At 42.6% G+C, this 256,278-nt stretch overlaps 8 protein-coding genes across 20 annotated transcripts; 3 read left to right on the top strand and 5 right to left on the bottom strand.

The window, feature by feature from the left end:
• The first annotated feature begins 35,222 nt into the window (after positions 1-35,222).
• fbn1 (fibrillin 1) lies at positions 35,223-101,817 on the top strand. The gene is given in 71 exon segments (XM_030090005.1): positions 35,223-35,423; positions 38,224-38,306; positions 39,978-40,076; positions 41,072-41,167; positions 42,157-42,252; positions 50,683-50,880; positions 52,313-52,438; positions 53,891-54,016; positions 55,087-55,239; positions 55,326-55,574; positions 56,633-56,788; positions 56,874-56,993; positions 57,083-57,208; positions 58,375-58,497; positions 60,557-60,679; positions 61,826-61,978; positions 62,422-62,475; positions 62,585-62,710; positions 62,897-62,950; positions 62,953-63,021; positions 63,125-63,237; positions 63,638-63,662; positions 63,665-63,745; positions 63,748-63,777; positions 63,862-63,915; positions 64,029-64,154; positions 64,252-64,479; positions 64,608-64,675; positions 64,677-64,734; positions 65,670-65,798; positions 67,030-67,155; positions 68,969-69,094; positions 69,179-69,301; positions 70,061-70,186; positions 70,761-70,886; positions 75,357-75,436; positions 75,438-75,462; positions 75,465-75,479; positions 76,402-76,524; positions 76,615-76,740; positions 78,658-78,780; positions 79,300-79,422; positions 79,539-79,706; positions 80,633-80,701; positions 80,797-80,922; positions 82,214-82,336; positions 82,420-82,578; positions 82,657-82,728; positions 82,815-82,940; positions 83,140-83,262; positions 85,682-85,807; positions 85,900-86,016; positions 86,111-86,236; positions 86,390-86,509; positions 87,784-87,909; positions 90,010-90,159; positions 91,038-91,100; positions 91,194-91,313; positions 91,605-91,724; positions 92,208-92,330; positions 92,880-93,011; positions 93,200-93,325; positions 94,186-94,392; positions 94,804-94,929; positions 95,160-95,282; positions 95,865-95,981; positions 97,488-97,616; positions 97,699-97,818; positions 98,225-98,456; positions 98,539-98,716; positions 100,120-101,817. Coding segments are annotated over 71 exon segments (8,703 nt in total). The 5' UTR covers positions 35,223-35,235; the 3' UTR covers positions 100,504-101,817.
• A 495-nt stretch (positions 101,818-102,312) lies between these two features.
• dut (deoxyuridine triphosphatase) lies at positions 102,313-104,877 on the bottom strand. Its single transcript, XM_030089983.1, has 7 exons — positions 104,709-104,877; positions 103,948-104,104; positions 103,670-103,761; positions 103,511-103,555; positions 103,354-103,428; positions 102,775-102,845; positions 102,313-102,451 (listed from the first exon to the last, which is right to left on the bottom strand). Exons 1-7 carry the CDS (start codon positions 104,821-104,823, stop codon positions 102,395-102,397), a joined length of 612 nt encoding a protein of 203 aa, XP_029945843.1. The 5' UTR covers positions 104,824-104,877; the 3' UTR covers positions 102,313-102,394.
• Positions 104,878-106,353: 1,476 nt separating this feature from the next.
• slc12a1 (solute carrier family 12 member 1) lies at positions 106,354-118,630 on the bottom strand. Its single transcript, XM_030089624.1, has 26 exons — positions 118,365-118,630; positions 117,339-117,479; positions 117,024-117,099; positions 116,240-116,335; positions 115,684-115,823; positions 115,463-115,573; positions 115,267-115,378; positions 115,012-115,139; positions 114,683-114,767; positions 114,421-114,578; positions 114,231-114,338; positions 114,025-114,148; positions 113,750-113,851; positions 113,510-113,665; positions 113,318-113,417; positions 113,065-113,176; positions 112,836-112,976; positions 112,163-112,269; positions 111,832-111,914; positions 110,249-110,374; positions 109,520-109,648; positions 108,187-108,298; positions 107,893-107,979; positions 107,603-107,738; positions 107,424-107,491; positions 106,354-107,327 (listed from the first exon to the last, which is right to left on the bottom strand). Exons 1-26 carry the CDS (start codon positions 118,608-118,610, stop codon positions 107,192-107,194), a joined length of 3,120 nt encoding a protein of 1,039 aa, XP_029945484.1. The 5' UTR covers positions 118,611-118,630; the 3' UTR covers positions 106,354-107,191.
• A 4,261-nt stretch (positions 118,631-122,891) lies between these two features.
• ctxn2 (cortexin 2) lies at positions 122,892-125,540 on the bottom strand. 3 transcript variants are annotated; one of them, XM_030089596.1, is made up of 2 exons: positions 125,202-125,540; positions 122,892-124,211 (listed from the first exon to the last, which is right to left on the bottom strand). In XM_030089596.1, exon 2 carries the CDS (start codon positions 124,140-124,142, stop codon positions 123,897-123,899), a length of 246 nt encoding a protein of 81 aa, XP_029945456.1. In that variant the 5' UTR covers positions 124,143-124,211; positions 125,202-125,540; the 3' UTR covers positions 122,892-123,896. The 3 variants fall into 3 exon arrangements, with proteins under 3 accessions (XP_029945456.1, XP_029945464.1, XP_029945472.1); XM_030089604.1 differs by lacking the exon at positions 125,202-125,540 and adding an exon at positions 124,501-125,108; XM_030089612.1 differs by lacking the exon at positions 125,202-125,540 and adding an exon at positions 124,744-125,108.
• A 4,192-nt stretch (positions 125,541-129,732) lies between these two features.
• On the top strand, positions 129,733-141,319 carry myef2 (myelin expression factor 2). Of its 8 annotated transcripts, none has more exons than XM_030089664.1 (18): positions 129,733-129,909; positions 132,457-132,656; positions 133,420-133,472; positions 134,363-134,370; positions 134,467-134,560; positions 134,780-134,968; positions 135,059-135,212; positions 135,304-135,353; positions 135,439-135,499; positions 136,182-136,295; positions 136,704-136,748; positions 136,835-136,927; positions 137,073-137,153; positions 137,311-137,340; positions 138,263-138,322; positions 140,360-140,544; positions 140,689-140,740; positions 140,913-141,319. In XM_030089664.1, the coding sequence occupies exons 1-18, from the start codon at positions 129,797-129,799 to the stop codon at positions 141,074-141,076; spliced, it is 1,746 nt and encodes a 581-aa protein (XP_029945524.1). In that variant the 5' UTR covers positions 129,733-129,796; the 3' UTR covers positions 141,077-141,319. The 8 variants fall into 8 exon arrangements, with proteins under 8 accessions (XP_029945524.1, XP_029945557.1, XP_029945548.1 ...); XM_030089655.1 differs by having other exon boundaries at positions 129,734-129,909; positions 137,058-137,153; XM_030089697.1 differs by lacking the exon at positions 136,835-136,927.
• Positions 141,320-141,957: 638 nt separating this feature from the next.
• Positions 141,958-149,304, bottom strand: slc24a5 (solute carrier family 24 member 5). The gene is made up of 9 exons (XM_030092851.1): positions 149,148-149,304; positions 148,728-148,907; positions 147,871-147,954; positions 147,665-147,768; positions 147,415-147,515; positions 144,525-144,808; positions 144,218-144,424; positions 142,686-142,787; positions 141,958-142,405 (listed from the first exon to the last, which is right to left on the bottom strand). The coding sequence occupies exons 1-9, from the start codon at positions 149,302-149,304 to the stop codon at positions 142,083-142,085; spliced, it is 1,542 nt and encodes a 513-aa protein (XP_029948711.1). The 3' UTR covers positions 141,958-142,082.
• Positions 149,305-155,301: 5,997 nt separating this feature from the next.
• On the top strand, positions 155,302-158,244 carry LOC115394223 (E3 ubiquitin-protein ligase RNF128-like). The gene has a single exon (XM_030099464.1). It carries the CDS (start codon positions 155,722-155,724, stop codon positions 156,802-156,804), a length of 1,083 nt encoding a protein of 360 aa, XP_029955324.1. The 5' UTR covers positions 155,302-155,721; the 3' UTR covers positions 156,805-158,244.
• A 25,330-nt stretch (positions 158,245-183,574) lies between these two features.
• Positions 183,575-202,554, bottom strand: sema6d (semaphorin 6D). Of its 4 annotated transcripts, none has more exons than XM_030099424.1 (20): positions 202,363-202,554; positions 195,910-196,081; positions 195,257-195,368; positions 194,454-194,514; positions 194,203-194,265; positions 194,020-194,121; positions 193,729-193,819; positions 193,375-193,494; positions 192,956-193,044; positions 191,806-192,023; positions 191,418-191,549; positions 190,682-190,837; positions 189,931-190,104; positions 189,430-189,570; positions 189,123-189,200; positions 188,948-189,006; positions 188,204-188,260; positions 187,499-187,681; positions 186,285-186,526; positions 183,575-186,190 (listed from the first exon to the last, which is right to left on the bottom strand). In XM_030099424.1, the coding sequence occupies exons 2-20, from the start codon at positions 196,031-196,033 to the stop codon at positions 185,060-185,062; spliced, it is 3,333 nt and encodes a 1,110-aa protein (XP_029955284.1). In that variant the 5' UTR covers positions 196,034-196,081; positions 202,363-202,554; the 3' UTR covers positions 183,575-185,059. The 4 variants fall into 4 exon arrangements, with proteins under 4 accessions (XP_029955284.1, XP_029955294.1, XP_029955303.1 ...); XM_030099434.1 differs by lacking the exon at positions 202,363-202,554 and adding an exon at positions 201,397-201,660; XM_030099443.1 differs by lacking the exon at positions 187,499-187,681 and having other exon boundaries at positions 202,363-202,552.
• Between the last annotated feature and the right edge of the window lie 53,724 nt (positions 202,555-256,278).

Below are 256,278 nucleotides of genomic sequence, written 5' to 3'. Positions count from 1 at the left end.
CTAAACATTTCATTTTATCGGTATGAGTACTGAAAGAAAAGAGTGTTTTGGCCTGGTTCTGTGGCGTCTGCATGCTCTCCCTCTCCCAGGTTATGGTGAACGTACACTCTCTGTAGTTGTGAATATGAGTGTGTATTTCTCTGTCTCCTTGTGTTCGCCTTGTGATGGACTCAGTCGGGATTGTCTGCAGCTTTCATTGACACTGATCAGAGTAAAGACGTATATAGAAGGTGGATAGAATGATAGTTTGGGTACCACTGGTGTCTTGTAAGCAACTGGTGATGATTAGTCTCTTGGGGCCGCATGGTGGCGCAGCAGTTAGCGCTCTGGCCTTATAGTGGGAAGGTCATGGATTCCAACACTGTGTGTGTTTCATCTCGGTACTTCAGTTTTCTCCCACGGGTAAATCAACAACCCTAAATGTTGTGTGTGTGGTTGTCTGTCTCTCTGTGATGGTGTATACCTTGCCTTCGCTGACTGGGATCGACTCCAGCATCCCATGACCATGAAGTCGTATAAAAGAAGAACAGATATTGGTTCAGTGGAAAGTATGAAAACAGATAGCTGCTCAAATAACTCTTGAATAACTCGGCCTCCTTAAAGTGCACACAGAAACTTTACTGTGGTGTTGTTGTGACACATTAGCTGAGCTGTCACCACTGTGTGAGCCAGTCTGAGCTCTGATTCATGAGGCCCATCTGAAGTCTCAGAAAATGTTCTTTGTTCAAATGATTATGAAGCTTCAATTTAATGAAAAAATTTCTTTGATTAAATGTCAAACAAAAGAAATACTGTTGACTTGCTTATAAAGAGACGATGGATGGTAATTTAAGGTTGCTGATGCAAAACACACTGGTAATCTGTCCAGGATGTAACCCGCTCCAGCTCCCTCCAACCCCGCACTGGATGGATGGATGGATGGATGGATGGATGCTGAACACTGCTGTCCTTCATGTTACTGTCAGGAGGTCTGAGTTACTGAAGGACCGATTAGCCACCCTACCTTCAGTAAACAGGAGTTCACTGAAACAGTGACTGAGCAGCTCATTATCAAAGGCAACAGCAGCAGACGATGTTGATGCCAGCTATAACAGACCACACAAAGATTCAAAATGACACATTCATTGTTTATTGTGTTTCGGGTAAAGGTGTTTTTTTTTTTTTTTTTTTTTCGTGGTCATGTAACTCAGCGATTTCTCGGCTCTTGAGGGGAGCAGCGATGTGGGACAGCGCGGCTCATGTCACAGGCTCCTCGCAGCTTAATGGGAAAGCACTCCGTTAAATTTAGCAGCTCGTGAAACTGAAGACGAGTGCCCTTCTGGATGAGGTGAGCGCTGGTATTTTGGAAGATCCTCCTGCTGGCCTCCAACACCCGCTGCATACTTTGGGAAACTTGAAATAATCTGGTGGCAGCAGCACAATCAAATGCTATCACAATGGGATCACTCTTCAAAGAAGCGCTTACATGAGAATTTAGGTTTTGTCTACGAGCCGGACTCTGTAAACAACACATAATAAAACTAAATTGACAGTAAAACAGTAAGTTAACATAAATGCATGGCAAACTACTTAAAAAAGAATATTGAAAGGAGACAAGAAATATAAAAAGGTCAGAAGAACAATAAGATATGGCATTCCACGTGTCCTGGTTAGTCACTTAACTGTTTTTCAGTGTTTCATTGTTCTGCTTAATTTTTCATATTCCACAATTAGACTTTAGAATACAATAAAAACATTCATTAATACCGGAGGTAAATTCTTTTAAAGCAGTGCTCTACACAGAATAAATAAGACAGGAAAAAGGATTTAGCCTACTGAATATTAATATGTAAAGGCTTTACAGTTGCTATTTGCTAATATAAGCACAGAAAGGATAGAATTAACAGAAAACACAATAAACAGTATTCACAGGGAGGAATTATAGTATATTTGTATAATTTAAATCAACACAGTAATCTCAAGGCATTTTAAAGAGAAAACACTACTACTCTACATTACAAAACAGACAATGATTCAAAGGAAAAACTCCTTTTCAGCAGGAAGAAGGCTACAGAACAAGACTCAGAGAAGTTCTGTTGTCCCAGATTTTAGAGAGAACTGAAGCCAGTGTTATGGGAAGAAACAAAAAAAAACAACCTTTGACCAGCAATATGATGAGTTTGTTTCAGTGAGTCAGCTCTTGCAATAGTAAGAGAGAGCTACAATCACTTCCTGCTGGTTTATGGAGAAATCTTCTAGTCGTTTTGGAAATCAGGACTTCACCACTCCTCCCCAATTCCTTCCAATTCTGCTCTTTCATTGTTCAAGGAGTGAGAAAAAGCACTCCTGTGCAACGTCCTATTAGTCACACATTCATTTCTACAGCTGATTGGACAGAACATGTAGCGTCCTCAAAAAGGATATTTGAATGTAAAAATTCCCAAACTTTTTAGCTTTCAGTTCTTTTGCTGCAGGTTAGCAGTGACACAACAACTTTAAATGAATACCATTGAATACCTACTATCGACAAAGGAGTTGTACTTCATGCTCTGGCATTGTGAGTTGCGCTCCACGCCGTATTGCTTTCACTTGGTAATGTTATTTGGATGCTAACCCCATCAGAGTGATGGATTTAACCTGTTCTTCTTTCCTTGATTTCTGCGCATTACATCTGGAGAAATGGTACCAGTTTCAGGAGATACTGGTAGATATCACACACTAACAAATGCATATCATTTAAAGGCACCATTCAGTGTAACATGCATGATTTTTAAGTTGACAACATGAATAACTGCAAAACTCTGTACAGACCATGGAGAGCCACCCAGTCCCGATTCAAACTTATGCTTTCAGATTTCTGAGAATATTGCACAAGCATAGGTTGTCATTCGCGAGGAAAGCATTCACACAAATTTCCCTTTATCCTGCAATTCAGTCTTCATCCACTCAATTGCTGAGTTCAGTTTTCTGACTAAAAACAAACACTTATGCTCAGTATTCTAAATTCTGCAAGTGCTGTGTGCTCTGCCACACAGCTCTGCCAGCGTTTGCTGGGTCGACCTCCAGCTCTTCATGACCCTGCAGGGTGAAGCTTGTGTAGGCGTTGGACGGACGGATTATTTCCTGTGGTAACTTCCTAAAATGAAGCCTGTTAAAGTCTGTTTGGATCAGTCGCCGACTGCTGCTGTTTTTCTTTCGGACAACAAACAAACTGTAAATCTTCAGCACCTTCGGCTTTCGACAGCGTCGCCATCAAAGCAGAAACGAGGAAACCATGAAGCCTCGGTCTGACGGGACACATAGGGACACACAGATTAGGACTGTGCTGGACCTGGATGTGGATTCCAGATGGATCCAGGGAGCTTAGAGGGATTCAATAAGTACCTAAACACACAGCCGGACCCCCTCCTGAGTTTTACAGCCCCGTTCACAGTCAAAGCAAACTGGCTGTAGCCAGGCTCATTAGCTGCTTCACGCCTCTTCACTTTCCCAGGTTTGTTCTCTCTCACATCAGTTTTATTGGAGAGGCGACACGATTATTATTCTTCACACATATATTCAAACCATAAAGTTTTAATTAAATAATGTTTAGTTTTGTTGTCCATCCTCTTCTTCTTTTTTTTCTTTTGAAGTTATGAAACTGTAACAGAATGTATGAATAAATCAATGTTGGCTCAACATGGACACATTCCAGGGGGGAGGCATCTCTGAGTATGCTGAATGAGGTCAACTGGACGTTTATCTTGGAAGACGTCACATGAGGCAACTTCATTCAATTAAATTCAACTAAATATATGGAAAAATATTGAAATGTTGAATTCTGAAACACTTGTTTATGATAAGGAGATAAAACTGCAGAAACCTTTGTTACAACAGTAAAATTGTTGATGTGTGTGTTGGTAAAGAGGTCTGAGCAGTTTGCTGTTTGAAGCATGTAGCGCCGCATTATATCCATCAACTTTAGAAGTCTTTGAAATCAGGAATGCAGAGTTTTCTTTTGAAGAAGGTTTTTGGCATTGGTTTGTTTCTTATCCCCTTTGTATGAAGCTGTCCTGTTTTACATATCTTTACTGGAATTTGACATATTTCCATTAATTATAAGTACTTTTTAGAGAAGTGCCATGTCATTGAATAGAATAGGTCAAATAATTGAAAAGTGTGCATTTTATGTCTAAACACGCGAATACAAACTTAGAGCAGTTTCTCACTTTTAGGATAAGGTAACCTGTTTTATTCCTATTTCTACTACTTTGAAGGCAGATGTTCTGCACATGACTGTGATTCTGCTGGATGTTCCTTCTTTTTTTGCAGTGAGAGAATGTTTTAGTCGAAGCTATATGATTAAAACGGAATTGAATTTCAAAACTTACCATCTTGCTTTTCCTCCTGGGTTATTTGGGTAAAAATTTGAGTGAAGCCATAACAAAATGAATAGATGCTTATTGCCTCATTAATTCTGTTTTCCGGGTGAAATATTCTTAAGTTGCCTACTAAGGATATCAAATTTCAAACTGACATTCTAAGAAATTCTGCAAAAAGAAAAAAAAAATGCTCTGCTTCAAAATAAGATCTGGATTCATTCTCGACAAGTTGGATCTGACGGCTTTGATGGGAGCTGCAGTGAGGTGACGGAGGAGTGAAGGTGGCGTTTGACAGGTGTACAGCTTTCCCCACCGACTGACTGTGAATTATGACTTCCTGCTGCGTTCTGAGGTACTTGACCTCTGTATGGGCGCGACTAAGTGCTCTATTAGGCTGTGATCATCCTGCTAGGAAGCAAATTAGTTAAACATGGACACTCCAGTGAGATCTGTCTTTGATCAGTTCAGAAAGCCTGAACAGCCGCCAGACTCTGCCACAGTGCCACAAAGATGTTGATACACAACAGGTTCAGCTGGGCTCTGACTGGATGGATGATGTATGGATTCAATTAGTATTACTGGATGATGGGTGGGTGGTTGGATAGATTAGATAGATTAATAATTGGGATAAATGTTTGTGGGACGTATGATGGATGAATGGATGAATGGCAGAGTTGAGTGATGGACACATGAGCTGTTAAGCTCTTCTAAACCACTTTTCTCAACTTTTTCCGGAGAAAAGACAATGACTCTCTGAAATCTCATAAATACATATCAGTTTGAGCTGTGAGTGTCTTGCACACCGACAGGTCTCTGTGTGTGAGTTTATGAACAGCGGCAAATCTTGAATAACTCCTGAGCGGCTCGGCTCTCCTTAGTCATAGATGAGACATTCAGGCAAGTTACTCAAGAGGCCTCTTCTTGTAAACACAGCCCCTCCTCAGAGCACTGTAAATCCTGTAAGAGTAAGTCAGTGACTTCCCCATTCGCAGCACTGTAAGTGCATTAATAGTAACAGCATAGGAGATGCAGTAACAGAGAACGCAGGTCGACGTGCAGCAGCAGCTGAAGCGTGCTCTGAGATAACCTCCAGCCCTCATTACTCCTGTTTCTTTTCAATGCTCTCTGAGTGCAAAAAAGAAGGAAAAAAAAAAAAACGAGAGAAAAATGTTCAAAACAAAAAAAGCTATCAGTCTTCCCAAAAGATATTCATAGTTTCCCTTATCTTGTGAAACGATATGGTTTTTTTTCTTCCTACAAATGTGAGAAAAACACAGAAGTATATACTTACACTATGTCTGATGAAAGAAAGCATCTTTTAGTCTTTTGAAGGTTGGACTTGTCATCAAAATGTGTGAAACAAGGAACAAATAAAAAAATCATAGATGAGAAAGTAGATTTGTTGATGTATATATATATTTTGATTTGATTTATTTGGATCCCCATTAGCATGGCAATGCCAAAGCTATTCTTCCCGGGGTCCATACAACATCTTCACAATGTGTCAATGCAGCCACATTATCTACATAACAATCCATATACAAATACAACACAAAACAAAAACACCAAAAAATACATAACACAACAACAAACAAACAATACAAGACTGCTCCCAGGTCAGCAGAGATACACAACATTCAAATATCACATCTACGCAGATCCACACATATTATGCACATTGGTCACACAAAAAACTCAAATCTCTTTTGCCCTTTCATCTTACACCCAAATGCCCTTGAAGCAGAAACCCTGATGTAACAATTAAAATTCAAATCAGATTTGACAGTCACCCATTCATTTACTGTTTATGTCAGGAACAATTTCTATTGTAATTCCAGTTGACCCATATTAAGTCTCTATTATACACAGATGTTTTTTGATATATATATATATAGTTATCATTGGAATTAGGAGTAAGAACAATCCTAATATTTGTTGTTTTGTCATTTTGAAGTTTTGAAAACGAGCCGTAAAGTTATAGGGAGAAACATTTTTTTTCCAGTGCATCCCTGTTGAGTGTTCAAATGGATCAGTGGTGATGAGTGAAGTAAATTTAAGATAAATAAAGAAATATGGCAATGTTTAGTGGTGTTGCTCTAGCAGTCCAGTCAATAACTGGCAGACGGTGTCTGTCTGAGTCCAACATATACAAACATTTTCAGATCTTATATTTTAAGGAAGTAGTGCAGTCTGTGACCCTTTCTGTGTGTCAGTCTTGAGAACAGATCAGATCTTCTTGTTTTTCCCTCCTCTCAGAGGTCAAAGGTTAAATCAATTCAACCTGCTCCCGCTATCCGCCCCTGCTGTGACGAAGCCACCAGGTCATTTCCTGTACAGGGGCAATGACGTCCTCAGACGTCCCCTGATGGTCGAGCTCTGGCCTTGTCATCAGCAGCTCTGACCAGGATGTTTTTTAAGCCCACTTCCTCCTCCTCCTCCTTCTCCTCTTCCTCCTCCTCCTCCTCCTAAATGTGAGCGGAGACACGTCCAGTTCAAAGTCACAGTGACAAAAGGAGTAGTGATTGAAGTGCTGACAGTTCTGATGTGTTTAACAAGTCAGTGAAATGAAGCAGGAGGCAACAATGTGAATCTATCCTCGTGTTAAAATCCAAAATGTGGCTATTTTTTCTCTTGGTAAAAAAAAAAAAAAAAAAAAAAAAATGCAGATGATGCAACTTTCTTTCGGTGGTTAAAGTCATGTCTGGTTTTGCAAAACTATCAGTGTAATATCTCACAAACCGTGCATAATTTACACAAAATAATTAGAGCTGGGCAACGATTAACTTTTTTAATTGCGATTAATCGCACCCCAATCCTGGAGTTGATCGCGATTAATCGCGATTAAAATGGCTCATTTGAAGTCTGCTGATTCCATTCAAAATGTGTGTGTTACATAAATAATTTTACAATTCATCAAATATGATTTATAATAGCTTAAAATACCAAATCTTTACCAAGATTGCCCCCCAACACACACACACACACACACACACACACACACACACACACACACACACACACACACACACACACACACACACACACACACTACCAATAACAGAGCAGATGAAAAATAGAAGTCTCTTATGAGCGCTCACTTCCTCAAACTTCATCCTATCTCCAAGACAGCCTAAATTCAGTCACACCGAATTTTGCCTCATATTATTTATTTACATTTATTAAACCAGCTTGTGTGTTGAAGGGAAATGTACTACTTTATTTTGCGTGTTTTCAGCGCCTGAAAAACGCCCAGCTGACCAAAACGCTGCACCGACAAAAAACCCGATTTAAGTTTCACTTTCATTTTCTTCATATTTGCGCTCCTTATTTCAGTTTGTGTGTCATACCAGCATTTTCCTCGTGATTTTTCTGATTATTCGGCCGAGTTCAATATGGTTGTTTACCATTATCAGTTTTTATTCAGTGTTCATTGTGTTGCTTTGCTGGGTTTTGTGATTCATGTGACAGTGGTGCTGCGACTGACTGAGATGCTCTGTTCAAGGTGAATTTATGTTTTTCATCATTTAGAGTTTATTGAATAAAACAATGTGTTACTTTGTGCATTTATCAGGACTTTTTTTGATGCAAATGCAGAAAAAAATGTGTCTGTGCACTGCAGTTTCCCCCCCTCTTCCTCATTAGTTGCTGCACAGATAAATCAATCAAGATGCAATTTAAAATAATCACCAATAACTTAACACATCTCTGCCAGAGCTGAAGTCTCACGTGTCTAAATCCCTGGAGCGTTCAAACATTACACGTGAAGCTGGGAATCCACTTCAAGATTGATTTCAGTCCTCGCAGAAGATACACTGTATTGCATTACTGTACTGTATGTCCTCTGATTCAGCGCTATGTGTGAGTACAGTCAGTAAACTAGAAAACAGTATGGCAGAGAGATGAACCAAGCTGCACACAGCTCTGTTTTTATACCCCTTTCTAACTTAACTTAAACCCCTTTTTAACTGCAATGAAAGAGGGCATTGGGATTTCTACCACATAACAATTATAGTTATGCTGCAGTTTTTGCCAAATGTGAAAATGTTGTAATCCACCTGTAGATCTAAATGAGAAAAAAATAATGTTCTGTTCTGACAAGCATGAACATTAAAAAACCTCGCCTCACTGTGGAATTAAAACATTTTAGTGGTGAATATGTGTATAGATTCAACATAGATGGGAAAATTGTTTTCCCTATATATTCACACCCTTCTGATTGAAACCATTGTGTCAGTAATACTGTATAAATTAAATTAAATTAAATAGTCCATGATGTTTTTAAATCTTGCTGGATTCGGGGATATTTTAAAAGCAGTGGCCAAAATAGGCTATCTTTGATTTGAAGAAAATAGGCACGCAGATTTAAAAAAAACAATCTTATTTTCCTTCATCAAAATGCACACAACTATTTGTTGATAAAGACTTGTACTTTGATGAACTTCTGAAGCAAAATCCCCAAAACAATCAAGAGAAACTACGATAAAAAGAAAAAAATATTGCTTACTTCAGTTATAGTTAGTCACCAGCTCACTCTGCTCTTGGAAGAAACATGAGTCCAAATGGGTCAGTAACTAATCATATTATAAATAGGTGAATGGAGGTCAGTGGACATAATATAAATATGTGCAGATATATAATACTGTGACCGAGCCGATGAAGAGCTGCACAATGATGGAAATGTCACGTGTTTCGTTATTATTAAAAAAGACATGTTTTTAATAACAAAATATCTGCAGACGCTCCTCATCTGTACAATAAGCTGAGGAGCACTGATTTCTTGTAGACTTCAAACACAACTGCAACTACTAGTTGACTGATTGTAACTCCAAATTAAGCTTAACCCAAAAATCCAAACCATAACTTTTTACTGTGCTGCTTTGCAGCAGTTTTCACTCTGCACCTCAATGGGAAGAGAGTGTGTGTCTGAGTTTATATAAGCAATCAGTTTAATTCCTCATCAGTGTAGAGGAACGTAGACACACGCATGTATGCATGCACACACACGCACACACACTACATAAATTTCCAGCAGATTTAATCATTACACATACCCACCAAACCTTAACAACTGCATTTTAAAAAAAATATATCTCGATGAGATGAAATGAGATGAGGTGAGATGAGGTGAGGTGAGATGAAATGCGATGAGATATTCCAATATTTGGCCTAAAATGTGGATTTTTATGGATAAATCGTAAATTATATGTAAATGACATGCAGAGTTTTGCTGTACCTTCACAGAGGCACGTCCCCACTTGATGACTGTGTAAACAGACCCACATCCCCTCAACATGGGTTCAACAAGTACATGCACACACAAACACACACAAACACACACACACACACACACACACACACACACACATGTGTGTGTGTGTGTGTGTCCTTGCAGCTGCTCTGAGTTTGTCAAAGTGACACTGACTCTGATCCCACAATGCCTTTCTCACAATCTCATATGGACTGATTAAGTTCAAGCTGTTTCTGAATTTTTCTAACTGTACCTATCGATTTCTAAAACTCTCTCCAAAGAAATGATAAATGCAAATAATAAAAATGCATATATGTAATTGTCTTTTTTTCTTTTTTCTTTTTTAAAAGCTTCCATCCATCGTTCATCTGGACTGTTTCATCCAGCTCAGGGTCTCGGGATGCTGGAGCCGATCCCAGCTGACTATGAGCAAAAGTAGGGTACACCTTGTACAGGTTTCTCACACACATGCACGCACGCCCACACGCACGCACACACACACACACACACACACACACACACACACACACACACACACACACAGAATTTGCTGTCAGCACTTCATCCTGAATTGATGGACTGTTTGTGGAAACCAGAGTACCTGTGGAAAACACGTGCCTGAGCTGGAAGAACATGCAATCTCAACACAGAAACACTTCCAAGCACAATCAACCGTCAAACGAGAGACATGCTCACTCTAAGGCAGGATTACAAACCACTACACCACCGTGCAGGCTGGCTTCACTCATTTTATTAGAGGTCGTTTTAATGCCGAGTTTTCTCCAATAGCACAAAACTGAGACCGACTGAGAATTTAAGCTTGTTCCAGAGAAATTAAATGTGAGCTTTTCTTTATTACTGTCTGTCTTTGCACTGAAACAAAGGGGTGGGGATTAACCAAAAGTTTGTATTTAAAGGGCGTTATGTTGTCATGTTACTGATTCGGCCTTCTCAAGATAGAATGGGGGTGTGTGGCCTCAGGACTAAAATTACTTTGGCACCCCTGCAGTAAATGATGCTTCAGATTCAATTCATCACAGTCAGTTAACCCTCTCATCTGTTTATTTCCGATACACATTTTTTGAAACTAAATTAATTGATTTGACATGGCTCCACCATTTTTCTGGAAGATCATCAGCTTGAGCCCAAACTGTTGATACTTTTCTGAATGAATGAATGAATGAATAAATACCATCAACCCTTTAAAGGTGTGAAAAGTGTTTGTGAAAAAAAGAGGAATATCATTTCACATCATCTTTTCTTTTAGCAACATGTTCACAGTTGAACCGATGTTCCCATGTTGCTGAAAATAAAAGCAGGACATGACTTCATCTGTAAATCCAGGCAGGGATCTGCAGACGCACGAACATCATGATAATAACCCGATACTAAATTCAACCTCTAGAAACTGAACCCCCCAACATCAGCCAGCTTTCTTTTGATGCTGCAAAGGCCAGCTTGGCACCGCTCAGCCGTTACATGTTTTTCCACAGTCGGCGAGCGGCTGTGGGCCGCGCTCCAGCCGGCTGAGCGTCAGCAGCTGCGTCACTGTGAGTCTCAGGACATCCAGCCCGATCGGATGGCCGCATGTCCCTCTCAGGCCCTCAGCACAGGCTTGCAGGCAAGGCGTGGCTGGTTGACATCAGGTCAGGCCTACTGGCACACTGGCATGAGCGCATGTGAAGCCACACTCATCCTATGAGATCATTTCTCTCTGTGTTCTTTTCTGCAGTTGTGCCCTCAGATATTTTGACCTCTTGGCCTTTCAGATTAAATCTGATATAAACAAAGACAGTAAGTATGAACTACTGACCACTAGAGAGCAGACTAGCTGAAAGAGATCCCAGCTAACTGAACAAAATACAGATTACACCCAGGGCAGAGATTCAGGCCCCCTGAAGAAAAGAAAACACCTTCTCTGTTAATAAGATTCAAAGATTCTTTATTGTTATACCAGTTCACGTATGTTATGGTGCAGAATTCCATACTCGTGGTCTGATACTAAAATATAAAAAAAATAAAGGATAAATATGAATAAAATATGAAGCAATATAAAATACATTAGAAATGTAAAAAATAAGCACAATTACAGTAAAAAACTGTATATACAGTGTTTACAAAACAAACAGACAGAGAAACAAATAGGTATGTGACGTCTTTAGAGATGCTATTGCCCTCCTCCAGTATCTACTGGTGAAGATGTCTGTCGTGGAGGGTGAACTGCTTCTCACAATCCTCTGGGCATCCTTCACCACCCTCTGCAGAGCTTTCCTCTCTCCAGCAGAGCAGCCGTGGTGCTGCACTGTGACGCAGGAGCAGAGGACGCGCTCAACAGCACTCCTGTACAAACTGCCCAGGACTGCACGTCTCGCCTTCTTGAGGCATGCAGGATAAAAACCAAATGCATTTTACCAGAATCTTACAACAACAGATTTATGCAGCAGTTTTCAAATGATAGATAGATAGATAGATAGATAGATAGATAGATAGATAGATAGATAGATAGATAGATAGATAGATAGATAGATAGATAGATAGATAGATAGATAGATCAGTTCTTTATTATTTCCTCAATGGGGAGATGTCAATGTTACAGCAGCAGATTAAAAAGTAGACAGTGTAAAAACAAGAAAGAGCATAGTATAAAAAAGGGTTAGGAAATAAAGTAAATATAATCATTGCACAGTTAGTTGGACTGAACTCCTGGGAGTGGACTTGGTTGATCAGCCTGACTGCAGCAGGAAGGAAGGACCTGCGGTATCTCTCCTTAAGACACTGTGGGTGGAGCAGTCTGTCACTGAAGGAGCTGCCCAGTGACGCCGCTGTTTCATGCAGGTGGTGGGAGGTGTGCTCCATGATGGACCGGAGCTTTGTCATCATCCTCCTGTCTCCTTCCACCTCCAGAGGATCCACAGGGCAGCCCAGGACAGAGCTGGCCTTCTTTACCCGTTGGTTCAGTCTGTTCCTGTCTGCAGCCGTGTTGCTGCTACTCCAGCTGACCACCCCATACAAGATGGCTGAAGCCATCACGTAATCATTAAAGGTCCTCAGTAATGAGACCACCAATGGTAGAGTCGTCAGAGAACTTTTGCTGCTGGCTGTCCATGGTGTGGTACGATAAGGGTTAAAAGAAAGAGTGCAAAGACAGTCCCCTGGGGGCCTTCGTACTGCAGATCACAGTATATGACACACAGACACAGACACACTTTGTTGGAAAGGGGTTACTTTTAAAAAATATTCCCCTACAGATTACTGATTACATGTCCTAACATGTAATCTGCAAAGTATTCCCTTAGGTTACTCAAGTAAAGTTACGCATTCTAAATACTTTTGGATTATTTTAACTTGCTTCAAATTAGTCTACTGCAGTGGTTCTCAAAACCTCTTGTGTCCAAGGCACCCCAAAAGGACAAATAAGAATTTCAAGACACAATTATTCTGCCAAATAGCCTTGATAACACGTTATCGTGTCATGTAAAATGTCTGTAAATTTGCATATTATTGAGTCATGCCAAATAAAATATGACGAAGACAGCAATGTTACTCATGTGATATTTATGCTGAAATATGAAAACAAAACGGTTGGAGCTATTTGCTGAAAATGAATGGTCAAAAATACCTTGATTGCAGTAACAGCTAATGAAGACTTTTCTGTTGATTATTGAGAAGGGTGTGAAATATTCTGAACATGCTACTTTTGTTCAAATGTAAATCAAAGCTGGGAAATATATCAACAATGGAGCTTATTGTATATAATCTTATTAACTTTTGAAAGACGTTTGTGTCATTTATGGGGAAAAAAAAACTTCCTTGCTGAATAAAGTAACATTAAGCCTAAACGTTCCTGGAATATGAATAATTTGTGGTCTAAGTGGGTCTGCATCCATAAGACATTCAGCTAATGAAGGCTTTTTACCTCCGCCAAGGAGGTTATGTAATCACGTCGGTTTGTTGGTTTGTTGGTTTGTTGGTTGGTCTGTTAGCAACATTACGGAAAAAGTAATGGACAGATTGCAATGAAACTTTGTGGAAAGGTGGGTCTTGGGCTAACTTAGAATCCATTAAATTTTGTTGATGATCTAGATCACTGTCTGGATCCAGGAATTTCTTAAAGGATTCTTTATCATTGAGAGATAGGGCAGTCTTTCATATAGTTGGCCAGGCCCACTGACAGGGGGGGACAAACGCCTGGTTCACACAGGAGGCGCCGTACGCGGAAGCGGAAACGCCGCGCATTGACTTTCAGATCGGTGCCCCTGTTAACCTATCTGACGGTTCATACAGGAGGCGCAGGCTCGCGCAGTGGACCGCGGGCATTCCGCTCCTCTCTATTTTCTCCGCAAGCCGCGCGCACCTTGGAGCGCCAGTTGTAAAGCTGGACAGAGCAGATCGCACCAGACCGGAAGTCGGGAACGGAAAATACAACAGAATCCGGTCAATTTTCAAATTACAATAAAGTAAAATAACATAAATTATCTTGCTTTTCGGTTTTCCTTTTCAGATAAACACACACACACACACACACACACACACACACACACAGGGAGAGAGGGTGAGAGAGGGAAGCGCCGCACGCCACAGCGCTGAAACCAACCAGATTCTGTTCATTCAAAACTTAGCTCTCGTGAATACCAGAAGTACAGGAGAAGCCTCCAAACGATAACAAGAGAATTTTCAGTTTACTGTGGAAAGTCTTTCTCGCCATGAATATAGGCATTGCTGCATGCATCAATCCCTACAGCAGTGTCCCATTCCAAAATGTGAACACCAAATTGTATCAAGAACCCACTTTTGGGGATTTGAGCTCACTCACACTGAGAGAGGACACTGACCGGATCATCCTTGGTGCCGGAGAGCAAGTTCTCACCCTCAGCTCAAAGGATGTCACCAATATAACTGGACAGGTGTCCTGGAAAAGCAGCTCGGCTGAAGAATCCCTATGCCAGATGAAGGGAAAGAGCAGCAAGAAATGCAAGAATTACATCAAGGCCAGACACACCATGAAAAGTTGAAAAACTTTTGTGTGTGGGACCAATGCCTTCAACCTCTCATGTGACTACATGACAGTCACAGATGAAACCATCTCCTTAGATGGAAACAAGATGAGTGGAAAGGGAACAGTACGGTTTACTCCAACGATCGATTTGCCTCCCTGATGAATGACGACAGGCTGTTCTCTGCCACCTCTGCAAACTTTCTGGGCGCAGAAATGGTGTTCCTGAAACATGGACTCAAACCAGGACTGAACACCATCAAGAACGATGAAACGGTCTTGGTTGAACGAACCAAACATGATTTCCGTCAAGATGACCAGCTCTTCCTGTTTTTCACTGAGAAAGCTGTGGAAGAACAGCGTGCCGACCTCCCAGTCTCCAGGATCGCTCGTGTGTGCAGGAATGACCTTGGAGGCAAAAAAACTTCTTCAAAAGAAGTGGACGTCGTTTTTGAAAGCCTGGCTCGACTGTCCGTTTGGAGACACTGTCTCATTGCCCTTCATACGGGATGTTTTTCTTCTGAAAAACCAAAACAACTGGAAGGACAGCATCTTTTATGCCACGTTTGCGACCAATCCACAGCACTCTGGAGCCAGCAGCCTGCCCGCTGTCTGTGCATACAGACTGTCAGACGTGAACGCGGCGTTTACGGGGAGGTTTCTCACTGAGACTGACACTGGAAGCTGGGTTCCATACACAGGAGAGGAGCCGTCCCCTCGCCCTGGTTCATTCATCAATGATGATATGCGAGCTGCAGGCTTCACCTCATCTTTGAACCTCCCAGACACATACTCGTATCTGATGTTTGTGAGGAACCATCCTCTGATGGAAGGGGGTAGTCACACCAATAAGTGGAAAACCTCTGCTCATACAGTCATCGAGAAAGTTTTCCAAAATTGTGGTGGACCGTGTAACATCCCCGGACAGAGAGCAGCATCAGATGATGCTGATCAGCACAGAGTCTGGCTGGCTGCAGACGGCAGTGAAGATGGACGGTGAGGAGGGACGCATCGTGGAGGAACTGCAGCTGCTTGAAGACTCGCTGCCTGTCGACTTCCTACAACTCTCCACAACCGGTCAGCTGTATGGCGGCACCAGTAACACTGTGGTACAGGTGGACGTACGAGACTGCAGCCGCTACACGTCCTGTGATGACTGCATCCTCACCAGGGACCCATACTGAGGCTGGGACCAGATCGAAGGAAAATGTGCGTCTGCTGCTGGAGCATCTTCCTGGTTCCAGAGTCTTACAGATGGAGACATGAGGATATGTCCAACTCCTGATCTGACAAAGGAACCAGAAGCTGTCCCTCAGCATGGACAGTGCTCAGTTCCCGCCATGTTACCCCGATACCAACCTCCCAACCAGCTGGCGCTTTGCTGATGACATCATCCATCCTGGTCCTCGACACACCCCAGTCAGTCAGGGTCTCTTCATCACACCCTCCTGCTGGTGTTTACCTGTGAGACAGTGCAAAATATAAGAAGGAAAATGCACCGAAGGACGGTCATCAAGTACCTGGTCCAGGTTCAGGTCCAGCAGGGTCAGGACCCTGAAGACGGCACGGATCATCCTGGTCGTCTTCACAGGCTTGCTGCTGATCTTCACTTTACTTATGTTCGCACACTTGAAGACAAGAAACCAGGGTAACAGTGAAGTCAGTCCAGTTTGAGAGGAGACACATGGAGAAAGACATAAAAATAGAAGAAGAAGAGAAAAAAAAGCTAATAGATGCAAATTGGAATGACTTGACTGAGAATTAAATAACTCTGAATTAAAAACACCCATGTAATTCATTCAGGATGATTTATTGTATTCTCTTGGAGGTTCTCCACACAGCCCACAGCAAAACCACCCATGGTTGAGAAGTTTTATTAAACCTTAAATAACAGAAAATACACAACCCTGTTCATATATTTCTTATGTTTCACTCTCTCAAACACACACACACACACACACACACACACACACACACACACACACACACACACACACACACACACACACACACTCAATGAGTTTGTTTTAATGAATGTATGTTTCAAAAGTATATGTAAACTGTGTAAATTCAATGTATCATTATTTTTGTTGTTAAACTGACTTGAAAAGTCTCAAAACTGAAAGTGTGGGACTTGCGACTTGACTTGAGACTTGACTCAGGACTTGAGGGAAAAGACTTGAAACTTACTTGTGACTTGCAAATCAGTGACTTGGTCTGGAACATTGCGACAACTCAAAACGATGTAGTTCCTATACCTGGCCTTCTGGTGGCGCTGTCACTCTGCTACAGGAATACAGCACACTGGCGAAGAAGGCACTGAGCACTGAGCTCCGCTGCTCAGTAAACGAACTGAACTCAGTAAAAGAACTGAAGGGTGGACTTGAAAAATGTACTGTGACCACATTTTGGTCCGTTTTCTGTTTGTTTCTGCTACTCTTACTTCAGTAAGTCACTCTTGGTTTAAAGGGGCTGTATCATGCAAAATTCACTTTTTGTATGTTTTAACCTTGTTATATAGTCATGTACTCACCAAAAAACACCCCCAAAGCATTTTTTCCTTCGTGCCTGTGTGTTTGAGCTTTCCTCCTTGCTGTGCTGCTCAGAGAGGCAGCCCCTCCGCACCCGTGAAAACGCTCTGTTTTCCCACGGTCACGTCACACGGAGAAGATGGCTCCCCTGAGGCCCCCTGCCACAGGCCCTCGGCAATCAGCGTTGCCGCTTTTTTCTAACTCTGATTAAGGAGATAAACTTTAACCATCGTCTGAAAGCAACAGTCAAGCAAGAGCAAGAGTCTGAAGGGTCTGCGCTTGGTGAGTTTCTAACAGGAAAAGACGTTTTCGCGTGTCTTTGCTTGTAGAGAAGCTAGAGCTAAAGAGCTAAAGTAAAAGAACTGAAGGGTGGACTTCTTAGAGACGCTAACGAAGCGCTGACTGGTTGAAGTACGCTGTCAGTCAAAGTCCACAGGGGGAGAGGCAGGATTTTTAGTGAAACAGAGCGTTTTCTCTTCCGGGTTTCAGAATTAGCCCCAGAAAATCTTTTATTTCACACAAAATTACTTTTCCTTAGCACCAAAATAAACTATTACCATGTTAATGCCATTTCTAGGGTTTGGACTAGCTAAAAAAGCATGATACAGCCCCTTTAAGTGCCCCTTTAGTGGCAGCACGGTGGATGAGTGGTTAGCGCTCTTGCCTCACAGCAAGAAGGTCCCGGGTTCAATCCCCGGACTGTGCGGGCCTTTCTGTGTGGAGTTTGCATGTTCCTCCCCGTGTCTGGATGGGTTTCCTCCGGGATCTCCGGTTTCCCCCGTCAACCGATAACATGCACCATAGGTCAATCCTCCAGTAAGGTGATTCTGACCATTAACCTGACCCCACATCTGGAGATGGGTCCCCGGGCGCTCCCCGCAGCTGCCCACTGCTCCATACGGAATGCCTTAGTGGCATCGATGGATGGGTTAAATGCAGAGAAACAAATTTCGTTGTACATTCACTGTATAATGACCAATAAAGTACCTTACCTTAAGTTGTCATCCAACACCAGCTTGAATATTATGAAATCGTTGCCAATACAATTTTTTTTTTTTTGCTAGAAAATTCTGTTACTTGCATTTTGCACATGATTTCATTTTTGTGAAATGCGTTATGTGATATGTTAATATTTTATGAATTGTGAGTATGAGTTCAATAAAACAACTAACAAACACATAAGGAAGCAAAAAAAAAAAAAAAAACAAGTGAGAAAAAAACCCCATTATGTCTAAAACAATTTCACGCATAAAAGAAGGACTTAGTTTGGCCAGTGATGAATGTACTGAAAATGTCTCCTTCTCCTTTTTACTTTTTTTTCTCGGAACCTTTTCCTTGTCGTCATGCTTTGAGCCACAAGATGGCGCTCTCAGCCTTTCAAAGAGGACTCCTCTCTCTGCACCAAACTGTGGATTCATGAGTAATGAAAAAGAAAGGAACACATCTGGTTATATTTCAAAAACTGCACGTGTCCAAAATCATGTTTTATTTATGATCACATTTAGTGAGATTTAAACAATGACTTCCTCAGCTTTGGTGGTTGTTTAACACATCTTGTATTGTGTGAAAACAGATGATAGTAAAAAGTAATATTTGCTGCCTTGGTTTTCAGTCACATGCAGATTTTTGCTGAAGCAAACAATGACTGCGTGCTGGAAGAATGCGGTCGACTGTTTTTCGGGCTGTGGCCCTTGTAGTCCTCTGAGAGAGACTTTGGAGGGTCTCGCCCACATTAATCACCCTCTGCACAGTTTGCTGGGCTGAGATCGGGGAACCACTGGCAGCTGATGGGGAAAAAGACTGATACAAAAAGAGATAAACTCTGAAGAGCTATCTTTAAGAATAGCAAGAGCTGAAGCATGTTCAAATAAGTCTGTCAGATACCATCACCAAACTCACAAAGTTTTTAACTTCTGACAAATGCCTGAGTTTAAAATCCCAGTATTTTCTTATTCATTTGCATTTGAGGCAACTAAAGACTGATATGAGCATTACCAGGATCTCCCAAAACAAACAAACAAAAAAAACCTCATTTTAAGCTATGACAAGTGTGAAATCGGGAGATTGTTGAAGCAACTGAAGTGATTTCCTGCTTCAGTTGCATCCCTGTGGATTTTGTCTGAGTCACACGGACCTCACCCAGAACGACTCACCAAGAACAACAATGACCTAGTGTGATGATGCCATTCGCTCAGACCTGTGAGGTCTGCTGATGGTCACATGTTGTCAAGGCCGTGAGCTCACTGTTCGACCTCTGACCCCTCATTAATGTGGAGGCCCCAAATGGCAACTTGCAGTGTTATTTTATAAGAAGTTTGGAGAATTCACAGCTTTTGGGTGTTTCTGAGTGATTTCCTGTTCAAAGTCATCAGACTACGCTACAGTGGACCTGGCATTAATGATGTTCGATATTGTCCACTTGACAAATGTATTGTGTTTCCTTTACCGTTTCATTCCAATGTCTCTGGGTGTTTGGAAGAAATACCAGCATCATAAAGCCTCATTGAGGCACAGAGTCTGATGAAAATCCAAAAAAATTGTAGGATAGTCACAAGAGCCTGCTGTTTGGAGACTTTTTGAAATTAGATTTGCATAAGAAAGCCATAATAAAACACTTCCAAGACTCGAGAGCAGGACTGGGAAATACACACAATGATTTGTATTTCAAAGGTTCTTCTATGAGCACGGCTACATTGAGCAACATCTGATCACTGCCTCACTGTAATATTTGGGCTGACTGGTGAAATTGCCCACAGCCTTTCTCAGAGGCAATCTTGGGCACTTCAACGAGAAAAAAAAGTGGGAACAACTAGTTTAGAGCATCCACAACTCAAGTAATCCATCCAGACCAAATGTTCAAACAAGCCAGTAAGCATGTCTTTGGCTTATGGGAGGAAACAGGATTACTATTGCAACTACACATCATCAGTAGGGTAAAACTAACCTGTCTCACGACGGTCTAAACCCTCATGGAAAATGTATGCCGCCACAGGAAAAACATGCAAACTTCACAGAGAACTGGATCGAATTCAAACCTGGTTCCACTTGCTGTGCAACAACCGTTCTAAACACTTCACCAAACCCAGGACCAACTGACATGGCGAGCACGCATGAGACCGAGCTTAGGTTTTCTCCCGCAGTCCTGTGTGTGTGTGTGTGTGCGCTTGCAGCCAGTCTTAGCATTTGTTTGCTGCCACATGGGACGTCGTGTGGGCATTTAGCCCACTTAATAACTCATATTTTATAGATCACAGTTAAGCTTAGAGCATAAATCTAAAACGTCCACGTCACAGCCCACACACTCGTAAAGTGCAAACAGACAGAAGGATATCTTGCATCATCCAGAGAGCAGGGGAGATATATGCAGACATGTGGTGGTTGTGGTTGTGTATCTACAGAACACAGGAGAGTGGACTATTTGTGTTGGCGGAGCTCTCCGCTCTCTGAGGGCCCCTGCAGTTTGTTCTGGTTTAATGTGAATTTTGACACCTTTGTGAAATGTGATAAATTCAGAATGAACTCAAAGACATGGCCGTCAATATTCCACTTTAGCGTAGGACATGCACCTTTAAACTATTAATACTCTGTGTGTCGTCCTGAAAATACTTTTGATGTATAAACTTTTTGAATTCCCACGCTCTTTCATCCTCTCTCTCTCTCTCTCTCTCTCTCTCTCTCTCTCTCTCTCTCTCTCTCTCTCTCTCTCTCTCTCTCTCTCTTTCGCTGTCTGTGAGGAAGTCATGTGACCTCTGTATGAAGAATAGATGCAACATTGCAATGATTAAATAAATAATAACTGCAGTGGAATCCAGATAAAACATAAGAATCATATAAATAATTATTAAAGCAATCATATAATAATAATTAAAAAAAAGGAGTGAGGTTGAGACTTCCAGGGTTTAATTGGCTTTGAAAAATTCCCACTGCACTCTTAAGAAATAAATTGAGTCTGAATATGTTTGCTCTTTTAGGTTGATGAAGACAGGCATGCTTGCATATCTTTTTCATCCTGACTATATCAATAAAGAGACTAAATGTTCAATAATTAATCATTAAAATTCCGGATCTATGAAGTCCAAAAACTGCCATCAACAGCCACTGTGTAACCTGTTCCATAATGTAACCGTACATTAAACGTGCTGTAGCTGTAAATCACTGCACACATTAACATCTTCCTGCAACACCACAAAAAGACACTGAGAAGCTGTAATTGGTCTACAGAACATTGTTTATTACAGCCTTTAAAGATCCAGTATGCAGCTAAAATACAGAACAGGCTTTACCTTAAATTATACAAGTTGTGCATGCTGTTTCTTTTTTTTAATTCATTATTTCTTTTGGATGTGGATGTTTGCATCTTTATTCTTTGAGCTGACAGTCTGTAAAGCAGGAAATGATAAACATCCAGTGTAATCTTCAGGTTCTGTGGATTTGGTTCACATCCAGAGAATTAAAAATCCTGAACTCTTAGAATTCCTCAGCAGAGTAAACTTGAGTGCTGATGAGCCTGAGGGCAATAACTTTAAAAAATACACAGTCATTCACACACATACACACGCACACACACAGACACACACATACACATACACACACACGTACAGTATATACACACACTGTGCATATGACAAAGCATTCCCAGACCCCGAAGCGCCTTAATGGAACAATTAAAGTCATAAAAAGCACCCAGAGTTCGAGAGCATGAAATTGTTCCTCATTTCAATGTTATCAGAGTCACACAGAGTTCAGATCTGGAAGGAAACAAAGCGAGACGTGGCCAATGGCTGGACCACGCTGCAACAGTGTCTGCCATGCCAAAATCTACATGTATGTTCCTCTTGAGACGGCCCGGAGCAGGAGACATGCAAGTCGTGTGAGTTCCACAAACAAATGCAGAAACACAAAGGAACCAACAGGTTTTTCTTTTGTTTTTTTTTTTTTTGTGCCTGGTTCTGTTTCCTGTTTCCAGAAGTCAGGAACCAGTGAGGGCGTGCTGTGGAGGAGCGAGCCAAGGCTCTCTGTTAAACGTGTATACAGTGAGCGTGCTGTTTGCTGGATGGTGCAGAATAGGTGAGTGTGTGCAAACCACCCCGGAGGGATCGTGTCCCTCTTCCAGCAGCACTCAGCTTGAGCCTTTACCTCCTTCAGCTCTGAGTCCGCAGCCCTCTGACCCGGCTTCGCATGACAGCGCTGCTCTCTGAAGCTGCGCAGTGTGTGCGGACCACTGCTGGCAGACCTTTCTGAATAGAAACACACACACACTGACATTATGGCCTCGAGTTTCTTTACCTCCTTCAAATCTCCATCTTTCCAGTCTCTCTTTATCGTTGCCCCCTCTGGAAACTGGGTCAGTGTCAGTTCATGTCATTAGGATCTGCTCCAACTAAGCGCGTGCGTCCATCAGCGTATGCAGTATGTGTGCATGCATACGTGTGTGTGTGTGTGTGTGTGTGTGTGTGTGTGCGTGCGTGCGCACATGCAGGAGAGAGTGAGAGGGTGTGTGTGCATGTGTGTGAGTGAGTGTGTGTGAACGATCACGTTCAGTTAGCAGCCATGCTTATCTGCCACTTGGCTAAAGAACTTCCTTGAAAATGTTTGTTTTCATGCTTTGTGCCAGTGGATTTAACTCAAGTCTGCACTCTGTGTGTGTGTGTGTGTGTGTGTGTGTGTGTGTGTGTGTGTGTGTGTGTGTGTGTGTGTGTGTGTGTGTCTGAGACACCAGTGTTGATGAGGGGGTGGGGGATTCCAGGATTTTTGCACGAGGCAGCAGACAGATGTGGGAGACTTGAATCTAAACTGTTTGCTGGCCAACTTCAAAAGGCGACTTTTCCTCTCGTGTTCCTCTCTCTCTCTCTCTCTTTCTCTCTCTCTCTCTCTCTCTCTCTCTCTCTCTCTCTCTCTCTCTCTCTCTCTCTCTCTCTCTCTCTGCTTTCCATTCCTCTGCCGTTCCCTCACGTTCTGGCTGGCCTTCCTTTCAAGCACAGGACAGAACTTGGCCCAACATTTGGAGGGATGTTTCCCTGAATGCCTGAATGCTTCATCTTCTGGAGATCCCTGTGGTATCTAGAAACAAACTTCAAGCTAACTTTAAACAGACTTCCCACTTTGAAAGTTGCAAAACTCGAATCATTATTTGCATTATGAGCCTCTGAGAACCGCTTCTATAGAAAATAATAATATCCCAGAAAAGTCTTACTCTTTTCAATAATACCCATAAATACTTGGAGGGGCAGCTCCAGACTCGCTTCTCCAAACTGTGTCATCAGCAGTCATTTACACCACTTCTTTTCCATTTCGTTCCAAGTAGCACCTAGCTGAACTGGTTATCTCATCATGAACTCATAAACAATCAGTGCCGTCACTGATGAAGATGAGAAATGAACTCGGTGTGCACCAGTTCAGACTTTTCACAGCAACTTCTCAACTGACACATGTTCAGTTCTTTGTGCTGCAAATACATTTTTAAAATATACCCAATGTTCGATGCATGTCCTTGCTCTGGTTGGTGTGCACTTTATCATGCTTTCACTCAAACTCCCAAAATTATTTGGATTAGTCTGTGTTCTTCTTCGCAGCAGATCATCTTCCTCTATCTCACGCCGTCTCCTGTCTGATTATTCGTATTCCGGCTTCATTGTTCATAATGAGGTCCAAGGTTTGCATCCCAGACAAGCCATCACTTATGTTACACCCTTTTAGGTTGCCGGGACTCGGGGTGTAACGCAAAGAGGAAGGATATTTCATGACTCACACTCAGTGAGAAAGGCTACAATCAAACAAAGAAAGAGTCAAAATGCTGTCAGCTCTAAGTCCAGCAAGGATGTATAAATACAGTCTATAATTTTAGAACAATCAACTGAGAATAAAATGTCAGAATGTCCCAGGCCAAAACAGAACTGTTGAGCTGGTTCCATTCTTCCACCTTCTCCGCTGCTTTATCCAACTCAGAATTGTGAGCTGCTTCATCCACAGAGAGGTCACCAGTGTATCGCAGGATAAACAGTAGCTTCGGATGTGTGTTTTTGGACTGTAGGAGGAAACCTGCAGACCTGAAGAAAGCACAGACAAGTACTGAGAGAACATGCAAACTCCAAGTCCATATTTTCCTGGGACTTGTGACTTTATGGTTGGTAGAATAATAATAGCAACCCAGCTTCATCTTCTGTCCACATGAATGTCTGTGTACTCGCCATTCTCAGTGTTTCTTGCTGTGTTGTTCTCTGCTCATGTGTTTCTAACGTTAAGGGAGACCGCCCCTACAGAAAAATCCGGAGTGGAGCCCCGAAGGCGGTTGGTCCTTGCATTGCGGCACCTTCTGGCAACTCCTGTAGCCAAGTTGGTACCAACGGTATGGGCCTGTCCCTTCTGCTGGACACTACCAGTGAGGCTGAGAAGGGGGATCTGTCAACTGGGCATCTCAGTTCCTCCATAACTTCGCCCTGGCTTGTCCATGATCTCTCGAGATCAACGGAGCCAATAATGTGTTTCTGGTTTCATTACAAAAAACAAATAGCAGCACCCATTAGTATAGTCTTACAAGAAAACTACGTTGTTTTTTTGCATTTTTGCATTTTCAAAACATTGAAGCATAAACATGAATTTTTTTCTCAAACCAAGCATATAAATGATGTGGTTTCACTTGAGACTTTGTCTCTCTCTTGGTTCGCCACAACACATTGAGTAATAGGTGCAAAAATCAAGCTCATATAAATGCAGTTTTTATATACACACTTATTCATGAACTAATTTTTAATGCAGTCCTTCAAATTCATTTTGTTTGATCTTTAGAGTTTTATTTCCTTTATCCAGATTGAATTCAACATTAGAAAATAGGATGAGGTTTCATGATGAAAAATGCTTTCACTTGGTACTGAGTTATAAAAACTGTAGAGAGTAAATGAAGCAGAATAAACGAACTCTATCAGAATGAATGAAAAATTAATGTTTTCCATATATATATATATATATATATATATATATATATATATGCAGTAGTATATATCAGTTTGCGCATCACTTTGGTGGAAACCTACTGTAAGGATGGTGGTCAGGCAGGCTGCATGCAGTCCCAGTCTCCCTGGGTCCTGCTGGTTGCTGATTGCTGATAGCATTCACCTGGAGACTGCCACTCTGCCTGCCTATATAAACCTCCCCCTGCCACCTGCTCCTTGCTGGATCGTTATCCTTACCAGACTCCCTTGCTCCTGCAGAGGGATTCAGATGCTCTGCCAAGCAGACAGGAGGTTTTTGTCTCGTCTTGCCTTGTTTTGCCTTGTCTCGCCTGGTCTCGCCAGGACCTCGTCACGCCAGGACCTTGACTTGGTCTCGCCAGGACCTCGTCACGCCGCGGCCTCGCCACGAGCCAACCTGTGATGCTGCTGTCAGGCTTCAGTCCTCGTTATCTGCACTAAATAAACCTGTTCAATCATCGATCCTGCTTCTGTTTCTCTGCAATTGGGTCTGACTGCACACCGACCATGACACCTTCGGCAGCATCCAGATGTATCGACACAGAAATCTGCAACCACATTCCTAGAAAATTAATCCTCCTGACATTTATGATGCCTTGACTTTTAATGTGGTGCCATCAGCAGGTCAGAGTTACGTTTCATTCCTCAGTATCTTCCAGATGAATTGGATAAGATTGAAAAGGGCTTTCATGTTTTCTTGAAGATCAACTGTGACACATCATTATTTTACTGCTAACATGTAACTGTGTCTCATATTTTTAAACACCTGCATGAATCATGGCAGGCTTATTAACAGATAATGTTCGTCTGACACGCCTCTAATGAATGTATGTCGGCATCACAGGGATCCCGTTATTATTCTTGTGTTGGTATGTGCTAGAAATCACCTAAAGGCAACTTCACATGGCTGGTATCATGGCTGCAAAGTCGTACACACACAGTGGAGTCTTTACTTTGGGAGCAAAGCCAATGTCAACACAACTCATGGCTTAAGCTCTTTGTTTTCCCCTCTTTCGCTGTTATCTTTTCATCTTTGTTGACAGCCCTTTACCCCTTCGTCTTTCTCACCTCCTCGTCTGCGCTCCATTTCTTAACAGACAGCATGTATGCACACTTCAATTTATGGCCTAGCATAATAGAATCACATTAATACCATCGTGGTATATTTCTCTATGTGTCTGTTTTGCATGGCATGTGTTTATGGGTCTCTCTACATCTGTGAGTGTCTCTTGCAGATGGCGGCGTTGAACCACCAGCGGGAAAACTCAACAGGGAATGTTTTCCATCCCTAAGATGGTCAGATTTGTGTGGGGGGACACCGACTCGGCATAAATCACAAGCGGAGGAGAGATAAGTAGGCAGCTAGACCAGCCTGGATACTATCCAGTGTGCCCCACAGGGCACCGTTTCTGAATAAATCTGTGTCTGCAGACAGAGGGTGTGTGCAATTTAACATGGACACCTGATATCATATCAAAGCTCCGCATCACAATGGACAATGAACCAGAGTGAGCATGTGAAAATGGGGCCACTTCATGAGAAACTGGGAAAGTTCTTCTTTTCCATACTTCACTGTGTTTGTGTATTTGTGCTATCATAGAAATAATATCATAGAAAAAGAAAACACTAGTTGGACACTAGTCTGTCTCAAAATTAGATGAAACCAGCGTGTGTTTAATCTGAACCCACTTGGTCTGTAAGCTACAATAGTAAAAAGATATTGGCCGTATACACATCAGTCCATCTGTTTGTTGGTTTTCGTGGTCAGTAACAATGGCTCTTCTTTCCACACGCATTCCCAAGAATTTCAAAGATTGATGGTCAGTGAGTTACATGGGAAGTCATATCTCAGGCCTGATTATCTTAGCTTTACTGAATGATTAGAGCGATAGGTACGGTGAAAGCATGGCATCTCTGTAACTAAAGTTATAGCTCTGTGTCGAATGCTGTATTAATGCCAGCTATGCACATAATCCCCAAAGCTAAAGCAGCTTTTGCGGAGATACCACAAAGAGAAACCAGTGAATGGTTGCCTTTTAATTTGTCCAATGTGAGATTTTTTCAGATTATGAAGGAAATACCCTGTGTGAAAGTGAGCATGCACCAAGGCGAAAATAAGATCTGCAACAAACAACTGCAACTCCAGCAAAACAACTTTCACTCCTACACAGTCGGAACATCAGGAAGCTAATGGTGATAATAACATGTTTTCTAAAATTATCTGCACAGCAGAATTTGTAAGTCTATTCACTCTGCACTGAATGAAACCAGAAAAACAGTATTTACATTGTAGCCGTCTCAAAGTGAATGAAGTGTGAGGTGTGTAATTACAACCTGTTTGGAGGGTTTTACGACAGGAAATTTTGCCGCAACTTCATTGAAAGGACTTCAATTTAAAGGTAACTAACTGACACAAACATGTTTTGGCTCTCTTGCTGGGGTGTACTACTGCAACAGCTCTCTCTCTCTGTGGAGAATGTGAAACCTTTATGACTTTCTCCTTACGACAGGTCAAATAATTGTCTTTTTAGTTTTTAGCATTAGCTGAATGATTGGGTTGTTGGATATTTAACATTTTAGATCTGTTTCTTCCATCTAGTTAATCTATGAATTGACCGTATTCACAACTGAAATGTGTCTATCCATCTGACTTTTATCAATTGTTAAAAAGGGATTACGTTAGAGATCTGGCATGGATGGGCAGTTCAGTATTTTACTCCACTCATTGGAGGTGTTCAGATATATCGCCCTGTTTTCTCTGTCAGGAATGATGCCAAAAAGCATGAGAGTTTGGCTGAAAAACATCCCAGCCGAGCACACCAGCTATTAAACTCTGATCCCAGCACATTTGCAGATGACTCATACTGCCAACCTCGTGCTTCTCCTCCTCTCCTCCGTCTACTCCTCCCTATGCATGTTGCTTGAAAGAGGCATCTGCACTGCTAAAGGGACCAATTACAACTTTTTATGACCTAAAGAATTCTATTTTACTCTTCTGGGGAAACATTTTTTTTTTTCAAGGGGAAGGAGTTCATACAGTGCAAAGGTACACAGAATGAAAAAAGATCCATTTGGAGAGGAGAGAGGATTCCTCTGAATTATTTCGCGGTCATGTTTGACTTTGTGCTGGAGTGGTGTGTTGTATATGTGTAGGGTGTGTTAGTTCGGAGGACCATATGTGATCCTGGAAGGCCAAGCCCAAACAGTTGGTTAGATTCCATCATTACATTATTCTCATAACAAAAAAATGAAGATCTGAAGGCCAAACATTTGCCTCACATGTAACCTCGTGACACACATGTATAGAGTCAGTCTGTGCTGTATGTGTGTGTGTCCGTGTGTGTGCGTGTGTGTGGGAGTGAGAGAGAAGCGGAGGGGAGAGATGGGGAGACTCATTTCTGCTGCAGCTCATTTTCTTGAAATATTTCACATGAATATTGGCAGCAGTTGTGCTGCAGAAGACAAAAGGAAATGAACCGTAGCTGCCGGAGCCAAAGACAACATACAGTGTGAGAAAGTCTCGCTGCAGTTACTGCTCATGGCAGAGAGATACAATCTCAATCTAAGCTATTAAAAACCTGCCTTTGGATGTATGAAACACATAAGCGAAAGGATGTCTGGGCGATCAAATATTTGCGATGCAGAAAAACTGCCTGCAGCCGCTTAAAAAAAAACACGTGATTTACTGTATGGTACACGACTTGTGATATTGTTTTCAAATGACAAGAAGTTTGTTGTTTGAGGAATGTTTTCCCCGCACAATCAGGCTTCAATCTGAAAAATGTTTATCTGACATCTGTTTCTGTCTCACTATTTCAGGCTTTCTAGTCGAGCCATTTGAGGAAGAAGGGATAAACATTCCCTAAACTGAAGCCCACGCTCGGTTTGGAAGACGTGTGCAGATTAGCTGAGGAAAGCTCGGGGTGAGACGTGGAGGTGGGTGGGGGTGTGGAGGTGGAGGTGGTGTCTTACTGTAAATGACAGCACCTCAGTGTCGAGGAGGAGCACGGGGCAAGCCTGCTGCTTTGGCATTAGCTCGCTCGCTCGCTCCCACACTTGCTGATGGGATCCGTGACCTTCAGCTGCTCCAGATAAAAGTCCTCTCAGCTCCGGCATCACGACACCAGCGTTTCAGTGTTCCTGCATCTGTACAGGGAGTTCGCATTGTCAAGACTGTGATTAAATCTTTATGATGCAACAAGAAAGATCAAGACATCCTCAGTTTCAGTTATCGTTGCTGTTATGACAGGATAGCATTTCGGAAAGCCAATCTGGACTCAAAGCTTTGTTGCAGATGTATATAATAAAACCCCTCTGACAAATAAACAGTGAAAGTGGTATTTGTGCTTGTAAAAATGATGTTGCGGATGTCTGATAGCCATTAAATGTTAGAGGAGTTGGTCAGAGCAGAGCAACGCTGGAATGATGTCTTGCAGCAAGAAAGCACAAATCTCCTTTAATGTCAAAGTATTTGACAGCGACCGAGCCCCACCGATGCCCGACATCAAGCCAGAAATCAGTCTGCGGCTCCCTCCAGCACATCCCGAAAGCGCTCATCGTCGGCCCCCGCCCAGGTCATGCTTACGTTGCAGAGGTCGATCTCAACTATGCTACGAGCGGGGAGAGGCCGTCTTTCTGTCAAAACAACAACTCCAATCAGCGGCGGCCACTTCTGCCCTCTGCCTCTCCCTCCAACTTTTTCATTCTTCTTAAAGGAACCTTTTTTGTCCTTTTGACCTTTGTCTCGTTTGCCTCTTTGTCTCTTTGAAGTGTCTCACTTCACATACCATTTACAGTAACCATTCCTCTCTCGTCTCATAACAGGTCGAACATTGAGATAAGTGTCAGATCTCATATACGTTCACATTCACCAAACTGGACTTTTGGAACATGGGAATGTGGGCTCAGATAGTAATTCAGTGACAAGATGATGATAATGTAAGAGAGTGTAAGAGATTGGACGGACGTTTCATAGAGAGGTCTGGCTGAAAGCAGAGAGAAGAAATGTTAAGTACACACAGATAGGGTGGAGGAGGTCTGACTGTAATCACCATTAATAATTACTCCTCAGAGAGGGAACACAAGCTCGGCGAAATAAAACTGATCAGGAAAGAGTTCAGGTTTGTCTTTGTAATAGGTGGCCAACTGGGATCAAGGAAACAGTTTTAAAACAAATAAAACATGTTGAAGAGCTGATATGTATCTTCTTCTTTTGGTTCCATGGAGAAATGAAAGTGGATAATTACATTGCACTAATCCTTCATTCAGCTGTGTCCGGCAGGAGTGGGAGCAGGAATGTGAAAGAATAAGCAATGCGATACTTTAGATAATGAAAGAAATGCACTCCTTTATACTAAATCTTCCTCAAAGTTAAAGTAGCAAAGGAGAAATTTCTATCTGAACTGAAATGAACTCAACTGAATATCAGAACTGTCATCTCTGTGATACTGGCAGATTTGCAGTATTGCTTCAGAAATGTTTTTTTTATTTTACTTCATGAAAATGTGTCCTTGTAAAAGTAGACTGAGTTACTTTTCTGTGTAGAGTTTGCATGTTTCCCTCATGTATGCATGAGTTTTCCCCAAGTACTTGTGACTGCTTGCCCTTTGTAGCGTGACATTACCACAAATATATATATAAATATATAATATAATATAATATAATATAATATAATATAATATAATATAACATAATATAATATAATATAATATGCAACCAAACAATTAAATAATTTTCATTTCGACTCACAAGAATTCTGAAATTATGTATTTTTCTAGAAAAAAAAAGAATCTATGAGGAAGAAAGCAAGATAAGAAAACCCCCTCCGTCTCTCCTCTCCTGTGTTAACCCCCTCATGTTGACCTGAACTGGTCTCTTGGATATTTTATTACTGTGTAATTACTGAGAAGATAAGTTGTGGCTTCAACCACAAAGCAATGAAAGTTTGGCAAAAGCCTAGGAGAAGTCAAGTGTAGCAGGGACATAACTGAAGTGAAAGTCGAGGTGCTTCGTGAGGACAATGTTTAGTGAACGTGAACTATGTGGAAGCTGTTGAGAGGAAACCTTCAGGATTGCACAGCGGCTGCACTCTGCATGCTTCCTGACATTTCCTGGCAGAATGTGGATTCTTGGCCGTGCGCTCAGGAGTAAACGTGGTCTTGTCAACTGCAATGGGGAAGGCCTTCCAGAGGGCAGGACTTTCCAAAGAAAGAAAGAAAAGAAAAAAGAAAAAAAAAACAGAAGATTGGGATTGTTGAGACTACATTTGAGGTGGTGGGCAAACTTCCAGTTGGGGATGTCAGCAAGCTTAATGGAGATGCGTGCCTGAACCTGAGTGTCACAGGATGGATGAGACACAAGGAAGCTGAGTGAATGGTGCACACACTGATCAGCCACCGCCATGTCACAAATGAGAAGTTTCTCAGTTGTAGGGCGTGTGTCATGCAGGAGAATCTATTAGACAGAAAGTTATCTTATAGAATTCTCTTCCAGCTAATCTATTCTATTCTCAACAGGACACATCGAACATAAGGAATGAAAGAAGGCAGCCTCTCCGAATGAATCATGCTTCACTGTCTTTCTGTCATATTTACGTCGTGCACATGGCTGTTTGTGTCTGTGTTACACTCCAACAGGGTGGCAGGCGAAACCCATTCAATGCGATGGTTTGATGGTCTTGTGACGAGCTGCCTTTTTCAGGGAAAGGAGCTCGAGAAGCAGAGTTTAACTGAAGTTAAAAGGTATATTGGCAAGCCAACAAAGACAAGGAAAAGCTTTAAGAACTGTTCCGCTGGAAGCCTCTATATTAACAAGTTGAGGATGAAAAATTTGAAGCAGTCTGCTTGGCCTCCAAGGTTGCAAATTCTTTCAAGCACCTGTGAGATGTGCGGATAAAAGTTGCAGGCCTAATAGGAACGATTCCACAAGTCCACCCAACAAGTATTGTTCCGAGTTATTGGTGTTGACACCGTCAGACACCTTCAGAGGGCTTGTCAAGTGAAAGTTTGAAGGGAATCAAAATCCTTCTATGTGTTCTATCTTCTATGTTTGTGTGCTAGTTTATTGCTGCACGCTGCACAATGACGATTATGCAAAAATGGAAAATCCAATCTTTTGTCTGAAAACGTGTGCCTGCAAAACTTCTGTGGTGATCATGTCTTATTGTACTTTTGTTTTGGTCAAACCTGTTAAATCCAACATATTTGCTTGACCACATAATCCTAAGAATAAGAACAGGTGGGTGCTGTGTTTGGACACGTTTAGGATCAAGGGAATGTGAATCGAGAAGAGAAAAGAGGCGAATCTGATAGTAAAACAAAAAAACTACTTGAGAGAAATACTCAGTGTCAAGAGGTTTCTAGAGTGATAGCAAACCCAGGAGAGGAGCCAGGCAGAGTCTCTATTTGCAGGGTGTGGCTGCAGGCATGAAGCAGTGTGTGTGTGTGAAAACTACTGCTGCACCGGACGAAAATTCCTCAAATCATACAGTGTGCACAGCATAAATATTTGCAAGACGTATGGCATAAAGAGGAATTAAACAGATTCATGCTTTCTGTCTTCTGTGGGAAGAAAAAGAAACTGTTTATAAATACCACTTTATGCATCTTAATACATATGACAAGGAAGTTTATTTTCATAGCACCATTTAGGCTCGAGGAGATTCATGTGTGCAAGAGTTTGGAAATACATTACAGTAATTATTTTTGCAGATCGTTACACTTCACTGAAGCTTTTCATAACATTTATTGTTAGTTTCCGTAGCATTTCAGCCAAAGTTACCTGTTGAAGTTTTGCTTCTTGATTCCCAATTCTAGAGTATGAGAAATTTTTTGATTCACATTTTTCAAGCCAGTAACTTTCTTTAATTTTGATAAGTCACAATTTGAATGTGCAATATTTATACAAATAATTTTAGTCAAATACCTGCTACAGATAATACAATTCAATGCATTTAAAGTGCTTTTGAGAGCTTGATGACAAAAATACTTCACACTTTTACAAGATTGTTTTTAGCAACAATAGCTAAAAAAAAAAAAAAAAAAAAAAAAACCTGTATTTAAGCATTGGAGCATTGGTTGTACTTGACCAAACAATTTCTGTGTCTTGAGTCACTCTTAATTCTGTTTATCAGCATGCATGGATGAATTATTGTTAGGGTGTGAAACTGCTGATGTAAAATAAAGTGAAAGGGGCCTGATGCACTGAAATCCTTTATGAGACTCACAGATCTGTGCAAGTGGACTGTTTGCATGCCATTGGTTAGTTATCAGTGAAGAATTATTCCATGAATCATTTCACTTGTAAACAGGAATATTCGAGTGAGGGGAGTTGAGTGGTTTAAGCCTGAGAACGATCTGTTGGAAATATTGTAGCTTTAATGTTTGTTTGGTTGAGTTCCCCATAGAGCCATTAAATGGAGTGCTGAGCCCCCAGACACAAAATGAAATGTGATACCATAGATATAGACGTACATGTAGGCCGAGGAAGTTATAGAGCATAGCAAATAAAATACAGACGAAAAGATCCACAAGAGACATTCAGAGAATAGTTAAAGACCTAAGTAGGGGTACGACACAGAAAATATAATGAAGTCTGAAAGTAAAATTTGATTCTATTTACACTCACCTTTTTTAAAACAAACACAATCATAAACAATGCAAAGCTTTAGTAGACGTTTTAAATCACATTGATCATGATCTATCAGCATAATCCCAGTGTTTTGCAAGATGTGAAACATAACTGATATTCCATATCCATGATTCCAAACACATTGAAAGGGTAACATCTCCCTGTTTCTGTATTGACAAACATTTAGTAGATCAGGGCTCATGCGCTCTATTTATTTCTTTGAGTTTTGTTGCAACTTTAGTTGCAAAATGACCCCAATCCCTCACTTTTGTAGCTGCCCAGAGCTCTGATACCATTTCTGCAACACTGTTTTTCTTCAGGTTTTCTTTGTAAATGTCTGAGGTGTCTCAAGATATAATAATGTGGCAATGCTACTTCATAAGCAACAAGGGAGAGAGCTTTTTCATTTTTTTTTGTCTGCTTCTCTCAATAAAGTAGACATCCATATTGAAAAAACAAATTACATGTATTTTTGTATTTATTTATCTATTTATTTATTTATTTATGAGAAGCAAGTTTTACACATTTCTTGTCAAGTCCTCTGGGTTCGGTTTTGGCCTTTGATTTAACAGGTGTATTTTATTAAATATATGAAGAAGCTCCAGCTTCGAATCAGGTTCATGAAAGTCTTCTTCCTGGCCTACATCTTTTTCTTTTTTTCCTTTTTCCGGCTGATGTTATTGTAACAGTGAAGTCTCCAAAGCAGAAAGCTGAAGACTCCAGTTGCATTTTTGAACTTTCCAGATTTTTTTATCGCGAGAGCAGGAAGGCACGAAAGAGAGAGAGAGAGAGAGAGAGAGAGAGAGAGAGAGAGAGAGAGAGAGAGAGAGAGAGAGAGAGAGAGAGAGAGAGAGAGAGAGAGAGAGAGAGAGAGTTGAGCTGAGCTGAGCAGGGATGAGGGGAGAGCTGTGCAGGGAAGGAGAGCCTCAGTGAGTTTTGCTCCTCTCATCCTGAGGAATGCGTCAGCGTCTCTGAACTATCCTGCAAACTCCTCCGCGCGCTGCTGGATGCGCACGAGCACACTCCAAAAGTTACGATGCGCATCTATTTATAGCAGCACAGCGAAAGGTTTTCAGTGACTTTTCTTCTTCTTCCTTTTCTTCTCAGCGTTTATTCGGCAGTACCTGTGAGCAGAAGTCAAGCTGTCGGCTCTCAGTCTGTCTGGAGAGACAAGGTAAAGAAGTGGCGCATGCAACGCAATTCCATTTGCATGTTTTCATTTTGACACTCTATTGTGACTGAGCTGAAATATGTTCTGACTCATAAATGGAGAAAAGCTAAGTGAATGCAGAAGTTACTTTAAAATATGTGCGCAGTTTTTTTTTTTCATCCCCCTGTTGTTTTTCTTTTTATTGCAGCTGTTTCCACTCTTTTAAAAACTCTTCTGGTTCTGTTTTGCAGCTTGACTCCAGACTGCAGAGGTCGACCCGGTTCGGAAAGTAAATAGGAAGACATTTTTTTCTCTTTTTTTTCTTTTTTTTTTTTTTGGTTGTTATTCTACGGATCACTGGAGGTGCACAGGGTGGATATGCCGGACTGTAAGCGTGCGGCGCGGCTGCTGCAGTTGGCCCTGGTGGCTCTGCTGGCGCTGTGCGGCGTCCTGCTGGGGGACGCGGCGGAGCTGCTGGAGGCCGGGGACGCCGAGCTGGTCACCAAGCAGACCGACACGAGGGCCAGCAGGGCCAAGAGGAGGGGAGGCTCCGACGTCCTCAGAGGGTAATGTCGCTTTAGTGTCTCATCTGTTCTTTTGTGCAATAGATCATCCTGCTGTATAACAAAAACAATATATATTGGATAACCGATATATATATCCCAAAGGTGGTGGAGCAGCAACCCTACCTGCTGTTTAGCTGCTGGCATGCACAACACTAACCAAACCACCATCAGAACAGATCACACCTCCATCTGACCAGTGAGACCCACCATAAAACCACAGATAAGCATCAGATCAACAACAGAAAAGAATAAACCAGGATCTGACTAGCCAAGACGAGCATTCGAAAGCCACCAAAACCAGCGTCAAACCAGCATACACCAACATCAGACCGGCAGAAACCATCATCAGACTGCTGTAAAGTAGAATAAACTAATGGCAAAACCAGCATAGACCAGCAAGGAACAGCAGTGACCAGCAAGGAACTGGTATATATCAGCATCAGATTAGCATCAAACCAGCTTACACCAACGCAAACCAGCAGGGCCCATAATCAGACCCGTATAGACTACTAGACCAAAGGCAAAAATCAGCATAGACCAGCAACACATGAGTGTAGACCAGAATACAGACCAGTGTCAAACCAGGATTCGCCAGAATGAAATCTCAGGCCCACATAGACCACCGTTATTCCAGCATCAAGTACACATATCATAGACCTGCTTATATCAACATTATGCCAGGAAAAAAAAAAGAAAGAAAAAAAAGCATACTTCAAGTTGTACAGGCTAGCATAGACTGAGATTAATCCAACATCGAACTCACGTGGACCCTCTTAAACCAGAATCATAACAACACAAACCAACAGAACCCAGCATTGAACTGGCATCAGAGCAGCATGAATTAGCATAAATCAACATAAAACCAGCAACAAAGTCAGCATAAACCTGCATAAAGCAGCATAAAGCAACCTAGACTACAATTAGAAGAACAGAACCCAGTAGAGATCAGTGTCACATTGTTACAGACCTGCATAGCGGAGCATAGACCACCAATCAGATCTTGCTTTTTTTTTTTTCGTTTTGTACAATCCATCCTACACAGTCAAATCAGCATCTTCTGAACGTGTTTATTCATAATTTGAAGCAGGTGTCTCTTTTTCTCACTTGTCATTTGTTGATCTCTCGAACATGCTGAATGCCAGAAACCCTTCTTTTTGTGTGAATGTGTTATTTTGTGATTCTAATAAGGCAGACTTGATGCACAAGAATGACACTGTCTGTGATGGGAAGGCTTGAGCAAAGTTTAGTAATTAAGCACTGGCAAGAATATCACATTCCTGCTGAGTACAATAATAAATTACATCCAAAACAAAGGAGGCCATTGGTCGTGTGTGGCTGTGGCAAATGGAGAAAGAGAGAGAGAGAGAGAAAGAGAGAGAGAGAGAGAGAGAGAGAGAGAGAGAGAGAGAGAGAGACTAACAGCCTAAACCTATTGCTAGCCAAAAACACCACACCCCAGTTGTGGATAAATCACATCTGCAGCTGTACACAGTGGGTCACTGCTGGAGAGGCTTTGTGTGTGCATGTGAGAGCGAGGAGAGCAGAGGAGAGGAGAGGAGAGGAGAGAGAGAGAGAGAGAGAGAGAGAGAGAGAGAGAGAGAGAGACAGACGGAGGAAAAAAGGCAGACATAAAGAAAAGAAAGGACGTCTGTGTCCAGTGATGACAGCAAACAGCTGATGAGGGTCACACAGTAGACAGCTCAATGAGCATTCTCCACAGGCATTTTTATTTGACATGCTTCAAGTTAATCTATCCGAACATCTGGGTTCAGAGGCAGGAAGTGCATACAGGCAGCACACTGTGTCAGGCCGACTTACCACTGCTTCAAACGTCCAAGTGACTTCATTATTCCCTTCATGGATCTGTTTTGAGTTACAATGTACAGTATATATACTGACCTCAGGGTCAGCGTATTCCCTGTAGGTGATCACTCATTCATGTATGTAGACTCGTCTCACACCTGCAGGTGGCAGGATGGCCCAGGTGTTCATGTTCAGCCCACTTTAAAGATTTTTTTTTTTTTTTAACAGGTGCATTCCTAAAAGTCTGCTGGGAAGTGTATGCCAGACTGAGCTCGTCAGTGGCGAGAGCTCTGCGAGTAGCACATTACGGCACGGTCCAGTGGTTTCCAATCTGGTTCCACACTGGGTCACAAGATGACTTCAATGCTTCATTAGATACTTGCAGTCCGAAGAAATAATACCATATAATTTGACTCTACATGATTATCTTGGGAAATGCCACAGTTTTTACAGTTTCGGGACTCAAACAGAGGAAATACTCACAGATAGGAAGTCATGACTCTTGTGATTAGAGGTCATGAGAAGGGTTTGCTTTTTTTAAGTGGTGAGGAGCCATAAAGTTTGGCAACCTCTAGCCGAGTCCATGACAAATGTTTGCCGCCACGCTGTTCCACAACATTTTTTTTTTTTAAATAGTGGACATTGATGGATTTCTGTAGGCTGTGAAAGCACTTCTTGATATTTTTTTTTGAGAAAATAAGCAAGTTTCACAATAAATACTACCAGATTTAGACTGACATGTTATGATTTTGAACCTCTAGCCCCTGCTGCAAATGTTGGTTCTACTGGAGTGTCTATGAGCAATGTGCCATTACTCTGATGAAATGTTGTGCAGTTGGACCACAGAGGACAGTTGGAAGTTGAACAACAGATGGTGCTATTAGCAGTAACGACTGTGAAGCAATTTAATTCAAATCAGTGCTGTGTGTATAAATAAAATGGTCTTCACTTGAGGCTTACTGTCACAGCGTAACATGGAAAATGGCATCTTTCACAGACCAAATGTGTGTGGCTCAAGAAACAACGCCTACTGCTGCCCTGGCTGGAAGACTCTGACTGGAGGAAACCAGTGCATTGTCCGTGAGTATCAACTCCATTACTCTCCTGTCGCTGTCCTGTCAGAACAGGCAAAACTTTTAATCTATCACCTGGATTTTCTTCAAGCTCTTAAGAGTAGTGCTGACTTCCAATTTCAGTGTTCTTGCATTTGCATTCGTAAGAGGCAGTGGTGGCCGAGAAATTAAGAAAGAAATAGTTTTGAAAAACATTTGAACACACCAGACTGCATTATACAGGCAGTTAACATCAAAGGCAAATGAAGAGATGAGTCTTGTTGTTATTAGATGGTTTGAATGTCTTTAATGGAAAGCAGAATTTTGATCACCTTATTTTCAGCTACTTGATCGTCTCAGTAATTATCTGATAAAAAATAGTCAAAACATTCACTTCTTTTGTACAGTGGGAACTGGGGCTGGCTAGAGCCTCCATGAACCTTCTAATGGGGATGGATGGGCGCATGGACAAAAAAAGATAACTTTATTTCAAATACCAAAATAGACAATCACCACTGTAAGAGAACTAAATGTTTAGTGACACTTTATGGGGGAAAGCAGGGTGAAGCCGGGACTGGTGGCTGTTTTATGTTTGGACAAGCACAGAGACAGAAAGTTACACACTGATTAAAGGTGATTAGAGTCACCAATTAGACTCACACGTATATTTTTGAACTCTGGCATCGAGTCAGAGTACATGTAGAAAACCTACACACATGCAGAAGGAGAATGATCCCTGATATGATCATGGAATGTCGGTCTCAAGACCATGAGCCTATGAAACCCTGGGTGCTGCATCCAAAGAGTTTAAATACCTGAATCCCCCACTGTTTAGTTAACTAGCCAGCCCAGTCGGGTAAACAGCACAAACTGATGAAAACACTTGGATGAGGTGCAAAGACATACGACAAAGTGCTGCTCACCTGATTCAGTTGCATTGACATACCTCCTCCCTGGACAAATGATTATATGCAGAAACCAAAACTGTGATATTAAAACCACATGACCCCCTGAAAGGGTCATTAACTGAAATATGCAGCTTTTTTCCTGTTTCCTGTTTTCCAAAAGATTGTATGTACTCCAGCCTCTCTCACCTCAGTAGACAGGGAAGTCTGAGGAGCTGCAGATTTGTGTGGTTGCAGTCTGGCCAGTGAGCTGGGTGGACGCTCGTTTCAGCTTTAATGACATTGCTTAGCAGTGGGGTTCATGCAATAGGGGTCAATGGCTGGACTCTACCTGATGTGAGCTGGAGCGGTGGACCATGCCAACAACAGTCAGTGGGAAACAGAACAACGGAGCTAAAGCTGACAGCCCCAACCAAAAACACACACTGGGACACGTTCGTGGGAAGTAAATTCTCAAAAGGAAATATCTCAGCACAGTTGAGGTCTTCTGTTTCTTCATCATGATGAGGCTTAAGAAGAGTGATTTTGCTGTGTTGTTGCAGAAATCTGAGCATTCATTTTTTTATACTGTTGATAAGAATTCATTATGAGGTTTAGATGAAGACATTTTACACCAAATAAAATTCTGTCCTGAAAACAGAATCCAGCAGCAGACAGACTGACAAGCAGCAGACGCACAACAAGAAGAGAAATCCTGGCACCACTTCCCTGAACCCTCCTTCATTATATTCTCTTGCACCTGATAGAAAACGTATTTCATGTTGTTTGAACGAGTGTCATGTTCCCCTTTCCAGCGATCTGCCGGAGTTCATGTGGAGACGGGTTCTGCTCCAGACCCAACATGTGCACCTGCCCCAACGGCCAGATCGCCCCATCATGTGGATCCAAGTCAGGTCGTTAAGAGCGCCCTCTTTCTCAACCCCCGTCTTACACAACTCTTTTGAAATGCTATCTTTTTATAGATAGAGTGAAAAACCGGGCAGGTTAACTGTTCCTCAGCCAATAGATAAACCTGTTAATGGTGTGATTTATGCGAGTTGGAGAATATGTTGAAAGTAACTGCTTTCTGGAAAGCATAGCGTAGACCACACCCCTGTCTCCCAATTATTATTTATTTTCTTAATACGGGGGCTCTAATCTGAGGAAAAACATTTCATCCTGCAATAACAACAATGTCATGCGATGACAGAAGACAGAAAATACGCAGTGCTGTCATGCCACTTTCTCTTAAAATGAAAGAGGCTGCAGTTGGAATGAGGTGTTGGTTGAGTTTTAGAAGGCAGTGTGCCGTTCAAATCTTTTTTCTTTTTTCTTTTTTTTTTCCCTCAAGTTTTCCATTCCTCATCATGAGTAATGAGCACAAAGTAGCATGGTCAAAAGTATGGGACACAAGGCCAATGAACCTCCTCAAACATGCTTCGGAACTGTCCCAAGATTAAAGCCATGTTGCAATCCTGTGAGAAAATAAGGAGAGAGAGAGAGGGAGAGAAAAGAAAGAAGGCCTGACAGTCTCATGGATCGTTGTGTCTATGTGCGTGTGTTTGTGTCGACTCGGTGTGTGTATGCTTTGGAAGATGTCCACAGTCAACATCTTCTCCATGTTGCTCTCTCTCAGCACTTCAAGCCAGTGTGCTCATCTGTTTGCACACCATAAATTTGTAGGAAATTAAATCCGGGCATGACTTTTAATAAACATGGTTCAGAGTGAGTTTTGTTTGTGTTGTAAATATTATCTGCACTATATGTTTGGATACACTGAATTCAATCCCAACATTTGCCTGGGTGTGTGTGTGTGTGTGTGTGTGTGTGTGTGTGTGTGTGTGTGTGTGTGTGTGTGTGTGTGTGTGTGTGTGTGTGTGTGTGTGTCTTTGGCTCTTTCTGCCCACAGTCCAGCACTGTAATATTCGGTGTATGAACGGGGGAACATGTGCAGAGGACAACTGCTTGTGCCAGAAAGGCTATGTGGGAAACCACTGTGGTCAACGTAAGTATCATCCTGAAAACACCACAAGAGCTGTCACAAGCGTCAACATTATTTATGGATTCTGTCAGTAGATGTAACTCCAGATTCTCTCTGCCTCATCGCATTCTACTATCGAGATGTCACTAGTGTTTTTTAGTGGAATATGGCACAAGCAAGATCCACTAAAACAGACTCTCCTCTGGCATTTGTGTTTCTTTTCTTTTGGATTTTTGCTTCATGATGAGTGGCGGTTGCCTGGTGTTGACCCATCTGTACCAGGGTACTGTTGCCTGACAACTATCAGAAATCAGAAATGTATTTTAATTGGTTTAAGATTTTAATACTTAGTAAATCCTATCAGCATTAGTTGTTTTGACCTTGGATGTTTCATGTTGCATTTCTCTGCATGTGGATGCATGCAGGAAAATCTATCATAGTTCAATGTATGATTCAATAATCAGTTACTATCAACATTTCTCACTGAACCTCAAACCTGAATATGACCAGATTCTCTTTTTAGGATATTAATGTATATCTTTTAAATGTCTAGATACTCAAAAGACTCCAAAAAACACAAACTTGGAGTGATAAAAAGTTTAATGAAACTCTTAAACATCTATCAAGACATCATCATTTAACTCTGACCTCCCTGGCCATGTATGTGAGTGTGCTTTTCTTTTTTGCACAAAGGGTCGCCCTCATTGGTATAGATATTTTAACATGTGCTATTTTTAATCTAAATATAATATTTTGATACTGCACTTTAATGGTTTTATGCTGCAGCTGCTCCGTCTGATGGATGCTCATTTGGAGAACGAGCTGACCTCTTCTGAGCGGTGTCATTATGTTCCCAAATCCCTGCAACCAGCAACCGCTGTGTTTTCATGACCAATGAAAGTGACGGCAAAAATGGAAAAAATAAAAAACACAAGAGCCACCACTTCAAATCCATCGTAGCTGCCAATCCTCATGCTGTGTCACTGTTTGTTTTCCTCTCGTCTGATATGCAGCGGTCTGTGAAAACGGGTGTCTCAATGGAGGGAGATGTGTGGCCCCCAACAGATGCGTGTGCACCTACGGCTTCACTGGGGCTCAGTGTGAAAGAGGTAACGAATGCCACTCTGCTCTCCCTTGCCTTACATCACACTATCTTTTTCCTCCAAATTTTACTACTCGCTCTTTCTGAAGTGGCTTTCGAAGCCACGCGTGCTGCTTTGGTGAAAACGTGAGCTGATACTGAATGGTGGTTGTTTTTTTTGTGACTGAAGAAAAATTCCTGCTTAGTCATGCCACCGGCTCCGGGAATGTGGTTTGTTGTGGAACATTTGCATGTCAAGCCTGAGCTCAGAAATGACCATTATTTTCCACATCTGCTCTGAAACGATGCTCCGGGGAGTGTAATGTCTTTCTAAATGTGTGCTGTTTGTTAACTGAAGACCTCCCAACCTCCTGTGGCTGTTCTCTGGCACATGTGAGCAAAGGCTCCAAAGTATACAAGCACACGCAAAGTGGGCCAGTCTGCGCTGCGTGCAGATGCGTGAGTGTCTGACGGTCTGTGGCTGCGGTGACCCGTGAGGTCAAAGTAGAGGCCTTGTAAAGCTAATATTTGGATTAGCAGCATTGCTCTTAATTAGTTGTGTCCCTTCTAACGAGGTCGTGCTTCTGAATCTTGTCCATGGGGTCTGGTCCTGGATTTGTCCTCTGGTTTATTTTGGAACGTTCTTGAAATCCTTCAACTAATAGGAGCTATCATGTTGCCTGATTGTTTAGCTTCATGCCTTATCTGCTGAAGCACACTTCTACATGCTGTGACGATGGTTTCTACTCTTTCCTGTGGAAGTTTGGCCAGAAGGCCTGTGACAGTTCAGGAATTTTTTTCGGCACTTGTTATCTTGTTGATGTCCAGACTTTTCAGAGGAAGCCAGGAGCATCACATCTCCACTGCTGCTGTGGGACAAACTGTGTAGAGGCGAAGAGTGTGTCTGGATTCAACAGCTTGATTTGGTGTGCAAGGGGATGAGACTACAAACAGACTCATGGTCAGCTGCTCCATGAATGGTGGTTTCTTGTCTGCTCTTCTGATAGCGTCTGTCTCTGTTTGCTGCAGGCATTTGTTGTATTTGTTGTTCGTGTCTCAGGATGGCTGCTTGGCGACCGGCTCTGTTCATCGGTCTCTAAAACACTATGTTGTCGTAACGAGTGAGGTATTTGTTCAGTGCATTGAAATGACTGAAAGTTTCTCATTCATTCATCTTTTACAGGTGGTTTTCATATCTGAGGTAAAATGATTGCTAATATCTTAAACTCGAATTTATTTCACAACAGTACATAGACAACATAAAAAAAAGTAAGCTTTATTACCAAAAAAAAAAAAAAGAAACCGTTGGTAAACCATCTGACATTTTATTACCATGAAATGTTGCTGTGGTCTGCAGTATTGACGGCTGCGGTTAGGTCAAGCAGGACAAAAATCACATTTGAGGATGTCGGTGACATGATTGGGTATAAAAACAGCATTTTAGAAAAGCAGTCTGTCAGAAGTAAAGTTGGTAAAGGCTTTCCCTATCTCTGAATAAAATCAGTTTAAAAATTGTATTAAAATATCCCTCAACCTAAACTACAGTGGAGAGATCCCACCATCTGCAGGGCATCATATCATCCAACAGTCTGTAGACTTTGTAGACATTTCTCTGTTTGCATTGACATTGACAGTTTGCATTGATATTATGCCTTTTAAACCAGTGCCTTGGTTCAGAAATACCCCCATTTAACAATTGTCTTGAACACGTCACTGTGTAATTCATGAGTGCAAAGCTGTACCATGGAGGATGAATACATGTACTAACACAAATAAAGACATTTTAACATCTACTCTTGACCACAGTTAGGACGTAATTTTTGGAAAACTCAAATGATGTGTCCAAAAATCTAATGATTAAATGAACTGTTCAGCTTGTTATCATGCACAAGTTCAAAAGCCTTTGCCTCAGTTGGTGTGAGGCTGCATTACTAGAGTGGCATCTTACACATCTGGAAAACCCCAGCAGTGCCTAATTAGTAGATAGAAGGTTCAGATTGTCCTGAGGTGGCTAAATGAGAAACAAGTTCTTGTTTCTTTAGGCAGTATTACTGAACTCTGTTTGAAATACATTTCCTATTAATTATCAGGACGTTACATGCTTTTGAAAAGTGATCACTGCTCCATATCAATAAAGTGTTTTGATTGGTAAGGTGATTAAAATTGTCTGTTTTCTGGGTATATCTCTGCCCACATACATGAACTTTGTACTCTGTAAACTGAATCTGCCACGTTGACGTTCGAAGCAAAGCATCACGTCTTAAACTGGTTTATATTTTCCCATTGAAGCCTGGTAGGTAGGTCTGATTCAGAACAATAAATACTCCCAACCAGACAAGTTTTTCAGGAAAGGCCTTTCATACTCCTGCAGGAAGATGCCAAACTACACCCTGCCTCAATCTCAGTGTTAAAATTTCTCAGTAGAAGGATCTGGGTGCTTCATTGAGCTGTTTGAATTTCAGACCTTTCATCATTAGCAAACACTTCTGAGGTTTTCCAAAGAAGACAAAGAACTTTTAGTTTCAATCTTTCATCAGACAGGAATAGAAAATAATCCCACCACCAAAAGTCTACTAGCTATTGTCCCAGATGTTTACAGACTGTTGTTACATGAAACAAAAATGCTACACATAAGTAAACATGACCCTGTCTGAATTGTTAAGATGTGTTGCTCAAATTTAGAATCCAATCCAATCCATAGAGTAGTCAATACTTTTACCTTCGTCATTTCAGAGTTTGTATATGTTGCATTATGAGTAATACATATTACAAATGGTGAGATCTTCCTTTCTTCTTCGTTTTCGGTGTTGCTTTCACCCTGGTTCAGGTCACATCAGGAGGATTAGAGAGTGCAGGGTGAAGGGTATGGTGGCGTTTTGGGTTAAGTTACTTTCACTGGAATTTCCTTGGCTCCAATCCATCACCTCCCAAGGGAAAGTCATTGTACTCTGACATAAACACAAGCACATGCATACCATGCATGTGTACACACACCCCACAGGGTTTTTAACGTAATTTACAGAAACTGTGCCCCATTATGGGATCTTATCACATTAGCGAAAACACGAGGTTTCCACCAGCATGTGATCCGAAAAGCAGCAGAAGTAGCTGCGCTCAGGAGGTTTTCTTGGTGGAAATAACCCCGGTGCTGTCGGGGCTCAGCGTGAACACGTCCCTGCTGCAGAGCTGTGTGACTTCGAGCTGTATGCTGCCGAAGTGACTGGTGATCTGCTGACCAGTGGGCCCACCACCAGGCACAGCTGACTGCAGGGGAAATCATCAACGTGGTCTTTGTTGGTTACAAATGTGATTTAGCTTGGAATGTGGAATTGGTGAGATCCAGCCACACTGCTGATGATTGCATGCAGAGCTCTTTGCTCCTACTGCAGAGTCATTTAGCCGTGGAGCAATAAAGTCCAGCTTTCGGTATGACGCCAGTGAGTTCACTTGGGACGGTGGTGAAAGACTTGCCCAAAACGTGGCTACACGTGAGAAACACAGTCAAAAAGTCAGCGGCCAGAGAACAACAGGGAAGTTGGTCGGTCGGCTGAGGGGCTCTCTGCTCTCTGAGTGCCTCAGTGGCTTTCTCCTATCAGGCCTTGTTTTGTCCCAGTGCGGCTCTCAGTGCATGGAAAACCCAGTGTGTGTTGAATATGTGCTCAACTTGTTAGTCCCTGGAGGAAATCTGCTAATGGGCCAATAGAGAACGCCCCACCCAAACATAAGACCCCTTAATGCATGCATGGGAAGCACAAATCACACCATCATATGCATCCACGCATTCAAGTGTAGAAATGACTGACATGCATTGAAGCCCTTTGTAATGAGAATTATCTGTGGGGGAAATACTGAGGAGGGGCCGATTTGGAAAAGGTGGACAGATTTTTCTGTGTGTACAAACAGTCTGGTGTTGATCCAGGAAACTGTTCTGACCCACTTCCCAACTGGTTTCCCTCCCCTTCGCACCAAAGCGCATTGTTGTGTATAAACTCAACACTTATTGAGGAAACCAGCATTTCTATTGTACTCGAACATTTTGACATCAACGTTGGGAGTCCTCCTAATGAGGGTCATTACAGGCTTTTGTTTAATGAAGGAGCAGGTTATCTGATCGCTTTCCACGATGTTTCCGAAAGTAGAGCAGTGGAGCAAAAACACGAGCAGCATTTTTGTAAGTTTTGATGTGTCATGAGATCATCACTGGCAGGTTTTGGAATTGGGGGATTGGGACATGGGCTGAGGATCAGTGTGTGTGTGTGTGTGTGTGTGTGTGTGTGTGTGAACACGTGCGATGACTCCCAGATGTACAGAACCTGGGTGGATCCCACAGCTGTATGCACTTCACAGACACCCAGTGAGATGACGAATGAAATGACACCATTTTCACCCTACAGCTGTCTGCCTCTCCCTGTTTACCTCAGCTGACTGCTTAAGTGCTCATGTTTGTGCTCGGGCCTTTGTGTTTCCATGCTTGCTTTGCTCCATTTAGACCTTTAATGAGGAGGTTTTATCTCTGTTGCTGTATGTGTGGCGCCCTGGCCGTATTAAGGTACAATCTAATGAAAAGAGAAACCTTCTGTTCAGCCGCCTGCCGTGTAAACTTATATCAATGCCATGTGACAACCTTCCATAGCTCCTGTAATTGTTTTTATCTATACTGAGTGTCTTGCTTTTGTTGTAGGTAAAGCACCTCGTTTTGCTTTTAAGTGGATCCAGAAGTTATCTGGCAACTGGGGTTTTGTTGAAAAGCTGAGGAATGTTGAAAGTAGCTGTAGGTGATTTCTTTAGATGCATTGCTCACATTAAAGTAAAAATAGATGTGTGGGTTTTTTTTTTTTATCACAAGCAGAAGCCCTGGATTGAGAATGTTAGGGCAGCATTGGGAACTTAAATAAATGCAGAAAAGTCCCTGTTAAAAGTTTCCATTGAGGAAATACAGTCCGATTTCTTTCCTAAATTTAGATAAGAAGAAGAATTATATCACTCTTGTCATCACAGGATTCTTTCATCTTAGATCACTTTTTAAATTAAATCCATTCCTGCCTGGTAAAGATTTATAGACTACAGTTTTTGCTCTCTTTCTTCTTTGTCTGCTCGATTAATGTGACTCTCTTTCTGCATCTCATTTCTTTTCACTCCAGCTTGAAATGCAGCAATAAATGAGACTTTGCCTCTTATCATGTTCTGGCTTGCTTTAATGGTCACCTGTGAAGTGTAGAAGTAGTTTCAAGCTCTTTCATTTATATGCAGAGTGCTGATTCAAAGTTCAGTCTCTAAACTGATAAACCCCCTAAAACCTTTCAACCCCTGGCGACCAACCTCTGGTCTTAATCTCATGCAACCTCCGTCTGTCCTTCGACCTTCTGGGTGAAATCAGTGTGTAGCCTGAACAGAGAATCAAGTCAGTCACACACTCAGGCAGTGAGACACGAGGAGGGGAAGTCAAGGACCCTGAAACGTGAGACAGAATCAAAACCTCAAAATGACTCATAAAAACAAAATGTGACAGACTTCATTGATTACATGCGGTTCTTCTGCGCTTCCTGTTTCATCGAGATACCGGGTAATTGAAACCTTTGATATGTGCCTGTATTTTTAATTAGGGTTTGTGTTTATGTCTGTTTGTCAAAAGAAGGACGTGTGTCTGTGTGTGTGTGTGTGGGTGGGTGTGTGTGTGTGTGTGTGTGTGTGTGCAACCGTTTGCGTGTCTGTGTCTGTTTGCTTAAATCAACCTGGGCCTCTGGCCAAATGGAGGACCTAAAGAAAAGGAAATGATGAGGATTCCTTGTCCAACAACACCAGTATACTAATTCATAAAAAAAAAGTAATTTGATGAAGTTGTCCTTCACTTTTTCTTCTCCTAATAATCAGTTTAAAGCTATTGTCGTAGTTTTGCTGCGTTTTATCTGAGCTGTCAGCACTGTGTGGGTCAGCCTGATTCGCTCATTGCGTTCAGCTGAAGTTACATCCATCAAGTCTAATGTTGGTGCACATATGTTATTTTGGTCTATCTGAGTAATCAGACATTATTAAAACTGGATACTTTAAACTCCATGTGCTCCTGCGTGGGCGATGTGATTGCCCTCAGCCCTGGCCTTAAGAACCGCGAACATCTGCTGCTGGAAATGAATAATCATGCATCAGGGGCATAATCAGACTGCAGTAAGTGGGGTTTATCGGCTTATTAATTACAGATAAAGTGAACAACATGAAAAAAAATGTACATTATTGTTTTTAACATTGCGGAGGGAAGCTGCTATGTCTCCTGTTTGGGATTTTTTTTCTCTCTTTATTGTACCAGACAGCCATGAAGACAAAACTTCGCCAGCACCTGTGTCTGTTCTAGGAGCTGATTTGTCAAATGTATCTTAAATTTTAAAATCTCTTCATTATGTCTGCATTCAGTTTAGTAATGCAATAAAATAACTGTTTTCCACTGACCCCATACTCATCGGTTAAATATGGAGGAAGAGCACCAGGTTAGTTTTATTCAGTTTGTTGTAAAGTTGGAAACTAGAACTGATGATTTCTTCAGGATATGCTCTGCGTTTCCCCCCTGCGTTCGCTGGGACACGTTCCAGCCCAAGTTAAAGTGAAGATAGATGGACGGGGACTGAAATGAGAGACGATCGCTCTCTTGGCTTCGTGTGAAGGCAACAGAATCGGCCCACTTACACCTTTAAACCTCGGCTGGAAAATGAAGTGTTCATTTTCATTTTTCCAGACAAACTGATTTGGAGAGAGAAATGCTTGCCATTTTTAGTCTTTGTACAAGCTGATCAATAGCTGGAGTTGTGCAGGATTCATGGTAACACCTAAAGCGTAGTTAGTGACAAACCTTCTCTTCAAACTGTTAGTGGAAAACTGCGCATATTTATTCACATTTTGTTTAATTTAGCCACTGGCATTGTAGTTTTCAAACTATAATGGCAGATTATAAAAGAAATCTGTTGTGTCAGATGTTTGCTCAAAACAGTGGGTCAGAAGTGAATCAGAATAAATCCATTTAGTTACTTTTCACCTCCCGCTGGAAGGAGAAGTAGACAAAGAATCATAAGCATTCGGTCTCCAGTAGAGTCTGAGCAGGAGGGAGTGAGAAAGCGGAGAGATGACCCAGTTCTGTTTCACACAGTGCTGGTGCCAGAGGCAGAGAGACCGTGGAGGCTGTGGTGCACGTGACGGGTCTGGGCTGGGCCCCGGTCCACACGGGAAACGCACAATGTCTCGTTTGTTTTAAATGACTGCGCTGTTGGAACCGGTCTCCCTCTTTCCTCTCGCTGTCTGTTGTCTGCTGTGAAATGTGGAAATGATTTTTGCCTTTGGATCGTGTCCAGATTCTTTTGGGAGTGATGCGTTTTTTCCCCCTTTTCCGTTCCCTCTCTGTGTCCCCTATCTGTGTTTCACCATCTTAAGGCCCTTCACCTGATAAGATTCACTGACTTTACTGTCCAGGGTCCGCCGGGAGTTTGCAGCAAGGGAGTGGTGTTTGGAAGTGAGGGAATATACGCATGCATGCGAACTGGTTCCAGGGAATGAGCTTTAAACTATTTGAGATGGGAGGACAGATGAAGAGTCTTGATCTAGGGACTTTCTTTACGATTAAATTTGTTATGAACTATTTTCTCTAAGCTGCTGCATTATGGGGGGAATCACCATCTGTGCTCAATAAGCATGCCCTGCCCGCCTGTCTCATACTACCTGGAAGTTGTGTATTTGTTAAGAAATATCATTTAATTCTTTGACTCACTGTTCTTGATAAAATATTAATATTTCGTCCTTTAATTCAGGAGGCTAAACACCCAATCATCATTTAATCTGTGCAGCAGACTGATTTTTCATTGCCAAGGTGCCCTTGCTTGTGTCTATCAATCTCCAAAGCCGCCCACACAACTTTAAAAGCTTTTCCAGACCTCTTCCCTATCACTGCTTTGCTTTCTTTTTTCTTCTTCTTCTTTAGCTCTCACACACTCGCGTACAATGCACCTGAAAGCCAGACCGCTCAAAATGCCAGGAACACACAATACATTCTTTATGGGGTGTGTTGCTATTTGCTCTGCTGGACTTTCATCACATAATAATGCATGTGTGTTGTACATGTCATGCAAAATTACTCTCAGTTTGAGCTTTTCTGTTTGCCTGTGCCAGACAGTCACTCACTCTCTCACTCGAGTTTCTTGTTCCAGGTTTTCAGCCTTGACATTACATTCCCGTTTTGTACAGCTCTGGTGAAGATCTCTCACAAGTGCATTTGTTTTTCCTTTTCATACCAGACGTTTTGATTGTCTCTCTGTGCCATGATTGCGTTGGTTGCACTTTTGTGGCCTTTCTGTGTTGAGTTTGCGTGTTCTCTTGGTGCTCCAGTTAACCCCCCAAGCCTCAGTTGAATGAGCATAAAGCAGCTAAACTGTTTAGATTTCTGTTTTTTCACTCAAAACTACCACCTGGTTTACCTCCGCAGACTATCGGACAGGGCCATGCTTCGCCTCTGTGAACAACCAGATGTGTCAAGGCCAGCTCACAGGCATCGTGTGCACCAAGACTTTGTGCTGCGCCACCGTGGGACGGGCATGGGGTCACCCCTGTGAGATGTGTCCTGCCCAGCCTCACCCCTGCCGGAGAGGCTTCATACCAAACCACCGCACCGGGGCATGCCAAGGTAAAGTCTGCCGTTATTTTTGTGCCTTTCCTCTCCTCCATCATCCCACTCCATCTTTGGGTAAAGTGCCGTCCTTTCTGCCCATTTTAACTCCTTCTCCCTCCTTGGCTTACCCCTCTGTTTCTGTCATTCCCGCATCTCTACCCACCATCCCCTCACCAGAGGATTAGTTCTAATTGGGTTAAATTGGGGTGGGTGGCAGTGCCTCCCACATGTGTATGGAATGCCCGCAGACACCCGCTGCGGCGGGACTGTCAGAGTCAGTATCACGGGTCAGTGGCGGTGCCACGTGGGAGAGCTCATTTCGGCCTGCTTCGGACCCAACAACATCAGAACCTCTGCAGGGGAGGCGGCCATGAGCCAGGACCCAGAGGAACACGGAGTGCTCTGAGACGGCATCAGGTCGCAGCCTCCTGCAGGCGTTCAGCCCGAGACCTCTGTTTTAGTCTGTCAGATTCATTAAATTAATTTTATTTAGTCATCAGCAAAACTCGCAAAGAAGCAGATTTCAAAACTGGAACAACCTGGAATAAGCTTATCTCTCTAGATTTACTCAGTAATGACATCATTGTTACTCATATCCTCATACGTATCTGTGTGTGTGTGTGTGTGTGTGTGTGTGTGTGTGTGTGTGTGTGTGTGTGTGTGTGTGTGTGTGTGTGTGTGTGTGTGTGCGTGCGTGCGTGCGTGTGATCACACCCATAACCTTCTGCGTCTTTGTATGTCTTCTTATTTGTCATCTTGGCTCCAGTTCGGTTCCTCCTGCAGGAGACAACCTCGTCCCTCTCTCTCTTTTCCATTGTGACTGTGTTGGTTACAGGAAAAGGAAAGCCACGTTGTTTAAAGAGAGCCAGCTTTTAATCCACACACATCACGGGTGTTAATGATAGTCGGCCTGTGTGTTGGCTTGTTGCCCTTGTCCTCAGCTTATTTTACCACCTCTGCATCCTGTTTCTTGTTTGGCACATCGGACTGTTTATTTCCACCAGTCCTTTCCGGGTGTTTCTGGAAGCTCTTAAGTGTGTTGCTGTTGGATTCAGGAAACAAAGTCAACTTACAAACAAAAGAATTTGAGTGAAAATGACTGTTGTTAGGCAACGGTAAAAGGAATCATGATCGGTGTAGATTCTGCTTCATTCTCTTGAGGTAGACTTTAATTACCAAAGGTAACCTATTTTTAAAAGCTTCTGCTGACACGAATCGAAGAGTTATACTCAAATCTGAATAATTTACAGAAAATATGTTGTTACTCTTTTTTCAAACCAGCTTTAAAACCCAGGACTTCATTTACTTTGTGAGTTGTATGTTAGCAGGGTCTATGGAGTGAAAAGGCTGGTACTCATATTGTACAATCAAACTGTGATTAGACACATTAAAGTAGTATTTATGTGTGCATTATGCTGTGTATTAATCGTATGCTGTGTATCTACAGATGTGGATGAGTGCCAGGCAATCCCCGGTCTCTGTCAGGGAGGAAACTGCATCAACACAGTTGGATCCTTTGAATGCAAATGTCCCGCTGGGCACAAGTTCAACGAGGTCTCGCAGAAATGTGAAGGTAAGAATCCAGCAGAACAAACCTGTGCAGTAAAGCTGTGAAAAGTCTGACTGTCTGTGTCAGTTTGAATGACAGAGTAGACTAGAAAAATATTTCCTAAAAGTTAAAGACGATCACAAACCACATCCCTCTAGATGTGGTTAGCTTCACCCCACTCGTGGTATTCTGATTATTACTTTGTGGGGAAAGACCACACATATGCCACTTTTTGCCCCGCGGCTTGAAAGAAGTTTAATTAAACCAAAGCAGCACTCTGCTTTCTCTCACTAATCCTGTTTGACTCTTAATTGTGAGGTTTGAAAGAAATGTTAAGGTCAAATGAAATGCTTTTTTGTCTTAATTGTGTGTGGGTGTAACCTTTCAAAGAATAAATAACTTATCTTCATCTCACAAAAACAGAGGTTGGGTTCATCAGATCATAACCTGACATGAGTAGGATGAAGTTTCAGTGAGTATATGTCTATTCAGCCACTCCATTCCATTGACGTTGCAGCGGCAAGTCATTGCAACTTGCATTGTACACTTGGCTAGTTTTCACTGCAGACGCCCTTCCTGAAGCAACAGAGAATCAGAGCTTGGCCTCTGGTTCTCTAAGTCGAGATGCAAAAAAAAAAAAAGTGAGATTTTGTGGCTGTACAAGAGGTTCAAGCTCATTCTCCAACACTATGAGAAAGCCTGATCCAGAATGCTCTTTCACTTAGATGAATGTTCATCAGTACGTTTAATATGTCAGTTCCTTCATAACCTAATCTGATCGAGTTTTTTTCTTCATGATGATCTCAGTTGGGTATGTAAATGCACACTGTGTTGCAAAAGACTGCAAATACGATTTTTTTCTTTAAGTTGGGGATCGTCACTGGCTTTTCGTTTACTTTCTAACTATTGAGTTACAAATTTTTCTTCTTTAAACGAGGCCTTTCAGGGACATTTTAAAGTTTTTGGGTAAAAAAAAAAAGAGAAAACTTCAATAAAAGCATTTTCTCTGCATCACCTCTATCCTCCCACAAATAAAGGTCCACAGTATCCCTGTGAAAAATATTGGCTCATTTTAAGCCACGAATATGACAATTTCCAGACCAGGTTTAACTCTGGTGAAAAGACTGAGCAAGATTTTCTGGCTCTGGTTTGTTGAGTAAAGTATGTGCTATTTTATGCGCAGATATAATTGCCGGAAAACTCCTGGACTGTGTAAAAGAAATTTCAAACGGGTCTAAGTTACAGTGTTTTTTTTTTTTTTTTAACAGACTTTGTGCCTAATGATGTGCACTTGGTGGTTAACGGTGCTAACAGAAGAGCCGCTCCAGAGGCCCCTGGATTTAATATCCTGTGACAATGCCTTATTTCCATTGTTGCTGCCAACATGTGCTCGAGACATCTTAACTTAGTTTTCAGTTTATTCACTTCCATTGACAGCTATGATTACACCCCTGCCCTCCTCTCCTTCCTTTGTAGATCTGGACGAGTGCGCAAACATACCTGGCCTCTGTGGTGTGGGTGAATGCTCTAATACTGTTGGCAGCTACTTTTGCAAGTGTCCCCAGGGATATTACACTGCTGTGGATGGGTCCAGATGTGTAGGTGAGTCTTTTGTTATGCTTTCCAAAGTGAAATCAACTGGCAGGGTACAGGTTAGATCGAATATGAGACAAAGCAGCTGAGCTAAAAAGGTGCAGCTTCATTCTTTTTCCTTTTTCCACCGTTTGGTTCTTTTTTTTCCCCTTGTGCCTGGCACCGAGAGCGAAAAGAACTGAAAACTGTCCAACGTTCCAGCTGGTAGAATTTAGGTCAGTAGTCACTTGTTTCTGGTTCCACAACAATGAGCTATATTCTCCTCGAACAGAGAAGGGCACGTGACGCTGTGAGGGAAATAAAAAGAGCTCCCTTTTTTTGAGCGAAGGTGACTTCTTCTTTGATATCACGCCGAGGAGAATTCAGGAGTTTGCGTCCTGGTGATGAGCGAAGTGCGTGCTTGGATGGGTTTTGAACATTTCCCAGGTTCGGCTCAGTTTCACCCAAAACAGACCATATAAGAATGTGATTCAGAGCAGGCAGCCTGATCGATGTACATGCACAGACTCACACGTGCATGCATGCACACACAAACGTATGCAAGCACACGCTCACATTAACCCCCCCGTCCCAAAAGGAGAGCATGTTTGTGAGGAAGGAATGTCTGAGACTTTCGTTCCAGAAAACCATTGTGCCAAACATTTCAGTCTGTTTCCCATGCAGTAACACAACGACTCCAGTCCCTGAAGCAAACAACTGCTTCATATAGGCCATGAGTCTGACATCCTGCCCGGCCTAATCAAGCAGTCTCTGGTGTTGCCTGTCAGTTTCTTCATGCTCACACTATGGATGGGCTGGGTGTGAAACAAGACATGATATACTGACGTGAATAGGCGACTTGCGAGTGAGTCATACTTGTCCTGCAGTGCCAGAAACTGTAGGATGAAGGAAAAGTTCTCAGCAATAGGACATAATGACTACTGGAAGTAGCCTCCATCTTCCAAAGGATGGAAAATCTGAAGTTACAGCAACTACTTTTTGATTGTACCCCTGCTGGCTTGCGGAACACAAATAACACATGCCGAATTTTGTAGTGGATGGTTGGTTTGAGTGACTTAATGCTGTGGTGATTCCCACAGATGCCCGTGGTGGGTACTGCTACGCGAGCTTGTTGAACGGGCGCTGCGCCAACCAGAACTCGCAGCTGCTGACCAAAGTACAGTGCTGCTGCGACAGCGGGCGCTGCTGGTCTGATGGGTCCACTCCTGAAATGTGCCCCATCCGTGGGACAGGTGAGACAGTCGACATCACAGGTAATGGTCATTTTTATTTTTTTTTCATATCAAAGCCAACTGTCCCTGCTCTTTCTGTTCTTCAGAGGAGTACCAGAAACTCTGCATCCAGATACCCGATGTGAACGGCGGCGGTCTGCCGCCAGGCCGAGTTCCAGGGGGTCCCGACATCTACCCAGGTTTCCCCCCACAGACTCCTGGCCAGGTGTATCCAGGTCAAATCCCCATTCAGGGACAAACACCAGGTCAGGGTCCACAGTACCCACCAGTCTCAGGACAAGGCCCTGGACAAGGCCCGCAGTTTCCAGGACAACTCCCTATCCTGCCTGCCCCAGGTATGCTTTGCTTTTCTACTTGTTTCTTATTCACATTTGCACAAATAAAAGCACAAACACATTGTGTTTGTTTATTTCATATTTTATAGTGTGACTCATTAGATTTGTAACATTCAGCCTCCTACTGATGTTGTGTTTGCTCTTGAAACCACACCTTTGGCAAACCGCTCACCATGCCTAATGAGTTACACACTAATGATGGAAAACTCTGACTTTACCAGCCGTTCAAAGAGGCTGAGATGAATATGTCTTGTCTCAAAGAAAACATTGTTCCAGATTTGCGTACCAAGTGGTGCTTAATTAGCTGCTTGCCGGTACTTCTGCAATAAAATGTTCCTTTTTTTCAAAGCAACTCGGCAAAGTTTAGTTTAAAAAGAAAAAACTTACCTTGATTGGAGCAATAGTGGCTAGTCCTATCTTGTAAATTGAGAAAAATCAGTGTATCAGCAATATAGCTCTCCCTTTTCTCCATGGCATCACGGTTAGTGTTTTTATGACTTTATATGCAAATTATTAAATGCATCACCTTGAACACCTTTTACATTTCTCCTTTAAGAATACTGACATTTCTTACTGAAAGCCATGTCAGACTCTTATCTGCCATACATTGGAATGCATTTTCTCTTATATCTGAAATTTAAGAATTGCTTAATGAATCTGAGTTGTTTAGTCAGGTAATGTAAATAAAACAACAAAGAGAGGTTTAAATCCTTACTTCATTGAAGGTGTTCTGGTACTTTAAATGCTGAAGCAGCTGTCTATCTTGAGAAAGTTTCTTCGACTCATCTTCTTTATCAAAACATCAAGTTACTTATTAACCTATCAAGCATATGTTTGGAATTTGGGAGAAAGCCTGAGTCCATCTTTCCGTTGTATAAGCAGCTTTATCTAATTTATGGTTGAGGGTAGTTGTAACCAATCAAGCTGTGTTTGAGAAGATCCTGGCTGCAGTACTGGTCAGCTTGCCAATTGCCCTTTATGCATATCTTTGGGTTCAAGGCAAGCCAGAGTAACTATATATATTTATGTGGTTTTCTTTCTTTTTTTATATGTATCAGGTCCCGTCATTATCCAAACCCAGAATATCACCAATATGTGCCAGGCCTTCCGCAACCTCTGCCTGAACGGCAGGTGCATCCCCACGACGGGGGGCGTCGGGTATCGCTGTGAGTGCAACATGGGATTCCGGCTGGACGGACGAGAAGAATGCATCGGTGAGTTCTAAGTGAGGGTGAAGTTTCCAGAGCGCCAAACATATGGTGCATAAAGAGGTTTCTAAGCTCCACGTTTGCTCTCCAGATGCTGACGAATGTGAGAAAAGCCCATGTAAACACGGAGAGTGTGTGAACACCCAGGGGTCTTACATCTGTCAGTGTCCTGCTGGATTCCAGTCCACCGCGACCAGGACCGAATGCCGAGGTTGGACAGATTCACATACAGAAGGATGCATGCACAAACTCTCAAACGGTATTCATGTGTTCGTCATCCCGCGCGATTGTTCCTACCAGACCTGGACGAGTGCGTGGCCAACGGTCGAATCTGCAACAATGGCCGCTGTGTGAACACCGAGGGCAGCTTCCACTGCGTCTGCAACGTTGGATTTGAGATTTCACGCGATGGAAAAAACTGTCAAGGTCTGTCAAGCTGTCACACCAAAAAAGCAATATGGAATGAATAACCACATATGTGATGAACTATATGCTGTATGCCTGATGGAATGTGAGTCTGTCAGTGCAGGAGGAGCATGTTCGGGAAACTGTGTGTTTCAATTTCCAAAGGATATTTATTTGTATTTATTCTTACAGTGCAGTGATTTTTACTCCTTGCATGAGCAGGATTTCATTCCTGACGAGAGGCAACTTGAGGTGAAATAACATTGCTCTCCTTCGCATTGTGAGGTGAACTGTTTCCATTCACTCCTAATGCAGTGACTGGACCTGTCCTGTCCCCGGCTCTCCTTTATTCCTGAACCAGTAGTTCATCTTTTTATACCCTTTAATGCTTATATTTCTGCAACACAATGCCTCCCATGCAGAAGGCTGCTGTTATTCCCACTTTGAAATCTTCTAATATAAGAACTCATCTTAATGGAAAGCACTCATACAATATTGCAGTGGCCCCAGTTTTAAAATAATTTGACTTTGACCTGTTTGGAGGAAGAAAGCTATGAAATCCTTAAGAACACAAAATGTTTAGTCCTAACCTTCTTATTCCTTATTGGTCCCTGAGACACGAGAAAACGCATTTTCTTGTGTGGCATCTTGGAGCTACGGTGTGATTGGTCAGAAATCAAAATTGAGCGTAGTGAATGCGGAAAAGGAGAATGTTGTCATTCCCGGTAGCTGTTGTGCAGCAAATGGATAGTTCTGAGGAATCTTTGGATATATAACAGCACATTTTATGGGGCATAAAATAAACATGCAAATTGGTAATATTTCATGGAAAGAGGTAGTATGAACATTGTGTGTAGAGGACAGAATCTGTAGGAAAAGATGAACAGAGGTTCTCTGGTGAAGTATGAAACATCCTGACCAGAAAACAAACACGTTTCTTTGTTCTAGCAGAGTATGTGTCCATCCTCGGAGTTTTACTTCTGTTGTTTTTTAATACTCCATGAGATGTTATGTAATTTTAAATAAAACAAACCTGTTTTATTTAAAAGAAAAGTTCTTAAAATGAACTAAAATGCACTGCACATTGTAATCGTCAGTAGGCTGGACATCAGCTCTAGTGTCTGTCTGTAACCAGTCTTCTTTTAAAAATGCGCTGCTTTCAATCAGCCCTGTGTGTTCATCTGCAGATCAGGACGAGTGTCTGATCAGGAACATGTGCCTCAACGGCCTGTGTATCAACGAAGACGGCAGCTTCAAGTGCATCTGCAGACCTGGATTCCTGCTGGACAGCAGCGGACGCATGTGTGTGGGTACGTCCGTCAGACCGCCGGCTTCTTCACGTCACACGTCCGCACTCGCCCGACCACTGGCTGCATCAGCTGAGCGCATATATCAAGTCAGTTATTCTTTTGATCTGCCTCTTCGGCCCGCTCGGAGAGTGACTACCTCTCTGGCATGTTAGCTGTTCTGTTATGTGAGTCTGAGCACACAGAGCAAAAAAATCCCCCAAAAAGCCTTGGAAAAATCCCTGTGCTTTCTGGCAGCCCAGCTGGGCATGTGGATATTTGGGGTCCGCCTATTTTCAGAGCAGACAGCCTTTCCCAAGCTTGTCTGGTGTAAAGAGAAATACATTTTATTTTTTCTTTACGCTAAAGAAAAGAAAAGAACATGCTTTAAAACATTTATGTTTCCTTTGTTTTGTTGTTAAACACTATTAGAAACATCAACAGTTTAAGTGATTCAATACTTCAAGGCTTTGGTGGATTCAGTGAAGTGCTTATATATATAAAAAAAAAAAAGATAATATGAAGTAAATGGGACGATGTATGAATCATGGCTCAGTTATGTGCTGCTGTGCTTGGCCATGAAGCGTAATTCAACCACTTAGAAAAAGGTCCACGTAAACCACAACACTAATAATATAAGTACTATATCCCATGTGTGTGTGTCTATAGTCCTGGTCTAGATCAGAGATGGGGAGTCCTGGTCCTGCATGGTTTCAGTGAGTCTGTTTACATGACCGCAAATGTCAAGATAACTGGGAGTAATCAGCTAATTGTAATAATAAGATCTGATGCATTTACATGCGTTTCACCAGTGAGATAATTAAAAAATCCTGGTTTATATGTTTCAGCCCATTATGGGATTTCTGTGGGAGACTAGCCAGTCCAGTCAAGGGAACAGCGTGGCTGGAAATGTAATTACTCTCATCTTTGTTTGCTTGCCTTTGCTAGACTGGTTAGACGGAGCAACGGTTCCAAAGAGCACAAAAAAACAAATGTGAAATCATGCAGTTGGATGTGTTGGTGGATAAACTTATCAAACATGTCTGAGCGTCACAGCAAATCAGTCTTAATTCAGGTGAAAAAAAAGAGAATGGAAAAAAAAAAAGCAGTATGTGAGATTATCGGCCACAAAGTCCAGCCTTTAGGTGCACAGGGGAAAATATCTTGGGAAATTTTCTCATTTCTCATTTTCTCATACTCAGGCAACTGCTGTTATCAGGATCAGGAGTTGCCACCTCCTTTCTAGACAGTCCACTGAAAGGACAACAAAGCAGATTTAACTCAAGATCAATATCATGATGACTGTAAATTTTATAGCAGACTGGTTAAATCTCAGAAATCAGCTCCTGTGTAAAATTACTGGTTTTGTCTGTGAGGTCTTGGAACGGTGAAAGGAGTGAATAATGGCACGTCTCCCCACGGGAAAGTCTGCCTGCTGACCTCAAACAACCCCACTTAGAATAATCCAAACGGTCCCTTCAGCAAATTTACCACCCAACCGGTCGACGAACGCTGGGGAGAGAGCGGCGTGTGACCTGTGGCCGTCCTGCTCCGCATGGCGTCGGATACAGACGTTTGATCTCAGAAACACTGACTCGGTTCAGTCGAAAACAGAATAAATAAACAAGGGGAGCAGGGTGTGGGTGAAGTGTGCTGATGTATGTGGTCATTAATGAAATGTGTAGTCTAAAGGGGCCCAAGGGCCTCATTGTCTCTCTGTGTCTCTACTTTCTACTGTGTGTACACACGCGCATACACACACACACCCCCACCCACACACCAGACATATACATAAACACACAGTGCGCTGTGTTTTCATTCTTTAAACTCATGATGATAATGATTGTAATACGGCGAGGAGACGGAGGGAAAAGAGCAGGAAAGTTTTCTCAGTTGAGATCATCAAACCAAAACTGTGGGGAACTGATTTTAGCTTTTTTTTTTTTCTTCTTCTTCTTTTAATGGAGCACCTGAGCATTTTAATAGCCATTGTTTTTCGTTTTAATGGCTTCCGACATCTTACCTTGTTATTTCTTGAGGACCGGTGTGTGTGACGACATGGTTTTGCTGCATCTGTTTGCAGACTTTGACGAGTGTGAGACTCCGGGCATGTGCATGAACGGCCATTGCGTCAACACGGAGGGATCTTTCCGCTGCGAGTGCATGGCCGGGATGGCAGTGGGCCTGGATGGGCGGGTCTGTGTCGGTGAGTATTTCCTGACAAGAGGCTGTCTGTGCCGACGATGAGGAGAATGCCTTCGTCCGGTGAAGCAGCTGACTGAGTATTCCGCAAGTGAGGAAGTTAAACCAGAGAAACCCATTGGAGGAATTTCCCTCTGGGATTATAGAGTAGTTTCTATTGTATTGTATTGTATTCTAAAAGTATTCTAGAAGTTCTATTCTAAAAGCTCAAGTCAATTTCATTTATGTTATAAAAACAATATGTCATCCTGTTGCAGTTTATACTGTGAAGTACAACGAACTCAAAGTCAGAAAAGAAACGCCACCAGAAGTAATCCAAGAAAGATAACCACACAGGCAGCAGTGGGGAGGAATAACTCCCTTTCAACAGGGATAAACGTCGACTGGCTGAGTTCGACAAGAAAAGCAAAGACCGAAAAGAGCTGGGTGTAGTCAGGCTGTATTATATTGATTAGTTTTTTAATATTACTTTTGTTATCATTTATTGCACAATGACATTTTTTACTGTAGCCAGCCTTTTTTAATTAAGAATAACTGAAACCAGAAATCAAACAACAGGATATTTGTTTTCCCATGGTTTCAAAGTGGGTTTTTTGTGTCCATTCTCTGGTATACACAACAAGCAACAAATTGTGAAAATGTTTTCTTTCCTGCTCTAAAGTTAAGCTTTTAAATTATCTTTATATCTTAGCCAGAATAATAAATCATTTCCCAAAGGATTCCTAAAAGCACCAGTGACGAAGCGCCGAATAATAATGTCATGATGTAGTTCTGCCTGTTCACATGTTGCACCCACATGCTCCGCTTCATTAATGAGTGTGTATTGACGAAGGGCTTCCTGCCATCCCTGCGCTCCACTGTCTTCGATGGCTTGTTGGAGAGCAGATCTGTTTATGCTTTTATTTCCAACATTCCCCAAATGACTTGTCTTTGTTGTGCATTGTGCGGGAAGTGTCGAAATGCTGTTATTCCATCCGGGTGAGCGAATGTCCGGATGATATCAGCGCTGGAAAATGCCTCAAATCCCTGGATATTACGCAAAGAGAACAAGCATTTGTTTTGCCCGGTGTTGTTGTTTACTGGAGCTGCTGACTCTCCCTTCTCCGTCCCTTACAAACTCACGCTGTCTGTCTTGGTTTCTCCGAAACAGACACGCATATGCGCAGTACTTGTTACGGCGGCTACAAGCGAGGGCAGTGCGTTCGGCCGCTGTTTGGAGCTGTGACCAAGTCGGAGTGCTGCTGCGCCAGCACAGAGTACGCCTACGGGGAGCCCTGCCAGCCCTGCCCGCCGCAGAGCTCTGGTACGGAGATTCAGATCGTTCCAGCCTTTTCACACAAATGTATCCAGCAAACCAAAACAGATTCACACAAGCAGGTCATCTGTAATCCAAAACGCAGCTCTCAGGGTCAGGATGGCCCGATGACACACTCCTGCACACCAGCGTGGAATTGTTATAACAGACGCAAAAAGTGAACCTCTAACAACCTTCACATACACACTCTTGCAGAAATACACACATCTTGCAGCCACTTCTCATTAGTCCTGCCAATTAAAGTTTCTATATCAAAAGACGCCAGAGCCACGCCACATTAAGAGGCCGCCTCATAAACATCCAGGCTAAATGAGTGAGCATGCAAATCCCTAATGACATGGTGTTAAATGCCCCGCTTGAAAATTTCTTCGATTTTAGCAAATGTGATATTTTCTTGAGGCAAACTGTGCTTTCTCTGTGTTTCGCTGCAGCCGAGTTCCTCGCTCTGTGTCCCAACGGCGGCGGCATAACCGGAGACGGACGAGGTGACGCGCACGAGCACATGACGCAAGGGCTGATTAAATAAAACAGAGCCGCGGAGATAATAAAAAAAAAAGACATTGTTTAGAGTTTTGCTCTGCTCTTTCCTCCCAGATATAAACGAATGTGCTCTCGACCCCGACATCTGCCAGAACGGAGTGTGTGAGAACATGCTGAGGACGTACAAGTGCACCTGCAACGAAGGCTTTGAGGTTGACCTGACGGGCAAAAACTGCGTCGGTAGGCGAATTCAAGCTATATTGAAAAATGGAAGAATATCGCTCTGATGCCAGAAGCCAGTCGAACAAAAGTCCTCATGTCCCTGTGCCTGTGTGTGTGTGTGTGTGGTGTGTGTGTGTGTGTGTGTGTGTGTGTGTGTGTGTGTGGTGTGTGTGTGTGTGTGTGTGGGTGTGTTTTTTTAATCAGATATTGATGAATGCCTGATGAACAGGCAGCTGTGCGACAACGGTCTGTGCAGGAACCACCCGGAGTTTTCACCTGTCAGTGTCCCAAAGGATTCAGCTTCAATCCCCAGACCGACGTCTGCGAAGGTCCAGAGACTCCTTCGTTCTTTTGCGTCACTGCGGTGAACTCTGTGTGTGTTGCCTTGGGCGAATTCGAAAGGAAAACGGTGTTTGATTTTGTGTCCTGCAGATGAGGATGAGTGTAGTCCAGCCCTTGTATAATGGAGAATGTAAGAACAGCATGGGGTCCTTGTGTGTTTGTGTTCGAGCGGCAGCTCGCTGGACAGCTCGGGGCTGGAGTGTATCGGTGAGGCAAAATCGCTGGCGATGCCGAAACTGTAAAAAGATGAGGATTTGAGGAAAATCATTTTCTGATTTTATTTTCTAATTCAATATGTCTTTATTTCACTATCCCTTTTTGTACTTGACCAGTAAGTACAACAATGTGAGATGAACTGTTTCAGATTTGTTGCATCAGCAGCACAGATAGTTAAATACTGGCTGAAAATCACCAAAACCTTTATTGATGAAACTAGAATATGCAATACATGAGAAAATTATTGAAAAACACGTTATTTGTTCCTTATTAAAGAATAGTTAAGAAGATTTCTCCTGTTTTTACTCTCAATTAAAAAAAAATGTGTATTGAAGGATTAATGTGATTGAAATTACTAATGAGTGTGTATTAACTGTAATTTCTTACAACAGAACTACTAAGAGCACCTGTTGGCTAAAATCATCAATAACCGCTGTGAGGTGAACATTAATGGAGCCACACTGAAGTCTCACTGCTGCGCCACTCTGGGAGAAGCCTGCACAGCCCCTGTGTCAAATGCGAAAAAGGTGATTGACTATCAAATGAAACTTATTTTCATTATTAATTCATTCAACTGACTGGAGATGTGTTTTGTATCTCCTCCTTTTTAGATCCGATCTGCAGTAAAGGTTTCGCTCAGCGGCCCGAGGGAAACGTCTGTGAGGGTGAGGCTCGCTTTCATTCCACGTGGAGACTGGATCTTTTCTGCTAAATTCAAATAACGTGAAACACTGAACTGTTGTTGACGGCGCTCTGGTTTTCCTCTGCTGACTGTCAGACGTGGATGAGTGTCAAGTGTTTCCCGAGTGTGCATCAACGGGAAGTGGCATTAACACACCAGGCTCCTTCTTCTGCCAGTGCCCTCCGGGAATGACTGTTGACGTCAGCGGCAGGACCTGCATCGGTGCGTCCTCCTCAGACGCATTAAACGTATTAAGAATTCAAGCAGAAGCATCTTTTTTTCTGCTAACCGTTGTTAAATCTTGGTTTGTGTCTGTCAGACCTGCGTACGGAGCACTGCTACCTCACTCATGAGGACGAGCGCTGCGGGGCGCCCATCTCCGGGAAGCACCGTGTGGACGCCTGCTGCTGCTCAGTGGGCGTGGCCTGGGGTCCCGAATGCGACGAATGTCCCGAAAAGGGAACGCCGGAGTACACCCAGCTGTGCCCGCGTGGCCCGGGCTTCTCCCACCGGGGGGATTTCATCAATGGCAGGCCCTTCCTTAAAGGTGGGATTCTCTCTTCACAGACCACACAGAATGAAGATTTCGGATATAACTGTAGAGAAAGGAGGTGAATAACAAGACTTTTCAAAGACTGTGCTGTCTGAGCTGCGTCTCTCTGCTCTCCGCCGCAGACATAAATGAATGCAGGATGATAAACAGCCTCTGCTCGAACGGCCGGTGCAGAAACACCATCGGCAGTTTTCCGCTGCCGCTGTGATAACGGCTACGCTCTGGACTCGGATGAGAGGAACTGCACAGGTGGTTAGTCACACATTCACTGGTTGTTTAGTCACTTCTTTAGACAGAGAAATGTCTGCAGCCTCTTGTGAGTGAGGCCTTCAGCTTTTGACTGACTCAGAAGAGAAACAGTCTTATTTCGCCACCTTAAAACTTTTTTTTTCTCAATTTTTTTGGAAAGTATTTATTGCTGTTTTTAATCGTATACTTCATTGTTGTTCTTTTCTGATCTCACTATCGTATGAAATGTGAACTAATTCTAATGATGCAATTCTGACAAATGAAATCACTAAACAACAAAGACTGCTGCCTTGTAATGATTAGTCAGTTCACCACATAACAACAAGTAACAACAACAACAAGCAACAAGTCAACAGAACGAACACCTTAATGAAGTAGTGTAAAAAAACACAAAATATTGAGCGCAGCTGCTCGCTAAAAACACAACAAAAAGCAGACATTCATTATTTCTATTAAACCATTACTCTATAAAATGGACTAATAATATTAATACTGGCTCGCTATGTGAGCTCCTTCTGAGGAGATGAATGATAAACTGTTCGTGGGTTTAACATCCTCCAGTCAGCTCAACGGGTGAATCGAGAGGACAGAGCTGCAGTTCTCTCAAAGCTCCAGCAAATTAGAACATTGAAAACACATAAAAGCATGGAAGCAAGAAAAAAAAAACAAGATGGTGTCAGATTTGCCAGTTTCCATTTATCCCTAATAGACCAAGCATTGACAGCTATAAATTTTAACTTGAAGATCCAGGATGTTTCACTTTCTATCCAAATTACCTATTTGGTGTGAGATTAGCCATGTGCATCACCAGCACAAGTTTTAGAGAGCTCACACACCTGGAGATCAAACATCACTAAGACTAAAGAAAGGTTGTTAAAAGGTTTTATATGAAAAGGTTGTCTCCTGCTGAGATTTGTTGTGTTTCTTCCCCGCAGACATCGATGAGTGCCACATCTCTCCAGACCTGTGCGGACAGGGCAGGTGCATCAACACACCGGGAGACTTTGAGTGCGAGTGCTTTGAAGGCTACGAGAGCGGCTTCATGATGATGAAAAACTGCATGGGTGAGGAATGAAATGTCTCTCTCTCACACACACACACACACACACACTGAATCACGTCCGCAGATCCGGATGATTTGGCTTTATTGTTTCCAGAGATGCCTCCTCCATCTGAAAACATTTTGTCTGAGAGGACAGGAGTGAGAAACCTGACCTCCTTAACAACTCTCCGGCACACCTTGTTAAAGTGGCAGGATCTGAGCGCACAGACCGCTGCAAGTCTGTAAAGTCTCAGGAAGGTCTGCCACAAACTGACCGTCTCCTCCTCAATCCCTCCTGGGCCATAAGCTCTGGATGAGGTGCTTCGGCTGACGGGTCAGACCTGAAACTCACTGAGAGAGTGGATGATGTAATGTTGAAATGTGCAAGCTGTGTGTGTCTGTATGTATAGCGCGTGTGTGTATGTGTGTGTGTGTGTGTGTGTGTGTGTGTGAGAGAGAAAGAAAGAAGCCTAAAGCTGCATTATTTAAACACTGTACCATTTTGAATTAAACTAAAAACAAGGTGTAGCCACCATCACTTCAGAAAACTGGTCAAAACTTATTAAATGTAATACATTTTGGAAGCATATCAATCTTGTCCAGCACGTGTGGGACACACACTCACAGCCACACACACACACACCCACACACACACATTATAATTATCATATATTGTTCTTGTCAATTTCTATTCTGGTCTGACTTTTTCCTTGTTTTTACAAGTTCTTTGGTGAATTCATGCACATTACAATTGAAGAGTTTCAATATTTATTTATTTATTTATTTAATTTTGGCCTGAAGCTGTAATTAGACCAGAATTGGAAGGACAAAATTTACTTGCACGCTGTGGCAAACAAAACCCCGAAAAACAGCTGGACTGGAAATAATGCGTTCAGTGTTGACATCATGAAGTGCTGCTAGTGACTTGGCTTACCAAAATAACAAGTAAAAAATAATTATAGACCTTTTTTTAACTAACCACTTCATTTTAGTTAGCGAAAAACCTTCGATTTTATGGCGAGGAGCAGTCAGTGACCTGTGGCCTGCGTTCTTTCATCATGCAGATATTTAGACAACGAAGTAAACAGCAAGTACTCTGTGGCTCCTAATCCCACAATACCTCTTAAACCAGGAACACAGTTTTAAGTTGATCATCCTGCTGGGTTTTCATTGTAAATGACTTAAGTGGTGAAACAAATATTGAGTGTAACCAAACCCTAAAACCGAACAATGTGTGTTTGTCCCTGCGTCAGACATCGATGAGTGTGAGAGAAACCCCCTGCTGTGCCGTGGAGGTGAATGTGTGAACACCGAGGGCAGTTTCCAGTGTGTGTGCCCGGAGGGACACGAGATCGCCCCGGATGGCTCGGCCTGTTTAGGTAAGTGACGGCATCTCTGGAGTGGAGAATCCCCCCCTTCCTCCTCAACTTCTCCCTCTCTTCTTGCTTTTATTTCTTATTAGAGGAAACCACGTGGGAGGATGCACTTTCTGCTCCATTTTCCACAGATAAGAAACAAAAACAAAAAAGGGGTGAAAGTAGCAGAGTTGAGGGTCATCCTTTATCATCTGTTACTTTTTTTGTGCCTCAGTCTTTGCGCTCTGTATGCAAAGGGTCAATGTGCCAGTTTTGTTTTGAGATCTTCAGAAAGGATTTAATTTATCTATATTTTAAGTTTGAAGCCATATATTGCAGTAAGAAGTGTTTATAATGTTTTGGCCCATTTTTAGGCATCTTCTATGAAATGATTGAGCCTTGTTTCTCACTTCCTGTGGAGTTTCTGCTCTGTGGTGTATTTTGAGGTGTCACATAAAGTGACACTTGACGTATACATTGATGTTCTCCTGTTAATTAAAAACAGTGGCAAATGTTTACTGTTACAGTTCTGCTGTTTCTGGCAGAGCTTTCTGTCTTCCCCCTGACTGAGGAGCTCTGCACAACCTGATCAACACAACTGCCACTTTCAGCAACATGCTTGTTTAAAGCCTGGTCTAAAACAAAATCTATTAACTTTTTTAAAGGCATAAATTTAAGCTAAAGCGCCTTCAGCTCGAATTGAAAAACCAGGTGGAATATAAACAAAATTTTTCTCTTGTGAGAGGCTGCAGGCTTCCCTAGAAAAGGACTTTTTGTTGTTTACACGTTCAAATTTTATCAGATCTTTGACCTAAATTCACACATCTTGTGTACAAAAACAGTTTGTTTTGAAGTTGTTCTGTCAAGTAACCCATAGAAACGGTTCACTGCAACATGCTGGTTGAATAATGAACAAATGCTTCCAGTAAATTAGACTTGCGTGTAGCTTTTTTTTTTTTTTTTCCTTTCTTTTTCACTACCGACTTACTAGAATGTTTAATTGACCGGAGAAACAGTGACAGCATTTTCTTCCTACAATAACAAGAGAAGAGTTTTCGCAGGGATTTCCACAGTTTCACAACTCCCATGTTTATTTACAGCATTAATTTAACAAATCATGCATTATTCACTGTGTGTCATTCGGATGATCTAATCCAACGTTCGGCCCATGACCTCACGCTCAGTCGCTGCCTGTTGGCTTCATTTATTTTCTTTGTTAATCAGCTGGAGTTAAAGAAGAAGCTTCAACACAAGAGGTGTCCACCTCATTTCCCCTGAAACACTTTCCATAATTGCTTCTCTGAAGTAACAAGGCAAAGTGTCAGACGATATTAAATGATAATAAACTTTACATATGCAGCACATTTCCTTACAGATGGGCGTAGAACATTGTCTTTAATGACGATGACTGATTCCTTGTTGGAAAAGCCATTTATCATCATTAGGGTCTAAAACGACCAATTTTTAGTCAACCACTGATTTGTAATCCCCTGGCCTGAAAGAGTTTGGTTCAGTTAAAGGTTTTCTCGGCATGCCCAGGAGCTCTCCCATTACGTGTGGATTCCATCTTAAACTAACGACTAAAATAAAGACTGCTTAAAGCAGCAGGAGGAGGTAAAGTAGGAGGCAAAGTCTTCAGAGAAAAGTGAGATCTTTATTTAACAGACAAAGATCCGCGTTCATCTGTGGAGCATCCAGACTGTTGTATGAACATAAAAGGAGTCAGCTTTTTAACTTTCTTTCCGTTAGTTGTCAGCTCCAATCAAGCATTGACGCTTCACGTCAACACGCCGCGCACATGCATGCAGATTTCACAGCTGCTTTTATCCTTCCACAGATATCAATGAATGCGAGCTGAGTGACCGGCTGTGCAGGAACGGCCAGTGCGTCAACATGATCGGCCGGTACCAGTGCGCCTGCAACACGGGATACAAATCCACCGAGAACAGACTGGAGTGTGTCGGTAGGGTTTGAACATGCCGCCGCTTTCCTCTCGAGTATATATTCCTGTTATGCAGCTCCGGTCTTGTGTTTTCCTGCCCGTCAGACATTGACGAGTGTACCATCGAGAACGGCGGCTGTGAGACCTTCTGCACCAACTCAAAGGGCAGTTATGAGTGCAGCTGCCACAGTGGATACGCCCTCATGCCCGACCTGAGAAGCTGCACTGGTGAGTCCCCCGTGTCTCCTCAATCTCAGATAAACCCCCATCATGCATTTGTTCTACAGCTGACAAAACCCGCTTTAGCGTCTTTGTCAATTTGTGGCATCCGAAGACACATTTGGTTGTACAGAAATACTTCAAAGTTTGCACTTAAAGACTAAATTTAAGAGCAGGATGAAAGCACCTCATCAAGATCAAGAACTTTTGGTGTATATACAGCGAGGAGACGCTGCTGTGATTTGGCTGGCACATGTTTAAAGAAAGCACGCGCTCACACAGAGAGAGAAAGGTGGAGACTCGATCTGAAGTCTGTTCGTGTGTTATTCACTTCTGAATGTTGACAGACAATGATAAATGATTTCTTTGGTTATTCTGGCAAAAGTCTTTGCAAAGTATTTCTGCTTCAAAGGTGATGACTACAGGTCTCCTGCCCTGCTCACAGACTCTTGTGATTCTTCTTCCTTTAATTACCACAGAAAGATATACAGACGGGGATCAAGGCAGCACAGGGGCAATTTTAGACTATTTTTAGAGGAGTGCTCAGCTTGTTACACAAGCCGTGTCCTGAACTAACATTAATTTTTTATGAGGAAAGAAGAAAATGCACACCAGACTGAAGTAGCACTATTCTCTGCTCAGGTTTTTTTTTCTCACCATATATGGATTATTAGACTGAAATGTGTCATTTTTTCCTTTCCTCTGCACTTTTCCCGCTCGTGTTTCTGCCTTAATTCACCTCTCCGCCTCTCCGTCCCCGACCTTCAGACATCGACGAGTGCGAGGAGAGCCCGGACGTCTGCGACGGCGGCCAGTGCACAAACACCCCGGGGACTTACCAGTGTCTGTGCTTCGATGGCTTCATGTCGTCTGAGGATATGAAGACCTGCCTGGGTAACGGATGCGCATTTTATGAGTGAAATAAAACGGTGTAGATACACCCCGTGCAGCTCTGCTTTTATTAGATCCAGGGGGTTCTCTGAGATTTACTGATATGTCCTAATGAACATCCTCAAGGTGATCCAAGAAGTGAGTCAAGAGAAGAAGCCTGTAATGACTCAGATCTCCGAGACAGGGCCAGCGACGACGTGGTTATTGATTAAAATGATAATCAACATTGTTATTCAGACAGATCATAGAGGAATGTATGATATTTAGACGTCTGTTTCCACTGAGCGAGAAAAACAAAAAGCATCATTGAAGTGCTTCTAAATGGATTCGCACAAACAATCAGTCTATTACTGCTGTATTTATTCAAAGTAAACACGTTTTAAAGCCTCTGTACGGTGCTTGACGTAATCCATTTGTGCCTCACTAACATATGTCATAGTTTATCAAACCTTTGTGGCACGTTGCAGAAACAAAAGCTAATTCCTTTTAATGAATTGTCATAAACTTTTCCTTTTATTGTAGCTGTGTTTAGCAAGTTAACATTCTTGATCGCTTCTCTGCTTCCCTCCCCGTCAAGATGTGGACGAGTGCGAGCTGAACCCAAACATCTGCCTGAGTGGCAACTGTGAGAACACGAAAGGCTCCTTCATCTGTCACTGCGACCTGGGATACTCTGTCCGCAAGGGAACGACCGGCTGCACAGGTGAACGAAATGAGAGCACGCCGGGATTCGAACTCTCAAACAAAATGTTCCGTCGGTGCAAGAATGTGGACGCAAATGAAAAGACAGTGAGTCAGTGGAGACTTGCTGGTAATGAAGTGCACGTGCGTATGTGTGTGTATGAGTGTGTGTGTGTGTGTGTGTGTGTGTGGTTCTGTTCAGCAGTGATATCAAGCTGAAGATTAAAGCGAGAGATGAGAGACACAAGGAGAAAGTCTGGTTAACCAGAAGCAGCTCCAGCATTACTCACCCTCATTCAAGAGCTCCTGTCTGACTTGATGAAAAACACGCTCGCAAACACACATACATTACACCCCCTTCACACACACACACATGAACACACACTCACACAGTGACAGCATCAGCAGCAGGAACTGTGAGGTCAGTCTCCCATCAGATGTGTGCATCACGTTGCACTGTTGTTTATTCCTTTGTTGCTTTTTCATTAAGGTCAGTTAAACATTACGTGATGGTTGGAAGAGTCCAGCAGGACGTCATCATGTGCATCACGTCCAAAACACATAAATACAGAGTCCGTCCGGCTGCCCCGGTCCTACACTGGGCTCGCTTCTTGTCTCGCCTGAGCTGAGTCTGGTTTACAGAGCCACTTAATAAGTTTTTGTGTGAGTATTTTTCTTTTTTTGGCCTTGTCTTGAGTCATGCAGCAGCTCGTCTTCCTTCGAATGGGAATAAACAGGTTTGTCAGAAGTGCGAATCAACACCCTCACTCAGTCACAAACTTGAGCACACACACTTTTGCTCATTCTAATCCCATTAAAATGTCCATACAGTATTCGCCTTGTTTTGGAGAGCCGGGATTGCAGAAAAGCAGCCGGCTCTGAATCACACATTTGGAATTTCAATCCCAGACCGGAGAATCAAGACACTAATACCTCCCAGGCAGGCAGGATTCCTGGTTATAGACCAGTGGACGCAACTCGCTACTCTTTTTGGAGAAGATCCTTCTCAAATATATTCTTGGAAAAAAAAAAAAATCCATAAGAAATTGGCTGTCATCTTTGAATTGCCTTATGTGACCACGTTGGTATGCGTGGACTAAATCCTCCTGCGTGTGTGTGAGTGTTAATGAGTGAGTGGTGCTCTCCAGTGCATATCTGATCCAGCTGTTGATGAAGCTCCCACAAGAATTATGTCTCTTTTTATTCCGCAGCACGGAGCACTCAGGGGCAGGGTGTGGGTATCTGTGTGCGCTCTCAAGCGCTTGCGGGTCGTTGCGTGCGTATCGGAAAGTTCGTGCTGGGTGGAGATCTGTTGGTGGGGTTTACGAGGCCGGGAGTGCCTCTGCGCTGCAGAGGGGATCAGGAATAAAAGGTTAAGTGTGCTGTCTTCATCATCACTTCATTTAATGACAGAAGAGTCAAACAATGAGGGTTCAGTCATGGCACACAGCTCTGAAAACAATGGATTACTGTGTCTCTCTTTTAAGAGTGGAGTTGAACCCCAAACAAATTAAATATATCAGATAGATCCTGTGACTTCAGCGAGACGCTTGTGGTACTGTTATGCTTCATTTTAATACTCAGCATTTTCATGTCAGTGACACTTGCGGTCGCATTGTCTCACTTTTATTGCTTTTGTATGTTATGAGAAGCAGATTATATTGGCAAATGTTAATTGTTTGCAGGCTTAAGAATAATTTTGTGGTGCGACTAACAATACTGAGAGTTTATTTGGTTACTTAATGACTCCTTATTTATTGTGCTTTTTCAAAGTACATTTTAATATTTGCCATTGTCCCATTATGACCACTTATAGTCCTATTTAAACATGTTCACTTTAGCTTTAGAAGTTCTAAGTACAAATATTTCTTCATTGAATAAAAACCAAAGATGTGAGATACAACTTAATTACGTCAGTAAAGAAAGCTCCAGGGTGTTTATTGTATAGAGTGAAAGCAGACTCCCACAAAGCCGAGATTGCAAAGCTCTTGAATACTGTCTCAAAGAAGAGTTTAGTTGATTTATACACAGGTTATCTCAAAAATCCGAACCTCAGACTCGCTGCTTCTTACGACAGGTGCCCTTCCTGCCTCACCCTGAGTAACCTGGGTCCCTCACACTCAAGATCAGCAGTTAACCGGATGCATCCCAAGGAGTGACAGGAAAAAAAGCCAGAATGGAGAAAATTCTCCTGCTTTGAATCAGTTTCATGATCCATCTCAAATGGGTCACTCTCACGTCTGGCTGAAAGTGATTATTTCTCTCTGCTACAATGATCATTGTCAGTCAGCACCTTTACTTTGTTGTCAAGTCGCCATCTTTTATCTGTTTCACTCCTTTCACATCATTTTCATCTTTTCATTGTTGTGCTTGCCATGGCATGAAATGCAATGCACTGATGGATTGATAAAAGGATTTCTTCTCTTCTTCTTTTATTGCCGCTTATTTTCTCTCCAGTTAGATTTTTGGAGCATGATTTTAAAAAGAGAGAGAGGGAAATTTTTTTTCTCTCTCATCTTTGATGCAGAGTAAACGTCACCGTGTAAACACAAAACTTTTCTGAAACACAAACATTTGTGTTTTCATTTGAAGCGTTGTGGTGTAAACGGGGCCTTATAGCTACGTTTCGCCACCTGTGTTTTCAGGAAATGCTTATTTTATGCTTCTTTCAACTTCTATTTGTATTTAACATATACAAGTGAAAACAGGCTTGATGGGAGCATGATAGCGTCTTGCCAGAAAAACAACGGAAAACATTTTCAAATCTGAAGAAATGAGGGCATAAGACAGAGAAATAGAATCTCTGTTATTGACAGGATATTCAGGCAGAAATTGACTCGAGCAGGAGTAAAGACTGGCCTATATGCTGGCTGCACACCCAGTCGACACGTGTCGATGTGAACTCTCACTTTTCATGCTTTTTCCAGCCATCCGTTCAGTGTCTGTACCGCAGGATTTAAGTCAGGATTTGGGGGAAGGGCTGCAAGAGCTGATCCCAGCTGACTGTGAAGACAATGTACACCATGGAAAGGTTTTCACTTCATCACACTGCTTTTCTTTGTCTTCATCTGTCAAAACTTCTCTTTCTAAACTAAATCAAACCAGCTGTGACCACTGAGGTGCTTTTTGCATGCAACAACCTTTGTTTGCACTTTGCATGTGTGTGTGTGTGTGTGTGTGTGTGTGCGTGCGTGTGTGCATATGTGTGTTAGCCGTGCTGTCTCTCTCTGTCATCAAAGGCTCTGAGGAAACGATCATTAATTCTGTCTGTAATCCGGGGAGATTCATTGGCTCCCGGGTCTGATATGAAGCCTGTCATCAAATGTAGTGTAAATATACTGTGCCCTCTCCTCAGGAAGACTGTAAACCAGCAACACTAATCTCTAATTGACAGTGTTTTGAATTACTACTCTCCAAAAGACACACGCAGAAGCGTGTCTCTCCGAACGTGCTGTATCACTTTGGCCTTGTTCATGGCTTCCCTTCCTGTGCAGCATGAACACACTCTTGTACTATCTTACATTCAAAGCTGGTGCACTCATTCCTAAAGCCATTGTGTTGGTCAGTGCTTTAACATGTTGTTTTTAGTTACATTAGTAGCCTAGCAGCCCCTTACATTGTTTTCCCATTGTGCCGAGGAGCTGCAGCTACATTCAGACGATCTTATCACCAGCAGCTCCGTGTCGAGGTCCTCCATGGTTCCACCCCACAGGATGGAAACAGCTTTATTTAAAAGCGTGTTTATTAGTAGCCATTAAATTGTGGTTGTTCATTTTCGCTGTGCATACATTAGTTTGGCACCATCGAGAGGTTTTCAGCTAAGTGCCTCAGTATATCATCACTGGAAGAGTTCGGATAAACCTGTCATGGTTCTGCTGTAGAGGAATATTTATTTGTTCACATTGTGTGTGTGTGTGTGTGTGTGTGTAGGTGTGTTTGTGTGTGTGTGTGTGTGTGTGTGTGTGTGTGTGTGTTTTTTAAAGAAATTATGTTTTGAAAGGATTAAATTTCCAACTTTGACATCTGAGGTGCTGAGAAAACCAAACATGAGTTAAAGAGGGTTTTTAAGTGCTTCACATGAGAGGTGCCGAGTCTGTGGGTCTGGCAGGGAGAGGAAGCTTTGCCTAAATAACCTCAGAAGTTACGAGCACAGACAGAACAGGGCCTTAGTATTATGGGTACGTTCTCACTTTATTGTGCTCCAGACACATTTCAACAATGAAAGCCCAGAAACAGACTCTGCTCAATAAACGTTTGAGGGATGGCTGTTAGTATCAGAGAGCCTGTGGATGAGAAACAGTGAGCCAGAAAGACTTGGTCCTGTCGTCTCCTGCTGCTGTCTTCATGCAAATCAAAGCCAGCATCAACTCGCCCCAAAGCGCCAAGAACCCCACTGGCACAAGGACGCAGTCTCGAATCATCAGACCATCAGAGCTGTGTCTATTTACTTTACGTTGATTCTTTTTTTATTTCTTTGTTTCCAAACCATCAGATATCAATGAGTGGTGAGATCGGAGCCACAATTGTGACCGACATGCGACCTGCACCAACACAGCCGGCAGCGTCAAGTGCAAACTGTGCTCCAGGTTGGATCGGCAACGACTGAAATGCACAGGTAAGGACTGATCGAAAACAATAAGTCACACCACTGAGCCGACGCATTCGAGAAGAACAGATGACATGCCACAACATTATGACCATCGAGAGGCGGTCTCTCTGTCTTGGCACCTTCATCAAGGAGGGGAGTGATATTTTCTCCTGAAAGTTCATGTGTCAGAAGCAGAAAAAGCTGTGACACAGTTACAAGATTCAAAAGCTCATCAGGACTCTGTGCCACGGCAGCAAGAGTACAACCTTTACTCTGACTGGCAGGTGGTCATAAAGTTGATGCTGACCAATTAATGGAAACAAAGTGATTCCAGATCTTAAAGAACATTCATCAAATTAGTGAAATTCCAAAGAATTCTGTAAAACATTATTGCTTCAAAGTATTGGACAGTATTTCTTCGTGCTGTAATCCTCCACATTACTAAAACACTAAAATGAGTTATTCTGTTCTGATCGTCACACTCCCACATCAAAATGAATGCAAATGCTGTGTTTCATCTATAACTTCACTCCCACATCCTGGTACTTTGCATTCATAAAATGCCTTAACGCACTTAAGTCCTTAAGAAATACATCGTTTTCTCTAAGAATCCAGCTTTGCTCATAGATCATCTGAAATGCTCAGGATTTAGGAATTTCCTTTAAAGATGTGTGACTTCTTTCTCAGGGAATGTGATCATGATACATTGATAAAGAACTAACAGTTTAAAGGTTGATTTTTTTTTCTTGCTTTATTGATGGATTGAAAAATAACTCATTATTACAGTGACTGAATAAATACTTGTACATATGGCTAAATAAATTAATAAATATATAATTACTGTTCTTTGTAAATGCAATTTTTTTTCTTTGTATTTGCATTTCCAGATGTACATATCTCATCCTCTGTTCAGTGTTTGCATGATGTGATTGCTTTTGGACCGTTTCAGACCTGGATGAATGCTCGAATGGGACGCACATGTGCAACAACAACGCAGACTGCATCAACACCATGGGCTCGTATCGCTGCGCGTGCAAAGACGGATTTTCTGGAGATGGATTCTACTGTTCAGGTCACACGGTCAAGCTAAGAGTTTAAACTGCACAACCCTGCGCTATTTGAAGGATACACACTGAAACACCGTGTGTGATTACCGCTACAGACAGCGACGAGTGCGCCGAGAACAGCAACCTGTGTGAGAGCGGCCACTGTCTGAATCTGCCCGGAGGCTTCCGCTGCGAATGCGACATGGGCTTTATTGCCACTACCGACGGAAAGGCCTGCGAGGGTGAGACAACACTGCCGCCGCCTGACTCTCCCGGTTCCAGGCCTCTGAATCGGTGCCCACATTCTAAATAATGTTGAATGATTCAAAAAGGTCTGGTGTTACTCTGCTGAATGGATGTTTGTTTTCCTGTTTGGAGGAACAGCCCGTCCACACAGATGCTGCCTTCAAGTGGAACCCGTGAGATAGTGCCTCTGCGCATGGAAAGTGCAGAGTATGCGCAGCATAAATGTGGTTTCAGTTGTGAGAACATTTCTAGGGGCTGACAGCAACAGAGGAAATTATATTATTCCCTTTTTCAACTTTAAACATCACATTTTTTTGTGACAAAATAGTCACAAACAAGAACATTACGATCATGTAAATATTAACAGCTGACGGCCCAGTAAACACCCAAGTGAGGCTGTTCAGGAGCAACACATCAGCTGCTGAGTTAAATACTTGTTTTTTGTTTCCATGAAGGGTCGTATTAACAGATGAAGACCGATGACAGTCTTGTTATGCTAACATGTGTTAGTTATTTACCGTGTGAACAGCAAATACAGCCACAGACGTTATTGTTGTCCTTCCTGAGCTCGACTCCATGTTGTACGGTTTAGAGTGATAAATGTCTTTCACTTTTCCTGATGCACAAAAACAATAGACGGGGTGGAAAGAACTCCGAGGGTGTGTTCGTATTTTTCAGATTTGGTTGGATTGAAACAACCTCTCATGCAGTTGCTGTGATCCATTTGTGAACACTTGAATGCTGTCATCCAGGCCCAGGCAAACAGACCAAGCCCATTTAAAAAGGAGACCTTGGTTTTTATTAACAATTAGATATTTAATGACTTTTTTGCTATTTAATCCACCCCATTCATACAGGATGTGTCACAACAGGCATCTTATAGCAGCATTGCTCCTTCATTTAGTTTGGTGCAACAAAGGAAGCCCCCCCCCCCCCCCTCCCCCAACCCGCTCTTATTACACTTTTTATAAGCTCTTGGTGAGTTCTCAGCTGGTAAAAATACCACTGCTAAATACCACCAAGTGGTTTCAGGTCAGCACACAGCATTGTTGTGAAAGCTAGGAAAGTTTTGCCCCTTAAAGTACGTCACAGCAGCTGGCCGACATGCCTTTTACGCATCTTTTGTTCCCATTTTAAAAATGCCAGTGCAAACACAGAGCTGCGAGAAAACGATCGCCTCCCTTTTTTTTCGCATCGCAAGTGGGAAAACAGCCGTATGTGAATATTAAAATGCATGTTCAAGCATTGTTCTTCAATTAAAGTGCAATAGAAAAGTGCTCTGTTCATAACTTACAGCAACCTGACTTGTTATAGAAGAAACTCTTGTAATCTTTGGAACAGACTTTTTGAAATGCACCAGTACAAACGATGACAGATCTCTGTTGCACTGATCAGGATGCTGCATTTACAAATGTAGAGTAAAATATGAGACTGCAGGTAGTTTCAATTCACTGCTACTGCTGATTCTCACATGAACAGTTATGAATCGCAGCAGACAACTGTGATTCGCCCCTTGAGTGATGAGACCTCAGTGGATTCAGTTGAACGAGCAGCTTGATCTCATTGTGCTGATGTGTCAAACATGAAATGACCTGTCCGGTCCTCCCCGTCTCAGCTCAGGCTGGACTGGACAGTGATTTGTGCAGAGTCTAATGATGTGGAAGAGCACAATTTCGTAACGTTGGCTGTAGCTCTGTCTGGATGTGTCTGGGCAGTTTTTTCTGCCCCAGAACTGTCATTCTGTAGCATAGGTGAGCGGCCTTCACTTCCTATTGCTGGCTGCCAATTTTCCACCATGATCCCATGATCCACTAATCCCTCACAGCTGGGTCTCTCCTCTCTGTCTCTCTCTCTCTCTCCTTCTTCATCTCTCTCTCTCTCTCTCTCTCTGTCTTTCTGCTTCTCATTTCCAGACATAGACGAATGCACCTTCGCTGGCATCTGTGTCAATGGCCGCTGTCAGAACATTCCTGGACTCTTCAGATGTGAATGTAACATTGGTTATGAACTAGACAGGAGCGGAGGCAACTGCACAGGTATGATAAGTCGACACCATAATCCATCTGCCTTCCTCAATGATGCTCAGTTCTGAACCAGTGAGCAAAGGAAATGTGAACGAGTGTGAAACAACGGCGGTGGAGAGTGATGAATGCCACTCATTTCTTATTAACAGAATCACTGCTCCTCTCTTTGCTGTTGCAGCAAATAATGATTTAAGACCGGTGTTGTGTAAGTTAGACAAGGCAACTTTATTTTTACAGCATATTTCAGACATGAGATGATTTGACAGAAGTGTACAGCTGGGACGCGCTAATGAGCTCGATGACAACACCCAAGAATAAAAAAGAGAGATGAAAACACACAAGCAAATCAATTGTTTATAAACAATACCAGGTTGGTGCTAGTCAGAGTCGGCCACCTTTTCTTTTGGTGGGATGAGTCAGTTTGAATATAATGAGGTATTTCTCCTCCAGTAAACAGGAGTTTAAGGAAATAGCAACAGTTTGGACAATAGCTATTGCTAATGCTACGACAACGGTTCCTTTCTTTCCCAGATATCAACGAATGTTTAGACCCTACCATCTGTATCAATGGCATGTGTGTTAACATCCCTGGAAGCTACCACTGCAACTGCCCGCCAGACTTTGAACTCAACCCCACTCGGGTGGGCTGTGTAGGTGAGACTCGACAAGTTTTGAACGCACGTTTACCGCATCGGCGCTTTGCATATCATGTAAACGGTGAGTCCCCCTCTTGTGTAGTCTGATTCCATTGCATGTGTTTACGTATGCAGACACTCGCTCTGGAAGCTGTTATCTGGAAGTACGCTCTCGAGGTGACGCGTCAGAGAGTCTGTCCTGCACCAATGAGATCGGAGTCGGTGTTTCCAAGGCATCTTGTTGTTGTTCCCTGGGCCTGGGCTGGGGAAATCCATGTGAATCATGTCCCTCTGTCAACTCCAGTGAGTCAGCACTTTGTTACTCTGGCCTTGCATGCATCATTTAAGTTTAAATTTCTGTTTCAGTTCAAGTGCAGTTAATATGCCTGAAAAGTGCCTCCTGCCAGCTGGTGACGTTCTACATTACTCAGTTTAACAAAAACAACAGCGACGAAAAATCCAGCAGATCCTTCACAAGTCAACTGAATAAATGTGTGATTTATGGCCAAGGAGACTACGGAAATATCTGCTGTGTTGTGTTCAAGTTTCTCTCTCTTACTTATTACAGTGGTCATCATGACTACAACTACTGAAACTGGATGGATGAATGAGTGAATGGATGGATGAATGTGCAACATATGTTTTAATGTAGACTCAGGTTACAAAAAGACACAAAAGCTTAAGAAATAATTAACAGATGCTTAGTGAGGTACAATTTAAATACACTCGTTCCTTAAAGTGGCAACAGTTCTATCACAGTGGTGTGAATCAGGCATGTATACGTTAAAAGAAACATGCAGATTTGTTAGCTGCCCTCTTGTCGTCCAGTGTGTTTTTGCTGTAGTTGTTGTTGCTTGTAAGGAAGCGGTTTTGTGCAACTTGCTTGGAAATTGCCAACAGATGGTTCAAACTATTGCAAAGAGTGACTCATCCTTTTCAGCTCAAGGAAATGCTTTATTCTATGACAAGAACAAAACCTTTTTCTTTTGTGAGTTGTAATTCAGAGTAGCAGCAGTCACGTCTGGTCCACCGGGCCCTGTGGATCATAAACTTCAAAATATGAGACGGCTGTTCACAAAAGGCGTAACAGAGAGTGAAAGGAAATCATTTGATGATTGAAAACATGGTTTCCAAATTCTCAGATGAAAAAAAAATTCCATGGCTTGAGGTTTGTGTGTTGTGTCGTTGTTGATGTTTAATGTCATTGCCCGCTGTGTTTTGGGTCACAGCTGAATACAAGACGCTCTGTCCTGGAGGAGAAGGTTTCCGACCAAACCCCATCACGGTCATCTTGGAAGGTCAGCCAGCGACACGCTTGCCTCTGTACACACTTCCAGATAACACAGACGCCTGCTCAAAATACCACTGAGTGCTTCCTTTCTCTATCTGGCAGACATCAACGAGTGTCAGGAGCTGCCCGGCTTGTGCCAGGGAGGACAGTGCATCAACACCTTCGGCAGTTTCCAGTGTGAATGTCCGAGAGGCTACGCCCTCAACGAAGACACCAGAGTCTGTGAAGGTACCGAGCGTTCCCGTTCACCCTCCCAAACACACAGGTGACCTGTCCCACTCGAGCTTCTGCCCCTGGGATAGTTCAGTGGGAAGGAAATTGAGTCCAGCCGTTCAGTCCTCGGTTCAACGACACATGGAGACAGAGGGGGGGAAAAAAAGCACCGAGAGCAAAATGACAAAGACCTGTTGGAATCTGGCGTCCCACAGACAGCGCTGCAGCTCATTCTTGCTCAATGTGCGTCTGCTCCAGTTCCCGTCTGTTGTTAAACCTGCAAAGCTCGGCGAGGATGAGGAGGCAGCTGAGCAGCAAGGCTCTGATGTGGTCAGCCCTCTCCTCAGGGAAGTACACAGAGTCTGCTACAGACAGGCCAGACATGACAGAGGCAGGGAGAAACGAAGAGAGAAAGATAGGAGGCGAGAGATAGCTGAGAAGAGTGTTTAGAAAAGAAAAACAGGGACAGAGGGGAGAGGACAGTTCTCAGAGTCAGACAGTAACATGTGGCTGGCCACATGTTAATTAGCGCACGTCCGCTTGCCAAAAGAAGAGCAGTGAGTGTCTGCTCTGTGAAGAACATGGTTAAACTCTGACTCTGCTTCAAGTCACTCAGCAGTTCAGCTGTCAGCTGGACTGAGAGGAATCCTTTTCAAAAATCCTATGATGCTACTTTCTGGTAAAACTCGTGGAGCATCCAAGTCTCTCACATCAACATTTCAAAGCACAGTTCTTGTGCATCGCGCGCTCAGTGTAATTTTTTTAAAAATGTGTTGCATATGTTGCAGAACTTTGAGGCTTCATACACACAGGCCACATTGTGGCAGTTTTGTCTCTGAGCCAGTGAAACAATTAATAACTTGGATTTGCTGTAACAAAAAAATAAATAAACAAAACACATTGAAACACTTGCATGTAGCCATCTTGGAGATGAAACAGCGGGGCTCTCAAAGATACTCTGAATTTACTGTGAGAATACAGAGCAAGACGTGGGCAGTGCTGTTATTCCTCTGCTTTGCAACATTAAAAACAGCTCGGAAAGTTGGACGCAAATGGAAAGCAGCATTAGTTACACAGTCTATTCAAATGTGGTGATGGTTAGGTGAGGTTATGTGGTGAAATGACAAACACATTGAAGGTTCAGTGGAAGTCATCAATTGTGATGTTTTACGTTTGAGTTATTTTCCACGTATTATTCAATTTTGTCCTGATGTATCCACGAATGCCTCTTGGAATGTTTTTGAATGAGAAAAAGGTCACGAGACGCTGCTTTCTAAAAGTCCATGAACTCGTCTTTGTTTTGTAGACATCAACGAGTGTGAGCGACCGGGCATCTGCGGCCCGGGACAGTGTTACAACACCATTGGAAACTACACCTGCATCTGCCCTGTCGACTACATGCAGGTCAATGGAGGAAACAACTGCATGGGTCGGTCTGCGCGCTGCAGCTTCACAGCCAGCAACAAGTCAATTATTTGTACTTGACGTTGACTTTCCTGTAAACACGCACAGACATGAGGAAGAGCTACTGCTACAGGAACTTCTACTCCGACAACGGCACGTGTGATGGGGAGCTGACCTTCAACATGACCAAGAAGATGTGCTGCTGCTCCTACAACATCGGCCACGGGTGGAACAAACCCTGTGAACAGTGCCCTGTGCCCAGCACCGGTGGGACATCGTACTGATGCGCTTTCAGATATTTGTGTGGGAATTATGCACAACGAACCTTCTCTTTTGTGCACTCAGATGAGTTTGCAGTCCTCTGTGGCAGTGAGAGACCAGGATATTACATTGACATCACCACAGGACGGGTTGTTGGTAAGCTTTTCGCACTCAGAGGTTAATGTGACTAAAAACAAAGTGTGTTCTCTATAATATGCTCTTGTCTCTTCCCCATTCATTAGATATTGATGAGTGCAGGGAAATCCCAGGAGTGTGTGAGAATGGAGTGTGCATCAACATGATTGGCAGCTTCAGGTGTGAGTGTCCCATCGGCTTCATTTACAACGACAAGCTGCTGATTTGCGAAGGTAAGGGAATTCAGAGTTTGTTTCACTTTAAGATAGTTTATTTACTTTTCACTTCATTTCACTAAACAACAATTTCCCTGCAAACATGCAGCCCAAAGTGCTTCACAGGTAAAACAAACAATAAAAATCAGCCTACATACCTTTGTGATGGTTTCATCGGTATGTGGCGGCGTTTGAGTGCTTCTGTATCTGTTTCCAGATATTGATGAGTGTCAGAATGGACCGGTGTGCCAGCAGAACGCCGCCTGTCTCAACCTGCCGGGAAGCTACCGCTGCGAGTGTAAACCCGGATATCGATTCACTCCAACGGGACAATGTCTGGGTAAGGCTGTGATCACTTTTGCTTTATCATGACAAAGACGTCTGGATTTATATTAGAGATAATGGAATTGTCAAAATATGTATGAGTGAGTATTTCTGCTTCTTTATTCAAGATGACTTGAACTGTCTGGCAGTTCAGTTTGCTGTGTGCTGTTGATACAAATAATGATAATAATCATCCATTTTAATCGTCAGTGCCTTTCAGGACACCCAAGGTCACTGGATAGTTAAAAAAAATACAGTGAAACAAGTAAAAACATAAGTAGCAATGTTAAAAAAAAAACAGGTGTTTGCAGCAGACTAATATATGCCTGTTTAAAAATATGAGTTTTAATGTGAGATTTAAAAGTATCCCGACATTAGCTGTTTCCGATTTTGGGTAGAAGAGAATTCCAGAGGTGGAGAGGCGAGTGACTTAGTGCTCTGGACTTTACCGTGGTCATTTGTTGAATTGGGAGCCGGTTGAGTTCATATTGATCCGGGATTATGTGGTTAATAGACCGAGTACATGTGATAATATGAGCAGCAGCATTTTGAATCAGTTGGAGTTTATGGCTAGATTTGAGTAGAAGACCAGATAGAAGTGACCAGGGCGTGGACTAGTGTGGCAGTGCTGCTGGGTGAGAGGGCGGGGCAAAGGCGCTTGATGCTGCGAAAATGGTAACAGACGGGTTGATGTTATCAATTTCTAATTTCGAGGAAGACACCCAGACTCTTAGCTTGAGAGGACGAAGATACAGAGGAGGTGTCGATGGAGATAGAAAAAAAGCTCCACCCTCACCAAAAAGTTTTGGTGAGGGTGGACTTGGTACAGATGAAAAGAACATACTGGAGAACCAGGATTTGATGTCCTGTTGACAGTCTTGGAGTGAGGTGGGTGGGAGGCTGGAGGTGGGCTTGGTGGAGAGGTAGAGCTGAGTGTGATCTGCATAAAATTGAATGTTATATTTCTGGAAAAAATGGCCAAGGTGGAGAAGATAGGGAATGAAAAGAATGGAGCCCAGAACAGAGCCCTGAGGAACACCAGAGGAGACGGTGGCTGGGATCTGATGGATTTTGATAGGACAAACTGAGTATGACTGTGTGAATCCTACAGAGTTGATGGATGGAGTGAACATGAATATAGATAAATGATTTACTGTATTATATTTAAATTGCAGGAGTAGTACTAGTGGTAGGAGGAATATTAGAGGGCACTTAATCGTTCACTGGTATCAACAAGACATTGATTGTGTAGCGCATTGTCTGTATGATCCGAAGATACCTGTATTAAATCGAACCACACCGCTGCAAATAAGTGTTATGAAGACTTCAGTGAAGATTCTACAGTGGGAACATGAAGCTGTAGCAGACAGAGGAGTAGAGCAGCTGAGGAAAAGGTGTTTCTTTCAGGAGAGCAATCCTGAGTCCCTTAAATCTTTTCCTTGTTCAATACTGTTTTCTCAAAGCCTTTTCAACTGTGCATTATTTACCTCAGTTATGCGCCAATGACGAAGCACCAGATGCAGCGTGGTGACAGTAGGGCTGAGGATGGAGTCTTCATGGTGGGCTTGTTATTGAGGAGGAGAGAATGTGAAGCATGTGTTGCGCTGTTGAACATGTGCCACAGCATATCTGAAATTCGCTGCTGTCAGTCGGCAGAGCTCGAACCGATAAGCACATGTTGAATCAACATCCTGTTTTGCTTCCTGCTTTTCATACAATTCCTAACAACTAAACATGCCCAGACTCCAGCGGGAGAAAACTGAAACCGTGGTTGAAGGTCATAATGACCTCCACATAATGAATTCTGGTTGACTATAATTGAATAGTGATGACGTTACTGCTTTCATACAAAACCCTAGAATGCTAGAAAATTTCCAATGACATGAAGGAAAAATCTAATAGATCATATATTAAAGTCTTACTTAGCAACTTGTTTGTGGTGAAGAGTTTGCAACATTTACACTTTGTTTTAACAGGTTTGTGTCCTGCAAATAAGGGATGTGACTAATCAGTGAATGAAACAGATTAGGATGTGAGACGAGGATGTGACTAAAGATGGGGAAGGTTCCACATTTTTAGGCCTAAGAAAAGAAACAGTGCTTATCAGATATTTTTCAATTGGTTTGTAGGAGCTTGTAATAAACACTGAGGTGTGTGGGATAACAGCATGAAAAGTGAAGTCAAGAAATGTAAACTTGTCAGAATGAGATAAAAATGTGACCAAGCTGTGATTCGGTTTGAAGAGCTATCATTTTCAAATCTTACGTGGTAAGATTATGTGCAACTTATTAATCTAATTATTGCTATAAATGCAAGAAATTGAGTTACAAGGACCTAACAGTACATATGATTCTGTACGTCTGTTCAATTAACACCGTACTCTTTTCTGTTATATAATCTTAATGGACTGCTGTCCTTGTTTTCCTCCTGTCCAGACCGCAACGAGTGCCAGGAGATCCCTACTGTTTGTAACCCCGGCGAGTGCATCGACACTCTCGGGAGCTATCGCTGCATCTGCCCCAATGGCTACAAAACGACTCGGGACCAGTCGATGTGTGTCGGTAAGCTGTGCTGTGTTCCCATCGTTGCGTTATGCTGCATGGTGAGTAACTGGAGCTCCCTCTGAGATGAAACCGTCACTCTCTTGTGTCAGATGTGGACGAGTGTGAGAGACAACCCTGTGGAAACGGCACCTGCAAAAACACCGTGGGCTCCTACAACTGCCTCTGTTACCCCGGCTTTCAGAACTCACACAACGGCGACTGCATAGGTGAGCTGCTTATTTGAGGGAGTAAAATGCAGACGGTAAGAGAGAGAGGAATCACCTGCAGCTGATACATCCGTGGTGTGTGTTCATCGTTCAGATGTGGATGAGTGTTCGACGCAGAGGGGCCTGTGTCGGAACGGGCAGTGTGTGAACACGGTGGGCACCTTCCTCTGCGTGTGCCACGACGGCTACGAGCTGACGTTAGACGGCAGACTGTGTGGAGGTAACGCACTGACACCGAAAGCTATCAATATTCCACTTTTAGCATATTCTCTACGATAACCTGAAACGAAGTTGAAAAGATGTCCATCTTTCTACGTTCTGATCAGATTTTTCTCAGTTTGATCGTGATCCCCTTGTGTATTTGTTTTCTCAGATATTGACGAATGTGCAGTGAATCCAGGCACATGTGGAGCAGGAACTTGTGTGAATCTAGACGGCTCCTACAGATGCGTCTGCCCACCTGGCTACTATCTCCATGAAGAAACCTGCGAAGGTACTCAGGTCTAAATCCAGTTCATTCAGATAAACTAAACCACAAGATACAGAAACGGTGATTTGTGTAGAAATAAAATATCCTCACACATACATGAATCTCACCTCGGGCATTGCACCAAACCCCTGCTTGCATCCCACACACTCACACAGATGCAGAAATCATACCTCTGCTGAGGTGTAGAAGAGGAGAACAAACTTTGTTGGCTGAATCTTCCCCTCACCCACGCCCCTCTTCTCTCTTTCACACGTGGGAGTGGGCCCGAGCCAGAGCACTTGGATTGTTTATACAGTGGGCCTGATGAAGAGATATTGGGCAGACTTCAACACATTCCTGCCTCGTGCACTGTTCCTGGAAGCAGGGAGGAACGGCTCTGGGTTCTCAGCATCAGCAGCTGCAGCTAGCCATTGTGATTAGCGAACACGTGACCACCAGGTTTTGTCTTCCTGCAGTCATCCAGTAATGAGATATTGCGCTCCGTTTTATTGTTAAGGTATTTTTTTATTTCACCAGGAAGTCTCGCTGAGATAGAGATCTCTTTTGCAAGGGAGACTTGGCCAAAGGTAGCAGCCATTACAGTTAAATCGAAGAAATATGTATACAAGCAAAGTGCAGAACAATAAAATGCAGGACAGATAAACACATTAAACATTCCTCCTTCTTGCAGATGAATGATGAAACCCTGGAATTTATTGTTAGATGGGAATGTTTCTCGATTGATATCTCTTTGCACATGTTTCCAAGCCTGTGAGCATTGTGAGGCCCTTTGGTTGTCCCTGTGCAGACCCCGAGGGGTCACGGAGAAATTATGAATGAAATATATGAATATATATAAAGGAATATAGGAATATATGATTCTTGTAGTGTGTGCCTTCATTGGTTTAAAAGAGAAATATAGGAGTTGACTGAAGCAGCCCAGCAACAGTTGCTTCTCAGAATCATGTAACATACTGCTTTTTAATGCGACAAATATTTATATCAAGCTGATTTGTGGTACAACATATGGCTCTCCAATGTAGTTTGGTATTTTTTTTTTTTTTGTTCCATCATAGCAATTAATCATCCCACAAGTGATGCAGCTGGAAGTTCAATCATAAATTTATCCAATAGTTACCAAAGCAGGATTCTTCTGGAACACATTAGAAATTAGTTTTAATGTCTTCTGTATGTAGCTTTTATGTTATGAGAAACATTTTTTTCCCCATTATGTGACAGAATTTAAGTGTGTGTGCTGTATGCGTGTTGGGTGACACTGCCTCTATTTTGTGTGTCAGATATCGACGAGTGCTCCCAGTCGCCCGAGATGTGCGTGTTTGGAACCTGCTCCAACACCGAAGGCAGCTTCACCTGCCTGTGCCCTGAAGGCTTCCAGATTTCGGCCTCCGGACGCAGATGTTTAGGTAATTTTGTGTGAGGCTATGCATCAACTTTACACAGCAAAGTGAGTACGAGAGGAGACTGAGCAGCAGTCGTGCTCGACTCTTCCTGCTCTTTCATGATAGCACACCGTGTTCCAGCTGGTTCTGCTGCTGCCTCAAGGGTGGCTGCGAACTGATCACTTTTCCATTTCTTCACCGTGTGTGTGTGTGTGTGTGTGTGTGTGTGTGTGTGTGTGTGTGTGTGTTGGGTGGGGGCGCGCTGAGCCCTCTGTTAGGGAGTTCCCTCTCCAAACACTGAAGTGATGACATCATCAGTTCACCGAGGCAGTTTGCGTTTCGCTCCGTCTCTGCAGCCTTAAAGCGCTTCACTGACGGTTGGGGGATAAATGGGAGGAGAACCGGGTGGAGAACTGGCAGTGAGGGAGATCAAGGCTTTCTCAACGAGGACAAAACTTTCCCTCCTGAGAAAACATTTGTTTTTGTTAAAAACATTGACAGACAAGTAAGAGAATCCATAATTACAGCTATCTTAAAAAAATCATTTACAGACTTCTTTAAGGCTAAACTGTGCACAAAATGTGAGGAAATTTGTGTTTGGTAGCTTACGGTCTTTGTTGTAGCGATGCATTCAAGGATGAAGACATTTCTCTTGTACATGGTGATCAGCAGAGCTGAGAATATGAGCTGTGGCTTCTTTTCCAAACAGCTTTTCTTTACTGTTGTTTGGTGGATTGGGGAAGTTTGAAGCAACAACACATATTGGCAATTCACCATGATTACCATGTGGAAGAACCACACACACACACACACACACATCCTCAACAGCCTGGCACCTTGTCTCCGTGGTGGTCACCAATATGCAAAAACATTCAACTTCTCTGTTTTGTTGCAATCAGCCTGTGTGGCTGTGTTGGTCATTCTGGCAGCGACAACACACCAAAACTGATCCCATAAGTGGAGCTGAGGCTAGAAGTGCTGGCAGCTCAGCCCGTCCTCTCCACACCCAAATTCTGGAAGTGGTCTCTGATGAGCCTCGCTCTGTTGTGGCCAGCAGTGTCGATAAGGTTAAAGTTTGGGTACCAGACTGTGAAGACATGAGATTTCCACTGGTTGCAGAGTTTCATTATATATCTTTCTACATCTGGAGAAACAAGATTTTATTTTTAAAGTCTTTATTGCCACAACCAACACACTCACCTCTGTTCACCCCACAACTTCTCCAAGAAGAGAAAGAAGATATTTTGAAATTAAAATTGTTGCATTTCTTACACTGCAAACAGGTCAGGCTGTCAGATTTGGCCTTTGATAGTAGAAGGTTGAAGACACACACTGCCTGTGAGAGTGGGACAACATGCACCATCAACATATTTAGAGTTTTGCAGTGACAGCATAAATGTTAATCTCTCTGTCTCTGAAGGTTTGACAAATGTGGATAGCTGTAATTGTGAAATATTTGTCTCCACACTCACCACTTTTCATGCTGTTTTTCAGTTAAAATAAACCACTGTGTTCAAGAAAACACATTTTGTGTCATATTTTTAGAATCAAATCCATAAAATCAGAACCCTGTGCACATTTGCAGATGCACATGTGTCTGCACTTGAACACGCGGCTGCACACCCAGATCCATCAATCTCCTTCCGCAGAAAGGCTGACAAATCAGTTTCATGGCAAAAAGTAACATGACACTCTTAGACGTTCTCTGCACAGCTCCAGGTGCTCATGCATGTGATCTCTGCCTTTGAGCCAGGTGTGTGTGCATGTGTGTGCGTGATCTATGGTGGTCAGAAAGCTTATTTGTGTTGAGTTCACTGAAGGCCGCTGCGAGCGGGCGAGTGCAGCCATGTGCTTCTCATTACGAGTAAAGTGCCTGCCTAGTCCAGGAAGAACAAGACAAACAGATCACTGAGGAGAGATCATTCGCCAACCTCAAGTTATTCACAAAGAAATGCAAAAAACTCCATTAAAATCTTTCCGATGTGTCCTTAATAATGATTATGAAGTTAGCATTTTTAGAATGATTTTGCTGTATGATATGAGTGCTTTATTCACTGTGAACTCCTGTGCTCCTCTGTGTGTGTGTGTGTGTGTGTGTGTGTGTTTGTGTGTGCTCACCTGTAGATATCCGTGTGAACTACTGCTATACCAAGTTTGACAAAGTCTGCTTGGCTCCGAAACCCCAGAACACATCCAAGGAACAGTGCTGCTGCTCTAATATGGCTGGCCAAGGCTGGGGAGACCCCTGTGAACTCTGCCCCACCCCTGATCAGGGTGTGTATTCCTCCCGTCACAGAGATGCACAAACACAACCTAAACCACGTACGCAAGAACCATGTTTCAACAAGGAGGATTCACTTGGAAGAAAGTGATGTGAAGTTAATGCCAATTCAACGTCAGAGACCAAGAAAACATCTTCGAATAGAGATGGAGATGAGGAGGGATGTAAATAGTTCTGAGTGTGTTCTATCCAAAAAAAAAAGTTCATTCTATGATGCCTTTAAAATGTATTTACGTCCATTTCTTGCCAAAATTTTCATCAAAGAAAGCTGTGAAATTCTTCTCTGTTTATCAGTGTTTTCGAAATTGTAGATGAACCTCTTTTCTTGAATAATAAACTTATATTCTTGCAACAAACAGTTGAATATGATGATATAAAAGCATTGTATTTTTGAGCATGAACATGTGCCAAGACATATAGATGTAACAGTGTAATTCTTACATTGCACAGACGTCGGTTCATCATAGTCAGATTACTACTTGTGCAGAATATGGAGTTTTTAATAAGACCCACTAGGTACCTATTTATTTATTATTATTTATTCAACATTATCCAAAACAAATTCCTGCATTTCAAATTCCAGTGTTTGTATAAAAACTGGGATTCATTTGTTATTTGGGCCTCAACAGCAGTCTTTGTTTTTCAAGTGACCTTCTCATGAAAACAGGTGGTTTATTATTAGTAAAGTAGTTTTAATATTTTTGAAGGGAAAGGCTCAGAATATGATACATCAAGTGAGTTTGATGTTAGGAATGTGTGGGTGCAGAAATGCACTTCCTGAAGTGAAGGGGAGGATATGAACAGATCTTCTTCACTAAGCTGATGTATGAATGTTTTTTTTTTATATTAATTTTTTTTCCCATTTTTTCAGAGGTCTATTCCCAACTTTGCATTAACACGGGTTACCAGCGTGGGAAAGACAACAATCCTGAAGGTAAACATGCTCTCAGCCTCCTCACTGCCCTGCATTAATTTGCATTTGTGCCTTGGAAATTCACTCGCTGTTTCTATTGTTTTTTAATTCCAGATATTGATGAATGCGTGAATGATCCCTGTGTTAATGGCCAGTGCATAAACACTGACGGGGGTTTCCGCTGTGAATGCCCCTTGGGATACAACTTGGACATTAGTGGGGTCACGTGTGAAGGTCAGGTTCCTCTCTGTCTCTGTCATTAGCTCAATATTCCTCTTTTCTTATCATGTTTTATACCAGTGGATATCAACCCATCCCTCCCTATTAAAAAAATAAGCATCATGAAAATCACACATGACTGAATAAAAGTGTCTGACAATACTTGACACTTCTGTCACTGAGATATTGCTGCAGTGTTTTACAGTTTTTGGGCATGTTTTCGCCCATAATAATGTCAACCGGTAATCAGTAAGTACTCTAAAGATTAACCTTGCATCATTAATTGCGTGATATTCATGTCTACAGACACCAATGAGTGTGAAGTTGGAAATCCCTGCGGCAACGGGACGTGTACGAATGTCATCGGTGGGTTTGAGTGCGCGTGCGAAGACGGCTTCGAGCCTGGGCCGATGATGACCTGCGAAGGTATGTCAACTAAAATCAGATCAGTTGGTTTAGCGCTCACTCTTTGATTTTATTAGCATTTTTTACTTCCAAGAGCTAATTTCTTCTGGAATGTGGTCTTTGGTGAACCAGAAACGGCCCGTGGATGTGTGTATGGCGCATCAGGACGAGTTAGCTGAGGTGATTCCTGCTGGCCTCTAATTAGAGGCGCTGCAGTCACTTCCAGAGATATAATCTCCCCATTGGGTCATGAGTCAACCACAGGGCCTCGACCCAGGACACATCACAGAGATTATATCTCTTGGCTGACTGCGGAGTGACTGGGGAGGCCCCACAGATGAGCTGCAGAAAGCAGATAGGAGAGATAGAGATGTCTTCAATTCATTGTTCTTCATCTGTTTTACCACCACAGTGCTAAAGAGAGAGTTAGAAAAGAGGTTGGATGGATGGATGATCTTCACTTGAAAATATTGATAATCTTTTTCTGTTTTTCTTTCTGTGCAGACATCAACGAATGTGCCCAGAATCCCCTCCTGTGTGCCTTCCGCTGTGTTAACGTGGTGGGGTCCTACGAGTGTAAATGTCCCACTGGCTACGTGCTGCGCGAAGACAAGAGGATGTGCAAAGGTACCACCACAAAATGACTCACCCACTCTCTCGCTCTCTGCATTCTTCCAGACATGGTTCGTTTGCTGGAAAGTGCTAATAAAAAAATAAACTAAGTACCTAGAGGAGACAGACTGGCTTCGTCCGTGAGGTTACATAACACGCCTTTGCTGATCCTCACGGTTTCCCTCTCCAGGATAAACTTAAAACACTCTGAAGACCGAAGCCGAGTCGAGTTACTGTTTACACCCCAGCTCTCTCAGATAGCTCGGTCGCCATAGCAACGGTTGTATTTAGAGGGAATCTCCAAGACAGGAGGAACCCGTCAGCGTCTATCAGCGTCACTGTTTACGCCACAGTTCCAAACAGACCACCAGCTCGTCCACTACACGTCTGTTAGCACTACAGCGCTCGGCGCTGGATTGGGTGGTTTGATTAAACTTTCGAGTGGCGGACACGAGTGTCTCCGTTACATCACTGCCGAACATGCACGGACACACACACACACACACACGCACGTAAATGATGCCTTTACGTCCTCTTAGCCATGGTTTACCATTTGTCTTCCAGATCAGAATGAGTGTGAAGATGGTGTAGATGACTGTGACAGCAGAGGCATGACCTGCAAGAACCTGATCGGTACATACATGTGCATCTGCCCGCCGGGATACACACGTCAGCCCGGTGGAGACGGCTGCACCGGTAATCATCATTATGTCTTACTAGCAAAAATTCATTTGACTTTGTATCAGTTTGAGGATCTTTTTCTTAAAATTATACACACTTCGTGTCACATTCAAGATCTGACTTAACTACCCAACAAATGTGTCAGTTTTAACCTAGCATGGTGTGTGTGTGCGTGTGTGCGTGCGTGTGTGTGTGTGTGTTAGACCTGAATGAGTGTACAGCGAAACCCGGCATCTGTAAGAACGGCCGCTGTGAGAACACAATCGGAAGCTACCGCTGCAGATGTGACCAGGGATTCGTCGCCAACCCCACACAGACAGAGTGTATCGGTACGTATGCTGCTACACAAACACACTTACTTTTACTGAATGCTTTGTATTCATGTGTTCTGACTTATATTCAAATGAAGAAAAAAAATCAGGTAACAAATAGGTTCAACTTTATATAAGACATGATGAATTGTATTTGAAGCACTCCGGTTTTGGTATGTAAACAGGAAGTCAAACATTATTGATGAAACAAATTTAAATAAATTAGTCTCTTTTTGCATCTTCAGTATGGATAAGTTCACAGCAGCTGTCTTCATTCTTTCACTGAAACTCTGAATCTTCTAACAGAAAAAAAAAGATATAGCAAGTAGTAAGAATGTATGGAGAAGAAATTCTGAGGGGAGATTTTTCAGTCTGAAAAGTTGTGTTTATACACAGGAATGAAGCACGAAACCTTTGTTAGCTGACTCCTCCGAATTTACAGTTGCCAGTAAAGCCTGGGAAACATATTTAGTTTCCTTTTTTCCAATAATTGAATCTTCTAAAAATAAAGGAGCTGTTTGTGCCTTTTTTCAGTGAAAATCTTCATAACATTGTTTCCTTCATTCAGTCAAGCTAAAAATCTATGCAGACATCAGACAGGAGCAGGGAGACGCTCCCCGAGCCGTCCTGCCCCGTCTAAATATATCCCTCTACTGGATAGCTGTGATGTGCTGAATTTGGAGAGAAGAACTCTGCAGGCTGGAAGGTTTTAGGGCTATCTCACGCCGTACAGACAGCGCAGATAGAGAAGTGTGGGTTATCTATTTACGTCTGGTTGTGTGAGGCCTGGTCCTGTCTGGGTGGTTTGGTCAGCCTCCCGTGGGCCCACTTCGTCTGGCACTCACGCTCCCGCTCCCTTTTCCCCTTTCACCCTTCAGATAACCGCGAGGGCTTCTGCTACACCGAGGTCTTGACCACTCTGTGCCAGATGACCTCCAGTAACCGGAACATGGTGACCAAGTCCGAGTGCTGCTGTGACGGAGGCCGAGGTTGGGGCACAAACTGCGAGCTCTGCCCCCTGCCGGGCACCACGCAGTTCAAGAAGATGTGCCCTCTGGGACCTGGATATACTACTGATGGCAGAGGTACCTCACAGATGAAGATGTCTAAGTATTAATCACTTCATATTCTGAAAGAGAAGTCATTATCCCACTGCTCATTTTAAATCGTTAATGATTCTCTACCAGTGTTTCACACTAAAGTCGGACATCAGTATCCTTTATTTATTACCTTTTCCACGAAACCACGTCACAATAACTTTGATTTTAACTTCCCTCTGATCTCTGCTTTTAATTCTTTTGAATAATATCAAACTTGCTCAGAGAAAAAGCATAGAATCCATTGTGCTATGAAGAGATAATATCAAAAGGACAATAATATGACACATGGTGGGTTCTTGTAAATATTCCCAGCTCAGTGCTCCTTTGCATTTGCAATGACTGAAATACTGAAAGGATTTTTCTGAGGCTAATTTCTGCCTGGTTGTTCCTGTCCAGATATTGACGAGTGTCGTGTGATGGGCAACTTGTGCAAGAACGGTCAGTGCATCAACGCTCTGGGCTCCTATAACTGCGTCTGCAAACCGGGCTACACCACGGACATCACCGGCACTCTGTGTGTGGGTAAGGTTCCAGTGCACCTCCAGAATTTGCTCTTCATGGACTCCTTTTCCAACCTCCCGTTCTCATTCCTGCTGTCTAGTAAAGGACTGAAGCTATGTGGGTGGACTGCCCACACACTCCTCTGAAAAATGCAGTCTGTCCGTCTCATCATCTCCCCTTATGGAATGTTTGGCTTGAGAATCAAACTCCCTCTGTCTTCCCCCTCTTTAAGTCTGACCCTCTTTTTCTAGATGTGGATGAGTGCATCCAGGCACCAAAGCCCTGTAACTTCATCTGTAAGAACACAGAGGGAGGCTATCAGTGCTCCTGCCCAAGAGGATACATCCTGCAGGAAGACGGAAAAAGCTGCAAAGGTGACATTCAGACATTTCCAGTGGAGCCACTTTAAGGCTGATGCTTCTCAGATCGCTCGATTTCAGCGACTCTCTACTTGCACGGGTTCGCTCCCAGGATAGATCTGCTGCAGTGCCGAGTGGGCCGGGCCCTCTGCCAGTGTTCTGCTCACCGTCCTGAGACGCTTCGTCTCACATATTGCACGCACGTGCAAAGACTTGATTATGAACATGCGCCCTGCGTCCAGAGCCTGTGACACAGCGCATTTGTCCGTGTTTCTGTTTATTGCGCTTGCTTACAGATACTAAATAGGTTTGCTCCACAGTGTTGAGTGCCTCTTTCATCTTTATTTACCATAGCTTCAATCCGCCCCCCTTCTCTCCTGTACCCCTCTGTGTTTCCGGTGTCTGGTTCATTTGCAGTTCATTTGTAGGTCAGTGACTGTAGAAGGACTGGAATTTGAGAGCAGCCCCCATACAGTAGAGCACGCAGTGATCTGACACAACTCCAAACACACCAACCTCAGTGCACTGCATGAACAGTTTTTACAATCTCAGATTTTATTTCGTGCCACATCTTTACATCTTTGTTTCTTTTCCCAGATCTGGACGAGTGTTCGACCAAACAGCATAACTGTCAGTTCCTGTGTGTGAACACCATTGGTGGCTTCACCTGCAAGTGTCCTCCCGGCTTCACCCAGCACCACACTGCCTGCATCGGTAAACACACTCACACACAAACACAAGAAGGCAGGTAAATGTGTAGAGCAAATTTTTTTAATGCAAGGACTTAATTGACGCTTTTAAATACAAGTTTTAACAAAGTGCAATCAGAAAACTTACAAACAGCATAAAAAATGCATTAATCACATAAAATATGGAACAAACATGAACAATTTGACCATGGAGGCTGCTAATTTGCATATTCCAAACACAATTCCATCACCGACCTTAAGAATGATCACATGCCAAAACCCTTGTAGAGTCATTTCATCAAGCCACTTACCACATTTCAGACACACCCAGTGTGTGTCAGTGCCAGGTTAAGGAACAGGGTGACAATTTCTTGGTTGGATCATTTCTTTATTCCACTGCAGTCACATTCTCGTGAATGGCTCTTTACATTAATTATTGTTTTCTGTGTGTACTTTCCTGCCTGTACACACATTTCTCTGCTCTCCTACAGTGTCACGTATTATAGCACTTCCAGTTTAGCTCATGAAGGACCCCTGAAGCTCCTTCTTGTCAGTGTTAATGAACTCCGGCTGATATCACACTGATCTTATTAGGTCAGGCCGGTTTGTGGTCATGTCAGCTTAGCAAGGCTTTGTTATGGAACATCGCAGTGGATCACCATGACGACCACAAGCTTTTTTTCCAGGCCATAAAGCAGCTCCCATGACCTTACGTCAAGTCAAAGACACGAGGCCGTCAAGGTTTGACTGAGGGATTACCCCTGGAAAATGACATCCAGTAGGTGTGGATGTGGTATTAACTGACAAAAATAAAGGAGAAAAAACAAGTTACAATGTTTGAATTGGAGTTTTCTGATCTGTTTATGTAAGACACTAAAACACAAACCAAAATCCTTGCTGGCAAATACTCATCTAAAGGTTTTAATTCGCCAACGCATTCCTGCGACCAACATGTTAGTTTCTGGAAAAAAAAAAAAAAAAAAAAAAAAAAAAGACACTACAGTCACTATTTTGTCCACATTGTCTCCCGTATTGACAGAACAAACAGAGGTCCAAACTTAAAATGTCACACATTTATGAAAAGACCCTGTGATCACGCATCCAGCTGCTGAGATTTAAAGTTTACATGCCTCCACACTTTGAGTCTCCAAACGGCTTAAACAACATAATCGTTTTCAGATTGCGTCGATTCAAGTCACAACAATCAAACATGTCTCGTGAATTTTGAAGGGAAAATTTGAACCGAATGTCAACTGCTGTCGACATCCGGGATAAACATTTACTCTAAAAAAAATGTAATTACTTCGTCTGGTCAGATCCTGCTGGAGCGAGTGAGGAATTTTTACCTTTGAATCCCATCAGACTGTCAGACTTCCAGTACCAACAGTCTGCCTTGTCTGTTAAATAACTGTTGTCACCTCGGTTCAAACTTATAAACTGACTCATCTCGTTCAGATCAGGGCCACAATCAGCCTTTATATCATGTCTCCAGTTTTACCCTCATCTGAACCCTTCCCTCCTTTCACTGCAGACAACAATGAATGTGCATCAGACCCTAATCTGTGCGGCTCCAACGGCGTCTGCCAAAACACTCCAGGGAGCTTCAACTGCGACTGCCAGCGGGGATTCTCATTAGATCCCAATGGACAAAGCTGTGAAGGTCTGAGCGCGGTGCCGGCTGATTCATTGCCGAAATGAGGAGGTTACTGGAGTAATTTTGTTCCCTTGTTGGTCCTTGACAGATATGGACGAGTGTGACGGTAACCACAGGTGTCAGCATGGCTGCCAGAACCTGGTGGGGGGATACAGGTGCAGCTGTCCTCAGGGTTACCTGCAGCACTACCAGTGGAACCAGTGTGTCGGTGTGTGACAAAGTATTTTTCCTACCAGAAATAATTTCATTTGGGGCTTGCTTGGTTGCTAAAATAAGAAGCATGAAACCTTAATGCCCTCAGCTGAAGTCCAGTCTGGAAACTTTTTCATTTAAACAAAACAACTCGTCTTTCATTTCTTTCCTGCTGCCGTCCTTCTAATATAAATATCTCTCAAATGTTTTCCTTTCAACTGTGTCCGTAAATGTGGCAAGGCCAGTCAAAAAGGAAATTCTCAACATGTCACACACATTTTTGTCCGTCAAACATCTATTTTTAGTCCGTATCACTCTTCATATTCACTGCGGGCATGGCATACTTTCCCAGTATTGTTTGTGTCCTTTAACTTGACTGACCCCTGGTTTGTTTACTTCCCTTCCGCTTCCCGCCGACCCAGACGAAAACGAGTGCCTGAACAGCCAGATCTGCGGGGGAGCGTCGTGCCACAACACCCTGGGGAGCTTCCGCTGCCTTTGCCCCACCGGCTTCAACTACGAGCAGAACAGCGGCGGCTGCTCGGACATCAACGAGTGCTCCACCAGCCAGAACCCCTGCAAGTTCGGATGCTCCAACACTGACGGGGGCTACCTGTGCGGATGCCCGCCGGGATACTTCCGCGCAGGACAAGGGTGCGAGAGTTTGCCACTGAGTGTGTGTGTGTGTGTGACAGGAAGGTGTTTCTGTAGACTGATGGCCTCGTTTATGTTTCAGGCACTGTGTCACCGGCATGGGCTTCACAAGCACCCCCGGCGGGGAGGCCGGCGAGGGAGACGATAATTCTCTCTCCCCCGAGGCCTGCTACGAATGCAAGATCAACGGCTATCCCAAGAAGGGACGCCAGCGGCGCAGCACCAACTCGACACAGGAGGAACCTCTTGAAAGCATGCAGGTAACCTGCATGCAAACGTAAAGTCACAAAAACAGGGAACTGAAGAGCGTCTCTATAGAGAAAAGATCCAACGCAGTCAGTCAAAACCAGGGGACAGTTGATTCACACATGGGAAAAAAGACCCAACCGGCACAGATTTTATACACAAGGGAGGAAGACGCAGGTGAAACACATTAAGATGGGCTTGCTGTAATCAGCATGCAGAGGACACGAGGGCAGGAAGTCAAAACACCTCCGATGAGAGAAGCTAGTGAGGGCAGAATAAAACCAGACGATGAACAAAGACCTTCAAGACCTCGTGAAGTGCAGCTTTTCACTCCAATGTCAGATTTGTCTTTGGGCTTGTTGTTCAATCATCTCTTGATCTCTGCAAATAACTGTCACAACAAACTCCATTAGTCTTCCTGTGAAATGGTTTTAAATGTGTGTGTGTGTGTGTGTGTGTGTGTGTGTGTGTGTGTGTGTGTGTGTGTGTGTGTGTGTGTGTGTGTGTGTGTGTTCTTGTATTTCTATCCTTGTCGGGGCCAAATGTCCCCACAAGGATAGCAAAACGTGGAACGACGTGCCTTGTGGGGACCTTTTTCCGGTCCTAAGTAGGAGAAACAGTGTTTTCTTGACCATGTTGTTGTTACTGAAAAAAGTAAAAGTGCAAAAACATTTCTTTAGGGTTAGGCTTTGTTGTGGTGTGGGTTAGGGTTAGGGTAAGGGTCAGGGTTAGGGGCTAGACATGAATGGGAGTCAATGGACAGTCCCCACAAGGATAGAAATACAAGACTGAGCGTGTGTGTGTGTGTGTGTGTGCGTGCGTCCTCTGCATCAAAAACAGCATCAGCACGACTTGATTGGGATGTATAATACATATACAGCAGCTACTGTCAAATTATAAACACACCTCCTCTACTTCAAAGCATTTTGAGTAAAAATGTGTAAATATACAGAAATAAGTGGCACTCTGTCACCACTTCAGTGGGCCTTTAAACCACGAGGTCATGCACTCTGTATTTTTGAAGATTGAAGGTTTATTTACTTAAAAGAAACACATTTATTTTACGCCCCTGGTTGGCTCACTGTGTTTAAATGTGACTACTTTTAGGTCTTCTACATAAATAATAGAAAGTGTCCGGATTCCACAACTGTTTTTCCCCACAATGTAGGAAATTTCTAGCAAAAATACTTGAGAAAAAAATAATAATTGTACTTTGCGATGAGGGAGTGCTTTCTAGTCGACTTTTTGATGCTAGATGTGGAGGAAGGTGCACTTATGAGAGAAATTACCTCAACTTTGCTCAAATGTCGACGGGATGGTTCTCATGAAACGCCTGATTTGCCTCTTGATTAATAAAATGCACATGTGACCCGTCCCACATCCTCTCACCTCATCTGGATCGTCTCTTTGTCCACAGCTCACTGAAGACATGGTCAGCCTGGCCAGTGTGGACATCGAAGACACTCTCCAGTTCCACCTCAACATCAGCGACCTGAGCAACCGTGACCACATCCTGGAGTTCACCCCGGCCTTGTCCACGCTCAGCGACCACGTGCGCTACAACATTGACTTCGGAAACGAAGACGGCTCCTTTAAAATCAACCAGAGGAATGGCGTCAGCTACCTGCATCTGAGCAAGAGGAAGGCTCTGGCGCCGGGGGCGTACCAGCTGCAGATCAGCAGCATGCCCCTCTTCAGGAAGAAGGAACTGGCTGAGCTGGAGGACAAACACGATAAAGACTACCTCACAGGACAGCTGGGAGACGTACTGAAGATGAGGGTGCAGATCATCCTCCATTAACCATCACCAGACTGAGAGAGGCAGATGTTGCCAGCAGCTGCTCACCCGGTGTCAGCCTCACACTCCCCGCAAGGCCAAACGCTTCTGACTCTGGGTCAGTAGTTTGGGGCAACTTCTGCCTGCTCCTACGAGGAGAAGAGCTCGCCACCAAAGAGACGAGAAGGGGGTGGGAGGGAGAGGGACTGCGTCATTTAATTACCAAAGATGATTCTACATATCATAGATACAATTTCTGTGGAAAAATACCAGCTGAATGAGGTAGTGTGAAAGATTACAGGCAAATGAAACACATATTGCTCCCACCCGCAACTCCAGCTGTGTTTAAAGCACTATTGATGGCGTAAATAGGGTTTTTAATTGTAGGGTTTATTGTTGTATAATGATATGTGGAATCAGATGCCACTTTGAAGGGCATGTGGACTGCAGAAAGCTGGGTTTTTGTTTTAGATTTTTTTTTTTTTTTTTTTTTTTTTTTAGAACTCAGCCTGTTTTGAAGGAAAAAAGGGTGAGTCCCAATAGTCTGAAATAAATTCATTTCCTCCCCTCAGGTATATGACTGAACAAACCTGGAAGTTAACTCGTTTCTCCTTCCTTCAGATCTTAATTTAAAGGAGTGAAGATTAAAAAAAAAAAAAAGGAAAAAGTTTGAGACTTATTTGGAGAGGAAAGGAACAAACTATGGACTATTGAGATGTAGCCATGTCTGAGCTTGAATGACTTCTACTGCATATTTAAACTACGCTTTTCCATCTTTCCTACTGATTAGAATATTTCATATTTACTGGTGCTAGCAACACATCACACGTAAAGTCATGAATGCACTGTACTACTATTCAGAACTCAGTAGTCAATAAGACACGATCCCGGCGGCCATCCTGAAGATTTTATGTCTTTGCAGCCGTAACAGCTCGCTTCATAGCCTGTCTGCTCTCCTCTATACTACATGTACATTGTGTTTATACTGTAATAATCAATGCCACTTTTAATCTATGAAGCATTTGTAAACTAGAGGAAGCCCCTGGAATAGTGGGGGTTGTAATGGTGCTTATAATGACCAACTACTTCCTTTATAAACTGTGTATACATACACACATGCACACACACAGACACAGACACACACAAGACACATTGATGATGCCAAACCTGGGCCTTCATGATTATGCACTGAGGTCTTCCTGGCCACACAATCTCTCACAAGCAAAATCAGTGCTGCATTGCCGCGGACCAGCCTGACACCAGTCTGTGTTCTCTGTTCACATCAGTGAGGGTTTAGTTGTAAATTCACAATAAAAACATATTTTTGATGTACATGTACTCACTGCTGTGTTTCCCCTCTATCCAGCTGTTAATCACAACCATGCATAAGAAGTGGACAGGGTGAGAAATTTGAGCGAGTTTGATGACAACCGGGTCAGAGCATCTCTAAAACCGCAGCTTTTGTTTCCAGTCTGTTGTGGCCGGTAATGATCAGGAACCTGCGACAGGATCACGGCTGCACGCCATGCAGTGGAGGCCCCACATCACAGCTCACATTACTTGAAGAACATCTTGAAGTGAGATACTGCAGCATCAGTGGGGTGTATTGCTCGATGCACCAGGGCAGTTTGGACAGAAACTCCCTACAATGTTGTGCCGGTGGTCATAATGTTATGGCTGTTCAGTTTACATTCTAACTGATGAGGCTTCGACTGCTTTCCTGTCCTGTACTGCCCCCGTGTGGACATCTGGAAGAGAGTTTTATTCCCCCCCTCTTCAAATTATGACATCTTACTCAAGAACACAAGATAATAAAGAAGACCTGACTCAAACTATGAAAAAAACGATCTTTATTTGCACGCCATTTAGATTACTGTAACAAACTGCATTTGGAGTCTTCATACATTTTTAGCTGTCAGTTGCTTCCTGTTGATCCGAAACCTCCGGCACCACGCTCCGTCTCATCAAGAGTCTGAAAGAAAAGCCACTTTTAAAAAAATGATAAATTGAAACTATTATGATGTCTTATAGTAAAGGTGTACATTCAACAGCGTTGCGATGTGATGTGAGCACTTGAGCTGATTTGAGACGTTGGTTTCAACAGTACAACATACTGAATAAATGAGTAATTGCTGTCCCAGATGGATAAGAAAAAAAAAGACAACTACAAACATCAGTGCCAAAACCTTAAAACCTTTCTCACCTAAGTATCAAACACAACTAATTGTTTATTTAGCATTTTTGATCCTCTGTATCTAATGTAGTGGCAACAGAGCAGATGTATCTCAAGTTCACCTTTTCCTCCACCAGATCCGGGTAGCAGATCTTCTCACACACCAGCTGAGCAATTCTGTCCCCCTTTTTCACTGAGGAGACAGACAAGCAGAACTTTGCATTTATCTTTATAACTTCTCTTACTTTTCTGATGGCAATAGCAGCTACACCTTATATGACGTCTCTACAGGATGCACAGAAGAACAGAATATTGTCATGCTGTTACTGACAGTTTAATTTTTGCTGAGAGCCAGGGACGTGAATAATAAGACTGCAAACGCTTTGGTCTTTGTAGGAGTGAGAGCGTTCAAGTACATCAACAACCTTGATGGAATTGTGCAAGGAGTCCAGAATCGTTTAGTAACACAAACACAAAGAATTCCTCCAGGAATAACATCCTGTAAGAAAGGTTGCTGTAGCAAGGTGAGTAATAACATCACTTGAGTCACACACGACTTTAAGATTAAAATTGACACATTCGTTACAGGTGGAGCGAGCAAGCAAGATTCTTTTCTCACCAGAGAATGTCAACACAATGCAGTACAAAATGCCTCAATATGCCATTTAAGTAAAGTACAATTCACTGATGCCACAGCTCACCTTCGAATGCATCCTTGTTGAAGTTGAAGAGCACAACACCCACATTTCCTCTGTAGTCCTCGTCGACAACTCCAGCTGAGGAGGACAAACAGAGGGACTGAAATGATGTACGTGTGTGTGTGTGTAAATGACTCAAGTCATATAGGCAGAGACTCACCACCGACATCAATGAAGTGTTTGGCTGCCAGTCCAGAGCGTGGAGCTGGGAAGACAAAAAATATACCAAAACATAGTTATTTTATGTTTTAGACTGACAGAAACGTCCAGTAGATCCAGAAAAAATAACAAGTTCACATTGGAGGTTACTAACACTCACCCACTCTGCCATAGCAGCCATGTGGAACTGCAATCTGAATGTCAGTCTTCACAATGGCCTTGTCCATAGGACCGATGGTGTAATCATATGCACTGTTAGAAATTCAAGAAATTAGGTTAGTTAGTTTGGAAGCTACGGTGAGAATAAACCCACTTATACTCATGGCATCAGATAAAGTTTGCACAGAAGTTACAGCTGAACTGTACAGCAGTCATACTGTTCCACGTGGCTAAACTCTTTCTTATGATGCACAATCAGCAAACTAAAGTTTAACCAACCTGTAGAGGTCATATCCTGCAGCTTTAGCCGAGCCTCTGGTAGGTGTAGTAGCATGTTCAGACAGCTTAGCAAACCTGAGGACGGGTTTTTCCTCTGCCAGCTGTGCTTCCCTCTTGGCCTTCTTTGATGGAGAGATTGCAGAAACGTCTGTTGCCTCTAGGACAGGCATGGTGGCAGAGTGTTCACAGTTATAAACCCGGAGAGTACACCTAATATGCTAAATGTAACTAACGCTACGACCAGCGCCCTCAGTTCTGCTCCAGTTTCTTGGCGGCACAACTGAATGAATCTCCCGCCTTGAAGTGGCGCCAAATTAGCCCCGCCTCTAACACGTCATCACGCACGCAGCGCAGCGTGAACGGAAAAAATACAGCAGAATATTTTTTAAATGGACTAAAATAGCTTATGGGAGCTGCTACAGACGTGCTGGATGCATATTTTTAAATATGATAGAAATTATAAATTGAGCTCGAAGACACACGTCATAACGAGACCCAACGGAATCTCGCGAGAGTTGTCGATGTAAATACGATGTTTCTCAGATTAAAGACACACGAAGTCGTATAAAACCACAAAATTAGCAATAAAAGTGCATCTTATTCACAGTATTGCTTCTGCTAACGCGGCCAATAAACGGTCGATATGTTACACAGCGTCTATATGCTTTTAAACCGGGACAGCTCGACAGGCTGGCAGAGCGAACGTCAACAAACACCCGTCATGGAGCGGACGGAGCTTTCGAATCGAGTTTCCTGCTTGCCTTTGCTATTAGAGACCACGTGAGAGTGGAGGTGTCGTCCCAAGAAACGTGGAGCAGCCTCACAAAGCCGCGAGCGTAGCTGAAGCGCCTGCAGCCTCAACAGCGTGGCTGTCATGTTGTTTTCATGACGTAGAGATGTTTCCCGTTGGAGCGATATCGGCTGCTCGCTCCCAACCACGCCTCTTCCTCCTTCTCTTTCTCCCCCCTCCCTCCTTCACCTCGTCATCGTCTTCTTCATCTTCCTCCTTCTGTTTTTCCTCCTCTCCAGTCAGCCACGCAGCAGCGCAGAGGAGAAAATCATTCAAATTGTAAACAAATGCAACTCCTTGTGAACAAGTTGCCAGTAAATGACCAGGGAACACAATCCACACACCTGTGAATAATTGTCAATCACCAATCAACCTAACAAGCACCTCTTTGGAGTTGGAGAAAAAGAAATGACCTGGAGTACAGACCCCACGTTTCAAACTAGGGTATTGAGCTTTGGGACAAAGGAAAAGAAACACACACACAAACAAAACCCCACAACTGTCTCCAAAGAGGCACAGGTTGAGTAATCTCATGACAATATCTCAAGACTTGAAATTTCTGATGTACCGCTCGTTAAGTTGGATGAGTTTTTCCTGCATTTCAGCCTCTTTCATCAGTCAGGTTGTCATATTCACGCCAATACTCCTAATTCCAAATCTGTTCAAAAAGTTATTAGTGACAGAAAGTTTGTTTTAAGCTGTAGAATAACCTGTGTTGGTTGCAGCCGTGAATTGTGAACTATTAGTTCAGTCACATTAACATTGTAAAGGTATTGTTTTTGTTTTTTAATTGCGGTTCTACCATTGTTCACATTTGAATGTGGCGTTGGATGTGAAGTGCTTCTCCCTGCAGGTGTCTCCCTCCGATTACTCTTGAGTATTGTCAGCTCTGTCCCACACACACACACACACACACACACACACACACACACACACACACACACGCTCAGTCTCGTATTTCTATCCTCGTGGGGACCGTCCATTGACTCCCATTCATGTCTAGCCCCTAACCCTGACCCTTACCCTAACCCTAACCCACACCACAACAAAGCCTAACCCTAAAGAAATGTTTTTGCACTTTTACTTTTTTCAGTAACAACAACATGGTCAAGAAAACACTGTTTCTCCTACTTAGGACCGGAAAAAGGTCTCCACAAGGCACGTCGTTTCACGTTTTGCTATCCTTGTGGGGACATTTGGCCCCAACAAGGATAGAAATACGAGAACACACACACACACACACACACACACACACACACACACACACACACACACACACACACACACACACACACACACACACACACACACACACACACACCTGGTCTTCTTCTGTGTTCTCTGTGATTTTCCTTCTTATCATTTCATGTGATTTTTGCCTCTTTCAGCAGCTTGGTCTGTTAAACCTTGTTGGTGTTCTTCATGTTTTATCCCACCTCAACTGTATATTCTCTCAGTACTTCCTAAACTCAGGAAAACAGACAGTTTCTCCCACCAGTGACACTTTATTATAGATAAACACCAATATAAATGAACCCATCTGCTTGCCATATCTAAAGGAAACAGGCATTACAGCTTAAAATTGGTATTAAAGCCTTTATTGATGTGATCACGGTTCCATTTTCAAAAAGAAAGACAGTCAGTAGGCTAAAATATACAAATGATTTGGATTGACAGTTTTCAATATTTAATTTCAGATGTACTGTGATAATAACATTACAGATATTGTATCATGGCTATGTATTTTACACTCAGTGAATATACTGAAGATCAAATCAATATCACCAAATATTTAGATGAAACATAAAGTAACAATGGTAGTGTCATTTTATTAATTAAGGTACTTGTATTGATGTCATATGTCTACTATGTACATTTACTTTACAGTCACAGTCACTTAGTGTAACTTTTGTAGCAGCCGTGTTTTTGTTTGTTTTTGTTCATAGAAGTGGTCTGGCCAAGTCCAGGTCATTTCAACCCCAAATTATGACTTTAAGTTCCTTTTCTACACTTTTAGTCATGCTTTAGTCCTGAGCCAATACTGTGAGAAGCTTAAACATCACCTGTGTTGCTAAATTCACATTCAGACTTATGCACAGACATCAAATTAAAACATTTAGTGATGTGACTCTGGCAGCACAACAAAACAGTCAAATGTTTTTTTCTTTTGTAGCCATAAACTGTAGTATCAAGATGCTTTTCTTAGTAAAAGTTCAACTACTCATTTAGCAAAAAAGTATAAAATTTATCCATAGAGAACCTTAACAGACTGAGCAGAGAAAATGTGGATAAATAATAAAACTTTTGGGCCGAAGGTAAAGCTTTATAAAACCTGTCTTTTACTTCTTGCATGTTTGAATGAGTCCTGGTGTATAAATGTTGTCAGCCGGATTTAGTTTAAAATCGCTGTATGTTACGGCTCTACTATTGTTCCTATTACCATCAACCAGGTGCTCAGGAGTAGAAGGTGAGCACGCTCTTGTGGTTGCCTCTCATGAGCAGGGTCGGAGGGAGATCCTTAGTCAGGATGTCCAGCCAGGCCATGTAGAGGAAATCAGAAATAGATTCCTTACGAGCGATGGGCATGCTCCTGCAAAGGGTGAAGAGGAGAAACAATAAATCAGTGACTATTTAAATATGATATAATGCAAACAGCATGATAGCACTGGTTTAGGTTGATACTTACACAACGATCAGAGTGGCCAGTTTTGAGTGTTCTTGAAGGAGCTCATTCAATCGTATCTGGAGGTTGGTCTGTAAAAACAAAACAAAAACATATTTACTTTTGAAACAAACTAATTTCAGTCCCATCTTACTGTTAAATGCATAACTATAGGTGTTCGGTATGGTTTCATTAGGTTTTACCTTCTCCTCGAAGCTGCTCAGCTCTTCGTCGGTGATTTTCCAGGGATTCTGTTTCCTCATGGCCGCAGCCTGAACGCTGTCTCCGGAACCCTCGCGCAGACGGAAGGGCTCGATCATTTCCTCGAACTTCCTGGAGCTGGCGGAATGCAGATAACAAAATGAAGTGACTTTGGGAAACTCTCATTTGCAAACATATGATGCACGGATATTAAGAGTTGATTGAATTCCACTATTACTGCGGCGCCATCTGGCTCACTATCGGCCCAGAGAAATGCAGCGTAGACGGTTACCTCTCAGATCGGGGGGGCACGTGGATGTCATCGACCACGGTGATGTCGCTGCAGTTGATTCTGAATTTCTGCAGCAGTGACTTCATCCTGCAAGTCAATTCGCCACACATCGATTAGGCTTTGCGTCAATGCAGGTATTTATTCTATCTTAATGGTAAATCTCATTTTCTGTAATGTGATGTTGTGGGCTCATGAATTTTCATATTGGGATTTTTTTTTTCCAGGTAATGTACCCAATCTCACTTCCACACATTAAGCCGTAATTGATAGTGAAGCCTTAATTTGTTTACTCACTCCTCTTTATCCAGCTCGCTGCGTCCAGGCTGCCCAGCAATGAAGATCCTTAATTTAGAGTCTTTCCACTTCTTCCTGGTGGTGAGGATGTAGGGGAGCAGCAGGGTAAGGCCTGACAGAGGGAAGAAAAAAGTCTTCTTTTAACAGTCTTTCCAATCCACTCAGCTTTGTGTTTCATCTGTGTGATGATGAATGCTTTTACTTTTTCAGTTTTTCAGCCAGATGCATGAAAAATACAGCAAATTACTGGATGAGATCGGTAAAGAGATTTTGAACATAAAACAGATCGGACCTTTCTACCATCGAACTACCAAACCCCCAGAATCAAAAGTCCCCTTTAGGTTTTAAACACTACAACTGATGAACTATACTGCTAATCATTGTGATTATTGTGTGTTTGATTTCATAAAGAACCACTTCATCTCAGGCTTTGAGACCATCAACTCGTCTAGTCTGATGCAAACCACTGTAAGTGGCTCAGTGTTACAGTGTTCAGCATGCCTACAGTGAGAAGACTACAGTTTGATTCTGAGGAGGTTGAAGAGGGTGGGGAGTGTTCTATCAGATTCAAATGAAGGCTTCTAGATACTCAATCATATAGTTTAACCACTTCACAAATCTGTCATTTTGTGTATAATATTCATCAAGTGTGCTTTCAAGCGTCGAGGGCTGCGGAGCTGCGGGCGCTGGAGCGCTCTGCACAGTTTACCTGCAGGTTTATAATCATATAACTTGAAATAACATAATTTCTGCAAATGGAGGGCACTGTTTTTCCAAGATGTCCAGACTCCCCTGTCGCTGCTTGTTTTCCTTTCGTGCATGTCGACTTAATTTGTGATTTTAAATGCCTGCTGTTTGCTGATCTGCAGGCCTCGTTATCTTTCATTCAAAAGCCTTAGAGACGACTGATCAATCATCAAACCGGCTGCCCTCTTATAATCCATTCAATATGAGGGTCATTTGGAATTAGTTTCTTTAAATCATGCATGTTTTCAGTCTGTGTAGATCCTGTGGTGGATTAGTGAGCTGTAAATCATCTTCAGCTCCAAGAAACAATAATTTAGAGAAGCAAGGAGATTATTGATTTGTTCGCACTGAAAATTGCTAGTTTAACACATTTATTCCCCATTTATGAACTGCTGTTATTGTGCAGTGGTTACTTCAGCGCTCACCGCCAATTGCATTGACATGACATGATTCCGTTCTTTTTTTTAGGGACAGAGCCCCGGACAAGGTCTCTATTGTTTTTCGTTCGTTTGTTTTTGTGTGTATTTGTGATCGTCTACAGGTGTGGTGCATCAGCAGGGGCAGCGTACACAAAACCGACTCCTACCTCCATCGTCAAACAGCCACCACACGTCGATGGTGCCTTTAGGCTGCTTCTTCTTAAACTGATGGCCGGCCTCGGTCAGCCTCTCATTCATCTTGGCAACCTGAGCGGGTGGCGGGCCGCACACTGACACTGCAAGAGAGAAGAAGAAGAAGAGCATCAGTAGGGAGTAAAATCATTTATACATAATAGAAATTGGATGGGGAAACTAACGCAAACAAACATTCGGAACAGGCTGTACATCAGCGGAAGCGGGCATTTCTCAATTGTAACATTCCAATAAGTTGGATGTGGGACCAGTGCTGCTCTGCCAAGACGCAGCTCGGTGCCCAGTGTGTGTTTGTGTGATGGAGTGAGCGGCTGCAAGCCCCCTCTGCTGTCTGGGTTAAAGGGATGCTCCTGAAACTGGAACGAAACCGACCGTATTATTGGATTACACCGTCAGAGACCTTTTTAGTGGGAGTGGTTGATTCAATTATATCTCACTGTGAGTGTGGAGAAATTACCCCCCCCCCCCCCCCCCAAAAAAAAAAAAAAGATGTGAGTCATTGGTTTAATTTTTTAAATGTGTGTCATTTTATTGCCTGACGAAGAGAAAATACGAGTGCCGGCGGTGGGGAGTGAGAAAGATGCCCACATTCTCAATATATCTAATAACTTATTGATGCATTAAATGCCTTGGATACTTTTTTTGTTTTTTCAAGTATCGAAAAACAATCTGTAATGAGATACCTCTTGTCGTGAGCACTTGCTGGGAGGAGTTCCTGGACTTCCTGAAGAGGCCTTTGGGTTTTCCTCCGTTGGGCATCGTCTCTTTCTCCAGTTCCCGTTGCTCCTTTGCCGCCCTCATCATCTCTTCTGAAAGACAAAGAAATAAAACAAAAAACAAACACGTCATCACTGTGACCCTTCCTTATTTATGATTCGGCTGTAAAACCATCTGTTGTTTTAGTCATCTTATCTGTTGACTACCTGACAGTAATAAATACCTGTAATTTACAGAACAAAGTGCCTTTGCTTATCAGTGTTGTTTTGTTATAATCAGTGACTGTAGGCCCTTTGAAACAGTGGCAGTCAAGTTCCTTCAAATCATAATGGTCAATATATTTTTATAGTTTAAGAAGGCAAAGGTTTTAATAGGCCCTGATATTTTTAATAATTCATTGGGATTCTAGATCATTCTATCATAGTTTTGATGCAGTTTTATGCATTTTTTGTTGCTATTGCAAGTCTACATATACCTATAAACACGAACACAATGATCACATGCCTTGATACTTTTTTAAGGGCATTATGATTGAAATCCATTGTTTATTAGCGAGTTCGCACCACTGGTTCACAGTTTCAAGCCATTTTTGATGAGGACTATCTACTGCACATTAGGAACAAGTGCTGTAGCTTTAAAAATGTTCTGACACAGTCGGAGAGTCATGATTTAATTTTTTAACCTCTTTCAAACTTGTTAAAAGTGATCACTGTTTCGAACAAAGTGTTCCTGCCTATAATAAAGAGATAGACAGTCTTATGAACTCCATCTCTCAGTGGTCATAATATTAAGGCTGATACTTGTTTTCTTCTCCTTGCTGCATTAAAGATCTGTGTGCATTTTTACTTTTGTTTTTTTTACGGAATGAATTAAAGGTACCCCGCCTTCGCCCACAGCAGCTGGGATTGGCTCCAGCCACCCGCGACCCCGAAAGGGAGCAGCGGCAGAAAATGAATGAATGAATGAATGAATTAAAGGTGACAAAGTGAACAGTTATAATTACTGTAATGTTCTGAATTATTTGTTGTCGTGCTTTTAACTTTTGTTGGTAATGATCTCAAATGTACTTTTAATCATTTATGTCAATATATTCTAAAGTTTTTGTGAGGCACTTTGAATTGCTTCTTGTCTGTACTGTATCAATAAACCTGCCAAGCTTTGATGCGCCGTAATTCATTTTAATTTTTATCGAACCGGGTAACGCCACAACAGCAGCAACAACAGAACAGTTAAAACATAAGAGAATGAAAAGATGAAAAAGTGATCCCAGAAGGCACACTGAGACCTTCATCTGGTGACACATTTAAATACAATTAACTGGGACTCAAGAGGTTTTCAAACTTAATCAGAAAGAAGTTTGTTTTTCCTTCTTCTTTTTTTTTTTTTTTAGCTCAGCATTGGTCTTGAATGTATTCTCTGAATTTGGTGCTGTAATCTTGAAAGTTTATTTGCCCAGTTTCTAACAAACTTTGGGAACAACTAATGGGAAACTGTTCACTGACGGGACATCATATTTTCTCTTCCTCCACACCTGAAACTTTCAGCTCACCTTCTTCTTCGACAATGTGAGACATATCCAGTCCCTCACTTATCCTCAGGATCACCGTTCCATATTCCAAGTCAAAGGCATCGCTGTGAAGAAGAGGAGGAAGACAGCCGCTCACCATACAGATCTCCATTGCTATTTCTGATCAATTTTACTTTTCTTCCTGTTCTTCTCAAAGTATGAACCACGTCTTTCTCTGTCAGTGAACACGATTTACAGCGAGTGAATAACTGACTCGAATAAGCCATTAAAGTCTTGGCGGCTCTTTCAAGTATTTCATTAAGTGCCATATAATGAGGGAAATTAATTAATAACTGTTTTATCTGTGACTTACTGCAGTATTCCCACATAACTCTGCACTGAGTCTGTGCCGGCGGTCCTCCAGTTCTTCTTGAAGCCGATCATCAGCGTGTTCGGCTTCATGCGGCCGAGACCAGAGGCCTGTGAAGAACATGGCAGCACACGTCAAGGCACAAACCCGAAGGTCAGAATCAACTGGAGGCCACACGGACGCCATTTTACCCTGTGGTTTTAAACCCCAGCCTCTTAACTGCAGAGGGAGAGAACATTCTCTTAAAAGTTTCAAAATGGCCGAGGCAAGAAAGCAATGAAGCCGTTTTACAACCAGAAGTTATGACCAGATCGCTCAGCAGATCTCACTTTGTCTGCAGGGACTCATCCAATGCAGTGTTAATCAATTATAGCTTTTAATCTGCCATGCTGTTTGAAGTAAGCAATCCTGACAATGAGCAGATGTCTTATCTCCGGAGTGTGATAGTCAGAGCCATAACCCTGTTTTGCTGCTCCTCATTAAGTCTCTTCTCCCTCCTGCTCTAAGGTACCGACTCGATGGTGGAGATATGTCTGGGTCAGAGTCGTAACAGAGCAATAGCTGTCAGTCATGTAAGGAAGACGCGGGGCAACATGAAAACTGCGTGAAGCTGAGATCCGAGTTTTGATCGGAGGACGATCAGAGAAGAAGGTGAGTAAATTATAATCTCACTGACCTGCAGCAGGCTGTCAGCTCCGTCCCTGAACTCGTCGCAAGCCACGGCTGCATAAAAGGCCTTGCGTTTGGTCTTCCTCAGCCACAGCTGGTTTTTCTCCATGGCAGCGTTCATCTCCTGAAGGGCCTCTGATCTTGCACCCTGAAGAAACGAGAAATATAAGCGTCACAAATGTATTGTTCATGTTGTTCCCACACTCAGAAGATTTTAGGTTTCTTATTTAACTTACCACAAACACTTCAGCGGTGATACAAAGCCCGAAGGTCTTCGAAAAGGACTGAGCCAGGTCCAGAAGAGCTGGTCTGGCCCGTGCTGAACCTGTCAGCACTAACATCTGAGGCCTGAGCGAGACGCAAAAAGTTTACAATAGGATTCACTCAGCCTCAGTGAGTCAGCAGTTCACATTTCACATATTTAATAAAACTGCATTAAAGGTGTGTACTTTGTAACAATCACACTTGTGAATGCATGAAGACTCTCACCTGAAGTTCTTGACGTGATCTTCAACACCAGAAAGGGACAAAGCGTTGCCGACCGCACTCACAAACGTCACTGCCTGTGTGGATGAGCCCCAGTTCACATCTAGAAGGAAAGGATGGATCCCAACACGTTAATTCTGCAATACAAGGAACATCACGACAGCAGTTCTGAGCAAATCAGGCAAGTGGGCTAACCTGGCTTCTTGACGGTGACGTATATGTAAAGGAGGATTTCGATGGCATAGGTTATCAGAGCGGCCCACCAGTTGATGACAAACATGACAGCGCAGCAGAGCAAGGCTCCCAGCAGGGACAGCCACATGTTGTAGTACTTGTACGCTGGCCTCCACCCTGCAAAAGAGAAGCATGTTAGGAGTTGAAATACAGCCGAAAGGCTGATAGTTGTCGTCGATCAGCGACTCTGTGGAAACCCACCTGGAGACTTGGCATAAGATGCGTGGAAGCAGGAGAAATTGATGAGAGCGTAGGATGCCAGGAAGAAGTTTGAGATGATGGGTGCAATGGCATTCAGATCACCTACAACACAAATGGAGTGAAATGAGGATTTTTTTTTTCACCAGGACTATTAGAAATGTCAAACATACTTAATGCACAAGGACTCTGACTTCTGGGAAGGTGTGGTGCATGAGTGTGATTTCAACAAGTTGATTAGAAGTTATTGTGCAACCATGATAAATCAATGAACCGACCGATGAGAATGAAGGCCACAGAGATGATGAACGTGAGGATGTATCCGCGAATCGGCTCGTTGTTTTTGCCGTATCCTTTGGCAAAGAAGTGCAGGATCTTGTAGATGTTGTCTTGGCAGAGAGCCTAATGTGGGGCAGTGTTTCAGTGGATATTTCCAACCACAAAAATTCAGACTCTGTATTAAGAAATGTGGTGAAGTACTGACCTGGAAGACTTTCGGTGCACTGACAAGTGAAGCCAGAGCGGAAGAAAGGGTGGCTGAGAAGGTTCCGGCAATGATGAGAGGGTCAAACGCAGACACCATGGACATCACCTGAATCATGAGGGATGATTCGCGATGAAGAAGGGATACAGGTGACATCCCTGTGTGCAGATTAGCTTGAAAGACTGAATACCTGGAAGTTGTTCATTAAGCCATAGGCGCACGGTTTTTCAGCGCAGGAGGAGAAGTCAAAGCCAAGTTCGCAGGCAGCGGCTGCTGATCCGTTACAGAATATTGGCGAGATGATGGCGTCTGTAACGTTTCCTGTGGCATCTCGGACAACGGAAGCAGCTGACCAAAGAAGAGAACAGATTTCAGGGTTTCTCCAATGTGAGATAATACTGTACATGCATGGTTGTGGTCCATGAAGGGAGTATTATTTTAATATTACTTACATACACACAGGGCCACAGCCAGATAGGTGATACCAGTGATCACGATGGCCAGCAAGGTACCTTTAGGTATGGCGGATTGGGGATCCTGTAAAATCACACCATAATAAGTTAGAGACCATGAAGTAAAGTGCTTATGTCAGGATAATACAACTAAAAGTCAGGACTAGCCAATATTCAGGGAGTCAACATTGATGTAATTCATGTGAGTTGATATTTAAAAAAACAAACTACTGTTCCATTTTTAATGGATTTCTGCATTTTGGTTTTAAATCTATGTGCCATACTGATGGTTAATTCTTCTTTTAAACAAGCTGTACAAAACAAGTTACCCGTAAGTCTCCAGAGATGTTGGCTCCTGCCAGGATACCGGTTGCGGCAGGGAAAAAGATGGCGAAGACTGAGAAAAATGACTCAGAACCCCTGAAATCTGGAGCAAAATTCTCTAAGAAGATTTCCGCTGTAAGAAGAGAGAAAGAGAGTGGGAGAGGTTAGAATGAGAAACAAACCATGACAATACTGGGTGAGTGAATTAAATGACTGTTTTGTAACTGAGGTGTTGCAAGGGGGTAAATGGGGCGTCTTACCGCTATAACCGAAAAACCCTTGGGACTTCCTTGTATCGTCGGCAGGCATGAATGTTCCTGCAAACACGTTCACGATGGCCGCCAGTAAAATAACGAGCAGGACGATCTGAGCCTATAGGGACAAATATTAGAATTTGTTTACGTTTGTCATTTCTGCAACAACTAAAAATCAACCCGCTTGATGCTGATTTGGTACCTTTGCCTCCCACTCCATTCCAGCCACTGAGATACCCAGAAGCACCACCACCGTGATGCAGCTGATGATCCGGATGTCATTCAATGGATCAACCATGATGGAGTCATATTCCTGTGAGTAACCCAAAGAAGCAGAGGTTTATACATTGAAAATCATTGGAAATATGCTTTTTTTTTTTTTTTTTTTTTTTTTTTTAACTTCAACTTTAGAACGTCACGCACCAGGAGCAATTCCACCACAGTCTCAGCGAAGCCCACCACATACATGGCCACAGCCACCGCGTTGGCAAAGGCAAAAATCAGGCCGATCGATCCTCCAAACTCTGGACCCAGACTGCGAGATATCAAGTAGTACGCTCCTCCTGAAATGTTCACATGAAGCACACACACACACACACGCGTGATACATTAGTGGATGATTAATCACAACATCACTGATTGATTGATTTAGTGGCAGGAAAAGTCAGCTGAGTTGTAAAACAGAGGAGAGGCTTTGAAACGTGACAGCCAGGTACCGTTTTGAGTCTGCGTCTTTATTTGCACACAGTGACCTCGAGGTGTATTCATTTTCTTAGCGAACGATTTTCTGTCAGAATCAGCGTGTGTTATCTCAGGTAAAATAATTCCATAAATAATGTTTTACTTTCTGTGTTGACTGCAGTGGCTCTCACGAGTTATAAATTAAATATGTGCATGAGCGAGGTTGGTCAATATCTCAATTCATTTATCATCCTTACTACGGCGTTGTCTCGTGTGTGTTGGCGGCACGCTGACTTACCCCCTCTGACCACGCCGTTGGTGCAGATAGCAGACATGGAAAGGCCGGTGATGGTGGTGACCACACAGCTGAGAGCAATGACCACAATTCCCAGACCTACGAATCACAAATGTGACACTTTAGAATAACAATTATTAACTGAAAGCCACTCAGTCGTTGCATCGCACACAAACACACACACACTCGGAGCCGGGAGGCAATAAGTTATAGTCATCTGCTGTACCTGCTCTGCCTGCTGCCAGCGGCTTTCTCGACTTTGCGAAACCATTTAGTTACGCTGCCTGAACAGAAGCTGTTGCTGATCGATAAGTTCTTAAGAAACGAACACATTCATGAGAACGTTCACACAATTTATCTCTTTCTTTCTCTCTCTCTCTCTCTCTCTCTTTCTCTCTCCGTCTTTTTCCATCAACCCGCCTGAAGAAGTTTGGCTCTGATAACAGAACTTGAACAAGTATAGATCATTATGTGAGCTCAGTGAGGCTCGTTCAATTGAATCTGTCTGAATTCAGTGTCTCCCTGCTAATGAGTGGAGGACTTTGTGATCCCTTAATTTCTTCCAGTTCCTACAGCTGTCCCAGAACACAGATTTGCATGATCTACCTGCTGTTGTTACAGACCAGACAAGATTAAAATCTGAAAATATAACTGGTTCAACTTTTACATTCATCTTGGAGTTTTAATGATGGAGAATTTTTTTTTCCAATAATTTCTAATGTAAAAATATTAGCCAAATATCTATTGAAAATGCTGATATATTAAATAAATGAATAGCTACACTCACCCCAGCCCGTCTGTCCAAACACCCAGGAGAGCCGGATGAAGAGAATGACACCCCAGATATTCAGCATGCATCTCACCTGGAGGAAAGAAACAGTTTCACTTTAAAGTCTTCATAACGATCATATGTTAATGTGCTTCTATTAATTTCAAATTATATTTAAAAAGTGCGAGACAAATTATTAGAAATCGGTGTATTGGTTTCTCCCTCTTGATGCCAGAAGTGACTGTGGTGTGGAGACCACGCTCCTCTCTCCAGAACACTTCATTAGTTCATGAAAAAGCATGTATGGGCCCACTGTGACCCAAAATCCCTTACCATGACTCCCCTTATCCAGCCAAACTTGACAGATCCTTTGTCGCTGGGCATCGGAGCAGCAGATTCCACATCATCGGAGGGGGCATCTTCACTCTCCTCGTCATCGTCCTTGACTGTGTCCAGCACAGAGATCGCTCCGTTCTGTCGGGAGAATTTAGAGGGGAAAATACAATTGAAAATATAATCCTCACAAACATAACTACGCTGAACATGAATAGCTGGTGATGATTCATCATTTTGCATTGAAGGAAAAGGAGAATCGTTGGTTGTTTCCTATGTTATTGTGTGGAAATAAAACCATTTTCACTTCACTGTATTTACTTTGGTCCAGCATTATCTCTGATTGTAAAATATTTTATTGGTGACTGAGAAATGAATGACCGATTCTTGGTGAAAAAATTTACGTTCTTTTATTGTGACTGAAGGGTCGAAGACGACGGTAGTATATAATATGTCGTAATCTGTTGGCTGTTCCAACATAAAACAGATTACAAGCACGGAAACGTCTCTCGTTTTATGAGTTCAGAAAAAATATTTTTCTGGGTCAACTTATGAACTATAACAACATGTAAACCCAAGTCTGTGGCAATACAGTCTATAAAAAGCAGTAAAAAGCAGTAAAAAAACCAGTAAAGTGTGTCAAGTGTACTGATTGCTGTTTATTTCGAGGACTAACATTTCAAGTCCTCTTGGTTTTACAGGAATTTGAATAAAATGTTACAAGAGCCGAACTGTGGAGAGAATGTTTGATGTAACAATAATCAGACTACTGTAAACCGTCCTACTGAGCTTTAAACATTGGTTAATGAATTGTGCACGACGGGAACCGATATTGCAGCTAAGCAATCAGTCGTGGATGAAAGCAGGAGTCTTTTCGGTTGAGTCGAGAGACAAACAAACGTCATACATACGAGCACGTTGAGCAGATCAAGTACCGCCGGACAAGGAGACAATCAGAGGGAAAGCATTTCTGGCAATGAACTGTATTTTGAATGTCGGATTACTCAAAAACACACAGGCACTTACCTTCTGGAAGACATCGTGGAGCTCCTGCAGGGACGGCCGCACGGCCCGGTGACCGCTCACGCTGCCCGCGTTACGGTAGAAGTCAATGTTGGGCACTCGGTCCAGAGTGTCGTGACCAAAGGCGCTGACCACCGAAGGCCGGATGATCCTGCTCTCATTGGGCTCCTGATAGACAGGAGGCTCGTCCAAGTTGGCATCGTAAGCAGGGTTGACGTGCTCCCCTCTGCTAGACCTGAACCTCTCCATCAGGAATGCTGAAGGAGACTCTCAGATTTATCAGTCAACAATACTCAAAAAAAAAAAAGTGGAGATGCTCTTAGTCTTCAGACATCCAGCAAGATTTCAAATCAGCAGAGCACTGCGTCAACTGGTGGTTATCCTTGTTTATTGAGGTCTTCGCTCGGCTGGGATTACGCCTACTGAGACTTTCGTTGCAGCTCGCAGCTTCTCTCTTATGTGAGCTCGGATGGTCTGAGACAACCTACCTTTATACCCTCCATCCCAGGGTCATACACCGGCTGTCAACTATTGACTAGCTCTCCAGATCAACCCTCCGAAAAGTGAACGAGGGGTGTCAGGTATGTCCTTGCCCCATACTAAGGGACACAAAGGCATTGCTTAACGATTAACCAAGTCATAAACGTCAAACAAGAGATAAAGGTGCTCATTGCCTGAGCTCAGAAGAAATGATTACTAATATTATTGTCTGAAGTGCAGGACAACAGGACATGTTGTTCTGTGGTTGGGGTTTATGGGACTCTATGGCATTTCCTCAGACCTATGGGTCCTTCAGATAAATAATCAGGAAATATAGTTAGGAGTTCCCTGTGGAATAAAAATTTTACAACAAAGGAGGAAAAATCTCAAGGTTTAAAAGCCTTTATCATGACTGTCAATGAAAAATATATGGCATTAGATAGTATTAATTTCAATTGCACAAAAGCAATCAGATCCGATCAATAGAAGCAGTGTGATAACGCAAGGCGAGGTGATATTTTAGTGAGTAACAGAGTTACATATCCTATTGAATAAATGTTCCGAATGACTCTTTTCATAAGAGGAAAGTTGGTGCAATAGCTGGCGCAAAAGAAACGACTAAGCTCATGAAAAAATGAGTTAATATAAGAACACGAATTACAGGAACATGCCCGAGGCACTTCTCAGCCACATGACTTCTAAAGTGCCTTAACAGGTAAACTTCCTTATTACTGATACACCACAGTGATTTATGCACACAATGAAAGACAGGCTAATGGCTCAAGATCTGACCTTGGGTGGATTGCAGGTGGAGAAAAATACTCAAGCGTGTGTTTTTATGTGTAGATTGAAAGGAGGCGACCAACTGCGCAATGCTTATCAGGTGTGAAACGCAGTGGTTCAGAACTGCTGTAATTTTCGTTGTGAATGATACTGACTGAGTCACCCTGAAAAGAGAAAATTTTCCACGTGGAGAGTCATGACTGCTGCTGTACAATTCTCATCCTCTCGTCGCTTTTCCGCCTGACTTCAGACGGCAACAGGTCATTTTTACAAATCATCGCCGTCTCAGTTTTCAGTTATGTGACACATGTTCACCTGTCATCCTAATAGTTTATTTCGTGGTTAAACGGGCCGCGGTCTTTCTCACGGCGACACTGCAGCTTTTTTTTTTTTTTTTGCAGTTAGTAATCCTCCGGCCGTGCCGATTGTCCCACAGCCTCGTCTTTATTAGGCTGCTTGACTTTAGTCTGCTCTGCTTTAGTACATGTGGAGTATCCAAAGCTCCACGGAGATCTGTTGAGCTTGCACAGAGAACCTGTGGCAGCAGGTGCGTGTGCTTTAATTTGCACGCAGAACAAGGGAAATCTGCACTCTACTTAATGTCCAATGGGCATTAAAAAAAAAAAAAAAGGCATAAATGTCCCTTTGCAGCATTTGTCAGACTGTGGTCTGCAGTAACGTGAAAAAGTCATTAAATACATAAGTGCAGATACCAACAGACGGGATTGCGGATACGACATCTTAAAGGGCTGCAATAAATAAAAGGGTGCTGAACCTTGTAGCACATCTCAGCTCTTGTTCAAGCCAGTAGAGACATGCTGATTATAACTGTCAAGCAGAGGCTAAATGAATGCCTCCTTGGCTAATTCAGTATGCATAGAGACATTTAAAGCTAAAACAGAGATCTAAGAAGGACCTTTAAGATGCTGACTTCGTTGCAGCTCTATTCTGAACACTGGCGAAGAACAAAACAAGTGAAAAGAGGATAAGTGGACGACTTAATGACAAACACAGAGCAAAATTACAGCCTGCACCCGAGGCTGAAAAGATTTGTCAACATCCCTCTCCCAAAAATGCAGCTGTTCAACGTCTTACATACATATTCATAAGTATATTTTTGTGTACTTTTTAATTGAGGTAAATTAACATTGCTATGATTTATAATTGCACTACGCTCTTTGATTGAAATGTTTATTTCAGTGGATTGTTTATGTTGCCAAATTCTTCTAATTTTATGTTAAAGGGTTTTTTTTCTTTTCTTTTTAAGAAGATACCTAACAACAGACAATAATAGTCCAATGCAAACGGAGGCATAGGAATGTTTCTAGTAAATTATTAACTGTACCAGCATCATAAACATTATTAACCTTTAGAACATTTTAATGTATGCAATGTTGCGTTGTTATGCGCTAAATCATTTGCACGGCGTTGTGGAGGTGTTTGAAGGGGTAAAACTTCATGCCTCAGATCTCATTTCATTTCAGATCAGATTTCAAGTTGCCTCCTCAGAAAACAGGCTCTGCTGTGTTTTCTTAACAAGAGAATTACATTATGAGGAAAACAATATGCCATTGCCTTGCTGAAACTGTTTTGGATGATTACAGTCGTAAAATGAGCAGGCTCACACAACTCTGGAAATCTAATGTAAAAGGGGGAAAAAAATTTTTTTTGTATCTCATCGCGTTATCACCACACATCAAGAACATTGCTCGTGAGGTCCGAAGACCACAAGTAATAAAGCTGATGATTGATAATCAGTGAAGCTAAGGTTCATTATTCACCCCTCTCAACAGCCACCGCGCTATGTAACAAGCCCTTCGGTCCTTGTTTTGTAAATTCACAGTACATAGTTCTGGAGGTATCTCTGTGCCACTAAGGAAAGGTAATCAATACTTGAAGAAACTGTAGAATGAATCAGAATATGTAAAATATATAGGGATTTTTATTTGCTCATGCATGCAGAGGATTCTAAACAAATCATTGTTCTTCCTCACAAGGTTGAGAGGAGTAGTTTTCACAACATTTGCTGAAACCAAAACAAAAAGAATTTGTTCGATTTCAAATAAACGTCAGACGGCACCTCGTCTGATGACACACTGGGATGTGGACATTTGTTAAAAATTGATAGGTAACTTCAAAGCAGGCTTGCCGGTTGGAGAGGAAAAGAACAGCGTCTTTTCCCACTAAAAATAGATCCCAGATAAGGATGTCACACAGGTGACGGAGATAATGGTGTAATAATGATTGCATTCCTGACAAATGATGTGTGTCCAGGGAGATGTGGGTGTGTGTGTGTGTGTGTGTGTCGCGAGAATGCGTGCTTTGGCCTTTGTAAACTGGCAACAAGAGAAAAGGCCGGCAGACTAAATGGCTCAAGACCTGTCTTATCACCGCAAGAGTGTCATGTATCACTTTCTTCTGCCGCATTAGTTGCTTTCTCTCTGCAGACACGCATGCACACTATTGTATGACATTCTGCTTCTCACGGTGTTGTTAAAGGGTTCAGATCGCCCATTTTCTTCCTGTGGTGATTTTGCCAACTCTGTGGCTTTCCTCTGTTTCCATCTGCTGCAGCAGCCATATTGGACAACGACTGCTTCAAAACACAGAGGCTGAAAGAGGCTCCACGCCTTGTGGAATATTGACTGCACAGGTCGAAAGCAAGAGATTCAGAACGCAAAGACTTGAGTGACGCTATCTTAAAGTGAAGAAATACTATTTATTTCACATCATTGAATCAAATGAAATCAATGAGAAATCTCTACCACCAGCTGAGCAAGCAACAGGTCTGTCATCATGGTATGACTCGCTCACATACACACACACACATACACACACTCTCATTCACACGCTTAAACAGGTGCTCTAATGTTTCTAGATGAAGGCACATAAACCCATCGAAGGTCACAGTAAGGCAGATTCACAGCACTAAGGAGAAACCGGAGACCGTAAAAATTAGCAAAGGAACACGCCAGACTCTGAGCAGTCTGTCGTATTACAGAGTCTCTGTCGAGGACTGTCATGTCTTCCTCTGTCTGGAAGGAAGGGAACAGGTGAGAAAAGTTGAGGGTGGCTGAGAGTAGAGGGAAAAGATGTTCACGTCCAGGGCTGACACACATCCTACCCCTGTTTTCCATGTGACCTTTTCTTTTGCAGACAGGTAGAAAGAGTTTCTCCTTGTCATTAGAAAACTAGCAGCACTGAGAGTGAGAGAGTCCTTCCTTGCTCTTAATCCTTATTTTTCAGTAAAAGTTCTTTGATTTTTGATCTCCAGAGAAAGCCTTCAGACAGAACGCTTGTCAAAGGGAACAGGTGACAAGTCATGGATCAACATTCTCGTATGTCTTTAAAGACATACTGTCAAAAGTAAACAGTTTGGTATTCTTGTCTCGGTCAGACACGTTATCGTGGCAACACACGGTGCACCATCATTCTAAGACAGCAGCACTGCAAACTCTGAGAGGCGATTTTGCATCAATTAGAAACAGTAACACCATAATGTAAGTCACAGTTTGTTCAGTTGCCATTCGTCGCATGACTTCAGAAAACAAGACACCACAGAAAGGATCAATCTGTACACAGCAGCAGTAGCAGCAGCAGCACATACAGCAGCAGCAGCATCCTTTTGAATCACCAACAGACTGGATTTAATTAGTACACAAAACACTAGGTTGACTTAATACCCTGTATCCACCCATATACATTCTGGTGCAGAACAGTTTTGCTGTGCAGAGGTGCAACCGTTCTGAATCCCATTCTAAGTCGATATTCTTGTCCCTGAGTCTTCAAACCATACACGGACACTGCACATTAAGTCCTCACTCTGCTCCACGAACATCCACCTCCAGTCGCCTCTTATCATTAATAGACATTCAACTTGTAGGCATGGGTTAAAGGGAGCTTCAGCCAAGTTCTGTGTAGATCGATGAGCTGAAATACACACCCCGTGGCAGAAGGGCAGACAATATGACACAGCATCTGCCTCGCACTCACTCCCATCCACACGACAAACAGGTAGTCACATACGGTCGGGAGACACTCTGATCTAACGTTACACACACATTGAACACATACACAGCTTCGGTGTCACAGTTCGGTTGCTCCCGGAGCGATGTCCCAGTGGTGTGTCAGGGTCAGGTGAGTTGGTTGTGCAGGGCTGTGGCTCGTGTGTGTTTGCAGGTCTGCGAGTGTGTCCGTGTCCGTCTGAATGCCCGTGTGTTTCTGTGGACATTTTCGTTTGCGGGGACATCCATGGCTGTGTGAGACCCTGTGTTAAGTGAGGGCATACTCGAACGTCCCTTTCTCCAGCCCCTCAATGCCATCAGCCCAGTTGGAGGAGGGCATACTGCTGTAGGGGTCCAGCAGGATCCGAAAACACCTCACTATCAGCAGCCCCAGGAACACCAGTAGCATCCCCACAAAAGCAAACACTGTCTTCTGTTCCAGAGTCAGAGAGTGCGCCATCATGTCGTTTCCGCTCATGGCAGCAAGGGAGTGGTTGAAGTGGACGCTGCTCATGGTAAACCAGCATCTAGGTGCCTCATCTCTCCTCTGATAGGGTCAGGCATTTAGAAGCCCGCATGTTACCTGGACAGAGGTGAAATGATGGCTTCAGATTACTGCTAGTTTGTCTCTCGTGCAGAATAAATCCATTTCATATTTTTAGTATTTTCATAACAAGTGCATGCATTCCACAGCCTGAAATGAAATACAATGCACAACATACAGTTAGGTAAAATGAACAATTTGACATTTAAGCACTGAGCTGAATAAAGCATGAAATATTACAAGCATCCATAAATATATAGCATGTAGCTTGTTTTGAATGAGGTACCAAACAGATGTCCACCACTTCAATGTCTGTCTCACTCTGCACCTCTGAGAATTTTGCAGACGAATCGCAAACAGAAAACACGAAGAAAGATGTGAGAGACACTGCAAGGATACGGGTCTGTGAAAGCAAGCAACAACAGACAACATGCCTTTAAGTCTGGCTACAATTACAGTGTGCCGCAGTGCATAGCCGGCCGATGAGCGTAAGCAAAGCAGCAAGGCATGAATGAAATCTCATGAAGATGTGATGTTACATATGTTCAGCTGACGAGGAAGGGCTCTCTACCTGTTGCGTGTGAGCAGATGCCTGCCAGACAGTGTAATTCCGTCAGACCGTCAGAAAGCGACAGTAATTTGCCAAACATAATCGCAAAATTGGTGCGGTCACACAAGTGGAAGTCTGTTCCTGTCATTCTCGTCCTTCCAATTCTTCCATATGAACACAAGCAGCAGGTGGCTCGAGTGAGAGGATGGGAGGGAGGAGGGGGGCTTGGATGAGGGAGCGAAGATATATCCAGACAGCAACAGGGAAATGAACACAGAGAATTAGGAAAGACAGATGAGGTAGAAGGAAGTAGAACGATGAGGAGGACGCTGCACAAGTATGCATGGTCAGAGACAGAGAGAGAGAGAGAGAGGGGGTAGAGAGAGGGAGGGAGTGAGTGAGGTCGGTTTAAAAGAGAGAGACTGCATTGACAGATTCTCTAGTGAGGATGTCTTCGGAAGAAAACGCAGGCGTCTCACCATCATTATCGTGCCATCCTTACAGACCTGTTGCTGCGGTTTCTTGCAAACAACTCCTCCACCTTGAAGATCTCAGACATAGATCCGTTATTCCATCCATTGCTGGCATGTTGGATGTGCTCGGCTAACCGCTCATCTGAGCAGAAAGCTGGGGGTGAAGAGAAAAGCAAGGGAGAGGCTGGATCAACCTGTTATGTGTGTCTCTTCTGAGAGATACGGCTCCTGTCCTCATGCTCCTTTACTTGCTGCCTCCTGCTCATTATCATTCTATTTCTCTATCTCTCCCTCCAGAAGCACGCACGCTTGCTCCTGCTGCATGGCAACCACTTGTTAGTCTCACTCAGCTGCTCTGCTGCCTCAGTCATTCACAACATTGCCCCCTCCCTCTCTCACACAGCAACACCAGGATAGATGCAGCAGCATAAACAATCAATCTGCCTCTTCTGTTTCTTCTCTCTTCATTCGTTCTTGTCAAGCTCATTTGGATCTCTCAGAACGAATCCACCCAAATCTAACAGCAATATCAAGGCTCAGCCTGTAGGAGAAATGCTGCCTCTCACTGCTTCTGGCTTGTAAATGCTGCTGCAAAGGTATTTTTGGTACAGCACAGCATTATCCTCCAAGCCTGGTCTGATGATGTGTCTTTAATTGGTGCAGTTTGCTGGTCAAATTAAATTAGCTCTTTCTGCTTAAAGGCTGAGCAAAGCAAGCTGCTTGGACATGCTAAAAAGGCAGTTTTTTTTTTTTTTTTTTCCAAAATCACATTTTACAGAAGTCTATGGAAATCCAGAATAGAAGGAAAAACAAACAGCAGGTCATCTGATTATCCACTGTAAGACAATGCAGCAGTGAAGCGTCTGGCCATCTGTTGTTATGCAGTGCAAATTCATATCAGCAATGTAGTTTTTGTCACAGTGCTGCAGCGACTCGGATCTAAGGATAAGGCATTCCATGAGGGAGATGGTCATCACTGGTGTGTGATGCGCAATATTTCACAGTGCCTTTCCTCCCCCCTGTTGTAAACAGCTGAAAAAATTCCCCGAGAGAATATTTCTTTTCAAGTTTATGCCTCTGCAGTGTCTTCTGAGTGGTGCTTTTCTCGGGTCAGTAGCAATTCACAGCCTTCCTGTGACACTTGGCTATATTTGAGCAGAAATAAACTGTGTGGCGCAGCTCATGAATACATTCTGAAAGCACACTTCTCTTGCAGATATTCCAAATCAGATGTCGCGTTGCATTGATGGAGGAGTCTTTACACATTTCAAATGAAGTCTTTATTCTAAAAACTGTATGGCCAATAGCAAGGAAATCACAGCTAATGTGAATTATATCTTATTATTATTAAATCATTTGGGACACCTTGCTGTCAGAAAGATTTTATAAGTCCATTTTCTGAGAAAAAAATAACACAGATGATCAGTGTTCTCTTACATGTTGAAACCCATCCAACCAAGGTGTAAGCACATCTAACCAGCCGGTCTGAGCCAGTCCCAGCTGACTGCGTGTGAAGGCAGGGGAGACCCTGGACAGGACAGCATCCCATCGCAGGGCAAACACAGAGAGACAAACAATCGCACGGATTCACAGTTACACCAACGGGCAATTTCAGACGCAACAATTAACCTGCAACACGTGTTTTGGAATGTGAAAGGAAACTTGAGAAACTGGGGAAAGCAGAAAGATCCCCAAATCCAACAATGTGTTCCAATAGTGTCGTCCACTCAACCAGAGTGCAGCTCTACGAGTAATCTTCTTCAAAAATGACAGTCAAAATATCTGTTGATATTAAGATATAAGCCTTTACTTACAGGTGCCAACGAGTACCAGTCGGATCTGGACTCTCTTGGCTAAGAAAGAAGAGCATGCAGAGGCATGAACCCGTTGCCTAAATTAAATTAGAATATGATCCAGTGACCATAGGACTCGGGGGTAAAGATCATTCAGCTTTTATCTCTAACAGACAGTCAGGAGCTAAAGTGAACTATAAAACAGTGACTCCACCACCTGCTCTCACACGATCCCCTTTAATGTTAATGAACCCAGAACACACCCTTGTGTAATAACACAATCTCACAAGGACAAATGTAGGAAAATTACAAAGATGATAATACTTTATCAGGCTTCATCTTTAAACTCTAGCATTTACTAATTCTCTTTAAGAGAATGTGCAAAGACATACACGTTTCACTTTTGAAGTTTTGATGTATACGTTTCATTATCTGTAGTATTTGGATCATATATTGATTCTTAAATCAAATTTAAAAAAGGGGTTAATACGGGTGGGGGAGAGGATTAAAAGGTTTATATGAAATGAATTTATTCTATTAAATATAAGTAGTATAATATAATAAGTCACATAATAGTTCAAAGCTTTAATATTACTACATATGAAATCTACAAGAAGGGACATCTTATGAAATGATATTTTCAGACAGTCCGTGAATGAATGAGTCCATGAATGGTGCAGGAACTTTGGAAAATAGGGTATACTTTGATAACAGCAAGTCTTTATGGAAATTTACAATCAGTTTATTGACCTCATTTTATGTAGACAGAGTGATCTGTGTCCAACGTTATAGGTTACAGGTTAATCTCAATGCTTCGTTACAGGTCAACCTGATTCATGATAACAGCCAAAAGTCATTGCAGCCTGTCTTTTATTGCCCGCGTGCTGCAAAATGTTTATCGAAAGTTCCTGAGATCCTGTCCAGCATAGAGAGACAGATCAGAAATGTTAGCAACTAAAAATGAGATAAAAAATTAGAAAATTAGTCAGACACACTTTGAAATATCAAACCAAAAATCACTGAAGTTCTTTGTAAAGATACCAAAATTAAGATGCTGAGATAAACTGAGCACAGTCACGTGACTATAGGTTGATTTCTTTAGCATGTACAAAATAGATGTCAAATAAATTATTTCAACCATACCATGAATATAAATGATAAAGTTATGGTACTATATCCTGAAACTATGTGTGTGTGTGTGTGGGTGTGCGTGGGTGTGTATGCATGGATTATATGGTGATCAAAGTCATATTAGACATATCTGTCAATATTTATAACTAATGCCTTCAAAATGTGAAACGTACTGCTGACATGCGCTTGTTATTAAGTGGTTGAGCTGTTATCACTGCAAAACAAACAATAACCCCAGAACCAGAGAAATGTTACGAGTGACTCATAGTCTGGGTGAATTTTAATAGGCCCTGCAACCCAAACTTGGATCAATTACAAAAAGATTAAATTAATTTTCTGGCAAAAACTTTAATATTGACAGACTTCAAACACTTTTTAATCGACTGATTGACCAAACCAGGAAGCTTATCAGCTGCACACAGATCATCTTAAAAAATGAACAGGAAGCTTTGACAAGGAAATGAATGTGGGTTAATGTACACTTGAGTGTGTGCATGACTGTCTGGCCTATTTTCTTTTGTTTATACGAACAAAACAAACGCTCACCCAGACATATGGTGCCATGTTCCTTTAGCTGCAGCAAGAAGCAGGAAACACATCGACAGAGAAAAAAAAAAACAAAACAAACAAAAATCTACTTCATAAATTTAGGATAGGATGGTCATAATTTAGATCTCCCTGAAAAACAGGATGAAATGCCTAAGCAAATGAGAACACATGGCCACTTTGACATGTAGTTGAATAATACTGAGGATTTTCATTGTTGTGCTGTAGTGCCCCTACCCATCAAAAACATACTTTTGTGGTTAATTATGACTCTACAATTAGGTTAACATCTGGGAGTATCAGGACAAAGATTTCTGCTGAAGTTATGATTTTTAACAGTCAGATTAAAAGATGTTGCTCTAGTGATGTTAACCGCTCTGTCTCGCTAAGCAGACACTCCACAAATCTTGAGGCAGATTGTATGGAGACAATAAAATGATTCCTCTAGTCAAGTGAAAGTGCATCAATCAATACAGTTTCAGGAATAATGAATTGAGTTGGCTCTGTATTCTCATCAAACAGTCAGGACATTTATAGTCTAACACAGTGAGTGGGCTTCTGGAATACTGCAGGACTGAGGTATTATGGGTAGTACTTAATGAAATACAATATCTGTTGCACAGCTCCATTAGCATAGCAACATGTGTGGAGAGATAAGGACTTACTATCCTCAGTTGGTAGAGTTGTCATCCAGTGTTGCTTCTAGTCAATGTAGGAGACATAGAAGACACGAAACGTTCTGCACTCAATGGTGGCATGGCAGCAGTTTCCACGGGTCTCTGTGTGTGAATGGATTAATGTGATGAATATATTCCAATCCTGTTGAGATCGATCAAGCTTTAAAATGTGTGCGTGTGTTTTTTAAGTTTTTAAAAGTGTGATCCACACTAAGTTGGCTGGTTTTGTGTGTGTGTTTAATGGCAACGCACACATTAATATATAGTCTAAGTGTTAGCACATGTTTTACCACATTCTGTTCTATTCTATTCTATTCTATTCTATTCTATTCTTCTCTCCTGGGCTGCCTAGCAACAGCTCCCATATCTCGCGATAGCTGCGCGGGTCTCGCCTGCACATTTTGAACTGCGTAGCGAAGCGGCGTCTTTTCTCTTTGTGCAGACGAATCGCAACATGGAAGAAATTGTGAGTCTCGACCCGGAGCCGAAAGAGATAGAAGACCCCATCGAGTCCCTGAATCCAGAACTTGACGAGACCTCTCAAGAAACACCGAACGGAGTGAAAACGTGGGTGGAGATTTTCTCGTTCCTCCGTTCATTCCCTTGTGCAGCTGTTAGCTAGTTGAGCTAAAATGGAGTCGTGGCTGCTCGGTGCAGCAGCGGGTATTGTTAGCCGAGCAGCATGTTCCCCCTGTGAGGACAAAGAAAATGTTCGCCCAATAAATGACCGATATTTTGGAAATTGTATCACGAAAGGCTTGCTGTGAAACTTTCCACCCAAAATAATGAATCTGTTGGTCTTAATTAAATAAAGACGATTAAGCTTCATTGAGTGCTAATCTCGTATGCGTGTTAGCCAAAGCTAACGGCGGTCTGAATTTAATCTTCAATCGTTTTAGGTCCGTATTTTTTAAATGGGTTAGGTGAATCTACTGCATAAGCCATGTTTTATTTTCTTTTGCAAGTATTTTGCCTATTGCAGTGGTATTCTGTTTGAGTCGTCGTGTGTGCTAAGCTAACAATAGCGTTAGCTCGTAATGACTCCGCGAAGCTGCATCTTTAAGTAGCCTCATGAACTCCTGGCAGCTGCGCTCAAAATCTGCCCAGAACGTTTCTAATCGGAAACTATAAAACCTACCAACAATTTAAATACATCCAGTAACGCAAATATTACTGTTTATATGATTTAAATATGTGCATATTGAAATATCTCAAATGCATTTCTTCAGAAATGTACATTCTGATAGGCCGAGAACCACTCCTCTCATCTGATGTCGCTTTAGTATTGAATTAGGCAACAAATGAAAAGCACCGTGTCTGTACATTACTCTAAATAATACTGCTCCAGTAATTCCAAACGAGAGTAGGATTGCTGTGCAATTTTTTAATTCATTTGTCGTGTGTGTTTGTGTTCAGGTAATGATACAAATGTAGAACTGCACATTGGTTATCCATTTTAAATACGTAAGATGATTTCGTAATTGCTCACAGCAGTTGTTAAGTGGATTTATCCTTTTATTGTTATCAATTTTGAAAAATGTACAGCCAGGAATATTATTTGTTTATAGTGTTGATGAGAAAGTGTCAAGATTCAATCATGTTTGATCACTCTGGACTAAAGCCGGTTGCATGATGGGATCCATCAACTGTGTTTTTAATTTAAATTAATAATTAATCACATTGAGTTAAATTTCCTATGTGTTTATTAGGGCTGCACGATATTGGAAAAAACTGACATTGCGATTTTTTGGGGGCTTGCGATATATTGCGATATATATTGCGATATTAAAAATAGAAGAATTTTCACCAGATGACCTGAATAGCTCTATTTGGGGAGATGGCCACTTGAGAGAAATACGTGGTGTTTCATACCGCTTGTCAAGCGTTCGGATCATTTTTTAAAATCCCTCTTTAACGATCCACGGTGTTCAATGGCACCATGTCTTTCGCTAGGTAAAAAGTTATTGCATCCATGATTTGGAGTTCCTATCATACGGTGTTATGCCGGCGAAGGCTTCTGTAATTGTTTTTTGAGAAGATGAAGTTTCACCTGGGGTCTTGTGATGGCGTTTCAAATGGTCCAACAGGTTTGACGTATTACCTCGTGTTGAGGCAACCACGACGAGGCGCTGTCGGCCGAGGACATTTTTTTGTTCTGTATCGTCTTTTTTTATAGCCGAAATACATCCAAATTTCACATGTTGACCTTCTTTTGGGGACTAAATCCTTCGTCGTTTCCTCCTGCATGTCGCCTGTGTTCAGAGTGTAGTTCCCCCCCCCCTGCTGTGGAGGAGGGAGGGGGGCCGGTGAGTACCGAGCAGGAGGGAGGGAGAGAGCGGCTATGCGGAGCATGGAGCAGCTTGCTGCTTTTACGAAGCAAAACAAAAGTTAAAAATAATAATAATAATAATAAAAATATTGCACCTCCTGCGATGTGACTATTGCACATGCACACATTGCGATGGCGATGTTCAAACGATATATTGTGCAGGCCTAGTGTTTATTGCTACTTAAGACACCAATCATTTGAGTTGACAACAGCAACGAAAAGCTGTTTTGCATTGAAAAATAATTGACAGACTCAGTCTAGTTGCTTTTCCCACAAATGCATATTCCTAACAATTGTGGAACCTTGTTGGAAAAAGTTAGGGATGCACACATCTAGTAATTACTGCCTGCTTGGTAGTCTGAACTGGATCCAGTAGGTGAAGTGTTTTATCCCTATCAAAGGTGGTACAACATCATCAGACACCACTCCCAACACCACAGCAATTTTACAACCCTGCTAAGTATATTTGAAAATAATCTTGCCGAAACAAAGAAGTTAAATTATACAAAGTCCCATGTAGACTGGAGCAACATACAACAACATCAACCAAAGCATTGCATATTAACTTACACCAAACAGCAGCTGTAGCTAGTGGTGCTGTTGAACTACACTTGGGAAGTTTGACAGGTTTTTGCCAATTAATCTGTCTTTCCAACTTAGTGCAAGATAAAGCCTTCAGGGAGATAGTTTTTATATGTTGAATCTCAATACACAAATGTACCAGATGCACTGTGTTTTATGTGGATTTGGCTGACCTCTGACCTGCAGCTCTGTGTATTTTGCAGAGATGCTGAGGAAAACGCCTCAAAAGAAAATCACGATGGCAAGGATAAGTCCATTCTGAACAGAAGAACAAACCGTTTCCATCCCTACAAGGACAAACATGGTGGTGAAAAGAAGGTTGCCCAAAGGAACCGGGTGTTCATCAGCAACATCCCGTACGATATGAAGTGGCAGGCCATTAAAGACCTGATGCGTGAGAAAGGTAAAGTTCCCAGCGATGGGGACGGTGCTCTCTCTTCTTTCTATGGCTTCAGCTGATTAGAAGTTGCTGACCTGTTTCTGTTTGTTACCAGATGGAGCATCCAGCTTCTAGCAGTAGTCTATTAGTTAGTAGCTTTCTGTGGATGTACTTATTACAGACACCAAGGAACCAATGTAGTGTGATATTCTTTTTAGGTCATTGGAGTTTTAATAAAATAAACATTGGATGGACATTAATTTAGTTTGGGCTGATATGTGAGTAAAGGAAGACGAACTTAGTTACATTGTCACTTGTTTTATGGCATTGTCAGCTCCAAAATGTAACCTCAAACCTGTCGTAGAACTTGATTGTTGAATGTTTCTGTTGCATCTGTTGCCAGGTGTATCTTGATCATACGAATGAAATTATCTTTGTAATGTTTTAACTTTTGAATCATGGAGGCCTAAAGAAGCCTGGCCAGTTTCACACTTTCACTTTGCCATGAATGGAACCTGTTGACAAACTGATCATGTTGAAGTGTTTTGAATTTCCCAGGTTTAATGTAGCTGTGTTTTTCTCTTTGGCCTTGGCCTTTGGGTGTCTCAGTCACTGCCCAGAATGGCATGGTGTTGTCTGGTGGGATGTTGGTCTGGGCTGACTGTTGACCATTAATGGGACATCTCCATCTGTAGCGGCATTGCCAAGGCCAACGGCGACTTGACGACTTGGTGACTTAAATTCCTTTTGTTCTTTTGGTATTTTTTCCTTTGTATGTCTCATGTAGTTGGTGAGGTTACATACGTGGAGCTCTTTAAGGATGCAGAAGGAAAGTCAAGGGTAAGTGATGTGGCAAACTTGCTGCACGAGGTTTTAAACGCCCTCAGCAGGCTCTTGTTAAACTATTGCTCTGTTAGGCTCTGATCATTTGGGTCTACTATACTGGAGATACTGTAGGTTGTGTTTAGAGCCTGATAGATGGCTAATGATTGATACTCACTTTGAAAGGGAGATGTCCTGTTGAATTTCTTTGGGAAAAGTAGCCCAATGAACCCATCTAAGAGTACACTTTTGCTTTTGTTGTTGTCATTTCAATTGGTTAAACAGTTTGCTTGTTTTCCAACGTGAAATGTGGGTTGTGTGATTTGTCTTATTTGACCCTCATGTCTCAAAATCCTTTTTTAATATTCCTGTCATCTGGCACAGCTTTCATTTCTATGGGACAAAACAATCTTTGAACTCCTGTAATGTTTTATTAATGCTTCTTTTTTTTCCTTTCTTTTTTATGGTATTTCTATTTTATGGCAAAAGGAACTCTTAACTTTAATGTAAACCATACTCATTTTCTCTGAAAGTCGAGATTAATGAAACCTAAACCATGTACATTTGAAATGGCAATTTTTATTCACTATGTTCATAATTGTGTTCAGTTCAATTTACAATGCATAGGAACCTGTTAGTGTCAAATGTGTTAACTTGAACTTTTATATTCAAATAGAGCCAGCATTGCTTGCATTGCATTTAATTGTGTATAAAACATTGTTTGGTGTCTGTTGTAGAATGTAACACAACCTTAAACCTGCTGACTCCAGTCAGTGGGCACAAGCATACTTAGTAGTCTAATGTAGAAGCATGTTGACACATTGTATTTCTGATTTATTTTGATTTTAACTGCTTTTTGTTCACTCCCTGTGTGGTTACCTGGACCCCCGTGATGTCCCCCTGCTTAGGGTTGTGGGTAAGTAACGACTTTGCTGTCACAAGTGAGGAGTCATGTTTCCTTTTTGTGACGCTGGTGGCTGAACTCACCTGCTCCTTCTCTCTGTGTCGACAGTGTGGTGGAGTTCAAAGATGAGGAGTTTGTGAAGAAAGCTGTGTTAACTATGAATAAGCACGATCTGAGTGGAAGGCCACTTAACATCAAGGAGGTAAACATCAGCCGTGTTGAATTAGACACAGGCACTTTGGGTTTTTATTACTTTCATTACATATTTTCCCAGATGATGATCATGTCAATTAAAATGTTATAGTCAGTGTCAATATAAATATACGAAGCACTTGTTTTGATTCTTTAAAATTCAGAATCGTATAGATTTTTTGCCGACACCGTTTATCAGAACCTAACCCGAGTGTTTTCTTTTCTTGAGGACCCTGATGGTGAACATGCTCGCCGTGTGCTGCAGCGCATGGGAGGTCAGCAGGGGGGCCGTGGGCAGGACATGGGCCCCGGCGCCATGAACATCCCCCCCTCCATCGCCAACAACCCAAACATCCCCCCTGAAGTGATCCACGGGCTGCAGGCCGGGCGGCTGGGAAACACCGTGTTTGTGGCTAACGTGAGGACATTTTTAATATAATGCTTTCCAGAGCTGGCCTTTAAAGACTGCCTGCATTTAACTCATGGCAGCGTCTGTTTTGTTCCACAGTTGGATTTCAAGGTTGGCTGGAAGAAGCTGAAGGAGGTGTTCAGCATGGCTGGAGTGGTGAAACGGGCCGACGTTAAAGAGGACAAAGATGGAAAGAGCCGTGGAATGGGAACAGTGACTTTTGAGCAGCCGCTGGAAGCTGTCCAGGCCATATGTATCCTTCCAGGCTGAACACACACGTTTCTAAGTAAAAAAGAAAAACTTGACAGTTATGCTGTTGCATTCTCCTTGACTCTGTATTTCAGCCATGTTCAATGGTCAGATGCTGTTTGACAGACAAATGCATGTTAAAATGGTGAGTTGTTCGTTAAAATCTGTTGTCAGTTCTAGAAGAGTGTGGAAATACTGAACTAACAGCACTTCATTGTTTGGTCTTACAGGATGAGAAGTCTCTCCCACCTGATGATTTCCGTCAAATCGAAAAAACTCCTCAGTTACCACGTGAGTTAAAGATTAATCTCTTTATCCATCTTGACAAAGTGGCATGCTTTGTGATCTGGATGTTGAGGATCTCTTAACAGCTACAGGCATTAATGTTCTCCTTCTCCTACTGTGCAGCAGGAATATTGGTTTGATTTTGTCTTACCCCTGTGAGGGTTGCTGCTTAACTGTTAATGCACAACTTCCTTCAACTCAAGTGATTGTATATTAACCAGCACTGAATGGCTGCTGCTATTAGCGGCGCTACCGAGCCATGCTCAGGTTAATTTGACATTGTTTAATCTCGGGTCCCAGCCAAAGTGAGAAGATAACATTGTTCTGTTTTGGGTTTTTCCCCCAAGTTGACAGGAGATTTTCTGAAATTTAAGACTCAACCGCACCTACAGATTTGAACTTTTCCGTGGACTTAACAAGATGACACACGGCTGAATAATTACCATCTGTTGTACCCGATGGCAGTGTCGGTGTGGCTTCAGTGTTAAGTATTCTGCAAGCAGTTCTTGTATTCCTGAGCATTGGTGCATTGCAGATGCAGTAAAGGATCATTTATAGATATCCCCAATTTGTTTATTATTAAACAACTTCAGTAACCTAAATTCATTGTGTGTGTATCAAACACCTGTGCTGCAGGCACTATTCTATCACGTCATAAGGTTTTATTTTTCTTTTATTTGTTGTGTAGGTGGTCTGGGCGGTATTGGCATGGGTCTGGGACCTGGCGGCCAGCCTATAAATGCGAACCGTCTGAGCGGTGGAGGCGGCGGTGGCGGCAGCATGGGCTCCATGGGACCCGGAGGTCGGTAACCTTTCAAATATATTCAGCACATTTATTGCTTAACATATTCCCTCAATGCTGTCGACGGCACATTACACACTGCTGCTCAGCAGTAAACTTCTGCAAGAAAGAAAGCTGTTTTTTTTTTCCCATTGATTTCCAGTCACTGATCAACACATGATCACCTAATGACAGTATTGATTGAATGTCCCAGTTTTGTAACAAAGTTAATGAGAAAGCTTTGAGTGATTTTCCAGCTCACGTTGTCTCTGTGGCTGTAAAGATTTTTACTGAATACAATCAAGACGTTCTCCTATCACATGAATGTTTCACTAACTTAAAATCTGTTTTGATTACCTTCAAATCAAACGTCGGCGGAGATGTGTGGGTGTATTTTAATGCTCTGCTGCGGTCTCTCTTCTGTCCTAGGAATGGATGTTTCAAGTTTCGGTGGCATGAACAGAGTCGGAGGAGGTGAGGTTCTTCCTTTAGGTATTCTCAGTAACGGAATGCTGGTTGAGGAGGCGGTGTTGTTGAACCTCTGCTGCTTGTGACGATAGGGATGAGTGGTGGCGGGAGCTTTGGAGGAATGGAGAGCATGGGCAACATGGGAGGCTTTGGGAGAGACATGGCCCCAGTTAGCAGAATGGGAGGTAGTTTGAGTGCTTTCATTTCCAGAGCGGAATGTTAAGTGTAAATATCAGACCATAACATCTGCTTGTTGGCTGCTGTCTAAGCTGTTTTTTTTTTTTGTTTTTTTTTTTCTTCCCTCCTTGTTTTGAGATATGTTTCGGTCAGGAATGGGAGGAATGGACCGTGACTTTGGCCACAGTGACCTTGGGATGAATCGGGGATTTGGGGACTCTTTCAGAGGAATGGGTGAGTGTTTGCATGCAGATACCCAGAATTCCTCAGGAGATTTTAGCGAGTTCTCTCCATGCACACAACGTTGGAGTTATATTGGGCTTTGCTGTTTTGTTTGACATTGTTACACTATGATTTAAAGGTCACATATTATGCCCTTTTTTTCCAACAGCCATTGCAGCCCTGGATGTCATCATGAAATGTTAGTAACATATTTTGTGCCCAAACACCAAAGGATAAATCTTAACGGCATCATTTTCATAACATAACGAGCCTCTCTAGGTCGCCTCGTGCATGTCTTCTTCAGTGCACATCTGCAAACTGCTTGCCACACCCTCCTCCGTCCCGATGCAAGGAAAGCTCTCTCCAATGGCAACCGGCATGTTTCTGTATAAGAGAAAAGCTGCAGACTACAAACAATGATGCTGCACTACACAAGGGAAACCCAGATGCAGAACTGAGATCTTCATAAGTTGTTGTAACATGACTGCTGTATACAAGTGTTCATGACAGGCCGAAGTCCAACTGACAGAGTGATCACACATCTGCTAATCAGCCTCAAGCTATGTGTCAGGCTGCTGTTTAAACTGAGATCTGGACAAAGTAGTTAATCAAAACTTCACCTCTGTTCAGCCAAAGACTAGAGGATATGCCTGTAAGCATTTTTTATTTTTTTATTTTTTTATTTTTTTTTGCTGCAGGGATGTTTGAAATTCAGAACATTAATTCAGATTTGGGGTTTCCACTCAGAGGCTGGGAACCTGTTTAAAGAAAAACCTGTTGGTCAGCACAACTCAAACCGCATTCCCCCCTCCCCAGACTTGACATTTGCAGTACAAAGAAAGTACAAAACACAGAACTCTTGCCTCTGGTTTGTGGATTGAGATGATCAAGGAGGAGGGTGAAATGCAAGTAGTCCAGGCTGGTTGTGTACCAGCCGGGCAGTTTTCTGAACAGCCTAAGTTTCCTCTTAGCCAGCTCACCAGGACTCTCATTCTGTGATATGTTCAAGCTATAGAGCCAAGACGCAAGCCAAATCCAGCATTATACATCTGTAAAGATGTGGCTTCTCCATAACGAACCCTTTATTCTAATTCACATCAACTTGCTCTTGTCTCCTGTAGGTGGAGGTTTTGGAGGCGGCATGAGCAGCACTGGCATGGGGCACCTGGCGACGGGATTAGGTACAGCAAACATTCAACTCGCAGGCTTTGTTTTCCCTAATATAGTCTTGTCTTGTTGAATTTGACAAATGACAGTCTATTCAAATATATGGAATATCCAGCTTGTACCAACGTGGAATTCTTTTGATGAGTCATTTCAGTGTTTGACAGAATGTGCAGTGAGTGGCTCAGCTCATGTTTTCATATGCTTTAATTTAAGATATCAAGCAGTTTACTAGTTTTCAACAAGTGAATGTTTCATGCTTGTGATTTCACGGTTGAGCTGTGGAGGCCCTGGGAGGCTCGGCAACACCCCGTCTGTGGCCACAAAGCTCGATTTCTGTGTTTTCTGGTAGTTTGATGCTTCTAGTGTGGAGTTGTATGGATATGATTAATGGGGTAGGAGTCCCCTCTAGTGGCTCATCAGATCACATCTTATCCTTGAGTGTGTGTGTGGTGCGGGTGTCCTGGTCCTGGATGCTTGGTTGCAGTGAAGCGGGTATCAAGCCAAGTTGACCTGCCTCCTCTGGAGTTCAGGAGTGATGGTTATGAGAAAGCATTCTGCTGCGACAGGAGCACTGATGGATGTACAATCATGAGCACTGCGGGTATTTGAGTTACAGCTACATGATATTTTGCTGCAGTTGTCTCTCACACACACACGCGCTGCAGTTCAGTTATTTCTCAAAGTGATGAATTCACCAACACGCAGACAGTTGGAGAACTCGTGTTGGAGACTTCAGCTGAGTAGTTCTGACAAATGACATGAATAATGCGACTCCGATGAAACTGTGACTCCTCGTCATGCGGTGTTTATAGAGATGTCTCATACATTTAATATCAGCTGAGAGTGCAGTTTGGTGCTTTTAAGCTCTTGCTCTATTCTCACTGATGTTTTTACAGACTGTCAAAATAGACAGAACGGTCTTAAAAAGAAATCCAATGTCTGGCAGAAGATGAGCGCCGGCTGCAGAACGCTTCATACCAAGAACAGCCAAGTTCAACGTTGGCAGGCTGCCGCATTCCTCAGTGACAGCTGGGCAATGGAACTTTTTTTTTTTTTTTTTAATCAGGTGGAAGTGATGGTCATTGAAGCTGCCACCTCAATGTTCAGCATATTGATCTTTTTTAATGATACAGGAGGAACTACAGCATCATCTCAGCATTGCCATGCCTTTTTGCAGTTATTTGTTCGTTGTAAAGGTTGGTGTGTGTAACGGTGACCATTGTAGCCTGAAGTAGGAATTTATGTCCATGCTGGTTTGTTCCGTCTCTTTTGCAGTTACTGTAGTTATAACACATTTATTTTCCAGATAACTGCTGCTTAAATCTGTATTTACAGTTCTTTGGTTTGCACTCGGGCTGCACAATAAGTTTGTCATTGCATCAGGTTTTGGCAAAAGACTCAACTGTGCATTCATGCTCTGCATGTCAACATAGAACGTTATCGATAGATGGAACTCGATTCATCCAACCTGGTGCTCACAGGATCGAAATCAGGCACAGGAATCCAGAAGAGACCGAAATCGTACAGATCAATTGTTTCAATTTCAAGTTTCCTCAGTGTAGTCACATTGCTCCCGTTATTTATTTATTTATTTTTTGCCTCCTCGCAGTCACCGTAGTGACTCGCCTGTGATCTCTTCTTGTGAATCGCTGGCACCATTAGCTTGAAAACCTCATTGTCTCTGCCAGAAGAGGTGATTGAGTACAAGAGGCTTTTACATCGCCATAACTCTTGCTGACTGTTTTATAAGGAGTTTGTTTGGCGGTGTCGACTACATACTCGCTCACCTGTGAACTTCCTGCAGCAATGGGAAAGTGACACTTCACCCGTAATACTCGTTTAAGATGGAATCGAGCATTCAGAGTCTATTCACACTACAATAGCATGTCCTTGAATTAGTGTCATAAAAATCTACCGTCTTATTTCCATGTTGTGTTCTCCTGTAGTCGGTGAAGCTGCTAGATTCTAAGCATAAAAACATTCAAGGGATCAGGTTTAGAAGGTATTGACGTAATGGAGTTAAGTTAAATTCTCTCTTTGGTCATTTCCAGGTGGAGGGATGGGCAATATGTCCATGGACCGAATGGGCTCCAACTTTGACCGTTTGGGGATGTCGGGGATGGACATGAACCGCGGCTTTGGGGGGTTTGGAGGTGGCGGAGCGAGCCACATGGGAGGAGGGATGTCTGACAGAAGCGCCGCATCCAAAGGTGGCTGCGTGATATTCGTGCGAAATGTAAGTGTGCCAAGGCTACTCAAGTAAATGCTGGTTTGGAAGGTTTTAATTCATAGGAACCACTTTTTGGATTGTAGTTTGATAGATTTTCACACACTGATGCTGGTGCGTGTAGAATATTAACCGGTTCTTTTTGTGTTGCAGCTGTCCTATGATCTGACCTGGCAAAAGCTGAAGGAGAAGTTCAGCCATTGTGGTATGTCTTCTCAAGACTTTTGATTCGGTTCTTCTGTTCTGGTTGGAATTGACAGGATGGGATCACTCTGTGGACGAACTCTCATTTTACTGCTCGCATCATGATCCTCACTGACAAATCTAACAGCCGTTGCTACACGTGCTGACCAGGAGCCGCTTGTCGCCCGCTACAGGTCAGGTGATGTACGCAGAAATCAAGATGGAGAACGGGAGGTCAAAGGGATGCGGCACGGTGAGGTTCGACTCCGCCGAGAGCGCCGAGAAAGCCTGCAGGATGATGAACGGAACCAAAATCAACGGCCGGGAGGTGGACGTCCGCATCGATCGCAACGCTTAAGAGCTTTTTTTTTTTTTTTTTTTTTGTAGAAGTTAAGCTAACACACTTACACATTCAGCCCCCTTACAAATTATCTTTTTGTTTTGTTTTAAAAACACACATTCTTCATATCTTCATGTGCCCTTGGTTGACCCTTTTCGTTTTTTTGTTGATACATGAACTATGTAGCTGTTTTATCTTTGTTTTGTAAACCCTTTATAATTTGTCGGGCAGTGTATTTGAATAAACTTTTTAATTTTTAAACATGGTCTCTCTTCTTCTGCTGCTGTGTAAACAGGCCGCTGATGTGTTGACCTGCTGTGGGAAGTTGTGATGTTGGCCAATAATCACAAAAGCTGAACTGTTGACCTTTTCAGGATGTCATACACCCCTTCCTCTAACTGCCGTCTCTGCTACACTTAACTCGGGCTAGTTTGAAATTGACTGCAGGGTCACTTCTCCATTATGTCGAAATCCTTACTGGTGTAGGTCAAGGTCCGAAGTCCACGCCAGCTTTACTAACTTGTAAACACACCTGAATAAACTTAATAGTAGTCGCCGTAACGAGACGAGCGGAAAGTTTTGAATTGTAGCGTTTATGGCTCTTTCTGCCATTCCTTTCGACTCGTAAAACCTTATCAGACGTGAAGACGCTTCTGTCCCTTTGTCTGAACTCGCCGACCCATTTAAAAGAAGGACAAGGCCGAATGGCTTGACTTGACACCTTTTATTTCTGGACAGGGTTTGTTTGAACTCGCTCGCAGGAGTCTCTTCAGAAGGCAGCGATAGTGTGATTCGTCTGCTGCGGATCACACAGGACGATAATCTTTGGCACCGGTCCACCTTTGGTGTAATGTTTTGCTTCATCATCCTTTACCTGAGAGCACATGTCCTCTGTGGCATAATGCCCTAAAGCATGTGAGAGGGGCCTTGCCTTCTTGCCTCGGCGTCGCTGGCTTGTGAAGGCTTAACATTTTTGTTGTGCATTTGAACCTTTAGTCCCAGAAGGTATGGCAGCGGTCAGATCTCAGTCGCTGCACAGTCTTATAGGATTATTCCCAATAATCCCCAGCTCGTACAGGATGGACAGGGTGGCGAAGAGGATGTAGCAGAAGAGACAAACGAGTCCCAGCTTCCAGTCCAGCCTCCAGCCGTTGATATGCACGGCGACGAACAGAAAGACGATGGACAGGAGCAGCGTTGCGGAAATAAACACCAGCCCGGTGCTGTTGACCTCCACGGGGTTGTTGGTGTCCACAAACGCAGTCTTAATGAACCAGGGCAGCCCCAGGCACAGCATGTCGAAAACATTGGAGCCCACAATGTTGGACATGGCCATGTCAGCTTTTCCTATTGGAAACAGAGCATGTTTAGGGATTTAATCAGAGTTTTTAACAGGTGAATAGGATGAATTAATTTGTAATTTGTTGTATAAATGCATTGAAACAACAAAGCTCAGCATTAACGTAGTAGTGGGAGATTTGTGATTTCAGCAGCTGTTATGTTTGGGAGTTATTTAAGAAACTAATCCAGTAATCACACCAAATGAGTATTAGAATTGTTTTGTTTTTACACAACATCTGAAAAGGAATTTTCTGAAGTGCAGCTCGGGAAAAGGTGTTAATGTCACCTTCTCTGGCCACCATCACACTGGCTACGGTGTCGGGTATACTGGTCCCAGCAGCCAGCAACGTGAGGCCCATCACTGTGTCCGGGATGCCAAGAGTCTCACCTGCAGTAATGTCAACACAAAATCACTTTTACCTGACTGGAATTACAAGGAAACAACAGATGAGACACTGAAAACAGGGTTAACAGTTCTCTCTGGGAGCAAGGACATTTGCTCTTTTCCTTAAGATGAAACCTCTTAAATCCATGATCCAAGCACACCTCCAGCTTTATTGCTTAAATTGTGCACAATTATAGGTTACAAACAAGTTTTTAAAAGGGTGGAGGGGTGGGAGTATTGAACCAGTTGGTATGGGTATTTTACCAAAAAAATCTAATATAAAACACTAAAATGACAAAAAGGCACAAAGGTAATCAAATGTACATAAAAACCAGACATCACGTATTTTCTTTTTTAAATGAATATATGTATCTATACAATGACAAGGAAATTAGAGATACCGTATGATGTCTATTAACATTGTTTTGAACTTTGAGTGGAAACAAATGTACCTGTTGAAAATTAACCCATGCTCATGTAAAACATGCAAATTGCTTATAAAAGGCCACTGTCAAGAGATATTATTGATGTGCGGTAACCACTTTTTTGGCCAAACCAGATATGCCTTTTGCTACACATGATCCTTTAAAGCGTCACTCCACAATGCATAAAACACTTCTTTTCCTTTTTTAACGAGGTTGTCTTCTGCAGCATCAACATGCTGTTTAAGAGTGCAATAAGCAGTAGGAGTAGGATGCCACTCATGTTTTTTTGTTCAGATGTCTTTTATGGAAAGAAATGTCCTTCCATAAAAGGTTATCTGCCGTGCAACAAATTTAACAATGAAATAAAGCTAACTTCATTTTAGTTTGATTTTGTGAGAGCAGAAGGAGCTGAAGAGCTGCATGTAGCCACGTGCGTGTTGCAGACTGCTGTGTTCGCTGCACAGAAGAGCCACAGGGGAACATTTTAATTCACATACAATAACTTACATCTTCATAAGACTATGTGACTGACGATGGAGGGATAATGATCGCTTTATGCTTTTGCAGGCCTCCTACTGTCACATGTTGAAGGTGCCCTTTCAGGCTGTCTGCCGGTCAGCTGCAGAGCGAGCCGACAGGGACTAGAGCTGCCGCCGCACCGGAGCGGGGTTCTTTCTGTGCACCCAGTCCTCACATGACTGTGTTTCCTCAGGGGTGAAGCTCGCTGTAATCCTGCCGTGGCTCTCGAGGCACACGGCCCACCGGAGCTACAACGGCCCCAATTCTCAACCCTGCAGCACAATGGCATCTCAGGAATTAGCCAGCAGACCGACATGTGATTCCGCTCTGCAAATCAGGCCTTTTTTCTCACAAGTTTTAAGCACTTGTGATCCGCTGCTGTGGCACACGTAGTGACGAGACTCATTCACTCCTGCAGCTACAACCGAAAACCCCCCAACAGACGTAACCAACCCACACAGCAGCTCGTAAAAAGGCGTCAAATCTTACCGACGACGGTCACCATCCACACCAGCACGTAGGTGAAGGCTGAGATCCAGACAGCCGACATGAGGAAGGTGATCATGAACCACCGCTTCCAGAACCTTCTCCTGCAGTCGGGGATGGTCAGGAAGAGCAGGGTGATGACGGGCAGGGACAGGACCCAGAGGATCCGCTTCAGGTCGCTCTCCGGCACAGAAAACACACTCCTGTGCTCTGCGAACATTCGCGAGGACAGGAGTGTGTTCATGGAGGATCAGCACAAGGTCTCAAAGGTCGAACAAGCGAAAACGGTTCATGCAGAGGTGCCCTTTACCTTCAGGGATCTCATTGAGGCCATGGAGGCTGAGGGACAGGTGGGAGTACCCAGAGTCATCCTGGAAGATCCCGCTATCTGTCCGGGAGCGACTGTGGATTCTCAGGCTCGTGTCGTCGTTCCAGCCCATCAGAGGCTGCGTCTCCACCTTCTCACCAGAGCCGGAGCCCAGACAGGTGCAGCAGGGGCTCAGCTTCCTCAGGACAAACTCACTGATGCGAAGGTCGAAACACAGAACCACAATGTAGACGCCGTAGACCAGCAGCAGACTGGCAGCATCATACCTGTCCAACACACACAGTTTCAGCATTAGGATTCAGAATTTAACCCTGGATGTAAGAGACACTCCACTGAGTGTACTGCTGACACAATACTGTGGCTTATTTTTTCATTTGTAATAACCTGAGCTGTAATCAGGTTATATGTTATCATCTCCGCCATAGACAATACTATACGTGCAGGAAGTACAGTCAGTGTGTGAACAGTTTTGCTCAGGAAGCAGTAGCTTGTTGGACCAGTCAAAGCTTGATTCTGTAACCTTTACTCCACCACTGTCCCACCTGAACAGTCTGCATTCAATCTGCAAAATTTGAGGACAATAATTCCATCAGCATTATGCTGTTGTTATTCTAGGCTTATTTTAAATTTTGTTGGAATGAACAAATATGTTTAATTTATAAAATACCATGATCATCCATCCATCCATCCATCCATCCATCCATCCATCCATTTTCTACCGCTTATCCGGGGTCGGGTCGCGGGAGCAGCAGTCTCAGCAGGGATGACCTGACTTCCCTGTCCCCAGACACTTCCTCCAGCTCCTTTGGGAGGATCCCAAGGCGTTCCCAGGCCAGCCGAGAGACATAGTCTCTCCAGCGTGTCCTGGGTCTTCCCCGGGGTCTCCTCCCAGTGGGACATGCCCGGAACACCTCCCCAGGGAGGCGTCCAGGAGGCATCCTAACCAGATGTCCGAGCCACCTCAGCTGGCCCCTCTCGATGCAGAGGAGTAGTGGCTCTAGTCCGAGCTCCTCCCTGGTGACTGAGCTCCTCACCCTATCTCTAAGGGAGCACCCAGCCACCCTACGGAGGAAGCTCATTTCAGCCGCTTGTATCCGGGATCTTGTCCTTTTGGTCATGAGTCAAAGTTCATGACCATAGGTGAGGGTGGGAACGTAGATTGACCGGTAAATCGAGAGCTTCGCCTTTCGGCTCAGCTCCCTCTTCACCACGACGGACCGATACAACGACCGCATCACTGCAGCTGCTGCACCGACCCGCCTGTCAATCTCACCTCCATCCGTCCCTCACTCGTGAACAAGACCCCAAGATACTTAAACTCCTCCACTTGAGCCAGAGTCTCTCCACCGACCTGGAGAGGGCAAGCCACCTTCTTCCAGTCGAGGACCATGGCCTCGGATTTGGAGCTGCTGATCCTCATCTCTGTCGCTTCACACTCGGCTGCGAACGGCCCCAGTGCATGCTATAGGTCCGGGTTCGATGAAGCCAACAGGACAACATCATCTGCAAAAAGCAGGGATGAAATCCTGTGGTTCCTAAACCGGACCCCCTCCGGCCCCTGGCTGCACCTAGAAATTCTGTCCATAAAGATTATAAACAGAACCGGTGACAAAGGGCAGTCCTGCCGGAGTCCAACATGCACTGGGAACAGGTTCGACTTACTGCCGGCAATGCGGACCAGACTCCTACTCCGGTCATACAGAGAACGGACGGCCCTTAACAAGGGGCCCCGGACTCCGTATTCCCGGAGCACCCCCCATAAGGAACCATGAGGGATGCGGTCAAACCCCTTCTCCAAGTCCACAAAACACATGTGGACTGGTTGGGCTAACTCCCACGAACCCTCGAGCACCCTATGGAGGGTATAGAGCTGGTCCACTGTTCCACGACCAGGACGAAAACCACATTGTTCCTCCTGAATCCGAGGTTCGGCTATCGGTCGAATCCTCCTCTCCAGTACCCTGGAATAGACTTTCCCAGGGATGCTGAGGAGTGTGATCCCCCTATAGTTCGAGCACACCCTCCGGTCCCCCTTTTTAAACAGGGGGACCACCACCACGATCAACAATGAGTTAATTAAAAGCAATAGTTATTTTATCATTTTAAAAAAAAGAAACTGAGTTTGTATTTTTCACATTCAGAATAAATCCTCTGGTGTGTTTCATTTGACATACTGGACATGTTTGTTTACAAATGTTGATATACCCATGTAGCAGTGCGGTGTTCTCTCGTTCCATACATTAAGTTTTGTCCCAGGAGGCCCACTGGGGAAGTGGCTGGCATGCCGTCTCACAAGAAAGCAGTTCCTGGTTTGAACCTGTTAACTCGCCGGTCATTTCTGTGTGGAGTTTGTATGTTTTGGATGGCTGCATGAGTTTTGTTTCATTCATGTTTAGTCTGATAACATAGTACCTGCAGAGACACAGTGTCAACAAAGTTCACCCTGTGACTATTGACTTTCAAGCTGTGATATTTATCATCCCTCTTTCCTAAAAGAGGGCCCATGTGCATTTGTCAATCTGTATAGTGTAATAAAAACCCTATATGATTTTTAAGGTCTATACGTTTATTTTTAAATTCCACACAAGGCTTCTTGTTTTGTTTTTGCATCAGTGTTCCTTGAGTTACTTTCTTTTTATGTTTTTGTTGCTTTGAACTTCTGATTTTACCAGTTCTGACAGAAGATACTGTATATTGCTGTACTATCACGGCCATAAATGTCACTGAGTCATGACGCTGTACCCCACTGGTGTTTTGTGATCTATTTTTATTTGTTGTTATCGGTGTCATAAGAAGCAGTAAACAGCTTTTGCAATCAGCTCACATGTAAGGTCTGAAGATCAGGTAGCCATATAATCACACAAACACTCACCAGTAAACCTTGTTATCAGAAATGATGCCAATAACAGCAGCTACACTGATGCCATATGCCAGGCAGTCCCTGAACAGTGGCCAGCATGTGAGACGCCCCGCCTGAGAGAGCAAACAAGAAGAGATGCTTTACACAACGCTGCGATCCTTCCACTTTGACTCAGCAACACCGCTGCTCGTTCATGCAGGTAGTGTGCGTGGTTTAGTAACCTTGTAAAACATTGTGAGTGTGTGTTTGTGGCAGAGTGTACCATGGAGGCCAGGAGTCCACAGGCAGCACAGATTCCTAACAGGTTGTAGACAGCTGATCCCACGATGGTGCTGACCCCAATGTCCCCCTTAGTGACAAACACACCTGACACGGAGCACACAGGAGCGGCGCATTAAACCCTCGAAGACAACAACAACATGGAGGCATTCATTAAAAACAAACGGCTTCACTGCTGTGTGTGATTACCCAGAAAGGCTGTGACGAGTTCGGGAGCTGAGCTCCCAGCTGCCATAAACGTGGCCCCGGCCACATCCTGAGACAGTCCCAAACCTAAAAGAGGAAGTTACGCAACTAGTTATCAGATAAGAATAATTTCATGAACAGAATGACAACAATGTTTATTTAATTTGGCAAATAAAGCAGATTTTTGTTGTGTTCCCAATGATGGGTGTACTTTGCTGTTTTACTGAGTCACAAGATGAAACATCTTAAGATATCAACTGTCAAACCTGTGGCAACCATTTTACGCATTTGTACAAGTTTTATGATTAAAAAAGCTTTTTCATTGACTCATGTTTGTTCTTTTTTTTCCAGTAAAGTGGTACCACTCTCTCAAATGCATTCAGAGCTTCCTCCCCACCACAATGCATTTCCTGAATACACTAAAACAGATCACTTTTAGAGTTGGATTGCTATCATGATCGACTTTCCTCTATAAAACTTCCATGTCCCAGGAGAATATGAACTGAGACTAATGCCATGACATGCGCAGCGACATGTCAGTAAAGTTCCCTTTTCCACCATGGGTTTGGGTTAGGGTTCGTTGACTAAACGGACATCTAACTGCACAACTCAAGTTTTGCGTTCTCACTTGAAAACGTGGTCTTGTAAACAGGGCCTCAAAAGAGGCTTGATTTTAATTTCACAGTCAACCTTTAAACCCGCTGGGCCTGGTTCCAATTCTCTTCATAAGCTACCATGAAGTTCCTGAAAATAAAACTAGTTTGGGTTGAGATACTGCATCACTGATCATCAATCTAAGGTGAAGGACCGCCTGCACTCACACACACTTTGACTCACAAGAGCAATTTCATGCAACTTACGTTCACTGATGACTTCTAAGGATGGGAGAAAGTAATCGTCACAGACTATTGAGACTGCCAACAGCATGTAGAAAATAATCATAAAATAAATGACGAGCCCTCCGTCCTTCCTCTCCTGCACCGTGAAGAAGCCTTCAGGGAACTCGGAGGACTGCGGAGGGATGCACTCAGTCTCATTCTCTGCAACATACACACACACAGAGTCAGTTTACACGGTGTTTTCATGCCTATAAAATGTGAAGATTAGTCGAACAAACACTGTCACAGCTGCTGAGCCACAACTGATTACGCACACTTTGTAAACCATGAAGAGCCATGACATCCAGATTTAAACAGATTAGGATCACTCCACAGAGATCTTTAGGAATAATGAAGCTGATTTAAAATCTACGATCTCATATTCTTTCCAGACTTACTCACCCAGAGCCCGACGCACCCTCACCGAGACGCTTTCCCGAGAGGTTTCTGCTGTAAATGACACGAAGTGGACTGTGCCATATAAAAATATAACAAATCCAAGAAAGTAGGGTATAAAATCTTTCCTTTTCTTTCTCTGAAAAGCCTCAACTTTATTCATCATTATATAAAAGGTAAATAAAGATTAATTTGAAGATCTCATATGTCTCTTTACTTTATCAAGCTTGAAGTGGGACTCCGGTGTGAGAACTGCATCTAGCACTACACTGCAGCTACACACAGCACAGAGAGATTATTGGGGGGAGAAAACATCTTTTAAGGTCTACCAGGAGGAGTGTGTGTGTGTGTGTGTGTGTGTGTGTGTGTGTGTGTGTGTGTGTGCGTGTGTGTGTGGGGATCACGAGTTGCGAGTCATTCCAGCAGACTTGAACAGGCTGCAGCCTGAGGCGCATCAGGGGTTCAGTTCATTAACAGGAAGGGAGGGAGCGATCACATCTTCAAAAGGTGGGGAATCATTCGCTTTCAGTTCATAAGCAACACTTATGAAATTCAGATACGGAACAGTTGTTTGACGGCATCATAATCTGAGAGCTGATAGTTGTGATCATAGCCATAATAATCTGTGGTGGAAGAAATGAATTACAAATATGAACATTGCTGTTAGAAAGATTTCCCCCTCTTTCATGAGTTTCATCATTAAAAAGTCACACAGAGCCAGCCCTACTCAAAATAACACCTGAGGTCTGATTTTACATGGAGCCTCCCTCCATCAGTGATTTACATATAAAATAAATCCAAAACCATTGTTTTGAGCATTGTATTCAATTATAAGATAACATGCTTGACGATTTTCATGATTAACAAATTACAAAAAACAAAAGTAACTGAAGCACAATATAAATATATTTACCACAAAATAGAAATTATTTAAATATGCAAATGATTAATAATAATAGTAAATTAAATATACAACAATCAACACAAAGCAATTTCTATTACCACACAATTGGCACACAATAACTATACATAGGCCACATTTACACTGTGCAATACTGTATATATACAAAAAAAACCCAAAACAACCATAAACAAAAAAGACTTATTTGGTATTATCATTCGAATTAATATTAACTGGGAGTTTCTTACATTTGAATCAATGGGAAGTGTTCCATTTAAAGAGTTAAAAATAATACAGTAACTTGTTTTACATTCACAATAATATCAATACCATGTTAATCTTTTTGATGAGTATTGTATATTCATACTTTTAATAGATAAAAGAAATTCTTTATACCATTTTGAAATCACACAGTAATTTTACAGCAGGTGCTTTATCATGTATTAGAGAAATATAATTTTGACTTCTTGCAGTTACATTTAATGTCTGAAATTGACATTGCAAATGGTCAGTATACTGTTTCCACCCTCTGATTGTAATCCAGCCTCATATGTTTACCACACATGTCCAGGACTATTAGTACATGAATCTCTTAAGCAGTATCAGTGAATTCAGATAAAATATATTGATTTATTTCGATATTATGTCACACTATCCGGTTGCTTTGATATGTGCAGGAAGGCATAAAAGGGCGGTGGGTGCTATTGGAAAGAAGGCTCATAAATTATCATTTCTGCCCTTTGAGTCGTCTCAACTAATGAAAAACTGACCTCAAGTTACTTACAAAGTCTTTCTATTATCGACAAAAAAAAAAAAAAAAAACAACACCCAGAGACACTTTTATTTAGTGGACTTGTTTACATTCTTCTAAATCAGGAGTGTCAGACACATTGTATTTCAGAGGTCGCGCTCCATTTGGAGTGGGCCGTAACTGAGTGCTACAACTTTTAGATTAAAATATTGACATTTTTTTTGTTGTGGCGCAGATGAGATGAAAACATTTATATTTTCTAAAATCCAATTACTTATGAAAGTGAGCGTAACCTCAACAGCAAACCAATTTTGATGATGCTTTCTTGTGCAAAGTACAATGAAATGTCAAAGAAAATGTTATATCAAGCATGTTTTTACAAACTTACCCTGACAACATGGTTTTGAGGCATTAGGTGTATGAGTATTTAGGGGTATTTGGGTTAATAGTTTTTATATATATATATATATATATATATATATATATATATATATATATATATATATATATATATATATATATATATATATATATAAACATATTATTTTGGATTTTAAACTTCAGAACACAGTTCATCCCTTGTCCGCTGTGCGCTGGAGAGTCTGTTTGGGACTAAACCATTGTGTCTGCTAATCTGAATAAAGAAGTTAAATACTTGTGTTTTCTTGGAAATTTGTATCATTTGTTTGGTGGTTTGGTGGACTGTGTTGAAGTCACTTGGGAGCTGGTTCTGGCCCACAGGCCTTATGTTTGACACCCCTGTTCTAGAGAGCCTTTTTTTTTTACTTTTCTTAATTTTTTTTTATATGTTATTTCTTGAAAATATTTTTCATGAAGACTAAATGTACCTTTACTTTTCTGTGATTTCTCTATAGCCTACTTTAATTACAATATTTAAAAAAAGAAACAGCACTTTGTGTAGAAATGAAAGTTATTTTTAACCTCAATTCTATTATTAACAAACAAACCTTCATTTGCTATAAATAACGGGGGGTGGGGGGGGGGGGGGGGGGGGGGGGATCCAATTATAAGTTGTGAAAACATGAGTTTAAAACATGTGGCGTTTTCACGATGGAAATAAATACCTGGTCGAAACTTCCGGTCAAGTGACTTTACTGCTGAAATCAGTGAAATTTCAGTTTGAAACATAATGAGAAATCCTGTGATGGACTTACTATATTGTCATTTTAAGGGGCTGGTAAGACGCGGGTCTCTCCGCTGTGGGGGTCAGACTTGTTGGGACATGTCCCAGGTTTCCCTCCCGCCTGCAGTCTGTCCTCAGTTAACACCGCTCAGACACTCTGGACGACTGTTTCCAAACCAGCGGAGCAAGACGGTGAGTTTCCCCCTCTGTTTTTCTAATATATTTATTCACCCCCTCCTTAAACTGCAGTGATTACAGAAGTAAGCTGTCGTGGAAATGCAGAACTTGATTTGACAGATGCTGGCATGGCCTCCTCGGGCCTCGTCAGGAAACACATGGAGGTTATTGTAATGGATGAAACAGACTCGTGCATGTTTTGCTTTTCTCTGTAACGCCGCTGAATCAACAGTGAGTTGGTGGCGCCCCTGTGTGGCTTCCCTGTCCTACAGTTTGATGTTTATTGAACAGAGGCTTCAAGAGTTGGACATAACGAACAAAATACACGCCTGACTGATGTTAAACAGTAACGCTATGTCTCAGAACTTGCTCTTTCATGGGTATTTTCCACGTCTGTTTAACTGTTTTCATCGTTAAATACAATTTATGCTGTTTTAATTTTAAATTCACGACTTCGAAACGAGTGTGCCCACAATTTATCATATGCAAAGCTTTTTCCCGGATTATTGTTGCCAATAAGGTCATCCTTTTCACAGAACATTCTCTTTTTATAAGTATCTTAAGCTACATGAAAGTTAAGGACATGTTCGTTTGGTCTTTTGGAAAGCTTCCTTTCGCCCCTTATAAATGCTACATTTAGTGGAAACATACATTTCCTTACTTTTTTGGTGAGAAGTTGTAATTTACAAAACTAATTACCATGATATTATTTGTTTACTGTCTGGGCCATGTGTTTTTCATGTAGATGTTTCACACTACATCGAAAAAAAAATAGATGTGGTTGAAAAGTAACCCATACCTGAAGTAGTTTTCTGAAATAGCATTTTGTACTTGTACATAAGAATTTTCTTGAAACTGTGAATTTACTTGTACAATTTCGACCAAAAAGCTGTCCAATATTTAGACTTGAGTTCAAATTGTGAGTTTTATTTTCACCTATTATCTAGCTTGTAAAGGTGCATTATTTAACACTGACTAATGTGCAAAATTTATGAAATTATTAGTCTTAAATATTCCAGTGCCCTTCAAATGCCAGCTCCAATCACTTAACTTTTTTAAACTATTCTCAATTAACAAATTATGTACATTTTTTTCTACATAAATAAATATAAATAGTAAATATAAATGGTCATGAGCTGAACTCAAAGATGTAAGACATTTTGTGCATACAGAACAGGCCTATATCTCTCAAATAATGTTCACAATCTGTCAGTGGGCTCTACTCCTTCAATAAATTGTTCTTCCCATCTCACAGGTGTGTTACTTCAAGATGTTGATTAGATAGGTGTGCAGGAGGCTTCATGTAATAGATACATAGATAGAAAATCCCAAGCAAAACATAAAACCAGCAACCACTTCCACTCAGACAACAGTAGCAGATTGGAATTAAAAACTGAAATTATTGTTTTGATTTAAATGATGTCTGAGTGGATCAGTGTAGGGTCTTAAGATTGAGATAATAAAATATTCAGACTTGAGATTTAAAATGCATGATTTAGGATTTTAAGGAACGTCTTTACCAGTCATATGATCAATCACAGACAATACAGCCTTCCAAAAAGATAATGCCCAAGGACATTGCCACATATGAGTTCCTTGTTGATGTTTGTGTGTCAGGAATATTGGAGTTGAAGAGATGTAGCCTCATCACAGTGATATATTGCTTAGTTTGCCAACTGGATTATAGTAATTTGCAGTTTGTGTTTTCAGATTTTGCTGAACAGTCTTATTGCTGTATGTACTGTATTTCACATTGCCCATAAACTGAAACATTTCAGGCTATGCCAGTTTTATTTTGTACAAGGTATACCTCACAAGTCTCAAAAAACTAAAAATATCCCCAAATATTAAAATATTTTATAAAATCAGATGTTCTCTCTATTTTGTCAATTATTTTCACAAGATAATAGTAATAGTAATAGTAATAGTAATAATAATAATAATAATCACATTTTACTTAACATGAGGTGAATGATCCAACTGTGAATATAATATAATCATGAATTTGAGGTTGGAAAAAAGAAGATTGTTGTCCTTTGTTGAAAGTAAATATTTGTTGTAAACTTTGCAGATATTTCAAGATTATAAAGAAACGGGGGTTTCTGGTTCAGGTAAGTTTTTTTTTTTTATTCATGCTTTGGCTCATAAAGTCTTGAATTCATTTATTCACGACATTTAAGCGTCTTGATTCACATGTATTCATAGTGTGAATACTTTAGGTCTGCACTGATTGTGGTTAAGGGTGTTTTTAGTTGACACGTGAATGCTTCTTCAGTTAGCTGAGTCAAACATGACATAACCACTAACTTGTACTTTAACTTGTTTTATCATCACCTTCGAACATGTAATCTTTACACTGCACACCTGATCGAAACTGTTAAACTGTCTTGAAGCAGCAGCATGAACCGACACTACCTACCCAGTAGATGTCAGTATTACAGCAAAAACCCCGGAGATGGTTTTAAAAACATTACAGCTCAATTCACACCACTGCAGTGCAATGATTTTTATTGCAGAGAAAAGCACTTTTTTTTATTTCAACCTGCTCTCCTCGGGTTTCAGATTGTGCTTCACATTGTGCTGGTGATTATTTCTGGAATTTGTGAGTCGAAGGAGAACCATTGTTCATGTTATCAAGGCCTGTGAGCTGCAGGTGCACTGAGAATGCATACCAGACTCGCTTTTATTTCCAGATTTTTGAAATACATTATTAAATAGCAAATCCCTCAGAGACCCATGTCCTACACTCCATGTGTGTATGTGTGTGTGTGAGCATGTTGGAGAAAGAATGTACAACAGCAGCTTTGGAAGAAACCTCTTCATTCCATTGACATTGGAAACCTCTCTGGGTTTGGTAGTGTGTGTGCTTTCACTTGTGTGTAAGAAGAGCCAATGAAATCTGACAACGCTGGCACTTCAGTCCTGTAGAATGAGGTGCTCTAAGTGTCTGTAGTTAGCCAGACAATAGGAAAACCTAGATTGTTGAAAGGAAATCTCTGGTGGTTTACCCAGTGTGCACCTTTATGTGTGCACGTTTGTGATATTGTGCAGTCAAAGAGGTTAGTGTTTGTTTTCAGCAAGAATAACTTGTTAGTTTACGTGACACAGTGTGACACTGGTCTCAGAAAATGAGGAAGCGAGTCAAACGGGAAGAACTGGTTGAGTAGCAACTCATCGTTACACAAGGGGCTGTCAGTATCTTTCCTCAGAGTGGCTGCGTTGCACCACGTTGCTGGTTTATAATATGCTCCTTATCATTGTCTTATCAAGTCTTGCCTTCTCGAAAGCTGTTCCCTGGCGCACCGAAGAGGACGTTTCTGTGTATATTTCAACTTGTTGAATAGCAGCACCCTGCCCTCAGCGGGGAGTGCTCAGTGTTCAAGGTTCAGGAAGATAACGAGAGGTGAGTGGCTGACGCACAGCCCGTGTTGTGTTACCAAAGCGTCAGCTCATATTACTGAAGACAGCGGCTCGGGTGAAACCATAACTGGATCCAGATCGCTGTGGCTCAAACCAACCAGGAACTGGAACTGAAAGAGGATTTTTAAAGAAGCCGAAAACAGAACCGAACAAGAGGCTTTCTTTTGGTTTTAAGGAGAGCGTTGCCATGGGTGAGAAAAGACTCTACCTGCCATTCCTGCTGTGTTTGTCAGGGCTTGTTCACAGCTCGGCTGCCGTGCTGTATTGGTCGGCCGTGGTGGAAACAGATTACGTTAAAAACAATGAGACTGTGAGCAAAATATGCGAGTGTGGCGTGTTTGGTCGCAACTCTCCAGTGGTCAGAGCCTCGGGGGTTGTAACACTTCCGACAGGGGACCCGAGAGGCTGCGGCCTAGATGCTGTTTACAGCCGCAACTCCAGCTTTCCAGCTTGGATAGCCCTGGTCAAAAGGGGCAACTGCACCTTCAGCGACAAGATCAACGCAGCCAAGCGTCAAGGAGCAGCCGGTGTGGTTGTGTACAATGTGGACGGCAGTGAGAACAGCACCAGTCACATGGCACACTCAGAGGCAGACGGCATTGTGGCTATCATGATTGGCAACTTACAGGGCACGGAGATCTACACCCTGGTGAGGAACGGCACAGAAGTTAAGATGGTTGTCGATGTGGGCAGCCCTCACGGGCCCTGGATGGACACCCACTGGCTCTACATTCTGTCCATCGCTTTCTTCGTCGTGACAGCGGCCTCCATCGCCTACTTTGGATTCATTACCGCCAAGCGCCTCTTCAGAATGAACAGAGAACGACGCCAAGAGCAGAGGCTGAAATCCGAGGCTAAGAAGGCAATCGCACGTCTGCCTTTACGCACGCTCAAAAGAAGCGACGAGGAAACCAGCTCTGACACCCACATGTGTGCCGTGTGCATTGAATCCTACAAGGAGGGCGACGTGGTGACGGTGCTGACCTGCAACCACATCTTCCATAAGGACTGCATCGAGCCCTGGCTGCTGGATAAGAGAACCTGCCCCATGTGTAAATGCGACATCATGTCGAGCCTTGGGATTGAGGAGCAGCCGAAGGAGAGCCTGCCTACTGAATCCCCACAGGAGGTCACTGTGGTCACAGTGACAGGAGGAGACGCCTTGTATGAAGTCCCACTGACTGACCCGTCGAGCTACAACCCGGAGAGACAGCAGCATCACTATGACAGCAGGGCCTTCCAGGGAGACTCTGAGGCTGCGAGGGGATGAGCAGCAACAACAACAACGGAAACGGCAACGAACCAGGACACCGTCAAATTCCCCTGCTTGCAATAGATGTTTTCCTGTCGTACACTGAGCCTGCACATTGGATTCAAGTGATAATGTTCCAGTAAGAGAAGCAACACAGAAATGCTTTGATATGTGAATGCAAGGATTTAGATTTTCAATGGACTTTGTGTAATTACGTGGTACATTCTTGCATTTTTTTTGTCTTTCTTGGTTCAGGTGTAATTATTGGGTGCCTTCATTACTGTAACTTTAGATCGGAGGTGTCCCTTCCTGGTCCTGAAGGGGCCACAGTCCTTCTACACCATTTGATTAGGACACATTGATTGACATCAAACAGAAAAGTGTCTCATTCATGACCAAGGTGTAACACTTCTGCTTCAGATGGTTAGAAATGGCTCGTCGTTGTAATGTGACTCCAGAGTCAAATTTCTGTGTGTATACACCACAAGAGCTCGACACAGTCGACGAGGACGTGCAGGACAGCATTTGAATGTGTGCTTGAAAATGGGGCCAAATTTCTTCCAGCAGAAAGTTTGACGAGTTTCTTGGTTCACAGGCCCTCAGAGAAAACTGTGCCTTTCCTTGAACTTTTCTTTTAATCCAGATAATCTGAATAGATTCACCTTTTTGTTTGTTTGTTATTGTTTTCATCAGGTTGTCAGGCTGCATTTCCAAACACACCTTTATGAGCACACCTTTGGAAATGCAGCCTGACTCACATTGCACTAATATGTGGAAACAAAATCACTGGAGGGACCGAGTTTTATTAGAGGCACGGTCCAAAACATGTTGGAATACGACTTTTCACGTCACTTTAATATGTGTTGCTCATTATTGAGTTTTAGGATGTTCAGAGGAACAGAAAATCAGAAGCTTTGAGGGTTGTATGAAGTGGAGGTATCTTAATGTGTTATATTTAGGAATCAATATATGAAGATTGGTTAGTTGATCAGAAACTCTGTTGATACAAAGGAAATGCATACATGCATACATATTTGTGTTCAGTCTATATTTTTCTGAACTGATTTCCACTGAGCATCGATTGCTGTTGAACAGGTCTTCCAGGTTTTGTCTTTGAATGATGTTGATTGGAGTTTTCGCAGTCTCTGCGGTCTACCTCTGAACTATCACGTGGCTAGATTTAGGTCTATTTAAAATTCTTCCTCTTCCAAGACGGAGTTTGTCTCCCTCGGTAAATTATGGAGCACCACAAGAAATGTGTTGTTTCTTTATTTGCAGGAGGGAATATGCTGATTGTGGTATTTCTCTGTACTTTTTCTGTACTGAATCATTTTCACTGCGGTTTTACAGATTCAAGGAGTCTTAATTTGTACTGTAAAATGTAATATTACTTCCTGTATTAAATCACATTGATGCTTTTTAGAATGCAATAAATCCCTCAAAATGAGGCTAACTTTACAAAGCTGTATGGTATATACTGTATGAGTGTGTGAGAGAGGAGTGTGTGTGCGAGCGTGAACAGTGAACATCCTGGTGGGCTTTTCTACATTAGCCAGGCCTGTGTGTATGTGATTAAGTCGCTTCTCACTTTCAGAGTAATGTCTCATTCCCTATGACTGTTGGACAGGAGTGAAACTATAATTACCTCTGCACAGATGGGAGTCGATACGTACATGCCTTTGACTTGAGCTGGATAATCATCATACCTTATAAGTCGAAGGGCCTGACCGAGCAGGCAGAGATATGCAGGTGCACCGAGGAGGAATGGAAATTTTTTTATTTTCTTATTATCCCTTCATTGTGTCTGAGAAGTCCATCCACAGTAAAATCAGAATTGAAAGTGACTTTCATTTGGGCTTGTGCAATTTTAAGCTACCCGAAATAATTTGGTTCCCTTGAGTCGGTGCTCACAGCCCTTTCCAGTTCTGTGACCTTTTAATGTGGCTCAGAGCAGGAGTTAAGTGTGGTCATGAATTGAGTGAAGTCCTCAAGATTGTTTCATTTCAGAAGCAGGAAAAAGTATGTTTTCAATAGTAGATGGAATAGAAAAGAAATAAATGCCAGAGAGAGATTTCTTGTTGAAAATGAAATCAGAAAATCAAGAAAAAAACAAATTTGTACACTCAGTGGTATGAATAATATATTTCTTCACGTAGATATTTTGAGTGGGAAAACTGCCTTTAAGCCTCATGATATTACACATTGCCTGTTGTGTGTGTGTATATTGCATTTTTGTGTGTGACTACAATAAGCACAAATGCTGTGCTTAAGTTGCAATGTTTCCTTTTCTTTGTGTTATTTTAACACATTATCTAACGTAAGGTGAAAATAAACCTACAATGTTTTCAGTTTAACCAGCATAAATTGATTTATCACTGTATGATGAGCTGAAAGATAATAGATTCTGACTATGTGTGAGAAGAATCATGGGATGTGAGGTACTATAGTGAAAGGTAGATTAGGGCTAAAGGTGTAAAGAGTAAAGCTGACAGACTAACAAGGTGTGAGCTGGGCGCAGATGTTTTCTTTTCTCTCTCTCTCTCTCTCTCTCTCTCTCTCTCTCTCTCTCTCTCTCTCTCTCTCTCTTTTTGTGAAAAACACTCTACTTCAAAGCCCAGAGGGTGAGTCGGGGTCTTTCCTCTCATGGTGTTCCCTCTCCCCTCCGACGGCGTTGCGTTGCGTTGGATTTCAAGCCGTTGTGGTGAGCTCAGCATTCATAGGTCAGATGGTCACAGTGGTGTAACAGCAGGACAGAGAATCAATAGTGAACTAACTGGCCGGCCTGGGAACAACTGGCAGGCCCTGGGTGAGAGGCACGCTCTGCTCAGCGGTGGCGCTCCTCTGATTTATTGCAGTTGTTAAGGAGAAAATTGAGTCAGAAGGTTTTCATTTAATGGCATTCTAGTCTGTGGCTGTACTGTAATACTGCACTTGACCTTCAGTTCCAGATAGGAATCAAACTGTGGAATTAACCACTATATTGGCCCGAAAACATATCTGCTCCTGTATGTTCTAATCACAGTAAATAATGTTTCATGTTTTCTAAGTTGGCAGATAGAGCTGGCGGTAGGCTTGGAGTTGCAGGAAAAGACCTTACCTTACCTCCGGACCTCTTCTGTGGTTAATTTAACATGAAGATACTGTGTTACATGGTCAGTTTTCAGCTTTAGGCTCCTCTGTGTTTTGCAGCCTCACTGTGAATAATTGTAATTGCTCTGCAACACCACCTGGTGGAGAAAATCATGATCCACAATGAATTTGAATTTAGTCCGATGGACAGTATAACGTCACCGTCACAAGCCAGCCCCAGCCTCTTTATTGTTTGGTCTTGGGGCAGTCCAGGGCAATTTCTTGCTTGAGTGGAAAATGCAGAGTAATAAATCCTCCCGTAATGAAACCGAGTACTTCACTGGCTGTATACTTTATTGGCCCAGGTGAGCAGTTTGACTGGTCTTCTTCATCTTTGATCTCTTGTAAATTCTAACTGACGATTCAGCACACGCACACGCACACACACACACGTACAATATTTCCCCAAGTGTAAACGTAACCTGACACCTAAAACATAAGCCAGAAACACCAATTGACTTACATTATTTGTCAGTCCTTTGGTCTATATATTGATTTATTTGTGTTCCATGTCTTTTCTACTATTCTATTTGAATAACAGCCATCAACATGTATCGATATATTTCTAACTTTACGGTGTCTCTATTTTTGTCTACATGGTTACTAAATCTATCATCCATCCATGATTTATCCCTCCATATATCTGAATAGCTGTCATTCATTCATCATTTTTCTATCTCCATCAGTGTCTATCTGCACAGCCCCTATTTGTCTTTCTTGAGAGCTTATATCTATTTTATCTATGGTTTCTATCTATCACGCCATCTACAGTTTCTTTCTCAGTGGTATTTATCTCGCTAACCATCTACTGAGCTTTTCCTTTGCTGTGCGGCTTCGTCAGAGCCAAACAAAGTCTTTCCCTGGTAATTAAATTACAGTAGCCGGTCTCGTCTCGAGCTCTCTTGTCCCAGACTGTCTGAGTAATTATCCTAATGAAGGAGAGAAATTTGATTAGAGGAGTGCAGTAGAAACAAATGAATCCATTTAGTTAGGAAGTGCAACATAAAACATTTCTTATTTCCCCTAACTGCTTACACAGACTATTAGATTGCAAGCCCTGCAACATATATAAGCTCCTGTTCCACGTCTCATGCATTCTATTGGCTCAGTAATGAAATACAAATACTGAGAATGCAAGTCAAATCACTTGCGTCCCTGCAGGTTTACGTCAGATTATTGGTAGGACTCGAACTGTCCAATAAAAAGAAAAGAAAAGAGAAAGATGTGTTATATTGCAAGGGGAGTGTGTGTTTTAGATCCACCTTGGTAGTTTTGATGAAACAATGTTTAAAACCAGTGTTATCTAGTCAGCTAAATCCTCATTTCCACATTGTTGTGTACATAAGCAGTGGTTTGGGTTTGTCCAGGTGAGAGTCCCTGATGTTGTCCGTCCTTCCTTCCTGCTGTTGTCTCACATTGAACTCTGGGCCACTGAGTTAAACACTTCTCATCCTGGGCTATTGTTGCGACTTCCTGGTCCTGCCCCATCCTGTCCTTTGACACCATGGCTGCCTCACCCTCCACTGCTGTCCTTTTCCTGCTGACAGCAAAAGGACAGGCACCAGAGGTTAAGGGAAAAGGGAGGATAGCCACAAAGAAGACACACCTCCTCCCCTCGGGCTGAAGGGAAGGATGTAATGTCACATACTTATCTGACTGTCTCCTATTTGAAAAGAAAACCTGGCACCTTGTCTGCTGCTTGACTTCATCCACCTGAGACTTGTCATTCATCTCCAGTCCTCGCTCAGGATTAGGCCTGAAGTCTGCCATCTACTGGACAAATGTGAAAGCAGCACAAAGTTTATTCACGCTCCTCATTTTTGAGCATACCACTATTATGCATGCATGTGGATATTTGTGTATGTGACTTGAGAATAGCGATCATTAATCTCTTATATGGTTTAGAGCGTGAAATGCTTTGTTGTCTGAAAGAAAATTAATTAGTATTTCATCGCTTATTATTCATCGGAGTAAATATTTCAGCTCCAGCATTTTAACAAATGAAGAACTACTGGTATATTTCTGTGTTGTGTGAAGTTCTGTCTTGTGTTTTGCTGGTAGAAGTTGTGATGGTGGAATGGAGGCCAGGGGCGAGTGGCGACAAATGTATAAATCATTTTCTAAGACTTTTGTGAATATAATTACTAAGAACTCTTTATTTTGAGCTTGTTTTATGTGTCTACTAATAAGTGACAGTGATGTTGTATCTCTGTGTAAACATCATACGCCTGGTTCAGCCCCAAACAGTCCCAAGTTGAAAAAAGCAGGTATGGCAGATGGATACATATTCGACTCGGTGTGTGCGCGTCCATGTGCGTGTGTGAAAACCAAACACCTCATCTGTCAGCCATGATTGTTGCCATAATTGCAACAGACATTTTGACATAATAAAACCGAACAGGATGTGCAGCTGTGCCCAGGCTTCAACAACTGACTGAATGGATGTGGTTGAATGTCGATCATTCAGGCTTTTGACAGAAGAGACCTAAATGTGATAATGTTGTTGTGCACGCTGTACAACTTTATCCAATTTAGGGTCACAGGTTACTGAAGATGACTCCAAGTGACTATGGACAAAGGCAGAGTACACCTTGGACAGGTAACTAGTTATGACAATTAAAAAAAAAAAAAAATCACAGCTAAAATGTTAGGATGCATAAATAACATAAAATGTATTTTGTGGAAGACACAAAATAATTCAGGCTTGACAAGTTCATCTATGAAAAAGTCACTGAAGGCAAGTGAAATTAACAAGTGAAGTGAAAAAAAAAATTCATTCTCACGTCCAAATTATAGTTTCTATTCTAAACCTGAAAATCTGCCCAAAGCGAGGTAATTTTATTGGTGTGATGCATTCCAGCAAAAGAAAGGCTTTTCAAACAAATGGGAACAGCCACGAATGCACGATAATAGAACGAAAAATGAATCAAAACAGGGAGAGATTAAAAAAACTTCATTGAAAGGAATGAAAAAAGAACAAACGCAAGAAAAAAGTAAATACAATGCTAGATTGAAGCATAAAATGAGTGTTTGCTTTCCTGAAAGTTGGAAGCAAACAGCTTTTCATTCAGCCTGTTTTTTCCCAAAACAGTGAGAGTTAGAGCCATCCTGCAGGTTTCTGGGAGCTTGTTCCAAATACATGGTGCTGCAAACTAATCTGAAAGCACCGTCTGCAAGTTTTGTTCTGCCTCTACAAACAGAAAACCTGAGCGGTGTGGATGGTTCATGACATGCCTGAAGATCAGAACTGAGTTCTGGGCTTCAACTGTTCAGAGCTTTGGAGACCAGTAGTGGTATTTTTACATCAAATCCAGTGCAACGACCTGAGAACCGTACTTATGTGGTGCACTTTTATTGTGCGCACTTCAGCTGTAGCAGCAGCATTCTGAACCAGCCATAATCCACATGCAAGATATCTTTATGATTATTGTTGAATGACTTGAAAACCATACCAGGTTAGCATGTGATGGTTGAAAGGAAAAATGCTCTTTTACCTGGAAGAAACCTTTACGCAGCTAGGCTCAGAGCTGCTCCAGCTGGACTGAGAGGACAGAAAGAGGCAAAAAGAAAGGACTGAGGCCGAGAGCAACAAGTAAACAAACTCTCAAAAAAAGGCGGTTGATCCATTCACTGCAGACTCAACAGGGGAAAGACACCAGATCACTGACTGAAGGTCTCCCAGCAGCCTAAACCTACAGCAGCTTAAACTAAAAGGTTTTTAACTTGTTCCTCATCTTACTTATTGGAAGTGATAAGCTCTCACCCCGCGTTACATCTGTCCCCAGTCTTCCCCACACTGAACAGTAATTATGTTTAATGAACTTTTCCGTACTTCTCGCTGTGTTTTGCAGGGCGTATTTAGTATTCTCTTCTGCTGGTGCCGATTCCACGCCTTCCCAAAGTTTGTGCACTCTATTACCCCAGTCCTTCTCATCACACATCTAACTGCGCAAACACACACGCACACACACACATCAGACAGACAGAGAGCGGGGGGGTGGGGGAGAAACAGAGAAAGACAGATAAAAAGAGATGCTCTACGTGCCTCAAGAGAAGCCCATCTTTAAAGTAGAAAAGGTCTGGGAAGCACGTCTGCATTCACAATCAGCTTCTGTCTCAATAGCCAAAGTGTTGTCTCAGCACTGAGCCTGCACCTGTCTGGATCCGGCCCCGCACTCATCATACCAATTTGCTCCGTACAGCTCCAGCCCATATGAATCCTGTGTGGGTTTCCCATCAATAGGCCTATTTGTATATACTCCATGAAAGTGATTTGTCAGCATTCTCTCAGTATCAGTGATTGAGCTGCGTACCATCACATGCTGGAAAAATATCCTCTTGTCTCGCTGTCTCCGAATGTTGATGGCCTGAGGCAAGGATTCAACTAAAGTTTCCTCCTGGAAGAAACTGCCACTCAGCACAGTTTGACGGCACGGATCAATGATCAAGCTGCTTTTCATCAGCTGCTGCCATTTTCTGTAATTTTATTCATGCACGTCTTACTGGAGGCTCACTTTTCAGAAATGTCAATAGTTTGTGAGAGTGGTCGTGCGCGCATGTGGATGTGCATGTGTGTTTGTGTGTCATGCTTCTTCCCTGCAGTCCATCCATCCACTCTGATTAACTCCTCCTGTGTCCCGTTGCCTGCAGCGATTAATTAATGACCCATTTGCCTAATTGCAAAGAGCTTGCAGGACAAAGACTAAACAAAAAGATTCATTATGTGGGGATTGGAAGGGTAATTTCTGCGCTGAGAGATTGATTTAATGGAGACCGCAGGTGAGGATGAGTTGTGGGGAAAAAAAAAAAAAAAAAAAAAAAAACACCAGATGAAAGAAACGTCATTTGCAGCAAATAGGATTCAGGCTGCTGTGTCCTTTCAGTGTTTCGGTTATGAAGGCATTTCTGTGTGCCACGGCGCCTTTGTGTGTCCCTGTCCTTTGTGAGTGTGGGGTTATACATGTATAATATGACACAACAGAAGCTTCAGGTTGTTTTCTGTGTCTTTCTATGTCATTCTGCTGAATGTGCTTTCCTGAATGCAGCACACATTGTTAACAGTCACCCGTTCACTCCGACCATCTGTCGCAGGCCTGCCCGGGCTTCCCTGCACAGTTTGTCCACAAGCTGTAGCCGCCATTTGGTTTATCCATAAAAGTCACTCGGTTTGTCCTATTTTTTATTTCCGCAAGGGTCGATGCTAGGACACGACTCAACTTCAGCCACATTTCAAAGAAATTATTGCTGAAATGAGAGCATTTCTGCTTCTAATAGGATGACCTTTAATATGAACAATGCTGTGTTCTCTTTCTCTGAAAATCTTGTTTTCTAAATGTTTTACAATGACTTCAGAAAGAGATTTTTTTTTTTTTAGATATAAAATTGGGTTTTTGATTCACTGACTGAATTGTTAATCACTGTATGAAGAGCTTTTTCCCCAGAAAGTGTTTGAACCAGATGGATTACTGCAAGGAAACTGTAATCTAATTAGTTTTTAAGATGAAAGTGGGAGCTTTTGGCTCATGTTGTACTTACCTTTTTTGCTATTTTAAGTGGTTACTTAATCTATTGCATGATCAGTAATTAAAAGCATGATATCCTACAAAATGTTTAATATCGCAGGAACAGTCCATCTCTCATCAGTGAGGTACCTGTTGGATTTATTTTTCCAGTTTACCTTCAGGTTCTTCTTTAGTTGCCTATATTTGCCCAGTTGCTGCCATGTGTTTCTTTTAGGAAAAACTCGCTGCAGGTTCTCCTCCATTTATATTCATGCCAAGTCACCGTGCCAGTGTGGGTTATGTCCGCTGGCTTATGTTTGTATATACAGCAGATGTTCTCAGATTGTGAAATAATAGAAAAGCTGTACGGGAGGGGGAGGAGACGGGAGGAGACGGGAGGGGACGGTGATGGGGGAGGAAAGCAAGGAGACTTTAGCGCCGGTTGATTTTAGTGGGTCAGTCAGTAATGAAGGGCATCCATCTTCCGTCGTCTCTACCGATCTCATTCAGCCATAGCATCGAACAAGCTTGTCCTTGAGACATGAGATAGAAAAGTCATCCACACACAGGGAGAACATGCAAACTATGTCAGAAGGACTAGAGTTTCAGTCTTCTCACCGTGAAAAGAAAGTTCCATCCATTAAGAAATCCTGTGTCTTTTCACCCATGGAAATGTCAGAGGTAGTACTGAGGAATATGACCAAACAGACCAACTAAAGTTTTGCATTTTCACTTGAAAACTTTATGGCCTAAGACACTTTCTAGAATCTAAAGCAGATGTGGGAGCTGATCCTTGAAGTTACTCTGAGGACTCCAGCTCATGTGTCTTATTGGGAGTCGATGCGTCCGCCGTTTGTTTGACTTGACTGTAAATTTGGAGATTTGAGAGGAGGTCCATATCCTCTCACTGCTGCAGTCTGAGGAAGGGATGATTTGACTGTAAGAGATATCAGCTCAGCACTCATGATGTGTGAAAGATCTTCCAATACGTGTGTCTCTGGCGTTGAGTGTGTGTCTGGAGCTGAAGTTGGGTGATTTGCTTGTATTACAATCAAAATCTCTCTTTTTGCTTTGCCTTTGTTTCCCAAAGTTTTTCTTTTTCTTTCTTGACTTTATTTGTCTTTCTATCAGTGGTGCATGCAATTCAAAAATAGAAAAAGGCTTCATCGGTTTATCTCCTCAACACAGAAAACCTGTTTTTTTAAATACGTCTCAGCCGTGGCCTTGGCACCCATTGCAGTCAGTTCAAGGCTATTTACCATTTGTTCGCTTTGGAATAATATCATTCAGTGTTTCCACCTCAGATCCTTATCTTCTTCATGGAAACATTCCTATCGCCATGCTTTTTCCTTGTGACCTTTATGTTTATGAAGTGCTTTACCATTTACCCCACGTTGGCGCTCGTCACACCCGTCAGATAAGAGACGCAGCAAACTGCTCTGAGATAAGATTTTGATTACATAATTCAGTTTTATGCTCAAAGTGTAAATCGACTGACAAAATGAAGAACTTGAGTTTGCACAAACTTAGTTTAATTGTCACTGAAGTATTTATATATATATAAAAAAAAGCTAAAGAAAACCTTCAGTGTTATATTTATGATTTGGGGTGATGCTCATCGTACATTCTCTTTCGTGAGTGAAGACAAAAGGTGTTGTTGTTGCAAGAGGAGAATAGACGGCTTTGTCCTGACTTTCTATATGTGCAGGCATGAGTTACATCCCAGAGAAGCTCCCTTTGTCCGAGCAATGGGATAGCGGGTGTGTGGCTAAGCTGAGGCCCGAGCAGAGGGGGAGGGATGTTGAGCTGGAGCTGGGAAATAGATACGAGTCTCTGGCTTCAGGTAGGGTCATCTAGAACACCATGTGATGTTACATAAACAAAGAGGATCTTGGCCTCGGGCTGGAAGTGGATTGTTACGCCAATGAGACAGAAAGAGGGGATTGCTTGGCAAAGTTGTTTGTGTTCATCTTCTCCAAACTGCAGCCACAGGCGTTTGCGAGAGTCTCCTGTGTGGTCTATACCGAACTAGGATTTGTGGTTTAAGGGAGATTACGATGCAAACAAGGGAATATAATGATTTTTTTTTTCGTTTTCTTTATCAGTTCTTTTTCTCAAGAGAAAAGTTGATGTTTTCAAGTATTCTTCATCGTCATTAAATGCCACAGACAAAACACAAACCACAGGTTTACACCATCTGTAATGAAAGATTAAAGTTCCATAACTTTTCACTGTAAGACATCTACAAACACTTGGTGATTAATGGTCCCATAATTGTCCCACTCTAAAAGGTAATGATGACGCTTGGATTACCAAGCTTTTACCAGATACTCAGTTGATCTTTTCAGATAGGCTTGAAGTTAATCCGATATACCGATGCATTAGAGCAATACTTACAATTTTTTTTTTTTTTTTTTTTTTTTTTTTGCTCCTTTAGCTGGATTGCCTCTAGAGAAGATTAATTAATTTATTGTTATTATGGCTTTTTTTTTTTGTTTTTTTTTTTACTAAATGTGCAAACCTAATTTTGGCAACCCCAGAGCAGGCAGACTTGTATCACCCCCGTGGTCTCTGGGCCCCCTCCATCAAAGGCTCCCTTGGATAACCGTGTTGGCTATCATTGCTGTTGTTCTCGCACCGAGCCAACAACAGTTGTGTTTTTAACCTCACACTCTCTGAAACCACTAAATCTTTATACTTTGGCCAAAGTACATGTTAAATCAGTAAAACGCAGTGTGCTCCTGATTTTGCCTCAATGTGAGGCACTAGTGGGTTGCCACGTTTTCTAGGTTTTAATGTTAATGCTGCTTTTCGGGGCTTATTTATCGCACAGATATAGAATAGAATAAGAAGTGTGTTACTATTGCTTCACAAATAAGTGTGGTAACTTGCAATTATGCATTGGCACATAAGTATCTCAATAACATCTCAACATACAGTGTGTAGGAGGACAAATCTCCACTAATCCTACCTGGCAATCCCAAAATTGATTCGTTAATAGGTAATTGGGGCTTTTTGTCTCAGCTTTTAATCTCCTAAACAAATGGTATGTTACTGGAAAGAAGTATCAAATTGGTTTTAACATGCACAACAGCGGTGATAAAACACCCCCCCCCCCCTCCTCACATGCTGCTCCTCCTCGTAAATAAATGTAATTTACTGCCACTGAGAAGAACAGTGCCTCAGAGTTCAGGCACGGCGAGCTCAACTAAATCAACTTTGACCACAACAATTCTCACTGTGGGTCGGTCGTCGTGGAACTGAGGAAAACACGATCAATGAGAGAGAAAGCAGCATAGAGGGAGCTGGAGAGATGGCTTAACACATGGGGGGGGCGGGGGGGGGGGGGGTGGACTTCCCTAGGTTGCACACACACACACACACACACACACACACACACACACACACACACACACACACACACACACACACACACACTCTCGACTCTTATCTGCAGCCTGAGGGAGTCAGTCAGAGTCTGAGAGGTCCCCTGCACAGAAATAGTCGCCATGGCTCTCCACGCCTCTTGATTACTGCTTTAGATCTCAGCAGGTGAAGGACAATATTGTCCAGGCATTGTATTAGAAGCCTGGATTTGACCCCACAGCTGTACCCCACATTTGCATTTGTTTTTTTTTTTCCCCTCCTGAGTTGATGTCTCTCTATCTCTCTGCATGGAAATCCCCTCGGAGGATATACGTGGCTTCATTATTCATATTTTGGTAGAGAAAACTTTTCCGTTGGGATTTATATACCTTGATCAGCTTTAATTATGTGTGTCTATCTGTGTGTGAGTGTGAGTGTGTGTGCCTTGCACCTTGCATTAAATGAACCAGTGTTTGTGCCAGCCCATGTGAAGTGATGTGTGACACTGGTAACTGCAGGCTATGATGGGTAATTTTCCTTGTGACTGACTGGGCCAACACATCATTCTCTTAGGCTTTCCTGCCCTTCTAGTCATATTGTCCGCGTGTGTGAGATGTATCGTGTGTTTGTACGGCTTCCTTGGTGGGTGCGCTTGTTTGTGTGTGTTTGGGGAGAGTTACGAAATGGGCCTGTCAGAAATGAATGATCAAACTAATCAGGTGGAACATGGAGTACGGCAGGATTAAGACACACTGGAGGGAGAAAGACCAAATATAGCCAGGATCAGGACACACCTCATGCTATGAGTGTGTGTGTGTGTGTGCGTGCGAACTGTAGACCCAGAAGTCTTGTGATGTCCCATGATGGTTATTTTTTTTATATATATTTAATTGCTTTACAATGTGTGTTGTTACACAAGTCTCAAAAAAAAAAAAAAAAATCCATCACCAGCTGAGCTAAACATTTTTTTGTGTTGTGAAGACTTAAAGTTTAAACAGTCTGTTCTTAAAACATTCACACAAATGTGAGGTTTCTTCCTCATGGAGACTTGATGTTTGTTTCCGCATGGACGACGAGTCCTGATAATGTGAGTGTGCAAAGCTATCTAGGTTCCCTCAACAGTAATCGCTACATGTTCACACACACTCGGCTAGTTAGCAAATAATTGGATGTTGCAAACCATTTCACTGACTGGTGGTACTGGAATTAACTGTTGAGCAGAAAGAGTTGTGTTAGAATGAAGCTTGACAGTCTGTTTACCTCCCTCAACAATCAAGCCATTGAACACAAATGAATCTTACAGGCGTAAACGAATAGATTATAAGCAGGGGCGATAACAGCCTGTGTTTATCTGTCTCATCTATCCACTTAGTTATCCAATCGCTGATAAATGTTCATTCTCACAGTCACTGGCTTTGACAAATATTGATGTTGCTTTGGTTTGTGATGCGTTGGGATAAAAACAATCATCAATATTAATAGCCTTTCTATTTGGAGATAATGCTCACATTTATTATCATCCATTAATGTTTGTTTTCCTAATTTGATTGGACTATAACCTCCTCAAAGGCATATCAGGCACTTTTCAACATTGCTTCAGAGAGGGATCCTAAAAAAAGAAAAAAAAAAAAGTGGAAGCTAATTGAATACAAAGTCAAGTGTGTGCTGTGAAAGTTAGCCATATTAGCTGTTATCTCCAATCAGTGGCGTGCTGTCGAGATTCTCCTCATGCCAACGGGGCTAACCTTAATCATATTTCACATCATGTTGTTATCATCTACCTCATTACGCTTCCAATTAGACCTGCACAGCTTCGCCAAACGGTGTGAATCCAATTTTCCTTTCTCTTTCTCCACTTTCCGTCCTCCAGTGGTTGTGGCCCTCTTATTTATTAAAAAAAAAAAAGAAAAAATTGAGTCTTTCATACAACCAGTGCTCGTGATCCTCCCTGTCTTCTTCCTTCAAGCTCGTCTCTCTCGAGCTGCTCTAATTAAACACGGGGTCGGTGGTGGTACAGAGTCTTCCAGCCGAGCAGAGGAGAAAGGCTCTAATTCCGGCTCTCAGGATGGAACTATGACACACAATGGCCCTGCCATCCTCTCTGCCCCCCACAGATTCCCAACTGAAAGCCCTCTCCTCAGGCAGCTTTTTAATAGGCCTCCGACTTTAGCGCATACACCCACATACGCATGTAACACACATGCACCGGGCGCACACAGACACACACACGCGCACCTACGCGGCTACATGCATGTACCCGGCAAAACACGCACACGCGCACAAGCCATTGACCCCTTGAGTGTGTCTGTCACTTGTGCTGCGGCTCACACTGCTTTAGGCCTTTTGAAGTGCTCCTGAGGCCAGACGACAGCCTTTTTACTTTCCACATCATGCAGAGGCGCAGCCGCTTAGCTGAAGCCGCTACTCTGACTCGCCGCTATTGCAGGAGGAACTCTCAAGGGCAGGCTGATGGGGACTAAAGGTTTTTTGGCCATTTTCCCCGCATGATGTAGATTGTAAAAGCCCTTGAAGCGTGATGATTTAGCACGAAAAAGTATTGTGAAAGCAGGTATTTCCAACTGGATGCAATTTCCCTCTGCTGAAAGTGGGTCAAAATCTATAATTTGGGTGGGTGGGTGGGGACTTGATGATGGATTTAACGTTGTCTAACAACTGCCCCTCGTTTGATTGCGCTCTTTCCAGTTTGGCAGGTATTTGTTGTGCAGTTAGGGCACATAAGTATGCCATTATAAGCTGTGCTTCTGCTCCAGAAATACTTTTCAAGCTCTGATTTTGTAAGTCAGATTCAGACAATCGCTTATATGCTTCTCTGCTTATTGTTTGAAATACTCTGGAGAATGGTTTTGAATTTTTTATTCTGAAAAAATAATGTGGATGCTTTTTACTTTAAAAAAAATCCATAAAAATAGCTAAATCAACAGAGCTCTTGTACAACCAAAGCTTGAATGGTCTTAATTCTTTATAGCAGGGACCTTTACTGTTGTTCAAAAGACCACAGTTAGAGAAACAGTCTCATTTGATATGTTTTTTATTATTATTATTAAAACTGACATTTGCAATCTAATTGATTTGCGTTCACACTACTGTAAATACTGTATTTTCCACCTTCAGTGCATTACTGAACAAAATTAATTAGTTTGTGTAATGAGCTGTGTGCTGGTTAATGTTTTCCCCTTTTTTTGTGTGTTTGTGATTGTTTGTCTCGCCCTAGTGTGTTTTACCTGTGTTTTTATCTCTTCTTGCTATTTATTCTGCTTTCCTTTGTCTTGGTGTTGGTTCATCTACTTCGTTCCCCAGGGTTTTCGTGTCAAAAGGAAAATCTTTGATCCACTTAACATTTTATCTCGGCTCACCTGCCAGTTATCCCCATTTAATTAAAAAAACGGAAGAAAGCATTTTCCCAATTTCAAGTTATCTTTTGATCATTCATCTTTTCATTTGTGCCAAATAAATGTCTGAAATGTTATTGCGATATTTTCACATCAAATGTGTCAAATGATGATTCATCCAGGATTAGATTTAGCATGTTTTCTTTGCAGTAACAGCAGCATCAGCTTTAGATACTGGCTCCAGTGTCATGTTTTTTAAAAAAAATTGAAGTGATTTGACACTGAGGATGTCAGTCAGATCTGTTACACACCCCCGCTATAGGAAATCCATAAATATATTCTAGTCAGACATCTTCACAGGATGTTTAAACTGTTCCTTTGCAGAATTTACCTCTTGCTTTGAACCTGTTTAGATTTCTTGTTACTCTTTTGATATTTTTCTTCTATTTAGACAGAATGGTTAGTGGTAAGCACTCTCATCTCACTGCAAGAACACTGCAGGCTTGAAGTGTCTTCCTCTATGTACTTTGAGCTGAGGTTTTAAGAGTAATGTAGTTTCCTCCCACAGTTCAAAAACTTGGGAAATCAAACTTGACCATAATTGTAAATGTGATCGTGACTGTCTTAATGTCTCTAATACCCCATTATAGATGTAACCTTCCTCCACCCATTGTCAGCTGGGATCGGATCCAGCCCACGACAACAGGGGTCTGCAGACTTTTTCATCTGAGGGCCACATAACTTTTCCCTTTTCTGATTGGGGGGCTGGGTTCAGTTTGTAACAGAAAAAGAGTGTTAAACCTGTCCAGCTCAACAGAAAGCAGCCCAAATCTCCATCTCTGTAGAAAATACATGTTAAAACTGTAAGAACTGCATTTGCATAATAAAAAAAAACATGTCACAAACACATAACCATTTCATTAAACCACCTGTCGTCTTCAAAAGAACGCTAATTTGGCAGAAATCCAATCAATCTGGCAACACAGAGGCGCTCCAGGTCACAGAGCTATTTTTTCTGCAATTTTGGTGTCGTTTGACTTTCCTGCAAAGACAAAGTATAAAATTGTTCATTATTCTAATGCATATAATGATTAGATCGCCTTTATTGCTATGTATCCGGCTAGAAGAATTAAAAAAAAAAAATACCAAAAAACCTAATGTTAAAGGTGAAATACACGATTTTCTCGAAAAGACGAAGCCCCATGTCTGTTACTCACTTTTTGAACAACGCGCATGCGCCAGACCATCCACCCGGCTCTCCTGCTTCTCCGAGGAAACGCGGAAGTGTACGAGCGCGATCTCCTCTTCTCCGGCGTGCACGGCTCTGTTTACAGTTTCTGCGATCCGCCTCGCTCATAAATAAAGCTTTTTTTCCGAAACAGTTACAGTTTCATTATGTCAGACTCGCCATCGGTAAGTACTAGCTCAGAAGCTCACCGGCTACATAAACACTCTGAATGCGCATGCACAAAAGGGAGAAGCTGATTGGGCGCAAGCACGTAGAACCGCCTTACGAAAGCAGCTCGTCAGAATGATTGACAAATGGACCCACCAATTATTTAGGTGATCCACCCGGAAATCAAAATGTTGTATTACACCTTTAAGGCAAAAACATGACATAGATTTTATTTTGGAACATGTATCTACTTTCCTTCCCGCACCCAACTTGCTTCTGTTGAGATTGACACGGCAGGAGTCCGGCGTGTGGAAAAATAGGATCATTCTCCAGACCGCCGCACCGTAGCCGCACCATGTCTGGTGTGAGCCGCCACATTGATTTTAATGACACTGATTAGTTGTGGTGTCCGGACCGGAGCCGGACCGGAGCCGGACCAGATCCGCACCACATCCAGTGTGAGCCTAGTGTGAGCCTGGCATGACTCTAGGATTTTTTCGGAGAGGGTTTATTCTGGTGTTGTTCACGGGGCCATGACAAATGTGGAGGCAGGTCGTAGCCGGCCCACGAGCCGTAGTTTGGGGACCACTGCTCTACAACATCCTTACATTGTAACTAATCTTTCTTGAGAACATTTAAGCACATTATCAGCCATTTTTGCTCGAGTAGATGAAACTATAATTGAATTCTATTTGGATATTTACAGGAGGTTCAGACGGTGTCAGGGATTATTGGCATAGAACGAAAGCTAATGAGTCAAAAGACCAACCTCTCATCCGGTAAGGATTACTATAACTTTAATGTAATGAGATATAATGTTCCTATCTATATTTGGAGACATGGAAATGTCTGAAAGCCTCTTTGAGGTAATGTGTGGGTATGGACGGTTGGAGGTGGGGGTGGTGCTAAGCTGCATCCTTTGCATCCAGGGTATTGGATCATTGCTGATGTGTTTTTGCCCTGAATGGTAATTCTGCCTTTTGGAAAGACTCGAGGTTGTTGTGCAACATCTTGGCGCGCAACTCCTTCCCTCATTTTGGTGCCATCTTCTCCCCTCTGTCACTGCTACCCTCCTTCAGTCCTTTACGCTCGCTCAGACTGTAGATGTGCCTTAACAACACAAAGAGACAGTGTTCAGTCTGAGTGAGAGCAGGGAGAAAAAGCTCATCTGCTCAGTGTGGTGCCCATTATGTAGTGATATGGGATCTGTTTAGAGGAGCAAGGGCAACTTTATGTTTGCGCTACACAGATAAAGGAGGGGAAGCGGGGAACTACAGGAGAACATTGGCTCTATATTGGCCTTGGCGTGTTGATCTAATTTTTTTTTTCTCAGTAATAACCAAGGTTGGTTGGGGGATGGCTGTGGAGTACAGGCAGAAAATTAGGGAGCTGATACATGTTGTGCCTGCTTGTGAAATCTCTCTTTGCTCATGCGTCCAGACTATAAGCTCATTGATCTGTTGGGAGGATTCACTTGGCCTGGTTCTAATGCGGCAATAAGCTAACTTTATGTGGTTAGCCAGCGTCAGAGCCAAGCTATCTTCAACTAATCCCAGTAACAAAGGTAGCGGTCCACTCCCAGATGTCCAACTTATATTCTGAGACATGGTTTGGTTGCATTTTCATTATGACCCGTCTTTATGCTGATGTCCTCTTATTTGTACTGTAAACCAAATTTTATATTTCTGTTCGGAAGAACAATCAAAACAACTCCTTTGTTATGAGAAGAGGTATTACATTCATGTGGTGTGAGCTGTTTATCATTATAATAGAATTCTGCTCATTCAGCCACAGTATTTGCCTGAGGGCAGTTTTACATTCAGGCTCGGTATGTTTATGTATTTGTGCGTCGGGGGCTTTCCCGGGCTCTGGATATTACAGGTGATGAGGGTCCCGCTAGCTGCCATGTGTACATTCCCGTCACCCCTCAGGGGGAAGGTTGTGCATCAGGGTGTGTTTGAGGCTGCGTGTCTGGGAAGCTGTGATTCTTCAATGACAAAGCACCATAATAGCAGGTTAGGCTTTAGTCATAAAGCAATTTGGATAATCCACATGGTTTACCAGCAAAGCTCCCAGAACACCCACACTGTAAAGGACTTGAGTCATTCTTCAAAGGAGGCTGATAAAGACAGTGTGGAACGACACAAAAAAGAAGAAAGAGGTGAAGTGAAGAAATAAAGTTGTTTATTCCCACCTAAACAAAGCATGTGTGAGACGATGTATCAATCAGATAGACACTTTGTAGTGATAATTCTTCACCCAGGCGTATACTATCTTTGGAACAAGAGCTAGGCTGTATTCACACTTGTGGTGCAGTGCCTTGATCTGGTTCAAAGTCGACCAAAAAGACCACTTTTAAGATCCAAACAAAACACATGCCGTGACGTATGTTCCAGCGTGCATCTTCCACATCGGTGTGATGGAGTCAGTCACCCTGCACTGGTCGCCAGTTCATCATGGGGCAAACACAGAGAGAACAACCACCACACACATTCACTGGTTATTGTGGACCACCAATTAACCTGACAAGCACGTCTTTGGACTGTTGACAGAACTCAAGACCTTCTACTCCTTCGACTCTACTCCACAAAACTGTGGCAGATTTGATCAGAAAAAGATTCTCCTGCACTCAAAAAAGTACAATTTCTACGTACGTAATATGATAAGATGTTGGGACACCTTGCCTCTGAAATGGATCATGTCCTATAATTGGTTTAAAACTCTTTGGTCCGTGCTGTGTGCAGACTTGAATTAAACTACGCCACAGTTTATTTGTCAATCAACCAAGACGGCCATATAAAGCAGACCTCTGTCTGCCTGTTTGGTGCGCAGTGTTCCAGCGCTCTTCCAGAAATTGACTCCACTAAAGCAGCGGTTGCACCAGAGTTTGTTTTAAGCGAACCAGATGTGACAAGTGTGAACACAGCCTCAGTCTGTGTCTGATGTTGAGAGTCTCTTTAATGTGCACGTGGGACTGATAGACTTGCTACAACTTGCTTTGCCCAACTCTTCTCCAAAACACACTCTTTACTCTCACACAGCACACACACACACACACACCCACAGCCTGGTGAACAGATTAAATCTGACAGATAAGCACCTTTACTTGCAGGTGCTGGAGTTGGGTCTGTGCATCTTAAAGAGCCACACTGGGCCGATATTCATCTCACTCTCTCCTCCTGCTCTTAGCGCTGCTCTCTATCTGCGTCTCTCGACTCATTTCTCTCAGTCTGGCCGGCATCATCGGGTTGACGCTTTGCATGGTAATACCAAAGGATTTAAATCTGGATTCAATACGCCGTCACTCTGATTGCCAAACTTATTAACGGAAGAGGCAGTGACACCTCCGAGATCACATATAGTGTTCTTGTGCCAACTTCAAGCAATGAGCTCCCATGTTTATTTTCTATTATTTTCTGTTAGCAGGTGGCATATTTGAAAAAGATTTTACAGATTTATGTCACTGCCAACACTGATAAAGTGTTTACTTCAACAGAATTTAAGTTTGAAAGCTTTAAGAATGTTTGGAAAACACCATCTACTTTTAACACTGTTTCTGTCCATTCTTCACCTTTATCTGCTTTTTTCAACCAAGCTGAGACCACAAAGAGCTGGAGAGTCTATAACAGCTGACACGAGGCGAATGACAAGATGTGTCATGGATGGGTCAGCAGTCGTCACAAGGCCGGCACTCCAAGACTTAGGATCAACAGTTATTTCAATGGATCATATAAGTCTTGAATTTTATGGAAGGGAGAATGGACAGCGTTCACTCAGGCAGGCCCCCAAACTCAAAATCTAACCAGGATCTCTAATTTTATGTCAGGAAGTCATTACATTAATACAGTTATGACAGTTCCTTTGAGGGCTACCACAATGAAGATGTTGTTAAAGGTTTATTCATGAGGATAAACCTCCTGAGATGTGTCCTCTCAGTTTCATAATACTAAAGAGGTTGAAGTGACAGTTATCAATTAGATGACAGATTTTGAACAAAAGCAACGCTAACCACACTGAAGACCAAAATTAGATGAAGACTATCGAGCGAGTGTCCTCTCAATTACAGCAAGGAGACAGTTTTATTGGAGACAACAGTCACAGGTAATAATACTGAGTCTGCTGAGTTTGGCTCCTGTGAACGACCGCATCATATCATAATTATTGTAAAAACACTCAACCCTTTCACTGTCTCGTATTTTTGTGTTTTATGTGAAATGTGATAATATCCATTTAACACTGTATGAAACCTCATGGCTGGAAAACTGAAAAGGTTCTTGAAAGAAGTCTGTTTCGGGAGGATGATACTTTACAAAGACAGCATGTGGTGATTACAGGCAGATCACACATACTGTAGTTACTACCGAAATCGACTACTGTCGACATAAATCAAATTTCATTGATGCCATGTGCTCCAAAATACAGTGAACTTTCCAAAAAAACCTTATGCATATACAGTATATATATGTATGTGTATGTATATATATATATATATATATATATATATATATATATATATATATATATGTATGTATGTATGTATATATATATATGTTTTGTTTTTTGGTTTTTTTTTACATGTTGACAGCTTTCTTGTGTGCTGGCCAGAATGGAGCCTCTTGTGAACCGGTTTTGGCCCATAGGCCTTATGTTTGACACCTCTGATGTACAACATCCCAACTTATTCTTGTAGCAACCTTTATTGTAATAGAACAGTAAATTGTATTTTGAACCATAATCAAGACAAATTGCTGTAGGGGATGATTATTCCATTTACTATACCAAGTTGAGTAGATTCAATAGTTTAACAAGAAGAGACACAGTCATGACATTATTTTCTGTAGTTATTACGTTATAGATACAGCTATAAACAGGGCATTTTTAAACTATAATAATCTGCAAGTTATTTCAGTCGTGATTCCATTCAAAGTGGCCAAAATTATGACTTCATTGGCTATTATTGGGTGCCACTTCACTCACATTATTATTACAGTGGACATGGAATTATGAAAGTTGCTAGACCATTTGAACAAGAGATATGTAAACTACAAACAAATGAAACCACTGATATACTGTGTTCGTCATTTTGGAGTGATTATGCTAGTGTTGCACAAAAAGAGACAAAAATACAACAGTTGCTCTGCTTCTTTCCGGACTTTGTTGCACGAGTTTTTTGAAAACATAGCTTAATTATTTCCATATGTTTTCCGTTCAATACCCCTCCTGATAATGATGTCTGATGAAACAGAGGACGGAGTACAGCTGAAGGCAACATTAATGTGGACATATCACATGAGAGGCTATCTGTGAACAGTGCAATGAAACCATAGCAAACATTATGTAATATAGCAATGAATCACAATCCTGTGGCCGAGTTTCTCCTCTCCTCTCGCTGTCTTTCTCTCTGGTGTCAGTGCAGTTGATTGTCGAGGTTGGCTGAAACTCGGCGGGGGATGACTCGGAGAGGTCTCTGTATGAATCACACTTTCTTTTTTCTTTCATTAAGTGAAATTGTTTGTAGTTTATCCAGCACCCGAATACCTGCATTTTCTCATAAAGGTGTGAAAAATACTCGTCTTTTTCCTATCTGCACTTCTACTCCTCATATTTTAAGAATCCCTCTCCCATGCTTTTTGCCTGCCTGCCTTTTAAGTCACTTTTCAAAGCGATGTGTGCCATTAACCAACTGTCAGTGTAAGGGCACTTGGCACATGGATTAGATTTTGATGGCTTTTCCCTGAATGTAGAGGCTGTGCTGCAATAGTGTCAAAAGTTCCCCCCCCCCCCCCCCCCCCCCCAAATCCAACCCCAGAAAAAAATTCTGCTTCTTCCCCCGTCATTTAGTTTTCACTTTCAAATGAAGCATTTCCTGGACACTCTGTCAGATTTAATGCATCAGAGCGAGCACATGTACCCGCTAAATCCCACAAAGAAGCCCTCCAACTACCTTTCCACAACCGAGGCTTGTAAATGTAATTGCTGGTTTCACCCCTGGGCCTTTTTTTTTTTTTTTTTTTTTTTTTTTTTTTTTTAAGAAAAGAGGACAGGGAAGAGTACAGATGAATGATTTTCAGTCTAATCATCATCCTTAAATTTGTGAAGAGATGCTCCAGAGAAAGCCAAAAGGCAGAGACTTGGACTGGATTACTTACTGTGTTAGTATCTGCTGCTGTGTTGCTTTTTTCTTGTTAGTGCCTCTGCCTTCGCTGACTGCTGTTTCAAAATCAAAATCAATTTTAATCTGTAATTTTAGTTTAAGCAATGCATTTTCATCCTGCTGCATATAGATGAGTGACCTTGCTGTGCTCCATTTACACTTAACTGAAAGATGTGTTTTACTTTTTGTTCTTTTTTTTTTCAAGCATCTGTTTTCTCATTCCCTTGAGAAGTGGAATAGACACACACACACAACCACACACACACACACGCACACAGTCATGTCCGTATGACAACAAGCGCATGCTTTCTGTCCGGGAACAGTCGGTGCCAGTAATGAGACTAAGTGTGGCCAGGCGGACGGACAAATGAATGAAACAGCTACAGAATCATCGGCTGTGTTTGATTTGCTTCCACTAATTCAAAGAGACCATCTGATAAATTGAGAGGATGGGATGTACATCAGAATAGCAAGAGGCGCCTCTTTGTTGTTCCCCATTTCCAACCAAATCACACCCCAACCCCCGCTAGAACACCCAGAGGGGAGAATGTTTCCCTTGTGTGTGTGGGTGTGTGTGTGTGTGTGTGTGTGTGTGTGTGAGGGAGCGAGAGGGGAGACTGGTTGCTAGGAGGTGTGAGTTTTCGGGAGGTCCTGCTGAAAGCAAATGAAGGAGAACTTGTGTCAACATTCTGACGGCAGTGATGAGCCACAAAGCCTCATGGACAAACATCCAAAGGACTGCATCACCTCCTTGCAAAGAAGCAGGAGCTTTGCTCACAAAGCCCTCCTACACTTCTTCTTTATGTGCAAATCAGCCAGATAAAAACACCCCTTTTCTTTCTTTTAATCTCGATAATTGACTGGAAATGCTTCCAGTGATGTTGACTTTTAACTTCTGCATAATGTTGGCAGTTGAGATGGGATTCATTTTAAAGGTCCAAACATTGTGATATTGGTTTGGGCTTTGTTCAGGTCATTATGGTGAATTTTAGGGTAAACAATGAAAATGGAAAGGAAAGAGACAGAGAAAAAAAATATGGCAGACCGTCAGTGATATTTTCTTGAGTAACTGTAAAGTGGAAAAGTTTGGGCTTCCAAAGTAGAGTAAATATATCTGACCTCAGTTAAACTCGGGACTTCCCACTGGAGCTGTGGGGAATTTTGGAGAGCTCCAAGAAGCAAATTGGATGTGACATAACACAAGTTCATTTGTGCATACACACAAGACATAATATTGATTAAAGCTGCAGTTTCTTAAATAGCAACTGTTTGGCATTTAAGGGCAAAATAGCTCATTCATTCAGTATAAAACTGAAGTGAAATCTGTAGATAATAACAAGGTCACAATTTCATCCATCTCTTGATAAATAATAATAATGATATGATAACAAAGCAACATGTCAGAATAGTATTTTATTGATCTTTCTGTAGCAGTTTGAGGTTTTTTGAACTTTTGAATTATACAGCTTTGCAACAGTGCTTGAGAGGATGTCAGGTTATGCTGTTTTAATGAATTAAATGCACTGTAATGCTTTTCTTTTATGCAGCTTTCCTGGACAAATCCTTGCTGCTTTGTGACTTACAGTGTTGTGATTATGTCATTTTCCCCATACAAGGGAAATCATCCTAAATCAGGAATCTTGAACTCTGAGATGCCTGGCTGTAACATCAGTACTATTTTCCAGTTGTCTATGATCTCGTAGCTTGGCATAATGTCACTTTAACTAACAGGAAAGGTGTTTTTTTTTCTCTTTTTCTGAAAGTCACACCAATACTTCATATTCACAGATTGCATTCTGCTTGAGTGGAATATGCAATCTTTGTTGAATATTAGGCTTTCGAGTTACAAGATCAATTAATGTGTGTTGTTTTTATTGCCATGTTTGATCAAATATGTCTTGTTCCTGGGCGTATGAGGCACATTTGTCCATCTGAAGTTCTGTACTTTAGATGATGTTCATGAGGCATGTCTGATTATATGTGCAAAGGAGAGGTAATTTATAATGGACAATTTAATTATATTTCAACCAGCAAATTGGATACATGAAAAGCGATTACCCTGCACCCAACCATCACTTCTTTCAGCTTTGTAGTCGCTCAGTCTTATCACAGCCTTATCGGTGCATAACATCGCGCACTGGATGTTTAGAATGCATGCATCCAAAAGCATACAAGTACTGGTGTGTGTGTGTGTGCATGTGCAATCTTCCCCAGCTCATTGGCGGCTTGGATCGTATGCCTCAAGCAGTAGTCGGTCCAGATGTTTAGTGTCTACAGTAACATACTACTTTGGAAATTTTCCCACATGCTATCTGGTGTGGCTGGCCCCTAACATCAAAACAACCCAGTTCTAAAAATAGTCATAATCATCCTGGAGACTCTTAGTGTCTCTGATAGCCAGCTCACAAAGCCCAGCCAAAGCACACACAGTTTTACCCCTGCGCTTGTCATGCTGTCATTACTGAATGCATTTTTTTGACTGCTTTGCTGTGTTAACGAAGCCATAAACATCAGTATTGAAACTCCTCTCATCTGCCATTCATGCACACCAGAAACACCAGGCATGAGATAACAAGCCGACTCTACTACACAAAGTCCTCTGTCCTCAACAATGAAAAAACCCACAAAACCACTGTCTGTGCAGTAATGTTTTATTTCAACTATACATGCCGTGTTAAAAAAATCAACAAAAAATATCATGAAACAAAGACCATCATTATTATTTACACATTCACAGTACAACTTTACAACATATCTACACGCTCAAATACTCTGGAGATCATATATACAAGCTGGCCTCTCATGTTGCACAGTATTTAAATCAAAAAAACATGATAAAATCTGGATCATCTGCACATACACCAAACTCAGACTGAAATATAAAGGCTTCAATTTAGATTGCAACAGAAAAACCTGGTTCATATTGCAATGTACAAGGCAGTTGAGCAGTGTATGTTGACGTGTATTTGTTTGTGATGTCAGTGTGTATGTGTGGAGTAGAAAAGAGAGCCCAGACACTGGTTCAGATGACAGGCAGAAAGTCTTTACATACAATCATCACTTGTAAACAAAATGTGGCTTTGGGCTGAACAGGCAACTGACACTGATAGGATTGCAGAAATCACCCAAATAATGTACCCACTGCTACGAGAAATGATCCCTCGGTCTTCCCTACTGGCCAATAGAAACGATTCCTGTCACTGCAATCCTGTGGAAAGACAGATTCTGCATGACCGTCGGCCATGCCAGCGGGCGGCTTTTCATGTGAACACTGTGTTAATACATTGGCTGTGGGCAGGATGTGCTGTGTTGAGCCGACTGCTCCACAGTGCATGGTCTCTCCACCCTACATCCCACTGTCAAGAAAATACATTCACTGCATGGCACCTCTGTGTGGTGGATCAACACCAGTCGTTTCAACAGCGGCAGTCAAACAGAAAAAAAACAAAACAATTTATACGCCAATAAACACTTTTTAATGTCTTTTTATATGATTGGCTTACTTGAGAGAAATGTGCCAGTCAATTTTTGTTGCACATCACTTGAGTTGGGCCGAGGCAGTTTCCGACATCCTGCTGAATTTCTAATTTCTTGAGGAAAAATCGTTTATGTATCTTCAGACAGTAACATACAAATAACCAATTGACATCACCAATATTTTAGAATTGGACTTGTTTTGTGAATAAGGCACACGATGCACAGATTCAGGTTCACTTGCCTAAAAATATTTATACTTCATATTTATAGTATTTAAGTATGTACAGGATCTTGTCATTCCCAGCATGACTAATTTGGACACATTGGTAAATATTGTGTTGATTGTACACTGGCCACTCGCAACGAGGCTGCACGACAGATGACAAACGTTATGTGCATTTTTCAGGGTTCAGCCTAATATACTTATAACAGAATTAATGTAAGAGGGAAAATGCTATTATAAAGGAGACAAAATGGCGAAACAAAGTTGAAAGCCCTGAAATGTTGTACTCATGTACATGGGCTTGAAGCATTGGTTGGTGTTGCCTTAATCTTAAATGGTGAGTTCTTAAAAAAAACAGTAAAACATTACAAAACCAAATAATTTTATTGCAAAAATTGTTGAAGAATGCGATGAGAAATGTATTTTTTTTTTTGTAATACCATTGCTACATAAAGACAAAAACTTTTGAGCCACCAATAACTTTCCTACACAGGGGCAGTGGAGGTTAGAATGTTCAGTCTTTGAGAGATGCATTTTTCCTGTGTATCACCTTTTTTTTTTTTTTTTTTAAATTGTGTTTGGTTGCTTAAAACTGTACTTCTTGGCTTCTGTCTGCAAAATAACACAAATACTCTAACACATGAGTAGATGTGCACCCAAATCAGATTATACCCAAGCTTGGCAGAGAAAGAAAATGCACCAAACAACAAACACCTACGCCAAAAACCAATAGCAGCATATGTACTAAAATGTCCCAGTGACTTAAAGAGTTCTTGTTTCAGTTTACACCAAGCATGACCAATGGTATCTCAGCCTAACACAATTACCAGAAACATTACAGAGTAACAAAGTATGGTTTAGGCTTGGTTCAAGGAGGTTCAACAAAAACCACAGAGGAAAAATTATTGTTGAAATGAAAGACAGTGACACAGGTCTAAAATAAGTCTTAAGGTGCATCCTCTGGCACGTATCACCAATCTCCATTACTTTGTGTGAAGGCCTAACTTGTGTGCTGTTCATACATAAACTGCTTTCCAGTCCACCAACACACACCCAATGTCTTTGTTTGCACAGTTACTCTCTTCTTTTGGTGCTTGATTCAGCTGTTTGCTGTCAAATGTATCTTTAGCAACACACTCACACATACTATGATTACTGATTTACCTTTTTTGAGCCCTCTGCCACTTTTCTACCATAGGCATGGACTACCTCGCCTCTCTGTTCAGTTCACATTAGTGGGAAGACAGTGCTCAAGGGCAGTGACAAATGAGACCCATTCTTCAAGTATTCCACTGTTTTGACCTGGTGCCACATGCACATATGCCGCAGTGGCCCCTGCTGGTGTCCAAAACCACGTACCTAATAGGGGAACGGGTCACACCCAAGCCCAGTCAAGACTGGGAGCAGCACTGTCCACCGTGCATGTCCCGTAGCTACCATGACAAGGGAGGGAGGTGGGGTCGAAGAGGCAAAGAAGCCCCAAGGAGTATCTTTGGCCATATGTGTGATTTTCCCTTTCTCGTGTGAGTGAATGTGCATATCATTTGAAGGGGAAACACACCTCAAGTTGATACACAAACACACAATAGGCCTTATTCCAACCTCACCCCCCCGAACCCTCAGGGCTAAAAGCTCTCCTGTCAAGGCCAAGAGCTCACTCAGAAGTGTCTGTGGTTCTTAATAACTGTACTTATTGACCACTCGCATCTGTGGAGTCTGTGGTGAAAACCCATTGGGTTTAGGGGGCACATCTGGCTTTAGCGATGGGGTCCTTTTAAGCCCCGTTCGGGGGAGTGAGCCATGCCCACTATAGCTGCTCTGTCGGGATACAGAGGGTGTGTGAGCTGAGTGCAATCCTGTCGCCATCACTCCACCATGAGAGTCAAGTCTGGAGGGGGGCGTTGGGGGCATGTAGCCCCCTCTGTTCATACTGTGTTGGCGAGACACAGACACCCCCATGGTTACTCCATTTGGTGCAGTGGATAAGGAGTGCCTATGAGAAGCACTCCGGTGAAGTTGGTACCCCCCTCTTTGCCTCTCCAGGGTCCCCCCCATGCTCAGGCTTCCAGTTGGTGTTGTGGGAGTGCTGGGAATGGGCACATCAACCCGCTTGGTGGGGCTATGCCTCGGCAGGGAGGAAGAGGGAGAGTACAAAGAAGCCTCACGGCTGGGCACCTTGGGGGGTAATTCAGTCAGTTCCTCCATAGGCTCCAGTGTGAGGTGTTGTCTTGGGCGTGGCCCTGAACCCTCCTGAAGAATGGCCTTGGGGCTGGCCACAGAGTCATTAAGGTGTTTTAAAAGGTCATTTAGTGTATTTCTGGCATCAACAGACCTCTTCTGGTCTTTTCTACTTCCCTTGGATTCTGGATTCTTCAGCTTCTTTTCAGATGAATGTGGCAGTGGTAGTGTATCCTCTCCACTGTCAAAGTTAGGGTGGTCATGAGTGGCATTGGGCAACACAACTGCACTAGGTATGTGCGAGTGTCCCAGCGCGAGATGATGGGAGTTGGAGTTAGCAGGAGCAGGAGATGAAGGAAGGAACTGAGGACTCTTGGCTGATGAGTTTGACTCCTTACGAGGCCCACTGGATTTCCCATGAGGCCTCTCCCACTGGTTTTTGATGGGCTGTAGGCCTTTCTGCTGAAGCACAGGGGTGGACTCAGGGGTGGGCAGGGCAGCCAACTCAGGAGGTTGACAGCCATCCCTCAGGATCATGGTCTTGGTGTCACCGTTGGGTGTACTCAGATCTTTTCCGTTGCTCAACAGATTGGTGTACAGCTTCGGGGAGTCAATGTTGGTTTGGTACTCCTGCAAATAAAATAAAGTGGGTGATATTAGCCACAGGCTTACATCTTGTTTATGATGCTTGTCATGCTTTTTTTTTCTTTTTTTTTAACTTTACCTTAACAGGACTGTCAAAGAGGCCGTTGAGCTTGACAAAGCTTCCAGTGGAGTCGGAGCAGGATGGTGCAGACTCGGCGTCCTTGTGGACGTGTCTTGGTTTGCGGAGGAACGAGTCTCGGTAGCAGAAAACAATCAGACCGGCCAGGAGAGCCCCCATGAGGAAAGCAGCAAATACGCAGGTGATGAGGATGTTCATGTGGACCATCTGGTTAGTTTCCCCTGCTTGGATGTCCCACACACCTACAAACATTGAAGCAATGGTTAACCCCCTGGTGAACAGATCTACAGTGCTCACTGATGCGTACCTCTTCATTCTCCCACAGCAGAACTGTGCATTACTGTGAGCACAACCATGAGTGTTTCATTTTCAAATCCTCCCCATATATTTAGATAGAGCGAGAGAGAGAGAGAGAGAGTCATTTTACCCACCCATCCAAACCAAGATGAAGAAGGAATATGGAGAAGATTAGCAGATGCTGTTATGTACCCACATCCATTTCACCATCATTTGGAAGTCCAATATGTTAGTTTAAGAGAGAAGACCTGAAGTGTTACTTTGACCATTGTGCCTCTAGACGCTTTTTTTTTTAAAATCATGCATCTACTAACAAAAAGGGTTAGAAGTGCTCTCTTATCGTAGACAGCAAAATCAATCTTTTCCCATAAGATCGGCCAACAGGAAATTGGTGAGAGGAAAGAGAAGTGTTTGTTTTCCAGATGTTGAGAAAGCCGCTGCTCTACAGAGGGTTTGTTAGTAACCACAGACATTGAAAGAGTTAGTCATCCATCGTGCGGCCACAACAGAGATGTGGCAGTGCAGGCCCAGTCAATGATCTACCAGCCAGGCTAAACTGTCACTAGAGCTATGGTTAAAAATCTATACTGCCAGAGACAAAAATCAAAACCAGAGATTTTAAGGAAACTAAAAGAGAACACCGTGTGTGAGTTTGTTCATTCAAAAGCAGGAACAAAATATTTAAAAAGGAGGAAAAAAGATAAAGAGATCAATAACTAAATGAAAGAAAACTGATAGCATAAAACATCAACATAAAATATTAATGAAAGAAACTTTTAAATTCATGGTGTGCATTAATGTGTTTGCATTTATGTCCTTATGTGTGGATTCTCATTAGAGTGGCTTAGAAAGAGAGTTTCTGGCAGCTATCAGATCAAATCAAAGCAGCATGCTGGCTGCCTCCCTGTGGGCCTTACCCTCTTGGCCCCCTGGGAAAGAGTCTAAAGAATGGGAGGTGGCTGGGTCATCCTGCAGCACAAAGCCTGAGCCGTAGAGCTCTGGACCAGGCCCCGAGCTGGGGCTCTGAGTGGGCATGAGTACTGGGGGGAGTATGGGCCCACTGGGCTGGACAGTGACGGACGGTGATGAAAACTCCATGTCTGTGGTGACAAACAAACTGTTAACAAACTGTGCAGATGAGTGTAAAGCATACTGTTACCATCCCAGTTAGTAGGCATACACAGAGTGTATCAATGAATAATAAAAAAAAAATAATAACCTGATCACATGTAAAATATTTTTTTCACATTTACAAACCATTGAAAGTACACTGTTGTATTTTGATTTGACAATTTCAAAAGAAGATGAAAACAGGGAATACTGGCATTCAAAGAGGAGTTGGTACACAACAGTAAGGATCCCAAAGAATTGAGGGAAGACATGCAAGAAGGTGGATGGATCAGAGCAGGAAGTGATACATGAAAACAAAGAAGTGAATCTGTGCTGAGAAAGAGCACTAATGTTGCCTGGTGGTTTTGTTTGTGGAAATGAAAATGAAGCTGGTGACATGAGCATTCAAAGAGATGCTTGGTAATGAAAAGGTGAGTGATAGCGGTAAAAACAAAGGGTTGGAGATGCTGAACTCAAGGAAAGAAACCATTTGAGTAAAAGATCAAACTAACCAGAGGTAGGGTCGCCAAATGATTTGTAATCTGGCGCTGAAGTAGTGCCCAAAAACGCTAAAAGAATTAAAAGGACAAGAAATCATTATAAGGGAATTCAGAAGTAAAGGAATAAAAAACTAAAACCCCTAAGAGACACCAAGAGTGCAGTTTAGTTGGCTTAACAATGGTGACATAAAGCACTCGCTGGATGTGTCATTTTCTCACTGGAGGCCCTCTGGTTCTGATCAATACTGAGGTTCAGCCGGGGTCATGTTTAGCTGGTACAGACGAAGGGACAAAGGCTTTAAAAGAGAAATTAGTAAAGATAAAGTTTCCCAGTCTTGAGATATCTTAGGACCTCTTTCATTTGCACCAGCTGAGCATGACCGGGAATTGTACATGTCCATGTTTCTGCCTCACAGGCAGCGTTAGTTACAGGTGGCCATGTACTGTATGTAGATGTGTGTTAATACTGCACATAGACTAATGTAGTGGCAAGTTACTGGAGAGGTTACTGGTGTAAGTGTGCAGGTTCATGGCGCATGTGGAGAGGAGGTTGCGTTTCATTTGCGGTGTGTGTGTGTGTGTGTGTGTGTGTGTGTGTGTGTGTGTGTGTGTGTGTGTGTGTGTGTGTGTGTGTGTGTGTGTGTGTGTGTGTGTGTGTGTGTGTGTGTGTGTGTGTGTGTGTGTGTGTGTGTGTGTGTAGATGTTTATAACTCTTAGAATAGATGGCACGGCATGGAATGGAAGTGAGACTCATACCTTGACAGTCTCCTAGATGGCCGGTGTTTCCAAATTCAACATCCTGCTCATATCCAGTCCTAAATACAGCAACGAAAGAAGACAGACAGATGTAAGATACACATGAAAGTCTTTAAATACATGGTTCTGATTTATAATGGTTGTGTTTCTGTGTACAGTTCGGGCTTGAACTCACAAAACACCAGGGAGTATCCTCTCACAGGCTCCATGAGGCTTCCAGCCACAATAAGGATCCCTTGATGCAATGCAGGACCTGGTATCACACAAACACACCCACACCATTAAACCACTGAGTTTAATCATTCTGGAAAGTGACCTATAATCATTCATGACTGACTGAACATTAACCACAAGGCATAAAGTAATAGACTGCTATCATTGTCTTTATGAGATTTACCTGAAAAACAAAACGGTGAAATCACAAATCTGCAGCTGAACTGTATGACGCACGTTTTAACCTCCTACATGAACCCGTCACTTACTTGTGGCATGAGGAATGCCTTTCACAGCGACTCAGGGGAGCACGGATGACACAGCTTGAAAAGGCAACATAAAGGCTGTGCGCGTCTTTGTCTACATGCAGTGAGAGGACACGCTTGTCATCCTCACGGTTAGACAGGCACCTGGAAAGGGAAGGGAGAAACCTAATCAGGGGTCTATCAGATAAGTCTGTCTCTCATTTCAGTCTCAGTAGATTAAATCCCCTGTTAGGTGGAGGAGTCACGTAAAGCTTTTTCTCACAGTTTAGCAGGATTTTAACCTCCGACGCGTGCCAGTGTGCACGCGCCCTTCCAAAAATAGCCACAATACGCACACATTCACACACCTTCACACCGTGCATGCACAAAAAGCAGATGCACTCTGCCATCTGTGCCAGGAAGCTTCACTTTAAGATTTGCTGACTCCTCAGCCAGAGGGCAGAAGGAAGACAAAAAAGGAATGAGGACAGACAGAGAATGGGTGAAAAGTGCACGTATCCCTACTTGGCTCTGTTGAAGATGTCCATTTCCTCCAGTAGCAGGCTGTCATTCAGGGACACAGAAGTGGTCTTGGCCAAAACCTTCAGAACGACCCCTGACTCTGATCCTATGAACACCACTGTGTAGTTCTTGTGTGGTCCGGCCTCGTTGTCCACTGCCAGCGCTGTCAGCCTGTACCTTCAAACACAGCAGCGGAGCAGGTGTTACTCACAGCAGGGGTATCGCATATAAAGCAGGAATACCTTTTGAATGCATACAGCTCCTTCGCTGTGTAGTTTAAAGTGTCACTCTTTGGTGTGTCGGCTTACTTGAAATTATTCCTATTCTTACATAACTTTCATTATGGCTGGATATTGATATTTTTATAAGTATACAGTTTAAGTAGCATCGGTTTCTGGAAGCATCAATAAAATATATGGGCAGATTCATAGTTTTTTGGAATTGGATGTGTGGTGATCTTATCAGTATCATTCTCTTTGAACATGCATTCTATACACAATTTGCCCAACTTATGGTCACGGGAAGCTGGAGCAAAGGCAAATAAACAGACACACAATCAGAGATTCACATTTACACTTATGAGCAATTTAGAGTCACGAGCAAGCATCATCTCCATCCAGCAAGCATCATCTTTGGACTTTAGTTACGGTGACATAAATATAATGACAAAAGTGGTTTGTCCAAATAATAAAGTGCCATTAAAAGAAGTTCATCTTCTTTAAACCAATGTGTTTTTCACGTCGTCAGTATTTACCTCACTCGTGTCCTGGTGAACCACGGCTCATCCCCGATAGAAGGCACAGCTGTGTCCATGAGGGGGTGCGACTTGATGAACTGCAGGGTCTCATCCGGGAACTCCACAGAGCTCTTAAAAGACGCAGCTGGACCGTGACCTGCACAGCACCCGGGCCTAGAATAAAGGAGCCAAAAGGTCAAAGATCAGCCTGCATGATCACACGCCAGAGAGTGATAATAACATGTATTGAAATTGGTGGAAAAGTGAAATGAGAAGGTGGGGGAAAAGTAGCAGATGCTTGTTAGGATCACAAAAAGGCCTCAGTAGGAAACATAAAATATACATATGCATAGTTATCCTCCATCAATAATTTACCAGCGTAATGAGGTGTTCTGTGGACTTTGTATTTTGGACACAGGGCAGTGCCACAAATATACATGCTGACTGTACACAGCTTAAATATGCAACATATCTAATTATACCAAATTAATTATTTACTCTTCAGCAGATGGAGAATGTGTGTGCTGGGTCAAAGCTAATAACCTGGTCCGATACTCATGAAAAAGATTTTATTTCATTGGGTTTAATCTGAACAAAGAGATGAGGATGGCAGGCGGTAAACAGCTGCTGCTCAATGAAGGGCCAAGTTTCAAATCTTTACACGGTTTTGTTTTTTCTGTTTTTTACTTTTTTGGGTTTGGAAAGGTTTAATAGTTGGATATTTCTGAAAGAATAAGTAAGAAGCAATTCATACCGAGGTTTGGGCAACTTCTCCTCTGGAAATGGAGTCCAAACTGAATCTGGAGTCTTCTGTTCTTTGAACCGGCCCCAGAAAACTTTCTCGATGTCAGCCATGGAGAAAGCACAAACAGCTGACCCTGGGATACTGCAGAGAGAGGGAGAGCTCACTGTGCATCTCTAAACATGTCTGTACTCCATACATACATTTGATGACAGAAAGCGTTTCAGTCGCTTCTTTCAAGGTTGATCAAGCAGATTTGCATGTTTGATTTGGCAAAAGTTTTAAGCCGGACATTGTTCCTGACTCGATCTGAGCAGACAGAACCACGCTATCTTCTCTCACCCCTACACCACCACTGCTTCGCGCTCTATAGCGTTAATAATTGAATTTTAAGTCTCACCTGTTCATCTGTGTGGTGAACACACCCACCACTGAGGGAACCCCATTGATGTCAATGATGTCAGTGATGGACTGCAGCACGTCGAAGTAGAAGAAGGACTCCCCCGGCACGGAGCAGTTCAGCCTGGCCTTCACAAAGGATGTCCAGTGCTTCTCCAGCACCCGCTGTGACCCTCCCACGTCATTTTTACAGATTCGAGCCACACGGGAATACACGACCTACAAGGAGCAGGGGTTTAAAAGAGGACTTAGGCAAGTTAAAGGAGGAGGCATCTCAGTGGATGTCGCTAAAAACACTTCAACATGTTGAATAATGCATTTCTCCATCCTGTAGCAACTTGGCGCAGATGACTTAACAAACACACACTCTCGTCTTTAACTTAGTGCGTGGAGATTGCTCGCCCCGACTCGAGCAAATGTTTAAAAAAAGAATATCCGATGGCCCCGACTGACTAAATGTAGCAGCATGTGAAAGTGTGTTAGATTGCACATATTACCAAAGCTTAGCGTATAAATGAAGTACGTGAAGCAGCTGGCTTAGACAGTTTAAATAATTAACCAGTGCAAACCTCCATCAGAGGCCAGGTGTCACCCCAGCATTAGTAGGGTTGAAATATTTATTAGCTGGTGGCTGATGGAGGATGCCGGCTTCCTGTGGCTTGGCCAGACAGCTCAGGATGATGCATGGTCAAATCTGAAGCTGGCGTCAAGCACCGAACATCCTAATGCCCTCTGCGTGTGTGTGTGTGTGTGTGTGTGTGTGTGTGTGTGTGTGTGTGTGTGTGTGTGTGTGTGTGTGTGTGTGTGTGTGTGTGTGTGTGTGTGTGTGTGTGTGTGTGTGTGTGTGTGTGTGTCACAGGAAGAGGCGGACGCAAAGCGTGCAATCTCTGCGAGGCAAATCCTCTGGCTGTGTAATGGTTTTACATTAGTCTAACATTCCTCGGAAACACTGGTGGCTGAAATTTCCCGTGCATTCAAATGTGATGTTGTGTCATCGCCTGAATGGGCCCCATTACCACTGGGCCCATTTGTGGCAGGAACACACGCACGAAGGGAGGTGTGAGGATTTTTTTTTTTTTGGAAGGAGACCTGCATACCGGGTCCGTGTGGAATATGTAATGCTTTACAAAACGGCAGGTGTGCTGTCTTACCTTTCCCAGATTGCTGTGCTCCACTGCAATCTCTCTGTAGAAAAAGTACACATAATTCCCATACTCTGCTGCGTGCAGGAAATGAGGTTCTGAAGGAGAGACAGAGGCAGAGAGTTGAAGTGTATTTCTGCACCGTCACCACCACTGTGCATATTGAATATTTCAGGGATTTGTACAAGGCTGTATATGACTGGGGGTGACCTAGATTGCCTGGGAGAGAACAGGCCATATCCCCATGGAACTTGGCAAGGCAGGAGAGCTCTCTATCACTCCAAAAAACAGCCCTGACAGCCCCGTGCATACGTACACCATACCAAAACACTGTGGGCATTCAGTTATCTGGCAGGTAGACACATGCGTCTCCGGGAAAGTAACAAGAAAGAGGCATAAAGACTCAGAGTGATGAGGCATTCACGTACCTTTCAGCCATTTAGAGTCATATTTGATGGTTCTCAAGGCTGATCCGTCACCCATACTGCGATAGATGACAGAATCACTGGCCTGGAAGTCAGCTACAGTAGCAGAATACAGTTTCCCCTCTGGAAAAAAAAAAGGCAGCAACATTGTCTAAAATAGCTGGAATACACTGCTCTTCAATGCTTTGTTGTTCCCCCTCTCTCATAAGGCTTAATTGGCCGAGTTGTTATTGCTGCAGGCACAGTTTTACAGTGGCAAAGAGACAGAGGTGATAATGAGAGCATAAGTAGGAACACATTAGTTTTTCTTCAGCAGGACTAACTATGTGTGTGGGATGGTGAGTATTTGACCCTTACCAGCGAAAAGGGCAACGTTGGTTTGCTTGGAGTCAAACGGGCACCGTGCCAGCCCATTGATCTCTTCCCCATCAAACTCTAGGTTATCCAGCTGTAGAGGAACACGGCAATCACCCACACATTAACAGGGTTGTCAGGAGATACAATTAAAAACGAGCACCGGCACACTAAAGCACCAGCACGCACATAAATCAGTCAGATGATTCTAGTCAAATGTATTTAAAAAAGAAAATGGGCGTGTTACACAAATTAGTGTCTACACAGTACAATACGATACAGCACAATACTGACCCTGTAATATCTGCACATGGGGTTGAAGCCATTGGTGCCGCAGATAAACACCAGGTCATCGTTTCTGGGTACGAGCACTTTAATGAAGTTGTGGCACTCGTCCTACAAAAAGAGCGAGATTGTTTTTAAAGAAAAGAAACAGAAGAAAAAAAGTTATGCGAGCAATGACTTTTTTATACATACTCTGTGTTTCCCCTTCACGGCACACATTTCTCTGTCATCTTGTCCTGATCGCCAGGTTAGCTTCTGTAAAAGAAAAGCCTATTAGACACTTGCATGACAGAAAAATCCACAAGCACACAGTGACTACGGCGCATACACACTTTTTCTATCATTTTACATCCTGTCTGGTTTGTGATGAACAGGCTTGTATTTTCCATGGAGCTTTTTTAATGTTTGTGGTTAGAGAGAGCAGCTTCTGGCGAGAATCTTACCCTGTAAGGAATGATCTCATTCCTGTAGGACTCTCTCAGACTGACAAGGTACACCTGATCTCTGTGGACAGACAGCAATATATGAGATGTATTGATACAGCACAAGTAGGAAACCATGTGCATAAACCACTCACACAGCAGTCCAAAAAAAAAAAAGCACTTGTTTTCATTTAATCAGTAGACGCACAGTGATGCATGGTTCACAGCTCATTTGCACTGTTTCCTGATTTATTGATTTGCAGTAATGTGCAGTTTTCTCAACTATGCTTGTCATTAGAGAGAATCATTCACAATGAAGTATTTCTATGAACCGTTTCTAGGAGGACACAATCTGATTGCCTTGCTGATGGATCACTGTTTAGAAAATAAAAAGAAAAGAAAACAAATACAAATTGACACAATGTGCAAGAGTGAGATCCACCTGACTACACACGTGTATAAGTTGTGATTACAGGGTCTGCAGAGGAGGGAGTTTTACACAGAATATGTCGAAGTGATTTCCCACTTCAATGTTAGTGCTCTGCCGCCGGATTAATCCCAGTGCCCGTAAATATCAAAAAGACATGTAAAGATGCCAAGAAATCCCTGACAGCGTGCAAGTCGGGATGATGGACACCTTTCTGGGATCAATATCGGCACTATATATATCAGATGCAGGCCTAAAGGCCTCAGATCCAATAACACTAAGAGCTTTTCCCTTCTTACGCCACTGTTTACCTGCCAAAGAATGAATGAGTGCATTGGGATGAAGGGACGTGTGAAAGGGAAAGAAAAGAGACAGAGATAGTGCGTGTTGGATTTACCGGCCAGCAATGAACAGTGTGTCCTGTATCTTGGTCATCAGCTGAAAGTCGAGGCGGTGCTGGGACTCGTTGCCAGAGGGCCTGCCTCTGAACACAGGGTACCTCCGCGAAACTACAAACACATCCGACACATATGCACACTGTTAATAGGAAAATAATAACACGAGCAGACACTTGTTCATAGAGAAATGACACTGTCCTTTTGCTATTTTTAATTCTGCTGTGCTATACACACATGAATATGCCGTGCTTGTGGTTTATAACAACACTCCTGCAATTAGAGTAATGATACAGCAAATACAAATGAGTTCTCCATATTCTCCACCATCAGATCTGTGTTCCATTGTGTCTGTCAGGTAATGCCTGCTTATGTCAGCATTTATCTCCAGTACAACACAGAGAGGAAAATGAAATGCACTTTAGGCTACGACTGACCATATTGATTTTCAGTGGCATGGATAAAGCATGATGCGGAATGAACTGCTGACACAAACACGAGTGAGGACGTCGTCAGTATTTGTCTTAATTCTGCGGGGACTGGCGTGTGTAAAAAACTATACATTAAGGGTTGCTTATGCTTGTTTGGTGACATTGTAACAGATGTAATCTCAACCCCCTCCCTCTCCGCCGAGCTCATTTGCGTGTGCACTCACAGTGTGCGTCAACGACGTCGAGGGGTACGGTGTCCTCCGGGAAGCTGACTGCGAGGAGAGTGCGTGAAGCTGTCAGCAGCAGCAGCAGCAGCTCACTGAGCAGAAGCGCAGCTCTCTGGCCCATGGCTGCTCACAGACGACACTTCCTGTTTCACACTGGTGGAGATGTTACCTGGAAACACGCACACACACGCAAAAAAAATTTATATCTTTTGTTGCTTAAATGGACTTAAATGTCAGGTTGTATCTATTCTCCTGCTGCGTACTCTGCTCTTGTAGGCCCAGTTTGAACCCACTGTTAAACTTAGAAGCAGCCAAACTGCCTGTTGCCTGCTATGCAAGTCAAACAGAAACTTAACGCCTGTGAAATATGGTCCCTGTTTTATTGATGACTGAGCTTTCAGACACAGTGCCTGGCGTTTCCCCTCCACCGTTCCCTGCATCTGCTGTCTGAGGGAAGGTCAGCCAAATGACCGGTGGGGTGTCTCAGTGTGTGTTGGATGCAGCGGAAGTCCACTCTGTTAGGAGCGTGGCAGGCCTGCTGTCTCAGTACATCTGTGCTCTGATTGGTTTGTACTGGGCCAGCTCAACACTAATCAGCACATTGCAACTTCATCACCATCACTTGCGCGGCCTCTGCTCTGACCTTAGCGAACTGCCATCAGCGATCTGTTTGTTGTTATTGCCTCTCGCCTTTCCTCGGGGCCTCAGTGCTTTATTGCATTGCAGTGATTCACTCATATTTGTATCATGGCTTCTTTTATTTGTGTCCAATTGTTATGACGAGGAAGAAATATTTCTGAGTTCGTGCAGCGTGCGATTATAGACATGATATGCCAACAACCACATTGGGAATGATTAACAGTGGGAGTGGCAGGGGCTTAGTGTGTACGTTAGTGTGTAGAGCAGTACTTTAGAGACAGGCTGTGTCTGTGCATATTAATGATCGGTGTACATTCAAATATTTATAAGGCAAACAAATTATTCATGCAGGCAAAGCCTGAACGGATATAAACAATTTACTGGGAGACGTCACACAGGCAGAGGGATGGATTAGCTGGGAGCCACACTGGGATGCACGCACATACACACGGCTGCACATACATAATCACTCTTTCAAACAGCGCAATGCAAAGGCTGGTGTGTGTGTGTGTGTGTGCGTGTGCATGTGCACGCACATGAACACTCACACACCATATTGACTCATTTTTCAATTAGCCCCAAAGCACACCTGCTCCAGTGCTGTCTGTGAGCCCTGCCTGCCAAGCCATTAGTGTTTTGATTGATCCACACAGGAAACATGGCAGATCAGCAGCCAGAAGGGCCGATCTATGGACTTTGTCATATCGCTGTGGCCACATGAGTGCTCTGTAACTCTTAAGTCAAGTAGATGCACTGATTCTTACCTACTTGAAAAATCCTTCATTCCAAACAATAAATAAAGTATTACACATATGGCTGTGAAGTGACTGAATCATAACACACTTGGCTGTCAGGCTGTAAATTATGCAATGAGAGACGTTTACCTGACGAGAACAATACAAATCAGCATGCCAGCCATGTGTAATTATTATATTATGCTCTATGTTTTATGAATGCATATATAAAATGGATGCACAACATGCTGATTTTAACTGTGAAGTATTTTTTTCCAGGCACTGATCTAATTTTGGTCCCTGGAGTTACAGTATGATGATGTGTCACTTAAAAGAGTGGAAATGGTGGTGAGCTGGAATTAGGGTAATGCCAACATGTTTTAGTAATCAACAGTGTGTAATCATGGCTATTCACGCTGAGGCCTTTGAAAGAGCAATGTCATTATGACGGTAATGGAAGGCCCGGATCAGACGTCGCTTCATCTCAATTAGTCCACTTGTTAGTTAAATTAAAGGTTTGATGTTCCGACAAAATAGTAAGATATTATGAAGGCGAAGAGCTTGTTTTCTCCTCCTGTAAGTGCAAACATCAATGACCAATCACTGGGCCAATCACTAGCTCTAATCTACACACAAATGAATCTCTGGGCACAAACGATCCACAGATCTATGCCCACAAGCTCCCAGATCTATAGAGAAGCACTTCATCTAAACGAGAAATGATGACTCCGCTCTGAAAAGAGTGTTCCTCAAAAGCATCATAGATTTTTTTTTTTTCCCTCTTACTGGCTGCCTCAGATACACTCAGACGCAACAGGAATAGATACCACATGTTCAGCGACAGGAGAAGTAACACTTTTGATAAGTAAATAAACCAAACCCTATAATTCGGTCCTATGGTGCTGTCACACAGACTGCAGGCAATGTTCAGGCCTCACACCTGGCTGGATTCACAGGTAAATAATTTCCTTACTTGTCAGAATTTTCAGTCCTGCTCTAGCTCGCCTCTTCAAAAAGCTCTCAAATTCACTCCACTTCTTTTTTTTTTCCAGTCCTTCTCCTTCACTAAACAAATCTGGAAAAAAAAAACAAAAAAAAAACACTCCAACAGAAGTAGAAGCTCAGTGCCGATCTCCCATGATTCCTTGCACGGTAATAGCCACAGTGCGGCAGCGGAGGCTTTCCTCAGTAACTTTAATGTAAAACAGAAACCGAAGACATCCAGAGGTCGGTGATCTAAAATTACTTCTCAATCTCTGGTGAGCCCAGCATGTTTTCTATTGACTATTTTTCTTTTTTTGCACTCTATGGTTCATGCCCTCCAGTGCACGTGTGTGTGTGTGTGTGTGTGTCTGTGTGCACATATAGGCCTCAACAAGCCTAGAGATGATGGGCTTGTCACGCAACTCAGTACCATTCAGTCTTGCCTCACTCTACCTCTGTTATTACAGGCTTTTCAATGTCCTACAACCACGCACTTTCCCTGCTGATGTTGTTGGCTCGGGCCCATGGTGTCAAACGTGGGGAGGGGAGAGGGGGAGGGGGTTCTTGCGGATTGCTATTTCTGCTGATGGTGGGTGTCGGGGTCTATAGCCCAATTCTGGTAGTTACAGCTGAAGCTTTAGTGTTTCAAGCTTAAAATGACAGATTAACACATATACTCCTCTTAGCTGCGCTTTCACTGGCATATGTAAGCCATAAAGTCCCCTCCGCTGCAGTGCTGGATGGATGTGTTTTTGCGGGGAGGTCCTATTGGGAGGAATTGGGGATAATAAAAGGATGGCAAACAGCAGTGGTGCGTGAGGTTTGGTAAATTGTGTGTGAATGCGATGGGTGGATGAGATCCCAGCAGAACAATGGCTGTTGCTGCTGGAGGCAGCTAAACTTGTCATCTTGCACCACGCTGAGCTGTAAACCAAACAGCACAGGAAAGCAGATAGCCCAGGAGTTCAGTTTCATGCATTTCAGTCCTCATACTTAAGGTGTGTACGTCTACATGTTTAAGAAAGCCCGCGTGACAGTCTGTCCGACGCTGGATGCGTCCTATAATCAAGATTCAGCCACACAGGAGAGCGGGCTAGCGAGATGATTAAAGCTGCTATCACACTGGCCCGGAAATGATTACTATGCCTTTTCCCACTTCAGTAATAACCACTACCCCCAATCGCGTGCTATTTACCTTCGGATCACCTGAGACGGGGCTTGGTTGGACTTGTTGCTTCAGAGATTTGGCAAGAGGAGGCTGTACCACCCTAAACGGTGTTTTGCTCCATTTCTTCTCTACCTTGGCGAGAGGAGGAGTGAAACAGGAGCGAGGCTGTTCTGAGTGGTAGTTTTGCTGTGGTGGAGCACAATGGGGCCTGAGCTGCAGGTGTGATCAACAAACAAAAGGGGCTTTGGGCAACTCCACACAATGAAGCCCCACCCCCGGTCAGAGGACCTATCTTTAGAAGAGCTGTTTTTTTGGGGGGTCTCCTAAAACGGACCTCTGTGGAGAACAAAGGAAACTACATAAACACGCCGACTCCAAACGCTGCGCACAGCGACAAACTTTTAAAACTCAGCCTTATTATATACTAAACGGTATGATTTGTGATGAGCAGTTCAGGGGAAGCATAAGGTTGCCCGGGGTTAACGCTGATCACTGTATGGTTTAATGGCGGTTGTTCTGGGGTTACAGCCGGCTGTGGTGGAGGTTAACGGTGGTCGTTCTGGTCACCGAGTTCTGACCCTGTGGCCACTGAGGCGAAGTGAGACACACCAGCCAGCTGTGCTGTCAACAAACTCAAAGCCGGTTCTGATGCTTGACCAGGCTGGAAGTGTGGCGCTCCTGCCGCTATCTAATTTGTAATTTCAGAGGTAGAAATAAACTCTCTGATGTCTGTGAGTTCAAACGTTCTGGATTTTTCAGGGAAACGGGCACAGCTCCCTTTATACTTATTTCTTTAAAAGAGACTTTCCTGCTCCATGTGCAGACCGCTAACATCCTGGTTACTAAATAAAATTAGCAAGTTCAGTACAAACACAAAAACAATATTCACAAACCAAATTATAATTTTATGACAACTTTAAAGAAATCTTTTATAATTCTTATTCCTGATTATTTTCTTTTTCCTCCATTGACTTTCTTTGATTTTACAGTTACAGCTCCAAAAACTACCATCACCTGTGAAACTTCCCAGGAAAATACCTCAGCCCTCATTTACTCCCTCTTCCTTCCTTATGCCTCTTTTTCTGTCCCTTTCGTGCGCTTCTTCTTATTCTGTTTCCCCCCCAAGTGTTGCATGTGTGCCTTCCGCTCCCGTTTTGCGCACACAATCCACGCAGCAGCCCGGGATCTAATGCTTGCTTTGTGGACAGAGGGGGCATAAAGGCATTCAAGTTTTGTCCGTGGTAAATCTTTTCAAACCCCTTTTAGTCCACATGTAGGACTCGTACAAAAGACAACAAAGACGCGGGGGACAGCGGTGGAGTGACAACAGTGATGGGGCTGCGTTTTAACTGCCTCCACAGCACTTCATGCAAAACGCGCTCAGGGCTGGGCTTCCGCGCGGCTCTGCCTCCAAAAGGTTACCAGCGCTTCAGATATCCGTCATCTAATGTCAGAACGTCCATATAATCATTAAAATAGGATAAATGGAATAAATCGCGAGCAAACAAAGGCTTCTTGGCATTGTGCCAATCTTTTCTTTTTTGTTTGATTGCCTGCTGTTTGCCTGTCAAATGAGATTATTTTTATTTCAAGGCGGCGTGAGCATTAAAAATAAGAAAATACCTTCATTGGTACCTGGAAGATGGCTCAAAACAATAGGAGAGATGAGCTATTATTATTAAAACTAAAAGAATAAGGACACTTTTTGGCTGGAGGCTTCAACTCTACCAGTTTGATCTGTGTCTGTTTGAAGGTTTTCAACAATTTATATGGAAATACGCGACTCCTTGGCACAGATTTTGTTGACAAAGTAGCTTTTCGGAGAGAAAAGCGGCGAGATGTGCGTCCTCTATCGGGTCCAAGGTCCACCTTAATACTACAACACAGCATATGAAAGGAGAAATAAAAAAAGGAAAGTCTCCACTTTATCCATAATTAAAATTCACTGAGCACACCTACCTTAAGTATCCGAATTCACACATGAATGGGGCAGTCCGACTGAATATCGTATTCCTTTGGTAATCCATTTGCGAGCAAACACCCAGCACGTAATATTCCTGTTATTTTGAGCTCCATCCGGACATCATTTCTCTCTCTCTCTCTCTCTCTCTCTTTCACTGGTTTTTTTCTTTCTTTCTTTCTTTTTTATCCAGTTGCGCACAGATTTCAGCGTTTAGCGCTCAGCCCGTGCCTGCGTCTCCGTGTCCGTCCCCGGGCCCCTGCGCTCTGATGAGTGATCTTCAAACAGCGCTGCCACGACCACACAGCCCCCTCCCTCCGCGCACCGCCACACCAGCCCCCCTTCCACTACGTTTAACTTTGGAAAGCAGAGGGAAAAGACATAAACATTAACGATGCGCTGTCCCCGCCACCCTCGCGCTCCCCGACTTCACGTGCGATCGCTGATTTCAGGCTGATTTAAGAACCAGCGTGCGGGGAGCGCGCCGCAGCGCGCGGCCACCGCAAAGATTCAGATTTACGCACAACTCCACTCTCACTGCGCTTGTTTTTATTCTACCAACAAACGCCGATCGTGTAACTTTGTGCGATGCACGAGAGTTTTGCAGATTACTGCAGTTTGTAAATAGGAAGCCGACTTTCTTGTTAGGAAAAACGCGCCGTAAACAGTTTTTTTTTAATGGTTTTCTCTCTCTTGCTTCGCTTTAAGAGTGGTGGCAACACGCTTCCAAAGCAGATGCAGATGAGCAATGAATGGAGAGAAAGCACGAAGTGCAAGTAAAAATAGTCCCAACCTGAACTATTTCTGTCCTGCAACCACCGGGTTTGCAGAGCGGCATAGCGACGTGGTCAGAAGAAATATTTTGTTTCCCAGTAAAGACTTCTGCCCCTCTCTAGTTTTTTTTTCCCCCCTTCGACTTTCACTGCACAACAAAGTAAATCCAACGCAGCAGCAAAAGGACTCACCTCATCTGAATGGATTATTTTGTATCCGTTTGTGTTGGTGTAAATCCCAGGAAAAAAAAAATAATAAGAACAATTTGCGCGTCGTAGTGAATCAACTTCTCCTGGCTGGGAGAAAAACAAACTAAAGCTACGGCAAATGGTGTAATTCGACCCGTGCGAAGTCAATCCATCCAGTGAGAGAAGCACAGCCTACCAATAAGCTGCGCTCTCGCTCCAGTCCCTCCCCCACCATCCATCTCTCCTCACTCGGTTTGGGCTCCTCTGCCTGCGCGCTGGCTTCCTTCCTTTCTTTCCTAAAGCCCGGAGAGAAAGAAAAAGCGACCCCCCCCCCCCCTCCTCCCCCTCCTCTCTCTCTCCCTCCCACTTCTCCTCCTGTGTGACCCCGTATTGCCCCCCCTCCCCCCCTCCCCTCCTCTGTTAGACCCCCATCCCCCATACACCAAGTCAGCAAGAGCGCAGAGTTTAGAAAAAAAAAAAAAATCATTTCAGCCGAATTGTGGCGAGTCCACTGCCTAAGTAAAACACAGCTTTGGACATGTTTGGATTTAAAGGAGAGACTTAGCGCAAATCTTCCACTTCAGCTCAGCATCATGCTGCAGATTTTTCTCCATGAAGAAGTGAGACCACTATTAATCACTTTCAAGTAAAAGTTTGTGCCAAATAACTTTGCAAACTCCAGTTTCTCTCAAAGTTAAGCTTTGGTGTCAAAACGCATTTGCCACATGCATATATTAAGTTAAAGAACAGCGCACAGTGTACTGAAAACATTAATTATCTACAGCAGGGGTGTCAAACATAAGGACCGTGGCTTAAAACCTGACCGTCAGAGGGTCCCATCTGGTGTCAGATGCTTTTTTTTAATCTCCTTTTTTCCCCCTTTACTAGTGCAAACCAGTTTCACTGTAAGATGCTTCTGCTGTTGTTTCATCAATGATTCGTGTGCGTTTTGTGTACATTTGATTATTTTAGTCAGCTCTGTGAGCGATAACTTCAGTACGGCCATGTTGTTTATTTTGTATTTATTTCCTTTGAGAAATAATGTATGACACTGGTTTTGCATGATGAAAAGTGAGACAGTTATTATTATTATTGGTGCAAGAAACTGTAATTTATATATTAGGACTTGCAACTTTTTTAAGACATAACAAAACACTGAAGCCTGAGCTGATATGCATATCATGCGCCACAGAAAGTTAGCCGTCTTAATGGCAAAGTAGCATGATCAATAAAAAATTACCACAGTGGTAAATATAAGTACATGTACGCTGATGGCTATAAAGTGCGGCAAATGGAAGAAAAGATTTTTTTTTTTGCATTTCACCATATTTTATAGAATCGTTAAAGATGGTATAATGGTGTAATTACCACAGCTTTTCTTTGAAATTTTTTATTTTTTCCACCTTTCTAAGAAAGACAATACGTTACATGTCAAATTTTTCATAATGTATTTGTGCCTCTTTACACTGAAATTATGGAAAACATTTGACTTGTTCAAAACAAAGTATTAAAAGATATTCATGGTGTCATTTTTGTGATGGAATTTTGTCATAGCTGAGTACAATTTACAGCATCTAATCAACTTCTAGAATAATGGATTACATCTGAGTTGCCCTCAATTTCTGTTAATATTGAATTTTTTTATCTGCAACTTGGAAGCCAATAAGTTTATTTATTCAAAATTGAACATTCTGAAATATATCATACATCAAATTGCTAGAACATGTGAACAGTGATGAAAGCGTTTCCTGTGTGCATGTAAGTTTGAAGTCAACTGTTGGATGAGAGTATTTGGTGCAGCCAGGTCTTCAAGGACACTCGTTTACACCCCATTAAAGGTTAAAGGGTTGGCAGATGTGTGAGAAGCTCTTCCACATGAGCGTCGTCATCTACAAGTGTACACAGTGCTGACAGCCCCCATTATGAGCTGCCAAAGTCGGATCTGCATCTCAATGCTCACTAAGGAAACACACGTTTGCGCCGCTGATCTGCCTGATCCCGGCTGGGCGCTTCATGCGTGTCTTTGTCCTCATTCATCCCACCCTCTTCCTTCTTCTTATTCTTTTTTTTTTTCTTGTGGTCACCACGCCTCAATATCCTTCCTATTTATTTGACAGAACCTTTGTTTGTCTCCACACTTCTGAGAGCTCTGTCCGAACTCGACAAGGTTATCCAAACTGATAGACTCCAGTTGATATTTAGCTCTTCTCCTCTTGCGTGTGATGCTTTGATTTTTGCCGCTCGGTGTTTCTGTCAGTCTTGGGTTTGCTTCTGTGTGCTGCTGGCCCTTTATCCTGTGGGGACTGAATCAGCAGGAGATGCTACGTGGGAGAAGATGGAAGATAGATAGATCAATGTGTCGAAGGTTGGCCAGATGCAGGTCTCGAGTGTCACATTGGATGAATAGCTATATGGATCCCATGGTGCCTGTGTGATTGGTGATCCTATTGATTGGGCTCCCCCCCCCCCCAAGTGAATTGGTGGTTTTATTGGTGGCGTAATGGCATTGTGATGCCATTTCTTTAGGCTTTGATGGCTTGTTGTGCTTGACCACTGACTTCAACAGTCACATTTTCTCTTTCATCCCTCTTGTAGTAATTTGTAGAAGTTCATGCTTGATTTCTATCACTCTGTAAGATTAATAAAACAGTACTTCAGATTTTTTTCACTTCTGACAGCGACAATGTTGCATACGGTGATAATTTCAGAAATAAGATACTACAGTCAAAGAAGCCTGTGAATGTATGCACTGGCATTTTAATTGCACAGCGTGAGATAATGCAGTTGTTTTATTTGAATAGTATTCGAAAGCATGAATTGTTGGAATAATCACAGTTTGTGGTCGTGGGTGGAAAATTGATTAAATAGTCAGTGACACAATTACAAGGATAGCAGTGATGAAAGTGAAGCAGATGGGTGAAAGACAAAGGTCTCAGAGTGTGAGAGTATGCCTGGACCGATAGCGGGAATAGACAGATGAAGGTATTGATGTTGGGAGATGGAGCGATGGAGGGTGGGAGAGGGGAGTGATAGGCGTGCAGCATGGGGGGTGGACAGAAGGCAGAAGGCCCGGGCTACTCCTAAAGCCTGCTATGCTCCCCTGGGGACCCGGCAGTGTGTAGGTCAGCCCCAGGGGTGTGTACGGGCGGGTCCCAGGGTGCAGAGGAGAATGTGTGAGCTTGGCCTTAGGTTGGGCCAACAAGAGAGGTGCTCTACCCTCTACTCCCTTATTTACTGCCTGAAATGCTTGTGCAGATGGCCATGTGTCACGGATGGGGGCTGCTGGCTTCAGGTTGGGGCTGAGGCCAGAGAGAGGGTGGATGTTTCATTACAACGTGGATGTTTCCCACCAGCTAATTAAAAGATCTGTGAAATGAACAACTTAACAATAAATACCTTTATAGCAACTTAAATAGAGTTTAGTTTAGATTTGTTGTTAAGAAAATACATATCTGACTGATGCTTTTCAGAATAGAAATGACCATAGGTTTGATTACAAGGAGAAATTGTTGTGTGCTTTTGGCTGGGCATTAAGTGGTCTATCAGATGGCTGCCTCTCAGGGTGGAGACGGTCTGGGCTGAGCCTAGACGGTGACCTCTGATTGATTAAGAGGCCAGTTCTGGCACTTGGCTGGCCTGGGGCACCATTTGTCACCTGACTGTGCAGTCCTGTTGAGAAGCTTCGTGTCCTCCAATCTACATGCAGACCTTTTCTCCAAATCCCCATCTCAGCCGGCTCCACCAGGGCCACCCATGTCAAAAATCTGTTCACTCACTCTGGTATTGCTCAGCCTTTTGGATGGGAGTAAACAGCAAATGGTATAGTAGGACATGACTCATTGCTGTGTTCCGAGGAAAAAAAAATGCCGTAGTTAGCCGACTCTTTGTTCCTGTGCATTTGACAGGTTGGCCAATTGGTTATCACCAAATGGACCCTCGAAAGAAAGAAACACAACTAATAGCAGCTCTTTGCATAATTAGAATATCAGGCAGATCCTGAGCTGAGTGCGCTACAGCTGCCTGTTGGACAAATACAACATGGACCGTTGGAGACATTAAACATTAATGTGGAGCACCACTCCAGAGGAAGCTAGCCAGTCATCAAGTATTGTCCATACAATTACAAATCATCAACTTAAGTGTTTTTTTAATCACAGTAATAATGTTTGTTCCACAGTTAGATGCTTTGAATTTGCCCAATGTGCCCAGGTTCCTGTAATTATAAACTGTGATAATTGTGGATGCGGAACAGCCTCTTGTAAGGGAAAACTCACACACTGCTGTCATCAAGTGATAGAGGTTCAAAACCAGTGTGGCCAGTTTGTTTCAGTCGTCAGAGGATTTGCAGATCTGTGTGGAGCGCCAGTTACAAAATGTGACAGTACATTACTCACAATATCTGCCCGCAGGAATTCAGGCGCCCACTGTTGTGAGAAATGCCCACCCAGAGGAGTGAAGTTTGATGCCGTTTTTTCGCAGATATCTCCCAAAATATCCTCTGTATTCTCTGCCAAAATGAAAAAAAAAAGCATTAGAACTTCAGAATTATTCCTTAATATTTAAAGAAAAGATAAAAGTAAAGAATTTTAACCTCTTTAACCTTTTATTAGACAAGTGACCATATTCATTAATGAATTCACCACATCTCTCGGAGTAATTTATCAACATTAAATGAATACATGATTAAGTAGTTGTGCTCTACCCTGAGATAAGTGTGTTATCTGCAAATGCTAAAAATTGTTTGAAAAAAAAAATGTTCTGTATTTTGGAATGCATATATTCCAAAGAGAACAAAATGAAAATGAACAGAAAATGGATTGCACGTTCTTTTATTTATTATCTTATTTCTTCTTTAGTTTTGCACTTTGAAACTGATTTTATTGCATAATTTTGGCCTGAAATAGGCTTTTTCCAAACATTAAAAGTTCACAAAAGTAAATATAATTACTCTTCAGTGAAAGTCAAGGGCTGAAATGATCATCCTCAAACATACCTCCGTGAATGTTGATGAAGTGTTAAAGTCTGTGATTTATAAAATGCATCATCTTTCCACATCACCTTAGGGTGTAAAGGGTTCAGCTTAGCTTTAAACAGTTTGTGACCAGCAGAGTCAATGTCACATTTTTTCCTCCTTTTTGGACGAACTGTGTGTCACAGAGTGCAGAAGTGATGACGATACCATCAGATTTACTTCTTCAGAGAATATTCTTCTTTTCCAAAGGTCAGAGAAAGGTGGCCCGGTTTCTAGCCTGGAGTTTAATGCACCAACCGGAGGTAAGATTGAAACATATATCTATAATTTGCAGGGAAATGACCTGTGCTCTGTTTGCGCATATTGCTCCTTCAGCCATTTTCGGAGATTATATTGAGAGCGGTAGGGGAGCAAATCTGTTTTGTCGTAACTTGTTTTCTGCTCTGAATTTGAGGAAATTACAATATCTACTTTGATTTGATGCAATTTTGATGACTGCCACATTTACTCAAGGAAATGCACAGAAAGGTATGAAATAAATTCTGATATAATGTGATTGTGTTTATTAGAGTTTTCTTTGGGGGAAATGAGAATGCTAATCATATTCATAGCCGGCGCCGTGATAATTTGCAGCCTCCGATAAGCTGCTGTATCACTGTGAAATGCTGATGACTGAGTGACACACGTGACATTTTTGACTCATTATTTATTGATCCCCATTCCAGATTCCATCTAAATGTTTTAATCTGCCTGGCCATCGCTACACTCACGTACGAGTGCCATAGGAAATTCCCCTGGCCTTGAGCTGACGGCAACTCGTATGTATAAAACGAATACCGGTAATGATGTGCTTATAAAGCAATGCCGCCGTGACACCATTGGGATGATGTTTCTACCAATTATGGTGGCCCAAGCCTAGCACTGGCATTCATTTGGTGTGGGAGGGGGCCTATTGTAGAGGGGCAAGAGTTTTATTACTTCTGATAATGATAATAAATGCTTCTTCCCACACACCATGCCCTTCATTACAGCATTGATCCCTTAACATCTCTGTTAAAATCCATCACTGTAGCTCCATTAATGAATGCTCCAAACATAGCAGTGAACCATGTGGATGATCCAAAGACCTTCTCACGTTCTCAGTAATGAAGCTAATTAGCTATTGGAGAAGTTACACATCCGGGAAAGAATGATATCACTTTATTTAGTGTGGAAGAGGATAGAGGAAGGATTTAGTGGGCTGAGATTGAAGTGTGAAGGGGGAAAGGAAAAGCCACGGAGGTTGCAGCATTCACACGCTCTGAAGCACTGGGTCTATTCTCGTGTGTGTGATCTGGCTGGGACGCACACATACACATGCAGACACACACAAACAGGCGCACACACACACACACAGACAGGTGCTGTGTGTGGCTCCGACTGTATAGTCGAACAGCTGTGTGTAGGAGCTTGTGCCGGGCTAGCGTGCTGGGAGGTAGCTGTTGCATTTTCTGGCTTTACCACCGGATGCAGCGTTTGACACAGACAGACGCACACTCACTCAGAGCAGCTGTAAGGTGCCATTCAAGAGCCCCGAAGGCAACTGCCCCCACCCACACAGAAGTCACCGCCTCCTACATAATATCCCCCCCTCTGAGCAAACAGCAAAAGGAGCCCACTTATGTTGTACATCCAATGTATGTCCTGCAGCTACATACCTGTGATTGCTTTGCTGTGGTGTTGGCTCCCACCAGCCAGCCAGCCAGCCAGCCAGCCAGCCACACTACAACTGCTGGGCCAAATATCCACCAAGCTCTTTACCCAACCCCAGCACCAGCCGTAAGTCCCAGCATCCAAACCTAGTCCCACCTCTCATCCTGGCTGTCAGTCGCCGGCTAAGTCCCTCTTGGAGCTGGGAGGCTATCTGGGATTTAAGCGAAAAGCCTTTTATCCAGGACTTTCTCTACAGGCTGGGGTGAGCAAAAGTCTCATGTCAGCAAAACACTGTAAATGCTGCAAATGGCATCTTTCTGCCCCTCACAGGTGGCAAACAAACTTCTTAGAAGGCAAACATGGGGTGCATGGTTTATGGGTGACATGAACCACGTTGTGCAAGTGGTTACTGTACTCCTCAATGAATGTTCGAAATGCATTTTTGATTAATATTTTCATGTCAGAGCCAGAGTTTATATTTGTGTGGGTAAAAATAAATGTGCTAGTTGGATGTGATGCTACATGTCCTATTAACCCTTAGGTGGATTGCATTGGCTAATCTGGGGGAATTAAGCTGAGAGCTCTTAGGAATGCCATCAGCTTCTAGATCCAGACCAGGTGTCTACACAGTCAGCTGGGGAGGGAGGGTCTCTTTGTGCATTTCTTTGAGGGTGTGTGTTAGAGGGGAAAAAATAGGCATGGCCCTGCCTGCATGACAATAGCAAATGGTGGATTTAACAAGGAGCACCAGTATGCTGGAATTCACTGGAGCATCCACAGCTCTTATCACATTTACATCAACTGCTCATATGAGTGCACATGCTTTCAAGTGCAGAGCAAATGTTTATGCTCACACCCACATCACACTACGTTCTCCCATTCCAACCACACAATCCTTCGCTGTGGACGCTGTCCACTGCAGCAGCTCCACTTACAGTCTAATCATTTCCAGTGTTATTCTTCCCTGACCCAGCATGTGCAGGCAAGTACCGGAAATTTGTGAAATATACGATGACAAAGAATACTGACATTCTCAGGAATATTGGGTAAATACTCAGATTGCAACATTTGTCTGGCTGATTATGAAGTAGCCCAGTTGTTAGGAGTGAAAGATAGTGCCAACATCACCTGTCTCTTTGATAAAGGTGGCATTAGGACAGGCAGCAGAGAGTCGAGCAGCTGGAGAAGGTAATCCCGTCTCTCCAGGTCAGCCATCAGACAAGCTGTAGCAGGCCCCACTAACTCCAGCCTAATTAACACACACCAACAGGGAAATCTCTCCTTCTCAGACTCATATTGCAGCACACACCCAGTTCACCAGCCAGCCATTTCAGGGTTAATACTTTCCAGGCTCCACACTTGGGGGTTTGACCAGCTCCAACATGCTTTAGCTCCTGTCTTCCAGCTTCTGTCACACCTCCTCAGGGGATCAAGAGATAGATGAGTAGATGGAATTAAATAGAATGCTACCCCATGCAAGATTGAGTTTTCCGTGAAATGTCCTTGGATATGTGTCATTGGTTGATGTCAGCCGTGTCTTGGTGCCAAACTAGATTCTTTCACATAATACTGCAAAGTTTTCCCCAGGGACTAAAAAGTCAATTCACGTTTTAGTAAAAAACAAGGCAAACATGAAAATTGATCTTTTAGCAGGTAAAACAGAACTCTTTTGAACGTTGATGTTTGTAGAGCGTAAGTATTGTGTCTTGGAACATCTACACAACAACACATTAGTCGCAGTGAAAAAAATTCTCTCCTTTTTTAGAGAGTGAGGAATAGGGGATGAATGCTTATCGAATCCCAGAGGGGGACTCTTGTTACTAAAGGACATGGCTGTGACATGTTAGGCACTCTGTCCATCCACTGGAAGCAGTTTGAGGTTCAGTGTTTTGCGCAGGAACACTTCAACATATGGACAGTGGAGATTGAAAGTCAAACCTACGAGCTAATTGAAGGACCGCTCTACCAACTGAACCACAGCTGCCCCAGTTTTAATGGTTTTACCCAATATTAACGGTGGTTACAATTTTGAATTCCAGGCAGCAATTAAATAATTGTCATGACACTTGCATAAGAAAAGAAATAAATTGCCGGTGGATCGTGCAGGTTTTAAATGAACACTTTAGCAGGTAAGTGCACCATGTTGCGACCCATGGACCACATGCGGCTGCTGCGTGCCATCTTTATGGATCACAAAATTAGTACTGATGCAAGGTAGAAACTCAGAGAGTCACATCGGACCCCATTATCAATTTCAAATATTACTTTGATGTTGTAAAACTAAATTCATGTTAAAGGAACGATTCGTGAAGATTCAACTTAAAGTACAGTTACTTAGTAAAGTCTTTACAGTAAATTACATGCTTTAACTGTCATTCATAGTTGGATGATCCATGTAGAATTTGGTCCTCTGGTTTTTTTGTGGTCCTCACCAAGTTGGGTATCCCTGCTCTGTAGACTGTAAGCAGGACAGGTTTCATATGAAAAGAAAATTCTGGAGGTGATACTAATCACAGGATCAGTCTGTAAGTTGAGACGGATGTTTCCAGGAAGCAGTCTGATGATATTTTTCCACGTCCCTTCGTGGGACTAATTTATTGAATCTATCACTGACAGCTCCACATCGACACTGCTGCCGCGGCGCTTCACCACGGACTCAACACGACAACTGAGACTTTCACTCTGACTGCCATGCACCAGGTGGAATGTGAAACACACTCCCGCCGACACTCGGGAGACAGTCGTGTGTGGTGCTGGGATCGAGATGTTGCCGTCCCGGCGTCTGACCCCTCAGACCCCCCCCCCCCCCCCCCCCCCCCGCTCCAGAGCCATTTCTTGTCCCCCCCTCCCCGTGCATACCCTTCCTCAAGTGTGTCTCCAGCTGAAGGGTGGCAGGGAGGGTGGGGTGGGGTGATGGTATCAGGTGTCATTTAAAAAAGCAGTTGTCAGGCCTGGCTGAAAATGGAGCATGACTTTATTCAGTCTAAATTGTAGCCTGGTGAAAACAGCGTGGCCTCTCAGTGCCCCCCCTGCAGCGCAGCGGCCATTCCTGTGGAGCTCTAAGAGTCAGTTTAATGGAACACTATTAAGTGCTCTGTTTTTATGGGATTGATTTCTTCTTCCTGTCACACCAAATGAATATTGCAATAAATTTATCTCCTCCAGCTGAATGCCAGGTATTATTGAATTAAAGTAATGTATTGTCTCCCACTGGTAGATTATATTTAAATGACGTAGTCATTTTTCTTGGGGCCATCCCCAGATACAGCACAGGATCGCACAGCCACCTAGATGTTTTTTTTTTTTTTTCTTTCTTCTCTCTATTAGCCTTGCAATGCAGAAGTGCATGCACGCACACATACAGCTGGTGGGGATTAAGGGAGAGGAAGCAGAGTGAACACAGAGGGTTTCAGAGTCAAAACAACAGAGCTGGACTTGACCTTTGGCCTGCATGGTCATTCATCTGTTGATAACATCAGTCAGTTCCACAGGACAGCTCCGGAGTGTGTACAAGCCATTAAGTGCCCAGACAGACAGACAGACTCGTTACAGACAGAAAACTTGATCTTTGACAAAACACACTCCCTCCAAAGGAACTTAAGATAGTGATGACTGGAAAGTATAAGGGTATATGATAATTAATGGCTTCCATTAGTGGGAAAACCCTTCCTCTGCACTTTTTCTGGTGGATGGAGTGCCAAACTAGCTTAGCTCTGTGTTTCTGTCCTACCTGGGGCTATAGACAAGTGGTATCCTGCATGTTAAATAAAGCCTTTTTCTCCTCCGAGCCCTCCTTCTGTGGTTCCCATTCCTCAAGTTCAATCAAGTCTTTCCCAGCTCCTCACATCTCTGCCTCCTCCCTGGTTCTCTGTCCTCACGTTGTCAACGGGATCATCTCTTAAATTATATTATCCCAGAAGCCTCCATCGTCATTTCCTCTCATGTTTGTTGAGAGATGAAGTCAGCATAATGAATATGGCCTCTGAGCACTGTGTGCTACGCGTGTGAGTCTTTAACACTGAGAAAAGGGTAAGAATGGTCATGTGTGTCAGTGCACTATTGCTGTGGGATGTTAATTTTATCTCCCACTGGGTTATTGGCTGTGTCGTGGACTAAGTAGAGTCATTTACCAAAGGTTACAGCCGCAGTCATGGATAGCAGCAGATGATAAGTCATACAAATGAGCCTTATCCTCAGCAATAATACTTTATATTCAGTGCTTCCTTCCATTTTTCTGTTTGCATTTCGGCTGGTTCCTTTAGTCTGTCTGCGTTTTCACCTCTTTATTTTTTTGCTCTCATTTTCATTCATCTTTCATCCTTTGATTGATGGAGCAAAGCCAACCAGCATGTAGCTGTCACAGGGTTATTTTACAATCTTTTCTGGATCTTGGTATCAGTGTTACTATATCATATCCGCCGTTATGGTGGTATGGAAATAAGACGGCAACTCTCAGCAGGGGCTCTCAAAACAATTATCTATACTTCATAGGCGGGGATGCTGCTGGGCCACTGGCCAGTGCTCTGGGCTTCCTCATTTCTCTAAGAGCTAAATGTTGCTGACTTGCCGCTTTCTCACAGCACCAGCCTTGCCCTTGTTAGGAACAAAGCTGAATGAGAGTCTTTTTTCACGATAGTTCGTCCTTGCGCTTGGAGCCAAATAACAGGAACAACAGGTATTGAGTGACAGTGAGGTCAGGAGAGTTGAAATTGGTTTAGGAGGGCTGCACAAAGGAGTGCACTGCGAAAAACAAATAGTAGGACTGTGTGAATTAAAAACACGATTACGTAATTTTTTTAAGGGATTGTGTATTCCTGCCAGACTAAAGATTTCTTTAAAATGATTTCAAGATAGTTTGCATATTCTCCCTGTGCAGATACTGTGGCTTCTCCCCCAGTTTAGAAACAGGCTCTGTTGGTGACTCTAAATTGCTGTTAAACTTGAATAATGTGATTATAAATTTTAAACATAATGTAAAAATCCATTCATCCATCTCACCACACCACTCCAGCCAACTGAGGGTCACAGGGCAGCAGAGCTGGGAAAGTAATATATTACTTGCAATGGCCAGTGCTATGCAAGTAATATATTATGTGCCAGTAATATATTACAGTCACTGGGTGCACAACACTGGCGAGAGCAAGTAATATATTACTTTCCCAACACTGCAGGGCGGTGGAGCTGACCCCAGCAGACTATGGGAAAAGGCTGGGTACATCCTGGACACTTGGACTTTGAGGAAACCAGAATATCCGGAGAAAACTGTCACATGCACGGACAGGCGCTTTTTCTCACTCTCTCGTGTGCGCACACACACACACACACACACACACACACACACACACACACACACACACACACACACACACACACACACACACACACACACACACACACACACACACTTTGGGAACCAGGGAGCGTCTCGGGCATCTCGCTATAAGACAAGAGCGCTAACCACAACACACTGTGTGGAGCTCCTGATTTAAAACATCCTTGAAAAATTGCATTCCACTGAGAAAAAACAAAAAAACTAAATTTAGACGACCTCATAAAATTTGATCTACCATTATCTATTCTCCAAGCACCAGTAAGCTCCATGCAGTTTTATTTACTTCACTTTTATGATTGTGAAATTACACTCTCCATTCTATCAAACTTATCCTGCTTTTTATCGTCTTCTTCGATGAATTTACTTTAACTGAATAAATCAATCAACATTTTCAACAATGCTGAATCATAAAAGCTAGTTAAACACTCCATGTGAGTGTTTTTATTTTAACACGCTTTTCTATTTCTGTGCCAGAGTCTGGAAGATACCTATTTGGTTTGGATATGTGTGTGAGGCAGCATGGCCAGGCTTGGCCCCTCCTATCTGACATTTGCCCTGTATCCCGGTAAAAATCAGCACGGCCCTGATATGTCAGCGCATCACATGCGCGTTGCACAATCCACGTGAATCAGTCGTCAGCAGTAAATCCATAAAGAGCGCTCCGTCTGTTTAGGTGTTTGTTTGTCAGCCCGCGCCTGCTCGTACATGTCGGGTCGTGACTGATGCACGGCCAATCCCCAGACTTGAGAAACATGTATGTGGGTGAGGAGTGAACTCAGTAATGAGTGCTATGAGCGTACGTAAAGGAAAGCTCCTGACTCTCTGCTGGCGAATCGCTCTCTTGCCCAAGGGGGTCTGGGCTGTGGTTTTAAAGCTTTTGAGCAGAAGACGTGATTAGACGGGGGAGGCCGACTGAGCCGTGTGTCAGTGGCATGACTCGCTGTGTGTGTGTGAGTATAGGATGAATGTGCTGCGGTGGCTGGAGTTCCCCTAGATCAAGCATACGCCGTTTTAGGATGACTGTTTTTAGCAGCAGCTGTCAGGCTTTGCCCTGGACTTGAAAGGCAAATATGGAAGCCAAGACGGACAAGATCGAAAGAGCAGCGGTCTAAACAAAAACACATAACAGCAGAGAGAGGCTTCCAAGTAATTCCAGATATTCTGTTTAACATTGACACTTTTGATTATGTGGGTAGAGATGACATTGCTGCCTCAGCATGCCAGGGGCTTTAGGCTGTAGCACACTGACACACCTGCCTGAGTCAGCTGAGTCAGGGCATGTGTGACTGTGGAAAAGTGGGTGTGGGATCTTTTTTTTATGGGAGTTTAAGCTGAACGTAGGATCAAAAGGGTTTTCTCCTCATTGATCTCAAGTCGTTTTTTTTTTTTCCATCTTGCTCCTCCTCTCAGGTTGTTGTTGTGCCTCCCCTCCTCCTCCTCAGGTTGTAATGTGTTTCTGACGGCAGCAAGGGAGTAAATCAGCCCTCCTACCCTCTCTGTTTGTGTCGTAACAGCCCCATCCCGCTCCACACAACTTGCTGGCCACAGGCAGTCAAGGGAGCACAGCACTAATTGTGTAGGTCACTGGGGTTATGCAGCCTCCCTGAGTCTTTCCACTGGTTCTGCCTCTGCCTCCCTCTCTTTGATGTGGTGTTGTTTCCACTCTCCGTGCAGTCGCTGCATAATAATGCATGACATCACAGTTTACTCCGCCACCAGAAAGTAAATACTGCGCTTGGATATTTCAAACTGAAAACTTAAAAGTTTCCTCTCTCGCACACGAGTTTAATCATGGAGGGAATCCTTGCAAGCTTCCGCAGTTTTCGGCACAACCTCTGCTCATCTAAAATCATTTAAGGCCTGTTTTGTTTCCTCTCCTTTTTCCTGCTGTGTGTGATGTAGGAAATGTAGGAGATGTTTGTCTTTTCAGGCGGGTTCCGTTGTCTTTTGTGTGTCTTGTCTGAAACAGCATGTCAGCCAGGCGGGGCGGCTCTGGGAGGATGTGTGTGTGAGAAAAAGAGAGTGTGTGTGCTGAATGAAATGTAAAAAGCAGTACGCCTGCCTGCACACACACACAACAGCCTTTGGCCTAATGGGAGCTGACACTCTGACAGGCTCTCTGAGCTCTTTATCTGGGCCTCTCGCCTCAGAATTTGTGTGTATGCATTTGTGCACTGTGTGTTTCTGCCTGTGCGCGCGTGCGTGTGCATGTGTGACCCCAGCGGTGGTAGTCGCCAGGCCCCTAGAGAGTTCTTTAACCCCCTAACAGAGTCAGACTCATTTACATTGAAATGGGAGAGTGGCAGGGCCTCTTTATGGACTGTTTGCTTTTGCTCTATAGAAAAACCTCAACTCCACCTCTCTCTCTCATGCACAAGTGCACGCATGCATGCACGCACACGCATACACACACGCAGAGCTGTACTGGGTGGGAATTTACTTTGCAGTGGCTCACACAGTTGGTTTTTCAAACTTTTGGGCTGTTATGCCCACTTTAAGGGTCTGAAGTGTGTGAGTGTGTGTGTATGTGTGTGTGTGTGTGTGTGTGTGTGTGTGAGGGAGAGAGTGTCTGGATGCATGAGTTATGAGGGGTCAGAAAAGGGCTGCTGGGATGGGGTCTGTGTGAGTGGGACCATGTGGTTGTTAGTTGAGTGTTCTTCCACCTCACACTGCAGCTCCCTTGCTTTCCTAATGACTGCCCGGCAGAGCTGATCTGGAGTTCCCCAGGTTCCCATCAGCTCGCTGGTCCTTCTCTCTTCCTCCAGAGTGGAGGCTCTAAATCTGACCCAGGACTGGCGGCTGTGGCGGCACAAGGCAGAGGGTTTTTAAACTTAGTGGTAGCTTGCCAGAGACAGTCTAATTATAGCAAGCAGGAAGTGAGTGGGAAGGACGCCTTTGATGATACATACAATTATAATTTTCGTCAGGAAAGCGCGGTGCTGAGGAGGGGATCGTCTCTCTTTCAGCCCCATTTTTTAAAACTTTTTTCATTGACTTTCACATATAGCGAGGACTCTGCCCTCCTCGCAGGCTTAATTCAGTGTTTTCCTCACTATCAGCCTTCTTATCTTTCTGTAAGGGCCTTCTATAAAAAAAAAAGGAGAGCAGAGTGCGCTGTTTGAAGTCAAGTGGTTGGTAAAAGAGCAAATAGAGTCGATGTTTTCCACCTGTCTTGTTCTAGTTTGCTAATTTCTCCCTGATAGATGTTCACTTGTACAGGCTTTTCATTTCAGTGGCTCCTCTTGAGTGGGCACAAGTGTTTTTGTTAAAGATCACACAGAAACGCACTGTGGAATCCATATTTAGTGTTTTTCTGTATGCATTTCACGCAGAATGTCCACATAACGTCTTCCAAGCAGTGTTTGTTCTGTGTTTAACTGCTACAAACTGATAAACCTGAAAGCTGAAGCACCTTGAATTTCCACTAAATTTGGCCATTTTTCTCCTTGAGTACAGCCTTTAATTTGTTTGTTTTTGCGTGTTTTGTTGAATCAGCACCTCGAGGGTGGTCTCTAATTAACTGGATTGCTACAAAGCCACTAGCACTTGTGGTTTCACATGATCCACTTGGTCAGTTAAAGAGATAAAATTAGCGCCGGGGCGAAAGTCAGAGAACACTTTAAGTTTTTTTTTTTTTTAAGTGTTTTACAAATTGTTTTAGTCATATTATTTTCAATCACAGTTAGGATAGAAGTCCAAAGGGAGCAAAAAAAAAAAATCACAGAGTTGTTTCAGCCTAAAGCGACCACCTTATTATTTATTTAATTGCATTACAAATGTTAAACTGTAAACGTTATCCTCAATCCTTAACAATTAAAGTATGAATGGAGCACTTGTGCACAATTTGCACGCGACACATGGCAGTTGGTCTAAGTCAAGCAGGCCATGCCCTCCTCAGGAATGCCCATGCATGGTTAACTTGACTTTCAAACTATGGTTTCAGAATGCGACAATTAATTTTAGGTACAGTTGTAGATGTTTTAGCTGCACACCACTTCCATTTCCTGCTGGGGATGAGTCATTGCGTATGCGTGCGTGTGTGTGCATGTGGTGAGTTTAGTCACCACAGCGAGAGCGAGCCACTCTCTGACTCTGACTCTGTGATGGGATCCAGATGGAAATTTTCTGTGGATTGCCCACTCTGCTAACCATTATAGTTCTTACAATGTTCCCAGAATGTTTTCTTCTTCATCACACAATCTCTCAATGTAGTTTTATACTGATGGACAACGTTAGGCTGACTCATTCTGCAATTTGTGTAGTCATTCTCCTCCAAAGAAGTTAATCTATGAAGTCAAAAGTTCACTTTGCTTTGTTGTAGTGCGCTCGTATGCTCTCATTATGCCTGAATTATCCAGACTGGGCCAAACATGACCTGTATTCGCTCACATCAAGAGAGGAAGAGAAGGGCTTCTGTTCCTTTCCAGACTCCCTCCTGGATATCTCATTTGTGCCACCACAGACCAGATCAAAAGCTCCTCTTCATATTCACAGTCTTGAGTTTTAAGAAAACCAAGCCAGGATCTTAGCAGGCTATCAAACACTCATCCGTGCACTCATGCACACACACACTGTACATCCAAACAGAGTCATACTGAGTGTTTTGAGCTGTGACAAACAGAGTCACCAGGGTCCAGGCGAGAGGGCTTTCATGTCGGGCCAAGTGGTTGAACACTCATTGTGTCCAGCTCGCCTTTGGGTGAGGGATGCATATTCAAGGTCAGCTCACAATGCAGGGCAGCTCAAACCCATACACCACGGCGGTTCAAGATGTTTCCGTGCATGGATCTGGACGTTGCGGTGACAGATTTGTTGTGTGTGTATTTGTTTTCTTTCCTTGTGACATATCCGTCTGTGCAAGTTGGGACTTGGTTTCTTGTTTTTCCAGCTCAGGTTCAATGACACCAGCTGAGAAAGAGAAGCACAGATCTGAGGTTTGTCAAATCAGGAACCATGGGTGGGAACAGGAGTGGATTTCTCTCACCTACTGATAGAATATTGTGCTTATATGAGAGAGACGGGGAGGTTGGAACATAAAATACACGGCCATTTCTGTTTGCGACATTGATAGTGCCTCTCTGGTGTCGTGGTTTCATTTCATTTGCTTGCTGCTAAATAAACATTTAGGTCGGTCTCAGAATAGCTGAACAATGTCCGATCATTCTTTGCTCTATCCATATCTCAAGCTACATTATATATATTCAGATTGTTTCCATCCGTCATTGTGTCCTTCATTCTTTTGTTCTGCTCGGTATGTGTAAGAAAGTATAAAACCAGCATTTTAACTTGTTTTGCTGTTTTGTGTTACATCTATATCAGCATGTACTGCTATTAGACAAGATGTACAAACGTCACGATGTGTCTTTTTCCCCTTTAAAATAAACCAGCTTCTTCTGTCATACTAATGCAAATGCTGTTAATGTGTTTCATACTTGCATAAATCAAATTATACATGGAATTCCACAAAAGACAACTGACTGTTTAGGCCTCCACGCGTTCAGATGAGCATGTAATGATTCATTTGCAGTGTCTCCGTGTGTGTTTATGAGCCAAGTGTATTGTGTGGCACAGTGGCCTCTGGGCAGATCTTCATGTTTGCATAAAAGAAGGCTCATGCTGAGAAAATGCCAACAGCTGATGAATTCTTGCCCAGTGCACCAAGGTCAAATAGCTACTCTGAGAACACACATCGCCCTCTCTAGTCGCCCATTTCGCAGAAGATGAAAATGAAAATTTTAAATTGAACATGTCTACCCCATTGTTTCAGACTGCACAGGGGTCATCGGGTGGGTTGGAAGGAGTCCTCGTATCAGCACAATCACAGAGAGCCACCATCAGTTAAATCCACTGAAAACGGCGCGAACCGAACCGAGAAAATGAAAGCAAAACATGAATTTGTCTCTTGTCTGTTTTTCACGGCCAGACTTGGCGCTTATCTCCAGCTCTGTTTCACCTCTTCCTGCCTTTTTACAGCCCACTAAAAGCTACAGCCGCAAACTTTGCTCGAACCACTTTACAGTGGTGACCTCAAATCTCAGCAGGCACGGCAAGCAGAGTACTTGAGTTGAGTTGTTGCGTAAATTTGTGTATTTTTTTTTTTTTTTTTGTCAAACTTGGCTTGTATTGAATAATTCACCGACAGACCTATATATAGGGTTAACACCGCTGGGCTCTGTATTTTTAGCGGGCTCCAGGTTTTATGTAAGGCTCTTTATATAATCACAAGGTTTAATGGTACATTTTGCTGTTGGACCTCAGTCATGACGAGCAGATAGCGGGTCAGAGGACTCATTAGTCATCGTTTTTGGCAGACACATGCACACATGTGCACATGGCTTGGGGCGTCTTATCACTTCGGTGTGTTTTCAGATGCGTGCGTGTGGACAGTATAATGGGAGCACTATTTTGCATAGTGGCGTAATTCTTTGCCCCATGTGTCTTGTTTTAAATATATCACAAAACCCTCCCATCGCCGGCTTTTCTATTACAAGCTGCACACACAACTGTAATATCACACCTCTGCCTGTCCTGCACTGATGAGAGTGACTCACCAGCCAGCAAGCGCCGAACGGCCTGAATGGAGGCTGTGAAAGAGTTATTAGTAAACACATTTATCTTCCTGATGTGTCCTCTGTGAAAAGGGTCCTACGTCTGCATGTACCAGCATCCAGCAGTTTCTTATCTGGAGCTAAATGGAAGTCGTGGTGACAACCACAATTAGGCGGGACAGCGCAGGATGGGAGAGGGTCATACACATAGTAATTAGTTAGTCACCGCAGCGAGGCCAGTGACACTAAAACACTGGCTATAGCTTATTGAGACAAGCCGGGGAGATAAATATATGCAGCTTTGCGTGGGCTCAGAAATTGTCTTCACTGTGATGAAGTCACGGAAATCCGACGGCAAATATCAGAGACCAATGATGTGCTTATTAATCCCTCAGAGTGTGTTTCATTTAAAATCTGCACCATTTACCTATTAAGCTGCAGCGCGGGCTTCATTACAGAAGTGCATTCTGTTCATTTAGGAAACAGAGCTTCCCTTTTCACCAATTCGCTCTTTCTTTTTATAGATACAGATCATTTTCCGGACTCCAAAATAAAAGAAATCAGAAAAGATCATATGGCTTTAAGATAAATAAATAAAAAAAGATTTTCTGAATTGATGGGATTAGTTTATTAAATCGATTCATCCTAATTAATAACAGGTGGGGTTTTTCTTTAATGATAAAAGGAGAGGTCTCTGGCTGTGTTTTTCTGAAATGTCAAAATGTATTTAAAAAAAATAATTAGCATAAATTTTCATGAAAAAAAACTTGTCTCCTAATTAAGAGCAACATTTTTCAGAAAAAAACAAAAATTGGGCCTTAGGTTTACAGCTTCAAAAATATTTGGAAAAAACAATACACGACAACATGGATAGTAAAAAGCTGATGTTGATAATCACTCTGACCAGGATTTACCTCTGAGTTTCAGTTTTAGGCAAATAGTCCATTGAAATAACTGAAAAACTAAAACAAAGGTAGATTGCATTTCACGTTACTGCACCACACTTCTGTAATCGATTAACCAATTTGAGAAAAAAAAAAAAAAGACAAATGCATTTTATTAAATCTTGAGAGCAGTGCATGTCTGGTGCGCTCTGATAACTTCTACTTAACCCTCTCATTGTTTACTATTCAGTGACTGAGGTGAAAATATTGAAAGTTATCTCGAGAGTGAGTTATTATTGCAGCCTGGGTCCAGGCAGGTCCTCTGAGCCAAAACAACAGAGTTGGCTCTGCCGTCCTTTGAAAACAAACCTGAACCCTGTCTGGCACGGGACGTTTATTTATCCCACAGATACAGGCTGTATCGCTGCAGGCTGCCTGACACAGCCGTGCTCCATATTTCATATATTCACCATGGATAAACAAGGCTGGCTCTGACAGTCCCGCTCATTGTGAAGTATGTCAAGACGCGTCTGAGTGTGCGTGAGAGGATGTATCCACTAACTAGTATGACTGTGATAAATCTGTGATAGAGTGGTTCTGCCTAGAGCTGTCCTTGAGAGGCTGCTGCTTTTCTCAATAACAGTGTTTTTTTTTTTCTTAAATCCCCTCAGTGTCTATTACAGTCAAAACGTCTTCTCAGCACATGTGCAAATTGTTAAGAAACCTGTCGTACTAATACTATTAAGAGAACGTATAAATTAGTTGCAAAGGTTTTACTGAGGTTTGAGCGAGCTTGTGAGTCGTTACTTATGCCGTACATGAATGCTAGCTGAATGTGAGCATTATTCAAAGTTATTGTCATTGCTGTTACTGTTTCACGAAACTCCTGTTTATTGCAGAATGAACAAAGTCACTTCTCCTGACAGCAAACTGGAAGAGCTCAGACTTAATCGGAAAATCTAAAGCACAGTTCCTGTGATGAGCCAGCCTAAATAAACACTTTTTATCCAAGTCTTGTCTAATCCTCCTGGTAGTTTATGTTAACCGTACTTTGCTGGATTCTTGCTTTAGTCACTTGTCCATTAATTGATTTCTTGAGTATTTACTCCAAATAACTGTTGTTCTTAAACTCGCAATAATAATTAAATCTCTCATTCAACTGGCTCACACAGTGCAACAATCTGAAATTGATTGAAATATTATCTTTCTAAGGGACTGAATACATTTTGTTTTCAGTAACTTGTTGAAATGTTTTCCCCCTAAACATAGCTTGTAACTATAATCATACAGTAACTTTCAGAAACTGAACAACACTTGCTGAGGTGGTAAATAGATAAGAGTCACGTACATCCTCAGCCCCATTGATCACACATTTCATTAAAAGGGTGGAAATAAATTGTAATTAATGATGAGGAAACAACAGGATGCATGTGTCAGTAGTGTGAGTTGTGCCTGTGTGTTTATGAAGTGCGTGTGTGTGTTCCAAACCGGGACTGGTGAATTCTCCTGGATATTTACACTCGAGTTGACTGATAGCATAATTAAAGTTCATGTAGTGATCTGTGGCGGCTGTGTTCCCAATACAAACCAAGCCTGGTCAGTAAATAAAGTGCAGTGCCAGGAGGCGGTCCTATGACACAACATATATTCAGCAACAACAAAACACACACACACACACACACACACACACACACACACACACACACACACACACACACACACACACACACACACACACACACACACAAATAAATAAGGGACTCTACAGTCACGTCACACCCAGAAAGAGTAGCTGTTTGCTAATAAAATGTTGTGTCCGAAAGTACATTGGTGCTGCTATATAGCAAGACGCGACTGACAAAGACTGTTGGACGGCGTGCATGCTTAGTTCGGTGGGATGAGTTTCCTAGAAGTTTGTGTTTTCTGACGGATGATGAATTATTCCATCAAGCACAGTTCAATCACATTAGCATCACAGCAGTCCACTCTGAACAGCGGCATGCCCTCCATTAAACAGTGTCACTGTAGCAACAATGAAAAATATGGTGACTGCTAACTGGAGTCAGGTGAATAAAGTGTCCTCATCACCAAGACCCAAAATCAGATCTGCTGCTGCAGGGTGTTAGCAAATTTAATTAGAAAACAGTCTCATTGTTTCAAGTGTAAACATGAAAATGTTTTGATGATGATCATTATTAAAAAAATGAAACAATGTCTTTTGCAATGAGGACTAGAATACTCCGCAGGCTATTGTCATTCAATTATTCTTTAACTTCTTCATACACATTGGAAACTCCACACAGGTGGAGCTGCAGCCCAGAGGTGAACCTTGATGTTCTCACTAGATACTTTATCAAATCTTTGGGATATTTATGGGATTCTGCAGTGGCTCGTGATGTTAAATCGTATCTGAAAGAATTTGTTTCAGTGTTTGTGTCTGTCTGGTCTGTGCAGTCTGTGTGTTCTTAGTGCTTCAGTGTTACCTTTGACTTTTCCCCTCATTGTGGCAAGGCATGAGTGCTCACCATGACACCATGATGCTCCCCACAGAAACATAAATGCATGAATGAATAAATAATTTGGCCTTGTGTGTGAGTGGTTGCATGACTGTTTGTCTGTTTCTGTCAGGTCTGAAGGGCCTTTCGCCCTGTGCTGAACAGGCTCCTGCATGTTTAACCTTAGTCTGGGTAAAACAAGGAAAGAAGATGGATGGACAGATTATATATTCTTTGTTCTGAAATATTACAGACACATATTTTTGCTCACTGGTATAAAGAATACATAAGCACTGTTGTTTATAGGTTCTCAAAATTGTTGACAAAAATCCCATTCATGAGCTATGAGAAGTTGTTGTTTGTAACATACCAGTGGATTTCCACAACGTCATATCTGTATTACCTTCCTACCTGGGAAAGCCCAAAAAAAATGTGATGGTTGTCACGTGAGATTTGGACTTAAGGAGCTTTGTCTGTCTGAAAATATCTAAGCAGCTTTTGCTTTCACAACAGCAATGGAGATCATGACGTGTTTGAGAAGTGTAAGAAGGGTAACTCACAAAAATTCTGTAAATATGAGTATTATATGTTCTGGTTTGACGGAATTATAATGTGCAGATGCTTCAACTCCCCCAGCTGTTGCCATTCATAATGACGTCTGTCTTTCAGGACATATGCAGCTGAAGATTCACAGTGGTTTTAAAAATCATAATTCACAACATAGTAATTCAATTCAGAGATTTTGTGATTGATCATGTTAGTTTCTAAAGTCGGTCTGGCAATCAATCAGAGAAGCAAACACTGTAGTAAAAGTCCTCTTGGTGAAAAACTTGTTACAGATTTACATCACATTGGATTATTAATGGTAGAGTGAAGTGTGTGTAGAGTGCATGAATAGGATGTGGAGAATTGGTGGACTGGCATAAAGTTTGCACCCACTCAACTTTAATAAGGTCTTGAACTAAGAAGAGAAAATCCTCAAACACTTAAGAGTCCGAGTGTGTCTCTGCATCATACCCAGAACTCAATTAACAGATCAAAACACAATTTTATCATGCTAATTGTATCCTCTATAGTGAAGCACATCCCTCCTCCAGAACAGACTCCTTATATAAATTCTTCCGGCGGATGTCTTCTCGAGGCTCTCACCACCACTTCACATCTATATCTTCAAAGTAAATGACCCGGTATCACATGACTGAGACTCGCCAGCCAACTGCATTCAGACTTGTGAGAGGATTAAAGGTACTTTCAAACCAAACAGAAAGCTTCCACATCTCAGCTGGGCAGACATGTCGTCGGATGGGAGTGTGAGCAGAGCTCAGTGAACCCTTGGCTGGGGAAGCAAAGGGAAACTAGGCCACAGAGGCCACAGAGGCTGTGTGGTCTGCTCTCCTTTGTTTCTCAAACATGATTTTGTTCATTTTGTCACTGACAGGTCCAGAATGGATTTGTCAGCCATCACAGAGGTGTGGAGATACATCATGCCTTATATTGCTTTTGGTGTGTTGCTTGTGCACACTTGGAAGATGACCAGTACTCTTTAAAGATTCCTAACAGGTCACAAGGCTGTCACAGGACAAGCGCAGACAGAGTTCAGATAGCATCGTTTTTGAAAATTATGTCTGATGATTTACGCAGAAACACAAGTAACAGTGAGAATGACGTAGTTAGCATGCCAGGCCAAGAGGTGGCGCTAATGTTTGTTTTTGTAAATGAAACTGTGTGAACAGAGGATGGCGTTGGATCGCTGTTACAGGTGACTTTCAACTATAGAACTACCGAGTGCTGGGACAATGTGGACCAGGATTCTTGACACTCTTGAGGCCGCTATTTTCGCTTTTGGTCAATCTACTTGTGCGTGCACAAACGAACAATTGACTATAGCTGTGGTGCTCAGGTGCAGTCGCAACACGTCCCATTGTCAAACAGAGGGTCGGGGTCAGCGTGTTCTCGAAAAGCTCGACCTTGGGAACCGTTTTCAAAAAGTTGCATTTTCATTGGCTCCATTGTTGTGTAAATGGAAACTCAAAACATGACAAAAGTTTCTTACTTAATACTTAAAAGCATTATTGTTTAAAAACCACCAGTTTACACATTTTATTTTTGAACTGTGGAGAAAATTCAAACTTGCACAGCTAAAATGTGCGAACGCCTCACAGAGAAAAGCCCCTGGAATTCTATTAATATTCTTCTCTGTGTTAATCAACATTTATCTTTGTTTTATGTAAAAGTAACTCACTGACACTTCAGTAATTGCAGTTGTTACTAATTTCATTGCCAACGAAAGTAATAGTAAGACTGCACCGCCCACCCTGAACACTTGCGCTGTGTTTTACTCCCGTTGAGCTCATATTTGCTGTTTTCTGACACGTTCTTTTCTTGGCTTCCTCCAACTGGTTAATTAAAACCTGCTGCACCGAGGCACTGATCAATGGGTGGTCACAGAAAGATTTAGAGGTGGCAGAAGGATTTGCTCTCTCTGGCACCGAGCACCTGTGCTCGTGCAGGCGTAAATGAGCCTTTCTGTTCTGTGTCATTCACTCCCCTTTAAATGCAACACAGATGCATGTTTTAACGGTGTTATTCATAGGTCAGTTTTGGGTGAGAAAACGCTGGCTTAGTGTTGATGAAGGCTAAAAAAGGAGGTAAAAGGATGTGTTTTTAGACCTGGCCAGCTTATTTTGGACCCGGTCCTGGATGCAGGCCCTGCTAATGTTTCCTTTCTCTGCTGAGGTCCTTGGGTGATATAAGTCAGGGCTCCTCAGAATTTTTCATACCTCTGGGCAGAGGTTGTTTCTTTACAGCTGGTTTCCACCTGTGAGTAAAAAGCTCCTTTAGAAGAGCTTGTTTTTACTTTAATGAGTACAAATTTTGAGCTTCTGTCTCCATTTTGTTCCGTCAGCAAATTAGAAGAAAGTGTCCAAAAAGAACTTTCTTAAACCAGCAGTTTGACATTTACACCCGTTTGACGTTGTGAGAAAGTGCACTTTTGTATCATATCTTACACAAAAACGTCTGTCCTTTATTTATTTGACTGACAATTTTAAAGTGTATGAATGTATTCCTGAAATGCACCCTGGTATTTTAAGAGATATACCATAATGTCATTCTGTTTTATAATGGATGCCTTTTTATTCCACCTTCCGAAGGGGTAATTTGTCTGTTTGACTATAAACATGTTTGACAGGATGTCATGTGATGCAAATTAGGTGTGTTCTTGCACAACCTGATTTATATAAACATCACTTCAAGGTATATCACTTCATCAAGGTGAATAAGTACAGCTTCATGTACATGTGTTTGAACTCTTTATTAGAGTTTAACCAAAGCAATAGACAGTACAAAGGCATCTTTCTTTCAGTTATAGCTGCCATTACATGAATAACAGAGTAAAAATAAAGGAGACTGATTCACAATTCAATCAGACTTAAATAATCACCCACAATTTCATACACTTTCTCAGAGAAGACCAAGAAAAACTTTCACCTCTACACAACCTGAGCAGCCAAACAGCTTGTGAAGCATGTGCTAATATGCAGAGGTCGGCATGCATACACACATCCCATGACACTGATGAGTGTCCAAGGGTTGGCTTTTCTTTCACCATCCAGCTATCCAGCATTCATTTCAAACGGAGTAAATCTTGCTTGTGTCCACAAAAGCAGCAGCAGCAGAAGGGTTGAACTTCCAGAACAGGGAGATATTAGCCTTGCTACTTACCCCCAGCGGCACAAGATGCTCACTGATGACCTGCCAAGAAGGAAGAGAAACGCAAGCTAAGTCAGCTAGTTTCCTGAGAACAGGTGCAATATTCATCACTGGCTTAAGTTAAAAGTGTGTTTTAAACTTTGATTTCAGCTGCGTGTTCATCAAACAGCCCCTTAATGAAATGTATGTTTGTGTTTATCAAGCACCTTTAAATGACTGAAGTGAAACTCAAAATCCTAATCTGTTTAAATCACTTTATCTCACAGGGAAAAAAAAAAAAAAAAAAGCTCTAGCACGAGCAAGAGAAAAGTAAATTTTGTAATCTCATTACAGCTTCAGAGCTCTCTAATGAGGCCTTCCAGAGAGCCACTACAAGACCATGTGTCCGCTGCATTGTTTCCCATCCAAAGTCAAACACAGGCTTTCTTCACAAAGACAATCGGCCTGCCAATTGAAAACAGTCACTCTGCGGTTTTGAAGGAGGCCCTGTGTTCGCACATCCAGTGTGTGGGACCTGTCTAGAGCTCAATTCACAGAGTCTGGAGGTCTTTCATCTCCCTGGCCCTATCACTCTAAGCTGGGAAACAGGACCTAAGGGACCCTCAGCTCACAGTCCCCCAGGCTGGCGTCCCTGCCTTCAAACCCCTCCTACCCTTGCCCGCCGTAGCGGCCCTCTCAAAGGAGCCTTTCAGTATTGTGTTGAGGCCCGGTTCCAGGTCAATGGGAGCCCAGAGACTTAGAGTTGCAGTCTGAGTGGGAACAAATGGTTTGTTTGGGAATCCATCTGAGGTAGCTTTAAAACCTCCGCAATACCAAACGTATTACTGAGTTGAGGTTTTTTTTTTTTTTTTTAGTGTAGGTGCAGTCAACATAATACGGCTGCGCTGACAGAGGTGTCAGTTTGTGCTCAGATCTCACCGCCTGGTCACGGGCAGAGGTTGACCGCAGGTCCTCAAACAAAAGTTCATGTCATCTTTTGTGTTTCATTGATATTGTAAAACTTACTCAACACGTCTCAACCAAATGCCACAAAATGTCCAAAATAAATTAGAAGTGGTGACACCTGATGTGGCATTTTCAGAAACACAATTACACTGACCTGCAAGGGAGTGACATTTAAAAGAAACACATTTGTTCCCATCACTGGAATTACTGCAGAGAACTCGCTTTAATAGTGATATGAATATATATATACAGCATTGGTGGGGTGTTCATGAGTACATGTGGAGTGGAACAGTTCAGAAAGAAAGGAGGAAAAAAATCTGAACATGGAAAAAAATAGAAACACCCAACAATGACAGCAAGGACTTTTGAATACAATAAGCAAGCTTAGCACCACTCCAAACCCCAGCATTTCATGATAAACAACTACTTTAATAAACCAGTAATATCACAGTTGAAGTGAAGAGTTAAACTTAAAATCAAAGTAGTTTTGTAACTCCAAAACAAAACAAAAAAAAACTTGAATGTGTTCCTTTTTCAATCTGAGTTTACACATCTGGGGGTAACAATCCTTAGAGCTTCTAGCCATGGTGTCCGCAAACAAAAACTGAAAATAAATAACATTCAAACACAAAAGAACTCAGACCAATCAGTGATAACCAAAGAGCATCATGGGACACAAACAGTGTCCCAGTCTGGCAGAGACTTTGCATCAGTTTCAACTGTTGCATGTCAGCAATATACACTTAGCTGTCATTAAAGCCCATGTTGTTAATCATGGTATCTTGTAATGATAACTGTAATTTGATAAATTAGAAATTCTGGTTTTCTATTAAACATGAATACTTGAGCACAATCTGTTTATCTCCTGCAAGAATGTGCTGCACACTTCGCACGACAAAGATGATGTCCGGGCGTGCATGTGTTTGACAAATTCCATATTTATTCTGCAACTGCAACACAAAGCAAAATAATGTAAAAAAAAAAAAAAAAAATCCCTAACAGCCTGTCTTAACATATGGCTTCTATTTAAATGCTTGATGACTGCTTCATTCACTTCATTCCACAAACTGGTTTTTTGATATTATCTTCCTCATAAGTGGAAGTTTCCCAATCCTGTCTCCAACCCCCAGGAGGTCTGCGCATAATATAAGTTGCAAAATCAATGAGGTGCCCGGTGCAAATAAGCTCGTGTGCATCTTAACTCAGCCTTTAATTTTGATCTGTGCCATGTCCTTCTGCTTTATCTTGTGCCCCATCCACCCTGAATGGCAGCTCGGCTCCATTTGGGAGAGCCGGTACTCCTGCTGTCTCTGCTCAGGCCTTTGTGTGAATCCCAGCTGCTGATTGGGCTGTATAATGTGACTGATGTCCTCTGGGCAATCTGCTGCCGGGACAAGGACGTGCTCAGGTGATCCAGAGGCTGATTGGCGCCCAGCTAATGGAGAGGACGCCGTGACCTCTGAGGCTGTCAGGTGCCAAAGCAGCCTGTTAATTATGCATCGGGACGCTCGTCTGCTCCTGGAATGGGCCCACCACCGCCTGCACGGCGTCTAGACCTGCAAGCCCCGGTGAAAAATTCACCAGCATCGCACACTTAGCAGTCACTGAGTCTGTGTGCACGTGTCAGTGTGTGGACGTGCGTGTGTGAATCTCCAAACCATCTGGTTTCAGGCTGAACCGTCTCTCCGCGCTGTGTGTGAACATCAGAGGAGGGCGTACTTCACTACTGCTCATAGGTGTGTGAAATGTCCATATTTCCCCAAGTTAAGATTTCATGGTTGAGCAATGTGGGCCAGCTGACGGCAACATCTTTTTTCTCTGTGGATCTACCCAGCCGCCTTTCTTCTTTTCTTTAACTACATCTCAGTTGTCATTTACCCTGTCATCATTGTATGTAAAACTGAGCAAATATTGTTTTTGTCTGCTCCTCTCCTCCTCCTCCTCCTCCTCCCCTCTTCCTCTCATCACTCACCTTCCCCTCATAATCTCATCTGTCTTTAATTGGTCTCCTGTGTGCTTTAAGTGCTCCGTCCCCCTTTGTGTCTGTCCTACATCTCTATATTTTGTTTGAGCCTTGGTCACATGGATCGGCTAATTTCTTCCTACTTTATCGCCTACTTGAATCAGACAGGCGTAAAGGAGTACTGTTCTGCAGTATTACACGCAGTACAGTACAGTGTGTGTGTGTGTGTGTGTGTGTGTGTGTGTGTGTGTGTGTGTGTGTGGCCCGTTTGGTTATTGCATTGTTAGAGCCACTGCCTGCCAACACCATTTCTTTTAGACAGACAAAAGCCTTGTTTTGGATGAGCCGTGTTTATTGTTCATGCTGACACTGCTTTTATGACAAAATGACTAATGACTGCACTCTACCGTGTGTGTCAGTGTGTGTGTGTGTTTGTGGCATTAACACTATCGAAAAACAACAGCAATTGGCAGTATTTTCAAATCCCAGTAAAGTGAAATTTACGATTTGAAATGAGTGCGGTCAACCTGTGGTTGAAGGGTAACTGAAGGGCTCTGGCTCCACCTTTAGTGAAACCGCTCCTGATACGGTTCTTTATTTAACTGGAAACCAAAAATACAGCATGCATCATCAAGTGCTGTTAGCATAAAGCTGTGGAGTAATCTTTATAGTTCAAATAACAAGGAAGAATTTTTCATTTTTGCCTGTAAACCCTGGAACTCATAAAATCCGTAAATGAAAGTATTGGGTATTCTATTGTGGAATGATGTGTAATGCTGCACTTATATAAATCATATAAGTTTAAAATAGCCATTGAAGGTTATGTTTCAAAACTAAATGCATGCATAGGAAAAAAAAGTGTGTTTCACTGATGCAACAAAAACACAATGAATCGCATTACATATAGCTGCAAAGCATATCGCAGTAATTCATTGCACAGGGTGGATGGGCATGTCTCTTTCCAGTGGCAACGGCACGGCTGGCTCAATAACGATGATACACAGAGCAAATGTGCCAAGGCCAAGTGGACTGGAAACCAGGCTGCTGCAATAAATACGGAGATAAGCACATGACAGGAGCAGACACGCTATCTGTGTTTCACACAAACAGGTCATTCGTATAATTCAATTCATATTAATGATTATTGCTCGATATTGGTTTATCTTAAAGGGGCTTTACGGTGGAAGATAAGGTGAATGTCGCAACGTCTGGAAACATCTGAAGGTCCATTACATACCTCACTCCAGACAGGGTGAGGTCAGCCGGGAGGAAGTTTCGAAGAGCCAGCCGTCACATCTGAACTGAAACATGGCTCAGTGTCCTTCTGCGTCTTTACAGCCAACAACAGGTTTTAAAGCAATAAATCCGTGATTTATGTCGCACACTCCATCTGCTGAATATGTTCAATAAAAGAAAAAAAAAAGAAGAAGAAGAAGAAAGAAACTGAACCAGTCAGATGAGCTTTGGTAGCTCAGTTCCTGAAGACGATCACGTCTCATCCTGCATGTGGTGGTGGTCAGCTGGCCCAGCAGGGACCACAAGTTTTTACATATTTTTCACTTAGAAGCATATGACTTGAATTTAAAACTAAATGTGGCATTTTATTGGCATCATGCAGGATCAGTTAGTTACACATAAAAGGCCTTGAAGTGACGGGCTGTTTTTTATGGCCAGAAAATAGCAGGAAATGCCTTATTCAGTAGGAGCCCAGCAATATAAAGTAATCCCATAAACCACTGTGGCCTCGATAGATAAATATCTACATAAATGAGAACTCTGTTACCATGATATCGATTGTCCCAACTATATTTTAAAGCTTCCCCATCCTCCGTCCAAGGATTCAGTCCAAAAGTCCAATAGCAGCTGATCAAAAAGCCATTTTGATGATCTTGCTATTATCTGCTAGCATCTGTGAAGAGTTTGACTGAAGTTTTCCTTTCTCAGGAAAAATGACTAGTCCCTTTTTGCCTCTCACTGTGTCTGTAAGATTGCTAACTTTGAAGTTTGAATGAACCACTGTGTGTGTAAATATAACTAACTGCCCACGTTGTGCTCCAAACAATCATTATAAACCTTTGGCCCGGTGAAGGCAATAAAGCCCCCTGTCTTCATTACAGCGGCACCCTAACAAAGCTTCACCTGCTTCAAAGGAAAGTCAGAAACAGCAAATCATGCAGCGTGTCTGTGCAGTCGCTGTTGCATTGTATTGATTGTGAAACGGCGGTGCACTGAGAGACGGTAACTGCCATCCAGAGAAAAGCAGAAATAGCAAAATCAAATATTCAGAGTCAAACAATGATGGTGAAACTGGAAAAGAAGCAAACATTTCTTGGAGATATAAAAGAAGTTTAAACAACGTAGGGATACACTAACCTGGCAAAAGCCATATTGACATGTGCAGCAACGAACTGCTTCACAAGTCAATCTGGAATTTTACTCGGCAAATCCGTTCGGGGAAGGAGGGACTTGCTGTAGAACTCTTTGCATTCATTGGACGGAAGGACACAGTGCGCCCGCCTAATCATGTTTGGTTTCATCCAATCACTGCAAAGAAAAAACCTCTTGCTGATCGTTTTTCAAAGACGCAGTAGAGGATTCATCCAAAACAGATTTAATCGCTGTCGGGATATCCATTGTTTTCGCTAGCCATGCTAATATTATTAGCAGTCCGTCGCTTCCTGCTTCCGTCAAAGCTTCATGTCAAGACGCGTGATTGGTCCCACCGAAAAAAATCCGAGTGTGACTGGTCCGACCGAAAAAAGTCCGATCCCGAGCACATAGGCGCGAGCAGTACAAGATGGATTCTCGTGGTGTGTGAGAACAAATACCGCAAGAATTCAGCTTGCCGGCAAGGTTAGGGATGCACGTATTTTTTGCAGAATGAACAAGGATTAACAATATGAGTAAAAAGACCTGCATCCATCCATCTTCCATCTTGTTTTATCCAACTTAAGGTGAGACAGGGTCACCAGTTAACCTTGAATTAATGTTTTTGGATTCTCTGAGAAAACCCATGCATGCACAGCAAGATCATGCAAACTCTCAAAATAAAAAAAAAAAACACGCCTGGATTTAAACTAGGTGTTTTTATACTGCGCCACAGCAGTGCTCAAAACAACACCACTGTGAAAAACTATACAGTTGTTACACAGAAAAAAAAAATGATGTTATAAGAGAGTATTAGAGCAGTGAGACGTTGTTGCTCGGGCTCACTGAGCTTTGATATTGCAACTTGTATACTGTGGTTTTTGGCTCTGAAAGTGCAGTTGTTGCTTGGTCATGACTTTTATTGTTTCTATAAAGGCCGGAGGAATCAATCCCTCTCCTATTCAAACACTGTCCTTTTGTCACTTCATGCATTTGTGTCTGTTTCGCCGGCAGCTGTGTGTGTGCAGCTGGATATTAGTGGACAGAGGCCTAAAGCAAAGACATGAAAGTAGCAGTTAGCAGCAGTAGCTGCGGTACAAAAGGAGTGCAGATGATGAGGCAATAAATTTGGAGTGAGAAGATAAGCGCTAAAGCTGTGAACTTAAATCACAAGTAAGCATTGTTGCCTATCTCACTGCTTTATATATAACACAATAATCACTTCTCTGCAGCAGTACCACAGGACTAATTATTGGAAAACATTCATTATTAACAGAGGTGGTGTAAAACTCACAAGGACATACATTCTGGATAGTAATTTCATACCAATTCCCAAACATCGTGTCTATATTAATTATATAAATAGATTAATTAATACATTTGTCAATGGCGTTCAACATTTATGACAGGATTTTATGACCATGTTGGTCACTGCGTCTGCATGACAAGCCCATTTTCCTGTAATAAAAGTGATTGAAGTGACACGAACAGCCTGAAAACTTGATCAGACAAAACAGATGTGGAAAGTTTGTCTTTGGGGATACAATTTGCTGTGAAAAAGATGTCATAAAATGCAATATATTGCACTTTATGGTCTTTTTTTAAAGGCACATTAGTAGTTAGTAGGTAATAAATTACGTTTACCATTTTTAAAGGCGAAATGTTTTTAAAACACTCTGAATGTCATCAAAAAGTTTTAGATAGAAATGTGCCATACCGTAACTTTCACATTGGTGCTCTTTGCATTTAACGGCTCGATATTAAAATGCATCTTTACAGTGTTGATGATTTAACACTGCTCACATGGTTCATTTAGGGAAATTTTAACTTAAATCTGCAGGAACAACAACATAATTTTTTTGTTTTTAATATCTTCTTTTCCCATCATGCATCACAGGCCTTTCTGTGTGGAGTTTGCAAATTTTCCTGGGTTGTACCCAGCCTCCATCCATGAGCTGAGCTGGTATTGAAGACAGATGGATACACATCATAAGAACTCCCCTGAGTGGCAAATCAGGTTGGGTCTTGACCTTGATTATGCGTGGCCTGGATTCAAACCCCGGTTACGGCTGGGACGGCATTCAGCGTACAAAGCTAGTGGAGTCTACACTGGAAGATCTGGTTCCTTGTCGTGGTGCCATGTTAACAAGGAAAAGTCAAATAATTAGCTTTACTATGAAACACCCTCAGTCAGGGAGTTCAGTGTTGACTGACTGTTCTGCTCCCAGTTCACACTCATTCCCAAGTTTTATTAATAGAAAATAACATTGAAGTGTCTTTTTTTCTGTTTTTGGTGTATAACTACTGCTCAGGCTTGACCTTTTGATTGGCTCCAGCTCTCCATCCCTTTACATGAATAGACAACTGACATATGACTTATATAATGTCACTGACAGACGCATTTTTGACTTGCATGTGAAGAAATAAGCCACCAAGCTCAAACTGGGCCAGCCTGCATTACTCTGATGTCCACTTCTTTCTTTGTTCGCTGCGCCTCGGCCCTCCAGCTTGCTACTTCATATTTCATTCGGATGGATATAAACGTCTGTGAAATGGGAGAGTAAGTGAGTCAGAATGACACAATAATAAATATGAGATGTTTACAAAATCCAGCGTGGATTAATGCAGGAAGTATTTCATTGTCTGCTTCTATTTTGAGCTCCCTGACAGTGGCCTCTTCGCTGCTGCTGTTTCAATGCATCATGCTGTGGATCACTGTCAGCAAAAGGGAATGTTTGTGCTTTGACCACTGTACCAAATCTGAAATAAATTTAACAGCAGCTTAAAGTCTTGAAGTCTAGTTGAAGCAGTGACATAAGGTGGGTTAAAATCCCCGTGGCTGGAAGCGTTTCTTTTTGACCTGACTTTCCGTCAAGCCTTGCTGGTTCGCTTTATGTTGTGCTTTCCCATCTGTGTCTCCCTCTAAGTGCTCCCACTGTCTCAATATTGACAGATTACGACAGAGAATGGCCCACCCAGCCTCTTTAAATTTCAAATGAGGCTGGATTAATGATATCATCAGATGATTGGATTACAGATGGCCAGACATTTTCAGGGACGTTCCGCGCATGGAAGCCCAAAAGGCAAATGTAAGGATTTTTTTTTTTTTTTTGCAAGTCATTTCCAATACCTGCATAACATCCAGCCGTCCGTTTACGAGATCTATTTATGGCTCTTCTGCTGGGTCATGTTCAGAGGACTCTAATTGCAGTGTGCATTAGGTGAAATGGAGGTGAATCAAATTTATTTTTGAGATGCTCAAGGCATTAGAAACGGTTTTTAAAAATTCAAGAGCAACACCACTTTCCAGAAACAGTGGCCCAGTTATTTCTGGATAATCCACAGAACTCACTGTAAGTAGTTTTCATGGAGAACATTTCATCTCACGGAGCAATTTCAAATCCTGAATTTAGGAGCAGACAAATCCACTTTAATTCATGCATTTTATTTCTGGTTGTACTGTAATGCAGCTGGCTGCTTTCAATAAAAATGAAGAGCTTATCTCTGTATTGATATTCATGGATTGACTCAACCCTTTATCAGGCAAGTGAGCATATTTGATGACTTCCGTATTTATTCCTGTTGCTTACACTTCACCACGATAAGCTGATGAAAGTCACAGAATCTACAGTAAATAGCTTGGTTAATGTTGCAGGATGGACTGAAGCTGAAGCAAAAGAAAAGATGTCCAGTCAGCTCATGCACTGCAAATTTTTTCCACTAGGAGATAAATTAAGGCCAATCTTATCTTATCTTATCTTATCTTATCTTATCTTATCTTATCTTATCTTATCTTATCTTATCTTATCTTATCTTATCCTTTCCAAAGGTCTTGACAAATAACTCTTGATTTTGAAGAGCAGTGGTATTTTGTTGTGTTCAGGATGTCACAAAACTGTTTAAGATGTGATTAGTGAAAAAACAAACGAGTCTGCTTGTCTGAACAGTTCCTTGAGTTTATTCATTGCTGCTGATTTATCAAGTATTTCTTTATTCCCTGCGGAAACCTGCAGTACAAATGGTCTTTATGTCTTATAACGCTGAGCTGGAGCACATGTATATTGTGATGATGACGTGGTTTGCTTGGAACTACAGTACGTATGTGTAACCATGCATTATAAATGGCCTCAGCACTCCATCACTGCTGGTGTTTTAAAATACACCACTCCGGATGAAACGGTGCTCCCGTGTGCCAAAGTGTTTCCTCTGATGTAGCGAGCCTGACGTCACCGGTCGAGACAGAAATAACGCACATAATCTAATTCAAATATTTATCCTCACGGGGACACAGGAGGAAGTGCTGCACTGCTCTCTGGCACCGCTGGAGTCTTCACAATGGCTTGTCTCCGTTCCTCCTCATCCCTCCAGCAAGTCGAAAACCTCATGCCATCTTGTCCTTGTCAGAGCTGCGATATGCTTTTTGAAAATGGTTGTAATGGCACCGGTAAGCTTCTGGGGGTTTTCTTGTCACAGTTTTAAATGCACTGACTTCTCCCCAGGTTTATCAGATAAAAGAAATAATAGCAAATAGTTTTAAGTCAATGAGATGTGCATCAGAAAAAAGAGGAAAACAAACATGGTTGTTTTCAAGGACATCGTGGGACGTTATGACATCTTACCAGGTGAATCTTTGTCCTTTTTACTCTCCATCTTGCTCACACTCTGCACTGGTTCCTCAAAACCAGGCCAATCTCTTTGTGTTTGAGCTGCTCATCAGAGCCTGTTAATTACAGCCTTCTCTGAAGGGATGACAAGTTGAGCCACTCTCTTCTCCTGGTTGGGTCTGAGGCGTGAAGGCGGGACTGGAAGCTAATCTCAGTAATCCATTGGGTGGAGGGACATGTCTCTGTTGTCATCAATCATGAGTGACCCCAGACTACATGGATATTGGCAAATTTAACTGTGTCCCTAAACGGCATTTCACCTTGGTGGTCTTCTCACACCTCCACCATAGTCAGTGACCACCCCCCAGGCCTCCCCTATGCCCTGCTCTATTACAGCATGAACAAGGACATAATTGCAATTTAACACAGCTACAGACGCAGAGAGGATACGAGCCTCTCTGCGGTACTGTGAGACTCTTTGAGGTCTCGTCCCCTGATGAGTACATAACCACCTACAGCACCGATTGCTCCTCGTGACTGCTCCGTCACTGTATTTTAAAACGACTTTCGGGAATATGCTCCGTTGATGTTTCAGTCAGTAAAAGGAGCTGACTGCAAACTCTGTGATTGTTTGATGTCAGCTCTTTCTTTGTCATTGCAAAGCGGGATTCACTCAGTTTTGGATTATTCTCCTAATACAGAACTTCAGCTACTCTGGGATAACATAGTGTTCACCTCCTGATGTGTGTGATCAGCAGTGGCCCACCTCAGCCATGTTTCCATCAGAACATGCTAATGTGGCTGTCTGTTTACTCACACTGCAATTTTTTTTTTTAATATGACAAGATGATGTTTGGAAAAGGTCAAGTGATCCATCTGCTTCACTCACCTCCCACCAACAGCTTTTAATTAGAGCCGCCGTCTCTCAGCATATGGTTTGATGTGTGAATGTACATCTGTTTAAGTCACATCGAGATGTTCAGAAACCACATGAGCTGCCACACACTATCAGGGAAATTTCTTCACCTGGATTAATCAAGTTTTAAAAACTCAGCTTGAGTGAATACAGAATTCTATCTACATATGTTTCACCACCATGAAATTGTAATCTGTCATGGTGGTGAAACATAGCTTTATAGTCCTAAAATAAAATCTTAAATTTCAGTTGTTTACATGGTGAGATTTGTCAATCTATTGAAAATGTCTTTAGCTTCAGATTACTAAATCATTGAATGATCCTTTATTGAACGACTGAAAATGTGTCTCACACTTGAAGAGATAATAAAACCCAGTTAAAGGAATGTATGCCAGGGCAGTTAAACAAAAACAAAAAAAACTAAACAAAAAAAACAAACAAAAAAAAACAAACAAACAAAAAAAAAATATATATATATATGTATATATGTATATAATGTCCAGTCGCATAATGTGGTCACATTTTTTTCTTCATGATATTCAGTATTTTAGTTTCGTTTGATGTAATATTTTATTTTGTTTATGTTCATGTGTGTGGGAAGCTCAGCTGCAAGTACAGTTCATTAAAATCCTATTGCTCAATTTTCATCTTTGAAATTGAACTGAAGTCCGTCCCCCTGCTCAGAATCGAGGTTTGCGTACATGTTCATTTCTGTGTGGATGTGTTTGCTCGTCCAGCCTCATCAGTCAACAGTTTGCTTTCCTTCTTGGTATCTTTGCGAGCTGATAGCGCTGCAGCCTGTTTACCATTGGTTTGGTGTTAATTTGTTTGATAAGAATGACAAAGACTTAACTCCTTGAGAAAACATTTCAGCCCAACCCCCATCTTCAAACATGCTTTAATATTCCTCTGGAAATCAGTGGGATTTGAGGGTTTTTGCTTGGTTTCTCTCTGGTTTAACCATACAAATCAGCCATTTTTTTTTTTTATTATTCATCCTTATTCATCTCTAAACTTTTCTTCCTTTCCATTTCTTTCCTCCATCATCGCCATCCTCAAACAATCCCATACATGATGAAGTCCTTCCGTCCCAGCCTGTTTCGTTGTAGCCCAGTAAATATCAATAACATCTGGGTGATATTTACTGGTGTGGGGAAGATGAATGTCCTGCTCTAAATGCTTCAACCTCATTGCCTCTTGGAGTATTAGTCATGTAAACAACGTCTGCTTATTAATGGTAAAAGCTTTCCCTAATGATCCACACCTCACATGAGTCTGAAATATCAAGTCAGGGCATAAAGAGCAGCCATAGATCATCATAATGAATGATGCGAAGCCGGCGGAAGGCTGTGGGAGGAGACCTGTCCCGATGCTAATTCACTCTCTATTTCCCTGGCTGATTCATACGCTGTTTGGTCATAATACATCAAGACAGTATGTTTCTTCCATTAATGTAGCAAGCTTTGGCTTCACCGCGCTGAAGGTTATTCGTCAGCGTTATAGGACACTTATGCATTTGGAAGTGATGCCAGATTTCTTAAAAAAAAAAAAAAAAAAGGACATTAAAGAGATCGACAAGTCGCTGTAATTGCACGCGAAGATGAAATCACAGTCTTACTTCTGTTTGCATGTCAAGTTGTTTTGTGTCCTGAAGGCAACTCCACAAGGGATGTGGGTAATTTAAAAACCTAATCAAATGTGTTCAAAAGAAGCAGTATGTGTCTTTTAACGAGTGTTTTGCTATCTGGCTGACATGATCAGTCCCCTGAGAGAATCCATCAAAGGCCTGTTGTCTTCATCACGCTGGATGGTTTCGAAGAAAATTGGCATGACTGTAAATTTGTTCTTGTCAAATGTTGAGTAATCAAAAGCCAGCCAGCTGTAAATAAACAAATTCACTTCACTACGCCACGGCATACTAACTAGCTCCTCTGCAATATTGCTCATAATGGAGTATGATTATTTTTATGGTGCAGCCGAATGGTCAATGACAGTGATGGTAATTCCCTAATGATTCAGAAGTGTACCTGTGAATTTGCTCTAAATGCCCCCCCGTCCCTTATTCCAAACATCCATGAAACAGTTAGCTTCAATATGTCCAATCTGTGTAAAACACAGACACTTTCATATCACATCAGTATGATAATGAAAGGGCCTCAGGGAACAATGGTGAAGGGTCAGGAAAAGGAAATGGTGCATTAGCATTGCGGTAAGAGTGTAACACCATCCATGATGCAGGTGGATGTGTCTGTTGAGCCTCTTAAATCTGATAATTTGATTCACCAATTAGCTCTGAAGGTTTAAACGTGCAGGCTAATGGATGGGTGACTTAAGTGGTGTTTAAACCATCTGTTGTCAGTTCTTTTTCCTTTAAGCCGATGCTGCTGAGAGACGACCCAGCATGACATGGCGTTAAAATTCACACGCAATAATTTAGTTTAATACAGTCTGTGTGAAGCAAACATTATGATTTTCTTTCTTTTTTTTTAATGGATTAGTCAAGCTAGAAAATGGTTGTTGAAATCATCTGAAAAGAATCTACAGTAGTATTCGGCTTAAGGTCGTGGCTGACTATGTCCTGAGGGAGGATACAGAAGATCCAGGTCGTCAGTTCATCCCAGGTTTACTAGACGGAGAGAGAGACAGTCTCATTCACACCTACTCATTCACACCTACATGCACTTCTTCACAGTGCATGTTTTTGATGCCAGTGAATGCTTTTCACTGAAATGGTGCTCTTGCACTAATTCATCAGTCCCCAAAAAGATTTAAATTTTGAGTCACATTCACCCATTCACCTGTGGCTTCCATGCAAGGCACTCAACTATCCATTAGGAGCCATTTGTCATATTCAAGGATACTTCAAAGACAATCCACTGTACCAACAGGGCCACAGGTACCTCTGTAACTGCAACAGTCCAAAACCTGGAATCACACTGAGGTTATTCTCACTTTGATACATTATTGCCTATATAGACTATATATAAGAACTTCATTCAATTAGAGATTGAAGATAATGCTCCTGGTACTCTGCTGTTGCTCGGTATAAAATGCAAGACACAAAATATTGAATTTCAACATAGCACACCTGATTTACCTCATACAGCCCAAACTTTGCAAAGTAGTTACCTGAAGCCCACAAGCTAACCCCGGTTCATCAGCAGAGTCTGCACAGCTGCCCATTGTTCTCATTTGTATTTTCTCTCATGATAATGAGATGGAGAAGTGCAGTGATTTTGATAAACTCAGATTAGGATTATGACCTTTAAAAAAAAAAGCTATACTTTCAGTGTTTTGGGTTAGCAGGTGATTTGTAAACATAAATATTCACGGTGGTAAAAGCTCAAACCATAGCCTTTTCCTGATTGGCTAAAAATGTTAATGTTCAAGTTTAGATCTGCACATATTTCTTCACTTTTTTTCTTTCTGAGCATGACCTGATGTACCCAAGCAACTACAGTGTTTATACTTTGTTTTCTAAGACTGAAAAGCATTGCGTGAGGGTGTGGAGTCTGTTATGAGACATTTATGGATGGAACAATGGCGGCATGAATAGAGACATTACCTGGAGCGGCACAGGGAGGAGTTGCCAGGTTTTCTTTTTCTTCTTTTGCAGAGTGCTGTAGTTTATTCTTGAAAACTTTTGTAAAATGCTGCTGTCATAAACTAGGGGATGGTTGACCTGCAGGGCTTGTTGAGCTTGATCTGTACTGTAGCTCTGGTTGTCTCATGATTTGGGGTATTCTGTTTTTTTGAATGCATAAAATCGTTTGATATTTTGGAATCAGTGTGAGTTAGTCTGATCAGCAAAGGAAAATGCAGTCATGACAGCGTGTCTGAAGGGTCGGACTGACTAGACAAACTATAGTTTGTTGCAAATGATTGGTTATTGGTCATGATGGCATGGACACAGCTTCAGGATTCAGATGCACTGCTGTTCGGTTCACTGAGCCTGGATCATCAACTTGCATAATCATCATCAAGTCTGTGGGCTGCAGAGCCAAAGCGAGCAGGGAAAATTAGCTGATATCTGCTCACAAGATTACCATATCTCTTCCTAAGGTCATTTTTAAAATGATGCTCAGCTGAGAAGTCACCAAAGTGATAAATTGGCAGTTATGCAGTTGGAGAGCTGTGAATGAAATCTGGTGCATAAACACAAGAGAGACTTCGGACAAATGGTCTCAAGTGTGGGTCGAAGAGTTAATGACATGGTGTGCAGCTTGCAAATTGAATCCCTTTTCAGTATAATTCAGTTTTTATCAGTTTCATTTGTGCTTGAATGCATTCAGAAACATTTTATTGAAGCAGCCACTGAATACAAGCTAGTCAGTGAAAGCTCGGATTTCCACAAGATCTGACATCTATCCACGTTGACTGGGCCGTCACTGCTTATGAAGCCACCATTCAGCCACCAACTGGCCAACAAATACTCCAACTCTTGATGACCTGAGCATCATTCATCGTTTCAAGTCCAAGAAAACCCAGAGTCCTATCCAAGAAGGGCAATCTTTCCCAAGAGCCCAGATCAAATAGCCCAGACTCACACATAGTGCATTACTTATGACCAGAGAGCCACTTGACACAGGAGTGGTCAAGAATATTGCTTTATTGGTGGCAAGAGGATGTCATTTGAGATGCAGCACGAGTCGCCAAGCTTTAAAAGCACAGTGGCTCTCAGATTCCCACTTGTAAAAGTGCTATCAGACCTGTCCAGCCAGCTCCGGCGCCTGTGCTGGCCTTGGCACTGGCACTAAGCTGGAACTGGGCCGTGCCTGGGGCTGACTGCACATAAAAACACAGGGACCATATCCTGTGTGGAAATACAATACCACAACCCCTCCCCCACTGTCTGCCTCACCAGCCAGTGCCTGGATCTTCTCTAGTGAGAAGTGTGATTAGGTTTAAGTGCTGACCTGTATGCGACTGTTTACACTCCGTGAACGCAGTAGGTTTTAGGGGTCACTGGGAATGTGTTATTTAAAAAGAAAGGTCTTGTGCCTGTACAGCCTCCCTCACATCATCCGGGAGTATCACCTGTTACAAGAAATACTACGCAGCTCTCAGTGTGTAATGTGTGCGTCTTGCAGTATGCTGATTAATGGAAAAGGCAGAGCTGAAAGGGACACAGGATCACTTTGTGTCACCCCGGAGCCTCGGCTCGACCCAGGGGCTGCATCATAATAATAGCTCTGTGTGACAGCCATACTGGTCCACTCAGAGCAAACGCTAGCTGACAGTTGTTTCTCCGAGAGAACCAGTGGGCTCCAGCTGCTGCGGGTTGCCTCTATCCAGCTCTATTGTACTGAAGGTAACAATAACACAGAATGGTACAGAGCCAACACTGGTGATGATACGGCCATGGTAGCTGCTGCACAACTGTAGTCGGGTCAAGGCTTTGGGTGGAGCGCAGAAGGGATGTTTTGAAGGATGGCTTCCTGAGAATCTTCCGTTATGAGAAGTGCAATTAGGTTTAAGTTATCCCATGTATGATACAGGTTACATTTGATAGGGATATTAGGGTTTAAGGATCATTGTGCCTGTGTTATTAGATGAAGGAGATGATATACAATACAGCAGATAGTGCAAGATCAATATAAATAGTTTCAACAGCCATTTTTCAAAAAGCATGGTACCATATCACAAGATATGGTTGAGCCAGGTGTGTACATGTCCTAATCCCATCCTCATATACCCTCTACAGAATAAGGGGAATCCCCAGGCTTCAAAAGAATGATCTGGTTCACTCCGGGCTGGTCAGGTCTGTTGGCTTTGACAGGGTCTTTGTTTGTAATGGCCATTTTGTGGTTGCGGGGGACATGGGAGGGTTGAGTATCAGACCGCCTGGCCAAACAGTCACCCCACTGTTCTCCAGCAGCGAACACACAGAGTAGCCTCAATTAGTTTCTCCAGTAATCTCCCTCCCCTGTCACATGATCTGGGCTGTTTGTAATAACACACAGGGGGCCTGGGCCGGCCTGGTCAGGAAATGAGATGATCCATGGCTGACAGCTTAGACACACAGCAGCCACTTATCTGTTATTACTATTCTGCAAAAACAATCTTACTCTTCCCAGTGTGTAAGCATGGGCGTGCACAAACGTGCATGTGTTTGCACGCGAATGCAAGGGCACGAAGAAAGAGAAGTGTGATATCAGAACAAATCACAGATCCAAAGATTGGATTAGAAGGCTAATCAGATTTTTATTTTATGTCTACATAATGCCCGTGTGAACAAGATTGAAACATAATCACAACTCAGTGATTCACCCACCGACTTGTTGATGCTGCTGCTCACTTGGCTGTGATTTAGTAAGTGCAGGAAGGTTTTTACAAGGATGCTGCTGTAAAACCTTGAACAGCGTTTCACAGTAATAGGCCTCTGTCAGCCCACCAGAGGCCCAGCGTCTCAAATAATCAGCATCAGCATCACCTGTGTCATGTTCTCTGTCAGTGATGTGGATATTCCACTCCGCCCTGCACTGGATCCATCTCCTCACTGTCCTGCTGAATATGTAGGGACTATTGCTCATAGAACAGGATTGCGAATGATGTCTCCGTAGAGTGCACGCGTAGATCTCCAGGAGCATGTGTGTGTGTGTGTGTGTGTGTGTGAGAGAGAGAGAGAGGGCGAGAGAGAGAAAGATACCTCATCTGAAAATCTCCAGTTCAAAGGCTGAGATTTGCTTCTCTTTGGCTCTTGGCAGAGTCAGAGATCAAAGCTAAATGCTGAGCAACAAATGTGTGTTTCTGTCACTGGCGATTTGTCTGTGTGTTTGATCAGCAGCCTCCCTTATCTCCCTGCCTCACTCTGCTGCTAATATGCAGTAATGGACTGCCTTTCATGAGACAAGAGACGTGGGGTTGATGTGAAGGATGTGACTGAGGTGAATGGAGTAGATGGGAAGGCACTTTGCAGACAAATCACACAGGTTCCTCAAAACTTCTGAGTGCACACGTGGGCCACGTCTTTGTAGGCAGATTAAATTAATCTGATCTGTATTCTCCCAGCGACGTCTGACAGTGCCACGGAGCATGTGATATTTAACGATGACAATCAGATGTTGCAATTGAAACAGAGACGTTCACACATTCTCTAGCCTCGATATCCTTCCTTATCCGGGGTTTCGCTCCCTCCTTCTCCTCCTCTGTCTAATTTAAGACTTTGCATGTATTAAGACAGCAGGCAAACAAGGCTCCCTCTCTTAGTTATTTGTAAAAAGAAAATCCCAGCTTTGACCATTTTATGTTAAAATCCACGTGGAGGTTGATAAAAGGAAAACAATTCCCACAGGATGGACTGAAAGGCCTGCTTATTCTGTCCTGGCTGCCTTTGGTCTGGTACAGGAGGAAATAGCTTGACTTTTCCAGTCACTATGTAAATACGGGAAGAAGTGTGCCACTGTGCTTAAGCAAAAAAACAGCATGATGTTTTCACAGTTCACACTTTGCTTCACATATGCCGTTAATCCACACAGCGCTAGCTCTTGCAAAGAATTAAACACTTTCTGCTGGTTCTAAGTTTTTTTGGATGCTGTTTTTTGCCGCCTCTGGGCTAAGAAGCTTTCACACTCTTTAAGAAAAGTGGTATTTCAGAAGTGTCTGCTGGCCAGACCTAGACGGCCATAATAGCTTCCTGTCCCTTGTCTGCCCGAAAGTGAGAATGTGACACCAACAGGCTTTTCCCAGTATTGCCGTCCTGATTGACCCCTACCACCAGCGTTATGGCTCTAATTAGATAGGTCACATGAAACGGCTGGCAGAGGGCTATTTTAAAGTCTCTCTGCGTAAATGTACAGTTTTGTGTTAAAGCAGAACAGGTCCTGTAATAATTTGCCATTGGACTGTTTTTGAAAGCACCCTGCTGAAAAAAGTGACTCCAGTTAAGAACTCTGTTTAAGATACAAAACCCACAACCCCTGTGGAGAAATCACCTTTGTGGTCCAAGTCAGGAAAGCTCCAATGACACCAGCTGGCTGAGTACTGAGACTGTTCACCTCCTCCTTCTCCTGCCAGCCTCACCCCACACTGTGCACAGCTGGGCAGGAACTAGATTAATGTTATTTGTGGGAAACAGCTTCAAATGAGGGCTTACCGACACTGTAAAGGAGGATGGGTTTGTTATTGTTAAAACAAGGAGGCAATGAAAGGCCACAACTGAACACGACAGATGACTTGTGTCTGGATCGGAGCTGGTTAATGAGAAGCCGCTGCCCTCCCCAGGGGTGATTTCTTTTTTTTTGTTTTGTTTTTTTTTTATGCTATGACAACAACTAAGATTCTGATCAACATATAACAATTTCCACTATAGCACAAGCAGGAACAGTATTTGTCATAATTTCACACATTTTTTTCTTACAGTCCTGCTGTTTCAAACCTTACGTGCCTCTAGCTTTCATTCCATGAGCAATAGATTACGCTTTATCAAATTTTACCAGGTCTACCTGTACGCTGAGCTGGCCGACAACACAGCGTTCAGTAAGAAATGTAATCTTTACTTTAAAACGTTGCTTGAATGCATTCCAGCTAATGGTATGCTCATAAATCATAACCCTATTTGTCTGCTTGCAGCAGCATTTTGCTGGATTTTGCTGCCTATGCACATGCTACATTGTAGAAAGTCTTTAATCCATTTATCCACAGCGGTTACCCATATATAGGGTGAATATCATTTCCTTTAATACACTCACATTATCCTGTAAATTCTCTCAAACTCTGGGTTATATGTTTATGATTTATTCATCTGGCTTTTAAGATGCATCGATGTTGAATTAGTTTGTTCAATAATATAACGTGATTTGTAGAATTTGGCTTCTCTTTGCTTTATTTGGCTTATCTACACTTTTAAATTTTGCAACAAACAGGTAAATATACAGATTTGGCCTTGTGTTCACATTCATCCATCAATCTTTCACACTGCTCCATCCAATTAGAGGTCACTAGTGCTGATTGAAGCCGACAGTGGGCAAAAGGCGAGGCTCACCCTGGACATATGCCCAATCCATCACACACATATGAGCAATTCATAGTGATCAGCTACTCTCAAAAGCATGTTATTAGGCAGTGGGGGGAAACGAGAACAATCCTACACATGCAGGAGACAAATAGAAACACCCACCATCAAACTTGAACCAGGGATATTCTTGCTGTGAGGAGAAAGCCCCAGCCACTACACCAGTATGCCAACCTTCTGCTCGCTTGTTGTGGCTAATTGAATTTATCCGTAGTGCCATTTCTGTTGTGGGGTGTGAAAACGGTGTGAAAAATGTGAGACTAATGTGAAATATAACCATTGGTGAGCAGATTGCATATCACAGCAGCCTAATGTTGAATTTGGAAAAACAAGAAAAAAATGGTAAAAATAGTGGAGTAAATATAGTTTATTCAAGCTCAGTATTGTGCAAGAATAAATCAGTTTCTTTCACTGCGTCTGATCCCTTGTACTTCGCTAGGTCTTCCAAAGATCAGGAGATACTATTTTACTTTGGATGCGTCTGCCGGAATTTCATCCGTTACTAACATCCGTAGGAGAACCTGCTGTAATCGCACGGCCCAGTTTGCTCCAAGGTACAATGTACCTGTGCCTCTGACATCTTTGATGGCTGAGTCTCCCTGTGCAGGGTCATTATCAGATTTTTCTAGTGGAGTGAGTGTCTGGTTCCAGGAGGCAGGGGGACAGAGTTAGCAAGAGAGTCTCAGGAGGGATAGGGTAACAGGTGGGCCGGGTGCCATTCACAAGGGTCAGACAGCACAATGCGAGCATCTCCCTTTGATGCTGATACCATCTTTGGTGTGTCTGCTCGGCTCCGCTCCCTATTTCACCGCTCAGCGACTTTACATCCAGCTGCCTCCGACTGTGTCTGCAGAACTGCCCCCGGATCTAATAACACAGCGCCGCCGTAAGACAATTACCGGCTTTAATAACAGCCGTCATTACACACCCAGTGGATGGAATATGAAATACGAATTTTTAATGCGAGTGTGTGTGAGAGAGATTGTATGTGGGAGCGTAAGCAGCATCTAATCCACTCTGGCTGATCATTAGAGGAGGTTTTTATGAGTTTAGTTTCATTAGAGCTTTCAAAGTTCTCCCTTAATGACAATGTTTAGGTGAGGATCATTTTCATTACGTGAGCGATGCTTGTCATAGTCTGAATCCCATCTTTTATGAGGTGCACAGAAAACACATTAGCTGCCGATCTTAAATGCGGCCTTACATAAAATCCAGAAGTGTGGACCACAGTCGTTCTGACAAACACATTTCAACAAGCATCATAACAAAACATTCATTACCAAGAAGTCATTTTATAGCTGTGGAGGAAGTCATGCATTTTCATCGACTTGGAGGGCCAGTGCTGAGCGTCCATGGTGTGCACGGGGCCGTAGCGTGGAGAGAAGGAACCGAGAGATGGAGAAGGAGCTTATAAGTCATTTATGAGGCATAAATTATTAATAAGCATCATGATGGCAGAACGGAGACCAAAAACACACAACGCCATCTGGACTTTCAGGACGGTTTGTCAAAACAAAATGGATAAATGAAATTTTGATTAAGCTTATTAGTAGGTTCAGATGTAATTTACACACACTCATTTGTTGTCATTTACCAGCAAGTGTTTGCGTTCACCAAAATGATTAGGATGTGCGGTGGGCTTCCCATGATTCTGATCTACCATGATTAGAGTGTGATCGTTATGAGATTATTATTATGTGCTTCACTTTTATTGTATAGTAAAGATTTAATGGGGCTAAATTGATTTTATGAGAATGATGAACGACTGAGTACGATCTTTGTTAATCTTCCTCTTTGGAGCAATAGCAACAATGCTGGATGGCGAGGGAGCTCCATCATGTATCCCAGCCATAAGATAAAGGTCATTTCATAATGCCAAAATAATTAACTAAAATAAGCTATGATCAGCCGTAAGATGAAGAAGTAAACTGAAAAGCAAGTAAACAACCAAAGAGCACAACGCCTTGCTGAATTTAATGGACATATAGGTGAAGTCTGTGTAAAGTGACTTCAGAATAATAGATTATTATTGAAATGACACACAATACTCAATGTTATATTTTTAATTTACACCATCAGCCTGTTTTAACATTTTGGAGAAATTTGTGGTGTCATGAAACCCATGTCTTTATAAATAAATCCAGCTGACAAGTTTCCAAGTATTTCTTCAATGAACCGAGCTGAATTTGATCATGTAGCAACGAGCCACTAAAGAACTGATGATAACAGCCTGGACCTGCTTCTGCTGTGAATACTTTTAACTTTCATCGGGTCGTTCATGGAAAACAATTCAATATGTGCTCACAAACTAACACAAGTGCCAGTCTGATGGCATTTCGAAAAGTTCTGAATAAAAAAAGTCACATATGAAAATACAATCAGTGAAAGCGCTGAAGGTATAATTGTAGCATGTATCCATGCCTTTGAACAAACCAATCCATCATTTTAATCTATATATAGTTCTACTTGATTAATTGGGTGCTGGAACTGATCTCAGCTGACAGTGTGTGGACGCAGGTCGGTCTGCAGCATGGACAGACCACTGGTTCATCACAGGGCAAACGTAAAGACACACACATTCACATTTATGGAGAAATTACACAGTTTCAGTAAATGCCATCTTTTTGTGGCCTCGTAAACCAGCCCCGCCCACTCCACATTGGGAATGTGGAGCTAGGGTGGTTCTGGGGACAAAAGAATGCAATGGAGCGTTGCGACTGACGAGCCAATCAGCGTTGCCGCTTTTTGTTTTCAAATTTCTTTGGCGAATTCCTTCCAAAGCAGACATGGCGGACATTACGGAGATGAACATTAACCATAGTCTAAAACCTGCAATAAGTAAAGTTATAGCCAAATTGCAAAGTAATACAACAATCAAGCAAGAGCAGGAGTCTGCGCTTGGTGAGTTTCTAACAGGAAAGGACGTTCTCGTGTGTCTTTGCGTGTAGAGAAGCTAACGCATTTTGATGACGTATTTGTTTTAAAGCCCTGAAACTTTTTTTTGGTTTTTGTTTGATGTTTTTTTTTTATCTGTAAACATATCAATAGACTTTGTTATTGGAATAGTACACTTCAAAATAGTTTAAAGCGACACTAAGGACCTTTCTAACCTTAATAAAACATTGTAATATCTTTTGTGATGATACATCGACTTACAACTAGTTGAATGACCTCTCTGTCATGGCCTGAAGGCGTCAGTATTGCTTTCACTTGGACTGAGCAGCTGTGAGGAGGGTGGTAGGAACCCTGCACACTAAAAAACTCCAAATGTGTGGACTGCTTTACGCATGCGTCACATCATGATATAACATTGTTTAGCCACCATTAGATTCATTACCTCATCACTATCCATCCTTCACACAGACACTGGAAACAAATGTAGGCGAGTTCAGTCCTACAGCATGTCACCAGGAGCAGCATTTTACAACGCCACGCGCTAGGCCTCATGGGAACTGTAGTATTCCTTCAGACAAAACACTACTGCTTTTGTCCACTGGCGCTGCCAAAATCAACGAAAACTGAAAGTTCCTTAGTGTCGCTTTAACTTCATTGTTTGCATTGTGTGTGACAAAAAGTTAAAGTTAACTGCATTGTCAAAGGCTAGACATTCACAAAAAAGTGATGATCCCATAAAATTTTAGGGTATAGACATTTCCGGTATTCTCTAAGTAGAGACACTGACCAGTTCAGTATTTTTAAATCACTTTGTAAAAGCCTTTTGTTCTATTGTTTTAAACACAATTAAAATATCATTATTTAAGACTACTGCCCTGCCGATAGTACAGCAATAAAATTTCCATTGCTGTTAGCTTCAGGGATGGTTGTTACAATTACACGAGTAAAAAATGGGATGTATTAATAGTTGAGGCATTAACTAAAACGTAATGACCAACCATTTAAAAATATGAAGAAGTTGAGTCCAGCCTCCAACACTCTGAACAGGAGTAGTTAGATGGAAACTAATAAAGGATAATTAAAGGAGGGAATCTGATTAAAATTTTAATAGTATCACTCCCTTTGTAGCATGTAGTAAAATACGACTCAATGGGAAATTATACATTTGATTGGCTATAGGTCATATTAATGAAATGCATTTGATATATTGGTTTCTCAGGGAAAAATAATTCTGGAAATCACTTCTCCAACTCTTTCTAATCTGCAAACTCACAATTTGGCAACGATTTTATTTATTTGCGGTAACTATAACCATAAACACTACTGCAGTGCTATTAACAGCTGTTAGTAACACTAATAAAATGAAAGCCACAGAAATGTTGTATCCTCCTAACAACTGCGTGACGGACTCTGCTCAGTCAGGTTAACACCAGGCTGGTAAATGAGATGTTAAATGTAAATCCATCCTACAGAACTAAGTCTGGTGTCAGGTTTTTTTTTCTCTTTCTTTCTTTCTGTTCATTCTCTCTTGCTGGGTTTTGTATTTAAAGCGGGTCAGTGGTCCTGAAGCTATACATACCGGCCTGGCAATGTCTCTGCAACCTACGGCTCTGTCAGAAGATACTCTTACCTCCTCGGTGCCAAGCCGGGTCTCATATCATGTGTTGCTGCTGGAGCAGGTGTTTTCGTGCTGTTGGAGAGTTGGCACCCACCCAGAGAGCCACAGACAGAAAGAAGAAAGTGAGATATTCTGTCGTGTACTGGGTCAGAGGAATGTCTAACTATAATCATCTGTGATGGTATAATCATAGCTCAGTCAAACTCCACTCGAGGCGTCTATATCCCCCCCCCCCCCCCCCCCCCCCCCCCCCCTCCCCCCGTCTTACAACCACACAGCGCTCGCTCTGCTCCTGATATGAGTGAAACTGGCAATCTGACTTGAGCGGGCCGAGTCTCGACTTCGTCAGAAGAGTCTTTATCATTCTGAGAGATTTTTTTTTTTTTTTTTCAGGCAAATCTACGAGCGCTTTTCCCATTTTAATCTGTGTCTGTGTATGAAGAGTGTCCCATTGGGGCTGCCATACACCAGAAGATTAATGAACCCAATTTGCAAAAGTGACCTTTTGGCTGCTAAAGCACTGCTGCTGCTAAGCCTCTTAATGCCTGACTTTAAAAAAAAAAAATGTTGTTATAGAGAGCAACTCTTCAGATAAGAGCGTGAAAAATAACCATATCAGAAGTTTAAGAAAGAGTGCGGATTAAAGTCAAGCTGATGTGGCCACTATATGAGCCTCGAGAGGCCGAGTTTCACTGAAGAGATGTCGAGTGATCACAGTGGGAAGGAGCATAATCAGAAGTTTGTATGATGCTGACAAGCCCTGTTTGCCATTCAGATAATGACATTTAACCAATGTAAAAAACAAATAAACCCTTCAGTAAACACGGCCTGTAAACCTTATGATAGAAGCCTTTTCTATATGAAGCTAATAATCATAAAATGCAAATAATTTCCCTGGAAAGGATTTCATTTTTTTTTTTTTTTTTTAACGGACTAGAAAATGTCTAGTTGTATGAATCTGAAGAATATTTTAATTTCAGAATCACTTGATGAGAAACTGAGCTCCATCATTATTCCATCACCAGCACTTAGATTTAAAAAAAAAAAAAAAAAAATCTTTTTTTCCCAAATTGAAATGACAAACTCCCACATTGCAGATGGATCGTGCAAACACTTTTTCCTAAATCTAATTTATTTTAATCTGGCCCCCAAAGCGAGTGGTGGATGGTATCAGCTCTGTTAAATGAGGCAACCCTCACTAACTGTTAGCGACACTGATGCCAAAAGCACCAATTTACACACTACAAGTTTTATCAAAGAGGAAGAGATAAAGATAAAGGCTTTACAGAGTTTGTTGTTTCTTTCACACCAGTTTGTCTATTTTTTTGTCATTAGATGGATATCTGAATCGGATTGAAATGATCTACATTTTCTAGAAGCTCTTCCCTCTATCACATGTGATTACTGTTTTTTTTTTTTTTTTTAACAATAATGAGAATAATATGTCAGTGATGAACCAGTGAGAACAATAGATAACTCATCATTATTTTGTCAAGGAGCTTTATACACCATTCCCTGTGTGATATCTCAGCTGCAGTCATGAATATTGGTGAATGTCTAACATGTGGCACAAGCATATCTTCGAATTTGCATTCCACATTTCAGCCCAGTCAAACCATTAGAATTAAGGATGACTGGCACCAAGCCCAGGCAATTTGTAGTTGACGTAATAAACAAATGGAGAGGATAGCAGACGAACTGGAATAAGACTTTTGGAAATCTTTTTATGTGTTACAATCTGCTCATGAATTAGGAAAACACCCCGGACCTCATGTCCTGAGACAGGAAAATTCAGCGTCCTTCTGGAAACGCTGTCCGTTCAATGTCGATCATCTAAAATGCACTGACTTCACTTTTTAAAGTGGTAGATTTAACTTAAGAATATTGGTATTGTGTCTGACAGAGTCCTGAGCGTTTGGCTTCAGAAAAAGTGGCGGTGGAAGCACTTTGAGAAAGCATTTAATGTGAGCATCTGGCATTTCAGGTTGGTTTAAAGGTTTGTAACGAGCAGTTTCAAGCTGTTCTTTCTGGCCCACAGTCCCGCGAGCCATCACTCTTGCTGCGAGGACATATCACCCAGGCTTTTAGAGGTATTGTAAGTGCAGTAAAATATGATTTAGCTGTGGAGCGCTGCTCTAACTCTGGAGTCATTTCTCGTATTCGCTGCCATATTTATTCTGTTAGGATGAATTAAATGCATTTAAAGGAAGTGAAATGAGCAGCAGGGTGCCTTGGCATGCCCCAAATTAGAAAATAGAGTGGTTATTTAGCAGTCCCTGTCCATGATAGTAAATACACGAGTTTAAAAGAGGCAGTAAATGTGTTTGTCATTGGCGCTGACATTGGGATTGATTGATTACAGCGTCGTTCATTTGACACAAAAGTATGTTTTAAAGCAAATGGGTGAAACATCAGGTCTGTGAGGAATTTAGATGAGAGAGCTTTTGCAGAGGCAATCTGATAGCAGATATATGCTGCAAGGACTCGGAGGTGTTTTTCATTTCACTAAGGTGCTTTTGCGTCTTGGATTTTGTGCCACAACTCGAACACGTCCGCAGTTTGCATATATCCAGTCCTTACCGGCAGGCATGTGTGTGTGTCTGTGCGCGCGCGAGTAACCAGACGTATATTGTCACTGTAGAAAGACATCTTGTCACTATCGAGTTATGTTCCTGATGCTCAGCCCTCACACTGCAACCTGCATTTAAAAAAAAAAGGGAAAACCAAGTTTGCTTCTGCTTGTCTGCTTCTCTCTTTCAGTAATAAAAGTGCAATTCTGTGAAATCTCATAATCTTATGACAGTTTTATAATTCAATCGCAGTTATTTTCTCAGAGGTATCAATACCCAGCTGACTTCTGAGTAACAGCTGTGTTTGATAAATGTGCTTTTTTTCACTCAAAGAAAGTGCTTTTTTTATTGGCTTTCATGTGATATTTTCATGTTGAAGTGCCATTGGATTGTTAGTTTTCTCCTTTTGGAACACATCAGACAGCACATGTTGAGTGTTAGTGCTTTTCAGCCGGCCCGTTGCAGTGTGTTTGATTACATTGAGGAAGTAGCATAATGTTTTTTTTTTTTTTTTTTCAACTGGACAAGAACAGTCTGTTGAGAGTGTGGTCACTGGGTGAGGACATTAGTTACCCCCTCCTCATTCACACGGCGTGCCCACCGGAGCTGGAGCCATCGCCTAGCAACCGGCCGACAGTTTAGGGGGAAATTCCTGCGCTGGAAGCTGAAGGCAGACTGTTGAATTAGATTCACACTTTTTGAAGACTTGTGTCAGATAAAAGTTGATGCAAGAAAGAACACATGTCTTCCTCTAACTTTATTTGACAAGGGTTTATTTAGACAGGTGTCTTTTTCTTCTTTCGCCACTCTTCATTCATGGGATGATGTTCTGCCTTGGGAGATTGACACAATCTGTTTTTTTTTTCTTCTTCTTTTTCAGTTTTTAGCATCTGTCTCTTGATAAGAAAAGCTCAAAAATTAATTAACACCATCTGAAAACGGCGTGCAAAAATGCTCCCATGTCCTCACAGTGTGGGACGTGTTCGCAGTGGGGAGGGGGACAGACAGACAGAAAATTAATTTCTGCTGTAAAAAGAGGAGGAGGAGCAACGACGGACAGAGAGAAAGAGAGTTAGAGAAAGAGCCCAGAGAAGTAAGCAGTCTGGCCCAGGCGGGGTCCCTGGGTTCCCCCCGCGGCCCTCTGTTTACACACAGTGAAATTTCGGACAATTTCACAGCTCCCCTTTCAGTGGCCATTGAAAAGGGACAGATTCCTTCCTGGTTACTCACCCTCTATCCAGTGAGAGTGGTTGCTATCATGGGAAAATCCAAACCTTTGGCATCCTCGGTGGGTTACCTCTCTGCGTTGTGCTATAGCCTCAGCGCAAACAGCCGCTCCGCGTAATGCCTGTGAAATCCGTGTGTGCGTGAGGTTCAGGGCGCATTGCTGGGAT

The sequence above is a fragment of the Salarias fasciatus genome, chromosome 1 (assembly GCF_902148845.1).
Source record: "Salarias fasciatus chromosome 1, fSalaFa1.1, whole genome shotgun sequence".
Lineage (NCBI taxonomy): Eukaryota > Metazoa > Chordata > Actinopteri > Blenniiformes > Blenniidae > Salarias > Salarias fasciatus.
The sequence above is the reverse complement of the archived record's forward strand: the minus strand, read 5'-3'. Positions and strand labels throughout refer to the sequence as shown.

Excerpts from the sequence above, each read along its gene's own strand:
- ctxn2 (XM_030089596.1), bottom strand. The coding sequence starts at position 124,142 with ATGAGCAGCGTCCACTTCAACCACTCCCTTGCTGCCATGAGCGGAAAC.
- myef2 (XM_030089655.1), top strand. The coding sequence starts at position 129,797 with ATGGAAGAAATTGTGAGTCTCGACCCGGAGCCGAAAGAGATAGAAGAC. Across the intron at positions 134,561-134,779 it reads GGCCACTTAACATCAAGGAG|GACCCTGATGGTGAACATGC; the intron begins GTAAACATCAGC and ends TCTTTTCTTGAG. Across the intron at positions 136,928-137,057 it reads CCCAGTTAGCAGAATGGGAG|ATATGTTTCGGTCAGGAATG; the intron begins GTAGTTTGAGTG and ends CCTTGTTTTGAG.
- sema6d (XM_030099424.1), bottom strand. The coding sequence starts at position 196,033 with ATGGGCCAGAGAGCTGCGCTTCTGCTCAGTGAGCTGCTGCTGCTGCTG. Across the intron at positions 191,550-191,805 it reads TTCACCACACAGATGAACAG|TATCCCAGGGTCAGCTGTTT; the intron begins GTGAGACTTAAA and ends CTCTCTCTGCAG. Across the intron at positions 189,571-189,930 it reads GACATCTTCAACAGAGCCAA|GTGCCTGTCTAACCGTGAGG; the intron begins GTAGGGATACGT and ends TTCCCTTTCCAG.
- slc24a5 (XM_030092851.1), bottom strand. The coding sequence starts at position 149,304 with ATGAATAAAGTTGAGGCTTTTCAGAGAAAGAAAAGGAAAGATTTTATA. Across the intron at positions 142,788-144,217 it reads GTGGATGGTGACCGTCGTCG|GTGAGACTCTTGGCATCCCG; the intron begins GTAAGATTTGAC and ends ACATTACTGCAG. Across the intron at positions 142,406-142,685 it reads TGTGATGGTGGCCAGAGAAG|GAAAAGCTGACATGGCCATG; the intron begins GTGACATTAACA and ends TGTTTCCAATAG.
- LOC115394223 (XM_030099464.1), top strand. The coding sequence starts at position 155,722 with ATGGGTGAGAAAAGACTCTACCTGCCATTCCTGCTGTGTTTGTCAGGG.
- dut (XM_030089983.1), bottom strand. The coding sequence starts at position 104,823 with ATGACAGCCACGCTGTTGAGGCTGCAGGCGCTTCAGCTACGCTCGCGG. Across the intron at positions 104,105-104,708 it reads CGTGGTCTCTAATAGCAAAG|AGGCAACAGACGTTTCTGCA; the intron begins GCAAGCAGGAAA and ends TGCCTGTCCTAG. Across the intron at positions 103,429-103,510 it reads ACACTTCATTGATGTCGGTG|CTGGAGTTGTCGACGAGGAC; the intron begins GTGAGTCTCTGC and ends TGTCCTCCTCAG.
- slc12a1 (XM_030089624.1), bottom strand. The coding sequence starts at position 118,610 with ATGGAGAGGTTCAGGTCTAGCAGAGGGGAGCACGTCAACCCTGCTTAC. Across the intron at positions 117,100-117,338 it reads GCTGGATAAGGGGAGTCATG|GTGAGATGCATGCTGAATAT; the intron begins GTAAGGGATTTT and ends TCTTTCCTCCAG. Across the intron at positions 115,140-115,266 it reads AGGGTTTTTCGGTTATAGCG|CGGAAATCTTCTTAGAGAAT; the intron begins GTAAGACGCCCC and ends CTCTTCTTACAG.